This window comes from Chlamydotis macqueenii, chromosome 1 (genome assembly GCF_036417535.1).
Source record: "Chlamydotis macqueenii isolate bChlMac1 chromosome 1, bChlMac1.mat, whole genome shotgun sequence".
In the NCBI taxonomy this organism is placed as follows: Eukaryota; Metazoa; Chordata; class Aves; order Otidiformes; family Otididae; genus Chlamydotis; species Chlamydotis macqueenii.
This window is the reverse complement of record NC_141556.1, coordinates 123,245,679-123,534,036: the sequence shown is the minus strand read 5'-3', so window position 1 is coordinate 123,534,036 and position 288,358 is coordinate 123,245,679. Positions and strand designations below refer to the sequence as shown.

Here is a 288,358-nt window from a genome sequence, read left to right as displayed (position 1 = left end):
GAGAATATATGTTAATATAGCTCATAATACTTCTGGAGCCATGTAATTTTAAATTTGACTAGATGAAAAATGCTCCACTCCAGTTTTGCACCATTTGAAGAAACAGCTCAGTCTGGTCTTGTCTTGCCTTTGCGTGTGTCCAAGCCAGTATGGGGTTTTCTTTCACCTGAAAGAAGCACAGCTGAAAGCACCAAATGATGAACAGCCTGTTATGAGAGCACCCTCAGCAAGTTCGCTGATGACACCAAGCTGTGTGGTGCCGTCGACTCGCTGGAAGGGAGGGATGCCATCCAGAGGGACCTGGATAGGCTGGAGAGGTGGGCCCGTGCCAACCTCATGAAGTTCAACCAGGCCAAGTGCAAGGTCCTGCATCTGGGTCGTGGCAATCCCAAGCACAAATACAGGCTGGGCGGGGATTGGATCGAGAGCAGCCCTGAGGAGAAAGACCTGGGAGTGTTGGTAGACGAGAGGTTCAACATGAGTGGGCAATGCGCCCTTGCGGCCCAGAAGGCCAACTGCATCCTGGGCCGCATCAAGAGGAGCGTGGCCAGGAGGTCGAGGGAGGTGATTCTGCCCCTCTACTCTGCCCTGGTGAGACCCCACCTGGAGTACTGCGTCCAGTTCTGGAGTCCCCAACACAAGAAGGACATGGACCAGTTGGAAAGGGTCCAGAGGAGGGCCACAAAGATGATGAGAGGGCTGGAGCACCTCTCTTATGAGGACAGGCTGAGAGAGTTGGGGCTGTTCAGCCTGGAGAAGAGGAGGCTCTGGGGAGACCTGATAGCGGTCTTCCAATACCTCAAGGGGGCCTACAGGAAAGATGGGGAGAAGCTGTTCAGTAGGGCCTGTTGTGATAGAACAAGGGGTAATGGGTTTAAATTAGAAGGAGGTAGGTTTAGATTAGATATTAGAAAAAAATTTTTTACAATGAGAGTTGTAGAGCACTGGAACAGGTTGCCCAGAGAGGTGGTGGATGCCCCATCCCTGGAATCGTTCAAGGCCAGGTTGGATGAGGCTCTGAGCAACCTGATCTAGTCAGGGATGTCCCTGCTTCTTGCAGGGGGGTTGGACTAGATGACCGTTGAAGGTCCCTTCCAACTCTAACTATTCTATGATTCTATGAATGTTTTGGAGAAAGAGGGATTGGTTAATCACATTATCCTCAAATGTAAGCAAATCTTTCAGGAAATCAACTAGCTAACCTGGAAAGGAAGACTTCTCAAAAGCAGGAAACAACTTAAAGTTGGCTTGTGGACACTTGCTGTTTGGATTTCCTTTCCCTATATGGTGATTTGTACCAAACTCTAGTTTAATCTTTGGGTATATTGGATATGGAGGTATACTTTAGTCTTAACCTTGAGTTCGTATAATTACTTGTTATGGTATAGTCCTGTTGCTGTTATTTTTTCTGCGCAAGACCAGAGTTCAAACCCTGCAATGTGTGTGTGATGGTGTACACCTTTTTGCAAACTGAAGTGAAAAGCAACACAAGTCACGAAACTTAAGTTTGATACATGGCTTGTTCAACTAATACAACATAGGCTGCCAACTTTCCTTGGTAAATGTAACACTTAAAAACTTCCTTTAAAGCTGTTTGAGTACTGTATCACTAGGCTCCCCATAGCTCCCTGTGACAAGGTTCATGATGGCTAAATGGAAAAGCTGCAATTCCAGTTCAGGCCCCTTCCTGAGAAGCGATGTGGATATCATCAGTACAGTGATGTAAAGCTGAGCTTTTTTTATAGGATGATTTGAAGTCTGTTACACAGTTGTATTTTCATAAAAGTAGTGTTTACTTCTGTTGCTTACAAGTAAATTAACCATTGCTGCTTTGGCTTTGTTGAAGCTAATGCTGTGTATTGGCTGCTCCTTGGAATCTTTAGCGGGCTTTTTCAAGGTGTAGACATTAACAAGAAACATGCAAAAGAGACCTTGGATAATAGTTTGACTATGTAGCAAAACTTTTATTGCAGCCTTAAAAGTGTAGTAACCTGATACTTTTTTTTTTTTAATTGATGTAAAAATTAAACTATTTCGTAGAACTTTTACTTGACTAATGCAGTAAAATGGTCTTGCTCACATACTGTGACCCTATGGACTCCTGTGAAACTGCATTCAAAAACTGAAAAGAGAATTGTTTCTCCTGTTTTGTGTTTATGAAGAGCTGAGCATTGTCATGATTTCAGTAGATATTGACAGGGGAAGCACACTAAGATATCTAGAATATTTCTGTTTAAAACTCATACAGGGCTTTCTTCAGCTTACTCTTGCCCTATGCCTGCGGATCTGTCCCTCTTGTAATGCTAATATTAGCTTTGTACATGGGAACAAGACAATACAAAACTGCAGGAAATAAGAGCACGCATGAAAATGTGTCCTTAGGCTACTTAATGGCAGTTCTGTTTTTCAGCTGTTCAAGTTACAGTATATACAGCTTAGTATGCAGGGCTGTCTTGTCTAAAGCATCTTGCTTCCATGAGCTTGTCTTAAGACTAAAGCTTCTTGTTGTGTTTTCTTATTAAACTTCCTGGAAGCTGCTCTTGGATATTTATAGTCTAATCTGATCTATGGCAGATCAAAGAGTAGATGTTAGAACTTATCTTAAGGGTCTCTTCCAACCTCAAGGATTCTATGATTTGTAATTGTTTTTGCATCTTTTAAAAAAACCTGATGATTGCTGCTGCATGTGACAGCTTTTCAAGTAAACTGACAATGATTGTTAGAGCATTATAAAATGTGAATTTAAATGCTGTTTGAGGAGGAACGTTGTCAATTCTACCACTCTTCATAGGTACAAGAACTACAGAAATTGCTCTGGAAGCTCATTAATGTACTGAACTCCAAACTTGCCACTTTGAGAAATAAGTGCTGGATGGAATCTGTACAATTTTTTTTTTTTAAAAAAAAGCCTTGATGTCTTAAGGAATTTCCTGATAATTCTTGCATGGTCTCGTGATATTTCTTTTCACTTCAGAGAAGTCAGTCTATCTTCTGTTATGGGTTGTCTCAGTGCATTTTAATTGACCATGTGTTCTAAATTATCATGATACCTTCTGCTAGCTGGTTACTTAGAATTGACTTGTGTGGCCTGAGCCTCTGTTACTCTGTGCTGATCCACAAGTAAAACCAAACTAGGGATACCAAACTGAAAGTGGAATTAATGGCCCTAATTGTCAAGCAGGGTGTGTATAAATATGTATTTATTAAAGACTTGGTCTAGAAGTTGCTGCACTGCGTTAAAGGTTAATATGGCAAGGTACCATCTTCAGAAAGTAGTGTAGTAACGAGTTAGATGAGTAAGCTTACTTCCTGTGCTATTTAGAATATAAAATTTTGACTCTTCTCTGGAAGTTTTCAGACTTGGTAGATCTTGATGTAGTACAGGGTCAACCCATTTTTTTTCACTAGTGAGAAACTACGTTTATATTGTCCTGAAGATAGCTCTGTCAGTACCACTGCTGTTAGATCTCTTGGCATAATGATGTACCCCAGTGTTTTTAGTGTGATTTGAAAGCTATACTAAAATCTGGATTTAGATGCCTTCTAAACAAGCTACAAATAACCTTAGGTGTTAATGAAGCAGTTGTGTTACTCCTGATATTCTGTCAGTAGTCTCTCTGTGTGAAGTTATTTTATCCTTAAGGTCTACAGTTAGCTCTTGCAGCACTTCAGAGGTTTTGAAGCATTCAATGATATTGTGTCCTAATAAACTTAATGCATGGGTTATTTTTCCCGCCTGCTTCAGTTAGCCAGACCAAATGAGTTAGTTATCACACTTGTTTTTAAAATTGCCGGTCTGGATTCTGAGGACTAGAATTTATTACTTCAAAAGAATGAGGGAGAGGGGAAGGGGGAATGAGTCTCCAGAGAACATCTAATAAGGTAGGGTGATTGTTGTGGCAAAGCTTTTTCAGAGAGATAGGGCCTAGAATAACCACTTTCTCTGCAGTAATTTTGTTCTGTGACTGCTTTTGTCTGTTACATAGGTCTTGACTGATTTTTGTGCTGTGGAGCTGGCAAAAGCGTGCTCCCTAATAGGAGTGAGATCTGTTTATCTGTGTAATTATTTAACTTAGTCTCTGCCAGAATCCCATAGCTGAGACTCTGGGTCATGTTTTCGAAATCTGAATCAGAATTTGTAGGTTCTTAGTCTAGTACCAAAGCACTGTTTAGTGCCTTATGTTTCTGCCAACCTCCCAGCTCCTGGTAGATGAATAAAAATGAGGCTTTTTACTTCATGGTGTTGGCAAGCTGATGTACTTTTTATTCTACTGGAGGCTTTGTCTTTGAGCTAATATCTAAGTAGGCATCTACTGTAGGTAGGTGTAGAAGTGCTGTGGAAAAATTCAATATGCTAGTTCATTGTGAAGAACTTCATATTACTTCTTTCTGCATGGTGCTGTTAATTTGTCTTTGTGTATTGGATTGCTCTGTACTTGCAGTATGACAAAACATTCAAACTTCCATATGAATTTCTAATACCAAGGTATGTATTGATCTCCACCAGAGGCCTCGTTAACCTTGCAAAAAAAAAAATGTGTTGTCAAGGACTTGTGTTTGAAGTTGGAGAGGTAGTATAGGCTTGATGAGACTTCAGTGTTTTAATGTTTATTCTGATACTCATCTTGCCAGAGTAGGCAACTTAAATAGTAGCACTAAGGTTTTAAATATTACCAGTGTTTTAAAAAAGTGACATGCTTGTACATGAGTGGGGGGCTTTCGGCAACTTTTGATAGGCAATGAGAAATGCTTAGTCCCTATTTGCATGAGTCTTAACATCTGGATGTCTTCTGTGGTTGAAGGCCTTTCAATCCTGTAGACCTTCCAGTGAAGACTTACTGGACAGAACTGAGGTGTTATTTTTTTTTTCTTGTAAAAGTCTGGACCGTGTAACGTATGGCTAAAATATCTTTCTCTACTAGGTTTTGATAGTGGTGGCTGGAGTTCTAGCAGAGACAAGGATGCATACAGCAGCTTTGGTGCACGGTCTGACCGTGGAGCAAAACCAAGCTTCTTCGACCGTGGAAATGGATCAAGAGGAGGAAGGCAAGTACTAATTCTTCTGGGTGGTGCATATGAAGTCTGTCTCAGTTCTAGTAGTGCACCTGTGATCTTGATGTTAAAATTAGAGTTTTAGGTGTGAACAACAGAATAAGGTAGGAGGAACCTGGGAGGGGAGAAGAGAGTTAAGAGGATCTTGTTTTTAAAGCTTTGTGAGTTCAAAGATGAGAAACTTGCATGTGTTAGTGTATGGTGTAGTCTACCACCAGCCCCTTGCTGCAGCTATAATTACTTAATGACTTAACCATTTCACCTAAAAAGTGCTAGATGGGTGGCTGCTTCCAGAAAAATCATTGAGCTGTTGGGAGCACATAAAATACATCAAAATGGTTTTTAATTTTTTTCAATTTCAATATTTCTTTTTTCTTGTTTAAGAAGCGTAGTTAATAAAACTGGGTGAGACTCTTGCAGGTTCTCTACCTTACTTGATCAGTCTTACACACATCATGCGTTGTATGCACAAGTGTGGTGAGAGTGACCTTTATCAACTAGTAAAGCTGACGGTAGTCCTGTATCGAGAGTTTTCTCAAACATGATTTACCAGACCAAAAACTAAACAGTTGAGGTAAGGACTTTTTTCACCTTCTTTCCAAGTCAGTCATACAGGTGAGCTCCATCTTTATAAAATAATGTGACGTGTGGTTGAGTTGCTTAGTTTGGCCACATGTGTGGTGGGGGAATAAAGGAACAAATTAGAGCACTTGAGGGTTTGGTCTGGATGTGGGAGACCTGTGTGAAATGAGGCACAGAGAAAAGGGAGGGGGTGGAGTATTAAACAGTGTCTCTTAAGAGATTTAAGCAGAGCTCCCTACAAAAAGTGTCAGAGACTGAGCAACCTGAATTGTTGCTCTACTGGCAGATGACTGATTCTTTACATTTGTTACACTTAACCACATAAAAATTATGGTACAAGGTTCAGTGTGCTAAGCTGAACTGAGCTGTGAAATGACAACAAGCCCTCCTGTCAATGAGAGAATAAAATGACCCAGTCTGATGGCTGGGACTAAATTAGTTTCGGTTCATAGGTCAAGAAGCAAGTACAGATAATTTGGTGACTTTGAATTGTTCTACAGTTGCATCTGTAATACACAAGCATATGCTACTAGATTATTATAGCTCTAATTTTGCACGTCAAAAAATCCTGTTGCCCAGAAATGGTTGCCTAATACTTTTGCTGTATTTAGATACGAGGAGCGTGGAAGAGGTAGCGACTATGATAGGAGTGGCTTTGGCAGATTTGACCGTGGTGGGAATAGCCGCTGGTCTGACAAATCAGATGAAGATGACTGGTCAAAGCCTCTTCCCCCAAGTGAACGCCTGGAACAGTAAGTAATGGAATAGTGTAAATTCACATAACAGTCAATTGGTATGCCTAGTGGGTAAAATACAATACTCTCTCTCTCTCTCTGTTTTTAGAGAGCTCTTTTCAGGAAGCAATACTGGCATTAATTTTGAGAAATATGATGATATTCCTGTTGAAGCAACAGGCAGCAACTGTCCTCCGCATATTGAAAGTGTAAGTTTGTTTTTTTTTTTTTTAAAAAAGATATGGATTGCTGATGTATCTAATAGTCACTCTTTTGCTTATGAAACATGATGTCATACTGTCTTAGGTTTAGGGAGGAAAGGAAATATTGTCTTGCCTTGCTACAGCGAAGCTGTTCTACAGAGGGTTGCATAAAGACATGGGAGAAGCTGTGTAAGCTTGTTGACTTAACACTTAGTTAACTCACTTTTAACTATATGACTTGTCTTTTTAAACAATAAACATGTAAAGAAATAGAAGTGCTTGGAGGTGCTGGTTTGTTGGAACAATGGCTTAAACATAGGCATTGTATCATGCTAAGCGTAGTCTGTGCTTCAGACTTGGTTGGCTTTTTAAGAATCACTTAAGTGACTGGACTAAGTAGGTACCAAACTCTCAGTAACCATCTCCTGAGTATCTGCAAACTTAATAGGCAAGTTCTATAGCAAGAGATGAAACAACAGCTAGTTTACAGATGACTTTTTAGACTGAGTGATGTGTTCCGTGGTGGCTGAAGGGAAGGATATCCATGTTGCTTGTTTTAAATATGTTACAGTTCAGTGATGTTGACATGGGAGAAATTATTATGGGGAACATTGAGCTCACACGCTACACCCGTCCTACTCCAGTCCAGAAACATGCAATACCTATTATTAAAGAGAAGAGAGACTTGATGGCTTGTGCTCAGACAGGTGAGTCAGTCACTGCTTAGTCTCTTTCAATAGGAGTAGGGTCTTGTATTCCTCAACCTGCAGGCAGGTACTACCTGTATGGTAGTACAACTTCTATTCAGAGTGTACAGAAATACCTGTGTTGTTGGGAATTGATTAGCTTTAGTGTCTTGCCAACTGCCTTAGATGTAGCTTGACTGGATTTACTGTATTTGTCCCGAGATAAGTGTTCATGGCTTAAATCACATTCACTTCAGGGTTTTGTGGTGCTGAGTGAGAAGTCTTTTGTAGATAACCTCTGCTGGCTAAGGAGTGCACTGCAATGGGATAAGTAGTATCAGTATACTAATGCAGATGTTACTGGGAATATGCTAATGATACAGGATTAGTGCTGTAGTTGGCAGTACAGTAGCTTTGAAAATAACCATTAATAATAAATACTGAATTACATCCTAACAGGGTCTGGGAAAACAGCTGCGTTTCTTCTACCAATACTGAGCCAGATCTATGCAGATGGTCCTGGTGATGCCTTGAGAGCTATGAGGGCAAGTATTTGAATACTCAGTCCTGGAAAAGCTATGACCAATGTGTGTTTTTTTTGCCCCATATGCTGATTCCTACTACTGAACACAATAGCTGGGCTTAAATATAATAATCATTTTGGGTATGATAGGCAAGCTTCTCAACTCCTAGAAGACTTGGCTATTTAATTTGAAAAATACAGGTTGTGGAACCATTTTTTTTTGTACCTGAAGAGTTGGTATACTGTAACTGTCTAGAGAAAAGATTGTTTAGGGGTGTTTTTGTTGCTGCGTTAAGCTATAAAGACGCTTCTCTTGGTACAGAAAAGGTACTTGGTGACACATGTCTGTGTTGTAGTGACTTTAGCATAGGAAGTAACAGGTTTTATGGCTGTTACTTCTCCGTGGCTTAAGTTATGGACATGATGCGGGTTGTAGAGACCAAGCTTGTGCAGCTGCGTTGGTATTAACATATTAACCAACAACTGCATCTTGGGTACTGTAGTAGAGCAGTCTTCAGATGCAGTGCTTAAAACAAGTTGGCTCTCAGCCATGCTTTTTTGTTCTTGTTTGGATAAACTTGGTGACCCGTCTTTAATATTGCCTGTAGTACCTGTTTTACTTTCCCTTGTACTTGAGGTACTCATTCCAAGTTTTCTTTTTTCTTTCAGGAGAATGGAAGGTATGGGCGCCGTAAGCAATATCCAATCTCATTGGTCTTGGCTCCCACTAGAGAACTGGCTGTGCAGATCTATGAGGAAGCCAGAAAGGTATATCTAGGAGTGCATCATTATAAAAAAATAGCTTAGATACAGTTTTTCTCAGAGCTAATTTACTTTGTTTTATAGTTTGCATACCGTTCTAGAGTTCGTCCTTGTGTTGTATACGGTGGTGCAGACATTGGTCAGCAGATACGTGACTTAGAACGTGGATGTCACTTGCTTGTAGCAACTCCAGGACGACTGGTTGATATGATGGAGAGGGGAAAAATTGGATTGGATTTCTGCAAGTAAGTAAAGTGTTCTTGTCCATATGCTAGTGACTTGACGACTGGAAGCTGTGCTGGAAACTGTAGTGAGATCTAGTTAATGACACTTAAGGTCTTGCTTTCAAACTGTCATCAGCTAGTTGAGAACTTGTAGTCCAGTGCCTGTGCTGGGTTACAACTTAAAAAAGCTCTGGAGAGTAACATTTTTTATTACTGTTCAGGTACCTGGTACTTGATGAAGCTGACAGAATGCTTGATATGGGGTTTGAACCTCAAATTCGTCGAATTGTTGAACAAGATACTATGCCACCAAAGGGAGTTCGTCATACCATGATGTTCAGTGCTACTTTCCCCAAGGAAATCCAGGTACTTATGAAAGTTCAAATACTTAGCAGTTCATAGGCCCAAATTGCATCTGTGGAAGCAGGGGGGAAAAGGTACTGGTTTGACTTCTTTTTCCTTACCTTTTTTAGATGCTTGCTCGTGACTTCCTTGATGAATATATCTTTCTGGCTGTTGGCAGAGTAGGTTCTACATCTGAGAATATCACACAGAAAGTAGTATGGGTGGAAGAGTCAGACAAACGATCGTTTCTGCTTGACCTACTAAATGCCACAGGTAATGACCAATTTCAGATAAGGCAAATCTAATGACTCAAGTAATAAGAACTTATATTGAGTAGGAATGAAAGGGTATTTCATTAATGTGCAGTGAATGTATTCCATTGAGTAAATGTAAATTTTAAGTTGATGTAAGCTCTTCTGGTAATACAAAATGGGGAGAGAGGTCTCCAGTGTCCTCAGTTTAGAACAAAAAAGAGCAGAGAACTGAAGCTGCCTTTTAGCAGGTGGTGGAGCCAAGTATTTGTCTGTGCAGCTTTTCTTCTGCTAATGTGTGCTTTAATTACTGTTAGGCAAGGATTCCTTGACTCTGGTGTTTGTGGAAACTAAAAAGGGTGCAGATGCTCTTGAGGACTTCTTATACCATGAAGGATATGCCTGTACAAGTATACATGGAGATCGCTCTCAGAGAGACAGAGAGGAAGCACTGCACCAGTTCCGTTCGGGCAAGAGCCCAATTCTTGTCGCCACAGCAGTAAGTGAAATCTATGAAGTTTGAGCCAGTAAGCATATTACTTGGCTGGTGGAATTTTACTAAGATTTAATTTAATCCTTTAACCACTAGGTAGCAGCAAGAGGACTGGATATCTCAAATGTAAAGCATGTCATAAACTTTGACTTGCCAAGTGACATTGAAGAGTACGTACACCGTATTGGTCGTACAGGCCGTGTAGGAAATCTGGGTAAGTGTTATCTATAACTTTCATAGACAGCACTTCATACCTGACTTAATGAGGTGTAGTAGCAAGTTGCAACTAAGGGCTTGAGAGAAGCCCTTGTGGTCCTTTCTGTGACCAGAAGCCAGTCACTGCTCTTTTATCCAGTGTGGAAGATAACCAGTTCCTTTAGGTAGTGCTGCTGTTGCTATTAAAAAGCTTTCATACCACACGTAAACTTGATATGTTGTGTGTCTGTCAGTAAGTAGGGTTTTTTAGTGACTAGCTGTGATAGAATAATGGTTTTAAACAGCTTTCTTTTCAGGCAACTCTGGTGTTCTCAGGCTTGGCTATAAAGAATCTGATCTTGTACTTGGCACAGCTGCAAGCAGAGTGTGGAACGGATTTAAGTGCTGTAGTGTATTTGCTTTGTGTGGAGTTAAAACTGAGTTATTTACTTAAGGTCTTGCCACCTCATTCTTCAATGAGAGGAACATAAACATCACCAAGGACTTGCTTGATCTTCTTGTTGAGGCTAAGCAAGAAGTACCGTCTTGGCTGGAAAACATGGCCTATGAACAGCATCACAAAGGAGGTGGCAGCCGTGGACGGTCCAAGAGGTAATAGTCACAACTTTGTTTAAAGATATACTTAATCTTTTGTGAGAGGCAGTTCTGTGACTTGTTTTCAGTTAAAAAATATAGTTGGAGGAAGACGAGCCAGTGCAGTATGAACTGAGTTAGGTACATCAGAAGGTGGCAGCTTCATGTCTGGTTTTGTTCTGTCTTATCATAAGGCAATTAACCCATATAATAACCTGAGACAGTAATTCTTGGTGTAATATGGCAAGTTCAACGTGACCCTGCTTGAATAGTAAATATTCCTTTGCTATCTCGAATGCCTTTTTTGGGTAGCATTGAGACGCTTATAAAGCGTGCTGAACTCAACACTTGCATGGGTGGTTGATCAGCTGTACTTGGTAACCAGTGTTGGAAGAAGTTTAGTACTTGAATCTCAATGTCTGCAGTGCTTAATACTACTGACTTCACTCAAGTGTTTTTCTTCCTTTATACAGCAGTAGATTCAGTGGAGGATTTGGTGCCAGAGACTATCGAACAAGTAGTGGTTCTGGCAGCAGTAGCTTTAGTAGCAGTCGGTCAACCAGCAGCCGCAGTGGAGGAAGTGGCAGCAGAGGATTTGGAGGTAAGAAAAACTGGGCAGGCAAATACAAAATCAGATCTTAAATGCTTGCTCTAGTAAAATTTCTGGAGGTAATGTTTAAATACAAGGTCAACTGGTGCTTGCAAAGTCTCAGCATCCTTCTTGGATCTAGGCTGGTGCAAATTACCTGTCTTTGATTAGTTTGCTACCCGTCTTCCCCAGCGTTTTAGTTTTAATGTGTTCATTTGGCAGTACTTTTGGGTGGGTTTCCTTTAATGGACATCTCATCTGTGTTGTGAAGGCTCAAGTCTTTAGCAGGTTAATTAAGCATCACTTTCTCTTGCCTTTCGTAGGTGGTGGTTATGGAGGCTTCTACAACAGTGATGGATATGGAGGAAACTATAATTCCCAGGGGGTTGACTGGTGGGGCAACTGAATCTGCTTGCAGCAGATATCCTACCAAACAAGCTAATATGGAAACCACATGTAACTTAGCCAGACTATACCTTGTGTAGCTTCAAGAACTCGCAGTACATTACCAGCTGTGATTCTCCACTGAAATTTTTTTTAAGGGAGCTCAAGGTCACAAGATGGAAACAAAGGAACAAGTAGCCCTATCTCAAAGGTGGTTTTGAAGACTCTATTGCTGTAGTCAGGATTAACTCCCCTCCCACCCATCCCCACCCAGAAACTGCATTTATGATTTTGTGACTGAGGATCATTTGTTTGTTAATGTACTGTGCCTTTAACTTTAGACAACTTTTATTTTGATGTCCTGTTGGCTCAGTAATGCTCAAGATATCAATTGTTTTGACAAAATAAAAATTACTGAACTTGGGCTAAAATCAAACCTTGGCACACAGGTGTGATACAACTTAAACAGGAATCACTGATTCATCCATAATACTACAAAGAAAAACTTATGCGGTAGCCTGCATTAGGGCTTTTGGTATTTGCAGATCTGAAAAATAAAATATCTTGAAGCATATCAATGCAATTAGTTTCTAATGTGGCAAAACTGTACTAAGTTAAAGTTCTGATTTGCTCACTCTATCCTGGATAGGTACTTAGAACCTGATAGCCTTTAATAAGCCATTCCAGTCATGATGAGATGATGTATGGATACATGCATACATTAAAAGCACTGTTTTTGAAGTTAATGCAAGTAAATACAGCAATTCCTTTTTCAATATTTAGGCAGATCATCAATGTGAGCTAGCCAAATGTGGGCAGAACATTACAGGGAACGTTTAAAGGTCTGATAACTTGAAATAGTTTTTAGGAGAATTCATCTATTTAGACTTTTTAAAAATGCCTGCCATATGAAATTGAAATGGTAGAATGGCTGACCATGGCAGTAATTGGTCCTCCTTAAGGGCCTGACTGAATTTTTGGTCTAATAACGCATGCTAGTGTTGATGTTTTTTGGTCAAGAGGGTATGAACAGGAAGAATTATGCAGCAGGCTTTATTTTAATGCAGATTCACATTACTCTGTTCAAGCTGCGTGGAGATGTTAAACTGGCTTACTGTAGACTTTGTAAAATGGCTCCAGAAGAGTAACAAACCTGAGATCACAGAGGTTGGAAATGTACATAAACTGCACAAGGTTTCAATTCTGCTATTAAAGTGCAGTTTTAGTCAGTTTTAGTTGCATAGGTTTCCATTGTATTTATAGTCTGTTTATGCTAAATCTGGCCAAAGATAAGTATTGTCCACCAGAAGAATGCCTCTGCCACTTGGAATTTCTGTGCTGACTTTGTGGCCAGAGCAGTTAACAACTAACCTACAGTGGCATAGGAAAATGGCAAAAATCTCCTAAAGTGCAATAGATTTTTTCAAGTGTATTGTGCCTTGTTCTAAAACTTTTATTAAGTAGGTGCACTTGACAGTATTGAGGTCATTTGTTATGGTGCTATTTCAAGTCTAGGTTTAGGCCCTTGTACATTTTGCCCATAACTTTTTACAAAATACTTCTTTTATTGCACATTCAGAGAATTTTATATATGTCTTGTGTGCGTGTCCTTAACTTCCAATCTTATTTTGTCTCTTGGAGATTGAACGCAGCTTGTTTAAGGAGAAGGAAATAGATTCTAAAACTTATTTGGGACCATGGGAATGATAGCTGGGAAGAAAACTCTTTGCACACGACAGATTTCTAGATACTTTTTGCTGCTAGTTTTGTGTAATATTTATTGAACATTTTTGACAAATATTTATTTTTGTAAGCCTAAAAGTGATTCTTTGAAAGTTTAAAGAAACTTGACCAAAAGACAGTACAAAAACACTGGCACTTGAATGTTGAATGTCACCGTATGCGTGAAATTATATATTTCGGGGTAGTGTGAGCTTTTAATGTTTAAGTCATATTAAACTCTTAAGTCAAATTAAGCAGACCCGGCATTGGCAGTGTAGCCATAACTTTCTGATAGTAAAACAAAAATTGGCAACTTAAAATTAAACATGCCAAGGTTTTGATACACTTGTCTTAAGATATTAATGAAACACTTCTAAACACTGATGTGAAGTGTCCAGATTCTCAGATGTTTGTTGCGTGAGTTTTGTTTAGTTGTGTGGTTTTTTTTTTTCAGTGAATGTCTGGCACATTGCAATCCTCAAACATGTGGTTATCTTTGTTGTATTGGCATAATCAGTGACTTGTGCATTTTAGCAAGTTTTATCAGCCAGCAATATTTTCAGTTCAAATACAAGGATTCAAAACAATATGCAAGAATGGATTTAAACTTGCTGAATGTGAAAATTGAACTTCAAGTCACTGTAGATTTAGAATTGCTTATTGTATTAGTTTAGATGCTAGCACTGCATGTGCTGTGCATATTCTTGATTTTATTAAAATAAAAAAGTTGAACTGCACAGTCGACTCATTTGTGAAGCGTCACTCTTCTGGTTTACAAGATTTGTAGCCCAAGTAATCTCATTCACGTGCAACTCTGGAAGCCGGTGAATCTAGTGTGGTACACATCGGTGTGCTTATTAAATGACAGCTAGGCTCAGGGCTGTAGCTGTAGCAGCCTTAAAATAACCTCTGCCCCGCAGTCTTGGATACTTGTACAAGTTTTCCAGAGAAGCTAACAAAAGCAGATAATGGGATGTGAGGAGATGACCACCTTCCCCCCACCCCACCTCATTCCCCCCCTCTCTCTTGGGGGGTACCAAGTTTGCCTGCAACAAAAATAATTTGAAATACTTTGAACTTGTGCTCAGATTTGATTCCTCACTCATATAATGTTAAGGACCTTGTGTCAGTTGTGCCTCTAAACTTGGCAAAGCTACCTTGTACTAGACAGCTTTAATTTTGACATCCTACCTGTTGGTAGTTGCTAGGCAGCCTCATTGAAAATAAGCATGTGCAATTCTGTGGGAAAACTGGAGTACATACCCTGTTCCCTCTCCTCCAAAAAGATGTGGAGGGAACTCTCTTCTTCTCCACCCCCCCCCCCCGCCCCCCCTTCCAGTTAGTGCATCTATGCCCCCATTCTAGTCTTGAACTGGTTTCTTAAACTAAACTACAGTGTTGAGCTGGAATGAGGTTTAAGTACTGGAGTATGCAGAGGCATACAGTAGAGAGAAGAGATGCAGATGTTTCTAGTCTTGTCTTTGAAGCTAGACAGAAGTTGTACTTCATTTAGAAGAATGTGGTTTAGAGAGAGCAACCTGAGTTTAAGCTGTAGCAACTGGAGAATTCCTGGTGAGTAATGGAGAGGAGAGGAAGTAAAGCCTGGAAAGCGATCCATGAAAGTGTGCTGCAGAAGCATGGTATGGGTTGAGGGATGAGTAAAGGTGTGATGTGGACTTCCACTCCTGGATCCATACAGTGCACTTCTGTAAATTGATTCTTCCCTACTTGCTATGCTGCCAGTCACTTGTGTATGGACTTTGAAGAAGCATGGAAAGGAGGAAATGGGCATGCTTACCAAGATAGCTTGCTGAAGGAGCTGCTTTGAGCACACCGAGTGTCGACCACACTAAACTTACCTGCTTTAGACTTGCACTGATTATCAACTTCATCATGCAGGCCTTTGTGTTGTCATGCTATGTCCCTGGATGTGCAACATGCACTTCTCTTCCAAAAGCTCTAACCTAACAATTTTCCCCACCCTGTGTATCGGGTAGCTAAAGCAGAAACGTAGAACCACAGTTAGGAGATGCATGGAGTGAAGTGTTGTGCACTGGAAGTGGTTTGTGGGATCTCAAGTAGAGCCTCAAGCATAAAGGCTTGCACTCAGTGCTGGAGCATGAGATGTGTTCATGGCAAAGGCTGTTGCAGAAAGCACAGGCATGGCAGAAGTCATGGGGCAGCTGAAACCACAGGAGCAGCTCTGGGCCAGACCTGTGAGCAGTGCTGTCTGGGACCAGGGATTGTAAAGGTAGTGGAGTGGTTGGTGTAAGGTGAGTGAAAATTGAAGGAGGAAGTCTGGTGATGATACACGGCAGAAATGCTCACAAAGATTCTCTTTCATTGAGGCTTGAGGAAGCCATTTACCTCTGGTGGTATGTGGTTGAAGCTAGGCTACGGGGGAAATGCAGGAAATGCAGTGTCAGGAGTGTTGAGGACGCTTAAGGCAGTGTGGTAAGAGAAGCTCAGAGTACATTCCCAGAGAGGTGGGAGTTTGTGCTTCAGTAGTTCTTGGCGTACTGGGCAGCATAATTTTTTTCCATGATAAATAGGAAAAGAATTGGAAAGTTTTAAACTATTTAGGATTCATTTTCTTTACCAAAAATTAAAAAAGCTGTGAAGTTAAATAGTGAAAATTGCTGATTTGTCTTTGACTGTGAAGCTCTCTCTTGTATCAGACCTTCAAAATGTGCAGTAAGGTCAGTCCTTATGCAACAAATGGCTGTGTATGCCAGTAGCGGTGGAGGTTACAGTAAAAAGGCTGTAGTAAAACCTGCTCCTGTTTCTGCCAGTGAGATCACTGTGACCTGTGCAGATAAGCAGTGGTCTTGAAACAACATCCACTTAACCACAGTGGCAAGGGGTGGGAGGGATTTAGATTAATGTCCTGTTGTGGATTTTCCTGAAGGTTGAGACAGCAGGGGGGTTACTAGAGGGATTTGGTTACTGTTTTGTTAGGGGCAAACATGAAATCTAGGCAATGATTGAGTACAGGAAAGATGACTTGCACAAGCAGGATACTGCTGGGGCTCTCACCATGGCAATCAAACTAAAGCTGCGCTGCATACTTCATTAAAACTGTGTGTCTGTAGCTGCCTGAGTTTGTGAATCCTCATCAAGTGCGGTGTTCGCTGTTGCTCATATTGATCAATGTGTTCATGAAAATAACCTGCAGTTAGCTGTTATAGTCTACATTGAATTCCAAATCTTAATTGTTAGCCCACATTCTTTGGAGAAGGGGAGCAAAGGTGAAGTCTGTAGTTTCACTCCTACTTTGTTGTGAGCTCCTCTGCTTAGTGAACCTCACTAGATCCGCTGCAATAGCACAAAAGCCAACCTGACGAGACCGTCATAACTGGATTATTTCTGAGGGGAGGAAGATTGCCAAGGCTATAGACATGACATAAAATACTGCATGAAACCGTCTTGAGCACCACTTTTGTGTCAGAAAACATAGCAGCACAGATTCTATCTGTGGTTCTGCCAGCCTTGTAGGTGGTTGGTTGCTTCATCAAGTCGTTTGCCTTGTACATAGCATTGCTCATAGGTAGCGGTCATGTAAGGAGTTCCCAGAAAACGATCTGTTTAATTATCCCCCTTTTATAGAAACATTACTTAAAAAGCTGAAGTAATTTGCTGATGGTTAACAAAGCAGGCCTGGACCAGAGCCAAGACTAGGAAAAGCGTAAGTGGTGGCAGGGCCTTTGTCCACTCATTGATCTACCACAGTGTGGACCTCTACTGCTACCCTTAGTTTTTTCTTGGCATTATTTAGGAAAGGTCTGGAAAGGCTGTCGGTGCTATGGATCTCTGAGCCTTGGCTGTCCGTTTAGGATAAGGGTGGAAGGAAATTCCGTGGTTGGGGCACTGCATCTCTGCAGGGAGTTTTTGTAGGCAATTGAAATCCTGCTCTAAACTGTTTGTCTTTGATCAAGAGTAGGTTCACTCTTAGTCCTGACACGTCAGGGGAAATTTACCATGCGTATCGCCTGATTTGTGAGCAAAAATTATTGCTGGTAAAGGAGTAACATTGTTCAAATAGATGTAGGTGTTAAATGTGTTCAGAGCAGTACAGTACTGTGTTTTGGTACAGCAACAGTGTCAAATTACATATTTGACGTGATGAAAACTTTGTTCCCGCTAATGTTTCCTACAAACGAGATTTCTCGGGTGAAGTGTCTGTCATCAAGGGGCATACTCTGATAGGCAAGGACTATAGGCTTTGCAGGGAAGGCTGAAGTACAATCTGGAGTAAATGGATAGAAATCTGTTGGTATTATGTACTTAGATATTCAGTGCAGAAAAAGTCAACAGTGTTGCTTCAAGGAGCGACTTGAGTACCGGAGCTTTTTCAGTGGCTGAGGAGTTTATCTAATCTCCTTCAGTTGATGACTCAGTGGGAAAGAAGGAGTAGTGATAAATTTGAAGAGGAAACAGAGTAAAGGAGTAGGCAAAGACACAAGGCATCTGCTCCCAGCACTGCTGCTGGTCTGGGTTACGTGGGGCCAGTCACATCATCATCATGCTGCAACTGTTCTCCTTGTCTCTTGTTCATCCTGTCAGTGTTAAGACGTAAACTTTTTCAACCAAGGACTGCATTGCCCTATCCTATCTCATCTGTCATCTCACCTGAGACTTCTTGTTTCTTCTTAAAAAGAATAATTAGCAGCTTAAAAAAGAATCACTGCTGAATAAGAGCATGGGACGCCTTAGCATATCCCTTGGTTATTCTACTGTAACAAGACAGGTAAATGAGGTTTCTGATAGCATTTCTCACATCATTACTTTTGTTGTTCTTCCTAACCCAACTTCCGTTGTTTACTTTGTTTTCTATCTTTTTTTTTTTTGGTAAACACTTGTTTCTTCTGGCAATCGAAACAAACATTGTTTCTGATGGTGCTTGAGATCTCAGAGGTTCACGTGACTGAAAGCATTTCTTGTGAAACAAGGGAGACAGACACGTAGGGCTATTGACAAAGAAGGAACAGCCAGAAATGAAGTGGGCCAGAGTCATAACTGAAGCTGTTTGTTAAATACCACTTGTGTGCTGAGCTTAGTCAGAGGTTAGATACAGGTTATGGGAAGTGTTCTCTGAAGAAATGTAAAAACACGTGAAAGCTGAGGGCTGGCTTACGGAAACAGAGTACCTCGTTGCTGATCTTTGCCAGCTCTCTCCTCTTCATCTGTTTACGGAGAAGATATGCTAGAGACTCTCTGGGCATATACTTAATTATGTTATTTAAGTTGTGTGGCTCTAAGAATATAATGGGTTCGTGTACTCAAAAGCTTGTCTGAGTTTTCTAACTATATCAACTGGTCCAAAGGATACATCCTCTCCTCACTCCTTAAACAGCTGAGGAATCTGATAATTAGACCACTGTTGAATTGCAACTTACTTATGGACAAAATAGATTAATCCCCACAGGGACTCAAGGATTTTACGTGGATAAATTAAAATGATAGGCCCACCACAACCACTAGTGCTTCTGCAGTACTTCTCACAAGTAAGCCTCAGGATGCTCTAAGGAGGTCAGCCTTGCCAGGAAACTGAGACACAAAACAGTCGAGCGAGAGGCCAGCGGCCGAGTTAGAATCCAGAAGGCCAGGTTCTCTCCCCTGAGTGACTGACCCCATGTTGCTTTTGTGATGCAAGCATCAGCTTCCTTTCCTGATAACCTGGGGAGCTGGGAGCAGTGCGAGGCACTCTGTCTTACCATGGGAACTAAAACTGAGACTGCAGCCATTGCACTTGCCTTGGAAGTTGTTACTCCTTCAGTACTAGCTCCTTGGGAATCAAAGTTCCCTATGCAAGGCAAGTCTTAGGTGGTCATCAGGGTTTTAGGAGGTGTTTTCTGCTACTGCTTGTCTGGTCTTCAGTTTAGCACCAGAGGTGATGCATCCTTGCCTCCCTTGCTGTAAAACTCTTGAGGTATTCTTAGAGGAGTTAATCATCGCTTTGAAATACACTTGACAGGAACCACTCATGAACTGGAGGAAGGTTTCAGCGTATACTGGACAAGACAGCATTCCCATAACTAGTTGCAAATAAAAAGGTGAACGCTGCAGCGCACTGCTGAATTTTCTGGCATGTGCTGTGCCATAGGATTATGAATTAACAAGACGGAAGCATCAGGACACCTCTGGATCCTCATTGATGTCTGCTTTCTGCAAGTGTGTTCAAAGAATGTCTACCTGATAACCACACCACCAGTCACTTTTCTGGGGCTTTTGCGAACTCCGTGGAGATTCTCCCTAGGGCACACTAGGGGTCAAATTACTTCACGCTTTTTAGTTCTGATACCAGAATTTCACTTCCGTGTAAGGAAAGGAACATACTGCTTTGACCATTTCTTCTAATACTAAGGGTGCAGCTTTGGTTTAGAAATCTGATCATCCCTCTCAACTCAAGCCCACATGGACAGACTCTAGACACTGCATAGAGGTTCACCCCTACCTCAGGTTCAGTTCTTCAGCTGAAGGCATTGGATCAGAGGTGGAACTTGCAGCAACAGAAACCTTTAAGAGCAGGTTAGATGAAGACTTGCCAAAAATTACATGAATATCATAGGTCATGCTTAGGGACAAGGAATTAGTTTCCACATGGGTGGTTCGATTGGAAATACATTTTCCTTATTTTGTGGTGCATAGTTTCCTAGTTACCCTGGCTGTTGAGTGGTTTTCCTTCTGCATCACTGAATGCTCTGTGATGAGGGATTACTTCTGTGCTAGGTTTTGCCTCCATCAGTGTTCAGGCAGGATGTTAAATCGCCAGCTGTGAAGTCAGGGACCAGCAGCCATTTATTGCCGCATGTTTGTGCCATTTGTCCCACTGGCTTAAAACTATTTTGTTTTCCTTCCATCTTCCCTGACTCTTTCTACTAAGCCCAGAAACCTATGCCTTCCTCTGAGTCCCAAAGATCTGCCCTCATCCTTCTGAACGAGGTAACCCTTCCTTTTTTTCCAAGCTCTTCAGCCACCATCTGCAGCCTCTAATTGGATTTAGGTACTTTCAGAGATGCACCTGCTTTCTCAAAAATCAGAAACTGCCTACTGTTGTTTCCCTTGATGTTCCTGCTCCCAGAGGCCTGTTTCTGCTGTACGATGTTTTGCCTCCAGCAGACCCTTCGTAGTATGAAGGTCTCCTTTTAGGGGCGAGTGTGACTACAGCTGCAGTGCCATTCAGGGCGGCAAATCCGTTCCTACAGATGAAGAGTTTGCCAGGCTGCTCAGGCAGGACCTCATGTCTGAGCTGCAGGAACATGTCTGTTCAAGGTTTTTCTCGGCAGAATTGTTATTGTAGGTTATTTGCACATAGTTCCTCCAGGTTATTGAACTCTTTTAACCCAGAGCAGTAGCTGGCAGAACTGTAAACGGATATGGCTGTCAAATTTGCATGTAGTCCTTAAAAATTACTTTAAGAACTACTCAGTATCTGAATTCCCATCACTTCAGGAGAAGATATAGCTGTATTGTTGAGAAGGGTTTTTTTTTAACTACTATTTTCTCAGTAGTATAAAAATACCAGAATGCAGTGATGGAAAAATGTCCAAAATGAGGAAGAAGCTAGTTTATATTGCATGCTATGTTTAATTTTGTTTACTAGACCATGCTGTATTATTAAAATTAGGCCTGAATGGGATGGTTTTTCCTTTACCATGGAATCTTTTGACTTTAATTTTTTTTTCCTTCCTACCAATACAGAGCACAGGATCAAAATAGGAGTGTAACATTAACTCCAGGTTGTTGATAACTTCAGGCCATTTGTTGTACTTTTTCCTTTATTAAAATTTCCATTAAAATGGTTTTAGTTTCTAAATCCAATTCTCAAAATATACTTCTTTTAAGGAATGCCCAAGATGAACATTTTGACAATTTGGAACCACTTTTCACAATGGCCCCGACTTACAAATGTTTTTTTAAGTATCAGCATTTTCTAACAGCCACGAAACAGTTTCGTTGAAGAGTTCCTGGTCAGCTCTGTTGTCTTTTTGTATTGGTGTGTGACAGCATTTTCTTTGTCATAGCATGACTCAAAATTTGTACTGCGTGGCACCAATTCAGCTGTTGACGCTCTAGGTCTCTAGGTTCAGGGCTCGTGCGTGGGTGCCATCTGACAGTAAAAACCTGGGGGTAAGCTGCTTCACGCTGGTGAGCCGCAGGGGCACCTGGGCTGCCAGCAGCTTTGCCTTATTATTTTATATGTTCATTTTACAAAGTTAGCACCATTTTATGAAAGTGCAGCCTCAGCAGTCTACATGTTCAGTGTATGGATTGTAGAGTATATCTGATTTATAGCCCTGTCCTGCTCTCAGAAATGTTGTAGAGAAAATGTCTATTGGATTTTTGAGAACAAAAGTGGAGCTTTAAACTCCAGGTTCATTTGTCTCCTCTTGTGTACTATACAGGGCTGATTTTGCTGAGGCCTTCACTAGAGCTGCCTCATCTCGATTAATGCTCTTGCAAAGCACTTTTCCAAGCTTGGAGGAGATGGCCAAGGCAGTATTTCCAAAGCATCCTGGCTCGTGGTGTACCTTCTCCTCTGTTTTCTTGAAAAGAAAGTTTCTTGCTGATGCTAAGTGGGAAGGAGGTTAGTTCAGCAGCTCTTGCCACTTCTGATTTGGTGTTCCTGTTGGGCAGGTGGGGACGGTCCTTCCTCTGCTGCGTCTTGGGGCTTAGCTGAAGGATGGGTCTTTTTTAAGCCTTGAAGGCAGCAAGTGGTAGTGGGTCTACCACCAGTCAGGGGGAGCTGTATTTTATTGACTGAAAAACAGAGGAACTCAGCCTTGCTGCAGTAAGCTGTGGCGTGGGCTTTGCCCTCCGACGTCAATAGCAAAGTGGGAACAGGATAAAAGCTTTGGATCTTCCTGCTTTAAAGACATGGGAAGAGCATAACAGATCACAGCCTGCATCCCGATCTGCGAGGCTGTGTGCTGCGGGGGGCTAGGCTGGGAACGGCGGAGACACTGGCTTGTGGGGGAGGTAGGAGAGATGGCAGCTGTGCGTGTTGGCGCTGGTGCAAGCTGGCTGCTGACGCTCGCAGGAGGATATGCTGGATCAGCTTTGTGGGTAGAGAAAACGTCCCAGATTAGTTAGTGCTGGCAAGAGCCGAAGTGAGAAACATGCTGTGAGACTGAAGCGATGGATGTGAGTCTTTCCTGGGCTTTCCGTGCAAAGCTTCCCAGAGTCCCCCCTGCTCACAAGCTACATACCACATTTTTCCTTTGAACATCTTTATATATCACTAAATTGATCCTCTTGCTACAGAAATGTCTCAGTTTCCTTCCCAATATGGGGGTTATTTATCCATTTAACTTGTGGGTGGCTGGTGTTACCCTTCATTCCTGTTGTCCCTCCTGAATGTCAGATCTGTGTTCCCTCGCAGTGGGAGGCGAGGGAAGGCTTGTGACTGTGGGGTGACACCTCTCATCCAGCCTGATTTAACCTGTGGTGCTGCCCTCAGAAATAGGTCTAGAGGAGGCTGTGCTTTGCCCTTTCTTCCAGTGGAAGGTTCCCACCGTGTCGCTATTCTGCAGGGATCACTGAGAGGTCCTTGGAGTGCTGGCCTGGAATAGCACTGGCATGGGAAAGCAAGCAAAACAGCAGTTAAAACGAAAGTGTTGATGCGTTTGATTTCTGTTCTTCTCATACATTGTGTCACCAGTGACTTTCAGCGCACATTTTCAAGTATGCTGGGCAGCTTGCCTGTAGGATAATATTTCAATATTAATAAAAGAGCAGGCAGAAAGGAAAAATGTCCAGGTTTTTCCAGATCAAATTGGAAAAGAAGCAGATAAGGAGTAAAGAAATAGTGATTTCAGTGCAGCAGAGAAGGCTGTCAGGCTTAGCTGAGTGATTCCTGATTGGCGAGAGCCATTATGAGTGGAGTACGTATTAGTGTCAGAACATTTCCATCCCATGTTGCTTCAAGCCTCCATAGCCCAGCTGGTACAGGATGCACGTGTGCATCGTGAAGTGCCAGTAAACCAGACTAGAGAGGAGCCAGGCTTATCCTAGCTGACTTAAATAATGTAAAACTACTGTCCTTTAGTGGGAAACACTGAAAATCCCAGAGATAGTGCTCAAGCTCCTTTCATGTGATGAGAAATTAATTACATTTCTAACCCAGCATAGCCAATAGTGAGATTAATTTTTGCTTCAAGTTCTAACATTAATCTTTAATTTAGCTCAATGCCTCTTCATCTGGCTGCGACAGCTCAGTGTCTCCTGACTGTGCTGTTTTGATCAAAGATGCTGTTCTTCAAGAGCTGTAAGCCCCCTGCCCCGCAATCCAACGTAGCAGTCCTAGATACAGACCTGTACTTCTTTTCGTGAACAGGCCTGCTAGTAAAGATATTTGCTGGGAGTAACCCTTCTTCCTTTGAAAGGCAGGACGTGTGCAGGAGGGCTGGGAGGCATTTACCTACCCTCCCTCTTAGGCACTTGGCTCCCAGGTGCGGTCTGGTCCTTTGGGCAGCACCTGCTGCGGGTCACAAGAAAGCTCCTCTGCAGAGCCCCCCGCTGCAGCCGGGGCTGCAGACAGCCCCCAGGTATTTCTGTTCAGCCCACTGCTCAGAGAGCTGAGTCTGTTCGATCTTGATGACTTGATGGGAGAGTGCATGTGTTATTACTTTTGGAACTTAAATGGTGTCTTTCCTTTTCCCTTTAGCTGATGGTAATTCATTTGCCTTGGACAAAGATTTTGCACATTCAAATATAACCTTTCACCCTTCCGTTCTAGCTTTCATGTTTTTGTGTAGAGTTGTGTGTCACCTGTATTACAGCCGCTCATGTGTTTCTGTGTATTTTGATGGACTGAAGCAAGTTCAGAGGAAACCTGAGACCCCTGAGCGCACAGGGTATAACGCATAGGACTGCATGGATGTCGGGCTCCAAACTTCTTCCATCTGTTTCATAAAATCATAGAATCATAGAATGGTTAGGGTTGGAAGGGACCTTCAAAGGCCATCTACTCCAACTCTCCTGCAAGAAGCAGTGACATCTCCAACCAGATCAGGTTGCTCAGAGCCTCATCCAACCTTGAATGTTTCCAGGGATGGGGCACCCACCACCTTTCTGGGCAACCTGTTCCAGTGTTCCACTACCCTCATGGTAAAATTTTTTTTCCTAATGACTAATCTGAATCTACCTCCCTCTATTTTAAAACCATTACCCCTTGTCCTATTGCCACAGGCCCTACTGAAGAGTTTTTCCCCTTCTTTCCTGTAGGCCCCCTTGAGGTACTGAAAGGCTGCTATCAGGTCTCCCCAGAGCCTCCTCTTCTCCAGGCTGAACAGCCCCAACTCTCTCAGCCTGTCCTCATAGGAGAGGTGCTCCAGCCCTCTGATCATCTTCGTGGCCCTCCTCTGGACTCGCTCCAACAGGTCCACATCTTTCTTAGGTTGGGGGCTCCAGAGCTGGATGCAGTATTCCAGGTGGGGTCTCACAAGAGCTCTCTCACTGTCTCTCTCCTATCTTGTTCCAGGTACTTTGATTTTAACACCCATAGGACTCTGCCTACATTTTTCTGGACAATCCAACCTTGTCAGTTGTTGGATTTGCCTCCTTTCCATTATTTATTTCCTTTACCTGAATGGGATCATCCCTCGTGAGGGTGTCGTGGTGTGGCGGTGCATGTGCCAGCCACAGCTAGCAATGGACTCATCTTGGGACAACGGGAAACTGGTGTGGGAACACAGATCCCATCTATGATGTCCTGTACCCTTTTGTTCCTTCTTTGTGTAGGATATAGCAGAGTGGCATCTTATCTGAATTGCCGTGCGGATGCACAGGATTACCCATGAGAGGATTAGCTCCGGAACACACAGATTGATGCTAATGAGAGCCTCTTAGGGAGGACACTACATAGCGGTCTCTTAGGTCTGCTTTTCCTCTGATTTCCCCAAAGTATCGCCTGGGGGGTTTGAGAATACAATTGGCAAACTGTAGTCTGAGATGTTCTAGACCTCATCTGATGAAATTCCTCTCTGGGGGGAATAAACAAGCGGCGTTGTGTGTTTTGCTTTAGGAAATTCAGAGATTAGCTAAGTCTGTGTTTTAAACCTCCTCCATAAACAGGCTCCAGCTGTGACAGTCCTGGGATCTGCACCCTCCAAGCTGCAGTGCCAAAATAGAAACAGGCTTTTTCCTGGACAGGCTTTGTCCTGAGATGATCTCTCGGTTTGTGAATGTGTTCTGACTTGGCAAAAACCCCAGTAATTTAAAATATTCAGTGTGACAGCCGTGAAACTGTGCACACCATGGTCTGGTGACTGACCAGAGGAATAACAAGTGCCCTCTGCAGAATGACACAGTCAACGCTGGCGTCCGTTCTGATAGCTCCAGCCTCGCTAGTTTGTGAAAACATCACGCCTCCCTCCTCTTTTGTAACTGAGAGATGTAGGTGCAGTTTTTGCCAGGCGTTAGAGAAGCGGGAGATGCAAGACAAACAGCAAAGGTCATAAAATCCATTGGCAGCCTGGGAATGCCTTGGTGTTTGCCGTGCAGTCTTCTACGTGCAAGGCTGAGATAGGATACGTCTGTGTGCAGCTTTAAAGGGGCAGAGTGCTCCAGTGACCTTCCTAGGCTGCAAACTTCAGATTTGCTCATGGTGTCTATTTACAGGTAAAGAAACAAATTTTGGGTTGCAAAGGCTTGTTACCTATTTCTCATGCAGCACATTCATATAAATCTCAATGTAAGACATTCCTTTTGGTGGAAAAGAAAGGCCAACGCTTACAACAAACCCCATGGTAGGGCGTTTATGACAGTACAAGTTAGACAGATGAAAAACAGTATTTGGAGGAAAGTTCTGTAACCTTCTTGATGGTTACCGTAGACAGCACTGCACTGTGGAATTACACGTCATTTGTCCAAGTGGAAGTCACCAGGATGGCTGGGTACTAACGATGCCCCTTCTCTTCTTTAGAGATGCTTACCGGCAACTTTCACTTATCCTTGCATGTGGACATGTAAGCCCCAGGTGAAAGCACTGAGTTTTCCAGGCTTGTCAGTGGATTAAATTTGCCAAGAAAGTCCAAACCCCAGTTATTTCTTTTTAGCTAGCTTCTGATATATTAAGGAAATCTGAAGCGTTTCTTTTTCTCCCCAAATGAGGAGTGTCAGATGGGCTATTTCCTGCCTTTCCCCTCTTAAGAATATGGCGTGGGAGGTCTCAGAAATATAAAATTGCTTTTCGTTAATCAAAAAGACAAGAGGCTTGGAGCTTTAATAGAGACATATTTTCTTCTCAACAGTTCTCAAACATTTGCGCTACATTGGATTTAATGATACAGGAATTTTAAAGGGGCTGAATAAATAACTTCTTTTGCTTTTCATCAAGTGACACACTGGTGATACAGCCGCTGTTAGAGGTCTGGTAGACCTTTCAGGAAAGAATAGTATTAAAACCAGACTGAATTTACCATGTTTAAAAAACAGCAGGGGAAAAAAAAACGCCTCAAATACATAAATGTTACTGTTAAACACAAAAAAATGTCTTCTATTCTTGGAGACCTCAGTTATATTCAGCAAATATATTCAGTTCCTAATGGCAACTTGGAAGACACTTAAGTGCGGGGAGGAGAAGGAGGGATAGCTAAAGAGAAGGCTGACAGGGGGCTGCAGCTGTGCAAGCATGCGTTGGCTGGCTGAAGCTGTGGTCCAGCAGCCGAGGGATGAGTTAAAGCTCTGTTGGGTCACAGCAGAGTTTACTCTTACTGATTTATGAATCCCACACTCTGGAGTATGTCTTTGCTTTGCTGTGTTAATGGCTTCAGTACCCAGGAGTGTCTGTGTATCTGAATCAGGCACTGGTATAGCGTATATATCGATCATCAGGCAGCAACAATATGCTGCTTATGGAACAAAACACACACTGTACATTCTCACCCGCTTGAAGAGGCTTTTCTTCGCAAAATATAGCCGAGGGTTTGTCACTGCCTCTTCCAAACTGGACCCTAAAGAGATTCAGTTGTTAGTAACTAGGAAGGACACAAACAGCTCTTGTTTGCCGTTCAGTTAGATCAAGCTTATGGTGCATTCATTACCATGCAAACATTACAACCTGTATTTCCAGCACAGCCACTCAGCTCTCACGCATAGATGCCGTCACGTCAGGGAGAAAGAAAATCAATGATGCAAAAAGTAAAGAAAACAGTACATGGTATCTCGTTTATTATGTACAACTCTTCTGCGACTCCTCCCGCTCTATTAATATGATGTCTTCAAAGTGGAAAGCTCAGCAGTTACTGATGCAAAATGATGGCAGTAGAGTGATGATGTCTTGCACCACGCACAGATCAAGCCTGAAGGCTTTATTTACATGCTGCAAGACGGTTTGCACAAGGCTTTGCCCAATTTGGTTCATGGAGAATCTGGTGGTGAAACAATTTAGTTGCTTTACAAAATTAAAAAGCATTCTAAAGACTTAAGGCATTAAGTGCTCTTTGCGTTCTGCTGTATTCCATTCATAAAATACCCAAGCCTGGCACTAATGGGCTGTAAACGAACTCTTGGTGAAAAATTTATCAAAATAAAACTACAGACAGCCTGAGAGAACGTCTTCTGGGTTCCTCATAAAGACTTCATACCAATTAGCAAAGCTAGTCCCAGAGAGCACGTAATAGGCTTTACGCTAGACCTGGCAGATGCTGGGACAGGACTTTGTTTTTTTACGATACCGGTATTTACACTGACTGTGGGCTTGAGTGATAGGAAACGCAAGATCTGCAGTGAGAGCGAGGCAAATGGTATCATTTAGAAGGGAAGATAAACAAAATTGTTACTACCAAGAAAGTGGGAAGTCAGAGCTGTGTGGGCTGAGTTCTGTCCTTATTTGGCTTCGGGGAATTATGTGATTTTATTCTATGACTCAGAGCTGTTTTTACAGCATTTGCGTCACCCAGGAAAGTTGAATCTGCATAAGACCCAGCATGTTCCAGGAGAGAATATTTTGTTCTATAATGTGAACTCACTAACACACACTGACAGCTTTCATGTTTCGCTTTTTTTTTTTTTGTTATTATTGTCATTCAGGCATAAACTGCAAAATGTCTCAGAGCTATCAAGTTGTGTTACCACAGCACGTACGTGCAGTATCAGGGAAAATCCCAGCACTTGGAGAATTGTTTTACAAATCAGCAATCTCATTTCTTGAGAGAGCCATAAGCTTCTAGTTTGCCTCCTTTGACCTCTGTTCACACGTAGAAAAACATACACATTAGATAATTTAACCTCCCCTCTCAGTTCCACCCAGATCTGTCCATATTATTTCACTTGCAGAGCCTCACCCATTATAGGTGCCACAAATTAGTCACTGCCCTGAAGAGTAAATGCTTGTGTTTTTCCATCCAGGAGGGTTGTTGGAGGATTTGGCACATAATGCCGTAAGGAGATGGCAGACCTGAAAGTAGGTGAGATCGGGCATTGGTTTGAAGATGCAGCGAATCCAAGCATATTTAGGGCTTTGAAGGCTGGATCGCAAATGCTGCAGCCCTGGGATGCAAAGTGCTGATCCAATATTGGCTCACTCTGCTTGTTCAGACGTGTTCAAGTGTTTCTGAGAAGTTATTTTTGTGCTGGCAGGCTTTGTGAGAGATCAGGTGGTGTCTGCCCATGTGGTTCTGCATTTCTACATGGCTGGATATCATTTCTCTTCCTGCAGCTGGCATGGAGCTGGGGTAGAAGTATCACGCTGACATAAACACTGCTCTGGCTAATTAGACAGAAATGAAGCTGCGTGCCCGCACCCAGCCTGGAGCGTGGCGGTGGCACCCTGTGGACTGGGTTTTATTAACGGCCATGGAAGAGCCTCAACCTCCTGTCCATTGCTCAGGACCGAGTAACAGCTTGGACATAACTGAAATCTCAAGGAAAATAAGTTTTTTTCTTGTCCCAGGCACCTTGCTTGTGTCCAAGGATGCTAGGGTGGGACACTCACCTTTTACCCCTCGCCTTTGCTGGAGAGCGCTGGCACCAGACCTTGACTCCAGTTCACTGTGCCGCTTGCTTGGCAGCGAGCTTGGGCAGGAGAGTGTGTCATCACTCTGCGAGCTGTTTATGTAAAGGAAACTTCCTTCTCTCTCACCTACTAATTTTTTAATTTTTTTTTTTAACAGATGCATTTTGCCGGTGACTACTTTTGGCTTTTGCTTTTCATTGGCTCAGGTTTTGCCAAGAAAAAAGGCCAAGGCTGACTAAGATGTGGTCATCTCAGGTTGCAGTTGGTGGGGGGTGTGGGCACTGCACTAATCTGCTGCTCTCTGTCTTTCCTCATGTCCAGAGGAGAAGAAAATGAAGCTGACACAATTATCAGATAGCTCATTAACTGAATCCCATCAGAACTGGTCACTCTGCAAATTCTTGGTGATTTAATTCCCCCATTTAATTAACTATTCCCCTAGAAATTACTAGCTCACATTAGAGATGAATTACCTGCTCGTTTTCCATTTGATAATTAGTGCTTTTCTAGGCCCTGGTTAAGCTTTCTTGGCTTACATCAGATCTGTTCCAAAGCAGACACTTGAATCTTTTGATTTGGGTTTCCGTTCATCTTGCCATTTCCCGTTTTACATCGGGGAAGACAGGCTGCCTTGTGGTCAAAGCAGAGGTCTGACAATGCCAAAAGGGGGCTTGTGGGGAAGGGGTTCCCTCCCCATCTCTGCTGTGGACTTCCCACGCGCCTGGGAGAGACAAAAGATAGAAACTCTCCCCCCTTCAGATTAATTACAGCAGAAAACTTTGACCTTTGCAGCTTCTGCTCTGCTGGTGCTCAGAGTCTCTGGGCCGGGTATTTTTTTTCCGCGTGAGTGTTGGTCAGGCGCGGGGCCAGGGGCATCGTGTCCTCGAGAGGGGCTGCGGCGGCCAGGTCTGCCTGTGAGGGCTTTTGCAGCGGATGGGGGAATTGTCTTGTGGTCTGGTCTCTGCTCCTGAGGCTGCTTCTGCATTTTTATCTACGGATTGGTTCAATGCAAAAATGCAGAAGCTGTCCAGGAAACAGAAGGCAATGCTTCCCCCCGCCTCGCTGCCCCCCCGGATGTGTTTGCAAATCCCTCTCTCCTCTTTCAGTGTGTTTCTGCCAGACAAAAGCCTGCTGGCATTATTTATTAATTTTGCTGTACAGTGTCATGGTTTCAACAGGAGGGGGGGATAGTCCCCTTTTGATCCTCACTGGCTCATTGCTCCTGTTGGCAGGGCACTTCTTCAGGGGAGAGGGCGATGTGGGTTTGGCTCTCTCCATGTATAGAATCATAGACTCATAGAAGGGTTTGGGATGGAAGGGACCTTTAAAGGTCATCTAGTCAAACCCCCCTGCAAGGAGCAGGGACTTCGCCAACTAGTAGTGGAAAGCAGAGAACTCAGGGCTGCAGCTGGTCAAGCAAGTGCTCAAAAACCTGCTGGTTGCATGAACCTTGGGTGATGTTGCTTGTGTTGGCCGTTGCTGTGTGCCGCGGAGCACAGTCTGTTGCTGCACGCTACCAGAGGAGTGGTGGCAAATGCTCTTTTCAGCCTCTCCTGGGACGGAGGTCAGAGCGCTTGCCAGAGAGGCTGCCCACCTCACCAGCAGCTGTGGGGCTGGGCTCCCCGTGAGAAATAAGGTGGAGAAGCGCAAGGTCTGTGAGCAATGCCCCAGCCACACCTGACAGTATGTATTTGGACTGGGCTGGTTGGTCGTGCAGAGGCATGGTGGAGGAAAGGCAAACACCCAGCTGACTTACGGAAAAGCAGGCATATTTGATAAATACAATGTCTACATCTCCCTCAGCTGCTGCCTGGACCTCAGGACTCCTGAAGCACTTCTGTTCCTTGGTAGATCACTCAGGCCCAGAGCAACAAGCGTATTTCAGCGTTGCTGACATCCCCTGGCTAACACCTAATCCTTTTTATATCTCTCAAGTGTGAACGAAGCCACCTAAATGTAGGTGGCCCAGCAGAGCCCCAAAGGATGGGGAAAGGTGGTGTCTCAGACAAGGTATGTTCAGATCTGGGCTTTACTGGCACAAGCCAACCTTACCGTACCGTGTTACTGCCCTGGCCACCTGTCCCATTCCCCTGCGGATGCTACTGCCCCTTGAGTTGGGGAGGATCCATGTGCAGTCTATTCTGCACCTTGCAGCGAGGCCTGATGCCGTGGCCCTTCAGCCGGAGGCTCTCAGGCAACATGCAGCCAACTTGGAGTGCTGGTAGGGTCCCTCAGACGGGGTGCTCTGTCAAAGGCCTATGGAGCATCTACCCAAAATAACAGACTGAGGGTGTCCCAGCTTGGTGCTTTCATTCATCACTTCCACAGTCTGCTCTTTGTTTTGTGATTTTTAAACTGCACAGCTAAAAATCATAGTGACAGCCCCAAGCAGCAAAGTTTCCCTACCCCATGTAAGGGCAAGGCAAGCATTTCTGTTACACTACTGAGCCCATTGCTCTGGTAGGAAAGAGAGGTTGTGGATGGGCTGTCACCAAGTGTACCTGAGCAGCTGCTGTGATTGCTCAGTGAGTGCCAAGGAGGGAGAGGATGTGTTTTGGGTGCCCTGGACGTGCTGCCAGGCACCAGGGTGAAGGGAGGTGCAGCCCTGCATGGCTGACTCCTTCCTCATCCCACACCCTCACGTGAAAAATGTGTGTCCCCAGCACAACATGGCAAGTCTCCGAGAAGAAGCGTGAAAGCTCTGCCTAAATTGAAGGGAAATAATAACCAGAGTGAAAAATTCTGGGTAGAACACAGATTTTTTTTGAGACCTGTGGTGTCTTGCAGAGCCCTGGTGTGCTTTGTTTTTTATGCTGAACCTCTAGCCCTCCTTCACATTTCCCACAGCTCGGCTTGATGAACATACGCCCGCAGCATCTCCCCTCCCCGCCTCATATGCATGCTGTTTACCTCCTCCCTTTTTTTCTCTTTCCCACCATACACACAGAGCAGATGTTCCCAAGCCTCTGTTATAGCTCAAATTGAGCTCGGTAGCTCAAACAACTTGTTGCAATGCACTTGCTGCTAAAGCACAGCTCTTGCTAGCACGGCTTTTCTGGCAAATGCGAAGAGGGTTCCCCCCCACTGTGGTTGCCATGAACCCGATGCAACCTGCACAGCATCCTTAGATGCGACCTAGAAGTGGTTAAGGGATGTGCAGGCTCCAGCTTTGCTGCTATCGAGCTAGCAAGGGCTCTCTCTTCACGTTGCCAGTTGCTAGGCTTGGGACTTGGTGCTGATCCTATCCGAGAGAGCGTAGTATTTACCTTGCTGCAGAGGAGCAATTTCCTCTGTCATTGTGATTTGATGTTTCAGAAAAAGCTGTTGTGCCTCTGCTCTCTCAGGTACCATGGTCTCCTGCAGCTGGCAGGAAACAAAGACTCTTGCATGAGCCGAAGTGCTATACTTCTGCAATCCATAAATACACCCCAGTGTGGGGGATTTGCTGTGTTTGCCTGTATCACGGCCGTGGGGACTTTTTTTTGGTGATGCCCAGGGCTGGCATGGAGGACATGTCAGCAGCCCATAAAATCACAGACAGGGAATGAGTGGGAAGCAGAGTACATGGGCATAAATGTGTGCTTATCCACTGGAGTGGCCATTCTGCTCCCTCCCTGAAATTCTGCTCGCTTTAATCATCTTAGACTCGTGCAAAACCTCTGCATACCTCAGGTGGTGGATGTTTGAGTAGCTGCATTTCTGTAGCTGGAGAATCTAAATCCCTTGCAGATGAGCTCAGTGAAGGCCTGGAGAAAGCAGCGTGGCAGGCAGCTGCACCGGTGGCTGCCAGGGCAGCTCCTGGCCCCAAGCGACTGCTCCCTCTCCCCTCCAGTGCACCCTGGAGTGATGCCCGGTTTCTGAACTGGAGATTCATGTGCTCCATATTTGGGCTCAATGAGTTTCTTTGTCCTTTACTCATGACACATCCTTTCTTTGTGGTCCAGCACATGCCGTTCAGGTGTGCTGTAGCATGTGGGGAAGCTTTTACTCATGTGGCTGCAGGGAAGAGCACTGGAGACTTTCTTATGGCCCTTTCCTTTCCTGGGAGGGGGCATGGGTGAAAGGTGGGTATGTGGCTCTTTGTACTGTAACGTTAGCTGGAAGGAGGACTCGGCCGTAATGAACAGTGTTTAGTAAGTCCTTTAACTACTGTGGGGTTGATTATGCAGTGAATGCATTGCCATTACATGCTTAGGAAGGCATGAGAAGTTAATTTCACAAATCTTCCAGGTCGTCTCTAAGTGTACACTGCTCTAACCTCCTGTTTAGTGTGCTGGTTATTCTGTTGTTGATGTTTATTCCTGATTTGATGATTGGCTCCTTTCCTATCTGCCAGCACCTTTGACAGACAACACAATTCCCCTTTTAGATCTATTACCGCATAATTACGGCTGCTTGGTATGGTGGAGCGCTCCTTCTTACTAGGCGTTCAGAAGCCTTAGGCAGGGGAAAATACTGTGATGGGTAGAGCAAAAAAATCCCATTGCAGCACAGTCGTAGCCCCTCAGAGCCCTAGATCCAAGAGTACCGGGGCTTCTGGTTCATTTTCCCCGATGATCTGACCTGGCTACAGAGCAGGCTCCCAGCAGCCATGCCTGAGTTAAGCGGAGACAGGTAAACGATGAACCTGCCCCAAATGTTGACACTATACAGCGGGGAGAAGGTGGCACGGATCCTCTCACAGAAGTGGGAGAGATGAATCACCAGGAGGTAAATAAACCGGTGAGGCCTAGGAGGGCTGTTGGCTTGGATAACATGGCCTGTTGCAGAAAGGCTGTTCCAAAGGTGTTTGCAGTGCTGTGTTTAACTCCATTGTGCATTGCCCATACGTGGCCGTGGAGGCAGCTTTAATTAAGATGAATGGACTCTCTATCCACTAAAGGGGAATAAAGCGGACCTCACTGTGATGTGTCCTTGCCTTTCCCTGGCTGCTGGCGGGATGCATGAGCAGCAGCTGCCCACTCAGCCGGGCGAAAATGGTGAGCCCTCAGCGAGCTGAGCTGAGGGCTGCTCGAGGGCAGAAGCGAAAGCAGGGGTCCACACATCCCACAGAGAAAGATGCGCAATGCAGCCCTGGTTCAGGCTTCCCAGCAGCGGTTCATCCCTGAAATGAGATGCCTGAGCGTGGCCGGCCAGTTTTAGTAAAAAAATTTCAGCAGAGGTGAAAAGTCACAGTGCAGATGTGGGAAATGGAGATTCAAACTCCTCTTCAGCTTTTTAGTTAACACAGATCTGAGCCTAGCCTCCCTCTCCCTCCCCAAGGCTGCTCAGGGTATTGTGGGGAGTCACCCCGGTCACCCCGATGATGTTTTTTTCAGCATTGTATCCGTACACACATATTGCAGGAACTTGCTTCCCAGGTGAGCGCCCAGCCCCTCACTGCAGAACCGCCTGTGCTGCTCCTTTCTTGCTGCAAATGTTTCTGTTTGACAGGACGCGTGAGATACGAAACCGCACCTGCAGGATGGGCTGGGAGAGACCCCGTGAGCTGGTGTAAAAGCCAGTGGCCTGGGCAGTCTTGGAGAGGAGCTCCATCCCCTGAGCTCCTTGTCCCCTTTGCATGGGGTATGTGTGATGTCCGACGGGGCTGCTGGCAGAGGTTTGGGCTGACAGATGAGTGCACCGGCCTGTGGTTTGCTGTGCGCTGCATCAGCTTCGGTCTGCCTACCCTAGAGTGTGTTGTTCCCTTGCAGAAGACGCTGCTGCTGCAGCCGCGGGCTCCCGGGCCTCTGCTCCTGCTGCAGGCCTTGGCCATCACAGCTGGGCTGGGGCTTCAAATCTGGTGCCCACCTTGACACTCTTCCTCTTTCTGCTGCTTCACTTCACTTCATTCCCAGTGGCTGAACAGCTTCACCCTTGGGCTGGTTTTGGGCATCGCGACCTGCCCAGCACTGTCCTTGCTCTCAATTCACGGGTGGGTGTCCGTCAGGAAACTGTCCCTGCTCAGACCAATTCAGCAGCCAAAAAAAAAACCCCTGCAGTTCTCACCTGCATCAGCTCTGCGATGGCAGCCCACTGCTGGGCGGCATGCATGTGTGTGTGCGCTGCCGTGGGGATGCGGCTCAGGGCAGGAGGGAAAAACAGGGCGGCAGCTGCTGGTGCGAAGCGGCTGCGGGGCTGCAATACCCCACATGCAAACCCAGACCAGCACAGTGAACGTAAACAGGGCGATGGGCTGTTCTTCGGTCTGTCGTGGCTTGCCAGGGAAGCTGGTCAAGGCCTGGGCAGTTGTAGGGACACCCAGCAGAATAAACCTGGCCACTCAGCAGAGGCTGCTGAGGGGAATTAGGGGCCAAAATCCATCTTTGGGGTGAGACGGGGTTATTTCTGAAGGACAGGAGCCATTTTGACAGCCTGGAGATGCCATCGCTGTTGGAAGCCCTTCTTCTTGAGGATATATGAGGAGGACATTTCGGGGGCTACCACAGCCACTCTCCCTTCCCAGGGGTTTCTTGAGGTGGCGTGGGTCTTCTCCGGCTGGGGTGGGACCAGCTGAAGGCAGCCCGATGAAGGCACAGTGCAGCAGCCTGAGGTGGGTAGGTAGCCTGCGAGGGGGCTGCGACACGGTGCAGAGGGCCAGTGACAATGTGCAACCTGCAGCACCCGGGCTGGGAAGGCACCCATGGCCCTGGGTTGGGATGGAATGGGACTTCTGGGTGGGAGTGGCCCCAGGGGAGACATCTATTATGCCCTCAGGGCCCTGGAGCTTAATGCCTGAGCAAGGTCTAGGGGCCTGAGTCTCAGTCCAGACAAAAATGAAGCCCCTGCCTGCAGAAGAAAAGCTGTCCTCTCTTCTGAGTGAGGGAAAGGCTCTGAACGCCTTGCTCTTGAAGTCTTGGTTGGCTCCTCAGTTGCTTCTGCCTCTCTGGCAAGCAGCAGCATCGCAGCTGCACCCAGCGCTATTTCTGGTGGTGGTGCGGGCTATTCTGAACTTGCAAACCCCAGCACGGCCACGCTGATCCGCCCTGTCCGCTGGCAGCTCAGCAGTCCCACCGCAGAGGACTCATCCTCCCTGCCCCAAACCTACGCCTTCCGCAGCTGTGCACACAGCGGCGTGGCCGGCTGGGTGACCACCCTCCACGCGGCCTGGGTCCCGTGGGGCAGAGCCGACAACAGGAGCCATGGCAAGAAACGCTGAGGCAGCTGCTTCAAAGGTCACTCACCACAGCGATTACGCGTGCAGGAAAGGCTCAAATCTACCACACAGCTGCCGCCGTGAGAAGAGGGGAAGTACGCATCGAGCTGCGGCTGCTATTATAGAAGCTCAGGAAACCAAAGCCTCGGGTGGGCGGAGGGGCTTGGGTGCTCTGCAGTGCCAGGACCTCACCTCCCCCTGCACTAGTCCTATGAATGCAAACAGCTCTTAGAGATAAAAAACAGGGGAGCGAAGATGTTCAGCCACCGGAGTCAGACAAGCAGCTCTGCCTCCTTGCTGCTGTAAGGAGGGGAGCATTTGGCTGGAAGCATCCAGACGTGCGATGCTTGGGATCCAGCTAACCTAGCACTGGTGTCTAACGGTGCAGAGGTGTTCCCAAAGCTACACACCCCTTGTCTGGCTTCTCATCCTCCGTCGGTGAAAATGGGCCCTACCGAGGCCCGTGATGGTGCCCACAGGTAGGTGGCTAAAGTGGGTGAGAGGAGACCTCTCTCACCTTCATTTAGGAAATAAAGGGAATATTTCAACCTGCAGATGAACCACTGCAAGAAGTTGTCCCTGGTGATCATTTAAAATCATATCAATGTGTATCAGAGATTGGAACTACATTCAGATCCCTAACCTACTGTCACACAAAATGCCCTTGGCCATGAAGAAGCGGGTCATTGGAAGCAATCTTGCACTGAGTCAGTGCAGGCTTGCCCTGCGAGGTGGGCTGTCCTCGCTGCCAGCTTGTCAAGCTGTGCCAAGGCTTGTGTCCCCAGCACACACTGCCAGAGCAGGCTCCTCCAGTCAGGGCTGCCGCTTTCTGGGCTCGGCACCACCGCTATGTTGACCTCTGGCTTCTCTGAGTTCCCAGAGATTAAAAAGGGCAGTGCAGGTCATGAGGAAAAGCCCTTTGTGGCAAAAAAAAAAATTAACAGTGGAGAGCTGCAGTAGCAAGGACTGTAGCTTCCCAGCCTACTTCCAGCCCGGCAGCCACAGCAGCTTCCCAGCAATGAGCACCTGCAGCGTGCTCAACCCTCAGCGTTAATCAGCTATGAGTCACGCTCTGAAAAACGCTGAGGGGTGGTTTAAAGCCCAAGTTTGTTTCTTTTAAGAATAAATGCTGGCTTCCTTTATGTACCTTCTGACACTTCAGCTTTTCTACCAAAGAACACTAGAAACTTCTCCTTTCCAGGACTCTCCCTCACATTATCGTGTCCTTTCCGGACCAGGGGTTATCAGGAAATCAATCCGGAGTTGCAAAAGCTGGCAGAAGTGCACAGAGGCGCCGGATGGTGAGCGTGGTGCTCCTGCAGTGCTCCGCTGAAGCTGCTTACAGGGCGACGCTCCACGACCGGCTGCCGGCAGCAGGAGGCTTTCCTAGAAATTGTGACCTCAGTGTGTCTCCTACCCACAGCCACCCTCCGCCTCCCCCCGTGCATGTGCTGAGATGTTCAGATCTTTTCTGTGCTGCGGTCCAGAGGTGCGTGAGGCTCCTGCCCATAGATAATGCACAGCATTTATACTGCTGTAAGACTTGGAGCTGCTGCTTGGGGGGGCAGGAGCGCCAGGTGTGCCAGCACAGGGTGGCTGGCGAGGCTCTGGGTGTAAGGGCTTGTGGTGGGGCAGGACCTGGGCTGTTTCAGCTGTTCCTACCTCCAGCTGCAGCAGAAAAGGCCAAAGTGGGGCTGGGCTCCGTCGCCAGGCCAGCTGCAGCCACTGAGCCTTATGTGGGGGATGCTGACGGCAGAGCCGCTGTTAGAAGCCCCTGCAGGAGTTAACGATACCTGTGCTGATCTACGGCCAGGCCACTTGATGCAGCAGCTCTCCGAGAGGTGTTCTCTGCCAACCTTCCTCCAGCTAACCCTGGTGCTTCTGCTGGAGCCACCTTTGGCAGCATTGCAAACATCGCGGCTGCTGATTTTGCAATATGCACCTACTGCCACCAGCCTCCCCCCACCCAAAAGTGACTGCTGAGGTGCATACAGCTCAACCTACCAGCCCCACTCTACATAGCAGAGGTTCCCAGTGCCCTCCTTAGAATCATAGAAACACAGAATGGTTTGGGTTGTAAGGGACCTTTAAAAGTCATCTAGTCCAACCCCCCTGCAAGGAGCAGGGACATCTCCAACCAGATCAGGTTGCTCAGAGCCCCGTCCAACCTGGCCTTGAACGTTTCCAGGGATGGGGCAGCCACCACCTCTCTGGGCAACCTGTTCCAGTGTTCTACCACCCTCAGTGTAAAAAATTTTTCCTTATGTCTAGTCTGAATCTACCTCCTTCTGTTTTAAAACCATTACCCCTTGTCCTGTCACAACAGGTTCTACCTAAAGAGTTTCTCCCCATCTTTCTTATAAGCCCCCTTTAGGTATTGGAAGGCCACTGTAAGGTCCACGTCCTGATGCTGGAGGCTCCAGAGCTGGACACTTAGGGTATACATTTCGCCAAATACAGAAAGCTGCCCCTCTGGGGGAGGCGGCTCTGCAAATCACAAAAGCACTTTCCAGGGTTCAGTGGTCCTTCATGTCCTGTCCCCACCAGTCCCTTACTGTACATGTGGAGACAGAGCAGTGAGACACAGGAGAGCCCTGGAGTCTCAGCAGAAACCTGCTGCCTTGGTGCAGATCAGCCCCTCGTTTCTGATGAGCAGATTTATTATTTCTTCAGTGGAAAATCAGCAGGCAAGCTGCCAAGCAGCAGGCCTAGTCCCTGGGGAGCTGCCGACTGATCACCCGCCAAATTGTCCCCAAAGTCCCACGCACCCTCCTTGCCCACTGCCTCCACCCCTTGTCTACAGCATGCATGCACCCGGGGAGAGACAAGATTTCTGGCATCACCATTAGTGCTACAGTAAGCACTGGGGAAAAAGGAGCTGGGAACAATTTTCTTTCTGGCCGAAAGACCACTGATCTGCTTTCTGCCATCAGACAGATTGTGGCTTCCTGGTATTCCCACGGGAACCGGGACATTCAGAGGGCACATCAGCTGTCCCAGCGCTGGTGAGCGCCCAGCCCGTGCCACTTCTGTCCCCACAAGGTCTCCGGCAGCTTCATCTCCATGGTGGAGGCTGCAACACCCCTGTGTGTGGCTTTGCCAATCTCTTTCCTCTGCTGTGCAAAGCAGCACAGTGCAAAGCGCAGAAGTGCAAGGCTGGGTCATTGGCACAACGGCGTGTTGGGGAAAGGTATCCTTCAGGTAAAATCAGTGCTATATGGCTCACCCCCAGATGCCATAAGACTGAAGGAAAGACAAAACAAAATAAACACGATGTAGCCTGGCACTTTGATTTGCAGGAAGAGCTGAGCAGCAGCAGGCTGGTTCCCAGCTGAATCTTTCCTGCTGTATCAAGCATAAATTCATCAGGTATTCCATTTCCTGGAAAAAAAAAAAAAAAGCAGAATAATTCACTTAGAAATAAAGAGTAGAGCTATTTTTCCCTTTGACACGGTGAACGCAATTACCTAAGGCACCGGAGGCTGAGATAACTCACTTATTCAGCCCCCACTCTCCAAAGAAACCATCATCATTCTGTCAGAAAAGGCTTTAAAAACCAGCTCACATCCTGAATGCTAAAACATCACCACATACAGAACCTGTCCTTAGGATTTCTGCACACCAGCTACAGCACCACAAGCAAAACACGCTCTTAGACAGGGCAGAGTTCACTGTCACCAAGGCCGTCTACACCCTGCAAGCTCCTGTGTTTGCTGACCTTTCTCCCAGGGCTGTTGGCATCTCCTGGTCCTTCAGGAGCAATTTCCAGCAAAGCAAAACACACCAGCATCCCGTTAGCAGCCTCTGAGCCACGCTGGGGCTGGGAAGGTGTGCACTGAAGGAAGAGAGTCCCAAGCTGTGTCAGTTTGCAGAGCTCAACAAACAGAAACCATAAGCCTATGCTTGCCCCCAAATACAATCCCATTTAGGCTGCACCCTCCACTCCCACCTCCTCTGCCATTACATAATGGAGATTGGAGTAATGACTTTCAGCAATGCTGTTTGGATGGCAGCCGTCCAATTCTGGACTGTGTTGTGGTTTGTTTGTATTTTTTTTTTTAATGGTGGGGGGAGAATAGGTTGGCAGAGGGGAGAAAGCATCAGTTTGGTTTGTCTGCAATCCCTGTTTTGCTCTGGGAGCTTTAGAGGACAGACACATTCCTCCATCTCCGCTAATCCTCCTCTGATACAGAGGATTTTCCTGCCATTAAATGATAGCTTGCGAGAAAAAAATGCCAACTTTTCGGAGACTGACTCGTATGGCTAATGGCAGCCTCATGAGCAGCAGGGACGACACAGCCACTGCCCAGCTAGGTAAGCAATGCATCTAGATGATTTCCGTTGGGAATTTTAGTTTCGACTGGTGCTGAGCTGGTTGCACTCCTCTATACCAGCACCTACCTGGTGAGATGGCCGGTCTCTCACTGTTGGCGATCTTTTCCTACCTCAGACGATAGGAACCTGCCCTTGACACAGCCGGTGGGAAGGATGTGGATGAGCTCGTGAAAAGGAGGAGCACAAAGCTGCAGGATTCCCTGAGAAGGTCAGTGGTCGAAGAAAGATACCCACCAGGAAGGTGCTGGGGACTTCTTCGCTTTGAAAGCATGTGGGAGAGGAGCTTTTTCCTTCATCTTCCTTTCCAAACCTAGGCCTTATTGTGGGAAAACGATGCAGGGAAATGACAGAGGATGAAACCTGTCTCTGCTCTTCCTGTGTGCTTTTAGATCCCTCAAGTTTGCTTACCAGACCTGAAATGCCACTAGTGAATAATCAAGGTAATGTTTGCCGTCATTTTAAATGGTGAGTATGCTCTTATTCTGCATTACCCAGTAGTGGATTAGACAGATAGTTTGGAAAGATGGAGGTTAAATACTCAATTATTGCCATTGTTGTCTCTTTACCCTTCCGAAACTCTGCAAACATTTTTTTTGGTCTCTCCCTTTCAAATACTGAATTATTGTAGTATTTAAAAGAGCAAAAGAGATCAGGCCTGGGTGGAATTTTATTTATTCCTCAATCTCACTAATATTTTTGACCTTACTGCCATATTTCACCCTTTCTCTTAAACACGCATCTCATTTAAGCACACTCTGTGTCAATGAGCACCTTCCAGCTGCTGCCCTGTCTGCTGCCACGGTGTAAAAAGCAAAGAACAACCTTTTTGGGAGAGGTGAAGGAGTCAGGAAGGAGAGGTGAGAATTATTCATGCTATATTGGTCAGAGGAGACCTGGCCAACAGCGGAGATCTGATCTCCTGTACTGTGTGCAGCAGCCCTCCTGGGGATTTGGGGGGGGGTTCAGATGGAGGATTTTTTCCGACTTCCTTTGAAAGAGAAAGAGGGGGAATTGCCACAAGGATTGCCTGCTGAGGGGCTCCTTGGAGCTCCTACTGCCAGGGGATTTTTTTCTAGTTGGATGGTCCTCAAGTGTTTGCTTTCCGTGCATGGCACAATGCAGAGAGATCCACTTGTAAAGAGAGATCTTAGAGGTGTGCTGTGAAATGCCGCTAGCAGAACATCCAGATTTGGCACTAAAAAACCCCAGCCTTGTGTATAAGGAGACCAGGCTGGATATGGCTTGGGTACAGACATTTCCTTTAGCAAGTGATTAGAGATCCAGCAGGGAGGGGAGGGAGGGGGTTTGGTTATCAGCATGCTAATTCCTGCGCTGCACACAGTGTACGCAGCGGCCAGGAGAGGTTGGCCCTGAAGGCCAGAGATGGAACTGGGCTTGGGGCAGCTGTGGCTGAACACTGACCTTGCGTGGGACAGTCTCACACACAGGACAGCCTATGCACATGTGCCCCTCTGGATGTCACCCTGAGCCCACGCAAGGCTCCCCTTCCAGCAGCGGCACTTCCATCCATGATTCCCAGACAGCCACCCGTGGTCCGACATTTGGGAACGGGCAAATCCTGGATCCGTCTGGCCCTCAGTTTATGTAACTGTGTAACAGAAGAAACAACATACGCCCCTGTTAGCAAGCAGCAACATGGGCTGGTGCAATGGGTAGCAAACGAGGCAGCCCCTGGGCAGCCTGAGCAAAGGAAGAGCGACCTGAGGCCAGCGCCGTGTCCCCTCTCTTGTCCTTGGGCTCCTCACCTGTTCAGTCCTGGCTGAAGGGGACTTTCCTTCAGCTGTGACTGTTGGATAAGGGCTTGGGGGAAAAGGAGAAGAGCATACAAACAGACAAAACGACAACCTATTTAAAATCCTTCCCGCTTCTCAGAGTCCTTCACTGTCATTTATCCTTGAATTGATGCTGTTTTGCAAATTCTTTGGTCACAATAGTGTGGCCAAGCTTGATGGGACCTGAATTTTGATAAAGAGGCCACAGGTAAAGTCCTTCAGGGATGTTCCCTCCACATACCTAAATCCCTCTTCTACCTGCAATAACTGGGCTGGTTTGGACAGAAGCAGGCTGAGCAGCTCCTGGGTTGATGTCCTGTGAACGGGGACCAGCCCAGCAAATGCGTTTGCGAGGTTCTTGCTTGAAGAAGCCGCAGGCAGCGCAACTCATAGATACAGGGCCGTGCATGTGGCCTTTAAAAAGGATGGGGAAAGGGCACAGCGATTGCAGCTGGAACTGTAGTTTGGTCTGCACGTTAAACCCTCAAGGGCCGCAAAAATAAAAGCTCGATGCTTTTTTTTGAAGCTGATGCTTCCTGGCATATCACCTCACAAGTCTGTCTTAATAAAAATATCCATCAGGAATACAGCTGTACTGGGCAATCGCTGTGCTGCAAACTGGTGGGGAGAGGCAGCCCAGCTGCTGGGAGCTTCCCTCTCCAGAGGGTCAGCAGGAGCGCGGGGGAAAGTCTCTTCCTTGTCTCTCAGCCCTTGGGGCTGCCAGGCAGGCAGCAGCGGCGACGTGACCTCAGCAATGCTGCAATAAAGGTGGCTCTTGGTAAAGGGGGCATCTCATGCCTTGCTGAAAAAAACATAAAAGGCTTGTGCTTGTGTGGGAGCCAACAAACGGCATCAGAAAAACTGGTTGGGAGCAATACCACCGTTTCCTGCTAGTGACTACATGGAGAGTTTGCTGGTGTGGCTGCTCGTGTTGCTGAGGAGCAAGTAGCTTGTGCCTGTAAGAGCAGTTACAAAATGAGCTCTGCCTTCAGTTCTTCCTCTCTGATGAGTTTATTTCACAGATGTCTGGTTGACTGGATCTTTTTTCCCTACAAAAATGCCTATCCATGGAGACTGATGTCTCCTGTTCCCTTCCTTCTTCTCCCAAGAGCTTTTACCTTCTCTTCCTCATTGTACATCCACCTCAGTGGCCTTAACTTGAAAAGAAATCGCAGTAACCACACACCTCCCATATCAGGCTGATATAAAAACAAAGCAGCTGCTCCCACCGTTATTGCAACTGCCTTGAGAAGTGGCAAAAGAGTAAAACTGTGCTGGAGGTGCAGAGTGTCTTATCTATGGTGAAATAATGAAAAAAGCAGTTGACCAATATCCCTTGATTTTTTTTTCCTCATGGTTTTCTACCGAAACACAGTGGGAATGTGTTTTTAAACACCGTACTCCAGCCTCAGCAGCTGACAGCTCAAGGCTCTGGTGGAGACACATTAGGTTGAATGAACAAAGAAAAGAAAGAAGCAAAAAGCACGAATTTAATGTGTCCCAGGTAAATAAGTGATGTCCCCTGCCTGCTGCTGGACTACCGTATGCTGCCATCCCCTCTTCCCCACCCAGAAACACTGCAACCCATCCACAGCTGCTGGCCTTCAAAGCAGTATCTCTGGCTGCCTCCTGGCCAATCCATGTCCACATCAGCTTGCAGAGAGATCAGTCACAGAGATACTGAGAAATACTTCTGTCTAGGTGATTCTCCCTCTTGGGGACAGAAATTAATCAGAGATGATGTTCCACATGATGGTTTTTACACACACACACACACACACACACACACACACACACACACACACACACACACACACACACACACCCCAGAAGAAGATTTTTTAGGAATCTTTAATGAGGGCTCCTTGGTCAGAACCGGCATATAGGTAGCGGGTTAGCGGGTGGCAATTAGCCTGGCTGGAAGGGAGGCAAAGACAGTGTAATTTTTCCTGTTGTGATTAATATATTTGCTAATAACACATCCTGATTCTCTCCTCCCATGCCTCTGTGGGGACGATGTGTTCCTCTCTGACAGTGATCCTTTGGGTCCCCCATGTCCACGCGGTGTGGGCCTGTGTGCGGTCCTGCCCTGCCAACTGCGTGTGCACCCAGGAGCGGAGCTGCTCCGTCCTCTGCGATCGTGCCGGTCTGGGGCAGATCCCTAGTGAGTTTCCTTGTGAAGCCTCCTCTATCAACCTAGACAAAAACAGCATCAAGTTCCTCTCTGAGAGGGCCTTTGGGACCTTGCCTTCCCTCAAATCCCTGTCGCTGAACCACAACAATATTTCCTTCATCACTCCGGGGGCTTTCAAGGGGTTGCCCAGCCTGACTGAGCTGAAGATGGCCCACAATGAGTACATTCGCTATCTCCACACACGGACTTTCACTGCTCTCAGACGGCTGGTCAAGCTGGACCTGGCAGACTGCAACCTTTTCAACATCCCAGACAGGATCTTCATTGAGCTGCCTGCTCTGCAGGAGCTCTTCTGCTTCCAGAACAACTTCCGGAGGATCCCAGGTGCTATCAGGGGCATGGAGAACTTGACCCACGTTTACCTGGAGAGAAACAGGATTGAAGCGGTAGCCTATAACTCCCTGCAGGGCCTGACTAAGCTGAAATACCTGAATCTGCAGGACAACAGAATAAATGTCGTTCATGAGCGAGCTTTTCAGGGCTGCCAGAAGATGGAGTACCTATACCTGAATGACAATTTGATCAGCGAGCTTCCAGAAAACTCCTTCGATGGCCTGAGGTGCCTGAAGATGCTCAACCTGGGGGGCAATTTCCTCAGGAACATTTCCAACACCTGGTTCAGAGACCTAGGGGAGTTGGAAGTCCTCTACCTGGACCGCAACAGGATCAACTACATTGAGGAGGGAGCTTTTGAAAACCTCACCAGCCTGGTCGCATTGCACTTGAACAGCAACAACCTGACGACCTTGCCGTTTTCTGTCTTCCAGCCGGTGTACTTCCTGGGGCGGCTGTACCTCTTCCGCAATCCATGGGAGTGCGACTGCCGCATTGAGTGGCTGAAGGAGTGGATGGAGAATTACAGGCTTGTCAGGGATATTCCCTGTGCGTCCCCCTCCTCAGTAGCTGGGATTGACTTGATGGATGTGTTCTATGAGAGATCACCAGAAGGTTACTGTCTTGACCCAGTGGAGCTAAATGTCACGGCTGAAGGCCTGACCCCAACTGAAGAGCCTTGGTCTACCACGGAGAGCAAGTTCAACAGCCTTATCTCTAAACTCTTGCTCCAGATGGGCCTTCCCGAAGAGGTGGCAAACACCACAGAAGTCTTCGTTAACACCACACAGCTGGGTGGACTGACTGATGGGGTTTCTTCTGGGGTGGGGGAAGACAGTATTGAAGCCAGCTCCTTTTTTTACCTCCCAGCACTTTTTACAGTGGTTGTTTTGCAGATCAAATAGTCCAAGGGCTACCTGGAATATGGGTCCTGCTTAAGCATTTAGTCCCCGTACCTACCTAGTCATTAGGGAAAAGTTTGTATCATGGGCCTCTGATACATATTTGGCTCCAAACTCTCCTGGGCAGGTTGGTGGCTCTGGCTCCAGATTCCCCTCGGATCTGGTGAGATCTAGTCCAAGGTTGGGTCCCACTCCGGGTGAGAAACCTGCCCTGTGGGGTCTCAGAGCCTCCCAGACACTCACAGAGCTGTGTGGAAGATGGGCAATGAAAGAACGGCAGTAAGGTTGAGTTCCACTTTGAGACATGCAATGTCCCCTGCTGAGAGGGAGGGGAAGAGGAGTCTGTACGGATGGTGATGAGGTGCTTGTTTATTCCATTGGGCCAACTTCAGTTGACCCAACCATTGACTTTATGAGAGCAAGACGAGGCAGCAAAACTGGACCCCCTCTTTGTATCCTGACAGACACCCACACCTATGGTGGGTGCCGCTAAACGCTGGCCAGCTATTCCTGATTTCCACCAGCCTGTGTGGGGGGAGCAGGGCTGTCCTGGGCAGCATCCAGGGATGCAGCACCAGCCCTTATCAACAGGAGGACAGCATTTGGGGAGGGTGCCTGCCCCAGGAGGGTCTGGGATGGGCATAGTGTTTTTGGCCATGACTACAGACAGGATTTTGATCCTTTCTCCCCCTGCTATCCTGGCACAGGTGCAGGAGAACCAGATGGACCCATGTTCATCAAAATATTATTATCTGAGGCAAAACTATTTCAGCTTAACAGATTACTTATTAACATCATTTCAATATGTTTTTATTTTTCAATGAATATATTGTTTCAAGGAATATATTGGTTTTATTGGTAGATTATTTCATGGCATGATGGCAGAGGCAGAACATGGTGGTGACAAATGCAACCAGGACCTACTAAATACTTTGTATTTCCACCACTAATGTGTATTACATAGTGTGTCATATAATGCCGTACTAACCAACTATGCCGTCATTTTCTTTTATATGGCATCTTCCATGTTTTATCTTTGAAATCTTCAATGAAAGCTGCTAATATGACCAGAAAGAATGATCATGTTTTATGTATTAGAGCACATTAATAAAATAATTTGATCTTTTGCTCACAAAAATAAATTAACTGCTCAGAACCCATACTTTTTTTTTTGAGATCTTTGCATTACTCTGTTATGTTTTTTTTTTTTTTGTAGGCTACTCAAATGGGTGCACGTGAATGTCCTTTGTATGGTCTAGAGCAAATGGCAAGCTATGTATTGCAGCATAAAGAAGAGGCACTTTAACTCAGAACATGACCATACTTACATTTGTGTTAAGTAGCAATGCTTTCAAAAATAAATGACTATATAGAAATACACTTCTGTGATATTTTAACTATATTAAATCATTATACATGGCTTATCATACTATGATGTATGTGTTCATATGCAATGACACAACATACACAATCCTTTATTCCTGCTAAAATGTCATGAAATGGGAATAAAAATGGAAATTAATTAAAAAAATTTTCAAACATTTTCTAAATTTCTTTTTTTTCTTTTCTTTTTCCTAACCGTTGCCTTTTCATGAACAATTCAACACGGATGTGAACTCTACCCCTGCCCTGGTTTTAGTCCCCATGGATGCCGGAGCAGCAGGGTGGAAGCCACTTCGGCTCACACTTTGCTAAGGTGTGGTTCAGTATGGGCAACACATTGGCTAAAACCAGTTGAGAGTAGCTGTCCTCACCTCTGCCCCTTCCCCCAGTCACACAGCGAGTGCCCCAAAACATACGCAAAGGACAGGCCCGCTGAAGACGGACTTTGGGCATAGAACAGCTGAAAAATGGTGGGTAACGTACAAATTCATGCATGAAGGTCTTTTCCTAGCATCTCTTGTGCCCTCTTACATCTGTGATTGTCTGGGAGAGCTGGGGAAAGAAATAAACTTTTCCAAAAAGGGCTCAACGCTTCAGCAAAGGTGCCTTGGGTCAGGTCTGTTCACACTGGCCGGGCCAGGCCAGCCGTGAGTGAGAGTGAATGCCCTTAGCACGTCTGTGAACAACCCCACGGCCGGTCCCACAGCCCGTAAGGAAGCAGCTCCGGAGAAAGCCAGCATCAGCTCATGTGCAAAATGACTGCGCACTCCTGGATTACCGGAGCAGCTGCTGCGTGAAACATGGAAGCTGCTTTTTTTTGCCTGCACACTTTGCTGCTAAAAAGGTGGTTTTGAGGCACAGGCCTTGGGGCGGCCTGCTTTGGTCCGCAGCACTCTATTCAAAAAGATTTGCTGCTTTCTAATTAGCACCAGAGATTTCCAGAGGAAAGATTTCCAGGGAAAACCAAGCCCTCCCGGTTGCGATGGCTCCACAGCTGTCTGTAGCTCAACTGCAGTTTTTTTCCCCAGGGAAGAAAGATGCCAGATGGTTTGATAAATGCCTATTTGACCTGTTCCATGAACTAAATTCAATGAGTTTGGATTTCCAGGCTATTTATGAATCCATTAATCCTCTTAAGTGCTAAAGTCATCTGTGTATTATAAAACTCTGGTTTTCAAACCTAGTCCAGCCCAATGCTGTAGAGGAGTATTATGTTAAGGATGCCTTTACAGGAGCAGCAATTCATCCTGTCAGAGAAGGTTTATCAACAGGCTTGGCACAGATGGTAGGACATGGGGCACAAATGGTTGTATTTCACTTCCTATAAGTACGGCTGCCTCATAAGTGAATTGTTTTTATAACCCACATTTTCATTTTCTGCGCTGAGGTACATTAAAGCTGAAGATCGTCTTTGCAATTGTTGAATATGGCTTTCAAGTTAATTGGTGCTTCGAAGTGCTTCTGTTTTGTCTGCAAGAATGGCAGATCTGAATGTGAAGCATCTTAAAATGTAGGTTTTAGCAGAGATTGCACTGTCAGGTGACAGAGAAGAGGACTGTATATCGTATTTTACTGTGTGAAAATGGGGCCAGTGACCTTGGGCATCACTGATTTCAATGTCTCTTGTAGTCAAATACCCGAACTGCTTGCCCCAGAAAGCCTTCCCCATGCTGTTGTAAGACAGCTCTGGGTGCCAGCAAGCACATGGTGGGCATCCTGCTGCACGTGGTCTTTCAGCTTCCCTGGAGCAACGAGGACAGTGCTCCTCCATGCTTTCCTCCTCCAAAATCCTGCTCTTCCCTCTGAGCCAAGGGATCAGCAATGTGTGTTGCCAGCAGTACGGAGCAGCTGGCACGTGAGCGCTCTGAGTCGATGAGGAAAAGCCCGTGAGTCTGTGCATTGCTCTCACTTTGCTCCCCTCTCCTCCGTGTCACTCCCTCCTTGTAACTTGCTCTGCTCATCTTGGGCATTGTCTTTAGCGTGCGCTTGCTTGGAAGAGCAGCAGCCTTCTGGGAAAGACAGCAAAGTATGGCTGCTCAAAAGCTCTGGCAGGACTTCCAGCACTATCAAAGCTTGGGTTAGACTAGAACTTGTTGCTGAGGTCTGAGCAAAGGGCTTGGTTCACTGATTCCGTGGGTGATGCCGAATCATAACTATTTTTTTCTTTTTTTTTTTTTCTGAATCTCTTGATTAGAAAACAAAGTTAAAAGTTAAATTAGGGATCTGCCTTTTGCATGAGTAGTTTGACGTTTTTATTTTCTTGGACCGGATTCCTGCTGCAAAACTGTGCTTCAGCTGGTAAACCTGCTGCTGTTCATCGCAAGGCCACGGCTCAGAGTCACTTCAGAAATCAACGCTATTTTATGGCTGAGATACCTCCAAAGATGTCACAGCACTGCAGGTCAAGTCCAGCTGAGATGCTAATCTCAATTTACGCTGGCTTCGGGATGTCCATGTCACCGTGCCATGGGCTGAGGTACTCAGAAAGCAGGTTCTGCTCTTGGAGTGTACAGTGGTGCTGGAGACCGTCCTGGGGCAAGAGGGCAGCCAAAGAGAGAAATCACGAGTACAAGGAGTACTTCATCACTGCTCAGGTCCATACCACCTGCCATGTGCCCTGATGCTGCTGCCACAGGGGCACATGGGCACAAAAGCACCACGATGCCGTTGTGCACATTTCCTCCATGTACTGCCCTGCTCTCCATGCACTGGTGAGGGCAAACCCCTAATGGCCTCGCAGTGATGGGGTGAGCGTTTTGTTGGTGTTTGTGTGGATGTCCTTCAGTTGATGTGATTCTGTGCTTGGGGGAGGATACCGTTCTAGCTCTCACCCACAATATCCTCTCAGTAGGGTCCCAGATTACAAAATCATTGCCCTGCACAGACCCTGCACCCCTGCACAACCTTCAAACAAATTTTTTTTTTTGACTGATTGGTTGGTGCATTGGTTTCAGTGCATTGCCTGCCTGTAATCTGGAAGGTGTGGAAAATGACTGAAAACATCTGCCAAACTGGTATCTGTTTTGACTTACTGTGAATATTTTCATCAAAGCCCCATCTGGGAGGGTGATACAGGGCATTTACTTGGAGAAGCGGGCAGGGATATTCCTGAATTGCCTGGTCTTAGGATGTACCTCCTGACTGAAGTTTGTTGGGAGAGCTGGTGTGCCCAGACTGAAGAATCTGCAGTCCTGGGAGAAGGCAATTTGTTTTAACATGTGGTACCTGTTTACACAGTGTTCTTCACTGGTGCAACTGTATTCTATGCCCTACGACCTGTTAAATTAGGAAGCAGAAGTGGTCAAAGTAAATAGAAAAAAGAAATTACATGATTTTGGATATCGTCTCTTGATCTCAGAATTCTGCCCCTGTGTTGCATTCCTGGGGGGGGGTCATACTTGGTGTTTAACATGAACATTGGCTTTATGTCCATTTTTTTTTTTCACTTTAAATTTACAGCTACTGCCACTAACTTCCTGTGAAATGTAGCTACTATTTATTTTCTTATCTTGTGGAATCTTGCATTGTTTTTCAGTTTTGGAAAGAAATACAAAGTCCAGAGTGAGAAGAATCACTGTAAATAAAGATAACTTCTGCTAGAAAGGCAGCAGATGCCAGCCAGCTGAGACTCAGAAACTTCATTCACAATTTTTGAAGTGGGTTGTTGTGTATTTTAGCGAATTCTTGCCTTTACGATATCTGGCTGCTAGCTCTTAAAAACTTTTTGAGTTTTCCCCTGGTAATTTTTGTGGTCACAAATTCTAGAGGAACCAAATCAACTGAGTTAAAATTTCTTAATCCAGAAAACGGCTGTTTGTCCTTCAGAGTATATGAAGCCTTGCAAGAAAATAGCCTGTAATGATCAGTGTTGCCCCAGTGTGTGCTTCAGAAGACAGGGCTAGTTTGGGCAAGAAAAAAAAATACTTCCTAGTTACAGTATTATACCTTTCAAAATGTCTGCTTCTGCAGAGTCAAGGTATGGGTTTGTTGCACAAACACTAATAATATTGGTCCTTCCTTTCCCCTCATCCAAATCTGAAAGAGATCTGTGGAGTTTGAAGAATCTGCTGTAGTGACTTCCAAAACAGTTTTAAAAGAGCTTTATGGAAAATGTCAACCATGGAATAAAGATAACGAATTTTTTCTTTCTTAAAAAAAGCATAACAAATATTACTTTAAAGAAAAACACAAAAACCACATAGCTAATCTTTTAAGCATAACAAAATAATCTTAATATTGAGAATGTGTAAGGTCTAAGATGCAACTGTGTCAAGGGACGCTACCAAGTGGCCAGCTGTTGGACAAGCTTTAGATTTTACATGATGAAGAAGTACCTGTAGTCAAAACCTAAATGTGGATAAAATCAACACGAAAAGGTCTCTTTGTCTTGGGCAAAGCTGGTCTTTTGAACTCTAATAGAAAGATGAATACAAATACAGCAACTAGATATTTCTGGACAGAGTAGCTCTCACCCAAAGCCTGATTTTGTTGACCCTGTGGTTAGTTGAACCAGTTGGATCTTGTACTCTGTGGTTAGTTTTAGCCTTGAATGCAAAAAGTTTGTTACTTCTGCAGTTTTTCTCACCTTTGACCTTCACCACATCCTTTGATTTTTGTTGCACTTCCCTCATCATCTCTCTCTAAGGACCAATGTAGAGTTAATTCTTAATTTGTACAGCATAAACCTTATATTCCTTATGAAGAATCCCAAGACATTTTAAAAAGACTTAAAACTTCCATTAGCTTCACTATCCTCACCCATCCCATGGTTTACTTTCTGCGCATATCCTATTTATTTGCTTTTTGGATTAACAGCTAATTTCACTTTGTGCTTGTTCAGCATCTAAGATGAGAGTTTCTACTTGTGACAAGAGCTTCTTGATGTGGCTCTAGGTTTGCAAAGAGAAAAGCTTGAGGTGTCCTTCTGCACCTCCACCTCCCACTCTCCTTTCCCCAGTTGCAACTGCTTGTTCCTGTTCCAAGCCAAAACTCACCCGTGCCCTCATTGCGCTCCTGCAGCTGGGCTGTCTGTGCTTGAAACTGGATCACTCTAATGTCCCAGTTAAAAACAACACCTGCTCCCTCCCTCTTTTTTTGATGGTTAGGCGCTCAACCATTTCCCCTAAGATTTTGTGAGTCAAATTGGCCATAAGTGGGTTAAAATGGGGATAATAATAATAATAAATTGTAATTCCTCTATCTGAAAGTGGGACAAGCTAAACTGGAAAGATCATACTGAATTGTTGTTTCGCACTGTGTGATTTACTGATGCCAGAATGGATCTTGTGCAAATGTACAGGGAGAGCTGTTCTCTTTTTTTTCAGGACAAAAATAAATTTACAATTGAATTTAAGAAACACTTCAGCAAAATAGACCTTACACTATAGTTTAAGACACACTGTAAAAATGTAATCGTTGCAGCTTGTCTACGTCCTCCCACATCTCTGGTGAAACAAAAGGTGAGCAGTCTCTGAGTTGGTTACCTATGGGCTTAAAATGATGGACAACAAGCAAACATCTAACAACTGATGAGCTCTGACTGCGTACTACGGAAACGACCGCTGCGACTTACCTGGCTTCAGCTGGAATAGGGTCAAGCCGTGCGCTGGTCTAATAAGAAAGGAGGAGTGCAATTCTGGGCAAGGACACAGAGCTTGTGTGGGATCACACAACACAGGGTTGTGGCTGTGTGGGATCTGCAGGGAGCTTCAAACCACCACAACCCTGACCTGCACTGTAGTCCAAATGACGTGGAGATCTCAGGTATTGGTCCTGTACTCCCTCTCTCCTGGGCTAGCACTAGCATTTGCACAGCTGTGTGACAGCTGGATTAGGAACTGCTGTCCGTGAGTCAGTTTTGGACAAAATTGATTTCCTGAGCTGGCTCTTGGGGAATAAGAACATAGAATCATAGAATAGTTTGGGTTGGAAGGGACCTTTAAAGGTCATCTAGTCCAATCTCCCTGCAAGGAGCAGGGACATCTCCAACCACATGAGGTTGCTCAGAGCCCGTCCAACCTAGCCTTGAATGTAGGCCCCCTTTAGGTACTGGAAGGCTGCTATGAAGTCTCCTGTAGTCTCCGGACTGAGCAGCCCCAACTCTCTCAGCCTGTTCTCATAGGAGAGGTGCTCCAGCCCCCTGATCATCTTCGTGGCCCTCCTCTGGACTCACTCCAACTGGTCCATGTCCTTCTTATGCTGGGGGCTCCAGAGCTGGATGCAGTACTCCAGGTGGGGTCTCACAAGAGCGGAGTAGATGGGCACATGGGGAAGGTGCTGTTCCCATCAGTAGCAATGGGGATGGATAGTGTAGATCCATGGGGAGTATAGATCCACGGAGAGTACATATCCACAGTATAGCATGGATTTCAGCAGCCATGTGGACACAAACCTCGCAACTCTGAAAATCTCATCTCTGAGTATTGTGGCAAGGGCTGCACCAGCAGGCTGTTAACCCCTGGAGAGCGGTGAGGTGAGAGCAGTCGTGGAGGAAGCAAACCCTGGGCCTGGCAGGAGCCAGGTCTCCCTGTGCCCTGCTCTGCGGGCTGGCTCCTGCACCTTGCCTGCAGAGCTGCCATGCCTCCTCCGGAATCCCTGCTCCTCACAACCTCTGCTCTTCACAGCCCCTGTGGACATGTAAGGCCCTCATGTCTGCCCCGGGCAGGATCTGGGTGGCAGGCGGAGAGGCAACGGACAGGCAGCGAAGTACAGGCAGTGGGGTCTGGATGTGGCAGATGTTTACTCCAGCTCTGGATGCTGGGAAATCTGTAGGATGTGCCTGTAGCTGAGAGGACATGGACTGTAGGCATTAATTTCTGAATAGTGGTTTTATTTTTTAATTTCTATTTTGCTTAGACTGAGGGCTGACTCACGGTCACAGGGATACTGGGGAGGAGGGAGGATAGGGCGAGGAAGGCTTGGGCTTTGCGAGGACAGACGAGAGGCAAGCAAGGTTTCCTTGCTGCAAGCAAAGAAACACCGAGTGCCTGGTGGGGTGAGGATCTGCTGGACTCACAGCAAACTGCGTCATGCAGGTGCGTGTAAAAATACTCATAGCTCTGTGGGATTTTACCTCTGGGCTTTTGATGATGAAAACAAAGCGGAGTGCACAGTGCCAGGAGTAAGCAAGTGGGCAAATGTGATAAATCAGTAACAAAGGACACTTAGCTGTGTGCGTACAAATGGGGATGGAGTTGGCAGTAGCAGTTCCTCACCGTGCTGAATGATTGCGTCTCAACGTGCTGTGACAATAAGATATTTATCAGACACTATGTGGACAGGCACTTTCTTGATGTATGAGACTGGCGAAGCGTCAGAAGACAAAGTATAGAAATAAATGATAAACTTGCAATCAGACAAAGCTTGTTGTAAATATCTGTGCTGAAACAGGCAATTGATTATTTTTATAGGCAAAAAGCAGTGCTGAAATTTGCAGATGCAGAATTTTTTTAGGCCCGTAAAGCTTCCAGTAGGTTTTAATGAATTCCAAATTACTTGCAAGTCAGGCAAATTGGAGCAATGTGATAGATAAAATAGATGGTGACATATGTAAGGTAATACATATTGCAAGGCACAACATGAACTGCTCACAGGCTGGGCTCTTGGGGAAACAAGGACTTGAGAATTGCTGTGAAGGGCTGGTAGATCAACTGGCATGAACAAAAAAAAATGCTTTAAGTAATAAAGACTGGGACAGGAAAAATAGCAAATGATAATGCAATTGAGTGTCATGTCCTTTAGCAGTACAATCTCATCTGGCATATGTCCAGCTTATGTCTCACTACCTTAGAAAAGACACAGCAGAAATAAAGTTTGGTGACAGAAGTAAACGAGACAAGTCATGGAACTAAGATTTCTCATTAGCCAGTACAGAAACAGCTGGCTTTGCTTAGAAGGAGACACCTAGAAGGTGGGAAGTCTTGTGGGAGCTATGAAGCTCCTTTTGTCTCCTTTGAAAGCATCTGTGAGCAAGCCAGTTAACCAATGCCACATAGATCACAGGCAGCGTGGGACACGAATGATCACAAATTCTAGAGATGAGCGAGGCACCTCTGCTCTGTGCCACAGGGCAAAAAGACCTTCACCAGAAGATCCCCTGGCGATGTGGATGTTCCCTTTGATTCATGGGGCTTTTCTACTTTCTTCCTCCTAGCTGTCACTTTTAAAAGCAGAGCTGAGTTTCCCTGTTCTTGGCTCCGACCTTGTCTGTGGTGAGTCCTCCAGCGACTGCTGACAACTCTTATAACCAAATCTCAGCTGTGGATGCTGTGACACCCGAGGTCCAGCTCGGGACACATCCGGCCCACAGTTAGCAGAGCACAGAAGGCGATCTCACTCCCAAGGACCTGTGTCAACTCCTTGTCCATCAGGACTGTAATATTTGCCAATCTAATCCTATTGATGTATCTAAATCTAATTCAGCTGGCTAATATTGTTCAATCCTCCCTGAGAAAGTAAACAGTATAAAAAATATATATGATATATAAAAAGTGTAACAGCTCACAAACTATTTTTAGTCTGGTAATGACATATGAAATGTCTACTCTTACTACAGTGGTACAAACAAGTTGCTTATCCACCAGCGTGACAGCTGAAACAGTGTCACGAATATAGATTTTGAACAGAAATAAAGTAATTTTGCAGCTCCGTTCAAAGAAACAGCACCTTTGTAAGAGTGCCCTTTGCGTGGGAAAAAGGGTGCCGGAAGAGCAGGGAAAACTTCCTAGCGCGCTACACACTGCTCTCATAACTGGTTAAAAATCCCATCCCAGCAGGAATTCAGCAGATCAGCAGCCACCAGCAGCTCTGGCTAAAGTTTTGTTTCCAGAGTTCCCTGCTGGGCCCCAGATTCCCTCTTGTACAGATGGTTAGCCTTAACGCAGGCTCTCTCCACTCCTGCCGAAGCTGTGCATGCAATGCAAAACCTTGTGCTGGCTGCTGGCACAGGAATGACTTTTGCCTTGCTCAATCAATTCACAGGATAATGATCTGCATATATGTTAGCTTTGATAACATTTCCAAATATTTAAATGATAGCACTCTGAAATAATTTTCTTAGAGAAAAAGAATAAAAATGGAACAAATACTGAAGTTGGTCTGTGTATTAACTTTTCCTAATTGCTCTAATATCCAGTTCTTGAACTACAGACTCCAGTTCAATGCTGCTCAGGCTGCGATGTCTCATCTTCTATGCTGTCTTTTCAAAATCAACTAAGTAACCGTGCTAACGAAGTTTCTGAAGTAGGTAGCAATATTTGCACTTACGAGGCTGGTGGCACAGCATCTTTCTTGACCCAAATCAAAAGGCAAAGAAAACCAATGCTATAAGATACAGAGGAATTAAATTTTGGTGACGAGTTTAAAAATGTCCCTCTTGATTTTAAATAGTTGCATGCTACAGGCTGCACGGCACTGGCCAGGATTGTCTGAACTAGGTTACCATTTCAAGGCAATAATCTTACCACTCTGAGAGACTGAATAACCTAGTGTACTTTTATTAAGTAAATGGAAGCAGAAGATAATGAACATTTATTGGACCACCTTAACACCTTGAAATCACAGGCATCAGACTGAGAGGCAGCATACTGATAAGATCAAGTTTTTACAAATGTATGAGCCCCCTGTACAAAAATAAAGTATAAAAGAGGCAAGCAGAAATAGTTGTTTCTTCCCAATCCCAGGGCTGCTTCTGAGGTCACATTCAGCATAAATTTAGAGAAGTCCAAGAGGCACTCTAAATTATGCAGCGATATTTACAGTACTAGGAGGACCCTTCTCCACTTGGAGATTTAAAAAAAAACCCAACAAACCAAAACTCCCATAACATTCGCACTGCATCTGCCATGAGTCTTCCTTACGCAAGTGAAACTTCCAGCTGAATTTATGGCAGCCTTTTTCCCTCTGTCTACAACACAAATAACAGAGGTGCATCAGAAGGGTTTGGCCAGAGCAGGAGGCAGAGGAGGTGTGGATCGGGCAGACTGAGGAGTCCTGGGTTTGCTCTGCGCTTCCTGGCACTGTGCTGAAAGAGGTTTACGGAGCTCACTGGGCTGCTGGGCTCACTGGGCTGCTGTACTTAAAGCCCAGGGGAGTTCCAAGTTACTCTTTTGCTACTGAAGGTTCCTACAAGGAAAACAGTCTGCGGTGAAGAGGAGGCAGGACAGTACGCTAACTGATGTGTTTTACAGTTTCTGTCTATTGACAAAAGGCTATACAGTGAAAATAAAAGACCCAAAGCTCTCCAAGTTAGGCTTTCTACTATGTAATATTAACTGAATGGTAGCTCCACTTAAGAGAAAAAAATCATATTAGTTACATTAAGACACTACTTATTGTCATCTCCACAAGGCAGGAGCACCCTCATGGCCTTATGAGTTTTTTTTCCTTACAGGCTGGATACACACACTCCAAGAAATTCACACGAACAGAGTCAAAAGTGTGTAGTCAAAACATTTATGGTGGACTATACTCAAATTATCAAAATTACTTTACCTGTTTAATGTCATAAAAATTTGAGATGAAGAATGTGTCACTGAAGTGAGACACCAGTACTTATCAGAGAAGAAGTTTGTATTTCTGATATCAGAAACACTTCACCGCTTGATTTTCAGTAAGTCTTCTTATCTTTGTGCTTTACTGGGAAAAGAGGTAGTTTTGAGAGTGAATGAACCTGTCACTTCGATGAGCTCAGCTAATATGTGATACCGCCGATCTACAGGAACACCTGCTAAGGTTCATCCAGGACTAAAATGACGCAGCACGACCACTTCAAAAATTACCTTATTCACTAAATAGTTCACAGTTTGTACCTATCCCCTTTTTGGGGGCTAAACGCGGAATAGATGAGCAGCTACTACTATTCCAATAGGTTCCCTCTTAATCACTGGCTAGCTTACGCGAGGCCCGTGCAGATAGCTTCTCGTCAGCTAGTTTCCCCATGCTCTGCAAACTACAAACACAAAAGACTTAGTTACGGTACTCGTTTTGGGACACAGTCACAGAACTGTGACTCCAGCCAAGCCTAAGTGGGTTCAACAGGTGGTGTTAAGTGATGGACCAAGTTCCCTTCTGCACTACTGCTTAAAATAAACACCTTGCTTGATCCGGCTGGATGAACCTAGCTCAACCTAGATTTTGCCTAAAGATTTTACAAGAACAGAGATTTGACCCGATCTGCAGTAGGAATAGGCAGGAGAAAATCAGCAACCTCTCTGCACTTTATGATAATTACTCCTATGATCAAGGTTCAACTGTGAGAACCTTTTCTGATTACACGTGCAGTGGTCCCAAACAACCGGAACAGCCCACAGATCAATTACAGGGGATAGTTCAACGTTGAGGATAAATCCTTTGAGAACACCGTATCATTTAAATATAAACACTAAACTTCATACTATCCAAGAGCACAGCCAACCAAACTTTTAAGAAAAATCATTTTAAGGAACACCTCTTGGTGGCAATGCTTGCTTCTGTTAACCGTTTTCAGAAAAAAACGCAAACCATCTGGGCCAGTGAGAGCACGAAGAAGGGAAACAAAACACCAGGTCAACACACAGTTAAATTTTCTTACTTGGCTCTGCTCTAATTCTAAATTAGTTTGATCTGTGCTCATGCAGGCAGAGCAGAACCTGGAACAGACTACAGACTGTGCCCCTACCAGGGCCTTCACTTATCAGATTTTAAGAAACCTTTTATCACTGCAAGAGTCACTGATTTGTTCTTGCAACTCCCTGTGATGAAATGAAGGACCCAAAAGCATTTAGTTGTTCAACACATAAAAGGAAGTATATTTAAAATAAAAAAAATTGGTCAGACTGTAGAGTCAATTACCATTTTTAAAGGAATTTACAGGGCTGCTGTAGATGAGTCTTTTGGAATAGTCAGTTTATCGCAATGCCTAAACTGGTTTCTTCATTGCACAGTATTTTTCTTTTAAAATGTGTGCATTTTAAAACAATTACATACATATTAAAAATCAGCATTTCTTTGCTTAAACTTAATTAAAACGTTAATACTCTCAGACAACACAGATCTGGAATGGTGAAACCAGTAATTGCCCCCTCCCACCTTACAACAAATTAAATTGAGACAAAATTACAAACACAGTTCACTACATGATTATTATTAATAAAAATCAGTTTTTTCTTTTTATAAAGTTGCCCAAAATGCAAGGGATGTGCATAGGTTTACAACTTAGAATAATATTTTACTTTATTCCCTTGGGTACGTGTTCCCATGAACGGAATGTACTTTGCTGTAGATTACAGGTTTTTTCAACACAGATACACCAACGGCATGAACGCTTGCGACTGTCCACATGCATTAAGAGTCAAGACCCAATTTCAAATTTCTAAAAGTTTTACAGAGTTCTTCAAAGAGACAGTATCACATTATCTGGATGTTACACAAAAGTACTTAAAAATACTATCCTAGGAAAAAAAAAAGCGAAGAAAGGCCTTTAAAATTTATGAATTTCTTTCGTAACCACTAGACTAATTATTTCAAATAAATAAAGGAAAGCAAAGTATTCCAATCCATAAAATCAGACTCTAAAAAGAATGTAGTGTTCCACCCCCAAGTTAAGGTAACAGAATCATATTATTATTACTATTAAAATAGATTATAGAAAGCAGCATCTATTTTGTGCAGTTTTTAGGGGCCCTTGAAATAAAAAGCTATGATTTCCAAAAATATAACATTCCAAAGGACTGAATAATACATATATTTAAAGATACATTTTATTAAAGCTTAGGAGAAATGATTAAAAAAAAGATACTGTCTCTTTAAATTAGTGTTTAATTTTTTTTTCCCCTCCTCCTATCTATTCGGACATGACAATAATTATAAATTTAGGTCACACTACATCTAGGTAGTCTCTAGGGGCCAAGACCTGTTGACACAAGGTCAATAACGAAGAGGTTTTCCATGTATGAGGTGGTTCCCAGTAATGACAGGTTTTTCTTTTCAATTCTCTCGTGACCGGTCTAGTAGACCCAGGAGACTGGGACCCACTGTGAGGCTGTACACACAAGCTCGATGGCTTCCTCCAGGTGCCTGATAGTTTCATCAATTTCGTTGTTGATAATTGTTAGGTCAAAGTAGTGTGCATATGTTCTCTGTAAGATTTCAGACTCCTTCTGCAGGCGCTGAAGAGATTCGTCCTGTTCGGTGGTCAGAAAAGAAAATGGGAGAGAGAGAAGTTGGATTGTTTCATATTCTTCTAGAACAGCTTTCTAACTGTTGCTTACAGAGAAGGAAACGGGCAAAAAAGCCTTAGGGAGGCCTGAGTGGTTTAGATCCCCCACCTAAATCTATGGAAAGCACACAGAAGAAACGTCACAATTTCTCTCTTGAAGCTGACATTCAAGCAGCAGTCAGTTATTGACATTACTTGAGAGAAAACGCAAGTCTACTGTTAAAAAGCAAGGCAGAGGATAGAAGCTTAGAAAAGCAGCACAGACACACAGCAACGGAGAACGTCTATGAATAAAACATACAAAGTGCACAAAATAGGAGCTACTGGGCCTACGTCCAGGTAAGAACAGGAGAAACAGGAGAGGGGGTATTGTCAGGTATCAGCTGTTCCCAGTTTCAGTAATGTTTTACTGTTCAACATCAGTCTTCTGGGTCTACTTCCTTTAATAACCATTTACTGATAGGGAAGTTCTCACTCCGCATTACTCTGTGGTTCCTATTTCAGAGCGGGCCATTTCCAACACCTCTTAGCGTGAGATCCTGAGGACGAACCACGCAGCCTGCACTCAAGAAAGGCCAGTGACAGCAGACTTGGTGCTTTCCATGGCTTTGTGTCAATGCCCTTACAGAAACAACTGCATCCTACTTTGTAAGTGCGCTACCGAACTCTGTGCAGCCAACAATGCTACAGTGATGGGCTTTGTCAGCCAGGTCTGCCTTGCTGAGAGAGTGGGATTTGCAAAAGGCTTCCTTCTAGAGTTTTGCAGCAATTATAGATTTGAATAGTCTTCCTGCAGATTCCCTTAGAAATAAAAAATATCAACTGCTGCTGCTTTCAGGGATCTTGAAATAGCCACAGGTAAGTTGTCAAGTCCCTCCTGCACCAGAAGTTTGGGGTCAATATGGGGCAAAATCAAATATGAACAGTAAAGACTCCTGCTGCGTTGTAGTATCTATAGGGTCATCCTACTTGATCAATCAACTGGGATAGACTTTACTATAACAGAGTTTTAGGCTGCACAAAGTACAGACACAGTGCCTATAGCTGTTTTCACAAGAAATTATTCTGGGAAAAGATTTTTATCTACCTAATAATAGACCCTACCCTTTTAACGTTTAAACTTCCCAAGAATTTGTAATTACCATGACAAGTTGCTGTAGAACAGCGGCTTTCAGGTCCTTCCTCTGAAGGGAACAACCTGTGCTGAGACAGTTCTCCTTCCCTGTAGCTATGAAACCAGCTACTTCTGGAGGAGAAGTTATCTACCAAAGTTACAGTTCTGCTTCTCTCCTGAAGCTGTAGCCCCAAACAAGGAGGGAATGTCACCTTCACTTGATAATAGCTACAAATTTCATTCAAAGTCAGACAAATACTTCTCACATGTGCTTCTCTACAAGGGATGCTCCTTGTATAGACCATTATGCATCACCAGTGACTCCTGGAACTTCCATAGAAGATACCAGTGTATGCAAATTTAATTGATGCTATTATCAAATTGAACAATATGGATCAATACTAATACTAACGTTTCATAGGATCCAGTGTCTTTAAGTCAAAAACCTAGTTAGGTAAACTGTCAACTTTTCATAGATTCCAAAAGAAACATTAATTTAGATCAGCTGAGGATTTAAACTTTTCTGTTTAAATTAATCTACAATTGAAAAAAAAAAAATCATACTTGCCAAGTAGAATATTTTCACTGCTTTAAACATATATAGCTAAGCTTAATTTCATATTTTAAAGCCAGTCTCAGCAAAAACATATTGTACCTTTAAAAGAGTTTTAACTTCATGGCACAAGGCTAGGACTACCTGAAATGCTTCAGAAGCGTGAAGCCTCAGAACTGTTAATTCATATGTAGCTTTTTAACTGCTACTGATTTCCCATCAGCGTTATCTTTACCTGTTACAAGTATGAGAATGAACTTTTCTCACAAAGACATATATCCCACTGTGGCTGACCGAATAAAGATCTGAAAAACTTACAGCTGTCTGATTTAAAAAACCACAAATGGTAGGTAAGAATGAATGCTAATATTTGCCTTCCACACATAGATGTCACAAAACTGAAGAGTTTCAAAAACTAATTTAATTTTAATATTTTCCTGACTTAGTTACTCCGAGATCCAACTTTATTGGGATTGAAGGGGGTTGTATTATGGAATATCTAAATCTTCTAGCCTGCTGGAAATGTAAAACATTACTTCTTTCATATACTTTTAGGGGCAGTAATAAGTTTGGGATAGGACACTGCAGCAATTTCCAAACAGGTTCAAAACTTTCTCAAGCTCTGCAGAAATAAAAGAGATTACAGTTCTTGATTTTGGTTTTATTCTGGAGACAAATCTCACCTGTGTTTGTGATAGAGCAATAGACTTTGTACATTCAAAACCATGTCAGACTTGGCTAAGTGTTTCCTCTGTGTCTGCAAGTCTTAAATGCCAAAATTAATCTTTGAAGCTAACATTTCCTCAAAATTTTTGCTGTAGTAAGTTCCTCTCAATTTCTCTAAAATTTCTTAATTAAATATTGAATAGTGAAGAACCCAGATTATTCTCCAAGAATAATATTCTTCAGCAGTTGTGCTCTCAATAGTGTCAAGAAAGAAGATACTTATCAAAATGTTCAGATAGCTGCACACAGACAAATGAATGGCCACAACTTCAATAATTTCACATTTGGGAGCAGAATCTGTCTTTCCTTCTTCCCTCAGCTCTCATGCAACAGGCATTTTATGTGGGTCTAGCTGCAGCGTGCCCATTATTGGAACAGACTTTTCTTGCCTGTCATTAGAATTCAGTTAATTTTCCCAGTCTCCTCTCTTTCTTCACCATAGCTGGGACAGGAAGGAGTGAAACATGGCTTTTATCCACAAAATCTCTCCCGCATGCATAATGGCCACCAGTGATATCTTCAGTCTCTGAGGGCTGGTTTTTTTTTGGCCTTAAAGTATATATGACAATAGCCTCTGTTAGTGACAGTCGAAGCACAGCCTAACAAATTACTATTACTCCCTTCTAAGGCTGTGAATACACCATCAGGCCTTTGCCAATTTTGCTCCAACAGAAATAAGTTCTCAACTTAAACAGCAGTGGATTGCAAACTCATTAAGAAAAATTCCTTTTATCCTCTGGCTGTAGGAAGGGAGAAAGCATAGCTAAAATTCTGAAGAATTTGGCTTAATAAAGATTTACACATGGCTCAATAAAGATTTAGATCAAAAAAACAGCGCCTGTCAAATCCTCTTTGCTGCTGTCTGGGCAATGGGAGGTAGAAAACAGCTGGAGGAAGGAGGAACTACTCCAGTGTTTCCTGATACGCTCTCTCCTCTTGCTGTTTTGGCACAGGAATCATCTAAATTTAAGTTTCCTTTGTGATTAGACAGGTGGGTACACTCTGGGAGATTTCCTATGTGACTGAAATTGTTTTTGTGCTTTGCCGAATTGCTCATAGTGCACTGCTATATTCAGTTGGAAAGCACAGTATTTTGCTTCCTAACTCTCGCTGTGTGGTCCTTGATTATTGAGATATTTTGTGTGTTTTATGATAGGCTAAAGTGTCTCAAGACTGATACTTTTAAGATCAGGCCTCTGCACTGATCTACCACAAAGTCCAGATGAACAGTTGGAAGAGTAGAAATTTTACTCTCTAGTTTCTTTTTACTAGCAGATAATTTTAGCACAGATATCTGAAGTCATTATCACATTAAATTTTTATTCCAATGGTGACAGTAATGTTGAATAGGAACGAGCATATCTACATTCTAAAACTACTGAAATAACCCAGACTACCTTGTCAGCCCCTAGCTGGTACTTACAGGCAATTTTCTGCACCACTTTGGCAGCTATGTACAATTAGTGCGAGTGCAGGAAAATGAAAAGAAAAGCAAAGATGAAATTTAAGAAAACATAAAGGGGAAAAAAGGACAGTCATTTACAGAAGTGTTCTCAAAAAGTATAAGTACAATAAAAAAAAAACAGGCTAAGAGGATAAGCAGAAAGGGATACTCATCATGCAGATGAACCTTTCAAAAAGGAAGCATGAATGGGAAATATGAAACACGTACTCTCCACCCTTGTTTGCTGCCTTGCAGAGTGCTAACACACAGACACAATTTGCATTATCTCCCTTCATGCAGCGCAGTAAACCTTGGAATACAGGATATTGTATTCAGGTAAGGTCTGTTGCTATTACTATTTCCTGCCCCTCCCTTTCCTTAAGTTTAATTGATTCATAAATTAGCATGCTTTATACGTTTGGTCCCAGTTCAGCAATTCACGTGCCTGAGTGAATTCCTGTGTGCAGAGACTTTAGTCGCAAGAGCTTAAAATAAAGACACAGTCTTACAGCATGAATGCAAATATTTAGAACATAATACTTTGCTTCTACTAATATTTCTTTGGCATGAACAAATATTTCCCCACCACTACTATAAAAGGTACATTTCTGTCTTCTTCCCAGTGTACCTCAGAAAACATCTTCAGCCTCACATGAACTGTCCCAAATGGCTTTGTATTATACCCTACAGCTGGAACATTAAAAGTTAAGCACCACTGGCAGATGAGTGAGGCCAAGGAACACTATTTGGGAGCTGAAACACAGGTACGGAGGCAACAAATACAGGCAATTACGTAATTCCACAGGGTACTCGGCCTCCTGAGTGCTGCTGTAAGCACAACACTTGCCTGACACATCCCAAGAATGATTCTAACTATTTTTCACGTGATGCCATGCCTTTTGCTTGCACAAGAGCATATTCAGTGTAGACAACAAAATTTTAGTATTTCCTCAAGATCATACTGATTTACAGCACAGGCCAACACCAGCAGTTATTCTAAACTGTCACTTCACTAGCATTGCAAATTGAGATCTTCTGAGAGATCTTCGTCTGTACACTCCTGGCACTTACCAGTTAGGGCATGGGTCCATAAGACACAGTGAAATGACATAATTAACTACTGTGAAAGTTAAAAGATCCTCCTTCCTCCTCCCATCTCTCTTCCTGGCTATATGCTTTCACTGCCTGTTCTGGCACTGATGCTTGTCAGAGCCTTTGTGAGCTTCTTGAAATCCACTTCAGAGCTAGAGCAGCTCACTAAAGGATCTGGTAAGTGCCATGGCCATACAGACAGGCAGTCTATGTCCCAGAAGCAAGTTAGAAAGAATCACTCTCTTCAGCAACAGCAAACTAGTAGAATGTTTCAGGTGCCAGTAAAACTGCAGCTTGAGGCCAATATTTTTCACTCTTCACTTGCTATGTTAACAAGCATTCAGAGTATTTGCATTTAAATATGTTTGCCTTGCTCCTTATTTTCCTGCAAGCCTCTGCAGTGATGTCATAGTTTTATACTTAAGATACTGTAATTACATTTCTGTAGAAACAGGCTGTAGAGACAGGGCTTCTGACTTTATTTCTGTATGATCAAGGAGACATCTATCTGGGACAGATTCATGGTCAAAACCAATTGATTAAATACCTTAATATCATGGTTTAAAAAAGGCCGAGCAGATAAAGTGTTTGTACAAATACCATTTGTCCTGTTGTGAGCTAAATCCAGAATGGCTTGATACCATCTTTGAAATCAGTAACAATCTACAGAGCAGATACTCTATAAAAAACAAGTAGGACATTCAGGATGTGGGCCTCCATGAATACTTAACGTTATTCCACACGCAATTACCCTTTGGTCAAAGCTTCCAGTTCTTAGAAAACAGTCTTAGAAATCAATAAACCTATTTCTGTTATATATTTGCTTATAGAAAAATACTGAAAGATAAAGGTAGGATGACAGCACAGTCATGCACACTCATTTCTTCAGTTTAGGCCAGCTGTAATCTAGTGCTAGATTGCAACTCAGAATTCGGTACTTTGTCCTAATGATTTTTTGAGGATTTGGAAATTGATCTTTGAGCTAGGTTAGGAAATGAAATAAAATATGTATTTTGGAATACATCATGTAGATTGTTCAGCTTGAAGTTCCTATTTTGTTTTAGAAAAATCAGTTAATAAACAATAAGTACATCCAAATCAACTTAGTAATGCTGCCATACAACTGTCCTGCCTCTCCATTTACAGACAAGGAAACAATTATAGAATCTTATCTGCATATTTGAATCTCATCCTTAATTCTGACTCAGATAGGACATTAGATTACAACATGCCATACCTCATTAATGCCTGGGGTAATTGTAGGTGCAGCAATAAAAACAACAAAAGGAGCAAACTCTGCAGTTCTCAGGACCTTCAATGCCTAGGTGAAAAAAAATCAGATACTTTAGAAGAATCTCCCGACAATCAATGTGAAATAGGTTTAGTCACACAAGCAAAAGATACGAAATAATGATTTACTATTGCTGGTATTTGTTTTTAACTGATCTGGAGTCAAGACCTTAGTCTTGACTTTAAGTATTTTCCACGGAAGATTTTACATAATCTCTGAACAAACTATTAGTGTTTCTTGAGAGTCTTATTTTCGTTCCTACTCTCTTCTGAAAAGTACAATACCACAACACAGAAAGGAGTTTATGAAGTAACAACACCGATCTGATCATTGTGCAAAGAGGATCAATATCAGTGATTGACCACAAATGTTTCTGACCATGCTCAATAGTGATACGGAGCCAAGAGTCAGTTAGGAACAGCATCAAAGAGAAATGTTTGAAAACACTGAAACATTACTCCTGGCAGGCAATGATAGTGGTTGCATATGAAGCTAAACTATGAATTTGTTTCTGCTGTATGTTCTCCTAACCAGATGATTACCAGAATTTTACTTCACATATTGGTACCTTGGTGTTCCAGGGACTTTTGTTCCACATTACTGTATGCATTACTTATCCAGTGTGCAGTCAATAAAAATAAACATATCTCAATAAAATAAGGTTGAAGGATTTGTCATGAATCCCATTTTCATACACTTCTAAGTTACCTGAGGTTCTACATCAAGTATTGCAATTAGTCCCTGCTCATGGATCTTTCGTATTGTTTCCAGTTTTGTCCCATACATTGCATCCTCATGGCTGCCATATTCCAAATATTCATTATTTGATATATCCTGCATCATTTGGTCATGTGATACAAAGTAGTAATTTTTCCCATTTTCTTCATCTTTCTTTGGAGGTCGGGTTGTGTCTGAAAACACAAAATACAAAATATTTTTAGTACAAAAGCAATACTACAACTTATATATGGCTTTTTGTTTTGTTTATCGATACTTATTCACTGAATGATGACCTGTCAAATCACATATAGAACAATGAAGCATGAACTTGGTGTAGGCGGAATGACAGGGGCTGGCAACAGCAGGAGTCTCAGGGATGTATGTTGGGAAAAGCAGGAGATGAAGGAATGTGGAAAAGGTAAAAATCAAAAAGTAACAGAGGAAGAGCAGAAGGTCATAAATAATCTTTACTGGGTCAAGACGATAAGACTCTATCAGCCTCTTTCAACAGCAAACAAAGGCCAGATCTCATAGTTTTCTAAACAATTCAATTAACATCTCCATTTTACCCCAGGGGACAGTACTGGGCTCAATCTTGTTCAAGATCTTAATTAATGATCTGGATGATGGGGCAGAGTATACCCTCAGCAAGGATGCCAGTGACACCAAACTCAGAGGAGTGGCTGATATGCCAGAGGGTTGTGCTCCCATCCAAAGAGACCTCAACAGGCTGGAGAAACAGGTTGACAGGAACCTCATGAAGTTCACGAAGGGGAAGTGCCAAGTCCTGGATCTGCACAGGAAGAACCCCATGCACCAGTACATGCTGAGGGCTGATCAGCTGGAAAGCAGCTCTCCAGAAAAGGCTGTGCAGGAGGGCTTGGTAGACACCCAGTTGAACATGAGCTAGCAATGTGCCCCTGTGGTAGAGAAGGGCTAAAGGTATCTAGGGCTGCATTAGACAAAGTATTGGCAGCAGGTGGACGGAGGTGATCCTTCCCCTCTAACTCAGCACTGGTGAGAGCACACATAGAGTGTTGTGTCCAGTTGAGTGCTCCCCAGTATAAGAGGAAAAATGGACATATTTGAGAAAGTCCAGTGAAGGGGCACTAAGAGACTGGAGCATCTCTCCTGTAAGGAAAGGCTGAGAGCTGGGACTGTTCAGCCTGGAAAAGAGAAGGCTCAGGGGGGATCTCATCAATGAGTACAAATATCTAAAGTAAAGGTGTAAAGGAGATGGAGCCAGTCTCTTTTCAGTGGTGCTCAATGACATGACAAAAGGTATCAGGCACACACTGAAGGACAGGAGCTTCTGTCTGAATGTGAGGAAACATTTTTTCAGTGTGAGGGTGACTGGGCACTGGTGTAGGTTGCCCAGGGACATTGTGGAGTCTCCATCTTTGGAGATATTCAAAAGCCACTTGGACATGGTCCTTGGCAACTGGCTCTAGTTGGCCCTGCTTGAGCAGAGGGGCTGGACCAGATTACTTCCAGAGGTAAGGAACTCAACCATTCTGTGATTCCTCTTTTCCCCATTGGCATGCTGATACCTACTTGCTTATCTTTCTTCTAATACTCCCCAGCAAATTTATTTACTCATTTACTCTCATGTTTTTTCACTATATCATTTACGTTGGTGACATATCTGAAACACCACATCTCTTCCCAGACTAATCCCATATCTTCCAACAACCCTATCATAATTTCAAACAAGGTATAAAAAAATGAACTCATCTTCTATTTTTAATTATACCTATTACTGTTCTGAAGATTAATTAGCAATGTTCTGAGAATTAATTAGCATATTTCAAAGATGAAAAGTTCTATGGAAATATTATAGATCATAGTTATTATTTTAAGAAATTCAAGAACAATGGATTATGTAAGTCATATAATATCAACTATACTACTCACTGCTGCCCTAGGTCTACTGAACTTACATACTCTTACATATTCCTCAAATCCTCTTCTTTTCTAAAAACATTTATGTCGTTTCCTTTTTTTACTTAAATTCTTATGAGATTTTCTTCTTCTGAGTGTGAAAGTGGAAGTCTAAAAAGTGGGTAAGGGCCTGATTACTTGTGGTCAAGAGAGATGAAAGCTACTTAACAATAACCTACTTCTTGAATATATTTCTTCTGCAGACCTATGTGGTAAGAGATGTATGGCCTACTAATCCTTTTTATTAACTACCATTGTATGTGACATGACCTTTACGATCAGGTTTTCAGTAGGTAGACAATTTCTTCATAAAGCATTCCCCAAAACTCCACATACAACTTGAGGCCTATCTCAAAAGCTACCTACTCCTACCATGGTTTTGTAAAAAAATGTAGAAAATGCAGTAAAATCCATCCCTGAGAGTTGGGGAGAATAAATTCAATTACCTACAGCCAGCTGAAAGACAGATCAGGTTCCCATAATACTTAAAGTGTATGCAACACATTTTATATGTTCTATTTATATCACTAACATAAGGATGTAATTTGAATCTCTAAACATCAGCATGAAGTGCTGTTTTAAATGCCCTAAGTGCCTTAAATCTAAAACATCGACATAGGATTATTAGATATAACAAAGGAGTTAAAGGAGACCATTGCTCTTCTGGAGTGGCACTGGAGGTTAGGTGATGTCTAAAACAGGCATGTAAACATCATACTGATGCTTAAGCCCCTGCGTTTCATCCTGATTTGCAGTCCAGTCTTTTTAGTCGTCTTATTTGATCAGTGAAGCAATTTCAGTGCTTCCACAGAGCAGAAGCCTAATGCAGGCAATCTAAGGCATGGCTGTCATGGCATAGGTAAGTCCACTTTAATAAGTATTTGAAGATAAAATAACTAGTTCAGCTTCTGCTTCCCCATGGCAATACAGTTAGTACTTGAGAGAGATTGCATGAACTGTAAAACATTTATTACTCTTAATTTTAGTTTTTGGTAATGGAGAACATATTTGCTGGATTACTACTTCCTTCCTCCCATATAATCTTGTCTGTATGAATAACATAGGTACAACATAGATCATATACTCCTGGCACAACACTTTTAAAGTGTCAATCCAGGATTGTGGTGTCTAGATATAAACAGTAGTGTGACAAACAGTTCAGTTTCATACTGCTGCTGGGGTGACCTAATGGCTCACACTTTCAAAATGGCTAAGTCTGTTTTCCTTCTGTTGGTGCTGGTCTTTGTCTAACTCCTTAGTAAGCAAGCTTGGGGAACTTAAATCAGTAGCAAACTAATCCTTTTTCCCTTCCAAATAGGTTTACAGATAAGTTCTTAAAAATAATACTTTTTAGCAATAACAAAATACTTATAGGTAGGAAACCAGCTCAGTGCAATTTTAAAGTAAAGCACTAACAAAGATAGCCAGAGGCCTGGAGCACCTCTCCTATGAGGACAGGCTGAGAGAGTTGGGGCTGCTCAGCCTGGAGAAGAGGAGGCTCCGGGGAGACCTTATAGCAGCCTTCCAGTACCTCAAGGGGGCCTGCAGGAAAGATGGGAAGAAACTCTTCAGCAGGGCCTGTTGTGATAGGATGAGGGATAATGATTTTAAAATAGGAGGAGGTAGATTCAGACCGGACATAAGGAAGGTGGTAGAACACTGGCACAGGTTTCCCAGAGAGGTGGTGGATCTCCCATTCCTGGAAACATTCAAGGTCATGTTGGACGGGGCTCTCAGCAACCTGATCCAGTTGGAGATGTCCCAGCTCCTTGCAGGGGGGTTGGACTAGATGACCTTTAAAGGTCCCTTCCAACCCAAATCATTCTACGATTCTATGACTAACAAAGTACAAAGAAAATTAATGCATAATGGTCATCAGCGTAATTTCTGAGCCATGTGTTGTGTTTCTGAAGTCAGTCTGAAATAGAGTGGACAGATTTAGCTGCTGGATGCTCTTGTTTCAGAATGCCTAGCTTGAGGAAAAAGGGTGTATCTCCAAGAGATCATGTAGTAAGATATGCAATTCCTGCCATGGTATCAGTAGAAGATTGTAATGAAGGGAAAACAACCCTGTGCTCTTTGTAACAACCCACTTGGAAGCAGTGATGTTAATTGCATTTTCTTTTTCTTATTGTCATCTCTGGGAACTTGAAGTTATCTTAGTATAATACTAGTCCTCAAGGCTAGGCTGTGAAAAGTAATTTAAAACATTCACATAAGGCATATATTAAAAGTTTCCTCAGAATTCAGTTTATGTTTCTTTACATGGGAATTATACACAGTTTTAAATGTCATGGCTGCTCCAGTCTTATCTGAACTGTAAATGCAAAATTAGCACAAAAAAGTGAAAAATGTTTTAGCCTTCATTCTAAATTAACAAACATTTGGGGTGGAGAGAAGTATGCTTAACAAGAAGTTTCGTGAATACTAAGAAACATTTGATGTAAAAGTGGAGTTACTTACTACCCCTTTCTCTAAAAAAAAAAAAAAAAAAAAAAAAAAAAAAAAAAAAAGGAAGAAAAGAAAAGAAAAGAAAAAATATACCCAGTTCTATCACAGTTCCCACCTTCAAGGTAAGATTCGTCTCAGTAGAACTGAACATTTGTAGAAGTTGAATGGGTATGTTGTCAAGGATGCTACAAACAACTTTGCATTACATTGAACATTACTACTTACGAGGAATGGGGTAAGCAAATCTGTCCGGGTGTTTTGTGATGAGTGTGTTTTTTATGTGTCTTCTTCCAACACCATGTGCACCTAATCCACAACAAAGAAATGAATTACAAATTTTCAACCAGAAGGGGTTCAAAACTATGCTGTTATTAGCAGAAAAATAACTCAAAATTACCTAGTAAGACTAGTGTTTTCCTTTTGAATGCTGGCAGTTTTACTACTTCTTCATATGTGACGAGATCTAATTGATCAAACACTAAAACACAGGGATAAGAAAAAAAGGCATATTATGGGTGATAACTAATTGTACTACAAAGTATAATTTTAGCAAGTTTTAGATTTACAATACAAAGTAATACGTTATGGAAAGGAAAACCATTTCATTATGCAGTTTTAACAAAAGTGTTCATTAAAAAAACCCCAACTGTTAAAAAGCAGTAACAAAGCTACTGAAAGGCTCAGGAAAGTTTGCACGGCCCTTCATGCAGTATTCAGCAGAACACAAAAATCAGGTAAAACAGCATGCCATTCACATTTGCATTCCTGAGAAATAGCAATACTAAAAAAAAAAAAATCTGTAGACAGTGACCAACATGAATACAATATGAGAACATCTATTTACGCTAAAGATAGGGATACTTTCATAATCATGTTTTAACAAGATACACGAGAAATGTAGAGAGAAGTGTTATTACTTTGTGGCATTTATTCTTCAAAATTACTAGCATATTAATTGTAATTAGAGTTCTCTTTAAACACACATGCCAGTTAAATTGACATGCTTTTAAAACTTGTGACAGAATGAATAATTCTAATGAAAAATGATGGCATTACATAGGAGAACCTCCATCATATTTAGGGAAAAATTGTAAAAGTATTATTTCAGAAAGAATTTCAACTGCAGTTGAAATTGGATTAATTCCATTATGCCTATCAATCTATTGTCAATTGCCAAATCAAGTTTTGTTCATTAAAAAGAGCTTATTCCTTCTGTGCCCAATAACACATCATCTATGGTAATTCTTGCAGAATTCTAATGAAAAAGAGAAGCCAGGAGGCAGTTAATCATATTCACAAAGATTACATAAACCAGCAATTGTGAGCGGAATAACAAATAAGAGTTTTCAGTTCTGTATTTGTGTGTACTATAAAAAGAAGGGAGGAGAGACTGCACCTAAAGTATGGGATCTCTGAGTGTTTCCAAGTCCTAACCTGTTGTATTCACCTCAATTATATCCAGTCCACCTTCTAGGATGAGTTCAGATATATCCCTCTCCCCCTGTCCAAAACCCCTTAGGAAAGTGGGCAGTGGCAGGAGCTTTAGTTTGCTTGCTTCAGAAGTCCCCAGCCACCAAGATCGGCATTAAGACTGCGGAGCCTACCACAAAGCACATGATCTTTATTTTAAAGTTCCAGTTACAGCATCGAAGGATTTTAATTTAATATATTTCTTTTTATAGGGCAGATCTCTCAATTCAACAGCAGTCTTTTTACTCTAGCAAAAAAGTAGAACTACTTCAGTTGGGTCAAACTACAAATTAGTCAATTGACATATTCAACTCTAAGTCCTTGAAAATATACAGATATGAAAACTTCCTAGTCCATTGAAGCATTTTAAATTTCATCATAAAGAAGAATCTCTTTCAACCTTTCCCTAAATATTACAAGCAAGAGTTTAATAATATTTTTCTTCCATTCCACAAACCCACAAGCATGGAATATTCTTACTACTGTCCTTTTTGCAACTTCACGCTATTTAAACTAAGTAATAATTAATTTCATATTAAAAAAAGGCTAAAGATCTACAACATGTTAAACAGTTTTACCATTCTAACCATCTAGGCCTGCAAGTATATTTTCCCATTAAAAAAGAATTTAAAAAAAATCAATCTTGAATTTTCTTCTTGAACAAAACCACATTATGTTAGATACAAACAACAGGAACAAACAATAGAAATGATACATATTAATGCCTTCATCACAAACTAGCAGCATGGAGATGATGTGTCTCAGTCTACATGAAGTTAACTAATGATTGTAGGGTTTTCAAATGCAAAAGAAAAATGATTAATTTTTTTAACTTACACAATATATGAGGAATACAGGGCACATTTAAAGACTGAACTTTAATGCTTCTGTGTTACTAGCTAATAATGAAAAGGAGTTCTTGAAAGGAAACAGTAAGAAGCAAATAAAGAGGCATTGTCACTCGACAGGTTACTTACATGCACAGAGGCCATTGGGAGTAAGACAGCATGAAAAATGTACAGGGGTCATTGAGATATGGCTCGTAATATATTAGTAAAATAAAAAGTATATGCACAAAATAAACTTTACCATGCAATAGTCTAAACACAAGGCAAATAAATCACATTAAGAAATGATAAACATATTTTGTAAAAGCTTGGCAATTTTCTACATTATGCATAATATGAAGCATAATTCTAGTATGTTCTAAAGAGTGTTCTTTTATGAAGACCTGCAATAATATTTCAGAAAAATAAACAAAAAACATATCACTGCTGTATATCTCTAGAGTATTTATAAAAATGTCAATGACCCTGATAATTAAAAACACTTATTTTTTTTTCCCGTGGGCTTTGGCTTAACACTGACTTTACAATGATAAGATGTATGATTGTGAAATTGTCTCTTGAAGGACACAATGTTTATTTTTTTATATATTTAAATATTTTCTTTTTAAAAAGTAACTGAAATATTCTCCTCTTTAGTTAATTAACTACATCTGATTTGCAGAATAATTTCATTTCTACTTCCAGTAATATCCCAATATATCACACAAAAACCTTAGCTCTCAAATCATTAGTTAGCCACACAAATCTTAGTTGACTGTGAAGTATTTTACTAGGTCATTTCTCAGTACCCGAGTTCAGTCTCACTCCTACAATAAAAATAACATGGAAGTCAAAATAGTTTACATACTGCTAAATGATTTATTGAATTTTACACTTAGATACAAGAGAAATAAATTCTGCTTTCTTGTAAAAGCAACATTTTGACATCTGGATTAGACTTCTGAGTTCCAAAATAACTAAACTTTTTTTTTTTGATCCAACAGAAGAAAAGATCTTGTTTTTATTCTGAGACAGATGCACTGAAAGCTTCCAAAAGACAGCGTTTCCGTATTTCTGACTAACAATACCAGGAGTGACAGAGGAGTTCAGAGAAGGTAAATTCAGTACCACCTTAGTTAAACTTAAACCCATGCGAGCACCATAGCATTTCAGTGAATCTCTTTATATCCTACTTTTGGCATCATTCCTCAGAATATGACTGGCATCACCTTTAATATCTCAAGAACACTAAGATCAATAAACATTTCTACGAGAAATCTTGATTCCAGTCTACACTTTCATTAACTTTTTGACTTCTTAGGGGGAAGGGGAAGTGTCAAATGGTATTCTGAAAAGAACAGTTTCTTTTATGGTCATTTAGATAATTTTTAATGTTCATGATTCTAATTTTTGTCAAACATTGTGCTCTGATGTAAAGTGACTAACAGCACTGATGCTGGCAAACACTAAGGCAGGCAAACTGCATGACTCAAAGCGCTGTCAATCTTCTTCAAAACATCCCCCCTACATCAAGATAGGAAAATCTAGATTACCTTCTTTTTCAGGGATTTATTTGATACAAAGTCTTTGAGCTAGTTTTGCTTGTAAGGTATTGCCTGCTCCTTCTCTGGCCATCCTCTTTCTTTTGTTTATCCCATTGGAGCATGCCATGCTTAGTCATGCTGGCATTATTAATTATGTAGTTGCACTGTGAATTGTATTAAGAAATGTAACTGCCCTAAAGAGAAAGAATGGTTTTGTTGGGTTGTTCTTCAGTCAATCCAGTTAACATCATGGCTGCACAAAGTTATACTGGCGCAACTGAAGAAAGCAACAATGCTGTGGGAATGTATGCTGGGAGCAATTGATAATACTTTAAAGCCAGTATTGTCAAAGACTTTAGGTCATAAAATCCAGTTTATTCTCAATAGTTTTTGTTAAGGTCATAATTAGTAAAACATGGTTTAGTGCTACTGCAATGAAGTGGAAACATTAAAACAACCAGAATGTTAAACCAGCAAAACGAAGGAAACATTTTGAAATGCTAAAAATGAAATGCTTTTTGAAAAGCTACAACTTTCAATCTCTACTTGTAAAGGTTTTCAGGGTAACTGTGAAGATCTTAAATGTGACGGTGAATTAAGGAGTATGAATTACAACTACTGTTCTTTGACTTTCTTAGATTTTATTTTCAAATAAATTTCAAGTAAACATAAATCCTGTAGTACTGATATATTATGAGCTCCGACACTGCACACAGATTATACAGGTAAAGAGAAACGTGTAAATACAGATTTATTATGTTTAATTGGTGCATTCAAGAATGCGACTAAAAAACCTCAGACATAAATGCTATATATAAAATCCTTTCATTACACTGTCTGGACAGGTATATCTTTTAATTCTAATAAAAATCTCTACAAGTCTCCCAAGAGACAACAACAACATATTTATCATCACAGTATGTGATATCAATGCAAAAGCAATAGAAACAGTTTCATCACATTGACCATTTTATATTAAAAGAAGAACTAAACTCCACTCATGAACGAAAGGGTCTTCCTTGTTTACTACTAAAACAAATGAATTAACTCAGCAAGGATCTCTTATGCTACACTTCTACTTTCATAATTTCCTAAAACAATTCAACTTTTCAGCAGTCTAAATAAAAATCCCAAACTTAAGATTCAGGCAGAAATCACTGCAAGGGGGATAAACTTCCACAGTTTGTTCTATTTGGTAACTGTAAATAACACACTGACTATGCAATGGCTCTTATTCCGCTTCCAGCTCTAACGCTTCAAGAAAAATGTCCTTTCACGATGTTTTTACATAGATAATCTATAACTGTAAACACATATTAACAAGGTTGCTACTGAAAAGTCTTCTGTAGAGCACAGTACAGTTATATAGATTGCAAAATTCATATCCTGTTGGTTTCTAGTGCCCCCTTAAATATAAAAACCAAAACAATTAAGCCTATAGTAGGATATATTCTGATGCCTTTATTTTGTTGCAGCTTGCCTCTCTCACTGATTAAGCTATATGTTTAAATAGCAAAGAATAAGTAGGGTAATATTGACATAATTAGAATTTTACTTATATTTTCCTAAATTAACTCATTAGGTTTATATAAGAGTGCCAGTTGAGCAATTAATGGTAAGGTTTGATTGTAAAAAATTTAACCTGTTAAAGACACTTGCTTTTTTTTTCTTTTTTTCTCCATACCTGCATTGTGCTTTGCCAAATATTTGTCTTTGTACTGCTTTTTTTTCTTTCCAAACCAAGTACAGCTGGCCTGTTGCTCCTGTTTGGTCTTCTCCATGGCAATACAAGCAACTCGCCTGGCATATAGAGGAGAAAAAAATGTTTTTGTTGTCATCAATGTATTTTTCAAAAACCACACAGAATGAATTAGAAAAATAAGAGGTTTTAATCAGATCAAGTGAGCATGGGAAGAAGGGTAGCTACTAAAATGGCTGTAGACCACTTTGCAGCAGATTAGAATGGAAGCGCATGAGGTCTGAAAAGACAACTATGGTGTAAATTACTTCAGAGCAAGTTACGTTGTGTTGTGGAACTGTTTTGAGGTTCAAGTATAAGTGTTCCTGTTGTAATGTACACCAGTGTCTCCCCTACATCAGGGCTTGCAAGGGAGCTCTTGAGATGCAATGAAATGTCTTGCCTACCTCCACTTCTCTTCTAGCAAAATCTTCCTTAGCCAGTCCAAATGGCACAGGTGCTGTTAAATCCTTTTACAGCACTCTAATTCTTTTACACAGCAAATCTTGTATGAAATATTTTGGGCTAGATTACCCATATTTATAAACTTTCTTGAGTTATGGCCATAACTTTCACAGCTTACTTGTCAGAGTTTGTGCTGACACACTTAAAATATTTACTAAACAGCTTCTGCAAGAGGTTGTTTAGAGGCTTTGCATTGCTTTTGCAGTACTTGATGCCATTGCTCTTAATTGAATCTGTCATTCAGGAATCTCTGCACTGTGATTTCTCTCCACTTTTTGGCTTTCACATGAAAAATGAAAAGGAGAGAAAACCCCAAAACTCCATCAATGATGTTTGTGCTTGACATTGTGCTAACACTTTATTCCTGCAGCACTTGCATGTAAGCAGTACTAATGAAAACACTGTTGTGCTGGTTTTGTGTAGCGGGGTGACTACAGTGGCAGCTTCTGGGAGAAGTTGCTAGAAGCTTCCCCTTTGTCCAGTGGACTTGGCTGGCTCTATGCTGGATCTGCTGTTGGCCAGCACCAAGATCACTGGCAACAGTGATAACATATTTAAGAAGGGGGAAAATAAATAAATAAAAGAAAAAGGTGTGAAGGAGCAGAAGCAGGGGCAGAGAAGGGGAGGGGTGAGCCTTGTGGCCCTCACCCTCTGGCCTCCTGCTGAGTGGCTGTCTGGGCCCCACTTGGCCCAGCCTGACTGAGAAAAGTGAAGAGAACCTGAGAGCCATCTGCGTGAGCCAATTGTGAAGAATTTTTTGTGAGAGGAAGAGCTGCAGACGCCAAGGTCAGTGAAGAAGGAGGGAGAGGAGTAATGTTGCTCCTGCTAGAGATTTCCCCTGCAGCCCCTGGTGCAGTCCATGGTGAAGCTGGCTGTGTGCCCCTGCAGCCCGTGGAAGACCCCAGATTGGGGCAGGTGGATGCCTGAAGGAGGCTGTGGCCCATGGAGGGCCCACTGGGGCAGCCGTTCCAGAGGGACTGCACCCTGTGGAAAAACAACCCTTGCTGGAGCAGTTCATGGAGGACTATAGCCTGGGAGGGGGACCCCACGCTGGAGCAGGGGAGGAATGTGAGGAGTTCTTCCCCTGACAAGGAAGGAGCCGTGGAAAACAAGCGATGAACTGACCATAACCCCCATTCCCTATTCCCCTCTGTGCCACTTGGGGGCGGGGGGGAAGGAGGTAGAGATAATTGAAATGAAGTTAAGCCTGGGAAGAGGGAGAGGTGGAGGGATGTTGTTCTTGTTCTCTCTCTTGTTATCCTGCTTTGGTGTTATTATTAATAATAAATTGAAATAGTTTGTTTTGCCTGTAATGTTAACTTGAATGATCTTTCTATCCTTATCTCAAACCTTGAGCTTTTCATTATATTTTCTCTCTCCCATTCCCTCAGAGGACAGGGAGAGTGAGCGAGACTGCATAGCTTGGTTCTGAGCAGGGCTAAACTGTGACAACTGTTTAGAACCTAAAAGAGAAATTAAATTGACCCCCTTACATTAAACAATTTGTATGTAGCCTTCAATTCGAGTTTCCTACAGTATATCAGAAAGCACAAACAATGTTTACTAACACAGCTGTTTACTTTTCTAATGTAACCACACATATGATATTGCATGCAACCCTTACTGCTTTGCATATAAACAGAAAAAAGAAATCATCAATACCATACCAACTGAAACAATATATAGGCGCTTTTTTTTAAAAAAAAAAAAAAAATTATACAAAATCTAGCTGTACAACAATGAAAAACATAAAAGACAAATAATAGCAAAGCTAAATTAATTTTAATAGAAAACTTAAGTCATACCATTCTTGAAGTTCAGGAGAAGGAATAAGACCTGCAGTACCATTTTTGGAGTTCTCAAGTTTACCCTGCCACCAGTTGTGATCATCTTTGCTAATGATTTGGATAATATCACCAACTCGGAATCTGATGCCAGCTTCTTTGCAAGGAATGAGGTCATCCTTTGCTGGATCATATTCAAATTGTGCTCTTACATATATCTATAAAAAAGAATTTGTAAAAGACACTGCGATATTATTACTGGTACAGTATTGAGAGTAACAGGTGAAAATTTGATGTGTGCATGTTGCTACACATAATGTTTGCAATAAGCAAAGGAAGAAACAGAATTGCAAAAGCATAAGTGATAGTTGAAAACAAAACCAGATCCCCACCCAGCAAACAACGGAGACTTATAATATTATTCTACATATCGTGAAACTCAAATGGCAAAAACAAACAAATGTAATAAACTGATGGAGTCCCTCAGAATCAGTATTAACTATCATGAATCATTACAGACTAAAAGCCAGCAGCTTGCAACTTGAACTGTATTATACTTTCCAACTGAAGTCCCATGATATGTTTTAAAAATTTGAAATTTGTATGACAGGAAATTTTATTGGACAGTACAAAGAACTTAGGCTGCATTACTGATCTTTACTATTTAGACTGAAAATTTAGGTTTGTTTTTTTTTTTAAAAAAAAAAGATTAAATAGGAAGTCTTACGTTGCACTTATTGCATATAGTTACTTGGGATGAATCTGGGAATTCTTTGCATGGGTTTTCCAGTAACAGCCTACTCCCATATAAATGAAAACTAAGGAGTTGACTAAGTTATTCTCTAAAGAACATTAACAGAAGGAATTCAGATTCTGACTTCACAATTTAAAATAACATACCAATCCTTGCTTTGTGGGTTAATGAGGTCTCAACTCTAGAAAGTAAAAATAAAAGCAATCTCCAGTTTTGGTTGCTAATTACAGTTCTGATGCATCCAAGGATCTTAAAGTCAGAATTAAATGTCATGTCCAAGCTGGGTAATTTCTAGTTTATGAACTTCAAACATCACCCTATAGCATCTCAGACAGCCATGTATATTCTACTGATGATTTTCATACTAAAAATTGACTAGATTAAAAAAAAAAAAATTACACTGCAAAGTAATAGCCTTCATTTAAGCTGTAAAAACCACTTATCAACTTTGCTCAAATTCTGCTCCAAAAATAGCTCTAACTATGCAGTGTTAGCACTATTCATGGCACTTAAAGATCATTTCTACAGTAATCCAATCTGCAACCCAACAAATGAATAAATTAACTTAAAATGGCTAATCACTACTATCTTGTACCTGATGCATTTTTATCTGTTTACAAAGAAAACATCAGATGGTAACACTGATATAGAACACAAATTTTAATATACTAAATCTGATCCTTTTTCTACTGTGCGTTGAGTGTGAGTTTAGACAAGCAACGCAACTTCTTTTAATCATCTGAAAACCAGGATATTTTGAAACCAACTATGTTTATTTAGTAATTGGCTTTCTATGAAGTAATCAGTATTGAACTGATCTCTTATTTCCTCTCAAATAGGTCTAGAAAAACGAACAGTATTTTTACCATCTGGAAACTTCCTTGCTTTTTAAGTTCCTGCTCCAGTTTGAGCCATTAAACATTACATATTGGCTGAGCATAGAACGCTACAAACTTCCTTACGGATAGCACTCTATCTGTTATCCAAGTCCTTACTGTCTTCAAGGTTGATAAGCTACCAGAAAAATATGCTGGTTCAATGGGAAAAGATTCTTGAAAAAAAAAACAGTTAACTATAAATGGTGTGAGTATGAGGAACACCATTATTCTGATATTGCCTTGAACAAAGCCTCTTCTGGGAAAAATACCTTATGAGAGGCAAATGCAAACCTAACCCAATAGCTTGGAAGGTCTTTCATGCAGCCTTTCCAGAACTACATTCAGGCAGCTGGGAACTTCAGAAGACAACAGAAACTTGAAAGAACCATATAATCGTAAGCTTTAAAAATGGGAAACAAAGTGAGAGCAATCTATTCTTGCAATAGATATTCCAGTCAACTTAACCAGATAGTAGTATAAAAAGACTTTGAAAGACAACAGATCATGGAGTTCATTGACTCCTGTGAATGGAATGGCAAGAGTTACTATTAAACCCTTCGCACAGAAAAAGGTTGAGTCCATGGTAACAGATTCAGAGGCAGATTCTGGAAGAGCTATATACAAATGGGGCAGTTACTGAATCACAAATCACTTACTGGTATGTGTTGATTAGGGGGCTGCAGTAAAACAAACAAACAAAATTCTTAAAATTCCAAAGAGAATCATAAGGAATCCTCTGCAGAGCCCTTGAGGGCTTTCTTGGAATTCTCTGGAGAGGGAAGATCTTTCTTTGGTCCATGATGACATATACTACCATCAGGTCAAGGAAACAAAGTTAAGGGAAGTTACTGAATCTAGGCTTTAGGACTGAAAATTTAAGAGGCTATCTTCAGACTTATCAACCCTTAATAAAAACTGTCCTTTATGTTTTTCTTTGAAGAGCTTTGTTGATGTTAATAACTAATTATAGACCAATCCAAGCTTCAGAGTCTTTGTCAGTACAATGTTTTAGAGTAGAGTATTAGACACTTGCCCTACTAATCTCCATTTCAGCTAAAATATAAATTTGAGCTTTCTTCTAAGATAAAAATATGGACAGGTCACTGCACAACCGTAAGTCTATTAATGCATTCTGAACTAAAACAACATCTCCAGTTAAATTTACAATGACTTTGTAACACTTGCATGTATGGACACATAAAAAAATGCTATTTTGAATTAGCCACAAACAAATGAGTTAAAAAGAAAAATATGGAACACATATTCCAAGATTAAATGTTTTAGTCCAGCACATACAGAATATGAGTGGGACAAAGATAAGCAGGAATGTTCACTAGCAGCTAAGTTTACAAAAACTCCCATGGAGGAAATCTATTCACCTGTCGTCCTTTTGGTTGTGTTGTCGATGGCAAGTCCTGCAGAATAAAGTCAACCCAGGAAAAGAAATTTTCATTTTACTTTTTAAGGGTATACAACACCATTTGTTAGTGATTCATACTACATTACAGTAAAATGGTAAGTCAGACAAAAGTATAAAGCATTGACCCATGTTTAGAAATATTTTTCTTCTTAAAGAAAAATCAAACCCAGGCTGATTAGCAGCAAGCTGAAGAAAGCAGGTAAAAAGTTTAAGCAGATAGAAAATGTGCTTTTTAATAAATAATTCAGCATCTTCAACACAAAAGCACTGTCAAGTGAAAGAGGCTCTTTATGTGAATGCCTTTTCCACTTAATACTTAGTATTGTTTTTAAAAGGATGGCTATTATAAATATTAAAAAATTTATTATTAAAAATGTATAATGTGATTAATTGTTCCAAGGAATAAGGTTATAGCTACTAATTGTATAACAAATTCAATTTAATCCAAAAAAAGTTTTAAATTTTTCATCCACACAATTATTTTTCATTGTACTAATTAATAAGCACTTTACTTTGTAGAAAATAATTTTAAGTTATAATTTTTTTAATAGTTAAAGGAGTAGTTACTCTTTTTTTCTTTACTTTTTTTAGCTAGTCCATGCACTCATCATGTTGACACCACTCTTACTGAAGGAACTTGTGTATGCAGTTACTACATTGGTCCAAACGATGACAAATGATAAACAACACAAACTTTAACATTAATATACTTTAGAAAAACAGGAGATCAACAGCACCTTTCTACCTGAATACATACGAAACAGAAGTACTTTGTGTTAAAGATGTGATGATAATAGCTTGGTTTGTAGTGCAGTTTAAAGCCACTTCCTTTTGCTTTTCATATCCAGGCAAGGCTCATATTTCACAAAGTATGTGCACGTACCACAACAGCAGAGGGCACACCAATTCGTTAACTCAGATAGCGGAAACCACATGTTCCAGAGGTCTCTCAAAACATAAAACTTAAAAGAGTCTACAATATCTTGAAATACCAACTGCACCGTTCTTTTTCAAACACTGCTTCCAAAGTTCAGGATGGAAATAAAACTTCCACTTTAAACCTTTGCTTAGTTTTGAGAAAACTGCTAACAATGATTTAAGGATGACTGAAGCGTCACATTACAGTTACTAACATTTAATTCAGTATAGGGCTTTTAATAAGAATATGTTGAAAAAACCCTTAAAAAAAGAAAATGGGGAGTTACATATGTAATAACTTCTGTTCTATCACCAGGACAAAATTTTCCACTGACCACATGATAAGTATAACAGTAATGGCAGATGAGCACCAACAAAACTTTCACACTTTCTCTGTGTGGAACTGGAAATCTTACCGAAACAGAATTGTTAGTGCTGCTATGACCATTAGCTGGGGACTGTCTGGATGTAGAGGGGGAATCTCTCTGAAATAAGACACAAGGTTCATTAACAACACAACACTATCACAGGAACACAGATATATTTAAAAGAACAGTTACATCCACAGCCTTATAACAATTTGTTTAGCTGCTTCATCTGTGAAAGTTTCCACGCTACAAACTCCGTAAATCTGAAAAGTTGTTCCATAGTTTAAGACTCAGGTTTGACATTTTGATGTATCCTATGTTATAACTACTTTTATATTGCCTTAGCAATCAGTTTTTTAGTTACTGAGTTACTGGGACCTCTTAGTTCTCATGTGGCTGGCAATGCTAAAGGCCATTAGTCATACTGGTATATTTGTTCAAGGTAATTACCTGAAAGTTATATGCTGAATAATATTTTGAACAGAATGAGGCACATACTCCATTTTAAAGACGCTTCTACATATTTTTTCATCTATGTGGTGGAGGTCAGTGTTGATTAGTTTCTACTCTGTGTCTCCAAGACACTGAAGCTAACACCCGAGAAGGAAGTTGGATACTCTTTTCTCCTTCCTCATCCATTTTACAGCATACTAAGGTTTTTTTTCCTCCGATATTCTTATGGGCTTAAAAACATTAAACTTTGCCAAGATACACCACTTCAAAAAAGCCACCTGTCTTAACTAAGCCTACCACTGTGGTCCTACACCTCAGTGAGGAGGCAGCAGATGCAGGGTGCCTAATGGGAAATTCTACAGAAACTATAACGGGAATTTTTGACTGGGTCTTGCAGAGGCAAGGAAGTTACTTGTAGAGCAATCTTTTTCACATATCATTTTGACTGAATAGTACTTAATTCTGTAAGATCAGATAATTAAATGATTTTTTTTTTTTCCCCTGAAGAGTCACCTCGTCAGGAAATAAAATAATTCACTCATGCATTTGAAAAAAAAAACAAAAAATCCCCTTTACTCCCAAAGGAATTTTGGAGTGCAATATTCCATGTCAAAGGTCAATTTAGGAATCCCTGGTGATTTTACATAACATCAAGGATAGCAGAAAAAAGTGCTAAGAGAGTTTTCAAAGAAAACAAAGTTATTCCTGTCACATTTTATGAATACAAGTACCCTTTGTGAACAAATTAAAAACAAGAATGGGAGGTAAACTGTACATGCAACAACATTAACCAGGTAAAGGTCCTCTGCTAATATTCTCTAACTTATACTAATTATGTAATAGACTTATAGGTATTTAAAGGCATCAAGAAAAGTTAAAATGACAGTTAAAACACTTTACCACTCTTGCTGCCTGTATGCTTGATGTGCAACAAACTCATTTAGAACTTCTGCATTTTTGTGGACTCATTATGTATTTCATAGAAAGTTCCATTTATAGCTTGTTCTGGTTTTGTTTAGTGAGGGGGGGCCTAAGGTGGTAGCTTCTGTAGGAAACTGCTGGAAGTTGCTCCCCTTTGTTCAGTGGACTCGGCCGGGCCTAGGGCGGACCTGCTGCTGGCCAAGGCCGAGCCAATTGGTAGCAGAATGTCCGGTGATAACGCCTCGGTGATAACACCTCTGTGATAACGTATTTAAGAAAGGGAAAACAGAAAAAGAGGGAGAGAGATGTGAAGCAGCTGAGTGGGGGGCAGAGAGGGGGAGGCGTGAGCCTCGTGGGCCTTGCAGGCCTCACCCTCTGGCCTCCCACCGGGCAGCTGACTGGGCCCAACTCGGCCCGTCTGGGCTGCAAGAAATGGAGAGGAGATGAGAAGTTGAAGTGAATAAGATGTAAAAAAGGATCCTGAGAGGTGTCTGCCAGCCTGTTGTGAGGAACGGCTGCAGACGCCAAGGTCAGTTCAGAAGGAGGGGGAGGAGTAATGCGGCTCCTGGCCAAGATTCCCCTGCAGCCTGTGGTGACGACCATGGTGGAACAGGTTGTCCCCCTGAAGCCCATGGAGGTCCATGGAGGGGCAGAGATCCACCTGCAGCCCATGGAGGACCCCACGCCACAGCAGGTGGATGCCTGAAGGAGGCTGTGGCCCGTGGAGGGCCCGCTGGGACAGCTGTTCTGGAGGGACTGCACCCCGTGGAAGAGATGACCCACACCGGAGCAGTTTCACGAAGGGCTGTGGCCCGTGGGAGGGACCCCACGCTGGAGCAGAGGAGGAATGCGAGGAGTTCTTCCCCCAGTGATGATACAGTGGCACAAAACAACGCGTGATGAACTGACCACGAGCCCCATTCCCTTCCCCCCTGCCCCCCGTGCCGCTCGGGAGGGGAGATAGTATAGATAATGTTAAGCCCGGGAAGAGGGAGGGGTTATCTTGTTCCCTGTCTCATTCTCCTGCTAATTTTTAGAAATAAATGAGTGTTTTCCCCCAAGTCGAGTCTGTTTTGCCCGTAATGGTAAGTTTAAGGATTTCTCCCTGTCCTTATCTCAAACCTTGAGCCGTTTTTCTTATATCATCTCCTCTCGGAATGAAAGAATACTCTTGGAGTGTGGGGGGAGTGAGAGAGAGACTGCGTAGTCTGGTCCCGGTTGGGGCTGAACTACGACAAGCTATCTACATGCTTGCTTTGATTGTAAGACAGTTGAGGATGGATCTGACATTATAACAGCTGTAAAATCATTGTCGTTCAAAGTATGCAGGCCTGTATACTTCTGCTACATGCATAAGAACAAAATGCTCATTTGGCTCCCACAGTTACTTGCACCATGTAATGAACTGGGGGAAATCAGCTCTAATTCTATTTACAAAGTTACTCCAGCACAACAAGTTTAAAAATGTTCAAATGAGACCAAATAAACTATTAATTACTGGAAAAAAAAAAAGAAAAAAAGAAAAGTCTAAAGGAACAGTGCTGGTTTTTTTTTTTTTTTGTATGGGATTATCAGTATCACTTCTATCATATCACAGCTAGGAGATATTTCTCTCCAAAAAAGCAGTGACTTCCTTCTTTATAAAGACACTTTCTGCATGCTCTGCAATTCAATCTCTGCCAATTTCTTACTTTCAAGAAGAGGTAAAAAATTTATGTTTTTTTTTTTTCTTTAAACTTAGTTTGTTACGATCTGCTTAGTCAGTGATGCAGAAAGAGATGCAAGCACCTAAGTCATTTGGAGAAAAATAAGTTTAGAGTAGCTTGGAGAATGCCACTATTTCCAGTCTCTCTTGAAGGCTCCTCTCCCTTTGAAGGAAATTTTCTTAGTTTGAGAATGTTTTGATTTATATTCCTCCAACAATTCTCAACAGAAGATAGTATATTACTCAAAGCAGATGTTCATCATAAGATACTGAGGAAAAAACACATTTTCAGTGCTATTAGTGATTTCAGTACTAACTGTAAGAAATTAATCTGTCAAGCTAGTCAAGACATATATGTACAATTTTAAAATAATTTGGCAGTTCAACCACAATTTCAAAGGCATTTAGATTCTTAAGTTCCTAAGGACCTGGTCTTTCTTTCAAAAAATATCAGACTCAAAAGTTAAGAGAAAAGTTGTATTATGAACAGTCTAATCAGACAAGTCAATGAGTAGAAAGATCCTTGTAGAACCCTAGGACTGCTTAGAACCGGACTGGAAAACTTCAGCTTTGGTTGCAAGTTTGTTTCTCCAGTAACTCAGAAAAAGCCCTAGTTGTCCTGGGGATAAAAGTAGAAAAACATGTGGAAGATCCAGTGATTCTGAATAATGTAGAAGTGTTGTCATCATATTTCGGTACAACATGACTATCTAGACTTCACAATCCTGTCTAGCCCCTAGCCAAATAACAACAGCAGTCTTTTGGATCCTTGCTCTTCAGTTCAAGTACTACAGTTGAAGCCTTAGGAGGAAGCAATTACAATTATTTTCAAGTTATAAGTTATGGCAAAACTAGTTTCCTTGCTCTTATGTGTGAACTATGAATGATAAATCAATGTATTTGAGATGGAATCCTGTAGCAGAAGTCAATTATGTCTACTAGATGCAGCCTGATCAAATTAGATACTGCAAGAACGGCTAGATTAATGACACTGTTGCCAGATTAAAAAAAAAAAAAAAAAAAAAAAAAAAAAGGAGACCGAGAGAGGGAGAGGTATTTTCCAAAAATCTGCAAATACATTTCAATGTCAATCTTGATCAAGGAACCTTTCTGGACTTACTTTTAATACAAATGTAAAAACCTATAAAAAATTATAAAGTACAGACTATAAAAACTTATAGTCTGAGCACTAAGAGAAACATTGCAAGGCTAAAGGAAAAAATCCATGATGATTACCACCAGATTTTTAAAATCTCATATATATATATATATATATATATATTATATATATATATGTAAAGGTTTTTCTTCTTAATGAAACAACTTAAGTGTTTCACAGAGACATTCTGATAAGGAAAGGTGTTTGGAAAAAAAAAAGAGAAAAAAAAAAGAAAACAAAAAAAAGAAAACATGTACTTCCCTTACCATTCTCACATCTAGAATCCTAGAATAGTTTGGGTTGGAAGGGACCTTTAAAGGTCATCTAGTCATATCGGACACTATAAAAAGTTACTCAGGGTACTTTGTCAGTATGAAGTGCAAATGCAAATGTATCTAGAGCAAAACGCTTATTCAGTTGGATAAAGTACTAGCTGAAATGTATAAATAGCATACACGGTCATCAGACGTAAGAAGAATGTGTTGCAATAATTACTTAAGTTCATATTTATGTAAGTCTGTAATTTCCTGGGTACCTGAAGCAGAAAACGCAACATCCTGGCCACTGTCTTATCTAGATACCTGAGTAACTCAGGCTATTTGCCACACCAAAGACTAAACAGGTAATCTCACAGTAGATCAGATGATCAAATTTCTATACAGGGGAGTTTATAAGTATTATGTTTTCATACAAAGTATACTTCACAAAATATAGGGCCTGGTAACTGAATGGAAGGCATGCGTGCAGTAAAAGCCACAAATCCCTAAAAAACTTGAAATTATTCAGTTGAGATTTTAGAAACTACCTAGTGACACTGAGCTACCATTACATACTATAAGGACAAGACTTCCCTAAATATACGAAAGTGGTGTAATATTTAGAAAACATCACCACAACATTTCTCTTAAATGCCCACAAAAGGAGAAAAATACGGCAAGTGAGATGAAAATCTAAGTTATTTGAAAAATAGGTTCCCCTCAAAAACACTCCCCATACCTTTGTATATAAAGGCATATAGACCGATTGCATATAAAAGGCAGATCACCTCTCATTCTAATAATATTTAGTTTTTCTTACTCAAAATTAACAAGCTATTTTGAAGTCCAATGAAATAATGGTAGGGGCCTTAAAAAACCCCTAATTATTGATTCTGTTTATATTCCTCTTCTGGTAAAACTACACTATGTGAGCACCAGTCCATGACTGAGGGTGGAGGGGAATCAAACATAAATTTATAGAAATACCTGAAAGACTGCCAAAAAATACCTTAACTAGTAAGATTATACTAGTGAAAATCCAATATCTCTCAATTTATCCTGCTACAGAGCATTAGAAGCAAGGCTTCTGTGTCTTGGTAATGTCACTCAACGTTCATTTTTAGCCTTTATCAATGGTTAATTCTCTCAGTATCAAAGGACTAGCAATGCTTTAATAGGTTGATTTAAAAATGTTGGCCTTTCATGTACATGTGTAATACTTGAAAATCTAGCCAAAGTCATAGCGTGGCTAAGCAGGTGGAACAGACTCAGTCACCTCTGATTAAATTAATGCTAAATGCCACAAACTGTGATAATTAGACGTGCCTTTTATTTTTTTCCCCCCTCTTTGATCACACATTTCTAGTTTCACTGTTTTTTCCAAAGGAAGGTAAGAGCACGTCTTCCTCTCCTCTGTGAAATAAATAACCATGAAGAACCTAAGGACACAAAGCTAAGGAGAAAAGATGACCTCCTACTATTAAAATCACACCTAATGGTATTAATTTGAAGCTGTATGCTGAATTATTTTTTTCCAAATACTAATATTCCCAGCAGGTCAACAGTTTCACCAGTTTCTGTATTTTAATATTGGGAAGTGAGACATCTTTTATTATTACTGCTATTTACATCACAGAAGTCAATACATAAATTTGCCAGCACACTCTAGAATTTCTATTTCAGTTTTTTTTTAAAGCTTTGCATTTCATGAAAGACTTTTGCTTTCATATTTATACCTTTTAAGAAAATCAGCCTCATAGCTGAAAATTTGTCAAACATTCTACCTCTAAAATCTTTCAGTTCTTGTTGACTTCTCTTAGAAGTACAGAAGACAACCAAAAGGCAGTAATTTTTTTTTCTTGCAAACAGATTGTTCTGAGAATCACAACAGCAGTTTCTGTGTGTTCTAGCATCTGCTAAGACACAAAAACAATTAGGGTGAAATCACAGTTCTAATTAAGATAAGGTGCTTGACTTCAACAGGGATTGTGATTTCACTCTTCAGTTCTAATTTGGGAACTGTTTGTGCAGTTAAGCATGCGGCACAGAAAGACTGGCATCATCTACACAGTGCATATGCCATCTGTATGCTTAAATTGGAACAGCGTCTCTCAAGTAGCCGTTTTCTAGAACTGAATTCCTTTCAGTCGCAATCAGGAACATAACTTTGTGAGTAGAAAGGAATTAATGTTACTCCGCAAAAACCATAATACCAAGTTTCTAGTTCAACAAGAACTAACTCCAAATCTGTTTTTCTTCTGTAATGACAAATACAATTTTTTTTAATGGAAACATAATATTAAGCCACATGTAACTGTTACAGACAACCATCACAAATTTACCTCAACAGGGTTATACAGAAACAGACTCTTCAATTAACCCTTAACAGCCCAAAGCAGTAAAATAATGTTTAATGCCTAAAAAAAGGAGGATTGTTCCTCAGCTTAGGAATTGAAGCTTAATAGATTTTCTGTAGAATTAGTTTAAGTCATATTTTTTTTTAAAGAGGCTTCCTAAAAGCATGAGTTGAGGATCCCCTTTCCTGTCTTTCTTAAAATAGGCTGTAAAGAGTTAGTTAAGGTGCTGATGAGATGAATATGAGGGCAGGGCTGAGTAGGTAGGTGGGACCTACTCGTGTTCCGTTATCTTTGTTGTAAAATTGGTGTGCGTGATCTAACAGGACAGGCAGAAACAATTTCCCAGAAAGCAGTAACATTCAGCCATCAGCAGGCAGTTAGTTACAGGACTGAGGAAGAAATAGGATGGTTCATTAAATTCATTACCTCACAGGATGAAGATTGGGTGCGATAACTTGGCACAATCTTAAAGGTAATACTTCCACGCATTTCCCTCTGCAAAAAGAGAAGCACTTCTTTAAAGACTAAGACACTGAAGATAAAATCTCCAAATCACTAATGCTTGAAAGGAAGGCATCATAGTTGGAGAGCAGCAGTATGTTTTCCTAAAATAAATATTCAGAAAAGCTAAAATGCTATGGCTAATTTTTCATTTCACTTAAAAACTAACATTTAAATCATCTCTCATTAACCTAAAAGATAAACACATTATTAGTTTGTTCAGCTGACCAGTTTTCAAATGCCTAGAACCTACAGCTGTATTTTAGGGTGAGACATTCAGAGATGTGTAGGTTTCTTCCACATCAGTCTTTTCTTTGTAGATAAATTCTCGTGATCCACAGAGTCTTTGCTACTAAAGTGACATTTTCTTCCCTTTGATCATACATGTGAAATAGCAAAACATATTCACAGTTTCTGGAAAGCTGCATGTTACTGTACTAAAGGTAAAAATATAAGTCTTTCATCAAAAGACTGTTTTCAAACTAGAAGAACATGGCGTCTGCTAGTTTGCATTTACTATAGTAGAATAATATTCATAACAAGTAATAACTGCAGAATAGCAGCAGATTATGGCAACATGTTTGCTCATCCATATTTTATTAAATGACAGTTTGAATATAAGTGTCACCACAACTGACAGGCTGACAACTGCAGGACTCAATTTGGGCAGAGAGGTAAGCAGATCACTTAAGTGATCTTAGAGTTTTTTCCCTTTCTCTCTTTGGCTGGCTTATTGCGAGCCAAAAAAATGCTATTTGCCTAGACTTACTTAAGCTTATCTGTATGGTTCAGGACACAACAAAAGGATTAGTGATATCATCCAAGATCCCAGGGTTATGGTTGCATGTAGAAAAATTTGCAAGTGTTATGGAACATCACCTTGACTTTACTAGCATAGCTCAAGATGGAGTTTTTCTGCAAAAAGACAGACTGTCTGAGCTGAAAATGTTGTTTTTGTTCTTTGTAACATCAATAACCATGAGCCACAATAGTTACAAATAGAAAGAAAGGATGTTCCAACTACATCAAAGGAACACATTTTTTCCCTATGATGATAATTAAGTATTGGAACAGGTTGCCCAAAGAGGAACCTGTCCTGTCAAATCTCTGTCCTTGGATATTTTCAAGGCTTAATGATACAAAGCCCTGAGCCACCTGGGCTACATTCATTGTTGACTCTGCTTTGTGCAGGAAATTGGACTGGAGATCTCCTCAGGTTACTTCCAACTTGAATGGTTATGATTTATTGTCTTCGTATTTGTGTAGCAATTATACCAATAGTCAAGAAAAGTTTCTTTTATTTCATAGCATACTCAGTGACTACACTTGGTGTAGACTGAAGATTTAAAATTAGGGCATGATCTTTATAGATTGACTTGGGATGAGTAATAGGAGAAAAGCAGTATTTTTTCCGTTATGTCCACTAGATTCAAGAGAGAAAACTCCTGCATTTCAACAAAAGAAACTCAGACATTACAAAAAACTTTCTGAAATGCAGAAGGGTTATATACTAAAGTCAACTGCCCGGAGAGTCTGGGAAACCTCCAAGGTTTCTACCTTCTATCATTATATAAGGTATAAAAGGTATAAGGTGCAAAAAAGCTGCTACTGAAAAACAGGACAGAGCCTGTAGAAGGCTTTAACAGCTGAACACAGGAAGACTTTGTGTTACATGCACATGTAGGCTATCAAGAATAGAAGAAAAAGGGGAAGTCACAATGCAATTACATAAAAGTTTTGTCAAGACAGGTGATTTTATAAAGAACATGAGAAAGATTTCAGGCACTTACAAGCATTTTTTGTAGTTGTTCTACAGTTTGATTTGCCACACTGATTCCGTTTATTTCTCGGATTTCATCCCCTACATGTAGCGTACCTGCAGAGTTAACAAAACACACAATCACCTCAAACATATTTTTACAAATTGAGATAATTGTAAGACAGCACTAACATTCATAGCAAGGCATAAATATGAAACAATATCAAAGTAAGTTTTTTGGCTAGATTTAGAAAAGGACTTCGGTAGCTATGTATTAGCTACCAAAGATGACGAATCTGTCTTTCAGAGTGCAGTCGATACACCAGCATGAGATGCCCAGGCACTCTATAAAGTACATGGGGAAAACACCAGTCCCTTACAAGGACACTGCAAAAACCCGCATACTGAAAAGAAAGTTGTCTGCAACTAGTCACCTGTAAATGCTCAACAGAGATATTAAAGCAGTATTTGATCAGATGACTACTTAACGCAGTTTGGCTTCTGGACTGAAGAAGACTTCTGAGTCTTAATTTTATCACTCAGACTGCTGTATTTTTTAATTTCTCTGATTTTGATTTGCCATAGTCACAGTATGCATTTTCTGTATGTACACTTGACTTTAGCTTGAAGGTAAATGATTGGTGTGACTACCTACAATGTCAGATGATGAAACAAATATCTACTTAACTTAGGCAAGTCAAACTGACCTGCTGAAGCTGAGATGGGAATGGCATGTTACAACATGGATCTAAGACACTACAGAAGCTCAACAGGGAAGAGGCAGCGAATGAATTAATTATCTTCAGGATTAAAAGCAACCAAAGAAACTTGTTTTGGATGATAATTTCTGACTTGAGTAGCTCAAAGCCCACCTAATTCTCTAGCAGCTCTCAAAAAAACCTTCCATTATTTTTATTATTAGCCAGAAGATGTTTTTCACATAAAATATGACAAGGCCATTTACTTCACACAAATTTATTTCCGCTGTATGATTTATATGTCAGTATCCTTTTGTAAATACTGTACCTAATACAATTACTGTACCTAATATAATTAATCTTACTTGGAAAACTAGCAACTGGCAAACATTTCCTAAACTAAAATCTATCTATGGAAAATTACCTGAAAAAGCCAACCACCTAGAACCCTGAAAAATACTTAAAATTATTTTCCTGAACCAAAATAATCAGTTTTTCCAAAGAATACCATGCAAGCAAAACATTCAGCTGGACAAACGTATGAAAATCAAACTGTGTGCCTGCTACACACAAGCACAGCCTGAACCAAGGAGAAGAATCCTGAAAAGCTCTGTTGCTATAATTGCCCTTGGGCTCTCTTCTGTGAAACAGAAGCTCACTTGGCAGTGATACAGGAGAGAGCCCAAAGTTTAGAAAAACTTTCAGTACTCTTCAAGAGTAAGTCCTTCAGTCACATTAAATTCTCCAAACAATTCCACAGGAGCTGATCTGCTGATAGTGAAATTCTAAAGAAGGACTCATTACAATTCTTCTTCCACTCTTCAGTGGAAGAATCATCACCGTTAATAGTTTATTGAATGTGAATGCAACAGTCCTGCATCTGAATTTCACATTAATCTAGTTCACATCTGGAATATTAATGGCCAAATCTCTAGTGAAACACTTTGAAAGTTCAGTTTTGGCAGACTTTCTCAGGAAGGCATTCAATACCCAATTCTTAAAAAAAATATTCTAAAAAACCTGCTGAGGCTCTGTGTTGACTGCATCATGCCAAAATTAAATTGTGTTTGAAGTGAGTGTAATTATTATTGAACAATAACATTGAGTCAGAAAAAGCATACACCCTGGAATAGTATAAAGTTTCTTTGTCATTATTCAAAATATAAATGTGATAGAATTAAATATTAGATTGAGAATCAGACTTAGTAATATCCCTGTATCAAAATATTTCTGTTACTCTGACAAGTGAATATTGCTCTGTTCTTGCCTGGAATATAGCAGTATACATAAAAGTTGGGAATAAAGCATCGACATTTAGCAGTAGGTCATTCTGTTTTGGGGGTGGGTGCATTGATAAACCATAGGAAAACATTTTCAATCTGAGGGAAGAGGCTTTTATTATTTGCAGAAACTTTTTATTCTTTATACATACTCCTGTTGGAAAAAAGTATTCTTGACATCTTTGAATAACAAGTCTTCCGTGCCATTTGTAGCTTTCATAATACCTATGCTTAACCACCTAATTCTGGTTGCTTTTGGTTCCTTTTCTATTGACAATGCAGTGTTTATTCAGAATTTAAGCTATTAATGAGTTATTGATATAATTTGTAATAACAAAGAATAGATGTATTTCTGGAGTACATTATTTTCTTCTTTGTCTTTGCAAGGCAGAGTGAAGACAGTTTTAAGAAGGGTGTGCTCTTGCTCTGCACAGAAGTATAAGAAATCCTACCCTATTAGGAAGGAGACAGAACAAATTTTTCCGAGTCCCTGTTCAGAAACATTTTTTTAGCCAAAAGAAAATTCTGTAGCTTGGAAAGTGAAAGGCTATGAACATATAATAATATTTTCACTGAGTCATCACATACATTTTGTTAGAACTGAATAAACCTTATCAGGGGTGTCAGTGTTCAAAAAACTTGTGTGAGTTTTACATTAAGTCTCTTTGAGAATGTAGCATAGACAATGTACAACTGCTGTTTTTCTGGTGAGGTTAAATGGGCAGCCAATAAGTCCTCTCTCTTCTTTGGAAATCTTTTTAAATGCCACATTGGGACCTCTTCTTAAATACATCTTAAGAATTAATTAACACGTAAGCATGTATGCCCCAAAACCAGTCAGCAGCAAAAACCCTGTGGGTTAATCTACTGAGAACTCAGGCTACATGCAGATCCCCAAAACCAGTATTTACAGTACGAGTAGTCTAAACAGAATCCACAGGTAAAAAGTGACTGGACAACTGAGCTAAGTTAAGGCACAGACACAAAGGTGAAAGCCAAGACATAATTAAAAGCGTGAGATCTAAGATGCAATTCATTTACTTATCCTAAAAAAGTAAACAAAAAGACAATTTTTAATGACTGAAATTGGTATTTCATTTTAATTGAGCTGAGTCCTCTGGAAGGTACAAGTAGATAGCATCTGTACAAGCCTATCTTCCCACTTCAACTCCCCCACCTTTTGAATAAGGACAACTATAATCAGCAGGACTAGATACAGCTGGCACAGAGATAGGAGGCAGACTTCATAGCAGCTACTATTTCGTGATTGGGAATTGTGTAGTTTTGCACTTAACATTGCTAGATCTGAAATTACACAGTTCCTGTAACACTCCCAGTAGAACTATTATCTAGTCATTGATATTACTGCCTGGCAGTTTTACATATAGCAAGAGGAGACAGCAGAAACAACAACATTAAAAAAAAAAAACCCAAAACAAATAAAAGCCACAGACCCTGTCAAAAGGATTCAAAGACATGTTGTACTCAAGACCACTGTCAACTTACATTTGCGTTCTATGCAGTAAAGATATTCTAAATATAGGCATGTTGAACGAAGCAGTGAAGCTAAGAGGCATCTAAAGCACTAACAGAATTAGAAATATTTAAAAAACAGATGATGATACTACAGAATCACTGAAGTATAGTTCATTTTTGAACTAAACCTACGTGCAGAAGAACTACCTTAGATGAAGCACCTATAGAATAAGTTAAATTTTCCAGATCTTTAGAAATAAAACACATGGTACAATTAAAAAGAAAAAAACCCAGAGTTTTAATGGGCATAGTTGGGATTTTTTACCTAGCTTTAGCAGGTTTTAAAAGTTTTATTACCCCCATTATAGAATGCAGTCATGTGAAACTACACTCTGCAAATGATCACACTACCCAAGTACAGCTGGAAGAAAACCTTCTTCCTGCAAACCTTAAAGCAATTTCCTTTTAAAATTAACTTTTAGAAGCCAATTAAATTTCAATTCAGAATGTCCTTTAAAGGAATATAAATGTCTATATGAATTACATCTTTGCTTGTATGAAATATTTTATATTTCCTGCTTCTTGACAGGTTTGATCATATCAAGGAGATGAAGTGAATGTATCAGGGAAAGGATCACTGGACCCTTTCCCTGTTTTACGCTTTATCTTCCTAATTACCTGCTCCTATTTCCTTTGAAATAGAACAGTAGCCCAGAAGGAAATGTGGTCTGACAAATGATGAAAATTTTTATGTTCATCAAAAGAAGAAGAGGGCAAACTGGAAAAACTGAAGTAACCCTCTTAAGGGTGCAATCCAAACTTGCAGCTAACAACCTAGCAGTTTAAAGTAGGACAAAGTCCAGCTATTTTTTGACATCTGATCTGGACACAGAAAATGGAAAAAAGGAGTAGACTAGAGATGAGAAAAGATACATGTTTGCAGGGTTTGCTATAGTAGTGAAAACTGAAAATAAAGATTCAAGTTCTAGGGACAAAAAATATTTTTATTTCAAAAATGATATTTATGAGCCTCAACATTAAAAGTACAAAGATCCTCAAGAACTGTGTAAAAATAAAAGGAAAAATTTAAATGTTTTTTTTTTTTAAAACTCATTCATTTTTGCAAGAAAAGTACTGTAACTAGCATAAGGATTTATTTTTTTAAGCAGAGAAATGAGGAATATGTACCATTACACAGTTTGTACAAAATGATCTAAATAATTGTGTTTAAAGACAAAACTATTCATGACACACAATTACCTTGCCGGTGAATCATTCCTCCATGCATAATTCTTGCCACAATACAATGGTTCAGCTCATTCATTTTTAAAGTGATTCCCTAGAAAAAAGAAATGTTTATACTTTTAAAGTAAAATATTAAGCAATGTGATTCTTGAATGGTTAAGAACAGTTCACTTTTCCTAAAAGCTTGAAGGCAGAATATAAATTTTAAGGTTAAAATAAAAACTTTGCCACTCACTTAAATATGAGCAATGAAAACAGATACTATTTGTAAGTGAAAATGCAATACTTTAATATATGAGCAAATAAGATTTTGTTTTGTTAAAAATGTAATTTTGCTTTGAAGTGCAAAGTGTCCAGTTTGGTTTAAAGCCTAATCTGCTGTAAGTACTACAAGGTTGTTTTTAAACAAAAACAGCTCTAGAGGTACAGTGGTAGTATGAATGCAGGCACAGCATTTTAAGTTAAGGATATACAGAGGAGGATAAGTATCTGCAATGGCTGCTGAACGATTCCAACTGTATTGGCAACCCTACTTTAAAGTGCAGAAATTGTCATTAAAATCATGATAATGCTGGTCTTTACCACTGCAGAGTAAAGAAAAATACTGAGGTTCCCTCTATACCATTGGTTCATCTGTGTTCTTCTGGAACTGCACCAGTCGAACCCGCGTTACATTCTCCATATCCATGTCGCCGTTGGCGCTTTCTGGAGAATCTCCGTTTAAGTATGGAGAGGTGGGAGGCGGTGTAACTCTCAGCGCTTCATCACTGTAAACTTCATGTGCCACTACATCATGAGTTTGAAGTAAGGCCTAGAGGAGATCACAGCAACAAATTATCAGATTTCTATAATCTCTGATGCCCCCCACTCATTTCTTGAGAGTATTTTTGAAGTTTTTCAAAAAATTAAAGGAAAACCAAGTATATGCACCTCACTTTCTATACAGGAACTTTTCCCTTAAAGGAGTCTAAGATAAACTTCAGCAGACTGCAAATGCATGCACACATACCTAGCCTTGAAAATCTGCATGAATAAACCCGATTTTCTACCGTAGATAACTCAATGAGAACTATGCTGCTTCCCTCTTCCCCATCTTCTTGACATCTGCAAGGTGTCAGAATTAGGCCATCTTTATTTATGTGCCTAGACACAGAATTAGGAAGCTGCCTTTCTGAGCAAACTATTCTATAATAATTACCCTAGTAAAATGGAAGGGTATTCAGATCCCCTGTATTTCATTCTAATACAGACAGCCTGTGGATCGGTATTGATCAAAAGAATAAAATACTGTTTTTTGTTGTTTACTAGCATAATCACTTCCATATTCTCCCCTTCCCCTAGAGCATGGGCCCAGCACAACCACACTGAGTTCAAAATGCTTGATAAAAATTACAGTCTAAACCAACAAACTGCTCAAATACTACTTCATTAGTTCTCCTCTGTTACGTGCAACACGTAATTGATTAAATGTAATTAAATATCTTTGGTAAGTAGAACAACTGACTGTGTAAAAACTCAAAGCTAGGGCTTCGAGATATGAAACCTGTGTAACTGTAAAAATAACATAGTATTGCACGATAAAAGCTGGACAAAGTGTAAACATTTGCAAAGCAGTATTCAAGAGTACCAGGCTTTTTGATGGTATGACATTGCAGTGCTCTCCAGGATATCTTTAAGAGCCCTGTATTACATCTATTTCACATTTGCACTCAACTCTTAATAATGAGTATACTATAGCCAGCTTGTCTCTGTCCAAAAACTAAATACGATTTATACATGAACATGCTAGTTCTACTCCTGTGCTATCTCACCAAAGACCAGAGATAGATCCTGCCTCTATACCCAAATGGATGGGTTTCTCAGGTAAGCATTGACAAATCAAGCCTAGTTCTTACAATATCTCTACAATAGTAGAGGTATCAGCCACCACTGCAGTTAGGTCAATCTATAGTAGAGTTAACATCTTGTTAATTTTAATTTAAATTCTTGTAACTCAACTTGCAAAACCCATCAATCTTGCGAAACTTGAGATTGACCATCTAGAATTTGTTTTGGCAGAGAAATTTGACTCTACAACATCTTAGTCATCAATTAAAATGCTTAAGTAGAACTTAAACTGAAAAAAGTCATTAAAAAAATCCCAGAAATACAAGTTGTATTTCTGAAGTGGAGCTGAAGGTGAAAATGGGATTTTCTTGGCCTCCACAAAATCTTAAATTTGTTCCCAAGGTAGCACTTCTAAAGTGTACTATTTTATAAAAGATAACTTCATAAACAGTTTAAGTTCACTTTCCTCAAATCAGTTTCAAACTATAGTTTGGGAATTCAGTATTATAATGACAGAATGGAACTCCTTAAACTAGCAATGCTCTGCTCACATTCTCTCCTGTTTTTCCAATGGTTCAAACCCACCTACACAAATACTATTTTCAGTTAAGTTCTAACCTGTACCTGCATTTTCTGTTTTTCACCTTACTTTGTCAACCACTAAGCTCAAACTTGCAACAATTCCTCTGCGTTAGTCTGTACTACTGAAGCAACATTTTATATTAGAGATCTGGGCCATAGAAGTAAGTTAAACCACTTTTATTTTAAATAAATTCATCATGTGATCTATTTAATTGGGTGTAAACTTATGTGTGATTACTCCAATACAGGTTTAGGGATTTAGCTTAATTCTTACTCTAGTATCTGAAAACTGTTTGCAATTGTCCCAAATAAGATATGAGCAGCCATGTGCAATCACGCCTTAGCCCTGGCTGTTATAAACCGATCCATTCTAGGAGTGAGTGTGGTGTTGGCTTTGCGCACAATCACTCTTTAACAGAGTAGGATGATCTCCTGTCCTTCTTTCAGTTCAATCTACTCAAAACTACTGACTTGACTTCATGCACCTGCCTGTATCTGTTATACTCTCCACACTTTAACATTATATTTCTTACTTAAGTCAGGGCCTTACATTTGTTTCACATGAAATACTTGCCTTGCTTTATACTATATTTTTACCAATAATATATTCACCTTTTAGGAGGTTAAAATATGGTAATTTTAACATTTTTAAAGTTTCATAATTATACGAGATAACTTTTGAATGTGCTAACAAAAATTAACACAAATTCAGAAACACCAAATATTAGAGTGCAGCAAGCTCAATTTAAATACTGAAAACATTTAAGATAAAGACTGCTACTAGACTTTAAGTAAAGATACTTGCTTTCATGCATTTCTGTTAATTTTGATAATTTAGATTTTTTCTCTATTTTTCTTTTGCAGAACATGATAATCCTACTGAAAGTTAAGTTTAGTGAGAACAACTGCTTTCTACTATATTGCAGGATCAGTTATAGGAAGGCACATGACGACGGATAAAACTTCAATATGTAATTAAGTAAAAGTCTCCTAGTACAGCAAACATTTCATTTGCTGCCATATACTAAACATATATAATAGAACCTTTTACAGACAAAATAGGCACATTTGAAAAACTACTTGAAGTTGTGTAACGGAATAAAAGCTCCTTGAAATTTGTACTTGATAATATTTTAAAGAATTCTTAAATCTTTCTGTTGAAAGATCTTTAGGCAAAATTTACATACATTTCTTTAAATTAAAATTTTAAGCATGTACAGACTAAACTCATAATTTATTCCTGTACCCATACGGCACACAAGGGTAAAAAAAAACCAAAACAACAAAAAACCTTTGAACTCTAAGATCTCACTGCTAATAAGAGTACTTACAAATGTATACTTTATTGACTTTGGTCCTATAAAGGCCTATACATAGTCTAAACCACTAACATTGTTTAAGCAAATGAGACAGACTATACTCCATTGTCTTCTGATTAGGTATACACATTAGATAATAATATAAATAAAACACTTTGTTATCATACAGGAGTTTACGGACATGATTCTACTTATTGCACCTTATTGCTTCAGCCAGAGTATTGCTCTGTACAATGCTTGGTAAACACATTGAGTGTAGGCTGACAATATTGTTTTATGCAATTATTTCCTTTCCTAATAATATCTATTTTAAAGGCTTTGGCTCTGAGGGTAAGTTTGGCAGAATACCACATACATAAGAATAATTTTGTAAGGTCTGCAACCTTATAAAAAGTGTATCTGGGAACAGGAGTGGGAATGATGGGAGAGGATGGGACTGCCTCTTTGACATCGGGAGGCTCTTTGGTATCTGCATCCTAAAGGTATGGTTCCATAGCAATATATAGTAATTTAACTGCTGATTTACATGTTTCTGCCATTCCTCCCTAGCCTGGTGTCCTGGTTTTATTTAGAGAGGGGGGACTACAGTGGCAGCTTCTGTAAGAAGCTTCTAGAAGTGGTTTCCCCTTTGTCCCAATGACTCGACCGGGCCTAGGGCAGACCAGCCGCTGGCCAAGGCCGAGCCAATTGGTAGCAGAATGTTCTGTGATAACACCTCTGCAATAACGTATTTATGAAGGCGAAAACAGGAGGAAAAAAAAAAAAAAAAAAAAGAGGGAGAAGATGTGAAGACACTGAGCGGGGGCAGAGAGGGGGAGGCATGAGCCTCGTGGGGCTTGGCAGGCCTCACCCTCTGGCCTCCCACTGGGCGGCCGACTGGGCCCAAATCGACTCGGCCCGGCTGCAAGAAGTGGAGGAGATGAGATGTGAAGAGAATCTGAGAGGCATCTGCCAGCCTGTTGTGAAGAATTTCTTGTGAGAGAATTTCTTGGCTGCAGACGCCAAGGTCAGTGAAGAAGGAGGAGGAGGAGTAATGCAGGTCCCAGCAGAGATTCCCCTGCAGCCCGTGGTGCAGCCCATGGTGAGGCCGGCTGTCCCCCTGCAGCCCATGGAGGCCCACGGAGGAGCAGAGATCCACCTGCAGCCCGTGGAGGACACCACGCTGGAGCAGGGGAGGAATGTGAGGAGTTCTTCCCCCGACAAGGAAGTAGCGGCATAAAGTGACATGTGATGAACTGACCATAACCCCCATTCCCTCTTCCCCCCTGTGCCGCTTGGTGGGGGAAGGAGGTAAAGATAATGTTAAGCCTGGGAAGAGGGAGGGGTGGGGGAAGTTATCTTGTTCTCTGTCTCATTATCCTGCTTTGGTTTTAATAATAAACAAATTGTTTTCCCCAAGTCGAATCTGTTTTGCCCGTGATGGTAACTTGAATGATCTCTCCCTGTCCTTATCTCAAACCTCGAGCCTTTTTTCTTATATTATCTCTCCCTATTTTCTCAGAAGGTGGGAGGAGTGAGGAAGAGACTGCGTAGTCTGGTCCCGATTGGGGCTGAACTACGACACCCAGACTGCATGTTTCAGTCCCCTTGCTGATTCTGGCTCTCGCAATATTCCAGTTGTCCCTTATTCTTTTTGCTAAATGGATGGATCATTGCTCTGTTGGAGCAGTTTTCTACTAGTTCAGCACAGTGCAATACTGAAGTACAGTGTCAGATGAATGTCAGAACAACTGCAAGGGAGAGGATGAAACATGGGGAGAACGGATGAGACTCCATCACCTAGCAATGTAGCTTGGAATGCTATAGACTAACTTACTGAAACCACTCCTCATAAAAAAATATTGGTTACGGAATTGCAGCTTATTCCTTAAAAAAAAACCAACCAAACAAACAACTTTTTATAGAATTGCAGCAAAAGAATTGTGACAAATGGTTTTAAATTTATGAGGAAATCAGTTTGAAATAGAGAACCCTGTAAAAGATTATTTCTAACTCACTTTTTCTGTTGCTTGATTTGATATATAAAATTTTTATATGCCATAATCATGTTTACTGATGCCTACTCTGAAAATAATTTATACTTAAAAAACACTCTTTCTCCACGGTGCCTAATGTTTTTTAAATACTGTGTGGTAATTTCACAAAAAAGGTAAATCAAATGAACCTGTCAGGTTCCAAATAAAGATACTGAGTACCAGAGAGTATTGTTCTCATTTTTTTCTGTAATTATTTTTTTTTTTAAATCTTTCTTACAATATAGCTGAGTGCCATTCCACCTTGTTTTATGTTCTATTTCAAGCAAGTATTCCTGTTAAAAGTTGAATCAGATCTGTTACAGACTTCAGGACAGGTATAATCTCCAGGCAATGAAATATCAGTGTGTTGCTGAGTACAACATAAAAAGCCAATGTCTGCATTAGCAATCAGTGCAATGAAATATGAATGAATCAACAAGTAGAACAATTGGTTTAGTGAGGACCCGATGTACACACTGAATGCACTGCAGGAGTTTTTACTTCTGACCAGCTTCCATCTTGCCCGGTGGATTGAATGTCCATCAGCTACTGGATTACACCAGCTTCTGGCATACATCTTTTAACTTTAGTTTAATTTTAAATAAGTTTAGTTTTACCTGAAAGGAGTCTAGTTTGCATGCTCTGAGAACCTTACATTACACAAGACAAAGCATTGTAAGGTGACACTCAGGAGATTCATTTCAAAACCACACTCCTGATCTGATTTAAAGTACTAAAATAAATGCACTGAAAGCTACAGTGGTCATCAAAAGAACACACTGGGACATACACCTATCCAGATTTCATCTTATACCTGAATATGAGGCTTGGTTCAGCTCACTCTTTCCTGGAAATTAGGTTTATCCTTCAGACTTACAGTAATTCAGCTTTCAGGTGAGCAAATTCCACAAAGCCCCCTGCATATAATCCTTGTTAGGGAAAGTCAATTCATGGTTTTAAACTGACAATAGTGTATAGCAATTTTAAGCAAACACTTTTATTTCTGAACTTATGAACCTCATCTACAACTTAAACAAAAGAAACCATCCTTTAAGTGGCTTCAACAAACAGGGCTTCCGTAACTTGAACGAAGTTATTAAGCAGTCACATCCCTGAACTTAGGCCAATTACTGCCCACAAATCATGTTTGTGAAACAGACAGTAAGAGTTGATATGTAACCCAAATTCACTAGGCTGTACAAGCTATTGATTTAATGCAAAACAATGTTAAATAAACACTTATTTTGCAATTAATTCACACTCCTTTATCCTAACAAAGGGATTCTTGGGAAAAAGAAAAAGGAGAATCCTAGCACTGCCTCTGGACATCCAAAAGGATTCATTCTTCTTTATCTGAGCAACACAGCTCACCTGAAAAGACAGTGAAACTGCTCCATAATTAATTACTTCAAAATGCTGAGAGTTTTCAGCACAGTAATAGGAACCAATAGAAGTAGTAATAGTAACTATTTTGGCAGCCCAGAGATTAGAAATATTTATCAATACTTACATTGTATTGTAGGCAGTTTCATCACTTGCACATTTTAGGGAAAACTTCCTGAACCTAAGTTTTCTAATATAAAGAATATTTAAAAAAAACCAACAAAACCCAACAAGAGTAGCATTTGCTTACCATGAAATGAGGTTGTGTTAAAATACGCTTTAGCTCCTTTGCATCATTGTTCTCTGGGTAACATGAAATTTCTTCCAATACCTGCAAAACAATCAGGAGAAATGCCTATTGTAACTTCCTTTCAAATAAAGCTGTTAGTCAAATGAACAAAAACACTCACTGGTCAGTCCAAATATCTCCAAATGTTTACACAAAATAACATTTTTGACAGGAAAGAGCTTAGGAGAATGTGCCCCCCTCCCCTCGAGAATAAAACCTCTCATTTCAATTTTCTTCCTGAGAGAGATTAAAGCAGAAACTTGAAGGAATCAGTTGCTGCTCTTTCAGTTGACAGTATTCCTCCAACAGCTAAATATATGGAGACAGAAATAAAGTGCTAACTTACAGGTGACACACATCACCACCACCAATTGCTACTTTCACACATGGTCTCAATTTATTAAAACAATCAGTTTAAAAGCAAAATTAAGGTGACACTCAGGAGATTCATTTCAAAACCACACATCTGATCTGATTTAAAGTACTAAAATAAATGCACTGAAAGCTACAGTGGTCTTCAAAAGAACACATAAAACCTTCCCTCCACAAATTAAATTGTTAAAAAACATGAAGTATAGGTGGTCCATCTGCTACCCCACATCCAAACTCCAGATATTTTAAAATCTGAGCCATACTTCAGCTTATCATTGGGGGAAGGAGGAGGGAGTAAAGAAGCTTTAACTCATTTGCCTGCAACCTAATACTTACACCTTTATTTTCAGATGCAACTACATGGATAATGAAAGCAGAGTATTTTGCTTCTGGAAGCACCTCCCAGGATTAAGTGCCAGAGAATTTTTCAGAATAGGAGTTCAGGTTGTGTGTCAGTGTGACTCCGATTATTACACAGTGTTTTAAAGTCTTCCTGTTAATTATATTTTAATAGCACCATAAAGAGTGTTTTCCTATGATGCTACCCCCAACAACTGTAGTTATTTTTACTGATAATATATAACTATTTTATTTTTTACTACTTGCAACAAATAAAAAAATAAAATACTATTTGTTAGTTATAAGAATTAAGAACATCTGTTCTATCTATCTTTGGTCTTAGTGGGCCAACTTCATTGCATTTCTAGAAATATCTTCTCATTGTTCTTCTTAGAAATATCTATGATAAACTTGTTTTTTCAATTTAAAAAGCTGATACTGAGAAAAGTATCGTTTTTGTGACTAAGTCATATAAACATCAAACTTCTGCTGCAGATAAATAAACTGAACACGAAAGATACTTCATTTACCCAACAGGAGTATTCCTTTTAATACCGCTGTTGTTGCAGCAAAGGTTAAATGATGAAACTGATTAATATATATAATCCTTACAGATATAATGGAATTCTGCAAGTTTATGCAACTTGTTATGTAACTTAAGTAAGCAATGGCAGAATTCCAGAAATAATTCAGATTACGAGCCAGAATAGATATTGGTAATTTAATGAAGAGAATAAATGTTCCACTTAAAATACAATCAGACTTTCAATGTAAAAAATATATTTTAAAGTCATTACCTCTTTGGCTCTCTGTACAGCATCACTTGGAGGATTCCTGATTTGTGGTGAAGATTTTGTGTTTATTTTGTCATAAAGCTGAAATAACAAGAAAACAAATTACTGAAATCACATGCTACTTTATATAAAGTAATAATGAGCGCTACCAATAGTCTGCTTATGTTACCATGATTAAGATGATTGTTAAACTGCAAGACTCACAGATGTTTTGTATACAAAATCTAGCAGCTTAGGGTTTCGGCTTTTCAGTTTTAAACATTTCCTGATTTGAAGAGTGCCATAGATTCAGAGTTCAGAGGATGACATGGGAAAGTTCAAGAGGTTAAGGGATTCTGCAAACCTCCCATGTTCCTTCCAGAAATTTACAGAAATTATATTATTCTACTAGAAGTAATCCTATCAGTCTTGAATAAATGCTGGAAACCTTACATTCTGCTATAAAATCAAATTAATCTGCATATCCCACTTTTCTCAATAAATCATCAAACATTTCAAACAGTAATTTAAATAAGCCTCAGAACACGGGAAAATGCTCTTGAAGACAGAAAGCCACAAAAGCCAAAGTCTTTGAAGAGAATAACAAACCTTTTCCAGAAAGAGTACTCATAAAACAAAGACTATCCTTATTACCTAGGATTTTCTATTGGACAGAAAAATGCCGATGTATTTAAATAGGAAATCATAAACCTTCCAGGTTAATTATATATATAAAAAAAAAGTTAAAATCCTTCAACTGTGCAAAACACAACGGGAGAAAGATCTATCTTCTATTTTATTTTAGAGATAGATATTACAGTCTCTCTTTCATACAAACCTAACAGCTTGTGCATGTTCTAACGGAATAAATGTACACCGAAGAATAAACAGGCACTGTGATAAGTACTATTTTCAAATAAAAAAAAACCTTTTGGCTTACATTTCAAACAATATAAAGACGGTCATGCCTGTAATTATTTCCTATTTATGTTAGACTACTTCTCTGAAGTACAAGACAGAAAAAAACCCAAACCTATTTTCAGGATATTGGAGAAATTTTTATCACACAGAGTGGTGAAACACTGCAACAAGTTGCCTAACTAAGTTGTAGAACCTCTCAACTTTGGAAATACTCAAAATTCAAATGGAATTCAAAATAGCGTATGTAAACAAACATTCAAAATACTCAAGGAACTCTTGACACCTTAAGCAAATCCTAACACTGTAAAGGATGAGTTGATAAGGATCCTGTATTTAGGCTGCTCAGCAAGGAGTTCTCAGGAGCTGCCTCTGAGAAGCTTACAGCTCTAATGTTTGGCTGAGGACGGCCTCGAATGTTTGAAAAAGGGAATCTTGTCAAGCTACAGAAGTGCCCTCTTCTCTTTCTCACATGCAACACCATTTAGTTTTAGAAGAGATATAAATTGCCATAAATGCAATCCAACATCATCATGATTTTGCTCGTGTTCCTTAACAATCTAATGCACATGTTGAACATTTCAAGTCCACATGCAAATAAATACAAAAAGAGGAAATTGTCACTTCTAAAAATCATTGCCTGCAGGAGAGTTTTACCACTACCCTGTGGAAAGAAAAGCCAAGCTACATTTGTTTCTTCCACATCCAACAACTTCACCACGTGCTGCTGAAACACTGCTATACGCAACAGTTTTAACCAATCTTGACCACTACTCAAGTTTTTAAAATAAAAGCTTTCTGCTAGCTTATAGTTCAGCAGATACTTTAGTTGCATACACAATTACTTAGTTTTACTTTTTCTTAAATAAGTAAACAAAATCTACCCAAACTCTAGGAACTCCAAATTACTAATATCACATTTATACACCTGTTAAGAAACTGCATCAAGCACTGTGTAGTGAGAAAAGTGCAGTAGGTGCATGACTGAAAATGCATGATACCCAACAGGGATATTATTGAATGTATTTTTTTTAAAATAGTCACACACATATCCTGTTTTAAGATTAATGAAATTACAGAAAAGTTAGCATGAATGTACTTTTATTAGTTATTTCGAGCAATTGTTTAAAAGCTAAGTTGCTGAAGTTGCTGATTTCACTCAAGTTACTAAGTTATTGTAATCCAAAACAACTGGCAGTTTACAGAAACAATTTTTTTCTCACTACCATGGGAGAGGATAAGTTATCTTCTGAGACTAGGAAGGAGGCAAAAAGGAAAGTAGGAAGCAAAGCGCCTCCAAGAATGTTTAGAAAAAAAAAAAAAATCAAGGCAAAGTTCAGACTAAACAAAGATGCATTTATTTTTCCATAGCGCCTTCATGCTGAGGCATGGCACTTAAATTTCATCTTTCAGGACTGCTACTTACTGAGATTTGCTTCCAAGGCACCAAACCATCAGGAGGGACTCTGACAGTACTTAAAAGAAAAACCTTCATATCTACATTAAGGCTTAAACCCTATATATTATGCAAGCCACAGGATCCATTCATTGTTTCTGGAAGTAGAAGACAGCCTCGACTAGAGAAAAGATGTATTTTTGGTAGCTTCACTAGCACGAGCAGATGTCTTCTAGAGAATTTTCTTGGGTACTCTATCTCCAAAGCTCATTGGAAGGCACTAATTGTAAGGTCTAATGGAAGCACTATGCAAACAGCTTACACTGCATTACATTTTTACATGTAATGAGAATTATGTGTTTTTCTCTAAAATTCTATCCAATAAATCAAAAAAGAAACTTGAACCTTTCCAATTTCAAATGCATTTTAAAATGGTAAATTCCTAACTAAAACCAGGGACATTTCATGAAGGTATTCTGATTTAAGAACAAAAGAAATACACTTTTTCATTTGTTTAACTGGGTTATCATTACTTTAACCTCTGCATGCAAGGAAAAAGAAAAGTGTATTTTCTGCCCAAATAAAAGACCATACATCTAAGAACACAAATAATACTCACAAGAGGAGGCAGAGGGAAGGAGGGATCTTGGGCAGTCAGAAAGCATAAAGTCAGCTTTATGAGTTTATCCCAGGGAAGACTACAGTTAAATGCCATACCATAATGAGAATATCAACTAAGAAATAAGACTGCTGTATGTGTTCGTGGTGTGCCTACGATAGATCACTGCTCAGCTCTACACTCAAAATATAAGAATGACAAAATACAATATGTCAAGAGGCAGAGATGGCTCAGAAAAAGCTTTCAAAAAAGTTAAATAAACTCTCCCCCGGTATATTATCAAACGCTTAAAGAAGACAGAAGTTTGATAATATAAGGGAGATCAGTTTAAATGACAAAACTATCATATGATCAGAGTAAAAGGAAGTAGCTGGGACAAATTCAGAGTAGAATTAAAGCACAAATATAAACATTGCAGGTAATCAAGGATGTCACTGATTTACTCTCTTGAGAATTTTTAAAAAAATCAAACCCAGACATTTTTGAAATGGTATACTCTCACTCAAGTTAGTTTATGGAATTTTTAAGCTTATAAGGGGACCAGGCTTCTCCTAGCCACACATTCCATAAACAACAGATTAAGCTTGAAAATGTCAGTGTAAAGAATTTATTTCACAATTTACTGGAAAATGATATATATGTCAATAAAACTGGCGTTTTATGAATAAAGGACGCCAATAGCGGTAATGAAAGATTTATTTTTGTATGTGAAGTTATCAATGATCAAAGAAGATTTCCACATGACAAAATCCAGATGACAAACAAAAATGTAGTTTATCAATTTCTGTACAGTATTTTTTTTAAAGCACATTAGATGGTCAGCTAGTTGTTACTATTTTCTGTGCTCTGAATTACTTTTGAAACAGGAGCTGACTGTGGCTTTCATCACGTCAGGGTTTTTTTGGTCTTCTTACAGACAGGTCACAAATTCTTAGGTTTTAATTGTGGTTCTTGAAATGATGGCAAACACTGTCTTGACCTAAAACTATTTTAAATCCATTTTAAACATCAAAACAGCTTTACTTATTAGTAACATCTGACGTTAGCAACAGAAAAATTTCTTAGTGGAAACAATCAGCATTGTTACTAAACTGTCTATTTTCACATCTCATCTGGAAACAACCTTTTCTTCAGGTCATGTAATTTCTCTCTGGTATAATGCATTATAACATTAAATTATTTTGGAGAGTAGTGGCACAAATTACAATACACAAGACAAATGCAATTATTACACACTGAAGGCAGTAAAATGACAAGACTGTTTTCAGATCTATAAGTACATACACAGCAATACCCCATGAACCATTTATCTTGTTCAGCTTCACATGTTGTTATGTATTTCTAATGCACCCTTAGGAGAAAAGAAAGTAATATTATGTACAAGATTGTATCAGAAGTACTAGTTCTATATTATCTACTTACGTAGTCAAAGCAAAAATAAGAACATACAATAAAAATATGTAAGTATAAAAACATACAAAGTAATAAGTAAACCCAGAAACAAAGGAAGTGTTATTGTCTCTTAGTACTTGCTTTATATTTCAATTTTTTCAATATACCATTTCAACAATGCTTTCACAGATTTTTTTTTGGACATTAAAAAGAAGTCTGGTTCTAAACTGTCTCATGTTTGGTATGTACTTATATAAACAGAAGGATAAATCCAGGATATTATTTTGTATCTCTCATTTCCAAACTTAGTACTTGTGTGTTCAGTCTGGACAAAATTTTTTAGTATTATCTTATTAAGCCTATTTAAAAAAACACATGAACTCTAACAATAATTAGTCTTTAGTGGTTACAGAAGATGATTAGAAGCTTTCTGCCAGAACATAGCAGAAGCCATTAAGAGAAGCAAAGCTTATACTACGCATTAATGCAGCAGAACTGGCAAAGCAGTCCTACCTTCTTTGCAATCTTTGAAAAAACAATGTTTTGCAGTACTCTTCAAATGTTTTTGCACTTAAACAATAACTGTAGTAGAAGCAATTCAGAAGAAGGAATTTACAGGTCCATAATTTATCTCTGAAAGTATCTGAATTTAGAGGTTTCATTTAGACACATTAAGAAGAACTTTTGTTCCCTGGGATATAAGAATCCATAATCCAACACACCCTTACACAAATGTTTCACAAAACATTTAAGAAAACTCTGAATGAAACCTGTTTGCACATATTATAGATTAAAGTAACCATTAATGACAATTACAGCCAGGCTTTATATACTCCTGTGGTACAGAACACAGTACTATGTGAGTTAGCTACACAATTTTAATCACAGAAAACCAGCCTGTTTACAATGCTGTTGTCTTTCAGCAGTCCTGCAACCCTAAGTCCTTCAGGGACCATACCAAAGGTGGTTTCCTGTGGAACAGAACGAACTGGTTCATTCTTCACTGTCCTCAACAGAATGCTTTTCTGTGTTAACACCAACAGACTTTCAAGCATGTTAAAATCTGTATGTGCTCTAGTGATGGGCTTTCTTTTTGCTGGGATGCTCTATTTTCAAGCAAATAAGTCTGCCGCCACATCCCAGTAGCCTAATCTCCAACAATTTCACTCAGCCATAAGCATAAATACAACAATAAAAATTTCTAATAGTTAAACAACCCAACAGCTATAAAATGCCACAGCAATTTTAACCTTTACACTTCCCAGACTTTTGAATACTTTGCATCTCAGTCTCACTCCTCAGCAATAATTCTTTTGCATTTGCCACATAGAAAATAAAAACTAAGAGCTTGCTCTAGAAAAGCTTAACAATCACAACTGATATATTAACAAAACTTGATATAACAAAATAAATAGACATTATTGCTAATTAACAGAATAGTACTGCTTCTTAAAAAGGCATGTTTTAGTTTAAATTTTGCATGCTAGAACACAAATGCTATGAAAAGCATACCCACAACAAGTCAAGTAGCGTCACTACCAGTTCACCAGCTTTTGTAGAAGTCGAGACTTTTTTGTCTTCTGCCTGTATAAAGGGAACTTGTTTCTTCTGATATTTAAGAGCAGACAGCCCAAACTCTAATCCACAATCAGGCAGGCAAGACAAAACAACAAACTCTTCTCTTCAGACTAGTTCTTCAGATATGGAGAAATTCCTTTTAAGCATTTCCTGTAAGAGGGGTCAGAATACTGTCCAAACACACAACCCCCCAATCAATGTCACACTGAAAAATTTAGATACATCACAACTAGCAGAAATTTAGCCTTACTGTCTGGTCTAATCTTGAATGTAATTTAAGTTAGATCACACAGTGAAATCAGTAAATATCTTATCTATCCAAAATCTGGAAGTTTCTGTGATGCAAACGAGAAACTTCTGTTATAACAAGAGCCACTGAAACTGCTAGAGCATAAAACCCCATGATATTTCCAAGACAAATACACATTTTGTGAGGATTCAGTTATAATTCAGAGAGACAGATACAGGATTGCCAACCTCAAATATGAACTCCCCCAACTGAAATATCTAAAAGTAATCATTAAAACATGCCCTTATATATTTGACTTTTGCTTTCTAAGCAATATAACCATATGCAACATAGTGATATTAGAGGATTGTCTTTCATCACTTTTAGGTTTTTATACCATCTAAAAATTCTCAGGTAGAGGTGCTGCCCCTTGCACAGCAACATTTCCCAACAAACAGGCTTGTTGCTCTGTTACCTTTCACAGCTTGTTATCGTGGTACTCCATTTACACCAGAGGTTTCATGTGCTGCAAGTCTGAAAGAAATCCATGACCTACTGAATAAAATAATATTCACGAACAGGAACATCAAAGAGGTGCTAAAATTAAAGAGCCAATTAGATAATTGATAGATCACTTCATTTTTTTCTTTTGCAGTTCTGTTTCACATCTCCTTTTCTATGTAAAACATTATAACCTTCCCATGGGTGCCTCTTTCCTTGGGATTCTATGCTCTCAAGGAAACACATCCCTGAAGGTATCAGTTCCTACTGGAAAACATATCGAGTAACAAGGTCAGTCAGCAAGGCCTTTATCTTCAACTTTCCTTAAAGACACTTTGTTCTTTTAAGTCCTGTTTTTCACTGTTAAGGACTGTGCCTGAAGCTCAGTGTTACCACTTCAGCATCAGTGACCTAACATTAATTTCTCAGCATAAATATACAGCACACCTCACAGTCCCGTTCCATATGAAAGTCCAAATCATATTTAAGACTCTACTTTGTGACCTCTAGAGCATTACAGGTTACAGCCCTCCACAGCTTCAAACTTTTTTCTGTGTGACACCCTTACTGTAGAATAGGAGTACGATCAGCCTTTGCATTCAAGTTCCTTACACAGTGAAACGGTGTGCAATTAAACAGTGAACAAAAACTACTTCAATTGAAGGTTTCAGGAAGTAGTTTACTGGCTAACATGAACGTTCCCTGTATTCATGGAACCAGACAGTCTGAAGCAGTACATTAATTCTGCCTGAACAGATATGTGTTTGCTTCTGCCATGCCACAGAACTGACAGCTGCCATCACTGCCACTTGTTACTTCAGCCACTTGGACTTTCAGTTACCCTGACAGAGGTTATGCTAATTTGAAATACTCAATTTCTTTCTACATATTCACATTCATGCAACACATAAATTATACTTTAATTAAAAAAAAAATTCTTATAGTAGGAAAGTGAGCCCCAAATTTCACTTGAATTTTGATTATTTATGTGATAGAACTGAAATAAACAAATTATTTTAATTGTTAGAGGAACTTTTATCTGCAAAACATAGGCCAACTGTAATTTGTTTTTAAAAGTCATCAGTATTCTTACATATTCATAATGTGTTCCTTGTAGAACAGTTACACTTGCTGCTACCAGTGTCAGAAATGAACATAAAACAAATTTTCTTACGGCTTTACCTACAACAACAGGTAAGAAAAAAATGATGTCAGATCAACTCAGCCAACCCTGTGGAATTCCAACTTCTACTCCAAGCTGCTTCATCTTTTAGGACCATTTCATAGTTGGGTTTCTTCACTTGTTTTATTTTAAATCAAGAACTTAACTTTTGAGGGGAAGAAGAGAGGAGAGGAAACCCAACCAAACTGGGCAAAACATTTTTCTCTGTGATTAGTTCAATTCCCACTGCATGCAATTGGCAAAGAGTTGTCTTCTAGAGAGTAAGAATGACAAATTTCATTGTATTACACACACAAAATCTGAAATTCTCATCATGCAAAACTGACATACCAATGAAGCTAAATGCCAACTGGAAAATGTTTAATAAATGTTAGCAGGCTGCTAATGATCACATTTCTGATGCACACAGCGGATACTACATCTTTCTTAGTGGTCAATGCCTTACTACTGGAGAAGGTGGAAACATATTAACTGATCTACTTTGAGAACTGCTAGAATAAAATTCCTTGACCCTTCAGAGTGCTATACATGACAATAAACACTGCCTGTCAGATGTGGTTTTCCCTTCTGTTATGTAGCTAAATGTTGTGAAATACGTTGTATCTATTTTTTGATCAAAACTTTAAAAAGTGAAAATGTACCCAAGTTTAAATTGTCTCAATAGGTTGTAATACTGCAGTGAAGCTGCAGGCAGTCATGAACTGTGGGGAAATCACACAAAGTTCAAGCTGAAACTAAGACTATACACATCTATGCAGCTCCATACACTAAATCCACCGTGCTTACATATGTGAGTGTAACCATTTTTTACCTTTAGTTCTTATACTGCTGGTTTGGACAAGCAGAAATTTTAGCTTTTGAAATTATAAAGGAAATAATTCTACTTACGCTTATTACATGGCACATTGCTTTTTACAGTCTCCACAGAACATTAAATATTTACACGGTTTGTTCCAAATCACTTTGATCTAATTTTATTCCTTAAACTGATACAGTTAAAAGTAGATTCAAAGACATATGCTTATACTGGTTCAGACCACATGATGAAGTGCCAAGATGTTCAGTAATATCTGACTTGTATGTTCTAATTCTTTGCAAAGGGCTAACTTTTTACCTTCAGGACAGATGAGCTATGAACTGATTTTCGAACGGACTTCTTTTTAGCAGGAACTACCATATGCTATGCACTTACTCTGTAAATTCAAAGCCTTCATACTTAGAATCACAGAATCATAGAATGGTTAGGGTTGGAAGGGACCTTCAAAGGTCATCTAGTCCAACCCCCCTGCAAGGAGCAGGGACAGCCCCAACCAGATCAGGTTGCTCAGAGCCTCATCCAGCCTGGCCTTGAATGTTTCCAGGGATGGGGCATCCACCACCTCTCTGGGCAACCTGTTCCAGTGTTCTACAACTCTCATTGTAAAAATTTTTTCCTAATATCCAATCTAAATCTACCCCCCTCTATTTTAAAACCATTACTCCTTGTCCTATCGCAACAGGCCCTACTAAACAGTCTTTCCCCATCTTTCTTGTAGGGCCCCTTGAGGTACTGGAAGACTGCTATCAGGTCTCCCCACAGCCTCCTCTTCTCCAGGCTGAACAGCCCCAACTCTCTCAGCCTGGCCTCATAAGAGAGGTGCTCCAGCCCTTTTATCATCTTCGTGGCCCTCCTCTGGACCTTCTCCAACTGGTCCATGTCCTTCTTGTGGTGGGGGCTCCAGAACTGGACACAGTACTCCAGGTGGGGTCTCACCAGGGCAGAGTAGAGGGGGAGAATCACCTCCCTCCACCTGCTGGCCACGCTCCTCTTGATGCAATCCAGGATGCGGTTGGCCTTCTGGGCCGCAAGGGCACATTGCTGGCTCATGTTGAGCTTCTTGTCCACCAGCACTCCCAAGTCCTTCTCCTCAGGGCTGCTCTCAATCCATTCCCCGCCCAGCCTGTATTTGTGCCTGGGATTGCCACGACCCAGGTGCAGGATCTTACACTTGGCCTGGTTGAACTTCATGAGGTTGGCACATGCCCACCTCTCTAGCCTGTCAAGGTCCCTCTGGATGGCATCCCTCCCTTCCAGCGTGTCAACGGCACCACACAACTTGGTGTCATCGGCGAACTTGCTGAGGGTGCACTCTATCCCACTGTCCATGTTGCGGACAAAGATGTTGAACAGGGCCGGGCCCAACACAGACCCCTGAGGGATGCCACTCATGACCGCTCTCCACATGGACATTGAGCCGTTAACCACCACTCTCTGAGTGCGGCCATCCAGCCAACTCCTTATCCACCGAGTGGTCCGTCCATCAAACCCATGTCTCTCTAGTTTAGAGAGAAGGATGTCGTGCGGGAAGAGAAGGATGTCGTGCGTTACTTAGCTGTAAAAGAGCTGTAAGAATGTAGTCTTACAAAATAAACTGCAGGGTGAGTGCAGTTTTTTTTTTTTCCACAAAACTGTCCTTTTAAATTGTGCCTCTCAATTTGCTTCATATTTTCCAAGAAGGGTGTTTTTTTTTTTTTTTTAAATTGCGTCACAGAAGTACTGATAAACACTTATGCCGTTCCTCAAAATCACACAACGTTATTTCCTTCTGTTTAATCTCAGGTGCCCCTAAATGCCTCATTCATGTATAATGAATGCAGACTTCAGTATCTGACAGCATTATATCTCACTATAAAGTAGGACTCTAACCTAGCAATTTGTCTCATATTTTAAGAAAACCCCATATTTATACTCATCATAAAAATTCTACTGACTGTAGAAGGTGCAGTTCTCAAAAAGTGATAGCAGATGCTAAAAGATATGCCAAACAGTACATCTATGTAGCTTGCCAAAGAGGAAGAGGTTGAAATTTAGCAATATTCTACATCATATGTGACACATGTAGGTAAACATAGCTTCTCACAAATTGGAAAGTGTGGTAAGCAAAGCTTGGGATTGAATAATCTTAAATAAATACATGCTACTTTAAAACTATAGTGACAAAACAAAAACAGTTTAGATTTAAGTAGACTGCCTAAGATGTTTTCCCACCTCCTGAAAGGTGGTGAGAACTCTTCAGTTTCTGCATGCCACCCTCCAGTCACTACATACACTACAAGATATCTTCAGTACGCCATCTAATCAGGAACCCTCTGCCACAAGTCCCTCCAGATTTTTGTGTGTGTGTGTGTGTGCGTGTGCGCGCGTGTGTGCGCACGTGCGCGTGCTGTAGAGTGTTCAGCTGCACTCCTAAATGATAAACCAGATTTTTCCCTGTTCACATTGCAAATGTTTTAAACTTCTTTTGGAAAGATGAAAGAACTAAAAGTAGGATGAGATAAAAGTACTGCTTTCACACAGCAGTACCAAGAAAACCAGCAGAGCAGTCAGAAAATCAACACAATGGAATTTAGTGGTCCCAATAAGAAACCGACACTCTCATTCCAAAATGTCCCAGGAGTACTGTTGTGAAAGACAGAGGCTTAGATCATTATTTCACAAGGTACTTCAATGTATTTGTAAGTAAAAAGGTCATGTTATTCAATATTTTCAATAACACAGTAATTTAATTTTTTTGTGCTGCATCAGGTATCTAGTTGAAGCTGATCTTAACAAAAACAGGGCAAATCACCTTTTAAGGATAACACTAAGCAGTTGATCAAATAAAAGTAAGCATAAAAGACACTGAGGTGCTGGAGTGTGTCCAAAGAAGAGCAACAAAACTGGTGAAGGATCTAGAACATAAGTCTTATGAGGACTGGTTGAGGCAACTGGGGTTGTTTACTCTGGAGAAGAGGAAGTTGAGCAGAGACCTTATCGCTCTTCACAACTACCTGAAAGGAGGTTGTAGCAAGGTGTCTCCCAAGTAACAAGTGACAAGACAAGAGGAAATGATCTCAAGTTGTGCCAGGGAAGGTTTAGATTGGATATGAGGAAAAATTTCTTCATCAAAAAGCTTATCAAGCATTAGAACAGGCTGCTCAGGCAAGTGGTAGAGTCACCATCCCTGGAGATATTTAAAAGAATGTGTAAATGTGGTGCTTAGGGACATGGTTTTGTGGTGGACTTGGCAGTGTTAGGTTTATGGTTGGACTTGATGATCTTAAAGGTCTTTTCTAATTTAAATGATTCTACGATTCTATAAGCACCACGGAAAACTAATCCCTCAATACATGAAGGGCTATAAAAAAGTTCCGTTACACGGACAACACCTGGATACACCCCCATAGAAAAACCTTTGCCCCCATCTTGCCCCTCCACTTCCAATATGAACTAATAACTTATAGCAGGAGCTATAGACTCAGTTTAAGCCTAAATAGGCTTGATTCCCAATTCTGTTAGTTGAATTAACTCTTGTAATGATATACTGAGAATAAAAATACACTGCAATGAGCTCATTAGTACAAAGAACAATTCAACATGTACCAACCAATTACCTGAATAACTGGAAGTAGGAGGCAGTGAGGCCTGACTGACTTCAAAGATAGAAGCATAGCTTACTGTGCTGTTAGTATATAGTTTTTAGGTATTTTAATGCAAACTAAGTGTAGATCAAAATATCATCCTGAAGAAAGCTCCCAGCGCCAACAAAGCGGAAGTGTTACTCAAGATTTGTGGACTGTATCCGAGACGCTGTAGCATTTCTTTATTTTTGTTGTTTCTCAGAGTAAGTCTCAAGCTCCTGGAGAAATAAGAAATCTGAGAATCTGAAGTTTTAGAAGGGGAAAAAAAAGACCCAAACAGGTAGGTCTTATGGTAAAAAAGGAACTAAAGCTATCTTGAACTACACTCAACATAAAAAGAAGTGAAGAAAATGTAGAGCATCAAATATGAAAATTATCCTCTTTATGTCAAAACAGTAACAGTGAAGTTAATTAAATGTTCCAAAAGTGCCAGGAATACAATTCTAGTGTTATTTGACAGATCAGTGTCCAGTGACATAAAAATATACTGTAATCAAGGGAATTTTAAATTCAACATACTAAAAAAAAAAAAAAAGTCTATGGATTTATGCTTTTAAAGTATATGTTGGTGTACACAGACACACATACACACTTGCACAGACACTCACAATGACACAGCATTGACACAGGGAAGACGACATTAGGCCAGGATGAATGGGCTAAATAATACAATTCTCACTTAACGTAGATACTTTACTAAGCTGGATTTCACTTGATGATTCACCACATCATTACTATATTATAAATACTCAGAAATGACAGAATACCAGTTAGAAAGAAAACAGGTTAAGTGCAACAAAGCATCTATCACAACGTCATGCAATCCAATCCAGAATTTTGTATTGTTGGAAAGTAGCGGATACATAAATTTCTCAAAAGTGAATCTTATGCAATATAAAAGTTGCTGTTAGCTTTTATTTGTATTAATCTTGTGTTTAAGAGACCTAGTCACTCATCAGTATAAGACATTATAGAAATAAGAACAAAAATGGTTTCTGCTCAGAAGACTAAATATAAGATAAATTCTGTATATAAATGTGGAAGAGAGAGAAACAGGAAGAACAAGAAAACAATGAGATGATGCTGACTAGCATAGTGATCTACATATCCCAAGAACACAGAAAATGAAAAGCAAAGACATGAAGGAAGTTGCAAAAGGAAAGCATTTTAGAGAATGATTATGAATTAACGCAGAAAAAATTCTGCCTCTGCTTTTAGTATTCTTTCAGATATGGCCTTCCAGAGAAGTTACCTTTCAGAGAAAAAGCATACTCCAGTGATGACAATGATCCAGCCCACCTGCTGAAGGACTTCTTCAAACCGTTCTCCCTAAGGCTTGGTCTTTGCTCCTTTTATGCTACTTGGGAAAGGAGTTTCCATTGCAGTCTGAGAGACAGTCCCTCCCACTCCCTGGGGCTGAGCATGGTGCCTCTGCTGGACTGGGATAAAAGCCAGATTTGGTTCCCCAAATAGCAAGGTGCTTTCCTGCCAACATAGTTTCTTTTTTTTTTTTTTTAACAAATATTTTCCATTTGGTTTTGTCTTAGAAACATATCAATTAAAGGGTAATTAAAAATAGGAAAACAAAGTGTTTTAAAAAATGAGATAGGATTATTTCACGTAAGCATAATATGATCTGAGAGAGTTTAGCAAGACATCTAGCACAAATACACTTTCTGACTGTTTCTCCAAAAGAAATGCGTTCATGTTTCACTAAAACATGTTCCACTTATTAGTTTTAACATAATCAGTATTCAAGAGGGTAAGGACCAATGCTGATCCAAAAATCTTAAACCACACTACGTGATCCACATAGAAAGCCATTCTTATTCAAATCAAAACATAGAAAAATTAGATGATTCATGAAAATATTTAAGTTTTTTACACACAGCTGCTGGTTTTATTTTCTTTTCTATATCATATGATAGATATTCCACCAGTCTATTAATGATTCAAAAGAAAAGAAAGGATGAAGGAAACAAAAGCGTCCTGAAAACAGAAATTAAAATGTCTCTTGCTTTGCTTTTTTCCAAAGTATATAACACAGAATTGTTAAATTAACACACTTTGCTCAGAAAAGAGCAAATCAAGGATAAATGTATGAAGACCTTAAAACATTTTCAAATAGATAACTATAGTATCAAACATGGCTGGACACTGCTGAATAACTGATACGTTTACAAAAGGCGTTCAAATTTACTGTGCCAATGTCCGACATTGAGAGGGTAAACAGAACAAACCAAACCAAGTCCAGTAGAAAGCTTTAGCCAACTATGTAAGAGGCTAAACTGAGGTCCCAACAACATTCATTCTAGCAAAACAGAAAATGTTGCCTTAAAAGTCTGGACTTCAAAACCAAATCTGTTTGGATGACTGAGTTCAAAAGAAATACTCTCAAGTGTGCATGGATGCATGTTCCTTTGAAAAATTACCATTGGCAGCAAAGGAAAACAGACATAAAGGCCAGATTCTCTCGAAAAGTCAGTATGCCTTAAATAGATGCTCTATGAACATAAATTAAATTCTAAAGGGAAAAAGTGACTACACATATAGATATGATACATATAGGTACTCCAAAACTGATTTAATCTCCTTTAGTTAAAACCATACACATGTAAGGCATTACACCAGCAAAAGCTAAAATAAGCTTTCTTCAAAGTTCATAATGCTTCTATCGCAGATATACTTGCAGAAATAAGAACACTTACCTGAATGATTCCATGTATGAAAATAACGTAACAAACTTCTTAAATTAACAGCCAAAAGATACCAGCTTAGAGAAGTGACTCACGACAGACAGACACAGACAAAGCCAGTAGCACAGAGAGGCCCCAGTCATACAAAAGCTGATATTGTTCTCCTGCTGAGCAAAAATCTCACTTGTAAATTGAACGACATCTGCATTCAGAATCACTCACAGAAAGCGTCCCTGGAGAGGTGACCAAACTACTTGACTCAATAGAAGAAAGATTTCTCTTGTCTCCTTCAATGTAGGCAGCTGCATAAAACAGCAGCTTCTGGTTTTACTTTTTAGCAAACTTCGCTTCCTTTGATGCACCAGTAGAGATAAAACACAATGTGTAAAGATCTTCCCCATTAGGTACAGCCTTGAAGCCCAGTATACTTTTCAAAACAAATTATCATTAAAGTAACATCTCTTGTCATGATACAGAAAATAGGCAAACGCCAATGTCTCCAAAATTAGTAACCTCTTCACATTTATTTCCAACTTCTTTATTAGTACTGCTGACACAAGACAGCAATGCCTCCCAGGATGTCTTTCATGAAAGTCTGTTAAAAAAAAATTTAATCGAAGCATTTGCTAAAGCTTCTAAAAATCTCTCAGTGGTAACAAAAAGCTGCTTCACTACTTAAATTTAGCTCTGCTTTTCCATAAACTTATTTATATCCTTTACTTAACATTATTACATTCTTTATGATCTACATTGCATACCAGAATGAAACAATCTATAAAGCTTTATATAGGCATAAAGTCAGACATTCTAAATCACAGACAGCAACGTCCTACAGTATTCATCAAAATTTTGATCATCACATTTCTAACAGAAGTGAGAAAAAAAAAAATCCTATCCAAAGTTACTCTTTTACTTTACAAGAAAGATCAAGTATTAAACAATCATTGTTTTTTAAGTAGTGAATATTTCTAAATGGTTGTTTCTAGAAGGTCCTTTTCTTTACTTTCCCTAGTAAATAAAATAAAGTTTTTAATAATGAATTGTGTAACTACTGTACAGGAAAAAATCCACTCAATATAATACCGAGATTCCATAAAACTGTGGGGAAAAAAAAAAAAATCACACAATGAAACTATTCAATAAGCCCGCATCAGGATATGCTGATGTATTGCAGGATTTGGCCCAGAGTGAATATAAATTACTTTGTAATTAATTGTCACCTTTCCCCCTGCTTCTTTCAAACAGCTTTGTCACCCAGTAAAGTGGAAGAGAGTCTTAAGGTAGCTATCTAAACAGACATACATAAATCAACTAAAAACAATGGATGGAACTCTGGAACTCTGCTTTCCATGGCCTTCAGAGCTGCCTGTCCTCATAACACCTAAGTTAATGAAATTACTGAGAAAGAAGACTTCTATTCTGTGATTTATATTACCTGAAAAAAAACAACACGTGGGTAACTTGCACTCTTAACACAAAGATTGTCCTTTCTTTTTATTTATTTTTTTTTCAGAAAAAGAGTTAGTTCAAAAGCAAAAGAAGGTATTTCAGCAGCAAGAGATAACTACGTGCCTAATCTAAAAATAAGGCTAACTCTTGAGAAAGAGTAGGAACATGAGAACAAATTTAACTGTGGAAAAACGCCAAGGAAGAGGAACAGTAGTTTTTAATGCAAAGTGCAACTTCACAATAGATTAGAAAATTCCTATTTAGTAGAATATAATGCTTTATAGGTGACTTGTTCTCGTGGCCTCATTAACCCCAAATACTCTGAGAGGAATAAACAGTTTCCTTGACAGAACTTCATCCAAGTACAACTGATTTCAGAGCTCTGAGAGAAGCTGAAATAGTATCAATGCATAAACAGAAATAAATCTCCCACATTCAAGTTACTGAAATGAAAAAGCTACCCTTTCAAATAATATTGTCTGTAACTTGCTTCAATCTTTCAAATACGTATTTCATGACATTGCAATCCTTTAGAATTGTATTTTGTATTACTGTAATCAAAGTATCTTTGGGAAGATTCTGTCATCCCCCTTCCACATAGCATAATAAAACAAAAATGCTTTTTAATAGCATTTTGTTCTCACAAATATGTTATTATAGTGTGCACTTAAATGTATCACTTTCATGTCTAAGAGAATGACCACGACTTTAAAATAAAAGAACGGCAAAATGGTATTAATTCATTGTAGTTTTTTCTTGTTTAAAAGGCTATAGTAGACCATTACAAAATTAATACATTGTTAGTGAAGTACTCTGAACCAGACTGGTACCATAGTGAACAGAAAAAAGCAAAAGCATTGTAGAAGTTTGAGTTAAAGTCTGGCAGACCTGTCATACAGAAAAATATTTAAACTAAGGCCATCTGGTTTACCAAAGCCCAAGAAGTTATATGATAACAAAACGATGGTTAATAAATACTTAAAAGCTTTCTGCATGAGTGACACAAGTGTTTCAGTTCTTTTTATTACACTTCTGTTATTCTCCTCCTGTCCAGATTTTTATTTCTCGTTGATATTATCTGATAACCTTTCTATATCTTAGCATGCAATATAAAAAGATAGAGCAATTTAAGCATCTGGAACACAAAGCTAGATGAACTTACACTGGGAAAAAAAGATTCATATTTTAATGCAAATTGCAAGATGAGTTGTTGGAGATGCAATTCAGGAAGGTCATGAGCTCCTAATCCCTTCTTCCTGCATCCTTTATATAATTTTATTCAATGATTGTTTAATGTAAAGTTATCAAGAACAAAGATTAGAACTGTAGAGTCTTGTGCCAGAGCAATGCCCTCATCGCTTAACAACTAACTATCTCTGGTTCCTTGAGTCATACAGGCAGCTATGTTGTGGAGAAGCTTTACCAGAGGGTTATGTTCCCTTACAGGCCAGTTCAGAACCCTGCAGCTGGGTCCTCTTCTGGAAGGAAGGAAGGAAGGACGTGTGGCAACTTGAAGGATACACGAAATCCAGGTGCCCCACTATTCACCAGTCAATATATTCTAAGAAGTGTGCAAATCACCTACTACATCTTGAAGAGTTTGGACACCAAAGGAACTACAGCACCATTTATATTCAGATCATACCCCTATAAAGCTGCATATAGGAACTAAAGCATTCAACATTTTTTCAGGAACTCTTTAGAGTTTCTACAACTGTAATCATCTACCTGCAGATCAGATAGCTGTAATGACTCCTTTTCCTGTGTGTCTTTCACTGGGTGAAAAGCACAGACATCTTGTTATATTTGAGATATTCACTGAGGTATCCAAGCTGCTAAATTTAAGACATAGTAATAAAATGGTCATAATCTACATGGTCACATTTTGGTTTGATTCAGGAGTGCATTTTTTAAATGAATCTTCTGATTATGCCCACCTACCATTCTTTGTTTTTCATTGTACAGTGTTACCAAAGCATATTTACTCTCAAACGACACTAAAACAGAAGATGCTGTTCACCTACCAGTGGTTATCCAGGCCCTAGGACTGCAGTATAGTTAGTATAAAGTAAAAGCCCTCAAAATACACTGAATTGTCAACACTGGGACCTCAGTGTCAATTGCTTTGCTCTACAGATGCGCTATTGTTATGTTGTAGTACTTACTAAAGTGGACATAGTCTATGCCTCAGTGGATTTGGTTCCATCGTGAGATTTTTCTCAGTAGAATGTGTAGATTGCTTTAGAAGATGCTTGTGTTGTCTGAAAGCAATTCCTCTGTCTTCAACATTAAGTATGCACACATCCCAGAAAAAAAAACAGGGCAAGTTTTTTCTGCTTCTTTTTAACCTCTATTTTAGACCCCAATACTGTGTAGACACAGAAATAAATGACAGCATGATATGCTTTTGAAGTTGCCCTTCAACAACGGTTTTGGCACGCAACGTGTGGGATGGAGTGTAAGCCTGCAGTGATGCTGATGGTCCCTGTTTTTGTAGAGAGTTGAAGTTCAACAAATACTTCTATCTCAAAACTATACTATGTTTTCCCAAATTCACACAATGTTGGGGAAAGTACAATTTGCTTGTTATGCCTGCTCGGTTAAAAAACTATTGGGAAATATAAACAGGATTTCTGCATGTAAGAAGATAACAAGAAACTTTGAAAAAAGGAAGTCTTCAAGGAACAGAAAGATAAGTAGCGTGCAAGCATTTTTCTCTCAAACGCTAGACTACTTGCTTTCAATTTTTTTTTTTGCAAAATAGAGTGCTTTAGTTTTCAGGAAGAAAAAAAAAAAAATTAAAAAAAAAATCTATGAACAATCTGATAACACAGTTGATCTGTATGTGTAGCCAGACAGGGAACTATGCTTACAGTTAGTGAAGAAATGGGAAACAGATCCTGATTATGCCTACCAGGAGGCACTAACCTGTACCTTCCAGCTTTGTAACTTTTGCACATTTTCTTGTGGTACACCCACTGCTATCTTATGGAGCAATAGCTCTTATGAACCATAGAATAATACAGATTTAAATGACTGAGCCTGTTACATACTGTATTCAAGTATAAGACAGAAACAAGCATACCTAGGTGTTCCACACAAAAAACGTCATCCTTGTAAGCATATCCATAGAACTGGTCTAAGATTATGACAGTATTTAAAAATAATAAAAAGGAATGAATCTGTACAGTTATAAAGTTAAAATTCACATTTAAAATAAAAAATAAAACCCAGCACTTATTGAAAGAAAAAAGCATATTCTGATAAATTATTTTAAAACAAAGCTATTAATTCAAACCAAGTTAATAACCACTTACATATTCTAAAACATTCTGTGTATATAGTCCTAAAATGTATTTTTGCTTGAATGGCTAGTTGCTTCTTACATTCTACACCTAAATAAATTAATTTTGGTTTGAAATAAAAAAAGGTAATATATTCAAGATAAACCAAAATATTATGCACTGAACAAGAGATACAGAAAAGTATTCAAATTGTTTATCACAGAAAACTTACATCTAGTAGCGTGTGAAGATGCTGATCCTGGAAAACACTGTGAAGAAAATCTAAGTCTTTTTCACTGCAGTCTGTAAGCGCATGAATTTCTTCCAGGCTGTCCAGCACCTGTGAGACTGCTCCTATGGGGCAATAAATAGGAAAAAAAAAAAAAGAAAGAATAAAAATCAATAAAGCAAAGGCTCATGGTAAACTGAACTTTGGAAAAGGAAACTTTTGCTTCATCTAGTACAACTGGAACAGGAACTTTAAAAAGGTAGAGTTTTTACAGGAAAACCCACTGAATAAACTCTACATATATCAACAGTGCCCACATATCGTGTAATTTTACATAAGAAATGGTTTAACTGAAGAGAGGTTAAAAGATATTTTTATTAAGCTTAGTTTTGTTCTATTTTAGCCTGGTTTCCAATTATGTCTTACAAAGTTACTTGGATTATTTGCCCAAGTGCCTGTCCTCACCATTCTCACCCCAACTTTCTCTTTTTTCAGTTTTCAAACTGCTGGCCAATTTCAAATACATGTTCCAAATCACTAAAAATCTGAAAGAATCAATGTTCTCACAAATTCTTTTAAAATCAGCATCTGGACAGAGGAGGGAAGAGAAAGACAGACCTGACTGCTGGGTCCTCCAGAGGAGGAAAAAAGGCTGTAACATGAGCTCCAGTTCTTGTTCTGTTTGTTCTGCCTGCCTGGTTATCTCAGACACAGTTATAGCACTCGCTGCCTTTTGACCAGTGGATTGTTTTGGGTCATAGGAAAATGGGGATGATTTTTATATGGTGTAAGGGTGAAAAGAGAAGCAAGGGATATGGGTACAAAAAGGAGAAACAGGAGTTATTATGGAAGGTGGAAGTCCATGAGGAGAGTTGAACTCGCAGCAGGTGAGGATACAGAAATACAACACAAATCCATAGTAAATCAGCCCATATTTGTTCCTTGTGGAACAAATTGTTTTAAAAATCAGATATCAGTGGTGGCTGCCACTTGTGTGCATTACTAAAATGCTAACTTTGGCTCATCTAAACACCCACAGCCCATGTCTTCAGTAAACATCTGGAAAGATGGTAACATTTCCAGTGTTAATCTGCAAAAATGCTGGTGTCTGACAGTGAACTGAAAAAAAGCTGAATGCTCTTTCATAAAGAAATTCTTAATTCTGGATACAGGATTCTACACATTCTATATTTCACTAATTCCTTCTTAATATGTTTATTCTGTTCACTTATTCATTTGCCAGAGACCTTTTCTCAAGACAGAGAATATCTAAAAAATGGCTATATTTCTTGAAATTCCATCCTCCATTGTATGAACAATTCTTACCAGCCTTCCTTAACTCAAGTCCTTTTGTAATCTATTGCATTTTCCAAATGTAATAAAAACAAAAAACCCCAACTCCCTCTTAACCACACATGGAAACAAGTTAAATTGACTTAGTTATCTGAAAACCCTGAAAAACTGCAATAAACATAACAAAATACACAAAACCAACTATATAAGACTTGTAACCTCATGGCTTACAAGGACGAGTCTAGAAACTCTTGTATCACATTTAGTACAATTCTCAACCTTGGATTCTCCTCACAGGTCCTTGTACACCAAGGTTAAGAACAATGGTATTCCACTCACTCACAACTCATGGCTCAGGAGCGCTAAGACTTCTTAGTCCTCTCCCATTAAATGTGTCTGACTACTTATTTCCAACCAATGCATTATTTTATGTTCCTTTAAAAAAAGAAAGTGGTGGCTAGTCAGCAAATAAAACTAATGGTTTGCTTTATCATAGTTGCTGTGCATGGGGTCAGGTGCACTGAAGAACAGAAAAACTGCCCTGTCTTTGATAATGAATAAGCATGCTCAGCTGCAAGGAACTCTCCATACTCCTCTACCTGCACCACAGCTTCCACACTGGGACACAGAGCAGGAATCCTGAGCAAATACAAGGACTGCTAAGAGCATGGAGAGATCACAGCTAAGCCTCAAAGGCAAGGAAGAAAAACATTACCTAGGAACCCAAAAGGGATTGCACTGAGTTTCTTTTAACATTTTCAGTATGTCAGTTAAACATTGAACAACTTGGAGATCTTCAAGTCTGAAGGAAAATGTTTGAATTTCCAGGATGCAGCTGGTAGAAGGAAATCAGTTCTCTTTTATTTTGATTCTTGTCATGCTCAGAGTTTAAATTATTTATTTTCTTTTCCAGTAAAATTTAGCTTTCTGAGTTCAAACCCCTTTCTCTGTATTTGGAGTGCTTAAGGAAAACTCAGGAGAAAATTGACTTCAGAGGCTTGGATATCTTAAGAGTCTCTAATACTGCTCAATGTTGCTCATAACCACTAAAACTGGAGCCAAAATCAGAACCAATATGAAGAATGTTCAAAGTTGTCTGGTAGAGTTTTATTATGGTGAAATACTGAACGCTCTGGACTATCACATTATTTATTTGACAGTATTATTTACTTTGGGAATTTTATTTTGTGGAATACTTTGAAATCTTCCAAATACAAATAAAAGTTACTATTTTAAAATATTTGCATTTCAACAACCTTTTGAATATCTGGGAATTACAAAACATTAAGCTTTGTTCATTAGATCTTTTTTCTCCTGTCCATTGGTCACACTGAATAAACGGGTGTAAAAGAAAGCTTTCAAGAATATCCTTAAGTTTGATGAGAAGTCCTGACAGTGACTTGGCTAATCCCTTAAAATCATAGTTCTACCTTATGTTTTTTTTTTTTCCCTACAGTTTTATGCTGTATTTACTGCCATGTCTTTCACACATTTGCAAATAATATGCACCTGCATGAGAAAATGGCATAGTACCAATATCCTGACAGCATGTCATTGCACAAAAAAGTGACAGAAGAATCCTACAGGCATTTTTGTGAACAACTGAACTCTGTTACAGACATCTGTTTATATCCCTAAGAGTACCTTTCAGAAGAGTTTTAAATTCAGATAAAAGATACTACATAAAATAAAATTAACCAGTCTTTACAGCACACCTGTCCCTAAAAAGATTCATAAGCTATCATATTTAAGTTAAATTTCTAACTTTTGGGGAAAGTGCAAAAGCACTCAATATTTATAATTAAAGCGTGTAACCTCTAGAAATATGATTTAATCTCTTTTTGTAATTGCAAACGTACCCACTTTAGCCTCAGCATATATGACAAAGGAAGGACGTAAGTGAGTTATTATGCAGTCATACAATCTAAAAGCTCAGATTGCTCACTATCTGTAGCTGTTACAGACAGAATCTATAAATATAAAAATTAGAATGATGCATAAATATCAGGAAGCCAGGAAAAAAAGGCAGTTGCTAACTTGACTGGCTTTGTTTGTTTGCAAGACTCTAAAGTAAACTTTGTTAGAAAATGCTAGGTACTGCCACAGAACTTTCAAGTAGCCCCAGTCACTTAGGTCATCTTAAGTTACTAAAAAAAGTACATACAAATATGATTGCACAGGAAAGTAATTTTCATTCCGGTGATATAAGTAGAAGACTCTTCTCCACAGTAATAGTAACAAAATCCTCACCAAACATGATTCTGTGGAAGAATGTGGTAACGGTGGTTCCTACTGTAATTGTACATATGTTCTCAGTGTGCATATGAGCAGTGATATTCTGGGCCATGCACACAGCCTTGTCTTTCTCGTATTCCCATAAGACTACCTAAGGAAGGATGGCTGCAACTATTTGCAGTTCCCTTGGGGCTGACAACTCTGAAAAGTTGAAAACTATGGTCTCTCACTATATTAAAAAAAAAAAAAAAAAAGAAAAAAAGAAAAAAAAGTGAATGATTACGACAGTCTTCTGCAGTCAGTACCAATACAGGAAATGTTTTTATAATTAGTGGAATGACTTCTTAAGGATGATACCAAATTGCTCCTAAGAAGATGGAGATGAACTGAGTAGCCCCTCTGCCTACTGAGGCAGATCTATTGTTTGTCAGTTAGACACATTTACTTTATAAGGCAATAACTTGGGATTATTTCTTCACGCACTGTGTAGCCAAAGTTATCATAGGTATTTCCTGCAGGTTCTGTTGCTTCATTTATGGAGATGGCCATTCAGAAATAGTTCTCTGTTACAGGTGAATTCTATCTCTAGAGTTTTTGTAGTTCTCATACTGTGCCCATAATACCACCAATACCAAGTTCCAAGTAAACAAAGCTTTGGTAAAACACAGTGCTGTTATTACATCCTGGCATCTAGCTATTCTAATCTGGAACAGGTGGTTTGGCTAGAGAAACTGAACTTTACAGGTAGGCAGGAGTTGCTTACTTCTCCCCAGAAGAGCAGAAAAGAGAACAAAAGCAAAAAAAAAAAATCTTTAAAAAACGATTCCAAGACTTGTCCATGTATTCTCCAATAGTAATCCATCTCCACCACAAAACATTCCAAAAGGTTGTTTTTTTGGAGGCTCAGGAAACAAGGCAGGTACAACAGATTTCCTCTGTTATGCAGCAGGCAGTACAGAGAGTTACTAGCTTCTTTTCATGCAGCAGTGATCTGTGACAGTGTATGACTAAGTGTTTCGGTAAGAAGAATTAGATCTTGCTCAAAACACAAAGACTACATTGTGACTACAAGCACATTCTAAGAGAGGGTTGTATAGCCTTAAAAAACTTTAAATGCTGCAGGAAAAAAAACCACTTTTCGTAGCCTGTATTTTGAGATGCTGAATTTCTTGGTTTTGAAATGGTTGCGGTTTGTACCAAAGGGTCTCGACATTCACACCTTCTCAGTTTAGCATAGTCTGCAGGTTTTAGAAGCGCTTGTGCTTTCAGTCTCTCATGAAGTGTGTAGCTAACTTGCAGCAGAATCTCCTCCCTACACATCAATAATATTCCTTCATTAAGGAGACATATATTGGATAGTTATTGAAATCAGGTGTATGCATATACACAATGCATATGCATATATCATGTATCACACCAACACAGAATGATCAGGAAAGTTCATGCAAGGGTATAGCAAGAAAATAATATATGACTAATTTTTGCAGTATATGTTAAGTGTAACAAGAAAAAGGCCCATTAGTCCATGAAAACATTAATTTTGGAGCTAAAACACAAAACCAAACCATTTAATCCTTTATTAATTTAATGAAAATTAAATTTTATTTCAGTTGTGTTGCAAATATTTAAACCAAAAAAACAGGTCATTTTAATACTGCCTCTAAACTACAATCTTCAGAATTCTTTGGAAATCATATTACTTCTGGTTAATTACACTTTCAAAATTATGGACAGATTTAGTCAAAAACATACAGGCTATTTTTCTTGAACAGGCAGTATTAAAACTGAAAATAGCAAAGGGAAGAGAAGGAGGTTGATTTTTAAACATGCAAAGACACACACCATAGCTGAATGTAATGCCTTAAAGGAAAACAAAGGGATACCTACTTTCTGCTGCTAGAAGTCCTAGTAGGAAGGCAGCATTTGGACAAACAACAAACAGTATGAAGATTTCAAAACACGCGATTTATAAAGCTGCAACCTAGCACACTAGTTTAGCCACAAAATAGTAAGAATAAAGTGACAAGAACCCCCCCTTGTTTTTTTTAATATGGTTTCTAGGTGTGAAGCAAATGGAACTTGCAAACTAGGATGGGAGGGTAACAAAACACTTGGCATTGGGAAGGTAGCATATGTATGGAGTGTTAGGTATCTATACTAGACTTTTTCCAACATTGGTCAAGCTATTCTGAAAAAGACATGGACAAAAAATGATTTCAAGTAAAAATATCATAAGAAGTGAACTGACAAACTATTTCAACATATTGCAAATGAAGTGTAACATCATATTAATGAATACTTATATTTACTAACTAGAATTTAGCAATATTATCTTGAAATCAATTTTTTTTCACAAAAGTTTCAGTGAGAACCATTTAGAAATATAATCACTTTATTATCGATTTTAATTAACAATGATTTTATATACTTAGAAGTTTTTGTGTCTAAACATACCAGAACACAGACTAAATAGCTGAAAAATCATAAAGATAATAATGAAATATTGGAAACACTCAAACTCACGATCTCAAAACTGAGAGTCAGTTACATTTGTAATACTAGATAAGGAATTAATAACAATAAATTATAAGGTTAATCTAATTTTTTTCCCAAACACATACTTAAAAATGTTACACAAGACACTTCGCAAATTTTTACAAAATTGCTGGGAATTTTGGCATAACAATAGTATTTCTTTTTCTTCCTTGTGTCAATGAGATTGATAATTTTTAAGATATGGGCTTACATTGCCAATATTTAATGGAATCTAAATCCCATGAAACTACTAGCCACTCACTAAGCTGTGAGTTAAGCTAGTTCCATGTACGTTGGAAACAGTGATCTTGCAACTTGGCCATATATTTGCTGTTTGATCTTACTCTGAAAGACTACCAGATTTAGCTATTTTTTCCCATTATTATTACTTTCAAATTTGAAAATCAAGATCTCATACTCTTAAAAATTTCTCATTTGATACGACAATCTGAAGTCTAACAAGATAAAAAAATTAAAATTTCAATTTACATACAGCAATCCTGAGACAAAATATCAAAGTGTATTTATAAAAAAGCCATAGGAAATTTGTGCCTTGCAGTTTGAGAAAATAAGCTAGAAACACTGATGTAGACTTGACATGCCTGCTATCTGTGCAATTTAAAAGCACTGCTTCTACATTTATCTCCTTACACTGTTACCACAGAGCTCAGAAAGCACATCAATGTTCAGGAAGTACTGCAACAGTACTATTTGTTAGTCTAGGCTAAATAAGTACATCTGGTCAGTCAGTCTGCTATAAAATATGCTGCTGCACTTTCTCTGTGGTTAAACTGAAACACAGCATTATAAAATGCCTTACGGGAATCTAGAACTGTTTACAGCAAAAAGCTACTCTGAAACCTCTTAGTCACCTTTCAGAATATGAGCACTATAAACCAAGCAATTCAAGTAGGCATTATAGAGGAAAGTTCTTTAACCAAAAGGTAAGGTTTCCTTTAATCTAAAAATCAGTTTTCCAAAGGCTAAGGACTATCCACTGGCTTAACTCCAACACTGACTCAGTAGTTCTGAAAATGTGGCTATAAAAAAAGTTTTTGGAAATAGAAAGTTATAAAAAGCCTCTTCAAGTTATAGGCTTTTGTAACTGTTGGCCTAAAATCCTAAACATCCTGAATCTACTTAAAACTCCAAAGTAATCTGAATCATCTTCCTGAATTCAGCTTCCCAAGTCAAAATGTCAGACAATTCCACAGCCTTTCCTCAGGCTGCTGCAGAACTGGAGAGCTGAAGAAGCAAAAGGAGGAAAAATGAAAAAGCTTTACACTGCTGGTGCTCATTCTTCAGTCTTTTGCATTGATATCAAAACACTTGAGAATTATATCACCATACGCTCCATTAGGGGACAAATGGTCAGCATATGACACAAGCAGAGGACATCCTGCCTCTTGATCTAGTGTGCAATCAGCTGACAGGAGAGCCAGGGAGGGCAGGGGAGAGGGGAGGGAGTAGGATGGGGAAGGGCAGCAGAGAGTAAACTGATTGTGAATTTCTTTAGCACCTCATTAATTTCACTGTCCACTTCAAATACTCTCTACTGGGACAATTTTTCTCATGTTCCAGATTCAGCCTTTAGGGCTGCTGATTCCTAACTTCTAATTTATATCTGTTTCAGCATATTAAAAATACCCAAAACATTCACTGTCTTGGGAAATTGACATTTTAGAATGTCTTGAAGATAGGCAACCTGAAAGTCAAACGTTTAACATTCTAGCAGACAACATTTGCAAGATGCTTGTCATTTCAGCTGTTTAGGCTTCACTAAAGTTACTGAACACAGCCCATCATCAGTAAAGTAATATTTTAGTTTAATAAATATTTACCTCATTTTCAAAAACATTTTAAAAGCCTTTATCATACTCTGTCAAAATTCAGCAAGACTGACTTCCGTAATGTTACCAGAATGATAATGGGATTAAGTTAAGTACTTCAGAAGACAGTTGCTGACGCAAGAGGAAATAGATCACCCAGAACAAGCTGTGGGAACCAAGAATTATTAACACACTCTGTATGAATGAAAGGAAGATGGGTACAGAAAAATACCTTGTTGACTTTAAATGAAATTTATCTGTGTTCATTCCCATCTAATTTAGTTATGCAATTTGCTAACCCTCATTAGAAAGCTTTCTGACAAGAATATCTTTTGTGATTTTGCATCTAAGAAAGTCATCTGACTTCCTAACTATAGTGCCTTCACATCCCAGGCTGCTACTCTGGTAGTATAGGAAGATGCTCAAAGGGTCCAGAAATCCCAGGTTCACTGAACTCCGAGGAAGAACACCTCTAGATTAATCTGGGAGAAAGACAGAACTGAAATTTTCTGTTTCTGTATTTAGAAAGACCTGGAGGAAGACAGGATATACAATTTGCATAACCTAATAAGCACTTACATTTCTGCATCTTTATCTCAGCAGGAGTTCCACATTTGCCCATTTCTGACAAATCATTTAATTCTAATGGTAAGCTTCATGAAATTTTATGGGAGGACTAAATAGGCAGCAACATTTAAAATATTAAATACTCTTCATTAGAGTTTATTATCTGGAATAATATTATGAGATGTTAGGAAGGAAACTTAAATAACCTTAAGACAGTGAAGTTTCTACGGCAATTCAAAAGTTTGATGTCCAATTTCTACAAACCAGTTCAGTTTAGAATCGTCACAAGAGCCTATCAAGCTAGAAGTATTTGAAAACTTTATTAGCGTACTTCTGAAGAAGAAACAAAACAGATTTCCATATCTAGCAATTTCAGAAGCTGAAAGTTGCAGTATCTTTTCTTGCAAGCCTCAGTGTTTATCCTGAGATATTAAATATTCTATCAGCTAACGTAGTTGGTCAGGGAAACACAATGAAAACTAACCACTTAGTATGATCTCCCATCAGTGATATCAACAATGTTATTTTAGAGAATAACTATGCTTTCCTGAGAAATCAAAGCTATTTTTTTTCAGTTATTTCAGAGATGAACACAAGATAATAATGGATCCAGCACAGATAGTCTGTAGAATTTACACATGTACTGGAATCATGTATTCTGTGAGCAGAAAAAATTAGAACTTGTACCTTTGCTGTATATTGATATCTGCAATTACTTCATCCTATGAGGAAGACACATGCCTTGTTGATGTGAGACTGAAACTGAAAAGAGGAACTGCAGTTTTTAGATTAGGAAAGTTGCCACTGCCAATCATGTTGGAGGCCTACTTGTTTTATTGAAATGGGGGAAGTAGCTGGAAACAAAAATTAAAGCACTCCAAGTAATTCTGGGTGAAGTAAAACCAACTTATTCTTTCTTTAAAAGAATATATGGATCCTTACTTACAAGTACACCAAGTATTCAAAATCTGGCTGCCTGAAGTTAAGCCAATGAGGCTGTGATTATGTATTCGCAATAAATGATCTGAGATTCCTATTCACTTCTTTGGAAAACATGAGCAGAGTGCATCTCTAAGGACGAAGCAATCTTTTAATTTAAGTACTCAAACTTGAATTCCAAGAAGTGAAATTTAAGAATTTCAATGAAAAATTTGTCCCCAATTCCTATATTAATCACAATGAAATAATTTATAAAAATTCTTTGCTCATATGAAAAGGCAGAAAAAGAACACTTAATATATGCAGTCATTATTTTCTCACCTATAAAAATATTGAGAAAGAGAATTATCACACAGCAGTTCAGTACATGTAATTAAACTCCTGAAATGTCTACTAGAAAAGTCAGTGCATAGCCAAAATATTCTGCCAGTACTATTTAGTTGTTTAGAAAAGTAAAAGAGTCCTATGGGCCTTAGATTTTTCTTAAAAGTTCAGTTAACTTGATCCTAAATCCTAATTTTAGATCAGGCAGACTAACCCAAACTTTTGCACTACAAATCTTGAGAGGAATGTTATGTCGAAATTAAGATACATAACTACGACAGGGCCGTGTTAGTCTACGGACTGCCAGGTAATTTAAATTCCCAAGTATCGGCCGAGGACAAAAGGACTGCTTGCAGTAAGATCACTGTCCTGCCCAAAGCCTAGGTATGTGCTCACAGCACAGCAAAGGTATTACCTTCCCCTTTGAAATATGTTGGGAGATCCCGGAAGTATATGTACTGTCTCTCTCTGAAGATTTGGGAGTCTGGGTTATAGTACTAGAAATCTTGTCCAGCTTGCTTTAAAGATGAGACGTCTTAATCATACTGTTCTCTAAAAGAGGAAGTCACGAAACTCTGTACACAATCTTTCATTTTATAGATCACTATTAGTAAGGTATGAGAACCTTGCTCCTGCCTAAGAATTACAGGTAAAATGTTGAGAAGCTTCTATTCTCAACTAATACGAAGAGAAATATGAGCACTATTTGTAATTAAATGTACATAAAACAAATAAATAAAAAATCAGAATTTATGTAGAAACTTAGAACTGTGCAGAGATTTTTCTCTTCATTTTCTCTGTCACCAACACCATTATCACTGAACATTATTTATGCTTTTACATTTAAGCATTAGCTTTATGAAATAATGAGAAATTAGTAAATATGTGATACTCTGGTCAGTATAGAATTAAGATGGGTTGACTGCAGTAAATATACTTTCTGTTCCAATACCTGAGGAGGTGGGGTCTTCAGAGAAGTCTGGCAGCTCTTCAGGGGGATCACCATAGAAGGAGTTGAATTTGTGGCTTGACACAGCTGCTAGTACTGCCCCCTGAATAAAAATACCCACAAACTCTAAATTACACAAAGAAAGATGATGAAACATTTCCAGACACCTTGGATCACTCAGTCTCCTGAGGTCTCTTGTGTGTTAACATTCTCAGTAAAGAGTAAATAAATGTTATAGTCTTCAGCTCTGCTTCACTGTTATCAGTGACCCTATCTAACAGAAGACCTGGTTATACACTACTCTAATAAACAGATAATATATTTGTTGTGAGAGGATTCATTAGAACAATTCTTTATGAGAAAGCATTTAAAAATAAAATGTGTGAGACATAAATTCCCATAGTACAATGCAGTAATGAATTTATTTCTCCTTCTCTGTTACTTAGACTACGTGGCTTAGCAAGTATAAAAATTCACTCTTTAAATATATTGTTATTTGAGGAAATCGTCAGAATCTGACACTGACAGCACTAGCATATTTGACATCCATAACATATCTATATGAAAATGTAATAATCTCAGACTCTCAGAATGAGTGTTACATGGGAAGTTACAAAGTCAGAAAAAACGGTTATCTGTTCTAACATATATTTATTTGTTCAAGGAAGTTACAGTTTAATCACTCAGGTTTTGTGGCAGTAGGCAAAATGGACAAATAATTTCAGGAAACATTCTGCAGAACAGTGCTTTGAATAAATGACAGAAGACAACTAGCACAGGTATAAAAGCTCTCAGGAGACTAAATATAGTGGCCTCCTCAGGATGAAACCTGGGAAAGATCTGAAGCTGCATTTAGAATAGGAAAACAGGTCATATTCTAACGTGCACTAGTGAATTTTAATGAAAAGTATTTTAATGAAAGCATTACCCGGACATACAAACCACCTAAGAGAAGTGCTGTTTATCATGAACTACAGCAACTGTTGCATCCTAATAATCAGTTGCTTTTGCAACTACATTAAACTTTTGCAAAGCAGCAACTCAACATGTATTCTCTGATCTTGTGTTTTATTACAAATTATGAAAAAACCTCATGAATTGTAACACTGCATGTTTCTGTTAAAAATTTCTCAACCTTTCAGTGAATTTAAAAATGTTTATGTTAAACTTTCCGGGACAGGAACTGAAGGGAAACCATGTTGTTTTGGGCTAAAACGTTAACATTCTTTTCAATATAGCTGAGAAATAATCTTGTGTACAGTTAAAGATAAAGGGGATAAATTGAAGAATACATCTTTGCTCTTCTTGAAAGAATGACATTAAAACATTATTAAGTTCCTTTTAGTATAAATGTAACACAATAGTAACAGAAGCCATTGTACTAGTCTCTCTTCTCCAATAATTCCTATTACACAGAATTACTGAATTAATTTAAGATGAATTTGTGCTGAAATTTAGTTTGAAAATCATGCACTAAGAAAGAAAGGACTAACACCCTTAACAAGACATCACTGCAAAAAAATGATTGCAAAGGCTTGTTTCAACTTTTTATTTTATTGCCAACTTTGGAGCACAAATTTCTCTTAGTACTTTTAAAATGAATGAAGTATCACACAAAATTCAAGTTATGTAATTATATTGTTTTAACACTACATTAATTTTACCTTTAGTTTTCGTCTTGCATTGAATTTTCTCAATTGTTCTACAGTTTCTGGAAGATGAATCTTGTATGCATAGCGATCTCTCTCCTTAAAAAAAACCCACAAACCCCCCACCCCCCCCCAAAAAATATTAAATACAAGCTCTTAACAGTCTCTCGATATTAAGAAACTAGTGAAGAAATTTACCAGCTAATAAGTATCCTAAGGAGAATAAGGATTTGTTGCAACTTAAGGAAAACGTCAAGAAACGGACAAGAATTTAAATATTTTGAAAGAATCCTTAACTTGAGCCAGGAATATTTTCTTTTTGTAATTTCGTGTCCTACTTTATAGTGAGATCCTAGGCTTTTGTTTTACTGTTGTGTCATTAGTCAGTCACAGTTCCCAGTGAAGCTACGTGCTCAAGCACTCTTTTAAGGGGTGCTTGATACTTCAGGAAAGCCTGGGAGGTGGAGTACGTGTCCATCAGAGCAGGCAGTGCCATCTTGATGGCTGGTGACATCAGGTGCTAGATTACAGGAAGAATTCGCCATTGTATATGCAGACCAAAAATTTGCCAATGAACAGCAGACAGAGGAGGCAGAACTTGCAGCAGCCAACTACTTTCTTCCCATGCCTCAAATCATCACAGAAGGTACATTATGCTTATTAATTTAATGTAAATGTTTATCACATGCATCTCCTGAACCAGAGTGCAATCACTGGTAGAAGTTAATTCAGTCTCTCTATGGCACTAGAGATCTCTGTCTCATGCTGTATTTGGCTGCCATCTCTAAATGGTTTAGAAGAAAATTCTGAGCCAACATGGAAGGCAGTTTATCGTAGGCAAAAACAAGAGAGGACTGACAGACAGAATGCTGGCCTGAGCTTGGAAACAAATTTATCTCAAACTAAATCTTCTCTCTCCTTGCTTGTCTTTCAACAAATAACGGCAAGATCAGAAAGAGACCACAGAGACCCCAAAGTGCTATGTTATATATGCAGAACTTGCACATTCACACTACAGAATTACCTTTTTAAAAAGCCTAATCAGGTTACTTGCTCAAACAACAAAAATGGCAAAGTTTTCTGTCAAATAACCCTCAACAAAGCCCTTGCTTTGGTGTCTAAATGTGGGTAAGCTCACAAAGTGAGGAAAAAGTCAAATTACAAGCAGGTAATTTCAGATCACCTGTGTTTACCACAGACTCAATCACTAAAGTATGATAATTTGGGATTCCCAAACACTGTGTCCATTCCTATGCTCTTTGCAATATTTGATGCACTATGTATGCCCCAGATGAACAGACAGAACTTCTGTTCCTTTCGAGTGGGAAAGTTTGAACCTGCAGTTTCCCAATACTCAGAAGAGTGCCTTAACCACTGGTATTCCCAACAGGGGCACACTCCTGCTCTCCTTTTATAAGCTAGACCATTCTGCAGCTTGCAATACAAAAGCCAGAGCCAGAAAGAAAGCAGAAAAGTGGAAGAATGACTCCATTCACTAGTAGTTAGACCATTTACTTGGAGGGCGAAGTAGAAGATATGAGCCTGTGCTTCTCAGGTTCTATTTTTATGTCGTTATTTGTCTAACACAGAACATATTAACAGTCCAGGAGCAAACAGCAGAATAGCACCCTTTCCAAATAAATGCCCTGTTTAAGCTAATGACGTTACGACTCTCTTCTACCCTGGGCCCACACTATAGAAAAGAAATAGAGGATAACAAAGAAAATTAGTTAGTTCATCAGTTTCTGCCAAGGAAAATACAATGCTCTGAACCAGTTCTCACCACCTTTTAAATCTGCAACACACCCATCATTCTCCAATACCTAGCACAGCCTATTACTGGAACTGCTGAGAAGCTAGGTGTATGTTCTCCTGCTCCTGTTGCTAATCTTCAGTGTCCAGCAACTACTCTTCCACTGGCTCAAACTGTGTTGTAAATTCTGCCGCCATTAAAAAATAATTTGATTACCAGATGCCATACAATCTTACGTAGTTACAGTGGCCTCTGAGTAACACACCCCTACATACTTCCTTCACTCTGGTGGAATATTTCAGGAATCTAACATCTAACGCAAGAAAGCAGCACAGTTAAGTAGCATAATGTACTGCAATAAACTGCATGGCTCCATGCATAAAAGGAAAGAGGTCTAGGCAGGACTGAGCAAACAAGAGGTCAAATATTACTCCTCTGGAGTTTGAGAGCCACAGAAAGACACATGAATGCTTTCTTCTAGCTATATTCTACACAGCCCTACTCCCTATACTCTGATGCTGCCAAAAATGCCTAAGTGAGTTTTGATCTTCCTGTTAAGCAAGAGTTTAAGCCTGGCAATTATAAAAATCTCAGGCTATAATCTTACAAAGCATTTAAAGCATATTATCACAGTTTTTGTACAACTTCATGTCTAACAAACAAACAAATCTTTTTCTCCCTTGAAGAGGAAATTGTTCTGTAAACAGCTGCTTTTACTACCTTTAACCAGGGATGATTCAGTGCTTCATATACTGTTATCCTTTCTGCTGGATCCAGCATAAGCATGCGGCGTACCAGATCTTTGGCACTTTCAGAAATATGGCTCCATTGCCTAGGATTCATCTGATTACAAGCAAGAAAAATTAAATTAAATTAGTAATGAGAATATAGAAAATAACCTACTTTTTATGTGAAGTAATTGCAGAGATTTAACAGTGGTTGGTACTTGTAAACATTTTATCATAATAATGTAAAAGGAAGTTTCTAAGTTTTTAATAACTTGCAATATTGTAATTAGTTGCTATTGAAATGGCATAAAAAATTGAGAACAGTGAGCACTGTATCACATAAAAGCTGACATATCTTTGATATTATGTTATAATTCACAGTATAATTTTCTACCTATGTTACATTTTGTTTAGATAAGTGACCCTTCAGTAGAAAAAAATTACGCTTTGTCTGACGGTTAACTGTGCATATGATGAATGTAGAAATAAAATCTACTCCTGAAATCAATAAGGAATGGCACAACAGTCTCTCTCTCTCTCTATATCTATCTCAATCCAGAATTTCATGGCAGTGATGCTGAGTAAGAAGGGAGGCAGCTAATGCCTGTTGTGAACTACTCTGCTCCTCTCCCACAGGTATCATGGGGCAACGGATCTTCCCAACAGATTCCTTTCAGCTTTACAACAGTTGAGCATCTTCAGCCACTCAGGTAGGAAAGCATACTGACATGCGATCAACAATACAATTGCAACACTTTTTAGAGCAGAACTGTATCTTTAGGAGACAACAATGTGAAGGATGATTTAGAACATATTTTCATCTTGTGCATATGAAGGTTTTTTTAATTTATGAAGGACTGAAGTTTTATTTAGATGGTGCACTGCTAATTTTAGAAGGTACTAAATGAAAATGCAAAAATATGTTCATTTAAAGAGGTCCATTTTATTTAAAATCAATCTTTACGAAAAATGATTGCTTTAAATTGGAGCATTCAGGAACATTATCTGGCTATGAAATGCACATTTATACTTGTGATTTTTAATTTCTTTTTCAGCTCTAATGAAATGAAGGTAATTACAAATCTGCAGCAAGATTGTTTTGAAATCCTTATACTGTTTTCACTGAATAGACATATTATTGTGGAAACAGGAACAGAAAAGGAACTGAGAAGACATGATGTGCTGGCCATGACTTTTTTTTTAATCAAAGAAAAGTTAACTTGTATGCTTCCAGAAGGTTTTAGCTGCATACAAGATTCCGCAACAAAATATTCCACAAAGTGAAACCAGACTATGCAATCCTAAAACTAGTGCCATGAAGAAAACCTGCTGTTTCTAGGAATATGAAATTTAAGAATGAAAAATGTGCTCCTGATCAAGTGCAGTACCACTGCTGCCACTTACATTTTAGCAGACTACTGTTAGGTTCATATAATAAAATACTTCCTAAACCATATTGCAGACTATCAAACAGTTTTAGGAATTTCCACTCGTAATCCGCTAATACACAGTTCACGTATGACTTTGGCTGTAAAGTAGAGCAAAACTGATCTTGGACAAAACTGCAAAAATAGTGAAGTTGAAGCTTTAAGTTTATTTCCATAATGGCTCTAGGATGTTTATGTTGTGAAACACACTTAGGTTGCATGCATACTGATTTGCTTTCAGTTGCAAGTAGCTCCTTTTGAATCATCAGCTGCATTTTACTACATAGTGTACTAACAAGAAAAATGCATAACTACATTTTCACAGTAACAGGTGTTTTGTTTTAAATCAAGGCCATATGATGATCAGCCTTTATCATAGTTCTTTTATTTGATTAAAAAATTTAAATTATCTTTAAAACTAAGATAACATACAGTATGTTACACTTCACAGATAAACTTTATGTAATCCTACCGAGTTCCATGTATAATTAGGGGCTAGCTATTGCACCCATTTATTATTTCATCTGAGTAAATAATACTGTGTTCTAATTCCTAACATTGATACAAAACATAGCAGGAAGAAGATAGACTGGAAAGAGAAAATAATCTCTCTTCCTGTGTAACATGGACAAGATTTCTATAAGCTTCAAATTTAAATCAGGCTAAATACAAAAATCAACTTCCAGAAATTTTACCAGCAGAGTCCATCTCACTGGAAAAGAACTCAGATATACCGTCATTTACCTTGTATTTTCCTTTAATAATGCCTTCAAATAATCTTTCCTTGGTTCCATAAAAAGGCAAACAACCGCTTAGCAGGATAAAAAGGATCACGCCACAACCCCAAACATCTACAGGCTTCCCATAAGGTTCCCTTTTTACCACTTCTGGAGCCATAAAATGAGGTGTTCCTACACGTCCTAAGTGAAATAAAAACAAAATTGAGTCAAGGTGATGTGTGTCAAACATGGAAATGAAGAACATCACTGCATTAAACTAAGACAGTTTTAATAAGTTTTGTTCATGGGTTAAACTTTTAAGACAATTCTTTTTTTAAAGTTTAGTATTTATTAAATATAGTCAGTGAGACAAAACAGTAGTTTCCTTTTTGCTTGATTTATACTTTTATAAATTGAGGAATATTCTATCCTACCTTGCAGAACGCAAAACAAGATTTACACAAAAACACTACGGTTCTTCAGTGAAAAATGCCATGTAACAGTAAAAATATCAATTTGGACAACTTTTGAAACAGGAATTATTTATCCAGAGAGCACCTACAAAGATGTTGTAGAGGTCTAGTCTACACTGCTTACTAGAATAAGCTGCCTCTGATTGGCAAGAGTATGGTTTCATCTGATGCTCTGCCCAAACCTTAGTCAGTCTACTGAAATTGCCAACAGGAACGCAAAATGCTAGCAAATGTGTTGTTCATGTATTTGAAGTAGACAATATCTTACTGCAGATAAAAAAATAATGCTAATTTGTTTCAGAGGGCTTTCAATGAGTACCATACAGCAATGGTTCTGGAACAGTACTGATTTTTGATTGGTAATGAATATGTACCCATGGGAAAAAAAAAAAACAAACCATATTTAGTACCAACTAATCTTTTGAGTGGATAAACTGACTAGAATGACTGCATTCATTTTCTGTGTAACACATTAAGCCAAATAAAAGCAATGAACATTTACCTCTCCCTAGTTTCCCACTGTAAAGATATTTCTTTTCACTGCAAAAGACTTGCAAGAATTAAGCTTTGAATGCTCAGAGCATCACTGACACTTACAAATACTGCAGTCTTTGGACTACCCTGGTTCCACCAACACAAGAAAAAAACTCACAAGTGTAGCAAACTGTTACCACTTGTACTACCTCGATAAATTATTCTTGCTGACTGATACTACAGTGGACTTAAGAGGCTCAATTCAAGGCTTCCAGCACCTTTGTGCTAGCTAGCAGAGTTTACAATGCAGCCAAGTTAATCCATCTGTGAACACAGTATGCATTTAATTCAGTCCTGTCTTGCAAAGAGACCCTTGCTAGGCTAGCCCATCCTGCGCACCATTTGAATGTGAGTTAGCTAAGTCACGGCACTGGTAACAAACAGCAAGGAGACTATCTAGCAGTAGCTTACTCAGTAAAGATCATACTTCGTTTCTACCACCTAACGCAGGAATATGATCTTAACCATGCTCTGTTAATTACTCCCCACTCATTTTGCATCTACAAGGAATAAAAAATTGCCAGAAAGATGGCAGCTCTTTCACCATACTATTTGTAAGGAGAAACACCACCACTGTTCAACTTCTTCATGTGGCTTTGTATTAAGCCTTTTCATTCACAGCTTATGAAGCAGTCCCTATGCTACACAAATGTTAGGAATCTGCCTGTGAGAAAAGAACCTTACCTCACCACTAAGCTAGGTCAGCATATTAAAAAGTCCTGGAGGAAGAGGAAGGATATTTAGTCCGGTCAAAGAAAGTCAGAGATGGACATACGGGAAGATTACTAATTCTTCTTGTTGATTTATAGGCTTATGGTGTATCTTTCAGCCTAACTGATAAACCTCAAATTCAAATCTTCAAGCTTAAAAATATGAGGGAAAGAATTATGTCCTTAAATGACCAAAAGTCTCCCTCTTTTAGATGCCTGGTGACAGGGAAGGGAAGGAAAATTGTAAGTACACACACCCAGCATACACAAGCTGCCGAGAACTCTGAGATTTTTGCCCTTTAAGAAGCGCCTACAAATATCAGTCTAAAAGGGTTTCCTAACTCATCATTTGCAACAGCAAAAGCATCAGTTTCTAGCTCTGTATCAGGCTGTGCATGTACATAAGCAGCAACATCTGCCTGTTCAAACAGTATCTGTATATCACTTAGACTGCTCATGTGACATTAGTGGTATGCATACCACAGCCTGGAAACCTTCAGTACAGAAGACATCATGGAAGACCGCAGAGCCGCCTGGCTTACCCAAGTCTTGTTTATCTCAGTGGTAAACTTCCTGGCATTTGAGTGCAGAGGTACCCATTTGCAATTTTGGAGCAGCTGTAACCTTTCTTACACATTGAAAAAATACTTTTGTGGTGATAAAGCTCATTCAAATCTTTTTTATCAATATGAATAGAAAATCATATATACTCTGAAGATTCTGCCTTCCTACCAGGTTTTCTAATTGCTATTATGAAATCTGGGAAGTCTAGAGAAAAGTGATTATTCAAAAGACAAACAGCAGAAATCACTAGAAGACAAGATATCACAAGGACAAACAAAGCTATTTAAAAGAGCATTAAACTTCAGGGAGATATGCATAGTCATCTGGATCAAGAAGTTAATGAAACTAGGAATCACACATATCAAATGATAGACTGATTTAATGTCTATTTCTAATAATTATGTGCCACTCTTGTCAGCTTGGGACCTTCTTGGTTTTTTAAAGTAAACAATTGCAGAGATAAACATGGTAAAAAAATGACTATGTGCTGTGAGAAGCAGACCTAAAGGTTTGGGCCTTGGTTTTGGGTTCTTTTTGCCAACACATTTAAGTCTGCTGGGCATCTGCAGTACAGTGAAGGCTGACCTACAGAACATCTTGTTCTGAGAAAAATGTGTCCTTGCAAACAGTCACCCATCCTACTTTTTCTACTATAGTGTAAAATAGCATATTTAGCAGCAACATGTGCTACCTAAGTAACACAACAGCATTACTGGGTGTAGGCATTTAGGTATCAAGGTGCTGGCAGAGGTGGTCTCTGTGAGGAGAGGCTGGGGCTGTCCTGTGCCAGTGGTTCAAATAGACCCTCTACAGGGTACAGTTGAGCCCAGCAGCCAAGATGGCAGTGCCTCAGGGAAAGTGTGTGTAAGAAAGGGAAAAGCATTGCCCAGCAGTGAGGAGTATGGGAAAAAGTGTGAGAAACAGCCTCTACAGTGTCAAGAGAGTATCAAAAATGCATATTTTTTTTCTTCCTTTTCCCCTTCAGCAAATGAATGTTTCAAATTAAAATTGCTTTGAAGAAATTGGTAAGAAAAATCCTTCATTATTTATATACAGCAATAAATACAGGCAGAACAGAACAGTTTCTTGAAAGTGAGCATTAATCAGCTTCCCTAAATTTTGCAAAGCAGAGTCTTGATGGTGCACAATTTCAGATTTCCTTTACCCCTCTATTTCACTTCCTGACCACAGGGCAAGGAAATAAAAAAGTACTTACAAAACTATCAAATATCAAAAAGTAGCAAACATAACTTGCAACAGTACACTTACCAAAACTGCAGACAAAACATAATACGCAAGCATTTCTTATGCAGTAGCCATCCACTGCCAGCACTCTGCTCATTATCAACAACCTTCATCGTATTATAATTTTTTTCCCGTAGATACATTTTTTTTTCCTAACAGAACAAGCTTCTTGAGGTTTATTTCCTACTTTCTATCGGGCAATAGACAAATTATAGCCTCTTGATACTTCAGGGTTCCTATTTTGCTTTATCTGGTGACCTCACATGAGAATGTGAGGCTACATATTTACTTGGTACTCAAGAGCTCTTAGACAAACTGACAGACTTAGAAGTTATGGTTAAAACACACTGTTCCTCTCTGATCATCTCAAATTTTCTTTCTTCTCCCTTGGAAGTTAAAGAATGAAACTAAAGAATAGAACTTAGATTACAGGCAGAAAAACTGGAACCTTGTTGCCCTTATTCAAAACCAGTATGTCATAAAAATTCACTTTTAATTAAGTGCTTGATATTAAGCAGAAGGAATAGACTAGTTCAGTAATAGGTTACATTCTACACAGCTGCTTAAGACCGCAACAATCTGCTGCTATAAACTAGATGAAAAATGGATGCTACTTAATAGCATGCTGAAAAATCAGTACTATCAAGCCTTAATACACACTTTTAAATTTTAAATGAGAACCCCATAAATGCAAATGAAATGAGAAAGAAGGCCAGGCTAACTTAATAAAATACTGCTATTTATCACTGTGAGATTATAGTTAGCAAAAACAATTACAGAATGATTTGGTTTCGTAACCTTTTAATGCAGATTACTGGATCCTTATACTTTAGGCAGGGGGCCAGTGGTGGTGGAAATCACAATTTCATCTCCATGAAACAAACAAATTTCATCTCTAGAACAATCAGAAACCTAACTGGTTGAGGTGGAACTCTCCAGTTAAACAGGGGAAAAAAAAAAAAAAAAAAAAAGACAACCATATATGTACATATGTATTAGAAACTCAAAAAGGCTAAAGTAATTTCTGAGGTAGCTGTCATCCTCGTGACAACTAACCACTTCTCTGGGTTCATCCAAGGAGCAAACGATGGTTTTGAGGTTATTCTAAAAACTGACCTGAGCAAGGACTGCACCTGAGCAAGGACAGCTGCACTTCTGAGCTGCACTTAGCTCAGCAAAATGGAGTACACACATTAACTCACATAGATAGGGATTTTTCCTATGTTGCAACTACAAGAACTGAAAGGTTAATATCAGTGACAGGATAAACAAAATATATAGACAGCAAAGTTTTCTAAAATCATGGACACTCACTGCTCTTTAGACCAAGTATTGCTTCGCTGAAAATGATTTCGTAGAAAAAGCACCTTCTAAACATGTCCAGTACAAAATTTTAAAATTGTTCGCAGCAGTTCAACTGTTATAAAATATTTTAAAAGCTTTTGAATTTTCTTTGGGGTTTTGGGAGAAACTTTGCATCTTTTTGGAGGCAGTGTGAGAAAGAACAGTAATTAAAGGCATTTTTCTCTCTTTAATAAATAAGCTCTGCCTTTCACAGGCCTTTTATTCTTCCAGATATAAAAAATACTCATGGATATATTCAAATGATTGCCCATGAAAAAACATTATTTTATTTAAAAAAATATTGCATGCATGCACATACGATTTTTAGTTGTATCTGTATGTGACAAGAAATCATATGGAAAACTATAATCAATTTTCTATGTGCTTCTAGATTATTCTTGTCTGTTCTAGAGCAGCATTAAGTGAAAATCATCCCAATATGAAGACTCAGCAGTGGTATGTATTCAATGTGACACTTGCCTCCATCCAGTTCATAATAAATAAATGACTGTATCCAAGTGTTTGCTGACTTAGGAAGCACTCAATGCCTGAATAGGTACAGACATTAGACACCTTATTTCTAGAGGTAAGCTTTCTTATCAGCCAGTTTTGAGGCATGTTGGTAGTCTTTCTTATCAACTGAAATTTATAAAATTGCTAAATTTTGCTGATTTTTCCTGTGGATAAACAGAGAGTTTCCGTCTTCAGGTGTTGCCAATCTGACATCATTCACAAGCACTAAAGAGAAATTTCGACTTACCTTTGATAATTTAGTTTCTATGACTCTTTCCATATTATTCCAGACAATAGGGCTATGCTTTCCACAAGAAGAAGAGTATATACAGAGACCCAATCAGATTTTGTCATCCCTAAGGCAGGGGATTGATGACCAAGATATCAGAAGAAGAGTCTTTCAACAGCAGTAGTATCTGAACGATGTATAAGGAAACAACTGGAACAAATAATTTTTAGGAAAAAAAAAGTGAGGTACTAATAAACATCACCATCTGACCTCGCACAATAGTGTAATAAGAATTATGTTAATAAATTAAGGAGTTTCTAAAAGAGTGGAATGTCCAGAATAATGTGGAAGGATTTGAGGAATTACACACAACAGATCAAATCGGTCAATACTTTTAATTCCTTTCCACATTACTCCAGACAATAGAGATGTTTAAAGCAGGTGTACAGAGAAGATGAATAGATTTAAAAAACAAAACAAAACAATTCAACTTCAGCACAGAAGACTGTCTGAAGAAAATGTATTTTAAAAGATGCATCAGCAGAAAACTGGACAACTGGCTATTGGTGTCCAGAAAACGAACAAAGCAAAGATCGTGTTAACCAGACAAATTATAATAACTGATTCAATGGCCTTTCCAGCCACAAAACTATGATGGAGAAAGTAAACCTATATTGACTTTTAAATACATTAGCCTCTGCTACGCACTCGGAAATCAACCCAGATGTGAAGTGGAGTTTCTGAGAGACAGTAAATTATAGTTGTATCATTTAAATAAAACAAAGTCTATTAGAGGCCAAGCTTTGAAGAAGCTCAATTTTTTTTTTTTTGTTTTTCAGGGGAAAAAAAAAATACTGCTCTTGCTTTGCAAAAGAAAGAAGAATACTAGTGTAGGACCTCAGCTTACAAACATTTACCTCTCCTCGGAAAACAAAAGAAAGATTCACTATATCATTCAGACACTGACGATGAAAAGTGAAAAAAGCCTATGTAGTGTAAAAAAACCTCAAAAATATGATTTTTAAACTAGAGTTTATAAAATTACCAAGATCCAGTTTGGTGGAACACTGGCGCAGGTTGCCCAGAAAGGTGGTGGGTGCCCCATCCGTGGAGACATTCAAGGCCAGGTTGGATGAGGCTCTGAGCAACCTGATCTGGTTGGAGATGTCCCTGCTTCTTGCAGGGAAGTTGGACTAGATGACCTTTGAAGGTCCCTTTTAACCCAAACCATTCTATGATTCTATGATCATTTTTACATTGATTGGAACAAAACAAAAATACGGAACTTAAAAGATCTGACTCCCCCAATTCCATACTCTTATCTGCAGGGTCATTTATGGTAATGCCTTCCTTTGCTATTTTTGTAGTAAGTCTAAAAGGTTAGCTGACAAAGAACCAAGAACACTTGATATTTATGTGCTGTACTTCTATTAAAAACATAAGGTGTTTTCCAGTAAGATGATGATGGTTGTGTTAGGATACCTGAAGATACTGTAGGATTCTGAAGCCACTTAGGGCAACTAACTAATAATACATAAAAATCAATATTGGACTGCATTAGTATCATGGTACCTGTGGCATTTTGCTGCGAAAGGTAAAATGTGAAAAGCAGTAAACTATCTATAGACAAGACCTGACAGTTTGCATAGAACCTTATACCGTTTAGGTCTATACAGTTATCTTGTCTTGCAGGAGTTGAAACCAGGAGAAAATAAGTAGATTAAGTGGAGGAAATAGCACTTGTGGACTCAACGGCTTTTGTTCCTTCAGACTTGCATAACATATATTACATTAAAATCCCAAGGCTTAGCATCCAATATATTTTATGTCAAATAAATCTGATGTTGCATTTATTTAAGAAAATATTGTGACAATTTGTACCGCATTCTGAAAGAAAAAACACCCAAGGAAGAAGATCAGGATCCTAACGTGAGATTGCTTTATTAATAACTGACTTTTCACAGGTTCCACTACTCCAGCTCCATCATAACCATGCAAACATGGACTCTTTCCTGTCTACACCCTGTTCTATAAAGGAGTTCACTTATAAATTACAATGATCTGTAACTACTGTGTATACTGCCAGAATTCTTAGAATCATAGAATCACAGAATAGTTTGGGTTGGAAGGGATCTTAAAGATCATCTAGTTCCAACCTCCCTCCTATGGGCAGGGACACCTTCCATTAGACCACGTCACTTAAAGCATCCAACCTGACCTCGAACACTTCCAGGGATGGGACCTCCACAACTTCCCTGGGCAACAGGTTACACTGCCTCACCACCCTCATAGTGAAGCATTTCTTCCTTATCTAATCTAAATCCACCCTCTTTCAGTTTAAACCCATTACCATCCACCAATTCCATCTTAAAGTACCTACTTCAATGATCCAAATGAATACATTTAGCAAAATTTTCCACTTCCGATCATAAGAAGTGCAGAAGAGAACTTCAGAGATTGGTAGCTCATTAAAACAATTTTCTGTAACTCATAAGACAGCACATGCTTCTTAGTACATTGCAGTTTATGGGCAAATGCAGTGGAACAAAAACTATTTCCTTACATTTCCACTTCTGGTCTTTTGAAAAATGAGTGACGGCTATGTCACTTTTTTTTTAGTACTTACTTTTAATCAAAGTCTCTAAAAATAAACTCAACTGTGTTGTTAGCTGATAAAACTTAATCATGTTCCTAAAATCTGCTCCACAAACATTTTCATTAATCACATCTAGTATGATGTCATAGCTTGTTATCACAAGGTCCCTTACACTTGTGCTAAAGAAGCCTCTATCTTCTTGAAAGAACGCCGTAGTTATAATCCTTCTAAGCAACACAAGTCTAACTTTGGACTTACATCCGTACCCTAGATGGCAGGCTTTGAAGACCCTGTTTGTGTTCTCCTGGGGCTATGCACAATCTGGGCTTGTCAGGCATAGGGATGTCAGTGTAAAAAGGTAAGCAAAATGGCACAAATGCATAAAAGCAAGAAAAAAAATTTTACAACATTGGTAACCCCTGCATCTTTTAGGTATAGCAACTCCTACTTTAGAAGAAAAATACTACCACAAAAGACAGTGATCATCATAGATATTGAAGAGCTTTTGCATAATGGCTGGGGTTTGATGCAAGATTAGGGGAAGAGTCTTATCAGTTGAAGGTTATACAGTTACATTACTTTCAATGTTGACATGCTTTTTCTGAAGGAAAGCTGTCCTTTTCTGATTTAAAAGATAAACTACTAAAAAATTTTCTGATTTAAAAGATATACATAAAATAAAGAAAGAGAAAAGACTTCTGTTCCTGAACACCAGGTTCATCTACATAGGAATTTACACTAGTAATGAGTATATTCTGCTAGAGTATCATGGTAATACACATTACCTAGACATAGAAAGATTAATAAGTATCGCACTTTCTGTAAGTATAAGGCAGTGTGTTTTCAGTATTGTAAAAATATTAAGGTGTACTGAGCACTAAAATGGGTTAGAAGCACAGGAGGTTTTAGGGTAAGTGAACCTTAATGCCATAATAGCTTTTATTTAATAGAGAATTTATTTTTTGATGTGTTAAACACCAAATACAGGAATCGCCATGATGAAAGGGAAATAGTTTACTATGTTAAGCTGACTCAATGTTTTTCACTAAAAATTAGAAAAAGGACGTGAACAGATTCATTATTATACTGCTCAAACTTCTCTACAAAGAGAATTTCCATTTCATTTAGGAGACAACTGAGAAGTAACCAGTGCCTATAATTTATCATTATTATGTTAAGGAGAAAGCCTGAGATAAGTAGTAGAACTGAGACCTTCCATGGTATATAAATGAAGTGGAATTACTCTGGGTATTCTTGAAAGTGAGAAGAATTTGAAGCTGAAAGTAACAAAGGCTAACAAAAAGGCTACAAATTGGAAGTGACGGTAGCAGGGGTGGTGGTGGTGTGCGGAAATGAAGGCAGACTGATAAGGCAGAAGTTGAGATGGATGCGGCAAAAGATACAGAGAAATATTATACTGATGAGGCTTAAGAAAGAAGCTTCTAAGTACTGCAAACAGAACCAGAAAGGAATGAAAACATTTTTACACAGAAAAGGAAGACTAGACCAGCACTGATAACTGCATGAAGCTTGAGCACATGAAGGGTAAGTGGGATCAGAGAACAGTGAATGGTAACAGGAAAGGAAGGACATGACAAACTCAGGGAAAAATGCAAGGCTTTTTCCCAACTTGAACTTGAATTTTCTGTAGTAGTCTGAAAGAAAGTACATTGTATCTCACTACCTCCAGAAAAGTAGCTAAAACAGAAGAAATGGATAAATTTGCTCAGTGAGAAATATAAAGAAGAAAAATGAGAGAATCATAAACAAAAGCGTAGGAACTGTCACTAAAAAAAGCAGTGACTGAGGTACAGATAATTTGAAAAACACAGGAAAAGTAAAGAAAGGAGTGACCTTTTTATTAAGGCAACAATAGTAGCTTAACTGAGTGGGTCTTTTCTTTGAAAAGATGTATCTAGGTCTCTAAGTAATAAGATGCCTGGATATTTCCAGGGTATTAGTGATATCTGGAAAAGGATGGAAGCTGTAAGTAGGCTTATATTGGATTTGCTTTTTATTTTAAACAGCATATAAAAGCCAAATTGACGCAGACCTTTAAGTAATTAGATTAGGAAATCTGAATTTTTGAAGAAGCACGGTACTAACAAGTTGTTACTCATTTTGAAGAAAAAAAATCAAAACTAACAAAATCTTTTGTTGTGGTCTTCTACTCTGGTAATGAAAACATCAGAAAATTGATTGGGTCTTCATCTGTGCAGGCTGATTAAAGCATAACCCTATTGTCTGGAACAATATGGAAGGCAGCTAGAGGAAATAAAATCCACAGAAAACAAAACACACTTAGTAAAAAAATATACATACGTATCAAGATATTTATGTCTTATGCAATAATTAAAATGAAATATTAAAACATAGAGAAGAGTCACGTGTGAAAACTAGTAAGATTTTCCTATTAAACAGAGTAGCATTCTGACAGAAATTGTCTAAGAAACAGGGGAGCATTGATGATGCTGTAGTAATTCCTTACTCAATCGCTTTGACATACATTTCAATCTTGATAGCATTTTCGTTTGATTTGCTTTGTCAAGCATGGAAGACTTATGCTAAAGATTGTTACTAAAGTGGAAAATTATTTGCTTTTTTAAATTTTATTTTGATCAAACCAGCATAAGCTCCTGTTGAGTAACATTTAGAGGGACTTAATATTCAATATAGGTATGCACAACAATGTTACATTCTACTAGCAATTTAGCTTAACTGAGTGCATTTACAATGTTAACAAAGTCTTTAGCAAACGATTATTTTTCAGCTATTGCTTTGCATGCCAGGGTATGTTGGAGGAACAGAACTCTGCAGTACAACATGCATAATACTAAATAACTTCTAAGGAAAATGTCTTACCTCCAGCAACTAGCCCAGACTCTCCTAACTGAATTGCTACCCCGAAGCCACCAAGCTTTACCGGGGCTGAATTCTCTTTTGAGGCAAGCAGTACACAGTGTGGCTGAAAAGACAAAAACCCAGACAAATTATGATATTATTCGAGAAATACAATTTGCATTTTAGAATTTAATTTTATAAATTTGCAAATAGAAGCTAGATTTTTTGGTTTTTTGAAAGAAATTCTTAATTTCTCATATTTTTTCTTCTGGCATGGACTCCACTTTCATCATTGGCTTCTCTTTCAGTTGTCCTAGTCACAGCAAAATCCTTTCAGCACTTATTAGAACTCACAAGTAGCACAAAGTGAAATCATAATGAAATGGAGATATAAATTCATGCCTATAATTTCTTACCTGTATTACTTTTTCTTTTTATCTTTCACCCTTAAGTCTTACACCATTTAAATTCTCCAGCAGAGATATCCTATGATACACTTTCTGGGATCTTATCCTTCACACAGAGTTCTTAATCAGATTAATTCTTAATCACAGAATTCACTGATGACTTTCCAATGGCAGAAACATGAAGTAATATTTTACAACAATTTGGATGGATACTGACTGGTGTAGGAGGAAGCACTACACCGACAAAATCTATTAGAACACAATTTAGTATTTGGTATTTAATACACATAGCCAAACTACTGCATTTAACACAGAACAACTTCCTGCATTTACTCAAAGCCTCCCTTTGCTGTCAGTCATATTATCTAAAAGGAAGAATGTAAAATTTGTATACTGCTTCTTGAGAATACACTAGTGCTTAAATTACAAAACTAGGAACCCAAAATAGTGCAAATTAGCTACAATAAGCTCAATCTCACTACCTGTAAAGTCATCAACTATAACGATCCAAGTTTTCTTTTACAAAGTTCCCACTGTATGAGAACAAGCCCCTTCAAGTAAGAATGCATAGCCTGTTTACAATTCTAACTGAAATAATCAGAATTGCATAAAAGCTTGATTCCTAAACAGATGATATGTTAAAAAAGTTAACACGGAAATTATAGTTTCAAACGCTAAGGAGAGTACTAAGCCAAGGCAATGCTCTTGAGATGCTCATTAAATTTAGGCTACCTCATATCAGGACTTCTAGATTTCATTTTGAAATTTACAATTTATAAATGTAATTTGCAATCCCCTACCTCCTATTTAAAATAGTATTACCAGGTGGTATTATCTCTGCATATTGTATTTCACTTCTGCCTCACTGAAATTGTTAAGCTGCACACTACGGCACTTTCACATTCTCTCATTGCTGTCATTTTGAGTGAAAAAGAGCAACCTCAAATTTCTAACCTCAGACAAGGAGAAACGTAGATGGGAGAACTATACAACATCAGCAAAATGTACCATTTCACTGTGATGGTGATTTATCTTTACCCTACATTTGAAAAAGTGATACTATTTCTATGACAGTATTATAAAGAAGACAGGCTGTACCAACATAATTGTCACCCAAAAAGGAAGTGACTGACACTGCTCACCAGAAACAAAGTTTCTGAGAAAAAAAAATCCAAATCTCCAATTCAGAGCGAAACCCAGAGAAAACTTCTTCCAGCACAGCCCAAATTCATAGCAAAATTGATCTTTTCAACAAACTGAGTTTTGCTAGTTAAAAATACCTTTTAAAAAAACCCAACACTTGCAACACTAGTTAAACTTCCCCTTGTTGCTAATTGTATTGTGTCAGCTGATTCTCTCCACTTTCATAGAGAAGCTGGTGCTCTAGCTTTCTAATAAGAGGACTTGCATACTACTACTCCTCCCTGTCTTCATCAGCGGTTTTGAAAATCAGCAGTTCTTCCTATATAAATGGTAAGTGGCTTCTTTTATACTTTAGCTATAATAAAACAAATTTCTATTAAAATTTCTCTTAACTACTAAAGTAGTACTGACCTTCAAGCCCTTTCTTAAATATACCTATGTTTAAGCATACCTGCTTGCTTGCAGATGACAAAACTTTTGATAGCAAAAAGTTATGTTTCCAATGTACTCAATTTTTCTCTCATTGACCTAAAACTTGTCACTACTTATGAAAGTCATTATGTCAAGCATTTTTACAGAAAAGCAACATAAACAAGAAATTATAGTAGAAGACAGCTTTCAAGATGTATTTGAAAGCATCATGTTTTTAAATCAAACTTCTAAAATTACTTCTTGCCCTGACAATATGAAATAGCAAATATGAAAATAGAAATATTTTAAAAACAGCTAAGATATTATACAAATTTAATGCAATTGTAAGATCAGCCAACATAGGATGTTAAAATATTTTAGACTGTTCTCTCAATTATTCAGATTCTGTATGTACATTAGGTCTTACTAAGAATTTTAGCTAAAGTGCTGCCATTTTCACTGCTGTAACTATATAAATTACATTTAAATATAATTTTGCATTTTTAAGATCAAGCATGCAAATGAAAAACTATTTTCAAGTTATGTATATGGCAGTGTTTTGTTGTCGCTTTTTTCTTGTTACTGTTGTTGGATAACTCAGTTCAGAGTACCAAAGTAAATTCTGAAGTTTTTGAGACATTTGTCCATTTAAAAAAAAAAAAAAATTCTAAGTAAACTTATTTATGGAATCTTTTATCGGTATGACACACAAGTTGAAGACAAAAGTTGTATCATTACTAATCAGTCTTAACCATCTCTCTAAACAGCTCATTATGATTCTGCTCTCCTAACAGCACACTTTTTGTTTTCCTTCTTTGGTTAAAGCTGACTTTCATCTTCCAGATTGTACTTTCCTGTTCAAAAATAAGCTTAGTGAAATTAAAAACATTGAAATGAAAACAAGGAAAACAACGAAGCTGTGAAAACAATGTGTTACTGCATTATGTAGTTTCCAGCTATTAGTTACTTTGCATAATATTACGAACAGTCAAGAAAAGGAAAAACTTCTTAAATTTACACAAAGATACACATTATTAAACACAAGCTGCTGTAATAGTACCGACTCACAGTGCTACTTATAACAGATTACATAGCCAAATAAATAGTAATTCACAATTACTTTTCTAATTGAAAACTAGTGACTTGCATGTGAGAGATCCTGGATACTTATTTAATATTAACACTGTTGACTTTAAAATTGTTTTGATCTATTTCTATGTACCTTGTATTAACACTGACAATACTTCGCTTAGCTATGCTTACCCATTTTTGCATCTAAATTAAGAAGTTTTCTGTGTCAGAAAGTCTAATAAGAACTTAAAAAATTATTTGTACTTAAAGATAAAACAAAAAATTTCTGGAGTTTGCAGTAAAATGTAATAGTTGATTTTTAAAACAATAAAAGACAGTAATAAGATGTAATTACAAAAACAGTTATCTGTGTGAGTACTCTATACCATCTGTTCTTGTCTACTTCACATGAAGAAAAACAGGGAACTGATTATTCTAGACTTACATTGTATCATGCTATCTGGTTGAAAGTCCTTTTTCTACTCAGCTACAGTGATACTTCAGTGCATTTATTTTTTTTAGTTACTGCTTTTTAAGTTTGTATCACATTAGACTGCATGCAGTGAAGCAAGCAAACGCATGCAAATGATCCAATGGTGATTTAATTCTCAAAATTTCTCTTTGCATCCCTACAGAACAGCTGAAAAAAAAAAAAAAAAAATCTACACAAATGATGGCTGCAGCTTCAGCTGATTTACCAACCATTCTTCCACACAAGGAAGTCTTCCGGAGTAACCAAACCAACTTAGCCATAAATGCCTCGGAAATTCAGAACAATGCCAGTTGTCCCTTAGACGACGATTCGCTGTCACTTGCTTTGATAGTTTTTTACTCTATTATTTTTGTCATTGGATTGGTTGGAAATATTATAGCCCTGTTTGCTTTCCTGTGCATTCATCAGAAAAGGAATTCTATCCAAGTTTACTTGCTAAATGTAGCTGTTGCAGACCTTCTGCTGATCTTCTGTCTTCCCTTCCGAATACTCTATCATGTTACCAAAAACACCTGGATGTTTGGACTCATATTATGCAAGATTGTAGGAACTCTATTTTATATGAACATGTACATTAGCATAGTATTGTTGGGACTAATTAGCCTAGATCGTTATGTAAAAATAAATAAGTCTGTGAAGCGTCCTAAAATGTTAACTACTACACGAAGTATACATATTTGTTGCACCGTGTGGGCACTTGCATTAACAGGATTTCTAATAGTAGTTGCACCATCTTTCTTTAAGAGTGAGGACAGAAATTCTACTATGTGCTTTCATTATAGAAATAAACAGAATGCAAAGACAGAAGCTATTTTAAATTATATTATTGTAATAATATTTTGGATAGTTTTTTTCCTTTTGATACTTTCGTATGTTAAAATTGGCAAGAACCTTCTGAAAATTTCAAAGAAAAGAGCTAATTTTCCCAACGCAGGAAAATACATGCAGACAGCGAGGAATTCCTTCATTGTACTTGTTATTTTCACCATCAGTTTTGTTCCTTACCACATGTTCCGGTTTGTCTACATTACATCACAATTACAAAATCCATCTTGTTATTGGAAGGAAATCATTCACAAATGCAATGAGGTGATGCTCATATTTTCATCTTTTAACAGCTGCTTAGACCCAGTTATGTATTTCCTAATGTCCAGAAGCGTCCGTAAGGCTGTATTCCAACTTATTTGCAGAAGACTTCACGGAGATTCTGGCCTAACTCTAGAAAGCACTTCAGAAATAAAACTTGGGCAATATACACAAGAGCGACTATCTACTACCAGTCCCCACTCAAGTTCTATAAAGAAGAAATATCTGATTTGATTGTTTAAATGAATGGATACTGGCTTCTCTCTGTCACTCCAGGACATCAAATTAAGATGTACCAAATGCAATACTGTACAGCTACTAATCCTGCCTCTTTCTTCCTGTTAAAAAATGAGAACTCTTACTTCCGTTTGTGAAAATGAGAAGTTACTTTTCAGAAGTATTTCACTCTTGTTTATCGAAGAAAACAAAACAGGAAGTACTCAGACATCTTCTGCTGGACTAAACTAGAACACTAACTCTTTAAGGAGATTTCCACAAAGTGGATTGAACCTGTATAAGGAATCTTATACATAGACTTTAATATTACCAACTTGTGTATGTAAATAATAGACAAATTTTGCCTAAAGTAAATTGTGTCCTATTTGAAAAAGCTATACAAACCATTACAGATTTTATGTATTTCTCTGTTTTGATAGGTTTCAAAGAGATCAGCATTTTAACTACATTTATATAGATTTTTTTTTTTTTTTTTGGTAAGAAAATATTTGAGAATTTAGCAACATATGTGGCTTAAAAATTAGGTAAAGAATATGACTGCCATTAATTCAGTTATAATTACAGAAGATACACTTTGTTTTATTAAACAGCAAAATTAAAATATTCAAGCCTCCTAAGCCCCTTATTATATACTAAACATTTTAATGAATGTCAAAGTTGAACACCTGAGGAAAACTAAGCAATGGTTTTGGAAAATGAGAAATTAAAGAAGGAAAGATGACATACACGTGTTGTCAGTTACCTAAGACTTCCTTCAAACTTCAACAAATTCGGTGACTGCAGCTATGCAAAGTAGTTCAAAAAGGAAAAAAAACCTCACAGAACTGAGCATACAGAGCAGAATAGAAAAAGTAGCTCTCGTGAACACCTGAAGCATCAGCTTTGATCTTTGCTCGGGGTCAGTCATCGCTCTACTTACAGATTTCCAAAGCCATGTATTTCAGCTGCACACTTCCTCTCCAGCACAGATCTTCTCTTTTCATGTGATTAAAATAATCTTGATAACTGCTGATGCTATGTAAATAGTAATGGAACAACAGTGTCCCATAGATAGAACTATTTTCTCAGATTAAAACCAAACAAGCTGATGTATTTAGGCACAAAAAAAAAAAAAATTCTAACTGTAACATTGTTTAAAACAAGGAGGCTAAACGTGGGGGTTGGTTGACCCAAAGATGACTAAACACACAGTTATACCAAGAACAACTTAAATGTCTGGCATGACAGGCCAGAAAGGGGAATGAACTAGACACTTGATGTCAAGCTTCATAAAATAAGGTTTTATTATCCTCAACACATGCAAACAATACTCCTCAAATAAGTTGGTGGAAAGAAGCTGGTTTTAATATGATTACCAGTAACTTCTCTGATGGATCATGTGACTTGTTATGCCAAATCTGTGTCAAAATGTGTGGATTTTTACTAATTCTGTACAATATTCTGGTTTAACAGAAGCTACTTACAAAACCCTTATTGAACAAAGTAAACATAACACTTCACCTCTGCTAGATATAAACTTGGTTTGATTTTTATGTGATTCTACTTCATTGAGTTTTGGTGAAACTGGATATAAACACGTTAAACAAATTACAATGACCAGCCAGTGTATTTTTTTCTTTTTTAAACAAAAAAGGGCAAAGTTTCTTAATCTTCAAGAGAGAGATTCCTATAAACATGTGATTTTTGTAGAAGTATGATGCTAGCTGCATTTTTTCTTAAACATTTCAGCATACAATTATTTAAGTTATTCATACAATAATTTCTAATTGATTCTCACACTAATTGTGTCATATTTTTTCATAATCTTTTCTCTATCATCTTGTTATCCTGTTACATGTATGCTGAAGAAAGAACAGTCATAGCTCTGTGTTTGTTTCCTGCAAGGAATAGCATGTTCCTTGTCCTCTGCAATTCTTCTGTGCAGTATAATTCTACATTATTACATCAACTCTGGTAAATCTAGTGGAGTTTATAATCAGCATTTCACAAGACATATATATTATCTCATCATTCTTTGCCTCTCTCTCCTACTGCTGATCAATGACACTGATCATCAGGCTGGGGCGAGACAATGGAGGACATACAAATGACACTGCATGGCTTGAATAAAATGTTATTCTTAAAAAGTTTAGAATTCAAGTATTCCGTTTAAACTAGAATTTTCGTTTACAAGGACTGCAATTCATGGACACTGCACAATTGCAGAAATAGGCTTAGATCTCTTCAGAAGATCAAGTAATAGCACAAGGCTTCAATGCTACAAATGAAGTTGACTTTTAAAGTCAAAGGCAAATAGAAATGTGTTTTACAGAACAAAAAGCAGACCAACTTCGCATTCGGGGCATGCTTTTGTAAATATGTAACATTTACTTGGTTACTATAATGTTATTTTGTAAGCAATTAAATACACAAAAGGACAAGAGGAAAATAGTCTTGCAGTACAAATTCAAGATTCTGGTCCATCATGTGGGCTTTTTTTGTTTTTAATAATTTTAACAGTGATATCCAGTCAGTACTTTCTTCAAGAGGAAAGCCTGGAACACCCATACCTATGTGCCTCGATCAGATGTGTTTTACATGACAGCCATTCTTTACAGATTGTAGAGAAGGCGCATCAAGGAACTGATGCACAATATCAGTAGACAAAGTTTCAGAAAAAGACATTTTAGAAGAAATAGCAAAGAGTAATACTTTCCTTGGACTACATGCTACACATTAAAATGTTTCAAAAGCATTTCAATACAGGATAATCTATTGCTTAAACCAGTCTCTGTATATAAGTAGCAAATATGACCCAAATCTTTTAAAGAGATTTCAGGAGCTACAGTTTAGTGTTTGTATTAGGCAAATCCATAGCACTTATAAAGACAAAATTAGGCAAGCTTGTGTCTATAAGGTACCCTAGGGAAACGTGAATAGACTAGTTTGAGGGAAGCCGTGTGTCAGAAAGTCAATAACAGAGGAACTCTCTGGAAGAGCTGAGAAGCACTGGGATAAAGGTGGCATGGTGTACCTGGACTTCAGCAAGGTCACTTACTAAAGGCTCTAAGAAACCCTAGAATATCACATGTTAACTCTTGTTTCATAACGTTTAAAAATTGGAAAGAAAATGTAAAAACACATACTTTTTTCCTTCATTATATTCCCCAAGAATATGCAAATTGATAAGTTTACAAATATGTTGAACACCAAAATCTGGAATGAGTGAGAGTAAGGAGAGGATGAAATTTTCACACAACACACATTTATTCAGGGTAGTCAAACCTAAAAAAGTTCAAGATATAACTCTGCTCAACAGCAATAAAAGAGCAAACAGACTGTTAAAATTAGGATGAAAAAACTGAGAAGTCATCATTGCTCTATTGTATAATTTACATGATACTGATTCTATACAGAATACATTAACTAAATCAATTATTCAGCACAGAAATGAAAATCTGAAAGGGAGCACAACAGGTTTATAACATCAGGTATAGCATAGTAGAAGGGAACAGGAATAACTACATGCTTTTTGTCAGATTGTGACACTAAGGGAGTAGCAATTAGAATAAAAACAGCCCCAAAAAGCAACCAGAGAAGGAAAAACACTTATGGATTTCCACAACTATGTAAATCAGTGCTTCAAGATGCTAAAGACCAGATGTATCAACTGGCTCAGAATGGGATCTGAAACTAGACAGCACTGTCATGTAGGAAACAATTACTACCGACCAAAAACCAAAAGCAGGTATTTTTACTATTTTTAAAAAATATTTAATTCTAACACAGTTTGGTTTTTTTTTTTCTGCAATCAGTTTTCCCAGCTTTGAGAGTAAAATGCCAAGCTCTGCAAAGCAATATTACTGAATAGCAAATGGTCCTGAAGTATCTTGGGAAGTCTACTGAAAGCTACACTATGACATATGAAATCACCATATAATTAGCGCCTTTAATAGTCTCTTACTTCTCATTTTAGCAATGCTTCCTAGCAGAGCCAACTGCAGCAATTAGTTGAGTCTTCAGCTGAATTTCAACGTGAAAGTAATTCTATTATTTTTCTTTCTGTAAATAGAGGATAACTCAATGCACATCTCCACATAACCTGCATGAACTTCACTTTCCTTCTTTATTCAAATCTACAACACATCTTCAAATTTCAGCTGGTGCACCAAAATGTCACCTCTTTTTTTTCACTATGTAAAAACAAGCACATATTCTTCATTAGAATAAATACTAATTACAAAATGTTTATAAAGTATACATGCTGGCTAGTCACTTCTATACCTTTTACACTTCACAAATACTTTACTAGCTATATTCTCATACTTCTATTCCTTAAAATGAATGGAAAACATAAGCCAAGAAACAAAACCATTTGCCAGAAACAAGTTTATAACTTGAATCATAAACGTATCAAAGTGTACCTGGTTTGAGTAAACAGCTGTACTGGTTTTGGCTGGGATAGAGTTAAATTTCCTTACAGTAGCTTGTATGGGGCTATGTTTTGGGTTTGTGATGAAAACAGTGTTGATTACACAGGGATGTTTTAGTTATTATGGAACAGTGCTTGCACAGTGTCAAGGCCTTTTCTTCTTCTCACGCTGACCCGCCAGCGAGCAAGCTCGGGGTGCACAAGAAGCTGGGAGGGGACACAGCCAGGATAGCTGACCCCAATGGACCAAAGGGATATCCCAGACCATAGGATCTTGTGCTCAGCAATAAAAACTGGGGAGGAAGTTTGTCAGGGCTGCCATTTCTCAGCAACGGGCTGGGCATCAGTCAGATGGTGGTGAGCAACTGGGGTTTTTTGCATCACTTGTTTTTCTTGGTTTAATTCTACCCCCTCTCCCCCCTTTCTTTAAACTTACTAAACTCTCTATCTCAAACCATGAGTTTTCTCACGTTTACCCTACCAATTCTCCCTCCCAGCCCACAGGAGGGTGAGTAAGATAGCGGTTGTGTGGCGCTTAGTTGCCTTCTGGGATTAAACCAAAACAACCCCTTTTGGTGCCTAGTGTGAGGCTGAAAGGGTTCGAGATAATGATAGATTTGACCACAGCATGTTAGAGGGAGCAGCAGGGAGCATCAGAAGCAGCAGCCTGTTCTGTGGCAGAGCAGCCACAAGAACAGGAAGGGGAAGAGACAGAAATCATAACAAAGTTTTCGCATTTTTACCCTTCTGATTCTCTTCTCTGTCCCACTAAGGGGGAGTGAGTGAGCGGCTGTGTGGAGCTTACTTGCCTACCACTGTTAAACCACAACATAACTTTCATTTTCACACTGAAATTAACTGTAATTACAGTTTTAACCTGCAAATCAGTATTTTTCATGAGGGCAGACAAGTATCAATTATTTTGACAACACAACATGGAAAAATTTAATTGAACAACTTCCCTCACAACATCAATGAAACCATAAAAGAGAAGTGTAACTTACATCACTGATTATCAAGTGAGAGTCACATTATTCCTGAAACTGGAAAATTCACATATGGACGTTTTAGTTTAATATTCTCTGAAAGTACATACAGAAACAGGATGGAGAGGAAGGAGTTGTGTTGCACAGTAAAAATAAAGTGTACAGAGAAAAAGAATCCATTGATAATGTTCCACCAATTCAAAATGTATTTTCAACGTATTATCTGTAGCACTAGGAACCTTCTGCCAGCCTTTTTTCTGTTCCTTACACAAATTCCCACTACAGAAAATGGGGAAGGTGCTACAAAGTTGTCACCATTCACTGCTTGTAGAGTGAATAGGTAAGAAAAATCCTTGCACAGAAGTTCTTCACAGACATCATGAGACTGAGAATAACGGGAGGGAAGGGATGAAGCTGGAAAAAGCCTCAACATTCAGACTGCACAGTTAGAGTGCAAAGTGTAGATATAAGAACATGAATGGCAGAGAAATGGCTAATTGTGTATTGTAATACTGCAAAGTGAGAAACAAAATGAGGACCAAAAAAGGCAGCTTTTACTTATAAGCGTATGTTTTAACAAGCTGAATCAATTATTTAAAATACACCACAATAATATATTCTGGTACATGCTACCTTCAAAAGTTATCTTGCTTTTGTCTATAAACGGAGAGTCCTGGTTCCTTTAAGTTTGCATACAGAGAGGGGTAATACACGTTGCACTTATTAAAAAGCAAGGCCAGCTTTTCAATAGACCTCTCAAACCACACATAGAAATGACTCTGCTGTAAAAATAAAAATATAATTGCTATTTCTTCCACTAAAATTCTCACTAAGTAAAGTTGTTAACATAAGAACAGTCAACAACAAATTAAAAGTCTGATGAAAAGACACGATCATTTTTGTCAGGGGATATAGAAATGTTCTTTATCAGCAAAGAATTTGTTGTGTGAAAACACAAATTATAGCATGCTGCAGAAAAACACAGAGAAAGTTTCCTGTTTGACCATGACAATCAACACAGTTATGTTAAAAACTGATTTCTGAAATTAAAAGTAAAAATCATCATGACCAACACACAGCCACTGCTGTTTTTAGAAGTTAAAGAGACCTCTGGTAGCTGCTCAAAGAATGTAATTGGGCAACAAAATACAACATATTTATCATTAAAGACCTGAAGTATAAAAATGTTGGAAGATTATGTTTGTTAGTACTGCCAAGTTCAAGCTAAGTTTTCCTGCCTAAAAACATTGTTTGGGTTGTGTTTTGTCTATGTAAAACAACTACCTGGAACCTGTGAAACACTTAACTTTGCATGTTTTATGACAATCAAAGAACTGAAGCTGTGAGTGCAATACATCCCCATTTCTATATCCTTAAGGATGCCACAGAGTTATACTGCATACACCTGTAACTCACCAAACAATGTAAGAACTTTCATTCTGCCCATTCAGTGCTTGGAAGGGCAGTTCTAAAACTGGCAAAGACAAATCATTACTGAACAGTAAACACAGACCCAGCTCAAATATGCCAAATATTTTATCTTCACTGATTGAGTGTAGTGCTCGATTCAACTAGAGTAAATTTAAGCATGAGCTTAGACGATTTTGCTTTGATAAACACTTCTTACAATATCAAACATATATACTGACTACAGCCAAAATCCTCATCCTATCAAGTCCGGAGAAAAGATGTGCGCACACTCGGTCACCCTGCATGGAAAGCTGACAAGCAGGCAGAAGGGAACCATGGTGCTCTGCAACAACTCTCCTGATACAATGTCCAGTCAAAAATGGTTATTGTGTAGTGCATCTGTCTTAAGAGTTTATGCAGTCAAAAAACTTTTCAACTTTTCAATTTTAATGTTTAAGGAAAAAAATCCCCAACAAATCTAAGCACCAAAAGTCAAAGTTCTAGGCAAGCTACTTGGTAGGTGATTTTTTTGGAAAGAATACATGGATTGCACTTTTGTGGTAGCCAGTGCATCTTAGAGACCTATCTTGGCATTAAATGCCATACAGTAGATTAAATTCCAAATACATGAAATTAAATCCCAAGTTAAAGGCTGCTGCATGTTTGGTGCATGCTATACATTTATTCAGCATGACCTATCCTCAGCACCCATAGTAGCCAAACCCAGAGTTGCACACTCTTTTGTGCCCTGTCCTCAAGCAGTTGACTTCCATCCTTCACGATGCTGAGACTGAATGCGTCTCTTGGGCCTTCTACAGCACACAGAGAGACAGGACTGCCACAGGAGCCAGAGGTAACTGAGCTGCTGCCCTCTTCCATCCTGTAATGAGCAACTGCTGCCAACGTATGATATACTCTGTTCTACAGCATGAACTGTCCATTTCTCCATTTGGTTTGCGACAGGCACAAGGACATATGAAGTTAACTGGGCTGTCTTCTATCATCTCAAGCAGGCAGAGGGGAGAGGAAGTGGTCAGGCAGCCTGCAACTGGATCACACTCTCATATATGACTATACGGCATAACATGCTGGGTCGAGGTTATAAATGGCTGATTTAAATACCTTTCACCACTGGGAATTTCCCTGGTTTTGTACTTTTGGGCCATAAAAAAAATTTGTCTGCATACAATGGCAAAATGCAACACATGTTGCTTACTGGCATATAAAATCTAGTAACATGTATAAATTAGAACGTGATTATGGTTTAAGAGTACAGAAAATATAAATAATTGAGGTGAAGAATGCATGTGAAGGTAATTACGAAGAACTTAAGAGCGAATTACATAAAAGATGCACGTGTACTATTTGAATATCATGACATATATAATACACAATTTATAAGTTAGGTGAAGAATAACAAAGGTGTTTACTACAGTTTAGAGCCAACTGTATGTCTGGAGCTAGGTGTTTTTTTTCCTTAACTTACAATATCCCATTCATTTGTTACTCGTCTTACTGATTAGTTCCAAAACGAAGTCTGATAGATGGTAATTCACTATGATATTCTAGTATCACACAACAATTCAGAAAAAAAAAGTAGCAGTATCTCTTCCTACAGCAAGAGTTATGGTCATCAAATTATAAATACTACAGGCTACAGTTAATAACTAACTGACTAACAATAATTAAAAAAACCCCTGCTAATTAGAATTGCTCACACCATTTTTTAGCATGTCTCTTCTTGGCAAATTTCCAGGATACACATTCTTGTGTCTAAACCTGGATGGAACACCACAGTAACAATGATACCACAGTAACAATGATTTCTACGACTACTCAAAAGATTATGAAATATTTAATTAATACAAGATTCTCTCTGTTAGAACAAATTATAATAAAACTATACATTCAAAAGTGGAAAAAATAAAAACAAGGTATAACCGAATCTAACAGGAACAACAATTGAAGTGCATGCAAACTAATTACAGCATTACAAACTAATTACTAATACTCCACAGCACGTTTCCCTCACTTAAATTTAATCTTAAATGAGATCAACTATGTAGTCTAAATAGGAGGCTGGTATACATGTCCATCATTTTAGTAATAATAAAAAAAATTAATAACAAGACTGAACAATAAAATTAATACTAGATCACTGAGGTGGATTCTCACAGTGTATCTCCAAACATAAAGCAAAACCAACAGAACAAGAACCTTACCAAAATTGCAGAAGTTTTATATGGTATCTCTTCTGTTCTCATAAAGGAACTTATTTATAGCTCTTCAAAAGCCGTATCTGACAACCACAGATATATCGGACAGAAGGAAATTCAAAGGTTTCAAGCTCTGCAGAGCTAAACAGAGCCTAACTGATTTGTGATCAAACCTTTCCCGTGGAGGAAGGAAGCTGTCCTGTGCACGCTTCTGAATGACTGTATAAAATACTGTCTTTCCTGGATACAGAGTCAGTTTTCCCCAACTGATGTTCGGAATGCATCAGCTGTAAATTACTTTCACACAATCCATCATCTGACTAGACATATGAGATGTGTTCATTTGGTCACTCTGATGAGGGCAGATACGGATACAGTATTATTGCATATGGGCTTCAGGAATAGAGCGTTAGGTTTGTGATAGCTCCTGGAGCTGAGCGACAGTTAAATGTCACTGAAAATACAAATTTTCATGCATAAAATGGCAACTTATTTTCCCCTCCCCACTCTGGAAAGTGGGCAGTCCTAAAGAGAACGACAGTAACAATCTCTCCACCCCTCAAAAGAGGAAAGCACTACATAAAGGATTGTAACGTGCTTCTGTGCCATACCTACATGACCAAAGGACTGTTACAATCACATTTCCACACTATCTAATTTTTTTTATTTCTCTAATGGAGCTGCATCCTGACCAAATTTCAAAGTCTTTTTTGCACAGACAACATCACCTTGTCTGAACTTTAAATGCCTAGTTGCTTTTTGACACTGTAAAAGAAGAGTGTACATTCCGAAAACCTACTTAGGTCAGAGAGATATTGTTAACTGTACTTTCCAGATTCAAATACCATTCTTTTCATTGCAGCAGTGGAGATAAAAAGGACATCACACAGAAAAATTTCCTCTCTGCAAAGGAAGGTGCCTGCAGTTTGCATAGGTAAGCTTAAAACTACTACTTTGTTTCACCTGATAAAATTTGGCCATTGACACAAAAATTATCATTAGACTTCTAAATAATGGAATTCAGTAATTACTTTGTGAATTTAATTAATTGTAATAAAATAATTTAATACATTTTGATTCAATAATCCATATGGGACTTAGTGTACAGCTAAGTGGAACAGCTATAAAAGTTAATTTAATTGGCAAGTTGCCAAACATGGCCTATAGCATAATTTTTAAATATGACTTTTACAACTTTTTGCTAATTGGCTTGGTGTCTGGGCTTTTTACCATAGCTACACAGAATCCTCTTTGGTATCTGAGGACAGTATTCGAGTTCATTTGCTTACAGTTGTTTAAAAATCCCACAAATTATCAGTCTGTAAGCTTGAAATCTGTTTGTTTTTTTCCATACGATTTTGTATGGAACAAAAGCTAACTAGAATATACTTCACTAAAATAGTGTCCATACAACGATAAAAACCTCTTTTCACTACAGGTTAGCAAGCTGAATTGCCACATTTTAAATGCAGTCATTGTATAGAGCTTTGATTTATTATTTTCAGTTTGGAAATTGAGAAAAGATTGAAAACTGAACAAAAATAAATATATTGCAGTTTTCAACAACTATTTCATATGTTTAAAAATACAGACTGAATTGTTCATGCAAAAAGTACATCTACGATTAGAGTGCTGAACAAAGTAACAATAGATAGAGACATCATCACAAAATAAATGCACCTAGCCAGATTCCTGCCTCATGTACAGTTCAATTTGTACTTATATGGAGGTACAGGATATTTTAATTGCAGAAATGTAGAGGAATAATACTTCACACCTATTTTGCTTATTTAACTTAAAATAGTTTAGAAGCAGCTTCCAAAGTAGGTTACAGATGTTCCAGAAGACTGAGAAACAAACCAAGACCACATAAGTTATTGTCAGACCTTAGCTTGAACCTTCTGTTTCCTCATTTATTTTATTAGATTTTGTGCACGTAAAATCTTTGAGATTTAACATCAGCCAACTCTTCTTCACAAGATCTCAGTGGAAGAGAACACCTAAACATTAACCTCATGCAAACTCAAGATGACAATCCCAGAGGACAAATAGCAGATAGTAACACTGAAAAGTAGGGGAGAAAAAGAAACAGTTAAAATAAAGAGCAAAGAATAAAAGAGTTGTTAGATGCACATAGAAATAATTCTTTTAATTCTGTTTCAGCTCTGACCATTCATTCAAGAATTGCCATCATAAATGAGAAATTCAACATGCCTTCTTCAGCCATCGTTAGGTACTACTGTAGCTCTACCAGTCATCTACTCTTTCCTATTTCCTGCTGGAAGTTTTGGAAATATTCTCACTGCCTGGATATTTTCAAGGCAAGCACCCACAAAAAGAACACAATACATTTATCTGACAAACCTTGTCACCGCAAATTTACTCATATGTAGCACGATGCCTTTTCTGGCTGCGTATTTTGCAAAAGGCTACCAATGGAATTATGACTCTGTAGCATGTAGAATAGCAAATCACCTTGGGACTCTCATTATGCATGTCAGCATGTACGTTACCATTATAATTTTATGTTCAACTGCTCTAAGTCAGTACGCAACACTGAAGAAAAATAGCGACGCACTGTACTCTCAAGCAGTTAATGAAACCTTCTACAGATGCGTACTTGAGAAGTTTCGTCAGCCAAAATTTGCTAAATATTTGTGCATCGTTATATGGCTTACTGTGCTCTGCATAACAATAACAGCTATAACATACAGCGTCCAGGAAAGGGCTATGGAAGAGTTTAACAAATGCTACAACACCAGGGTAGAAGTTGGTGAATTTACCACAATGATTGCAGCTTCTTTTGCCACTGCATGTTTTTTTGTATCTTTTATGACGGTTTTATTGTCATACTATTCTCTTACCAGACATCTGAGTAAAATACAAAAAAATACCTGTATTGGAGAAAAACATCTAATTTACAGTATAGTGAAAAGAAATATTCTTGTCATACAGATTATATTAACTGTCTGCTTTCTTCCATATCATATTTTTAAGCCAGTTTTTTATGTACTGCTTTCAGATAATGACTGTCCAAAGTTAAACTATCTAGTGGAAATTAAAAATTTCTTTACTTGTCTTGCTGCTGCTAAGAGTAGTTTAGATCCAGTTATAACCTTTCTGCTAGATAAAACATTTAAGAAAAGCCTTTATGGCCTGTTTACAAAATCCACACCAGAACACCACAAACGTAAACCTGATATTTTCATTGAAGAGACGTCCGAAATGGGAAGGAATAAGGAAAGATTTTAGTAGAATATAAAAACCAATGAACTCATTTTAACTACCTATAAGCAGACTTTGATATGAAATAGTAAATATTTAAATAAAATGATAACATATTACTTGTATTTTTTTCAAATTAACTTGCTTGCTACATCAACATTAGCCATAATAAATCCAAAGTGTATATCAAAATGCATCCAAGTAATTTATACAGTGAACTGCGTAATACCCATTAATCCATGCAATGCAAAAGACATTTTATATTTACTATGGATAGTGTTTTCTACCTAGATAATCAAGGAAGAAGGCAGAAACTTCAATATCTTTGTCGCGACATGGACAATGGCATAGAGTGCACCCTCAGCAAATTCGCTGACAACAACAAGCTGTGTGGTGCGGTTGACACCCTGGATGTGGGTCAGGGCAATCCCAGGCACAAATACAGGCTGGGTGGAGAATGGATTGAGAGCAGCCCTGAGCAGAAGGACTTAGGAGTGCTGGTGGACAAGAAGCTCAACATGAGCCGGCAACGTGCCCTTGCAGCCCAGAAGGCCAACTGCATCCTGGGCTGCATCAAAAGAAGTGTGGCCAGTAGGTCAAGGGAGGTGATTCTGCCCCTCTACTCTGCTCTGGCGAGACCCTACCTGGAGTACTGTGTCCAGTTCTGGAGCCCCCAACATAAGGAGGACGTGGACCAGCTGGAGAGGTCCATGAGGTCCAGAGGAGGGCCACGGAGATGATAAGAGGGATGGAGCACCTCTCCTGTGAGGACAGGCTGAGAGAGTTGGGGCTGTTCAGCCTGGAGAAGAGGAGGCTCTGGGGAGACCTTATAGCGGTCTTCCAGTACCTCAAGGGGTCCTACAGGAAAGACAGGGAGAAACTCTTCAGCTGGGCCTGTTGTGACAGGACAAAGGGCAATGGTTTCAAAATAAAGGGAGGTAGATTTAGATTAGATATTAGGAAGAAATTTTTTACAGTGAGGGTGGTAGAACACTGGAACAGGTTGCCGAGAGAGGTGGTGGATGCCCCATCCCTGGAAACACTCAAGGCCAGGCTGGATGAGGCTCTGAGCAACCTGATCTGGTTGGAGATGTCCCTGCTCCTTGCAGGGGGGTTGGACTAGATGGCCTTTAAAGGTCCCTTCCAACCCCAACAATTCTATGATCTATGACCCAAGCTCGCTCTCATCTCCAATAAAAGAGTCCCAGGTTTTGGACATGGGTTTCCTTTACAAAAAAGGCTGAACAAAGCACAGATGTTTTCTCTGGAATGGCTGAACCACATATCAAAGGCTTAAGGAAGGAGGAGCAAAACACTGTGTTAAGAAATTATATGCTTTTAAAATTCAAGCCTTCATAGCAAAAGCTTTACTACAGCTTTGTACTAAAAGAGCAGAAATCTCAGATTTAAGACTTAATTACTTTATCACCCTGCTTTGACACTTCCTATCATGGCCACAGTGTTACTGAAATGACATCTGCAATGTTTAAATCCATAAGATTTTTAGAAGAGTGCATAAAACACTAAAGATCTATGAAATTGCAACATATCTGAATGTACAGTAATATTCAGTGAAGAAAAAAAATGGATGAAATGCATACATGCCGTTATTTTCAATCTCTGGTACTATTTATGATTTTAAAAACTCTCAACAGAACAAATCACTGTAATTTCCATACTCCTCATTTAATCTTGTGAGGTAAATTCTATGGTTTAATTAGGAAGCCATAAATGCTAATTATTTACTGATACACAAAATATATTAAATGATAAACATTTAATGATCATCACCAGTATTAGAGCAGTGCAAAACAGGAGAATTTGTGATTGAGTTTTTGTGTGGTTTTTTTTTGAACTGTAGAAGTTAGAATACCGTGATGACTTAAATAGAGATTTCAATTACTTCAAATAAATTATCTAAAGATACTTAAGATTACACAATGGTCTTTTCCCCTGTATAATAGTCTCTGCAACTGAGATTAAGAGGAGTTTACTGAGTTTACCCGTGATAATAGAATTTACTGACTGCTTCTTTCACAGGATTCCCATGTGATGTTTAGCATATGACTTACGGAAAAACCTGAAGTGAGCAGCTTCAGGGTTTAATTCTACAAAGTGCTGTAGGAAAGTTGCTCTGTAGATACAATCCTTGAGCACGGGAAACTTGTTCGTGTGGTTTTGTGCAACACAACCAACGGCTAGTTTACGTCCTCCAGACAGCACAGTGCTGCTTGAATCATAGAATCTTTAAGGTTGGAAAAGACCTCCAAGATCATCAAGTCCCACCGTCAACCTAACACCACCATGCCTACTAAGCCATGTCCTTGAGTGCCACATCTACACGTTCTCTGAACACCTCCAGGGCTGGTTACTCCACCACTTCCTTGGGCAGCCTGTTCCAGTGCCTGATCACTCTTTCAATAAAGAAGTGTTTCCTAATATCCAATCTGAATCTCCCCTGCTACAACTTCAGGCCATTTCATCACTAGTTACTTGGGAGAAGAGACCAACATCTGATGCCACACCCTCCTTTCAGGCAGCTGTAGAGAGCAATGAGGTCTCCCCTTAGCCTCCTCTTCCCTAGACTAAACAATCCCAGTTCCCTCAGCCCCTCCTCATAAGACTTGTTCTCTAGACCCTTCACCAGTTTCATTGCCCTTCTCTGGATGTGCTCCAGCAACTCAACGTCCTTCTTGTACTGAGGGGCCCAAAGCTGCACGCAGTATTTGAGGTGCAGCCTCACCAGTGCCGAGTACAGGGGCACGATCACTTCCCTACTGCTGCTGCCTGCATGGTTCCTGATGCGGGCCAGAATGCTGCTGGCCTTCTTGGCTACCTGGGCACACTGCTGGCTCATGCTCAGCCGGCTGCCTACCAGCCACCCCCAGGTCCCTTTCTACCAGGCAGCTTTCCAGCCACTCTTCCCCAAGCCTGTAGCGTTGACTGGTTTTAGAACAGCAGCTGTAAGTCTGAGTGATCAAAGCTGTTTACTACCAATGTATTCTTACAATTTGCACAGGCTTAAACTGGGCTACTACTTCTGTCCTTCCTTAAATACATTTTATAAGGAATGTAGTTGTTAGGTTATCTCAGCACAGTGCCTTCTTGTGGATATTTTTCTTAATACACTGTTTTTGATGGTAGCATAGGCTTAAGTCATTCTTTCTCCACTTTTCCAGTCACAACCACTTGTTCCACAGTGCTGCATTTATCACAAAGGCAAGAAAACAGATGAAACTTAGGGAACTACTAATCAAATACAACTTTGTGATAGACTCTTAGCAAGATCCCATTCCATCATTTCTACATAGTACCAAAAAATGATACACACTTTACTTTTTTTCCCTGTGTAATCTGTTAAAGATGATGTGTCCTTTCAATTTTTGAATTGCATCAAAGTTTTTCTTGTTTTAAACAGTGGAAAAGCTTTCATGCAGTACAGGCAATTTGAGAAACTACAAATTCATTAATACATCAGTCTAGCATTTGACAGAACAGTTCATGGAGGAACCCCCCCCCCAAACAGAAAGGCATGAGGAAGAGATAGAGAAATACTTCAGCAAAAAGCAGCTCACGCGCCAAACCACTTAACTTTTTACAGTGAAATACGTAACAAAATTCTCCCAAAGCAATTGCTATTGGATCTCAAGAATCTAGTAACTTCTTGAAAATACAGAAAAAGCACAGTTATTACTGACTGTCCCCAGAAAGCATAAAACAGCTTCCATGTCAAAGTGAAAAGAAAAGAAGGAAACTAATGTGCAACAGATTTCTTGTTTTGGATATTCAAAGCCTGGAAAGAGAACATGGACTAAAAGAACAGCTTCTATTCTGGTTATTTCTTATACAGTTGAATACACACTTACATAAATGCACACAAACACATATGTAGAAACCTTACTCATTTTCTAGATATATCTAAAAGAAGTATAAGAGTCTTGAACTCTACTGGCAAAATCTGAAGTGCCTAACTACAAGTAGTTTAGGCAATGAAAGACAGAAGCAGTAAACGAGCGCACTGTCAGAATTCAAATGGTTACTTAAGTTCTGTATAGCACATAAATCAACATGCAGATCTATTCACAGATCAAGTCTCAAGTCACCTGGACCAACTGAGCTTTGTATACGACACACAACAAAATGCATAATGCTCAATCTTACTCTGGAAAAAGTGTTTTTAGTTCTAGTCACAGAAATATTGAACTGAATCTTAACAGCAGAGAAGGTAGAATCTGTGTATTTTTCTTTAGCAGTTTTATCTATTGAGATGATCACATTAGAAACAACATATCTACTGAGATAAACCTATAACAAAAATTTTTGATATCTACATTGAGATAAACTTGTAATAAAAATTTTGCATATCTACATTTAGCCATCAAGCTTGCCCTGACTCCATTTGCACACCAATAATTTTACTGAGCACAGAAACACAAACACTAAAACTATATGCAGATCATAGATCAAAGTTGGAGTATTTGCAGTGAACTGAGAATAATGTTAGTCTATCTTCTTACTAAAGGTAACTCAGTAAAACTGTCAAGATAAAATAAAGCAACTTTTCCCATACACTGAAAATATAACAACTCAAAGTACTGAATGCTGACCAAAAGTGACTGCGCTAAGTGTAGTATGCTGCTTTAGGTATTTCTACATCACATTAGCTGCTGTAAGGATTGTAAATATTCAAGTTCATCTATTTATAACAAAACCACCACTTTCAGCTTTTAAAATCATAATTATTAAAATAATTCTATAGCACAGAACTTCAGGAAGTTCAATGATCAGTGGTACCCTTTACAGTTAAGTGTTGCAGAGTTAGTTTTCCTCTTTCTTGAAGAAAAATTACAGCTATAGAGCACATTTCACTTACTTGGTTTTAGTTTCATTATCTCTCAAGGTATACATTATTGCCTGTAATAAATGTGTTGTCATACAAGGGAATTATCTTCGGTTGTATTTATGTTAAGAGAAGAACCACTTTAATGCAGAGTTAACCCAATTTGTTACTTTCTTACTCCTGAAGGCTAAGTAAGAGAAAACACTATTTTGCAGGAGAGAATACAGTGGAGATTTGGAAGAGAGATATAAGTCATTTTCTATTTCTTTGTCCTGTTTTAACAGTCCTCTCCCATTCATCACTTTTTAATGACAATATTAACAAAATACTTTCATAATTGTCTAATATTGACAGCTCAAGAGAAAGTGGCTGACTTCAGTGATAAATAGTACTCAAACTCTAGCAAGGGTTTTATGGAAAAAAACAAGCATTTAATTTCACACCCACATTACTCCCTTTCCCTTATTTTTGTTCTCTTACATAAAGATAATGCTGTATAAAACTACTGTGTAATAACATTCTATATTGGAAAAGTCCCAATTTCAATGTTGCTACTTTTGGTAGCCATCTTTTGGGTACTTCTGACACAGCAAAGTTCTGAAAGAGTAAAAGAAATGGCTCAGTCCTGTATCACTAGGTTGTCAGAACAGGAATAAATATTATGGTAAGGGAAAAAGTTTTTGACATTCACATTTCTGATGCACAGCTGCTCGAGTTTTCCACCTTCCTGCATTAGCATTTTCTACTTTCCTTATCATATGATCCAGCTTCCAAGAAGTGAATGAATGCAGGATCACATTAACTGAAGGTGAAGCAAAAGTGCAATTCTCACTGATTATAAAGCTTTTAAGCAATGTTGAAGGAGGTCAAATGACATACAGAGGCTCAAGAAATATCTGGTCTCACAGGGCAGTGAAGGAATTTAAGACAGCTACAAACTATCTTGTGAAAGTTTTCATGTTTTGATTCTGTCATCGGAGGTGAATCCAGGGCATACAGGAGTTTATCATAGGCTGCAGCTGTAGTGCTCCAGAAGCTTTGGTAGACACTGTCACTTGCAGAAGTCAGGTGAAGTTTCTGGCACCAGACTAGAGCAAACTGAAGTATTCCTGTCTAACTCTTCCTAATCAGCTGAGAGCTAAGGGAGCACAAAAGTGGCTCAAAGACACCTAATTCTTACAGGGACTATAAGGTGCAAATTTTCCTATGCATCAGACAATGATCAAACATTTTGCAGTTCAAAATAATAAATAATAAAATAATTTATAATAATAAATAATAAAATCATTTCATTCACAGAAAGCTTAAGAGTGAAAAAAAAGAAGTGGTATGACTGTATCAACCTTATCAACCTTTTATTAATTCACTTTCATCCATTCTGATAATTTGGAAATTGGACATTCAGTCTACTTCCTTTCAAAACAATGTCTACAGTGACATCTAGAGCTAGGATATTGCAGTTCGCTTACGACATTCTACACTCAAATCCTATAGTTATATTCCTGCACTGCTTTCGTCAAAATGAAACAGACTGTTGGTTTACATTACTTTAGACTGATACATTAAAAATTCTTACTCACATATGCAATTGAACAGGTTTATTTCCAAGGATGGTATTTCATAAAACCAGTGATTTAAAAGTTTTCTGAGTCTGGATAAGCTGCAAAATAAACTCTCATTTTACACTCAATAAAATGGGCATTCCGCAGAGGCCCTTGAAAGTAAAATTTGTTTTAGCTCAAGAAAACAGTTCAACAAAACCAGACGCAACTTTCAGGAAGACACAGCAACATAAAGATTATGTTAATTCTGAAATTCTCATGTGGTATGAAAATCGAATAATTAGAAGAACCCAGAACCTTCAAGACAGAACAAGATGAGACATTCTACCAGCAATTAGAAGGCCATCTTTAGAATTTGTGGTAAGAAATTACTTTTAAAATACCAAACTTAAAAAAAAAGCTTACTATACGGAATAATTTTCTTGGTTTTAGAAGGAAAGGAAGAAGAGATTGGGAAAGGTCTGCAACGTGTGTGTACGCAAAACCAAATGACTCCTTAAATGAAAATCACCAGTTCATTGTCCATACTCTCTTCCCTCACAGATCACCTGTAGGAGTTTGGAGCACAGCTCACCCTCTCGCAATCTTCTCTATTCACTAAAACCCAAGATTCACTTCTCAAACTGCACCATCAGAGCTTGTTAGAATTTTCATTAATTCCTACAGTGCTTGACTCACTTTGGATTTAAGCAAACTCTTAGAGAAGACAAGTGGGAATAACTATGTCAGACAATGACATTAAAAAAGAATATATATATTCAAACTGAAGAGAGTCAAACCCACTTAGGTTAAAATTCCCAATTACTTACATTACAGTACTTTAAGATAAACTACTTCCACAGATATCCATAGAAAAAGTACAAAGTTAACCAGATCAAAAAGAATATGTACATATACTGTTCTTAAAAACTGTATTTCTCCTCCCAAACTTGTTTGTATTAGACAAGTTTTGATAATAACAAATGGTAAAGATTGCTTGCAAAAAGTAGATAATATTACCAGTATTGTAGCATTTAAACATGCAAACCTCTCTGAAATCTTACTTTGGATGAAGACTGTCATTATGCAGTCAAAATGATGCCATTAATCTACCAATTCCAGTTTAATTTATGCAACTAATTTATACGCATATTTTCCTAACAAGAAAAAAGAGCATGCAGATTTCATATGAAAATTCAAAAACTACAAATGAAACTGACTTTCAAAGTAAGTTGCAAATGCACATGTAATCTGTGAATAAAGACCTCCTAAATGCTCTATACTGATGAAATTAGAGATGGGCTTTAATCTTCCATGACACAGTATGAGTAAATACACACTCAGCAAATATAGTTTCCTTTTCTACAGCTTCCCCCTTCTTCTAAACTATAGAAATAAAAATTCAGTAGTTTGTATTATTGTGGTGAACATTAAAAAAATTAAAGCCCCTTACCTTCACATCCCTGTGAATTATATTATTATCATGACAGTAACGTAGAGCTTCCAATATCTGTCTCATGTAATGACTGAAAAAAACAAAGACATCATACATGACAAACCTGCAGGAAAAATTACTATAGACATAAACCAAACTAAATTGTAAGAGTCTAACTATATAAAACTAATCAATAAACTTAACCTTAAATATACAGAGTTCAGCAGAATGGAGTTTGTGTTCATAACAATAAATAATAAAATCTAAAGTTTGAGGATTATTCTGATTGAAGCCACAGAAAATTAGAAAAGAAAAATCTGCATCTTCCATTTTGTAAAGGTTTCAAATGTTCAACAATTTTGCTTCATATGACAAAGAAGTCAGGATCCTTCATTTTTTTTTTTAAATAACAAAACACAGAACAGAAAAAAAAAAAAAAAGAGTATCGGTGCCTGATTTATCTAAAAAGGGATAGAATCAAGACCTTGGATTGCTTGTTGCAGATTCAAGACTAACTTCTTTCTCCCGTATCCAAAGGATCCTCTAAACAGATTACTGACTACATTAGAAAGGCAAGAAAGCCAACAGCACCCTGTGCTGCATCAGGTGGAGTGTTACTAGTGGGCTAAGGGAGGAAATCCTTGTCCTCTGGAGGTTCCAGCCGGTTATAGGAAAACATTTTTCCCTAGGAACATAATTACGTGCCGGGTCACATTGCCCAGGGAGGCAGTGGAAGCTCCATCCTTGGAAGTTTTCTAGACCCCACTGGGCCAAGCCTTGAGCAACACGATCTAAATGCATTGTTGACCCTGCCTTGAGCGGAAGGTTGAAATAGAGACCTCTTGATGTCTCTTCCGACCTGGCTTCTATGATGCTAAAAAAATCTACAGTGTTGTGAAAAGTAAACAAAGAATCTCACAGGCTTTAAGCTCAATTATAATGCCACTAGGTCACTGGATTTTGTTGTCCTTCTGCAATTATATAGATTCTTTGATTTTAGCTTACCACATAAGTGAAAAGTTAAAGTAACCATAAATAAAGCATTATATTAAAAAAAAAAAAAGAAAAAAAAGAAAAAAAAGACAACTCCATCTAGGCAAGACTAATAAAACTCACACCTCTCAGGCAAGTCATCTAATGCCATTGTATGAGATCCATAAAAGGCACAGACAGAGAATTAAGTATTGGATGTGAAATACTATTGAATGAATTAAGTATTGGGTGTGAAATACAACTAGTGTTCTGGTTTCGTTTAGTGGGGTGGGGGGCCTAAGGTGGTAGCTTCCGTAGGAAACTGCTAGAAGTTGCTCCCCTTTGTTCAGTAGACTTGGCTGAGCCTAGGGCAGACCCACTGCTGGCCGAGGCTGAGCCAATTGGTAGCAGAATGTTCCCTGAGAACACCTCTGCGATAAGGTATTTAAGAAGGGGAAAACAGGAAAAAAAAGGAGAGAAGATGTGAAAAAGCTGAGCAGGGGCAGAGAGGGGGAGGCGTGAGCCTTGTGGGCCTTGCAGGCCTCACCCTCTGGCCTCCCGCTGGGTGGCTGACTGGGCCCACCTCGCCCCGTCCAGGCTGCAAGAAGTGGAAAGGAGATGAGATGTGAATGAGATGTAAATAGACCCTGAGAGGCGTCTGCCAGCCTGTTGAGAAGAATTTTTCTTGTGAGAGGAATGGCTGCAGTCACCAAGGTCAGTGAAGAAGCAGGGGAGGAGTAATGCGGCTCCTGGCCAAGGAGACAAAATGCTCAAAAATTCTACTTTCGTTATGCTAATTATTGTAATAAACATTCAAACCGTGGAAAAAGGATTATTTATAGTATTCCAACTTTTAGCTACCAGGTTGTACAACAGAATATTCCATTCTTTTCCATTTATCCTGTGGGATTAATTAAAATTGTAATACATACCTGGCTACAGCCTCGCTGTACACAAATCCAGCATCTGCTCTCTTCACGATTTCAAAACACAGATCTGCTCCATCCATACTGCAGGTAAAAAGAGGAAAAAATGCTTAAAACAGATAACTACAACCAATTACATAAAAATGCTCCAAAACCATCTACTCCACTTACATAGATCTTCGATGAAATACTCTGGATATATGTACAATGCACTGCTAATTGAAATAGCACTTAATAGGTAATCCAATAGAATATGGCTTGACACAGGTTAACCGTTTCATGCTCCTCAGATGATATAACGGTTCTCTCAAAACATTAACAAAACCAAACATTTCTTCTGTTGCTCAAACTGCTCACTGAACAAGTTGTGCATGACAGCAGAAAGTCAATGTCATGTACAAGAAGGTTCTGCAAGTTAACAATTAATGCATGATATTATACTAAGTGTGCTCTTAAAAGCATTGCAAGAGCAACTCAGTAAGAAGAGAGCCAAAGAGAATCTCCACCCTTTATTGGATGCGGAGGGGAACGTCATCACCAAGGATGGAGAGAAGGCTGAGGTACTTAATGACATTTTTGCCTCAGTCTTTAATAGCCAGACCAGTTATCCCCAGGGTGTTCTGCCCCCTGAGCTGGAAGACAGGGACAAACAGTGGAATGAAACTCTCACAATCCAGGAGGAAGCAGTTTTCGACCTGCCGTGCCACCTGGACATGCACAAATCTATGGGGCTAGATGGGATCCACCCAAGGGTACTGTGGGAGCTGTCGGAGGAGCTTGCCAAGCCACCTTCCATCATCTATCAGCACTTCTGATTAACAGGGGAAGTCCCAGACGACTGGAGGCTTGTCAATGTGACAGACATCTACAAAAAGGTCTGGAAGGAGGATCTGGGGAACTACAGGCCTGTCAGCCTGACCTTGGTGCTGAGAAAGATTATGGAGCAGTTAATCTTGAGTGCGTTCACCTGGCACACGCAAGACAACCAAGGGATCAGGCCCAGCCAGCATGGATTCATGAAGGGCAGGTCCTGCTTCACCAACCTGATCTGCTTCCATGAACAGGTGACCTGGCTAGTGGATAACAGGAAGGCTGTGGATGTTATCTACCTGGACTTTAACAAAGCCTTTGATACCACCTCCCACAGCATTCTCCTAGAGAAGCTAGCAGCTCATGGCTTGGACAGGTGTACCCTGTGATGGGTTAAAAACTGGCAGGATGGTTTAGCCCAGAGAGTTATGGTGAATGGAGTTAAATACAATTGGTGGCTGGTCACAAACGGTGTTCTCCAGGGCTCAGTGCTGGGGCCAGTTCTGTTTAATATCTTTATCAATGACCTGCATGAGGGGATTGAGTGCTCCCTCAGTAAGTGTGCAGGTGACGCCAAACCAGGCAGGAGTGTCGATCTGCTCGAGAGTAGGAAGGCTCTGCAGAGGGATCTGGACAGGCTGGACTGATGGGCCAAGGCAAACTGTATGAGGTTCAACATGGCCAAGTACTGCACTTTGGTCACAACAACCCCATGCAATGCTACAGGCTTGGGGGAGAGTGGCTGGAAAGCAACCTGGAGGTGCTGGTAGACAGCCGGCTGAGTATGAACCAGCACTGTGCCCAGGTGGCCAAGAAGGCCAACAGCATCCCGGCTTGCATCAAGAACAGAGTGGCCAGCAGGAGTAAGGGAGTGATTGTGCCCCTGTACTCAGTACTGGTGAGGCCACACCTCAAATACTGCGTCCAGCTTTGGGCCCCTCAGTACAAGAAGGACATTGAGTTGCTGGAGCGCATCCAGAGAAGAGCAAGGAAGCTGGTGAGGGGTCTGGAGCACGAGTCTTATGAAGAATGGCTGAGGGAACTGGGATTGTTTAGTCTAGGGAAGAGAAGGCTGAAGGGAGACCTCATTGCTCTCTATAACTACCTGAAAGGACGCTGTAGGGAAGCAGGTGTTGGTCTGTTCTCCCAAGTAACTTGTGACAGGACAAGAGGAAATGGCCTCAAGTTGCAGCAGGGGAGGTTTCGGTTGGATATTAGGAAACATCTCTTTACTGAAAGAGTGGTCAGGCACTGGAACAGGCTGCCCAGGGAAGTGGTGGAGTCACTGTCCCTGGAGGTGTTCAAAGAACATGTAGATGTGGCACTCCAGGACATGGCTTAGTGGACATGGTGGTGCTAGGTTGATGGTTGGACTTGATAATCTTGGAGGTCTTTTCCAACCTTAAAGATTCTATGATTCTATAATAAAGACTGTATTTTTATAAAAATCTTACTCAATCTGAATTTTAAATAAAGATTTAAAAAAATACTCTAGAAATGTAGTTTAGTCTTTCCAGTTAGCATTCTAGTAAGGATAATTAAGGAGCCAAGCAGATATATTACACCTCATAGCCTCACTGAAAACATTGACAACGGCATGCATACTACTAGCTCTGATAGTTGATACTTTGTTCCTCTTCTCCCTAATTGTTAGTAGTCTTTCTGATAACCTAACTTTCCACAATGAGTAGTAGAAAACTTTTAGATGTACTACATTAATAGTCCTTAGTTAAAAATTTGACTACCATTTATCTAAAACCAAAACAGCTTGTTATGGCATAACTGCCCTCCTTTTCTTTTTCCTGTAGGTAACCTAAGGCAGATTTATAACAAAAAATATTCATTGGTTGGTGGGGCAAGCAGAGAGTAACAGGAGTTAACAGGAACGACAAAAATTATATATTATAATTCATGTTTAACAAGGCACTTGCAAAAATACCAATTGTGACATGCCATTTTCAGCCTTCACAGTTTTTCTATTTCCACTCCACCAAAGACTCAAAGTGGGGGGAAGTAAAATTTGCAAGTTATCTAGAAAGCCAACATTATCAGAGCCATTTTGGTAAGCCATCCGGAATGTCAGCATGTAATCACTTTTGCTTTGCTACACATCTGCAATGCAAAACTTCTGCTTAGGGAGTTACAAGCAATGTGCAGAAGCCTTAATTCACAAATAAACCAAAAATGTATCCCCATGCAAAATACACCATCATGTGGCTAGACAACTGACAACTATGAGACTGCTGACCAAAAGACTTGCATAGTTATTTAAGTAGGTGGAAAAAAAATTCCTGGCCAGTTATTGCAGCACCTGGTACCACCTTTGGATTTAACAAGCCCTGTAAATCGGAACCTCATATTGCCAAACCACAATTGCTCATCACTGCATTAATACATTCCTTTGTAGGTCAGGTTCAATGAGAATAGCATAAATCTGGATTTAGGTAGCTCACTGCAAAAAACCCCACATGTTGATCTCCCTTTCAATGCCTCCTCTCAACAATTTACTTCAGCTAATGGGAAACAAAACTGAAACCTGAGCAACACCAAGCACTGCAGAACATACAAAATATATGATTAACAAAAATTAGGAGGTGTCATTCTCATGAAGCAGCAGAACCCTTTAGAAGAGTAATTTCATTCTGACTTGTTATAAATGAATATGAAATGTTATAGATGAATAAAGATGCAGAGGCACTCAAGATTTTTAGCAGTATTAATAGTTGCTGAGACACTGAGCCTCAAGTGTAACTTCTTTACACTAACTTCTCTATTAAACAAGGTGTTTATAATCAGAATAGTCTCTAACATATACTTCTACCTCCCACTTACACATACCAGCATTTATAATTTAAATTTTGTAACAGTAAGTGGCAGTTTGAATCTTATTGCAAATACAATTCAATTAGTTTGAATTATGTTGGTATTAAAAATGGCTACAGACTGCGAGCAGTAATGTTTGAAAGCTTTATTCCATTAAGATGATCTCTGTTGATCTCAAAAGCATAAATATGTGGCAGGTGTATTTTAATCTCTGATTTCAACTGGCTTCTTTTTGCAAGGCAAAAATCTTTTCAAGAGTAGACTTTTCTTCATGTATAACTAGGGCTTGTATCACCCCAATGATATTGAATTTTATCTGAAAATCATATGACACTTTTATCTAGCTGCAGCTGCAAAAGCAAGAGCCAGCCTCAATTATAAGAAATCTCAGAAAGTTCAGTGCACTAACAAACTAAAGACTCAGCAATGCCATAACTAATTAAAAGTAGTTATGAAAAGAAACTGAAAGGCTTATGTGATGCAAGAGCATTAAAGTTTTGAGATACTGATGAAATGGAAGTTCAGAAAGTCTCAAGGTTTTGTAAGGACTATCAGCATTAGGCATGTGAAAACCGTAAAAAACAAAGAAAATATTAAGATAAGTAAAAATCCATTAAAATACATGCTGAAGACATAAGTGGAAGATGCAAAAAAAGTTGCTAAAATTACAGCACACTCATAATCTGAGAGAGACTCATCCGATCCCAGTAGAGGGCGCTCATGGAAGCTACATCAACCGACTGGGACAGTTTATGGTATTGACACTGAAAGTGCCAGCTAAAGCAACTCTGGAGAGGGAGTTAACAGACAACGCCACTAGATATGAATTGCTTTGGATATCAGTACGAACTATGTCCCCCAGTTTCCCATCTTCTGATATTGATTTTTCCATATTTTTAGCAGAAATGTGCACAGATCTCAGCCCTTTGGATAAGTGTTTCCTTGTTGCCTTTCCACAGCTCTGATCTGTACTCCCACAGCACCTTGAAAATCTTTCTAGTATTCTGCACAAAGATGACAAGTTGTGACCTGCCCAGAAAGTTTACTTCTGAGTCATATTCAATGCAGAAATCTGTTCTGAGGCTAACAGTCACTCAGAAGACTACAAAGTATATTCCAGAAGAGATCTACATTTTAATACTGAGATATAGCTTTGAATTTGCAGATGACCTAATAAGATGTGGCCTACAACTTAATTTATCAATGAAGAATCAGAAGGTTTGAGAAGCACTGCTTTAAGGAATTGAATTATTACTTAAAAAAAAGGACAGAATAAGCATATTGCTTGTAACTGAGTTTACTGAGTTTTGTACCATGTATGTTAAAAGTCTGTGCACAATGGCATTTTTTCCTGCACTTGGACATTTATATAGATGCCACCTTCCCTCTCTACAAATAAACTGCCACAAATTAACTTAAAAAACACAGTATTTAACTTTTCTTGAAGTCTTATATAGTAACCTCTGAAAATTAAGACCAGAAAGTACAGAAACTCTTATTTCCTATATATTGCCCATGTACCCAGGGTTTACCTCATTCCAGATAATTAAATTATGTTCCTGAATCTACCTTCTCAGCACCTGCTTAGAGGCTTTTCAGTACTTTAAATTGAGATATTTTTACAACTTTGCTGGCAGTCAAGAGATGAATTTCAGTGCTTTTCATAAACTGACTCATTCCATTTAGTCACAAACAACAGACAAACTTCACTGAGACACTTAATTCCTAAATCACAGTGTAGATGATGATCTCAGGAGGAGTAACTAATTCTAAACAGGTATGCTTGGAAACAATTTTCTACTAGTCTTTTATAGCAATACTGTGTGAATTAGTCCATGTTTATAGAAACTCTTGAAAATACAAGTATATGCACTAACATTTTATAGTGACTTCTACCAGATAATTTTGCTTAAAAGTGAGTCTCCTAAAGCTTTGCTAAAATAATGCAACTTAATAGCCTGTGATAATTAAAGTTATAATAAATGCTGAAATTTCAATGCATCAGTGTCTCAATACTCTGAATTCTCAGTTGCTCTGCCAAATTTTGTTACTTATTATAAAAGAGCCAAAATTTCATCTAAGATAAAAATCCTGATCCCTAAGTCTGGCCTTGTCAACAGGAAACCCACAAAGATTGCTCTTTAAGCATTAAAACTAATGAAGTCTGTTTTCCTATTAATTCCTGTCCATCAAATTAATGAAATCAACAAATACTAAGCAAACATGACATGAAAACCTGGTATCTCTTTCCTCAAACATAAGTTAGCTTTAAATTTTCTATCAGTTCCTTTAACTGTAATCAGTCAATAGTTCACAGGCTATCAGGGAAAAAATAAAAATAGCAAAACCAGCATAACCAGGCCAGATAATTGCCTAAACTTTGTGTCTGCAAGTAATGAGGCTACGATGTATGGAATATGTATAACACATTGAAAAAAAAAGAACAAAAAATCCTCAATACAAACACGATGTAAACACAAATTTTATCAATTATACTTCAAATATTTCACATTTCCTTCTTTCATGTGGCTTGAAGTCAGATACAGTATTTGTGTAGTAACCCTAATTTTTCAGACTTACTTTTTATGTATACAAACATAAACGATAATAGACTTCTCATTAAAAAGTAATTACTGCTTTTGTCTCCTACTTCTGAGATACCAGTATGGTAAAAATAGAAGCAAAACCTTTTTTCCATTTCAAAATCTTGTTAATTATCACAGTATGTCTCCCCAACATGAACATAATTATTTCGTAATAGGATAATTAAAGTCCCTTGCTCCACGCTCTGGGATTTACAAAATAAAAACCAAAGTTGGTATTGAATCAAAACTTAAGAAAGGAGAGCATAAAAAAAAATATTTTACACAATCATAAGTTTATAAACTCACTTGGAAAAAAAAAAAAAAGCAGATTACTTTCAAGTAACAATTTTCAGCTTCGCATCTTTTTTTTGTCGTCATCATCAATTTTTTCTCTACCTCAATGTTACAACTAACATGTAAGAATTCTTTTCAAGTGTCTATCTCAAGTCAAATATTTGGCTCTAGTGGACATGCCAGTTCAACCTAACACACTGGCATGATGTGGCTTGCTCCAACTTAAGCAGGCGAAATGCATCAGAAAATTTAATGCAGGAAGTTCAGAGAAAATTAAAGAGGTATAAACACATATGCCTAGACACAACAGGAATGTATATATGAGGAACATAAAAAGAAGAGCTGGTAGGTACAGAGAAGAGAAGGAAGATTAAATACAGAAGATGCACAAATCAACATTCTGCATGTCTGTTTTTGTCCTTGCCAGTTAGCTAAAACCTAACTCAAAATGGACCAACAATTTTCCCTCAAAGACAGAACGTGGTAATTTAGGGGATGCCTGCCCTTTTGTTTCTCATTGTTGAGTAAAAAAACCTGCATACTGCTGAAAAGTCATATTTTGTTCACCCTTCCACATGCCAATGGTAACTAAACACACACATTCAAGCTTCCAAAACATATCTTTTAGACAAATGCCTCTTTTCATATGATGTGAACAGGTATATTGATTTACAAGAATTCTTAAATACTCCAATAAGCTTTACTTTCTTATCTAGTAAAGGAAAAGCAGTGCTAAAGAAATAATAGTCTTGGAAGAAGCAAACAAAACTTCACAACTGGAAAAAAACCCACCATCAGTTACCCAAAGACAATGATTATCAGCAGATCTTTAACTCATTGTCAGGTACCCTATTAGGGACATAGCAGCCATCAATGAACAGCATGATTGTCCTTAGAAAGCATGCTATTAAGAATCAGCCTGATATTAGTCACTTAGCCAGTGTAACAACTTTTTTTTTTTATTTGGGAAACAATTTGTACTTGCCAGAAATAAATATTTTCATAGCACTCAATACTTCTGGGCTACAAAACAAACAGGTGGAAATAAACATATTTTTAGGATTTTATTTAGCAAATGACAACAAAGAAAGGCAAAATCAAAGAGAGAAACTTACAACTCAAAGACCATATAAAGCATTCCATCTGAGCTGTATGTCTCCAATAGCTCAACAATATGAGGATGCTTCAGCATGTGACAAATACTGGCTTCCCTCTTCAGATCTGTGGAAGATAATAAAATAGTGTATTAGCTAGATAAACAAGCTGTAGAATTAAAAAAAAAAAAAAACAAACAGAATTTTTGGAAACGTAGACATTTTAAACTTCGAATAAATGCTTTAATCTTTATAAAGAACACTGACAAGATGGTATTTAATTATTCTTCAGTTATCTATAAATTCAGAAGAAATGCTCAGAATTTGAAAGTGACTGAAAATTTTCAGATTCACAAAGCGCAAAGTTCTTACTAGAACTTTCATATTACACTTGCTTTACATGCTTCGTCCCTCACATACTTGCAAATACAATCTAAAAGCAAAATGAGCAGAGCAACTCCTTAGAAACCATTATGTAATGTCATCTTAGGAAGTGCAAATAGAGCAGCAAAAAGAAACAAATAACTGTCTTTCACTGATGCAGAAGAGATTTAGAGAAAGAAATTAATGCAAAATTTGTCTTTTACATAGAAATGAAATTCTATCAAGTAAGAAAACAGCAGTATGTCTTTCACTATTGAAAATACTTGCATACCAGTTTTTACTCCACCTCTACGCAGAGGAACTACTATGACCATATTGTAATGTTCCTTCCCATCACGTTTAGGCATTGATTCGACACTAAACGATTACCACCTCTTTTCTAGGCATTGAGGTTCTCCTTGTCTTTCACTAAAGTACACATTCTGTGTTTCCTAAACAGGATCATAGGTAAGCATAACAATGGATAGCACAAGAGAATAGAAAACTATGTGACTGTGAATGACTATGATCTGCAGAAAATACAGTGCTTTTATTTTCTCTCTTACTGTATGTACGACTTCAATGCTACCACACTTCACCATGGTATCTGATGCCTATTTCATATGGAAAGGAAAGTGAAAATCCAATAGGACACTACAGAAAAGTTCTGCACTATTTTCGGGTAAAAATTGTGATCAAAATAGAATCATAGAATGGTTAGAGTTGGAAGGGACCTTGAAAGGTCATCTAGTCCAACCCCCCTGCAAGAAGCAGGGACATCCCCAACTAGATCAGGTTGCTCAGAGCCTCATCCAGCCTGGACTTGAACATTTCCAGGGATGGGGCTTCTACCACCTCTCTGGGCAACCTGTTCCAGTGTTCTATAACTCGCATTGTAAAAAATTTTTTCCTAATATAGTTTATTTTGGCCACTTATGTTATTAATTTCTGGTGGGCTTTATTTATATTTTGAATGGAAATGGAACTGTGAGAAAAAAAATATATGCTGTCATTTATCTTGTTCCTTAGTGTAATATTGCATGAGTGAAACAACTGCTCACAGACTGAGCATCAGCAGCAGAGGAAGGAGAAACAAAGTGGAAAATAAAATCTCCAAACATGAAAACAAATGAAGACAGGTCACAGAACAAGGTTTTGTATGACTAAGGGGTCTCGGGGCTAAGAGCAGAACAAAGTGCCATTTTAAAAACAACAGGGACTTGTTTAAGAGTAGACCTATTAAGGAAGAAGAAAACTAGGTAGAGAGACAGACGAATACATACCACATTGATTCAACAAAACCACAGGGCAGGAAAGAGATGATGGATTCTGAAGTCTCTTTGGACTGTGACCCAAATGTTCAAAATATGTCATGTTTAAGATCAGTAAAAAGGAAATGGGAGGGAGGAAAAGGCACATATATTATATTGTTTTCACTTTAAAAAAAAATTATGTCATAATCTACACAATTCCTTATCAAATGCCTTTACCAGACTGAATTAAATTTCATTTCCACACATTCCCCAAGAGGTAATTAAAATCCCAAGTGCCTACAGGTACTGTTTCAGTTCCAAATACAACATAAAACCAAGCAGATGTTTGGCTGAAAGCAGGTGACTGAAGATTTCCTATGAAAAACCCCATTATTATTTTTGTGAGCCACCATATTATCTGTAACTTATCATTCTGAATATAACATCCTACAAACTATTTGCTATCGCCTGTTAAGTTTTCTAAATCTCTACTGAGTATTTTAGCCATAGAATCTTAGAATGTTTTGGGTTGGAAGGGACCTTTAAAGGTCATCTAGTCCAACCCCCTTGCAAGGAGCAGGGACATCCCTGACTAGATCAGGTTGCTCAGAGCCTCATCCAACCTGGCCTTGAATGTTTCCAGGGATGGGGCATCCACCACCTTTCTGGGCAACGTGCTCCAGTGTTCCATCACCCTCAGTGTAAAAAACTTCTTCCTACTATCTAATCTAAAACTACCTCCATCTATTTTAAAACCATTACCCCTAGTCCTGTCACAACAGGCCCTACTGAATAGTTTCTCCCTGTCTTTCTTTTAAGCCCCCTTGAGGTACTGGAAGGCTGCTATAAGGTCTCTCCAGAGCCTTCTCTTCTCCAGGCTGAACAGCCCCAACTCTATCAGCTTGTCCTTACAGGAGAGGGGCTCCAGCCCTATGATCACCTTCATGGCCCTCCTCTGGACCCACTCCAACAGGGCCTTGTCCTTCTTATGTTGGGGGCCCCAAGAGCTGGATGCAGTACTCCAGGTGGGGTCTCACCAGATCAGAGTAGAGGGGCAGAATCACCTCCCTCAACCTGCTGGCCATGCTTTTTTTCATGCAGCCCAGGATGCGGTTGGCTTCCTGGCAGCAAGCACACATTGCCGGCTCATGTTGAGCTTCTCATCGGCCAGCACTCCCAAGTCTCCTTCTCCTCAGGGCTGCTCTTAATTCATTCTCTGCCCAGCCTGTATTTGTGCTGGGCATTGCCCTGACCCATATGCAGGACCTTGCACTTGGCCTGGCTGAACTTCATGAGGTTTGCATAGGCCCACCTCTTGTCAAGGTCCCTCTGGGACCCTCCCATCCCTTCCTCTCCAGTGTGTCGACTGCACCACACAGCTTGGTGCACCACTTGCTGAGGGTGCACTCTATCCCACCACCCATGCCATTGGCAAAGATGTTAAACAGCACCAGTCCCAATACTGACCCTTGAGGAACACCACTTGTAATTCCGCACCATGTCGTGTAGCAATAAAGGTCCTGTACATATCAAAATAAGTCCTTCATATTCCAAACACCTAGAAGAGCTTCAGGACAACTCTAGAATCTGCCAACGGAGTAAGTTTGCTATAAACAGTAAGAGGTGACGTATACCATTTAGTAATAGTTATGTATCTCACATTTAGAACATTCTCCTTCACTAGTAAACAAAATTTAGCTAGAAGAACATGCCTTAAGACAAGGTCTTAGAATCTAAAAAAATCTGGCATCTTTTAATTGCTGGACTATTTTACATTTTATTTGAATCCTTTTTGAACATTTCATCTATTAATTTTTGTCGTCTTGAAATGTCTGAAGAAACAACATTCTGGTCCATTCTTTAAGCCTTCACAGTCAGCACTTCTTTCAAAATTAAACATTAATGACAACAGTGATAATAAATAGAATAGTAAGGTTTAAAAGCACAAGCTTTAAAAGTTTCACTGCCAACTGCATGAAAGGTATAGTTACAAAACCAGAAATAGGAAAAGAGATGTGGTGTTCCATTTAACTTGCTTAGCACACAGTCTGATACTTTACATCAGAATTTGAGAAGCATTTAAAAGCTGTCATTTTACACTAGTGTTACCAATAAACATTCCAAAATTCAAGTCTGTTTACAAAACTTGGAGGTTTTCTTTAGCAACTGGAGACACAGTCAAGTTTCCATTTTATACATTGCTAATTATTTAGGGTAACTGAAGTTGTTAAAATAGCATGAAAGTTCAGACTTCTGTAACAGATAGAAAAGTTCTAAGACGGAAAAGGGAATTCCCAGCGATAATCACCATACACAGAGAACAGTCTTGTGTTTGGATAGCAACACTGAAAATTAATTGCTAAAAGCACTAAAAAGATAACTGCTCTAAATCATTGTAAAGAAAGATATGTCAGTCTTTGACAGAAAACATAAAAAATGAGCATCACTTAAAATTTCCATGGGAGTTAATTACCTAATATCCTACACAACTCTAACAATTCTGGCAAACACTTAATTTCCTTTCAAAATCTGATACCCAAGGTTTTTAAACATCTTAAACATACTGAACAGATTTTGAAAGTATGCTCATGGTATCCTACAGCATGGAAGAATTAGATGCTCTCTAGCAGCCTGGATTATAGCACCATTTAAACATCTTAAAACTGACATACACAGACTGTAGCAGCCACATCTTTTTTGGGAAAGGACAGCATCAAGTTTCTTAGCAAGATGGAAGACATACGTCATTTTTAAACATATGGGATTCTGATTTTCCAGGTTCAGTCCTTTAAAGGATTAATTCTCCAGCCGCAGCTTAGGTATGAGTATTTTAAAAGGATGTATCTACATCAGTAGTAAACTTCTTGCTTAAAATGCTTGTATATATTTTGTATAGTGAGAATATGATTATATAAAATTTAAATAGATGTGGTAGTACTAAGTTTTAAAAGGAAATAGATATGCTTTTTTTTTTTTCCATTTGCTTGTGTCATTCTCACCTACTACCTTTGTTGCTCTGATATAATGGAGAAGCTGCTGATTGTTCCAACTGGAATTCCTCCAGATAAAACTAAACTGAAATGTGCTTCAGAAGTGTGCCTGATACACTCCAGTCTTGAAAAGGCCACAAGGCCAGACTAGTCCTACTTCAAAGTAACCCCCTGAAGCATGTATAAGGCAGACACGGAGACCTCAGCATCAACTATTTAACTCTACAAATACATTGGAGTTTTGTCTTGTGGATTTAGCCATGGCTAGCTGCTAAACTCCCAACCAGGCTCTTGTGCACTCTCTGCTCTCAAAAGGGTGGGAGGAAGAAAATATGAAGAACAGGAACAAAAAAAACCCAAAACAAAACAAAAAAAAAAATCAGAAGACAGGGAGATTGCTTACCAGTTACTATTGTGGGCAAAATAGCCTTACTTGACAAAGTTAACTTAATTTATTGCCAATTAAAATAAAGACTTACTTATTGATTTGGGCATAGGGAATCAAAAAGAAACATACTAAACCAACAAATTTCCTCCCCCCTTTCCCAGGATCAATTTCACTCCTCCACTTCAGACTCCTCTACCCCCCAACTCTGAGTGGTGCAGGCGGTGGGGGTTCATGCTCATTACACAGTTCCTCTCTGCTGCTCCTTCCTTCTCACATCTTTCAGCTGCTCCAGCACAGGTCCTTCACAGGCTGTGGGGAATGTCTGCTCTGCCATGGTGAACCTCCTTTCCTGATCTTAGTACTTCCTCTTCTTGTTCCACACTCCTCACATCTTGCTCCAGCGTTTCCTACCTCTCATTAAACAAATTTCCACAGAATTGCCAAATGTGTGGCTGGTGGGTTCAACGTTGGTCCGTTGGAGCTGTCCGGAACCGACTGTGTCCAGCACAGGGCAGTAAAACTCTAGTTTAACCAACCATACTATACCTGAGGTCACACTTCCAAAACCAGGTGTACTTTCAGGGCAATACTAGCTTAAAAAGTTTCCCTACCCCCGCTCTGTTTGCTCATTTTTTTCTCCTCTGTGAAAGTTACTCAATTATTATTATTCTAATAATATAGAAAGGAAGCAGTAAAAGCTCTCAGTACAGCCAACATACTGCAACAGGAATGAGCTACTGGAGGTTGAAATATGCTATACTGACACTAGCAATGAAATTCCTCTACTACAGAACCACAGTAAGGCTTCTACCCATTTCTCTTAATTAAAACCACACTGCCCGCCTTTCTGGAATATGTGACCAACTCCTTATCACACAGATACATCTGACCAGTTAACAACTCCATGCTTCAGCAAGTAGTAAAAGCTTTCCTGCCTCCCCTCCCATGCACTTTGGGGTGGGTAAAGCTCTAAGGTAGCCAAGCTGATTTAACTGCTGGCTTTTTCTCCCTTCATCCTACATACATTCTTCTCCTCTGTTCCACTGTGCAGCAGCCTGGAGCTTGTCACACCACACACCAAACCATTTCAGTGTTAACTCAGTGAAAAAACATTCATTTTTTTCCCCACTAGCTTGGTGTCAAGTAGCCTGTGAAATGGCTCAGTAAGCAATCTCAAGTATAGAAGTTGGCTTAAAAGAAAGGAAAGGAAGATGGAAGGAGAAAGCAAGTAAGACCGTGAAAGCCAACATTCTGAGCTACTTAGGATGTTGCAAAACACAAATACAAGCACAAGTACACACCTTCCCCTGCAAAGAGTCTCCATTGTCATCAAATCTTACATTGTATAATCAAACTGTACCTTAAGAACATGCTTAAAACATATACCAAAAAGGAACAAATGCACGTAGCTTGTGAATGGCCCTAGATAAAAACACTATGGTAATCAACAATTACAACGGCAATCTGAGACAATGTATCTCCAGTCAGTATTTTTGTTTTAATGCTACTGTAGCATTTGGAAACAAAATGATGACATGAAGAAGGAAAAACAAAACGCAGTTACAGCTAATACTCATCAACCAGAACTACAGAAATCTCAATTTTGTGGAATCAGACTTCATAGATGCTCGCTAAATTCTGAGTAACTTCCATTTTCTACTTCATTCTTTCTCAGTGCTTGACATAAATATAAACAGGTTAATGACTTTTTATCTGCAGCTGAGTGTCTTGTGAGACTTAAAAGCCAATTTTCTTTCCTCAGCTCATACTCCATCAGCTATGAAGAACATAAAAGTGGGTGTGAAAAAACACTTTCCATTTCTCTCAACTTCTGGTAACATCCACCAGTCTTGTCCAGAATCACATAGCTCATGGACATGGCAAGTTGGTTTGCATGGTTGTGTCCATGAAAGCAAACCCTCCCTCCTTTTACTAATCTCCTCCTTTTTATTGGCATACAAATAAGCAATGCTTCATAAAAAAGATGGTGTATTTTGGGTAATAAATTAGCTTGAACTAATAAAAATGTTTAAGAATGTCTGATAGAATATTAACAGCTGCCTATTTCAGATAATTAAAACCAAATAATTTTATTTCTTTTAATTAAATTAGGAACTTTTTACAAAGCATCCACCACTATGAAAAAAAATAAAACCAAATCTGATCATTCTCAAGCAGGAACAAAGATTGCATAAGCTCATCTCTCTCCTCTAAGATTCTCTGTGTTCTATGTCCTCTTGGTTTATACTCAACAGTAAGTTCAGTGAGGCAGGGAAACAGAGGTAGAAGAGGGGAAACACAGAAAAGTGAAACCAACACTTCCTGGATTATTATTTTTTTTTTTTTAGATGCACAGTCTGTGTTTCAAAACACTGCCAATAGTTCCCCCTTCTGCAAAATGTTTCACAAACTCAAGCAGGGACACCTGTCGTGGTTTTGTTTAGTGAGGGGGGCCTAAGGTGGTAGCTTCTGTAGGAAACTGCTAGAAGTTGCTCCCCTTTGTTCAGTGGACTCGGCCAGGCCTAGGGCGGACCCGCTGCTGGCCAAGGCCGAGCCAATTGGTAGCACAATGTCCTGTGATAACGCCTGTGCGATAACGTATTTAAGAAGGGGAAAACAGAAAAAAAAAAAAGAGAGGAGAGAAGATGTGAAGAAGCTGAGCGGGGGCAGAGGCACAGAGGGGGAGGCGCAGGCCTCATGGGCCTTGCAGGCCTCACCCTCTGGCCTCTCGCCAGGCAGCCGACTGGGCCCGACTCGGTCCGGCCCAGCTGCAAGAAGTGGAAAGGAGATGAGAAGTGAATGAGATGTAAAAAAAGATCCTGAGAGACATCTGCCAGCCTGTTGTGAGGAACGGCTGCAGACGCCAAGGTCAGTTCAGAAGGAGGGGGAGGAGTAATGCGGCTCCTGGCCAAGATTCCCCTGCAGCCTGTGGTGAAGACCATGGTGGAGCAGGTTGTCCCCCTGCAGCCCATGGAGGTCCGCGGAGGAGCAGAGATCCACCTGGAGCCCGTGAAGGACCCCGTACCGGGGGAGGTGGATGCCTGAAGGCGGCTGTGGCCCATGGAGGGCCTGCTGGGACAGCTGTTCTGAAGGGACTGAACTCCGTGGAAGAGATGACCCACGCCGGAGCAGTTCCACGACGGACTGTGGCGTAGGGGTGGGACCCCACACTGGAGCAGGGGAGGAATGTGAGGAGTTCTTCCCCCGACCACGAAGCAGCGGCGTAAAACAACATGTGATGAACTGACCGCAACCCCCATTCCCTCTTCCCCCCTGTGCCGCTCAGGGAGGGGAAGGTAGTAGAGATAATGTTAAGCTTGGGAAGAGGGAGGGGTGGGGGGAGGTTATCTTGTTCTCTGTCTCATTATCCTGCTGTTAGTAGTAATAAACGAATAGTTTTCCCCAAGTCGAGTCTGTTTTGCCCATGACGGTAACTTTAAGGATTTCTCCCTGTCCTTATCTCAAACCTCGAGCTGTTTTTCCTTATATTTTCTCTCCCTGTTCTCTCGGAGGGTGGGGGGAGTGAGAAAGAGACTGCATAGTCTGGTCCCGATCAGGGCTGAACTACGACAACATCATAATCAGAAGTAGTGTTATATACTCCATAAATTATTTTTAAAAGGAATAAGGAGCATTCTCTTTGTCACAAGTTTGGACTTCCAAACACAGAGTTACTGCTGAAGACATTTTGGAATGCTTTCCTTTTCTCCTAACATTGTTCTGTTTTCAATAATTAATGAAAAGAAATTGAAAAGAGTCATTAACTCTCAAGCCATGATCAATCAAATTACGAAAAGTGGTTCACTACTGACAACTGTACTATTAAATCTCATGTTCCCACCTGTTACGCAGCACTGCGTAGTAGTCTGAAACCCAGCACCTTCCCAATTACCATAGACCACACTACAAACCGCAATTTTAAACACTTTGTGATACAATTAATTCTTTAACAGAGCGAAATGATACATCAGAATATGCTGTGAAAATTAAAAAATAAAAAATTACACACAAGGTGTGTATTTGTCAAAAGAATGATACACAGGAGCTGAAGCACTGAACTGGCAAAATGCTCAGCTGTAAGGTCACAGTAGTCTTTATTGAAATGACTGGAAGGCCATAATTTCATGTTTGGGCAGATTGTTTTTTTCTTGTAGTGAAAACTAACAAACACTTAAAACTAGCAGCCCCATTAATAGCAGTAATTGTTCCCTCTTCCGTCTACTCATTCTCCCCTTCTGCACCATCTCTCCCTTTCATGCTAGTGCAACTGCTTGAGCAATAAACAGAACCAAGGAATCGATCTGACTGCAAACAATCTTTTTTACACTCCCCTTAGAGCTCTTTTTCAACCAGACTAGTTCTGGCTAGTTCTGGGTATCTGCACAATTACTTATGAGCACAAGAGTGTTGATAGCACAGCAATAGAAACAACTGGTCAGATTACAGCAGCATTGCTCATCTCAACAGCAGCACTGGCTTAAAACGTTTGACAGTATGTCAAATCACAGCTGTCTATAACATTGCTGCCCTCCTCCCAAAGCCTAAAGAAGTCAGAAAACTAAGAACACTAGATCTCACAGTGTTGTCTGGAAATGCTAACTTGCAGCCGCTTTATACTTCTGAATATTTAACTGAAACCCAAATCAAAATCGAAAACTAAACTTGTAAGTCAGTTCCTATTTCTCTTTCCTTTCTGCAATTTCTTGTGTTTATGCAACTCCAATTCAACATGCGTATCTACAGATTTCTCACTAGGTGGCAACAGACCTCCTACTTTGATCTGGTACGTAGTCAGCAACTGCAAACAAAAGGGGGCTGCATTTATTTAGCCGCAGAGAGCTTTACGTTTGGCCAGTTTTATACCATTGATCTGATTAATGATGATTACAGTTCAGACCTAAGAACAACAACAACAAAAAAGTATGCCACCCCAAAATAATTAAAGTACATCCAAGGCTAAGCATCCTTTTATCCTAGTTCTGTGGAAGGCCATACTCTCTCCCCTATGCTTTAGGAGCCATTCGGGGCTGATGACCACACCAGTAATCTGCTACACTGCACACATTGATAATTGTATTACACAACTAGAATACATTTAAACAGTTTGCTGCTGTAAGGCAGAAGCTCTTCGTTTAATCCATGAAACTATAACAGAGCAGTGTGTTTATTGCTTCAAAGTCCAGCAAAAAGCTTTAGAAAGCTAGAACCTGAAAGTAGTTCAGTTTAAATCACTGGGATTTCTCCTTTTTAAAGGTTAATCATACAGGGTGGGGAGTTTTGGTTTGGCTTTTGTTTGTTTGTTTACAGGGATTTTTTTTTTTTTTTTTTTTTTTTTGCTGCAGGGGTGGGTATGTGTGTGTTTATGTTTTCTCTTCAGCCTTTGGCCAGGGCAATACAAGTAATGTATATCTCAGAATGTGCTAATAGTATCATTATCAATGTTTAATTCTGACTGGCAGAAAATTTTTACACCAAACTTTGATATCTTTTTAATATTTTGGGCAAAATTCACTTAAGCAGATCAGGTTAACTAAAGGTTAGGCTTTGCAGTCCTTTAAATAGGTTTTTAGTACTCATGTACTAAAATGTAATGACATTACATCAAGTAAGTGCCCTTGAAGGCAACAAGATATTATCAAGAAAAGAATCTTACTTGATTCTGAAAATTTAAAAGTTATTTCTGTTGCTGATCATTCTAATATTTGCCGTTCTTTTTTTGTTTGAAATGTCTTTTCTTCTATGGCTTAGCGTTTACCTGAACATAATGACAGGGAAATTTACTTTCTGACATTAACAAAGAATCTAAGTTTTACAGGAAAAAATCTGGAAGACACAAAGGAAATCTATTTGTAACAGACTCAGCTAGTCTAGACAAACAGTCCCTAACTCCTAGGAAGGGTTAAATAATCCATTACACTGCTGCTGTTGAACACTAACAGGCAGAAACAGGAAGAAGGAATTGACTGCTGAAGATGCTTCTTATACAGACAAAATGTACTTTTTTGTTTGTTTGCTTTGATCAATGTTTCTTTGGTCTTGAACTGTTGAGCTCTGCACAGCCAATACAAAACCAGTTGCTCACTAATGCCAGAAAGGAAACAGTATTTTGCCCATATCAAGTCTAGACAACCCATGCAAAAACAGCATCTAAAATCTGCTCTGATTAAATTAATCCCACAATGTCACATAGCTCAGTGAGTGACAGTGTTTTAGGTGTGGTAGCTGTGGGATGCAGCATAGGTTACTTACAGTTTTTCTCAGTTAGGTAAAATAGCGCAAGCTGCATTACATGCTGCTGTGCTGAGGCAGCCCAAGGACTGAAAGCTGTCTCCACAGCACACTGAACACTAGGACAAACAGCATCACAGCGCACTGCGGAGACGCATCCTAAGTAATAAATAACTACCTGGCAACATTTAAGGATGTTACCAACTCTATCCAACTAGGAAATCCTGTAGCAGAGTGATGTTTGAATGCTGGAGAACAATTACCTCAACAAAACTTATTTTCTAATTCAGTGACAGAACAATGTCAGGAACCAGAAAACTCCAAGCAGTTGCAATCCAGGAAAAGAACAAGTTAGTTTTGGTTTGTTCTACTTCTGCATATACTTCTCTTTGCAATATTACCAAAAGTCATAAAAAATTTTCTCTTTTCTTTGTTAACCAACACATTATAAAGCAAGTGTTGTAAAACAGCTGTGCATGTCTTAGTTTAGTAATTAAAAAAAAAAAAACAAAACCATTACAGAATGTATTCTTTACCAGCACTTTCAGGATTTCATGCTAAGAACCAACAAAGTTTTAACTAGACTTGCTGCTGCCACATATCCATAAAATACTTTTAAATATTGTTTATTAAGGTTGTAGTGCTTTAAAGAGCACATTTTCTCCTTTCCACTCAGGCAGTTGCAATACTCCTCCAAGACTCAAACTTAAAATAATATCCTTAAAATATATCCCCCCTTTCATTCCACAAAAATCAAATGTTAGTGATGAAACCAGTGCAACACAGCACAAACTTCTTTCTGGCAACATTCAAGTCACAGCTCTAGGAATAAGGTTTTAACTTGCCTAACATGTCTCGTATTGTAAAACAGGCTGAAAATGCTGCAACATTCTGCAAACAGTCACTTGTACTTTTCTCTGCAAACTATCCAAACCTGAGAGTGGTAACATATCCCCATAAAGAACCTACCCAATGACAATTTTGCCTATGAACTGATCTGAATCCTTTCACAATTAAAGGTCATGTGAGAAATATTTTCTTTCATAATATTCACACACTTCTCATGATATTTAAAGGACAATTCCTCTTCACTAATACAGATATGAAAAGTTTACTTCTTTAATCTCACCCAAGCATTACGAAAACAGTATTTCATTTCCCCTCTTTATTTTCTGGTGATGAGCAAGGAACAAGAAATACGTAAAATTCATACTTAGCAAAAATTGAGTTACAAACAGTTTGGTCACCTAATCCAATCTGTGAACTTGGAAATTATATCAGAAAGCAGGACATATAGGCTTAGAAACAGTACATCTGCATGGCTTTCAAACTAATTTCTGAGGGAGTTTCCCACTACCTCTGAAATTCCAGGTGATGGCAAGAGCCACATAGTAATATAAAATAATTTCCTTTACAGTTATGGTATATTTCAAGGGACTGGCATTGATCTATAAGCCTTGCAGTAACCAGCTGGGGATAATGGATTGCTCCTCCTGCTCAAGAGAGCAAAGATTATTTAAGTGTTTACACTGGCAGGACTTGCATGTAAAACACTCAGAACTGAATGAACCTTGTTCAGGTGTTAAAAGGCTTGACACAAATTTGCTACAACAACTAACCTGTGCTTATCACACTCCCGCATTCTTAGCATGAGATCCATTTTCTTTCTTAGTGTCCTGGTTTCAGCTGGGATGGGGTTAATTTTCTTCTCAATAGCCAACATGTTTTGTATTTTGTATGTGCAGAATGTTGATAAACACACTGATGTTAGGAGTCATTGCTAAAGAGACCAAGGTCACTGTCTGGCTTCCCAGGCCTTGCTAATGTGCAGGTACAGGAAGCTGGGAGGGATACAGCCAGAACAGTTGACCCAAACCAGCCAAAAAGAGTACTAGAATAGAATCATAGGATGGTTTGGGTTGGAAGGGACCTTTAAAAGTCATCTAGTCCAACCCCCTTGCAAGGAGCAGGGACATCTCCAACCAGATCAGGCTGCTCAGAGCCCCATTCAACCTCTCCTTGAATGTTTCCAGGGATGGGGCATCCACCACCTCTCTGGGCAACCTGTGCCAGTGGTCCACTACCCTCGCTGTAAAAATTTCTTCCTTATGTCCAGTCTGAATTTGCTTCCTTCTATTTTAAAACCATTACCCCTCATCCTATTGCCACAGGCCCTGCTGAAGAGTTTCTCCCCATCTTTCCTGTAGGCTCCCTTGAAGTACTGGAAGGCTGCTATAAGGTCTCCCCGGAGCCTTCTCTTCCCTAGGCTGAACAGCCCCAACTCTCTTAGCATGTCCTCATATGAAAGGGGCTCCAGCCCTCTGATCACCTTCATGGCCCTCCTCTGGACTCGCTCTAACAGGGCCTTGTCCTTCTTATGTTGGGGGCCCCAAGATCTGGATGCAGTACTCCAGGCGGGTTCTCACAAGAGTGGAGTAGAGGGGCAAAATCACCTCCCTCGACCTGCTGGCCACACTTCTTTTGATGCAGCCCAGGATGTGGTTGGCTTTTTGGGCTGCAAGGACGCTTTGTTGGCTCACGCTGAGCTTGCAATACATTGATGACATCTGCAACAACTGCAATACGTTGATGACATCATTTTATGCGGCAACACAGCAGCAGAAGTTTTTGAGAAAGGGGAGAGAATAATCCAAATTCTTCTGAAAGCCAGTTTCACCATAAAATAAAGTCAAGGGACCTGCACAAGAGATCCAGGTTTTAGAAATAAAATGGCCGAATGGACATTGTCAGATTCCAATGGACGCGGTCAACAATAACAGCCATGTCTCCACCAACTAGTAGAAAGGAAACACAAGCTTTCTTGGGTGTTAGTGAGTTTCTGGAGAATGCATATTCCAAATTACAGTATGATTGTAAGCCCTCTCTATGAAGTGACTCGAAAGAGGAACGATTTCAAATGGGGCCCTGAGCAACGACAAGCCTTTGAACAAATTAAACAGGAGACTGTTCATGCGGTAGCCCTTGAGCCAGTCAAGACAGGACAAGATGTTAAAAACATGCTCTATACCACAGCCGGGGACAATGGCCCTACCTGGAGTCTCTGTCAAAAAGCACCAGGGGAGACTTGAGGCTGATCCCTATGGTTTTAGAACCAGGGATACAGAGGATCTGAGGCCTGCTATACTCCAACTGAAAAAGAGATACTGGCAGCATATGAAGGAGTTTGAGCTGCTTCGGAAGTGACCGGTACTGAAGCACAGCTCCTCTTGGTACCTCGACTGCCAGTGCTGGGCTGGATGTTCAAAGGGAAGGTCCCCTCTACGCATCATGCAACGGATGTTACGTGGAGTAAGTGGGTTGCACTGATCACACAGCAGGCTTGAATAGGAAACCCCAGTCACCCAAGGATCTTAGAAGTCATCATGGACTGGCCAGAAGGCAAAGATTTTGGAATGCCACCAGAGGAGAAGGTGACACATGCTGAAGAGGCCCAGCCATATAATAACCTGCCAGAAAACGAGAAGCAATATGCCCTGTTCACTGATGAGTCCTTTTGTATTGAAGGGAAACATCGAAAGTGGAATGCTATTGTGTGGAGTCCTACACGATGAGTTGCAGAAGCCACTGAAGGCCAAGGTGAATCAAATCAGTTTGTAGAGGTGAAAGCCATCCAGCTGGCTTTAGACATTGCTAAACAAGAAAAAATGGCCTGTGCTCTCTCTCTGTACTGACTTGTGGATGGTAGCAAACGCTCTGTGGAGGTGGTTAAAGCAACCGAAGCAGAGCAACTGGCAGCACAGAAGCAAACCCATGTGGGCTGCCACATTGTGGCAAGATATTGCTGCCCGGTTAGAGAAGCTCGTTGTAAAAGTATATTATGTAGATGCACACGTACACAAGAGCTGGGCCAAGGAGTAATGGTTTTAAAATAGAGGGAGGTAGATTTAGATTGGATATTAGGAAAAAATTTTTTACAATGTGAGTTGTAGAACACTGGAACAGGTTGCCCAGAGAGGTGTGGAAGCCCCATCCCTGGAAATGTTCAAGGCCAGGCTGGATGAGGCTCTGAGCAACCTGATCTAATCGGGGATGTCCCTGCTCCTTGCAGGGGGGTTGCACTAGATGACCTTTGAAGGTCCCTTCCAACCCTAACCATTCTATGATTTTATGATTCTATGATCAGGCTGCTAAGATTAAAGTTTCCCAAGTGGACCTCGACTGGCAACACAGGGGTGGACTATTTTTAGCTCGGTGGGCCTAAGACATCTTGGGCCATCAAGGAAGAAATGCAAAATACAAACGGGCTCGTGATCGAGGGGTGGACTTGAGCACGGACACTATTGCACAGGCCATCCATAAACGTGAAACGTGCTGCAATTAACCAAGCCAAGCGGTTAAAGCCTCTTTGGCATGGAGCATGATGGTTGAAATATAAATATGAAGAGGCCTGGCAGATTGATTACGTCACACTCCCACAAACCCGCTAAGGTACGCGCCATGTGCTTACAATGGTGGAAGCAACCACTGGGTGATTAGAGATGTATCCTGTACCCCACGTCACTGCTTGCAACACTATCCTGGGCCTGGAAAAGCAAGTTCTATGGCAACATGGCACTCCAGAAAGAACTGAGTCAGATAACAGGACTCATTTCCGGAAAGACCTCATAGACACTTGGGCCAAAGAGCATGGTATTGAGTGAGTATATCACATCCCCTATCGTGCACCAGCCTCCAAGAAAATTGAATGGTACAATGGACTGCTGAAAACTACACCGAGAGCAATGGGTGGTGGAACCTTCAAAAATTAGGATAAACATTTGGCAAAAGCCACCTGGTTAGTCAACACTTGAGGATCCACCAATCAAGCTGGCTCTGCCCAATCAGAACCAGTTTGAGCCTGACCTCCCTTCCCTCACAAACCTCTTCTGGTGAAACAATCTGTTCAGTGTGTCTCAAGCTGAGCAACCATGTCCTCATTTTTCCAGAGTACTGCAGTAGGCAGAGGAAGACAAGAAACTGAGGCAGGGAGAGGTGTACTCACCACTATAGGAAGGGGATGAATTATGCACCTGACTTTGACATAAAAAGTCAAATTTGCAAATCTGTGAGCTGTTTATGCACGTTGTATACACATCTGCAACAATATTAAGAGCCAGTTCAGGTCTAGTAGAACTTATTAGCTTAAATGCAGTATATGCAAAACAGCTATGCTACTTCAGGGCATGATGATACAGTATAGTCTCTCCCAGTCAATACCTGAATTAATAAACCGTGATGGACTTGAGCTAGCTCCATGTAAGATCACTTGAAAGTCATACGACCCTGATTCTTGAGGATTTATTAGTCCAGCTAAACACAAGCTGTGGATATGCTAATAAACACCCCCAGAAACAAACTGCCAAGAAAATGGGGCTGATATCCTCCACAGGGTCAGTTCTGGACCGGTGCTAAGCTAGAGCTCACAAATCTCAACAGATACAAGCACACTGTACCTGTTTTGCACATCCACAGGCTAACACATCCCACTGTATTCTTATTATTTCAATTTGTTTTCTTATTAGCTACAGTACCTCAGTCTCCATTTACCATAGAGAAGTAAGATTTGGCTGCTTAAACCATCCTGTTGCATAAATCTTCATCCATGAAGAACTAATTAGGGAAATAAAATGGCCTCAGAGCACAGAGAAATTCATACAGTTTATATACAGCCTATGTTTTCCACATATTACAGTCAGTTTGGAAAGCCTATTTGTAATTTCTAGGTAAGCAGAATGTTAAGACACAATAAACTGCATCATAACATTCTTAAGCTGAAAAAAATTAATTAAAACTCTCAACACATCTTTTTAAACCTTTGAACCTTTAGCACTGAACCTGAGACTAAAGCTTTGAACTTTTCAGCATTCTTGAGACATGCTTTATTAAATTAAATAATCTTTCACCTTCTGTTTTCCAAATGCCACAGAAAATCATGAAACTGGAATCCATTTAAACGTTTTGTTACCACAAGCAATATTACTCAAGTGATGCTTGTGTCAACTTAATAACAATCATAAACACAAAAGTGCAATGCGTTGCCAGCAATGAATAGGGGAATAAAAGACTGGTGAAAGCAGGTGACGTATCTATCATAACCCATTTTTAAGAGTTTTTGCAAAAACACATGTATGAAAAGTCTAAGAAGTTATATGCCAGATTAAAGTTTCAGGACAGTTACAATAGCCAATGGATTTTAATGAAAACATTGACTGAACTTTAACTTACTGTATTTAAGTATAAGTGTAAATCCTGTACAAATGTAACAACTATTCCTTCTGCAGACAATTTTTTTTGCTGTCTTTTAACTGCAAATTTATTCTCAAGTTCCCAAAATACTGATAAAATTTACATTATAAAAATGACATAAAACCAATTACCTGCTAGTAGCAATGAAATTTGATTCATCATCTCTAGTCTGGAAAAGGATTTTAATTTATAAGTCTATTATTTACACATAATGTAAATAGTAAGCACAAAAAACTTGCAAGAAAATTTACTAAAACTTGCATTTTCTAATTTTAAAAGTTAAAAAAATTTCTTCTGCTTCTTGTATAAATATATTCCTCATTACTAGAACACATTTTCAGTATAATCACGACAAGTTACAAGACCTTCAGCAATAACCGATCTTTGAGTTGGACTTTGACCACTTTTGAGTGGTTAAAATCTGTCGAAGAATGGACTTGGACATTGAAATAAATTATCAGCATAGTATCAGATGAAAGGGAAAAAAAATTGCTTTCTATAATCTTTCAAGATCTAACGAATCACAGAGTTGCAACAGGATCCAACAGGGACCTGCCCAGATAGCAGGCTTAAGAAAGACCAGCCTAGAACAGAGCTTGCTTGTTTCTACAAGCTCCTTCTTGAAGTCCTGATACACAAAACATGCAGTCCTCCTCGGAAACAGTTCAAACAGATAAAATAAACTCCATTGCTATAACAACCAAAGCAAACCAGCTGACCTCAGAACATTCTTCTGAGTTAGCCTTTGTGCAAAAGCCTGCAAACCAAATGAAAATGACAATTTACATCTCAAAAATGGAGAAACAACATAAGTTAGTCTACACAAATAAAACTGCTCTTTTTCCTGTTTTAGCAGCCACATTATAGCATCACATCAAAATGCAACACGTAAATCACTCAATGCCCACAAGCAAGCCCAAAGAGCAAACAGGGAAAGTATGCTTGTCTAGGATCATGCTAGTAGATGTGAAAGGAAAATTGCCCAGCTTTAACTCTCTGCTAGTCAGTGGTACTAGAATGCATGCCCTACAATTACAGCAGAAGAAATATTGCAGACTTTTATTTTTGTTCCCTTTTGAGCCTAACCAGATACTGAAGGAATTTCAGAGCAGTGGGAGAGTGGAGAGAGGAGAGCAGAAGTGAATGTACATGTAGCCTTCACTGCTGAAAGAAACTTATGAATAGTTCAAAAAAAAGTCAGTCTTCATTAATTCAGGTGGTGTTTGTTGTTGTTTTTTTTTTTTTTGTCTTGTTTTGTTTAAAATCAGATTTGAGAGACTCCAGGAGCTCATAGTCACCATTTATTGGAAGTGAAATCCCTTCAAACTGCAGGATCAACTCTGTCAAGAACGAAGACTTAAGCACAGCATATCACTTGCTTAAAATGTGAATGAAGGTCCAACTGGCTGTTTAGCAAATATTAAGGCTGGAGATATTACTCAACACGACAACCAACATATTTCCTGCCTTAAAGTGTACTTTTACAGTTGAAAAGTGGTCCACCCTGACAGCGTTACAGTAGACCTTTATTGTAGCCATTGTTCCTTTGAAGTGAGTGTGTGGAATGGATATTCCTACGGAAACATCAGTGCAAAGAGCATTGGGCCTGCCTTAAGAATCCGGTCTGTGATTATTCAGAAGATTCCTCTGCAAGTCCATGATGTAAAATATAACTTCTCTTTCACGCTCTCAAAAAAACTGTACTTCTGTTAGCAAAAGCTAACATCCTGTTTTAGGTGGAATTAATCTTTGGAAAAATACTTGAGGAAACACCATATCTTTAAAGATCATAATGAGAAAAATTAACTGTAGGGAAGATTGTCCTCCCCATACCACTTCAGAGAAGCGACAGTTTCCAAGATCACCATTTACACAAACAAGTAGTAACACATATCATATGGCAAAAAAGTTTAAGTGTTGCCCCACTGTAGTCTTTAAAACCACTAAACTCTGTTGGGAATTGAGTCCTTCTTCAATAGGTTCAACTTTTCCCACATGCAAACATCTAAGTGAACACGAATTAACTTCTTACTAACACATGACAAGAATTGCTGCCAGACAGACTCCATCCAACTATGAAAGAAACAAGGTTCCTTAAGCTCTCACAGCCCCAGATAACTGCAGTGGAAAGTTCAATCTGCAGGAATACTAAGCCAGAATCTAGGCTACTTGGCAAGGTATGGAACTCTTACCTTCCCCATAAGAAAGATCCTTATTAATAGGGCAAAACAAAACTATACACAAGTGCCACCCAGCATCTACAAAACATAAGTGTGGCAAATGTGGGGTGAGGCACAACTCAGAAATTCCATACTAACTGATACAGAAGGAGGACTGACTCTTCTGAGACAAATGAAGCAAATCCTGTAATCGGCATCATCAGCAAAGCCAGCGCCCTCAAGTGTAGCAGTTCCTACTCTTTACAAGTAACCTCAAAACTAGACCAACTGTATTAATTTCTTTTTTCTTTGGGCCACTGGATCATGAATACAGCCCACAAATGGAGGAAACAAAGCATGTATAGGAACTGAATGCCCCAGGTGAAAATCCAGCAGTTAGGTTGCAAGAGGTGGAGGTGATAGTGAAGAACGGTGCTGAGAGCAAGGTGCAATCAGGTTACTGCAATTTCACACAAGGGTAGAGATTTGATTCAGGATACAAACTTGCCTTCTTATTAGCAACCAAACTGTTACCACAGCATGACCAGCTATGAAGCTCGCTTCTACAACATAACATTTCTAAATACTAACCCAGAAGATACCCAATTTTATAAAGAAACTATCTCTCCCTATCAGTTTTTCTATCACTGAAGAAACTTTTTTTTTTTTTTTGCAGTACTTGGCACTACATGGAAGATCTAAAAAGAAAAAGTTCTCAAAATGTAAATTATTTTAATAAAAAAAAAACAGAATAAATTTTAAAATATTTTTTCCCCTTCAAGACTGCTGCATATCTTGACACATGTATGTGCCCTCAGTCCTCAGACCAGCATCTGCAACTCAGATTACCAAGCCCTGAAGCACTGAATAGCTTTGACTGTTAGGAAGTACAGGCCATAATTCCTCAAAAATTGTTACAAACTATGCTCCTTAGAGGGAAGTCACTAAATACGACAGAACCATAGTAGAATTTCTCTTATGTTGTAACATGCAGAGGGATAAGCAAGGAACAAAACAGTACCCTGCACTGAACTCCAGCTGTATTTCCCTTGTAATCAATTTACTCCAACATTACCTGACAACAGCAAACGACCAAGTCTTCAAACACGACAGTGGAAAAAAAAGCAAGACTGGCTAAGACCAAAAAGAGAAAAAGAAGAGTAAATTTATATAAATTCCTAAAAGGGTGGTGGGGTGTGTATGTGAGCGAGTGTAGTAGGCATAACTGGTAAGGGGTTGGTAGCAGGGCGCTGCAGGATGCCCTCAATGGGAAGAGATAAGCCCCATGCTGGACACAGTTGGCTCCGCAACAGACCCACTGCAGGACACAGCTGAGCCCTGTTGGCCGTGTGTCTCTCTGAAAACATACTTAAAGGGCAGTAAGCACCAAAAAAATACGACAAAAAAAAAAAAAAAAAAAAAAAGGAACAACAAGGCCAGAGTAGGAGGAGTGAGGAGCCAGAAGAAAAAAAGGAGCAGGCTGGAGCAGGAGGAGAGAGCAGGGGCTGGAGCAAAGCTGCAGCCCTAGCAGTGCCGAGAGGTATGGCTCCAGAGGGGCTGCTACCACTGCAGGAACCAACATGCGCTGCCCCCGTCTCCTGCCTGCCCGCTACCTCTCCAAAGGCACTGAGTGCTACGTGTGGCCAGGGGAATGGACACCTGGAAGGGATGAGGCAAGGGGTGTTTTGCCTAAGCCTGTGGGTGTTTGTTTCAATACCAGAATCAGTAATTAGAAGTTTATTAACTGACAATAAATTAAAAATTGATTGAAATTACCCCCAAATCAGTAAACTCTTCTTTTGCCTGCGTGATGGGGGAGGGAGGGGATGATGACACAAAAGCAGCAAATGCCAACTGAACGAGTGCCTTCAGTGAACCATGAAGTGTGCTTAAGAAGAACCAATCACACAGGCAGCTCCACACTCACAAACAAAACAGGACATGAGCCAGCAATGTGCGCTTGCAGCCCAGAAAGCCAACTGCATCCTGGGCCAGATCTAAAGAAGTGTGGCAGGCAGGTTGAGGGAGGTGATTTTGCCCCTCTACTCCACTCTTGTGAGAACCCGCCTGGAGTACTGCATCCAGATCTTGGGGCCCCCAACATAAGAAGGACAAGGCCCTGTTAGAGCGAGTCCAGAGGAGGGCCATGAAGATGATCAGAGGGCTGGAGCCCCTTTCATATGAGGACATGCTAAGAGAGTTGGGGCTGTTCAGCCTAGAGAAGAGAAGGCTCCGGGGAGACCTTATAGCAGCCTTCCAGTACCTCAAGGAGGCCTACAAGAAAGCTGGAGAGGGACTTCTGACAAGGGCATGTAGTGATAGGACAAGGGGTAATGGCCTTAAACTGAAAGAGGGTAGATTTTGATTGGACATCAGGAAGAAATTCTTCACTGTGAGGGTGGTGAGGCACTGGAACAGGTTGCCCAGAGAAGCTGTGGATGCCCCATCCCTGAAAGTGTCCAAGGCCAGGTTGGAATGGGGCTTTGAGTGACCTGGTCTAGTGGAAGGTGTCCCTGCCCATGGCAGACATCTTGGAACTAGGTGGTCTTTAAGATTACTTCCAACTCAAACCATTCTATGACTGTAGCACAGATAAGGATAGCAGCTTTGATAATATTTGAGGCTTTTTCCTCTAATCCTCTTGTTAATGTTACCTTGTGCAGGCACTTTCTCCAGCTAGCCTGCTTGCTTGTTATTTAAGGCAAGAAGAGAAATCAAACAATGCCTATGAGCTATTTAGGAAGGAACTGAGGTAGCAACCACAGCTGTTTACAAGATATGCTCTCCTACAGTTCCTATTCCAACCCCAGCTTGCATTCATGTGTTAAATAGAGTCACTGGTAGCTCTTAGGAGACGTGAACCTCTCTTCTATTTTTTAAGCATCTCACACTGGTTTATTACCTCAGATTCTAGACTAGCACACAACATACAGAAATATTTTCCTCTAAAGACAATATAAAAATTGCCAGCTCAAGAAATACAAACTATGTTCACTTACACTTTCCCCTTAATAAGGTAAGTCTTCTTTAACCCTAATAGGTTTCTAAATAAGGTGTATTTTAAAAAGGAAGCAACCCAATCAACAAGAAAGTAGAGACTAGGAGACTCAGGGTGCAAGTCCTTTGCTCACTTTTTCCCCAACTTGAGTTAAAATACATCAGTCCAAAGGTCAATAAAATACCAAAGACAATACAAATGAAGCAACACAACTGGGGGGAAGTAACAGGGCTTTCCCTCCCACTTCAGCAACCAGGAGCTGTTAAATCAGCTCAGTCAGTTTTATTGAGGGGGAAGGGAAGGAGACACAAAGCAGTGAGAGTCATCCATACACTGCACAGATGGTAAGTGGCATCTAATAATCCCAGATGTTAGCATCCTGCATTTCTAGGGCATGCTATTTTCTTTACTGGTTTTCCTCCTCAAATAGGTAAGTTTCTGAGAGACAGAGACGGTAGGTGCCCTATCACTCCGCAGCACAAGACGACTAGAGGTTCTTGTAAAACTACATGAGAGATTAAAACCTTCTTTCCAAACACGTCAGCCCCACCTCTCCAGCCCTGTGCTGGAAACACAGACTCCAGTTTGGCACAGCTTTTCAAAGAGAACTACGAGGACAAAAGAGAATGCAGCAATGATAACCTGTACGGACCTGAAAAAACTGATATGTAACACATACATATTGTAATAAACACTTATGTGGTGGCAACCTGGATTCAAATACTTATTTGATTTGGCAAAGGAAAAAAAAATCAACCTTACTCAGGCAAAGTAGTATTTCATAAGCCACTTCCACTATTTATGATGCTATAAACTAAGGCAATATTTTCACCAGGGCCTGCAATTGTTAATTGTCAGTATATCACAGGCAACGTTAAAAATGACATATATTAAGAAATCTACAATAACTGGTTCTGTCACAGTAGATCAAACAATATATTTTTAAAATCTAACTTTATTTAGTCAGTCTTCTGGGAAACCAGAGAAACTCAAGAAGCTTGAGTCTTATATTGCTGACTCTGCTAGTAACTTTCTGTGGAACTTGGAACATATCTTTAAAGCAATTTCTCAGTTCTGTAAAGTATTAAAAATAAATCCTCATTTAAGTGCCTTAACAAATGCTACGACATTCTGAAAGAATAAAACATTACTTTTTAGCACCAGTCTCATTTGCAAATCAAGCTTTTTCTTCAACAGCAACTTAAAAAAATAATTTGAACACTGAACATTTTAGGCAAAATAAATACACGAAACAATCCCTTTCTCCAACGAAGAAACACACCGTAAGTCTTACTCATATATGAAGTGATCTTAAAAAACAACCTCTGAGAAAAATCTCCAAGATTTTAAGTAAATCAATTATAGATTACAATATTTTCATTTACATTGCCAATTTACTTACTGTCACTGTGTGTATTCGTTGGTTGGATTCACATTAGGATATCACGTACATACAATACATTCAGCATGAGTAAGCAATTCAGGTGTTCCTGATAAGTTTCTTCATTAAAATAAATGACCTGTAGCTGGGAAAAGCCACACCAGTAAGCACTGTTTCAGAGTGCTCAAACTGCAGTAATACATAGAGCTGGTAAAAACAGGTCTCTCCCCATATCCTTTGGCACTTAAAAACAAAAAAAATTGCTAGGCTATAACCCTAAGAAAACGCAAATACCTTGCAGTGCTTAGTTAGATATGATCTAATGTTCTCATCTTTCTATCTTCTAGGTAGTTAAGTGATCAAAGTGTTTTAAAAGCATACATCTTCCATTCCATTATTCTGCAGCAGGGAGAATGACAGTTGTCCCAGTCAAATTCTTAAAGTTACTGGTTATATATGTAACAGTTTTAAAAGATAGAATTACGAGGAAATTCAACGCAGTATTACAGTTAAAGATAAAATTTAATTAATATAGCGTATGTTCATTCAATTTTTTTAAAGTGGATTTTTATCTTAAATTTAACTGTATAGACAACCACTTACTCTTTGTGCCTAACTTCTTTCATTCTATTAATATAATTAATATACTGGAAGACAACAGACACAATATCTGACATGGTAGAACTAGAATAGCACATAAAATGTAAAAAGTCTTTAAGAAACAGAATTAAGTTCATAGGTCTCCTCATGACCAACAAGTCTTTGATTTATTTAAATCAAAATGTTTCTCTTCATGGAAAAGCTAAAAATCTCCAATATTCTACGCTATATGTTAGCCAAGATGCTTTCTTTAAACTGTTTCACAAGACAGCTTAAAAACCCAAATATTTCCATCTGCCTTCATATCAGGTAGAGTTACTGTTTCTCTTAACTTTTTTTTCCTCTTTTCTGCAAAGATTTTCTTCACTCAAAAAGACTACAAGTTTTTTTTTTCCCCCTCTCCTACTGAAGCAACTCTTATTCTGGAAAATGCAGTCATGGTTTGGCAGTGTTTACAACTGGACTAAAACCATAGACTTACACTCAAGACAGGCGGATACCTTTGCATCTGTACAAGTTAATATATGCTAATGTGACCCAATGTATTTAATTCTCAGAAACAACTGATATACTGACAACTGTCTGAACTCCAGACATTTTGAACTTCCTTCTCCTCAAAATATTTCCATTCTCTCACATTATGACACACTATGGAGATCTCTCAACTTCTATATACTTCACATATTAGTCATACGTATTTGCTGATGCAGACATTGGAATGAAAGTTTCCATGAAGATCAGGTTTGTCACTCTAACACAAGAAGCAGTTCTAGAAGAGCGATATTGCACAAGGATCATTATTTATCATATCATAGTAACATATATTTTTAAATTCCCAAAACAAGAAAGCCTAGCATTTAAGAGTTAAAGAAGGTTCTCTTCGGATCAAGGAATTAACAGAAATTGCAGTTCAGCTGCAATTAATCTTGAGTTTTGTTGACTGCACAAACCAGAACAGAATACATGCTTGCATCCAAACAGAAAATATTTGAAAATACAGCTGATGCTTATTATCTTCCCTATGTTTGTAACCAGCCTGAATTATGGCAAGCACAGTTAGAAGCCTATTTCTGGACTGTTGGCAAGAATCATGATTCGTTAGACAAGTACAGACTCTGTACAGAGACAGAAGTGTTTGAGAAAGTATTTTCATTCTTCAGAACAGAAGTTGGACATACCTCATGCATTTTGTAAAGAGACTAAAGACAACAGTGTTTGAGAATGAAGACTTGAGAGTGTTTTCAAAATAGATCTTTTAAAAAAGTGTATTTCCAGATTTATTTGCATAAATTTAATTACGACTTTGCTTTGCAAAGAAAGTGAAGAAATACACCTTTGTCATTTGGCTTATTGTACTGGTAAAAGCTCCAGGCATTGCCTACTACTTTAGGAACACCAAAGTAGGAATATCCTTGCTTCTCCCTTCAATCTAGATTTCTTGTTCAAACAAACTTGCTTTTTTCAAACTCTTTTCCAAGCTGTTTGCTTTCTTCAGTAAGAAGGCAGCTGTAATCAAACTAGAGTTTCAGAGAAGAAAAATATTGTTAGATTATGAGATAAAACCTCATCTGCACACGCACAAAGGAGCACAGAGAGACTACGGTGTGCGGGGCAGGGGGAAGCCCAAATAATATCGTGCTCAGCTGCTCTCAGGGCCATCACAGGAAAGCCATCCACATCAAAAAAGTTACAAAGCTGCATTTGTAGAATCACAGAATGGTTGAGGTTGGAACAGACCTCTGGAGGTCATCTAGTCCAACCCCCCTGCTCAAGCAGGGCCACCCAGTTCCAGTCATCCAGGACCATGTCCTCATGGCTTCTGAATATCTCCAAGGATGGAAACTCCACAACCTCTCTGGACAACCTGTGCCAGTGCTTGATAACCCTCACAGTAAAGAAGTGTTTCCTGGTGTTCAGATGGAGCCTCCTGTGTTTCAGTTTGTCCCCACTGCCTCTTGTCCTGTCACTGGGCACCAGTGAGAAGAGTGTGGCTCCATCCTCTTTGCACCCTCCCTTCAAGTATTTGTGCACATTGACAAGATCCTCCCGAGCTTTGCCTTCTGCATCTGAGCAGTCCCAGCTCTCTCAGTTTTTCCTCACAGGACAGATGCTCCACTTCTTTCATCATCCTCATGGTGGCCCTTTGCTGGACTCTCTCCAGTAGCTCCATGTCTCTCTTGTACTGGGGAGTGCAGAACTGGACACAGCACTCCAGGTGTGGCCTCACCAGTGCTGAGTAGATGGGAAGGATCACCTCCCTCCACCTGCTGGTAACGTTCCTCCTAAGGCAGCCCAGAATACTGTTAGCCTTTTTGTATGGCAAGGGCACATTGCTGCCTGATGTTCAGCTTGGGTGTCCACCAGGAACACCACAGGGCCCTTTCTGCAAAGACGCTTTTCAGCTAGTCAGCTCCAACATGTATTGGTGCACAGGGTTGTTCCTTCCCACCTGCAGGACTCTGCACACTTCCCCTTGTTGAACTGCATGAGGTTCCTCCCCGTCCATTTCTCTAGCCTGTCAAGGTCCCTCTGGATGGCAGCACGACCCCTCTGGCATATCAGCCACTCCTCCTAGTTTTGTGTCACTTGCAAACTGGCTTAAGGGGCACTTTGCCCCACCATCCAGATCATTAATGAAGATGTTGAAGAAAACCAGACCCAGTATTGACTCCTGGGGTACAATGGTAGTTACTGGCCTACAACTAGACTTTGTGCCACTGATGAGCACACCCTCTAGGCCCATCTGTTCAGACAGTTTTCAATACACCTCACTATCTGCTCAACCAGCACATACTCCTTCAGCTTCTCTATAAGGATCTTATGGGAGAAAATGTCAAATGGCTTGCTGAAATCTATGCAGACAAAATCCCTTGCCCTCCTTCATCTACCAGGCCAGTGGTTTCATCTTGGAAGTTTCTCAAGTTGGTCACACATGGCTTCCCCTTGGTGAATCCATGCTGACTACTCCTGATGACTTTCCTGTTCTTCATGTGCCTGGAAATGGTTTCCAGTATTATCTGCTCCATCACCTTCCGAGGGATGGAGGCAAAGTCATCATACTCAAACTACCATATGCATGCAACTAAATATTTAGTAAAGGGACAGATAAGATTGAAATAGTATGAGATTTTAAAGCCTGGTTTTGAGTAACAGTGAAGTGTGTCTGAGATATTTTATCATCCTTGTTTTTCCAGGGAGAGAGAGTTTTAATATAGAAGGCTTATTATAGCCTTCTCTGCTCAACTACAATCGTTTTCATCACAGTTTGGGAGATATGGTTTGGAAAGCAGTATCAGGCTTTGACTGACTGACTGAGGATGCAGCAGTAGCTGATTGGAATGGACATTTCAATGACAGGCTTACCACCAGCAAAAACCCCAACAAAACAAACCTAGGACAGTTATTTCCAAGACTTTTGTAAGGTATTCAGTACACCACAGGACATCCCAATTACCTGGCAGGCATCACTTTGCTAGTCTGCTTGGAATAAATAGTATCAACTGCAGCTTACCTTCTGGGTTCTGTGATTTATGCTGAACCACAAGCACTATCAGAAAAATATTTTCCTAAATTCAAAAATTCTACTAAGAATTTAAAATATTTTCAAGTTTAAATTTCAGCGGAATTTGCATTCTAATGATTGTGAGCTCCCACGTACAGATGAAATTGAAATAACAGATTTAAAGAACCAATCAGTTTTTGTCTGGATTAAATAGAAGTGATGCATGAGTACAAGTCTATATGGACGTTTTCCTCAATTAGTAAATACCCTTTATGACTTGAGATGACCGATGTGCATAAATTGTATATATTTCTTCAGAAAAAAAGGTACAATATTATGTATTACCCAACAAGACTCCTATATTTAACAATATAGTCATTTCAGTAAAGACTTTAATCAAATGGTCATTAAGCCCTATTTTATATAGGAGGAGGAATTAACTTTTAAGTGACAAACCATATTCACTGACTTTCACTGACTTAAATGACAGGAAGTTTAAAGAAACTTTTTGTAACAACATTCATTTACATATATGAGTATATTTTCTTGTTCCACAGATGTAGAAGTGAGATGTCCTTTGCTTATGATCTGGAAGAAAGGCCATATTTCCTTACAGAACTTCATATTTGCTTCCCTGGACCAATCGAATTTGTATGTGGGACTGCCAAAGAGGTCAAAACAATGATAATTTGACCAGTGACACTTAGTACCCCACTCCTGAAAGCCAGTATCTGGGCACATGCTAGAAACAGCACTAAAAAAGGCCTCTAAAATATGACCCTGTATTTTATGCTTAAACAAAATTTACATTATGTGAAGTGTTGCCCAAGACTGAATTCTGTATTCTCAACCAAAAAAACACATGCACTATTTCTGCAGTGAGCTGACTTCCAGCAGCAACATAAAAAAGGAGTCTCGAAAAAGAAATCCTTGTTATGTTTTCATGCATTCCTGTCATTAATTTTACCTATTATACAGTTAACATGCTTCAACATTTATAGAAATGTCTTCTGGAGAAAAAAAGCTTAGTTCCATCTCTCATGTTATATTTCTGCAAAGAAGTATTTAATTCTAATGACACTTCATTTATCAAAGTTCTAGCAGAACTATAAACAGTTACACATTTTTAAAATTCGTATGTACAAAATAATTGAACCAAATTTATAACCAAATCAGGCTATGGCTTTTCCAGAAAAAGGAAAGAAAAACATTCAAATCCTTCATTAAGTTAAACCAAACAAATCTTTCAGAAAGGCTTGGGTTAACATTTCCTGTACCAAAACAGAAGCAGTTCTATCCATGTGAAAGAAGTAGAAGAACTAAGCTAGGAATTATGCATCTACCTGCTGCACTACCATCCCAGTGGACAAGTTCTTCCTTGTGTTCAATCTCACCCTTGCAACCAACAATTTCTGGCCATTATTCTTTGTTGTAATAGCTGTCGCTGTTAAAGACAACTTGGCTTTGTCCTTTTTTTTGGTAATTCTTCAAGCAGTTGTACACTACTACTATATCACCCTCTTAGTCTTCTTTTCACCAGACTAAACGAACCCAGCTCCCTCAACCTCTCTGCCCATCACGTGCTGTAGGGTCCTGACTATCTTGATAGTCTTTTGCTGGGACCTTTCCAGTTCTTTAGCATCCCTCAAATCACGAAGCCCCAAACTGGGCACAATAGCCTGTGGGCCCAATAAAGTCACACAGAAGAAAGTAACTTCCCTTGATCTGTGACATATGGTACAATACAGAACTGACAACTACCAGAAATTCCAGGTAAGTTGGTGTTTCCAAATAAAACGCAGTCACTCGCTCTTTCTTTAAATCCAGTCCACATATGGTATAGTATCATAAAAAGTGATGACATACAGATTTGTAATATTTTTTAAATTAAAGTCTTTTTTGCTTAAACCCTTGAAAAAAACAAGGAGGTGCAGAATCTTACACACAGACACTTGTAAAAAATAACTTGTGATTCACCACAGCCTTCCAATACAAAAGGTTAAGATACCCTGTCATGCATATTTATTCAGAATAAAACAAAGCCTTTCAAATGAACTCCACTGACAAAGTAATTAAAAAAAAATACAAGTGTAGATTAAAAAATATTCAAAAAAACTAAACAAGGGTAAACTGTTTAAGGAAATAAGCAGAAAAAGAGTAAGGTCTCAACTGAAGAAAATCACTGACAACCTGAGCGAAAAGATCCCTTTGTAGAATAAAGCTAAACTGATGCCAACTTTCCCACTTTTTCCCCCAATGAAATAATTTTTGAATTCTTCTAAAACAGATCCACAGCAATACAAATTTTGTTCAATTATCTTGTCCCTCTCGGTGCTAAGAGTAGTCCAGGAATTATATTCAAACCTCTTATTTCTTGGCTACAAGAGCTTTTTGTCACAGCCAAAACATTTTGCAGAGGTGTTCTTCAAAGCTTGCTTCCAGTAGAACCAGTTGAGGATCTAAAGGAAACCTGAATCTTTCCTTATCAGCTCATCTATTCAGCTTCACAGTGGTTTGCATGCATACAAACCTGTACCAATGCATATATCAGCCTAATAAATAAGGTCTAGCCTATTAGAAGGTTATGGAAGTAATGGGAATTACTTTCTTTGTGAGGACATTTCTATCAAAATGAATTACAGATAACTCAATCTAATAAACGATGAATTAAATCTTGAAAAACAACTTCAAAGAGACATGTACTGCAAGCACAGGGCACTGCCCTTTAAACGGCTTTAAAAACACTCAGCATGTTACAAGAGAGCAATCCGACTTTGAGAGAAGGTACATAAATCAGGTATACTGGCTTTTACTAAGTAGTATGAAATCAATCACCACTCTCTTTCTGAGAAATACTATTTGCACTTATAGATATTTGGTGTTAGAACAGCTAACTAAAAGCAAGAAATGCAAGCCACGCAGACAAAATAAAAGAAAAAGGCATGGGATGTAAAGAGAACAGCAGAAGAAATGGACAGTAAAAAGTAACTATGGTGTGAGTTGTAACAAATTCAGAAATAAGGAACATACTGGTTACAATTTTCTATACCAAAAGTTCTGCGTATAGCAACTAAGAGCTGTTTTTCAAAATAAGCTTATTTACACTGATATTTTTATTGGACCTCAGTGAGTAAACTAGCTTCTGAGGGCATCAAGTACTCTTCCACACAAATCCTCTAAACTGCACTGTACAAAATAGTCTCTTTTATATCTACAAACTTTCAAGCTTCATATTTTCTTATGTATATTTTGAATTTTTTTTGTATCTCTGATATGAAAGCATAGTGAACTGCAGTAGAGTCTGTCATCATCTAGAACAGCCAACATTAATCCAGTAGATCACGTGGCCACTTGAACAGTAACCAGGTGTCAATACACTTCATTAATATGGCTGCATTACAACACTACAGAGATTGATGACACACAGTATGCCACATCATGAATAGTATTACTTAAATTCAATAGAATTTAGCCTAAATTAGATTTGTTAGCTGTCAGGCATCGTTATACAGCATTCTTTTTTTTTTTTTTCCTATTACAAAACCACTGCAGGGATGCACATAGACAAAAATCTGTGATGCCTGTGTCTACACACTACATATATTGAACAGTAAGCTAGTGACTTCTCTGTCATATACCACAAATGCTCATGATAGTAACAATTGAAAAACAGATATTAGCCTAGAGAAGCATCAGTTTTTCAAAGCTTGATTGCTTTTGTTACTGTGTAAAGGCAGATATCATTAATGTAAGACATTAGTATAACTTTTTTTTTAATCCACTGCTTAGACCAGCAAATCATCTTTCTTTTAAAAAGCATCTGTAATCAACCTCCTTGATAGTTAAAGAAATGGAAACATTGTATCAATACAGATAGTTTAAACTAACTCTTTTTAAATGGAAACTGTGTGTCAGAAAAGGTTTGAATTAACTTTTTAAACGTCAGTACTGTTAAGTCTAAATCTTCTCTCTAAATAGTTTTAAAGCTATATTGCCCCACAGACTACATGTAGACTGTTCATAATAGCAACACAGAACTATGTAGGTTGTAAAGAACCTCTCGAGGTCATCTAGTCCAAACTTTTGCTCAAAGCAGGTCAAAGTAGATCAGGCAGCTCAGGGTCTCATGCAGCCCAGTTCTGAGCATCTCTGAGGATGCTCTCCACAATCTCTCTGTGCAACCCATAGCAGAGTTTTACTATTCACAGGGTGATTTTTTTTTTTTCCCTTGTCTCTAATGGGAATTTTCCATGTTCCAACTCGTTTGCATAGCCTCCTGTCTTTTCACCGTGTGCCTGTATGAAGAGTTTGGCTCCATCTGCTCTATACCCTCCTATTAAGTAGTTGAAGACAGCACTAAATCTTACCTTAGCTTCTCTTCTTAAGGCTAGACAAACCCAGTTCCCTCAGTTCATCTCTGTTTTTCCTGTACTGGGGAAACCAAGACTGCACACAGTGCTCCAGATGTGGTCTCACAAGGGATGAATAGAGAAAATAATCACTTCCTTTGACTTACTGGCTATGCTTTTGCAACAGTCTACTATGCAGTTGGCTGCCTTTGCCACAAGAGTACACTGCTGACAAATACAAAGATGAAGTTCTTACCCATAAACACATTTCATCCCACATAGGTACTTATGTGACAGCACTCAAGACCAGTGAGTTTTTAGATTTAATCATAAGCGTAAAGGCATATTGGGCCCTTTACCTCTCAACACTCTATATGTATGTGAAATTAATGGAAGGAATTGTCATCAGCTCCCTCACATGCAGAACATCCTGTTCTCCCACTCCTGTGCCTCAAAGAAAGACTGAAGGTGCAAAGTCATACAAAGACAACCTTCAAGACAAAAATGGTCTCACAGAGTGCAACACTGATGTAAAGAGTGCTCCTAATCTTACTTACCATTCCATTACAACTTACACTTTAACACAATTTACAAATACAGCTTCCCCCCAGGTAAGTTTTGGACCCCTCAGTACAAGAAGGGCATTGAGTTGCTGAAGTGTGTCCAGAGAAGAGCGACGAAGCTGGTGAAGGGTCTGGAGCACAAGTCTTATGAGGAGCGGCTCAGGGAACTGGGATTGTTTAGTCTGCAGAAGAGGAGGCTGACAGGAGACCTCATTGTTCTCTACAACTACCTGAAAGGAGGTTGTAGGGAAGCAGGCGTTCGTCTCTTCTCCCAAGTAATTAGCAATAGGACAAGAGGAGATGGCCTCAAGTTGCAGCAGGGGAGGTGTAGGTTGGATATTAGGAAAAAATTTCTTTACTGGAAGAGTGGTCAGGCAGTGGAATAGGCTGCCCAAGGAAGTGGTGGAGTTACCATCCCTGGAGGTGTTCAAAAAACATGTAGATGTGGCACTCCAGGATATGGTTTAGTAGGCATGGTGGTGTTAGGCTGACGTTGGACTTGATGATCTTGGAGGCTTACAGGTCTTTTCCAACCTTAAATATTCTATGATTCTAAGTTATCTAATATTTATTTTACACAAGTACCACCATCATGGCTCCCCATCAATATGTTTAAGGAATGCCATATCAGAAGCCAAACAATTTTTTTAAAAATAAAATCTTTGAAAAAATAAACCTAGAACCTGGACAGAGGAGAGGAGCAGCAAAAAAAAAAAAAAACACCAACCCCAAAACAACAAATCCCCCCGCCCCTGAAAACCACAGAGGAAAAACAAAACAGAGTACACAAGAAGGAAAGAGTTAGTGAAAAAAAGGCTCAGATTCTTATGTAGAGTTAAGGACTTGCTCTATACTCACTTATACATCTTATGTGTTTTAATATTAGAAATCTAATGCATTAACAATTCAAAACCTTAAAAAAAACTCAACAATAATCCATAATTAAAACACAAAATACCGCTAAATCCATGAAGTGTTTATGATCTGTTAACTCAATGACTTGCCAGCTTGAATTATGACTCTATCAACATAACAGAAGTGGAATTGAAAAAACAACATTTTAGTACACTCCCAAGCGTTTTCGTTAGACCTACGCAGCAAATGCAAACCATCAACAGCTATCCTTCATTTTTTCAGTGAATCTACTATTACTGTTGGCTTATCTTTTCTTCCTGATGAATTCCTACTCTTTTGTCTACTATTTCTTCCTTTCACTAATCCCTTCACAGCCCCAAAAGACTGAATTTTACTGTTATGGAGCATAGAAAACAATACTTAACCAAAGGTAGAAATGTGTCCTACCATCAGTAGCTAAGACGAGACCCAGAAAACTACTAGAATATGGACAGAACCTCTTTAAAAGATACCAAATCATTTTGTTAAAAATACACTAGCTCAAAATGTAATGCTTTTGGTAGAATCTGCCAAAAGCATAAAGTAGCTATGCATGAGTTGAACATTACGGAAACCATGGCTTGTATTTTGTTGGAGGGCTATGAAAAAGAAACTAGCAATGGCGTTATCAGATTTAAATTAAAATCTTTGGTAAGGTCTGAAGGAAGACCTGAGATTTACCTTGTAAATCAAACCAGCCATTACGGCTTAAGATACCATTTGTTATAATCACCAACAAAAGTCATTGACCCTTTTTTTGCTGTGGAACTTGGGTTCATAAGGACTTTGATTGCACAAGTGGAATCCCCCAAAAACATTACTGTACAAAAGAATATGATCTCCAGTAAAAATATACTGGACATGGTATACATAGTGATTGTCATTGTTACCATGCTCTTTTTCATGTAGTGTAAAAGAAGCACTTTATGTACACACAAGTTGCATATTCAACTTCAAAAAGACATATACTTTACCCTAAAATAGGAAATGTCAAGAGTTACAGTCTTCTATTTGCACTTTAGGAGTTCTGCAGCATTGTTTTGAAATCCTGACTATAGGAAATATGTATACAGTTTTTTTACATAATTTCGCACAATTTAAGTGCAAGTTTTCACCCATTTTATAGCAAATTACTTGGTAAATCTAGACTAGTAAGAACTGATGTGTTCTTATTTTGCTTCCTTTGTACGCTTTTTTGATTCAGAATTAATTTTTTTCTCAAGAAATTCACATTAAAAAAAAAAATCCAAACAGAAGTAGCAATGGCTTAGAGATAACATAGACCTACTATTCTTTCTAAGATTTATTATCACAACTGCATAGCTGTAGGAACTACTAAAGATTAGAAATGTATGCACTAAGTTAAATGAAGTTAAATTGGAGATGTCAGGCCTTGATTCAAAATTCTACAAAACAGAAAGGATCTTTCAAAACAAGCAACATAGAAAAGGTTGACAAATCAAAAACCCCATCTACTTAGAACTTGCTAATTGTTCTTACCTTCTGTGCTTAATCCAGGACTTGAAGTGAATTTTGCTACATCGACAATCTTTACAGCAAACTGTTGCCCTGTTTCCCTGTTGATACATCGCCGCACAACGCTGAATGGACCCCTGAAACACACACACAGACAGAACAGCAATAAATAACTCATTCTCTTTTATGTGTTGAGCTATAATTCCATTCTTTCTAAACAAAGTTTAGATTCCAACATTCAAGTGTAGTATTTACACAGAAGCTTATACTTCTCATCCTTGCTGCCCATTAAATATAAAATTAATAATTTTAACTACAGACTAGTGTAAAGAACATCAAATAAGTTTTGTATTTTCCTATACTAAAGACATATTCTCTTACCCTGCCACTTTAGAAAGGCTATACTCTTAGAAAACTTGTGTAATATACTGACATTATTATTAACTTTTAAGTGGACTTTATTTTGATGCATAATTCAAGTGGGGAAGGGGGTGGGATAGAAGCAAGAAACACATTCTTGCTTTCAGTCCTAAGCTAGAATTTAGAAATTACTATTTGAAACAACTGGAAGGATATTCCTTCAAAACAATGATGAGAATAACAGAATTGTTAAGTCATGCTGTTTGGTTTTATTTGTTTGTTTGTTTTACACAAACTAGGTTTAATTTGAGCTTATTTGACATCACTAGATATAAATAACGTCCACTACAATACTTCAAAATCCCACAAAAGCTTACAATTTTCTCTCATCTATAGCACCTAAAGAACCCCTACAAAAGTTACAAATAAAAAGATCCATTAAAATTATTACAGACAGACTGAAGTATTGAACTCAACTATAAAAAGCTAGTTATTTTTCAAAATTGAAATTACATTTGCCAAAACATTAGTTAGAACAATGGCGACCTTTTAAAAATCATCACCATCAATATGCATTTTAGGAAGCTTCTTTTAGTAGACAATTCAGGCTTCTGGTGCCTTGACTTAAAATACGGAATCTTCCATCCAATGTTAACAACAAACAATAAATCAGACAATTACAGTAGACCAAGCTTTCAAACATGAAAAATTAATAGGTTATGAAAACAGAATAGGATTGTTTCAAGGCTGCTATAGTTATGGCAAATCAATCCTTTTTTACTGCTACTTATTTAATGACTGTCATGACAGTTCTAAAGAAATCCATTCTAAAGTCTTCTCAAAAAGACATAAGAGAAAACTGGAGGATGGAAAGAGCCTTTGTTCAGAAGTTCAAGTATGGAGTGAACATTCACCTGCTGAGTGAGATAAATGCTTAAATATAGCTTATAATACAAATTCTTCCATTCAAGCAGTGAACTGAAAGTTATTTTACAGGTTTCTGAGTAACGAGATTGCAACGCCATAAAATTATCAAAATAAAAGTTTCCCTGAAATGGGAGAAATGTCCCTCTGAGAGCACTCAAAACCTTTACAACTGGCTTTTGGTATTCCTTCACATACCAGATGATTCAAAGAGTGCAATTCATTGCACTACCAAACCAGTACTCCCATAGCTAAAATTCAATTTTTGTACTCTTTAAACAACATAGTTGCAAAGATCTCTTGAAATAGGATAATTTCTGACACAGAACATGAATACCAAAACCAGTCCACCGTCTAACCATTCACAAACAAGGGAAATATTTATTACCACAACTATATACACATGTGATTTATGCTGATGCGCTCAAACAGAACTATTTATACAAGAAAACATACGAGTTTTTTTCCTCTTTCCTTGCTCCTAATATACAATTAAATCCACCATACTGAGGGCTATTTTCTCCTCTGAATCCACACCTGACTATTATTCAGCATCTGGTCTTTTACCAACAGTTATCACAGATATTTTAAAAAATACATCTAATTAAGACTCTAATACATAAAAATCAACTTACATCAGTAAATGCAAACTGACTTCACTTGGCATCTGAAAGACCACAGCTTTGGAACCCTTCTCCCACATTTCAAAAAAAATAACCTTTTATTAAGAAGTCCCACTTTATATAGATCAGTATCACCATCTTACCCCAAGTCTCTGCTTACTCTTTTAGCAGCTGACAAAGTAAAATTTCTTTAAAATAGTATAAACACATTTAAATTACAGTAATTTAAAAACATTTCAAAACGCTAACCACAGCTTTGGAATAACATTGGCAATAGTAGTTCTCATTCATAAATGCCATCAATTACTAGAAACTAGATGTATTTCATTACTTTTTTTTTTCTTTTCATTCTCATTGTTTTTTCCCCACACAAAGCCTTTCCGAAGACATTAAATAATGCTTTTAACATAATCTGATACAGAATGGCAGATCACTAGAGTATAGACATGCCTGACAAGACCATATCCTTACTTATAGGTAGACCCGTGATTTCTGTTCATTCACATGAATTCTACGAATATAAATATTTCTTACTGTTGACCAAGCTACTTTTAGACTTCCTAGTTTCTTCAAGTCTGGGCTGGAAAGCTTGCCCATCCGCCTGAATATGTGTACATACGTAGAGCAGCCAAGGAGAGATAGTTGGAGGAATCATAAAAAGGAGCACACAAACCCCACCTCCAGGAGGGATCAGACTTCTGGTCACTCCTACCTTTTCTCTCATAACCATGACTTATTTGTTTTCTTTCCATGATGTATTAACATTTTAGAACCCTGACTTGAGCTATTTGTTTCCTGCACATATTACGTCTGGGTCACACACACAAAAAACCCCCCCGCATTTTATTCAGTTCTGTAACAGAGGGTAGAAGAGACATTCATACAGTCTCAGCTTTTATGTTCATATTGATACTCAACCATGGTTAACAGAGCCTTCTCAGAATGAGGAATGCCAAAGACTCTTAAGTAGATCAAGGTCATGTAAAGCACAGAAGACAAGAATTCAGTGATGCCCACAATAAACTCATTCTATTTAAAAAAATAAATCAGTGTTTCATATAGAAATCAAAAGATTTTCAAACATAACCTGAAGATTCAGCTATTTACAAGCCTCAGATTTCCAACTTTTCCAAAACTCACTCTCTCTCATATTCAAGTCACAGACAGCCTCAAAATAGTATATGACAATACATTAGATATATACTTTCCATGACAATAGCAGGACAAGAAAAGCTTGGATTTTCCAATTTTAGGTAAAACACTAGTGAAAGGTGCGCTCATCAAATAAGCAGACACCATCGCTTCTACGTGTCAAGTAACAGAAAGGAACTTCTAAATAAATTATGATTGAAGTTAGTTTTTTTACTTTTTCCTCACAGTTGCAATGAAACATAGCAATTTTACAAATAAAGCTATAATAGCCCATGTTGACATTGTCTAATCTTGATCCAGAAAACAAAAATCCATGCTTCCTAATACAGTAGTTTCAAACTTTATTTGAAAGTTAAGTAACAAAAGTCTTTCAAGTCGCTCTCAGTCTCAGCACTAAAATCACATTCTCCGTAGTCAGGAAAAGGACTACAGTATTTTATCTCTCAAAAGAGACAAGGAGCTATTCAACAGTTGTGTCTGCCATTGGAGCAACATATATCACATCCTCACTAAATGACAACTTCTATAGCTCATTTTACTAACCCTGCAGCTCAAATCATACAGATCTAGAATACCGATGTAATGTAAACAGGGGAAGAAACAACTGTAACTCTAGATACAGATCATCAAAACTGCTATAGACAATCATACTACTTATTCGTTTATTAAAACAGAGGAACTGAGTTAAGTTGCATAAGATGACTTCATTTTGTAACTGTCATACAACTAAAATTAAGACGTAATGTGTTTTATATTTCATTTCTCTCTGTGCTACACTTAAGAGACATACGTGCTGAGATACGCAAGTCTTTGGTTTCCTCCCACCGCCCCCCAAGCTTTCAAAATCTTTCACTGTACTTAGCACAGACATAATAGATGACACTAGCTCAAAGTATGAGAATCATTAAAGTATGCAAGCAGTACGGACAGATGAGTTTCTCGCTGATATTTTGTCAACATTGGCAGCAGCACATTCCAACACCTGCAATACTTTGAGTCCCCTCTGCAACGTATACCAAAAAACAGAATGTATTCTCTTAAACTGAAGCTGGGATGCTTGCTGATTTTTGCTGTATACAGCAGATGGAAATCCAAGTATTACAATACATTATTAATGAGATTATTGATTACATGTAGGCCATTTAAAAAAATGGATAGGAATTCTGAAGTGTTGCCTTGTAATTAGTTCTTTTCATGCTTCCAAAGTTTTGTGTGAGCAGGGCAGGAACCAATGTAACTTTAACCCTAGTGAAACTATTTTCTGGTGATTAGCTTTACTGTTTAGTACAGAACAGTTAATTTTATACCAACTATACACAAACTTGAAGAAAATAAATTAATTACTCTCTCCTTCAGGAGTACAACACTTGAATTAGAATGAAATAATAAAAATTTCTTATAATCTCCTTAATTTTAAATTATTTTACTTAGTCCTAGTGTATGTCATTAGGACTTCAAGGATAAAGATCACAAGCTGAAATTTTGCAAACTTTTTCTTTTTACTAGACTCATGTTGGTTTATCTGTCTGTTCTGCTTCCTTTCCCCATTCCTCTAATCCAAGTTGGTGTGCAAGAATGGAAAGTGGTTGTGATTAACATACACTGTGCCTGTATTAAAACAAGCACAAATACTTGCAGAGAGTATCTACAGCCTCTTCCCTTTCCATGTCCTGAATGAACTGAAGTGACCTGTGGGGATGAAGTTCCTACTGACAGATGCTATAAAGACACTTTCTGAAACCCTGTGCTTTAGAATCCCAAAACTTGAGATTTTAAGGCATTTTATCAGATTACCAAGAGTCTGCTCAACATCTCTCCCAAGCGAGTCACAATTTTTTGAGGAACTTAATAATTTTTTTTTTTTTTTTTTGAAAAGTGCATTTTGGCTCTCAAATTCAGTTTCATTAATTTATTAAAAAAAAAAAGTAAGAAACACAAGTTGAACATTTTGTCAGTAAAACCAACAATAGCAAAAAACACCTCTTCCAATGAACAGAGTACTCCCGTAAAAATGAGCTTCCATTCAGAAGAAAAGGATTCCTTTTCCTTATTTAACAGGGCTTAACTATTAAGAACTCAAAACAACAATACAGGTCATAAGTTATCTTTATTAAACATTTTAAATGGAAGATCAATGTTTGCTAAAAGGGATTATATTAGTTTGTTGCATTAAGATACTATAACTGTATAAACTCACATAAGAAAAGACATATATACCCAAATAATTATTTATTTATCAATTCATTTAAAGGCTATGCATTTGCTTACCTAAGCAGTAGACAATGCTTCCTGGTACTAATGTGGTTCATACTTTCAAAACAACTATATCCAAATTGATTAAAATTGTTGGAAAGCAAGCAAATTTCAACCACATTTTGAAGAGATGGATCTCTTTCCCTCTTCAGTCATCCACGCTACTTATAATATATACTTGTTCTTTAATTTTCCCTTTGATTGAAGTGAATCTCTTTTGAGAATTAAGTATTTCCAAGGTTATCTAAACCTACATTTAGTCCCTACATCAGCTCATTTGCACACAGAACTACAGTGATTGAACCTCTCTGTGAACTAGCATATTGGATTAGAGGGCATCCACATTTAAAAAGCCATCACTGGCAATGTTGGGTAGGCATTTTTTTTTTATTCTCAAAGAAAATTTAAAATACTGATTATGACTATGGCACAGAAGAACATTTGGGTTTAATATGTCATATTTCTTTAGAAAATTAGATACCCCAGTATAAGTCACAAAAATGTATTCCCAAGCAGCAATGTTTCTATCATAGGTATGTTTCAACAGTTCACTACTTCAAAACCAGGTATACGTTTTAATTCAGCTTTAAGATAAAACATACAAAGAACAAAGCACAAGACAGCAGTTCACTATATCTCAGCCCAATATGAATACATCCTAATATTAATCCAACAGAAAAAAAAAAAGATCATACAGAGTACCAAAGCTGTGGTTCTAAAGCAGCAGGAAAAAAGTAAACAAACAAAAAAACCTAAAAAAACCTCACAAGTCTCCCTTTGCTTTCATGACCATTTTTAGGATACATGATCACTGAAACACTTTTGAAAGTACTCAATCATAGTCCTTACATAATATTTGAGTAGAACATAGATTTTCTTTTCTAATGATTTTGTAAATAATGAAGTAACTGGAGAAAGGCTACTGAGTAAAGTGGTAGGACTGGAAACATGTCATTTAAAAACAGTGAAACTAAAGCCAAGAGAAGATTTGAAAATGGTAGGCATTTTCTAAATAATATCATTTAAAGAATTTTAAAAAATATTAAGTGACAAAGCATGACTTATAAGAAATGACTTATAAGAAATTATTGTTACAGCTTCAAAATATTCAACTACCATCTATTTTAAAGACATATATATATATATAGTCTTTATATACACATATACATATTTTAAAGACTTTTATACATAGGAACAAAAATTTCAGGGAAAACACTTGTCCAAAAAAAAAAAAAAACAAAACCAAAAACCTAGAGTAATTTAAACTTTGGTCATTCAATGTAGAAATATCTGGAGAGGGTGAGGAAATGTGCTAAAAAAATGCACACTCATATCAATGCAGTGCACTAATAAGAGCTAATTAGACACCCAGAATGACCTTATCACTCAAATCTTTCTACTGTCAGAAGCAATGGCTGCTAGCGTGAATCAGAAACCCAGTCATGGCCCTTCTTCCAATCTACTGCTCGTTTTGGCAGCGTTCCCCTCACTGTTGTGTTATTAGAAGCTACTTTTTCAGCCCTCCTCAGAGCTTTATCTGACACAGAAATGGAGGAAACGAAAACTAAAGTTGAAAAGCCCACCACACAACTATGTTCAGCACCAAAACGTTTGCAGATCTACTTCAGAGAAAAAAAGGGAGCATACAGGAGGAACTTCCAGCCTTCTCACCCTGTTTTTTTTTCTTCCTTAACTATTTCTTTCCTTCCACAGGAAACCACAGAAAGAGTAGTTTGTGAAGGGGAAACACTCTCCAAGAAAACCCTAGAGTATGCTTAGAATTTATGCAGCATACTGAAAAAAAATATTTACTTCCAATTTTAAGATTGTCTGGTATAATTCAGAAGTTTGTTTACATGTTTTTGTTACTATAAAAGCAAAACACTGGCAGAAAGAGAGATCTCTTCTGCTATCTTGTCCTTCCTATCTCAAATCAGCAGGGGGGACAAGCTATCCTTACTGATCTGTAACCTCTATCAAACAGTAAGTTTGTGGCCTGATTTTTCTTCTAATTAAGAAAAAAAGCAAGAATGAATTTATCAGTCAGTCTACATTTTAATATGTGAGGTATCTATATCAAGTCTCTGTTTATATGTTGTAAACAGATGCTGATATGTAAAAATATCTTTAATGTATCTGTAGTCTGTAAACGACTCTTATTTTACAATGACTGGCTGGGGTATTGAGGGAATGGGAAACAAAGAACAGTGAGGCAAGATAATCAGTAGATTCTCTATTCTATTACCATGAAATAAAAACTCAGTCATAAACAACATTCTTCACATGCAAGCTATTCAGAAAATATTTTTACACTCACATATACTACAACACTTGTGATTTTCAGAATTTATAATTATCATTTAACACTACCTTGTCCTTATATATTCTCCCATTTTACATGGGGCCTGTTGGAGCAAGTCCAGAGGAAGGCCATGAAGATGATCAGAGGGCTGGAGCACCTTTCCTATGAGGACAGGCTGAGAGAGTTGGGGCTGTTCAGCCTGGAGAGGAGAAGGCTTCGGGGAGACCTTATAGCAGCCTTCAAGTACTTAAAGGTGACTTACAAGAAAGACAAGGACAGACGTTTTAGCAGTGCCTGTCACGATAAGAAAAAGGGGTAATGGTTTTAAAATAGAGTGAGGCATATTCAGACTTGATATAAGGAAAAAATTTTTTACAGTGAGGGTGGTGAAGCAATGGAACAGTTTGCCCAGAGAGGTGGTAGGTACCCTGTCCCTGGAAACATTCAAGGCCAGGCTGGACAGGGCTCTGAGCAACCTGATCTGGTTGGAGATGTTCGCGCTCCTTGCAGGGGGGTTGGACTAGATGACTGTCCTGGTTTTGGCAGGGATGGAGTTAATTTTTCCTCTCAGTAGCTGGTATGTTTTGGATTTTGTGTGTGAAGAATGTTCATAAACACCCTGATGATACCAGTTGTTGTGAATGAGACCAAGGACACTGTCTGGCTTTCCAAGTCTCGTTAACGTGCAGATGCGGGAAGCTGGGAGAAAGACAGACAGCATAATTGATCCAAACTGGCCAAAGAGAGTATTCCATGCCATAAACGTCATGCTCAGTATATAAGTGGGGGCAGGCGAGGGTGGGTATCTGCCTTCCTGGCATCCATCCTTCCTGCTTGTTTTTGCTGGCATCGTTCCCCCTACCTTGCTGGCTCCCTTTTGCTCCTTTGCTTGCTGCTCGGTTTTGTTTCCGTGATCGCTGCTCGGGACGGGCTGTATCGGTCATTGGGACATCGGGTGGTGAGAAAACACATATTGTTCACTTTGTATATTTTTAATATCCTTATATTCTGTTATTATTGTAGTTTTCCCTTTTATTTTAGTAAATTGTCTTCATCTCAACCCACGAGTTCTCCTTCCTTCCCAATTCTCTCCCCCATCCCCCTGGGGAGGGGGAGAGTGAGCGAGAAACTGTGTGGTGATTTGGGCTAAACCATCACAATGGCCTTTAAGGTCCCTTTCAATACAAACTATTCTATGATTCTAGAATTCATAGACTCACAGAGGAATTTAGGCTGATGGGTACCTCTGAATGGACATACTTCATAAATTTTGTCAGAATATCTACTTGTTGCTACTAAAAATGATACTACCTTGTGACTTTTTTTTTTTTTGAAAAACAGCAGAAATTACCTTACTCTCTGAAAATAACCATTTGCAAATAATTATTCATCTCAGCATACAGACAAGTAAATTCTGCTTTCAATAATTATTGTAGTAATAGGTTTCATGGTCTTAAAAGAGTTGGTCTGAAAGCTGCAGCTGTGGCAGGTATAATAATAGTAAGTGTACTTTGTTAAAACCCATCAGGTTTTTGGAACAAGATCAGACATTATCCGCTAGATGGCTTTCTGAGGGCATGCTTCTGCATGAAGGGCATCATGATAACTACAGAAGATTACAGTACAACATTTCAAGTTCATGTTTAGATGATACTGAAGTATGATGGCTGTTTCAAACAGAAGCAATAGCTATTGACACAGAACAGCTCTTTCAGGAGACTGTCCTCAGATCTTCCTTCATATGCTATTTTTCAACTCATTAAAAGGTCATTTGCAAGAGAAGGGCCAAGACCTCAGATTCAAGTAACTCCTAAATAGCCTTCTTAAAGAGTCCAGGCTCTTGGCTCTATGGATTCCATTTTTAAGTCATTTCTTCATTGATAATCTGTTTCCAGTGATTCACTACTAATTTGGTCTTGCTGCAAGATCAGACATCGGACACATTTTCACTTTCCTAAATCAGTACATAGGGGCAAAACGCTACGCTAGCAGCCTCAGTTTTCAAGAAAGTGACTGGTTACGTGTCCCGCTTCTGGGTGGATGTAAGAAGAAACAAAAAAATTATTTCTAAGGCATATATGTATTAAGCATACACAGCTAAATGATAAGACATTATTTTAACTGAGATATAAGTAGTAAGTGTCTCAGAAAATGGTGCTGTTTTTTAACTGTTGGTGAGAAAGAAGAATGAAAATTGGTTTGTTAAGCTGAGATGAAACATCCTGTCCTCTCATCAGTAAAGAACTCATGAAACTGATGACAAATATGCCTCTCCTCTCTCTCTCTCTCTGATTCACCTTAAGGTAGGTGAGAATCTCCATCTCAAGCAAGAAGTGATTTAGGGCAGGTGGAGACTGGTAATCAAAACACAAAATCTACTTCTTGAACAGGAGAAGGAGGAAATAAGGAGAGCTTTGTTCACTGATAAACCCCCGCTGGAAACACTGCAATAAAAGCAACAGAAAAATACAGCACACCAGCAGCTGAATCAAAAGCATCATTTTAAAAAAGTTCTGAAAAACTGATGCTGTTGTCCTAACAAATTCCGTTAATATCTGTTAGGGACTGAAAGAGTTAATGTCTCAAACGCTGTTGTGGCTGTGGCATGTGCAGCTCCCCAGGCCCCTGTTAACGACTTGCCAAACATGGCCAGGGGTCACACAGCGGTCATCCGAGGAAGGGGCTTCCAACCACCCCTCACATTCACCGCCCGCTTTGCGCCTGTGCAGAGGACTCAGAACTCTCTGGAACCTGACCATATCAGTCTTCAAGGGGAAAAACTGGAGGCGGGGATTAGACTATAAAAGACCCTGCCTGAGAGAGCTGCGCGGCAAGCCCCGCCACTGGAAGACCATCGCGGCCTCCCGCCACCAGAAGCCACGCGCCCGCCTGTCATCGTTGTCGCTGGATCCAAGGGTGGTGCTCTCTTTCCCCCTTTTCCTCTTTCTCTTTTCTCTTTTCCTTCTTAGAAATATTCCAATAAAAGCCCCAGCTATCAACCCCCTTTATGCTTTCCAAGTTTTCAAAGTTAAGTTGTTCCTCCAAATGTTAAATAAAATCCTAAATCGATCGTTTGGTGTCGTTTCACCTCAATTTAGTCTGAGGGAATCACAAACCTGCTACAGCCCTGGGCCGTAACAATATCTGACCAAATCTTTTGCCTACTCCTCTTCTTTATGAAGAAAGATCTAGTGCACAAGAGCAGGAGGCAGAGAAAGAAATCGGGGGGAAAAAAAGTGATAAAACTATATCAGGTATGAAATCATTCAACAATGAGAAGAAAAGCAGCAAGAATGAATAAATGTGTTAAAAAGAGCACTTCAATTACAGGAACAAAAGGGAGAATATTAAAAATAATAGCTTTGCCTTGTTCCACCTCAGGATGTGGCTTCATGTGCATTTCTTCAGCACCAGTACTGACCAAACTGGCAATTCTTCTAGCTATTGTGTCGTCCTGAAACAGCTTTGGCACGGTTACACTGAACCAAACCAAAGAAGAAACAAAGTATATCACAAACATCCCACACAAACCACTTTTTTTTTTTTTTTTTTTTTTACTGTGTTGCTTTTCATCCAGAGAAGTTGCTTAATTTGGCTTAAAGCATGGCTATACAAAGAGCTGTGTCGAGACGGTAAAAACCAGTAACAAATGGCTAGAACACACTGGGTGTTTAAGCTGCTAAAAGTGAATCTAGTCCCAGACCACAATGATTTTCTCATATGGTCCTACAGGTTGCAGAAGGGCCTGCACTAATAAAGCATATCTGCACTCATCAACGAAGCAATGGAAATCATCTCAGTGAGAAAGTCTTAGGTAAATCCTCATATAGCTGGCTCCACTGTGCATAGTTTGTCTTGTAACTACAAGTACTTTTGATAACACGTAGCACACAGGAAGATGAGAAAGAACAGGAATATGTCATCCACCACTATTGCCAAAAATTCCTTCATAAGGTCACACTCTCAGATGAACTTACATGCATTAACTGCTCCCTGCATCATCTCTCCCTCCTGCATTGTGGTTTTATTTTAAATTTCCACTTTAAGATTATCAATGCCCACTTCATATCTATTAGTCCTGCCAACAAAACTGAGCTCACATACTACCTCCCCCTCTCTCTCTCACTCATAGATTTTGCAAAGCCTAACAAAATGCACTTTTAAAATCATGCACTCTCTCATCTCAGAATCTCTTCCCTGCATCTGTTATAGTTTTAATTTTTCTTAACAAAAACAACCAGAACTGTGAGTAGTACTCCTGATGAGATCTTAGCAAAAGTTTGCACAATGTTAAAAATGGTTTCTTCTCTGCTGGAAATACTATGCCTGGTAGAATCTTGTACTTGAGAATTTTGTACTTGCCTTCTCAACATGCACATCATATAGCCACCTAATACAGCTGTGTTCTTCTCCTCAGTTGTTTCCAACCAACCAGCCCTAGCCTACCCCGAAGCCTGTTACTAGTTTTTCCATTCTCAAGTGGTGGATCCTGTATTTAGCAATTCATAGTTTTCAGTACTGAAGTCCCTGATTTTTTTTTTTTCCTGGATGACCTCCAAATCCTCCTCAATAACAATCATCCTCATATGTTGCATCAAAAAAACACCACTGTTTAACCAATACAGTTCAATTTAGTCTTTTTTTCTTTTAAAATCAGCAACCCAAACTACAAGAGGGAAGGGAGAGAGAAGCACTAGCAGATCTCATGGACAGAAGGAATTTTCTCATTGCTTGGAATACACCACCCCCAATCCAGCTGCCCTGTTACTGCATTTCAAAAATCAGAAGTTTCCCACATGTTCATGACAATGGAGAAAGATACACTTAACTCGCATGGGACACTACAAAAGTAGAGAAGAAACGTAACATTTTACATGGAAATAACCTCATTTAAATACTGTTATTATATCTGTCATAACATATGTCAGTTCCTCAAATTTGAAAGTGTTTCACCTTTATACTGTATTATATGCAAAAGGTTCAGAAATTCTTTGAGGCCCCCTCCCCCGTAACTGACTAACAACAAAACTCCCATTTAATTTGCTACCACTACACAATAGTTAAGTCACAAACTTGAAAGATAGCAACAGATAAACAAAATAATGTTTTTAAAACACACACATATACTATAAATCAGTACCTCCCACAAAACCAGCATGGGAATCTATGATATAATTTATTCTGTCAATCAAAACTGCTTCCTGTATAGCTAAATATTTTAATGTTGCTTTAAAAAAAATAAATCTTAGATCAGTTTAGCTGTCACTTAAAACCATAGCCTCAAGGATGTTTTTGTGTGCATACCAATTCACAACATCCTTTAGAATCAATAAACAGAAGTTACTGAGGTCAGTGAAAGAGACCAAGTTTCTAAGTGAGAAAGGTCTCTGGTGTGGCACTGATCAGTAAAGCTAAATTATCCAAAGAATCTTGATCCAGACAGACAGCTTCCTGTACTTCTTCCAGGAGTTTGGCCTCTGAACTGCCAAATACCTTCATGTGTTAGGAAAATGAAAAGTATCCTGAAAAGAAAGTCTGTCTTGTGTGTCTCAAAAGTATGCAGATTACTATTAAATTTCATAAGTTGTCATCAAGATCATATATGAAGTGAAGTAAAACATAAATACTTGAAACTTTCTCTTGAAGATGTTGTGAGACTTCTGATATTTCAGAAAATGAATTTATGACTCAAATCATCAGCCTTTAGGGTGATTCATAACATTTCAAATTATGGAAGGATCATGGGATTTATTGAGAACATTCAGCTGAATATTGGGGGAAAAAAGTTCCTGGTTATGATATTTATAGAAGGTTGTGGAATATTCTCTCCAGGGGAGAAATGAATGAGTTCTGACCTCTTGAAATATGAAGCTTTCAACAAGGTACTGGAATGAAAAATCTGACACAGAGAAGATACAAAAATTTAGCTTCTCTCTTCTAATCTGGACCTGTTAAGTTTCTGAACAGTACTTCCTTTTATTTTTATATATTTAATGCATATAAATTACTGTTCAAAGTCAGAGTGTGTTTTCATTTGATATAATTTTTTTTTTAAAGTACAGATTGCATTTCAAGAGATATCTCTGTGAGAAAAACATTAGTCTACACCATTTGTACCAGAATTAGTCTTTTTTTAAACTTTAAAAAAGTTACTTCTTAATAGTTTATTTAGAAATGTCACCTCTCTCACTAACTTATTATTAAATTAAAGAAGTCTTGGAAAAAGCTAATGCAGCTAAAAGAAAAACCTTTAAAACTAAATAGCGTTATTCTCTTTACTAAATATATAGAAGTGCAGTAAGAAAATTAACCACTGTTGTTTGTAAAAGTAACAAATACCCTAAGTATTTAAAAATGAGATACCAGCTTCCTCTAAAACAATTTTTCATTAATTTTAAATTCAAATCTTCTCTTCATGTGTTAATTTAAAGGTCTCTCTCCTTAGCATGATCATGTCATTAGAAAGACTCTACCATACAAAATATCTCATATTAACTATGGGACAATTATTCCTATATGAAATATAACCACCTACAAGACAATTATTAATACACATACAGCATAATGTATTGATCATTTCACAATTTGTTTATTGAAAAAAGCCACATTATTTTTCTAATTGCTCAACATTTAATAGAACTGTTAACAACCTGAAACTAAATGTAAAGCCTTTATTTAAAAGCCACATTTAATATTTTTTCCTTTTTTTCCCCATTACAAAAAAGAGGAAAAGCTGCCTGGATCAATTTCCCAGTCAGCTCTGAGGCACAGTTGTAATAAAGTCTGTGCCAGTACCAACGCAAAGATAGCACAGGGGTGCTAGCAACCTGCCAGGAGAGGACAAGGTTTTTAGTACTGCTTTTTTAAAAAGATCAAAGAACAAATTATTCCTGGAACTATGAAATTAGCAGGAACAAGAGCATTCACTCCATCTCTGCATGACCATGTAAGGTGTCCACACTGAAAGACCCCACACTCTTGCAAGCAATTATTTGACTTTGGGATATTGACAAAAATAAGTAGTGGAATTCATGGTCCACATCAGGAACAGCATCTGACATTTCACCAGTTTCCAGCTGCCCTTTATTTATTTTATTCAAAGACTGAATAGTGAAATGAGGCAAGTGAGCAACACCTTGGGTCCAAGACTAGATCTTCATTTCCTTACATATTCTCACACCAATAAACAAAAAGTAGAAGTATTTTTCAGTTACATCACTCTAAATTAAAATCAAACTAAAAGTTATTTCAGCTGCAGTTATTAATGCTGCGGTCTCTGATTTGGATCACAGAATCAAAGACATTCTCTAAATCACTGTCTCAAAGCACCAAACCACCTGTGCACTGATGTTCTTAGAAAAACAACATTAATTAAAAAATCCAGTGACACTGTGTTGTAGTTCAGCCCTGATCAGGACCAGACTACGCAGTCTCTCTCTCGCTCCCCCCACCCTCCGAGAGAATAGGGGGAGATGATATAAGAAAAACGGCTCAAGGTTTGAGATAAGGACAGGGAGAAATCCTTAAAGTTACCGTCACGGGCAAAACAGACTCGACTTGGGGAAAACTATTCATTTATTTCTAAAATTAGCAGGAGAATGAGACAGGGAACAAGATAACCTCCCCCCACCCCTCCCTCTTCCCAGGCTTAACATTATCTCTACTACCTTCCCCTCCCGAGCGGCACGGGGGGGGAAAAGGGAATGGGGGTCGCGGTCAGTTCATCACGTGTTGTTTTACGCCGCTGTATCATCGTCGGGGGAAGAACTCCTCGCATTCCTCCTCTGCTCCAGCGTGGGGTCCCTCCCACGGGCCACAGTCCTTCGTGAAACTGCTCCGGTGTGGGTCATCTCTTCCACGGGGTGCAGTCCCTCCAGAACAGCTGTCCCAGCGGGCCCTCCACGGGCCACAGCCTCCTTCAGGCATCCACCTGCTCTGGCGTGGGGTCCTCCACGGGCTGCAGGTGGATCTCTGCCCCTCTGTGGACCTCCATGGGCTGCAGGGGGACAACCCGCTCCACCATGGTCTTCACCACGAGTTGCAGAGGAATCTTGGCCAGGAGCCGCATTACTCCTCCCCCTCCTTCTGAACTGACCTTGGCGTCTGCAGCCGTTCCTCACAACAGGCTGGCAGACGCCTCTCAGGATCCTTTTGACATCTTGTTCACTTCTCATCTCCTCTCCACTTCTTGCAGCCAGGCCGGGCCGAGTTGGGCCCAGTCGGCTGCCCGGCGGGAGGCCAGAGGGTGAGGCCTGCAAGGCCCATGAGGCTCGCGCCTCCCCCTCTCTGCCCCCCGCTCAGCTGCTTCACATCTTCTCCTCCTCTTTTTCCTGTTTTCCCCTTCTTAAATACGTTATCGCAGAGGCGTTATCACGGGACAGTCTGCTACCAATTGGCTCGGCCTTGGCCAGCAGCGGGTCCGCCCAGCCCGGCCGAGTCCACTGAACAAAGGGGAGCAACTTCTAGCAGTTTCCTACAGAAGCTACCACCTTAGGCCCCCCATCACTAGCAAAACCAGAACACACTGGTAGAAGTCTTAAAAGAAGAATTAGGAGACTGTTCAGTAAGAAACTTGCTGCTGTGTATTTGAAGCCTTCCCAAGTGTAGTTTACTTGGCTGCCACAAGTAGCCAGTGGCAGCTGCTACTGCTGTCACCAGAAAGGAGCCCAGCACTAGAAATGCAGCTTCCAGCTTTGTTCTAGGCTATATGCAGATTGAAGGAGTAAGCACATATCCACATCAACTTCCCTATCATGAAAAAAAAAAAAAAAGGCAAAAATACAGAATTTAGCTACTACTATGGTTTGAATGATGGCACATTCTCAGAGCTATGAAGAATCCCAAGTATTCAAACACTGACGTTACAAATTTGAACAAAACTAAGACTTAAAACTGCCAGTTGCTTTTGGACTAAATATAGGAACAAGTGCTGTGGAACCATACCACAGCACCCTCCTGCTTTATACTAGAAATGTCATTGTAAATTTAAGTATAACCATATTTTTAGAAGTTAACTCCTAAGAAAAGCAACATTTAGGAAAAAGTGAATGAGGAGAAAAACACTGGCAGTTAAGGATGGGGGAGAGGGAAATGGAAAGAAAAAAAATCATATTATGATACTATTTTTTCTTCATTATGCTTCTCTAGTCAAAACAATTTAAAAAGAGAAAAAGAGAAAGAGAAGTGCTATAGATCGCACAGAATACATGAGGTTTTTGAGTCATACTAACTGGGGAACTGGTTATGCAGCTGAAGTTGGCAATAACAATTTATTTGGCTTTTAGGAGCATGAGATCCTCTTTGAGGATCAAGGCCTGTTAGGAAGTGACAGGTTCCACCGAAGGAGGGCAAAAACCATTTTTGCCAGGGTGGTCACCTTGGGAAAGGAGAGCTTTACACTAGGAATGACAGGGGAGGGAAATGAAGATGAAAGTGAGCACGGTGATACAGACAGCAGAAACCTTGTAATGACCAATTTAAAGCTTAATAAATAAGGAAGCACCTACAGGACAGCACAGGGACAGTTCTCACACTTCTGGGAAACTAACACAACTAGGTGCCTTCCTGAAGTGCCTCTGCAATAACTCATGCCACATGGGGAATTAACATGAAGAGTCAGAGGTCTGCATGCAGGTCACATTTGTTTCACAAAAACATGGTGGACTGGCTCACACAACTGGAGTGTTGCAATGGGTGGGTACAAGGCTTTATATATGGAGCTCTGCCTTGGGACTGATGGGGAGCCAGGTGAGAGTCTATGGGTCAGGACTGGCATACAACCAATACAAGAGACATTATGGTAGGTGTCTGCAACAAACTGTCTGGTCAGGAAAATGCAGAATCATAGAAACGTTTGAGTTGGAAGGGACCTTTAAAGATCCTCTTCAGTCCACCCCTCTGCCATGGGCAGGGATATCTTTCACTAGATTAGGTTGCTCAAAGTCCCATCCAACCTAACCTTGAACACCTCCAGTGATGGGGTATCCACTTCTGTATGCAACCTGTTCCAGTGTCTCACAACCCTCATCAAAAAGAACTTCTTCCTTATGTCCAATCTAAACCTACTCTCTTTCAACTTTAAACCGTTGCCCCTTCTCTTATCACTACAGCTCTCGGTAAAAAGTCTCTCTCCATCTTTCTTATAAGCCCCCTTTACATACTGAAAGACCCCCATAAAGTCTCCCTGGAGCCCTTTCTTCTCCAGGCTGAACAGCCCCAACTCTCTCAGCCTGTCCTCATAGGAGAGGTGCTCCAGCACTCCGACCATTTCTGTGGTCCTCCTCTGGACTCACTCCATGTCTTTCCTGTGCTGGGGACCCCAGAACTGAATGCAGTACTCTAGGAGAATCACCTCCCTTGACCTGCTGGCCACACTTCTTTTTATGCAGCCCAGAATATGACTGGCTTTCTGGGCTGCAAGCGCACCTTGCTGGCTAATGTCCAGGTTTTTTTTTGTACACCAATATACTCAAGTCCTTCTCTGCAGGGCTGCTCACAATCCATTCATCTTCCAGTATCAATACTGAGGATTACCCTGACTTCGGTGCAGGACCTTGCAGCTGGCCTTGTTGAACTTAATATGGTTTGCACAGGTGTACTCCTCAAGTTCCCTCTGGATGGCATCCCTTCCCCTCTAGTGAATCAACTGCACCACTCAGTTTGGTGTCATACGCAAACTTGCTGAGGGTGCATTTGATCCCACTATCTAGGTCACTGATGAGGATGGTAAAAAGTACCTGATCCAGTATGGACTGTTGAGGGACACGACTTGCTACTAGTTTCCACTTAGACATTGAGCCACTGGCTATAACTCTTCAGACGTAGTCATCCAACCAATTCCTTATTCATCTAACAGTCCATCCATCAAAACCATATCTCTCCAATTTAGAGGCAAGAATGTTGTAGGGGACTGTACCAAAGGCCTTCCAGAAGTCCAGGAAACATCATCTGTTGCTCTTCCCTTGTCTGCTGATGCAGTCACTCCATGATAGAAGACCACTAGATTAGATAGGTATGACTTGCCCTTGGTAAAGCCACATTGGCTGTCTCTAATCACCTCCCTGCTTTCCATATGTTTTGACACGTCCTCCAGGAGGTTCTATTCCATGAAGCAGATGAGGTCTTTTTCAGAGAACTGGAAGAAGCCTTGTGTTTGCAGGCCCTGGTCCTCACAGTGGACTTTAAACACCCCAATATCTGCTGGAGGGATGAAGCAGTAGGGTGCATGCAATCCAGGAGATTTCTGGAGTACATTGATTGTAACTTCCTGACACATGTGGGTGGGGAATCAATGAAGGGAGATGGTCTTTAAAACCTCACACTTTGAGACAAGAAAGAACTCAAAGATCAGGGCAGCCTTTGCTGCAGAACTATGAGATGGCAGAATTCAGGATCCCAAAAGGAACGAGCAAGGCAAAAAGCTGTACCACAACCCAAGACTTTAACACAGAAATGAGAACAGGAGAGATACTTTTTGTATCTGACTAGCACACCTAGCTAGGCATAAAAATAAAATAATGATGGCAAATACAGAGCAACAAAAGAAAAAACGGATGTCAGAAAGTAGCTTTGACACCTTGCAATACCAGAATTAAAAAGGAATTTTAATCAGGCTGTTTTGTATTTAGTCATTTAGATACAAAATCTACTTGCTCAGATAACTGCCAGAATAAGACTTTTGCTCATAACTCAGCTGTATATTTTGGTTTCCAACTTCAGTGTCTGTGGCATTCCCTGATAAACTCTTACAACAAATTGCGGCTTCATCAGAAGCCCAGGAATATCCCTGCAGATGTAAACTTTACTGCCTGATAGTACTAAACTAAGTTTCACATCAAAATGTGTGGCAACATATTTAAAGCAGTGATTATTGTATACTATGAGGAATTCCTATACCAAATTCCCTGACAAAACTGCTGTACTATTCAAAATTCACTCAAAATAACAGCAATTTCAAGGAAACATCCAAGCTGGATCTAGCCTTTCCATGGAGTTTCAGTTGAGGCAGTTGAATGAGTATGCTACTAATAATATCAATTGAGATAGATATACTTGATGCTTCTATACATGCACACACATAAGCCTCCCCCCTCATATATGTGTTATGCCAAAGCAATTCCAAAATATGTTCAAGTCAAATCTTTTGCAAACACTTTGGAAATCTAGTTTTCTAGTTTTCTTCTCCGAAAATTAAGTGGATCTGAGACTGTATTACTGAGCCATCATTAAATAGCTCAGGTCATTCGTCTAGATTTCATTTTACTGGAGTTCTTGTTCTGCAAAGCCCAAGTATGCAAGCTAACTCATGGTCATAACAGAAAGTTACCAGATAAAGTTATTTCATTCTGAAAACAAGCCCGATAAAAGCATAATTATAAGTTTTGAGTTTTCAGTTCCATCCACTCTTGCATAAAATGCAGATGTCTCAGGTATAAGTTTTCACCATCTTAAAGTTACATATTTTAATTGTTGTCACACACCAGCACGAGAACTTCCTGTAACAGGTCAGCAAGGAGGCAAAACTCCAATAATTTAAGACCTGATATTAAATTTGATAGTGTTCAGAAGCATTTATCAACAATGTAGTTGTTGATCAGACAACAATGTAATCTATCCTGTAAAAGTTACAGCAAAATTCATTAGTCACAGATTGTAGTTTGCTAAAAGACAGAAAAGTGCTCTTGTCTATGAAGCACCTCAAGAATTAGCTTCACAGAACAGCAAAAACCAGTTCAGCAGGATTGACTTTGATACCTCTTGTCAGCTTATTAACTAATAAAACCTCTTTTATTAGCTATCCTACACTCTTTACTCTTTGCACTCATTAGCTAAAAGTCTGTGCAGTACTACAAATAGAAAAACAAGGATAGAAATTTTCTTGTTTCTTCAGGAAAGTTAAAAAATATAAATCCCAATAAAACTGTAAACTCAGTGCATTACCGAAATTTACCATTTCTCCTGGCAATTACTGCTGCGTAATTCTCAAAAATAACTGTCTTTAGCACATAGAAAACTCCACTTCTACAAATTGCAAGCTAAACAGCAACACAAGGACCCTGTTCCAGTTTTGTGAAGTCTATATCCATGACTTATAATAAAGACTTTCTTTATTGTATTTTAGTCTAGCATAGATTTGTCTAGCATAGATTTTTATTTTTTGTTAAAATGCACAGTTACATCCTATTTCCTCTGTTTCCCTATCCATCTTTCCCATCTATTGAAAAAGGTTTAGCTTCAGATTAAAATCTTACAGAAGACAATCCTACACAAATATTTTAATCAATATTTTTATGTTGGGCATCAGATCTTTATCTAAGAACACCAGACATTGAATATAAGTTAAAAAAAAATTCCTCTACAAACAGCAGAAATGAAATAGCAGAACACATCTAGAATACATACTATTTTCAACAGCTGATAGTTATTTAAATCCATAGGTAAGATTTAAAAAAATTAAATAAAATTATCTGAGTACCGCAGAAGTCTCATTTCTGAAGTTCTTACAGAAAAGGTGCACTAAAGGCTTTGAAAATTAGTTATGTTTCTTTGTTGATATGCATACTTATTCACAAGAGCACACTGCAGATATGCAGTGATATCTGGTATTCATGCTCCCTCTCTCTCCAAGTCAACCCTTGATACCCTCGACAAAGGAAAATCACAGGGACATTGCTCCTTCACCTCTTGGTTCTTCAGGAGGCGTAAGTGAAACGTAGAGCTACAGAAGCTTGCCATCTACCAATATTATTTAGGAGAGTCGTCCCCCCACCTTTTTTTTTTATTTCTCTAGAAAACCCCAAACATTTTAAAAGCCACATCATAATCTGCCTAAATTAAGTTTCCAATTGCTCTACTGAGAGTAAATAAGACCACTTTGGGGGAAGAAAACGGTAGTTCATGGAGTTTTTCATTCAGAATTGAATCACTCCTGTGATACCAAAAGAGAAAAAGCTAGCTCTTGTGCTTTCATGTACACTGGGAAAGAAATATGGCTATCACAAATTTAACAATAAGGAGAAAATACAAATGGATGATGCTCCTTTTCTCAGAGCATTCTACTCTTCCACTGTTTGCAAAAGTTACATTGAAAGATATGAAAACAAATAGATCTGCCTGTACGGCAACAGATTAGAATCTGCTCAGACCTCCTTCATGTTAGGAGAACTTTGCAGAAAGCTCTTAAATTCTTCTCCTCTGTATTGTCAAGAAGTTTGACAGAACCATGACAGTTCTGCTGTTATCCACCTTGCAGCACTCAAAACTATAATATTCTCTAGAAATCTTTAGAAAAAGCTCCTTCAGTAATCGACTAATGTTGCCTTAATAATGGAAGCACTTCCTATTAGCAAGGGTTACAGTTCCAGTATATGTTTTTTCCTACATATTCTACATACTTGTAACAAAATTAACAAGTTCTCCATAAAAGCTAAACACTCAAAAATGTGAACATTGGAAACAAATTAGTCACATATTATCAACCACAGTTCCTGGGAACACATTATGTTTAATTTTAAGCTGACTACTCGCCTTATACAGAACATCTTTCTTTGCACCTTAAGATCAACATAGGCCACAACAAAGTGGTTGAACATTACAGCTGTGACTGAATGACAAAGTTAAATAGTCTTCACAAGTCAATAAAAGGCACAAAAACATTCACACTGTATCTGAACAGAAGTCTTTCAAACCTGGCTACTTTCCCAGCAACCTTCCTTCCCAAGAGCAACTAGAGAGCAGGCTATGCATTGGACAGACTGTAGGAGCAGCGATCTACTAATAGCTCCCAGGGGCCCCTAATCCTCTTCTACAACCATTCCACCAAACACAGAATGGGGTATTTCAAATAAAATGGTGGACATACTGAATGTCTGCCCATAGAGTAGAGTTTGACACCCCTTCACCCCAGGCCCATACACAGGTATTGCAACAGGACGAGGACACCTCCTTAAGGCAGGAACAAGTTGAGAGAGTCAACCTGGCTGCAAAAGTCAAATTCTCTAGCACATAACTATTCTCCTTCTTCACCAACTGTCTCTGCTACACTTGCATGCATAGCTCTGCCAAGCAACAAGGATAAAAAAAGCCCAAACAACTGATTAAGCTGCAAATCTCCACAGTTCAAACAATTACCAAGTTCAACCAAGATTAACACCTGCAGGATATTCAGCTCCTTTCTGGAGAATGACAAGCAGTTCTGTGTTGCTTCTGGTGCTTTAAGACACAAGCATTGAACTAGATCACCTGTAATAAATTTATTTTCACACATTAAGGGTTTTGAAACCTAAGTTCCAGGTCACACACATATCTGCAGCTTTTATCATGACCTGGACTCTATAACCATCTCTCTTCTGCCTCTGACAAGTGGCTTTTGCAAGCACTATTCAGAAATTTAGCAAACAAAGCTTAAATATTGATAAAACAACTTAGGGCCAAAGCATATTTAGCCAATTAGCTACCCAGAAATTACAACTAAAAGGTTGTTCCTGGATATGTAATTAGCAAAGCTGAGAATGTAACGCTTGTGCATGACTTGGTACTGTGATATTTATCAAGACTAAAAAATTAGACTATATGTTGTATTATTTAAAAATTTCGTACACATTAGAGTTCAGATTGCTTCTTTGCACCTAAAATACAGATCACGCATACTTTCATTTTATCTGAAAGCATATTTCCTGCCCCCAATGCATCAAATAACAAACAGAACACTAACTTACTAAAAAAAAAAAAAAAAAAATAAAAAAAAAGGCATAAACATTTAAGTATATGCATTACTGTAATTTAAATGTATTTTAGGTACCATATTAGGTCAAAACCAAACAGCATCCATTAAAAACACCTATAACTTAACATAAATTTGTAGCACAAGCAGAGAGCTTTCCATGCTAGACAAGTATGCACCTCATTTACACACACGCAGATTATTTTGGTGAGACTTCAATGACATTTTCCTGTGCTCTACTGCACCTCTGGACCTTTTTCAAGAGCAGAAAAGTTAGAGAGATGCTAAAAGTGACTCCAGCTGCCACCTGGACTACGGCTTGATGATTGCTTTAAGATGAACCATTATAAAGGTAGTCATCAAATGAGGAAATCCTGTCCTTCCAGGCACACACTTCTGCCAGGTTATTTGTATTAGCACTGACAGTTGTGTGGCCACAGGAGACAGGTAAGAAATGTACTTAGGGAGAAATAACCCATTGAAGAACTGGGCTTAGACGAGCCCATTTTCACTTCTCTTCTGGTCACTGGAAGGATCATGTCTCTCAAAAACAGATGTTACTTCAACCAGCTTGAAACAAAAAAAAAAAATGAAAGCGTATTTCGAGTGCTCATCAATGTTAAAGGACAAAAGACTGCTAGCAGAACCAGATAGGTCTTAAAAATATTTGAAGAATCCTATTTACAAAACAAGCTTGGCTTCTCTTTTATACTGATACTCTTCTACTTTACACAAATTAAAATTACAGCCACTGTTATCACTAAGATTACTCCAGCCAGAAACTCAATTATAAAAGTAAAGCTAAGATCTCACTTGTATGAAAGCAAAATTAACATTCTACGACTTCTTTTCTGTCAAACCTAATTCACTTTTGCCTAAAATTTGGATGCAAAGATTTAACCTACCATTCAAAACTATTTTAAAAATAGTTGAGAATCACAAAGTACACAATCCTGAAAAAAACCCTTTTTGCTGTTCCTACAAACCGCTATTTTAATAGTAACGAAATCTTTATATGCTTCAGTATGCAATCAAATAATCATTAACAAAAAATCTCTAAACCATGTATTTCATTTTCAATTAGATCACTCACACTGCAGTTCTGTAGTTATGCAAGTTCAGAGGCTATTTTAGGCATAACACCTACCTGAAATAAATTTGAAAGTCATATGCCAAATGTGACAAAAGCAAAATAATTTTAAGTGAACAGTATTTGGTTAATCTTCCAATCTATATTACCACTTAAATAAGTTACCTAAACAATCTCCACAAACCCCTTCTTTTAAAGCAGAAGCAACTATTTAAAATAATCCTGCGTTACTTTCCACAAATTTCAGACCACCTGCGTTTTCCACATTTGTTTCCACATTTGCTTTTTAACTGTAAAATTTATTTCACAGGTTGGAAATGATCTCTGGAAGTCATCTGGTCCAACTCCCCTGCTCAAGCAGGGCCACTCAGTTTCAGTTGCTCAGGACTGCGTCCAGGTAGCTTTTGAATGTCTCCAAGGATGGAAACTCCACAACCTCTCTGTGCAATCCATGCCAGTGCTCGGTAACTCCCATGGTAAAAAACCTATTTCCTGGTGTTTAGACGGAGTCTACTGTATTTCAGTTTGTGCCCCACTGCCTCTTGTCCTGTCACTAGGCACCACCACTGAGAAGGCCTAGCTCCAGTTCTTTCATCATCGTGGTCATGGCCCTTCACTGAACTCTCCAGTAGCTCCATGTCTCTCTTGTACTGGGGAATGCAGAACTGGACACAGCACTCCAGGTGTGGCCTCACCAGTGCTGAATAGGTGGGAAGGATCACCTCCCTCCACCTGCTGGTAACGTTCCTCCTAAGGCAGCCCAGAATACCGTTAGCCTTTTTGTATGGCAAGGGCACATTGCTGCCTCATGTCCAACTTGGGTGTCCATCAGGAACACCACAGGGCCTTTTCTGCAAAGATGCTTTTCAGTTGGGCAGATCACAGTATGTATTGGTGTGTGCGGCTGTTCCTCCCTACCTGCAGGACTCTGCACACTTCCCCTTGTTGAACTTCATGAGGTTCCTGCCCGTCCATTTCTTCAGCCTGTCAGGGACTCTCTGGTTGGTAGCATGACCCTCGGATTGTCAGCCACTCCTCCCAGTTTGGTGTCATCTGCAAACTGGCTTAAAGGGCACTCTGCTCCACCATCCAGATCATTAATGAAGATGTGGAAGAGGACTGGACTCAGTATTGACTCCTGGGGTAGAATGCTAGTTTCTGGCCTCCACCTAGACTTTGTGCCACTGATGAGCACCCCCTTCAATGCATCTTGCTGTCTGCTCAACCAGCCCATATTCCTTCAGCTTCTCTATGAGGATCTTATGGGAGACAGTGTCAAAGCCCTTCCTGAAGTCTAGACAGACAGTATCCACTGCTGTCCTCTATCTACCAGGCCAGTCGTTTCATTTTGGAATGTTCTCAAGTTGGATAGACATGACCCGCCCTTGGTGAATCCATGCTGACTACACCTGTAGCTTCCTTATTTAATTCAGACAAATTTCCAATCACTTACACAATCTGTCACATTCTCTTCTCACAAAATGAAGGCAAATTGACAAAAAAGAGCAGTAACACTACAATATTTATATTATACAATTCACTGTACATTAAACTACAGTGTTTTGTTCTGCCAGTATAGGACAACCCAACCACACATTAATTCAACTCTTCACATCTGTGCTGACATCACTCCTAATCAGGTTTGTGTGAGTCTCGACACACATCGCGGTCAACATCTGCAATGTCACAAATCAAAAGCTGTTTGTCAAAAGCCGGCTCTCATCCTGGCACTATTCAGTTGCATGCACACACAAAGGAGTGCAGAACAGTTTCCCTGGAGAAATCAGAGTAAGCTACTATCCCCATCAATTTTTCCAATTTTTTTTAACTCAGTAAAAGTTACCATATTTACGTCTGTCAAGATAAACAGAACAAAATTCTGTAGTCTCTTTTCAACATCTGGCCTGGCTAGCACAGTAGAGTGCACTGAGTTACGCGAAGTCCAAAATCCCAGGAAAAGGAGAGTCCGTTTGAAAGTTCTTCCTTAAAATTCTAAAAGCAGAGAAGAGTAGTTTTGAAGATGTTTATGTAAGGGGTGACAAATTTTTGCATTCTCAGATGTCACTTTCATTCACAGTTGCGTGTGATAAACCCATCCCAGGTAGTGTCTGATAAACCGAAAAGTACAAGACACTGCAGCTGAGCCAATAACTACCACTAGACCCATCCATATCTCAGCAATATCCCTGACTTTAGGATGGACTGTCCTTTGCCAGTGTCTTAACTGTCAAATCTGGCCTTCAGCACACCAGTTGGCTATCCTGTTATTTTGCTGCCTTGCTTTTCTCCACGCTACATTTCAGAAGTTAGAAGCAGCTAACCCACAGAGTAGCACAGGTCAGGCCTTCAACCTGCCCATTGCCGCACAGAAGAACTGAAGCACAGATGCGCTGCCCTGGAGTAAGCCTGCTATATGCTGAATGGCCCCCCAAAGCAAACAGAATCCACACACAACAGGTTCATTTTAATAAGAAATCACACTCTGGTAATACAAGACAGTGCATAGGTTTGTCTTTAAGTGAAGGGCAAACTCTATATAAATAGAGCAGTAATAACAAAACTTTCACCTTTGTTTTTCTGATTTGAGAGATGACCAAAATGTGACGAGGTTTAAATCAGTCCAAGCTAACCAAGTCAAACGCATGTGCTTTCCCCTCTTCAGAAAGCACAGCTACACTGAAGGTAATACTGGAAGAAGTTTATTAACCCTGTCCTTTCCCACCCCCTTCAGAGTAGCAATAGCTGCCTACCTTTAAATGGTAGTAGTCGGATACCTGAAGCAATACAACCACTACCCAACCCGACATCCCTCTGTCGTAGCTGAGCCCCACTCAGGACCAAGCTACGCAGTCTCTCTCTCGCTCACTCCCCCCCTCCCCCAATGGGCCAGGGAGAATTGGTAAAGAAAAGAAGGCAAAACTCACAGGTTGAGATAAAAAAAGAAGTTTAAGGGAAAACCAGAAGAAAAGAACACAGAGAGGGAAAACAAACAAATAAAAAACCCCAATAATGGAAAATACTGAAGTACATAATTCACAGTACAATAGCTCACGGTGGATCCTAATGCCCAGCTTCCACTTGAGAAGCAGGAGGTTCCCCTCAGCACCCACCTCATTTACACACTGAGCATAAAGTCACGTGGTGTGGAAGACCCCTTTGACCAATTTGGGTAAACTATTCCAGCTGTTGGCTAATTAGTAAACTGTCCCAGCTGTGTCCCCTAGCCAGAGGGGCCACCAGCTCCAGTTCCTCTCCCAGCTCAGGTGAAAATTAACTCCATCCTAGCCAGAACCAGGACACGCTCATGCTTTATTATCGCTGCAATCACATGCTCCAAAATGTTTCAGTAAATCATTTTGTAGCAAAACTTTGGTACCATATATATCTGAAAAGAAAGACAACCTAAGAGATAAAACCATTCTGCAACATCTCTCCTGCTAAAAGATAATTTCAAATTATGTGCTAGAACACAAGTCTACATTAGCAAGAGACACAGTGCAATAAGAAGAGATTGGTAGAGTGAAAGAGTACTGAGAATCCAAACAGTCACACTGGAAGTGTTTTCAGAGGTTTTGCTCTGAACTAGCTCTGCTCTAGTCCCATGGACTGAATACCCATCAGTAGCTCAAAAGCATTATATTCATCTTCAGAGTGCATTTTTCAGTTTGGTTTAATTCAAAAGAATTCAGTTCACACACTTTGAGATCATTCTACCATATGAAATGTGGCAAAGCACATTAAGGTTAGATGATCAAGAGACTTAATTCAAGAGAGCACTCCTGACCTGAACACCAATGTAGACACACCCATATTGCAGGTTCACTGATTTAAAAACTATTTTTCTTTTACAAAGAAATCTAAAACGCACATTAGAAATATGGAAAAATATATCACATACTTTAAACAGAAAGGGATTTACAGTGTTTCATTTTCTTACACATTTGTCCTTGTTCTTGGGGAAAGTGTATGCTATTTCTCACGTATTAGATTGTTAAATTCTGATGTTTTTTAAAATATTTTGTCAGAGGCCCAGAGAAGTAGTATGGCTTACACAGTCTGATAAAGTCCAATGTTAAGAGTCATCCTCTTCTCTCAAACACCATTAAGAGGTAAACTACAATATATTGATATGACTTGGAAACACTAAGTCATACTATTATGAAGCAGACATCTGGAAAAAGCCCAACAAAAAACCCTCAGAAAAAAAATCAGACAAATTAAACAAAAATAACAAATAATAAAGATTTAATTGTTTCCCTTTGAAAAATTAATATAAGAAGTGACTGGATAGTTCAATATGCTCTATCTCAAATGTATTTACATTGCCTAATGAATCTCTCGATTTTCCCTTTTTTTCACAGAATTCACAAAGGGAACACTAAATTAACTCTAACATGTAAGTGCTTTTGCAGCAATCTTCTAAAGATCCTTCATCAAGAGCTGCATCATGTAATCTATGGGCAGAAATACTGTTATGCTCTTTTTCACATATTCACTGTTATTAGACCTCAAGAGATCACATCTGCTTTTCTGTACTCCAACTTTTGTACATGTACTAAATTTTTGCTATTTAATGTTTGTTTCTTTTTAAAAATTACTTCTGACTGGCTCTCCATCTTCTCTCTCTGTAATCACACCAACGTGCAGTTTAGATGATTTGAAGAACAAGATTTAAAATACTTACCCATACTGTACTTGCTACAGATACCTGCTATACAGTCTGGAACACCACATTTGTAATTGCAACCAATAATTAAAGTGTTTATTTCAGGTAATAGTTTTGTACATTCAAATGTAAGAATTTAGACTACTGAATAGCCAAATAAGAGACAACCCAAGACCCATTCCTGGACTTCAGATCAAGCAACACCACCTGGCTCACATATGCATTGTTCACAGCTAGCCAGCTCTGTGGAAGCTTTTTTTTTTTGCAGAGAGGCAGTGGGAGCAATCAAAAACTAAGCCATGGAGGAAGTTAACAACTACACAATTCAAACATTTAGATTTTATATTTAAACTTATTTACGGGTTATTTTTAGGATCACAGGTATATGCCCTAAAGCACAATATATACAGTTGGACCATCCAGAGGGCAAGATGCATGCAAGTTTTATGAAATCTATCTGCATTCACTGTATCAGTAATCCATAACTAGACCACATTGTCACTGTTAGTTAATAATGGTACTATGTTGGTAACCAATACAGAAAGAAATTTCAAAAAAATGCCACTTTAAAAAGTTAGTGGAATTTGTTTAGCTGTACACTACAGAAGTTCAGAGTTTTGGTCCCTTTGCTGCTCAGGTTACAGACATCATCTGCTCCTCCCCCTGCCCCCCATCAGGATCTGTAAGAATCTGCCACCAGCAGAGGAGAAGTTTCAGCTAGGATGCAACTTAAATACATTCTGCAAAACCAATGAAATCAGCATACAACTCATTCTGTTCTCCAGTTCAAAAGGTCAGAATCCAAAGCAAACAGCTAGCTACTGTAACTAGTGCTCAGAACAAAACCAAGGTACTGTATTGAATGCTTGATTAGCTTTGAACTGCACAGGTATGTGCAGATAATACTAGTAACACAATAATATTAGAATGTTGGAAATTTAAAATATAGTTCTGGTTTGTTAATAAAATCAATAAGCCAAGTTTGCTAGATAGAAAATTTCTCAACTTCTTCATAAGCACAAGTACTAGCAGGGCACAGCTTTTAGTAAAAACAACACAACTCATTGAAATAATTTTTACAGTGAAAATATCAACCTAAAGTTATCCGCAATCTTGAGATACATTATATTTACTTCTATGTATTTAGAAAAGACAATACAGAATTTGAACAAAGGGTAACTCAATTCACCTAAGGTATTTTAACTGCAGGAGTAAAGCAAGCCATAATCCAGAAATGGCAAAATCTACTGAACGTGTACATATCTGAATTACAGTCTTACTGTTTATCTGAGTTATAGCCTTGCTGTTAGCAATATTCAAGAAATTAAGCAAATACCTCTAGTAACAGTGTAATATGCTTAGACCATAACAATTACAAAAGAATAGTGTTTGTAGGAAGAAGTTACGTAAATTCTACTCATACAAGTTTAAAAAAGCATTCAGACAATACTTCCTCTAATGAGTTCTGACAGTAGAGTTTAATGTAACTCTAATCCCATAAAAACATGCATTTTACTGATTGCATTCCAATTTTGTTAGAATATTTCAGCATGAACAAGCAGTTACTCTAACAACATTAAACTCTCAAAACACACACAAAGCGTAAGGCCAAAACGCTTGTTCCAACTAGTAAGAATTCTAGGCAACCAATAGTTTTGTCTCAGAAACAGAATCAAGTAGCTCTCATTAATTTCCCAAATTTCATAGACAGGAACGATTACATCAAACAGCACAAAGCGAGGCATTCTGTCCTCTGGTCTAGTTTTAACCATCTGCCAATGACACGGACAGACTAGAAAAGCTGTTACACTGTTACAAAAGAGGAGTTTAGATACAGTCATGACAAAATAAAGCCCCTTGCTAAGCAAAGTAGCTCAATTTGAAACAGATTTAAAAGCAAACACGTAGAACTAAGTTCTGTACATATTCCTTATGGTCACCATATTAACTTAATGTTATTTCATTAGTTGAACCACTGTAAAACTTCCGTACACATGGAATGTGTCTCTTCAACACAAAATGTGTTAGTCTAGGAGAAGACTGTATGTTGTGTGTGTTTGTGTGTTTTTGTTTTGCTGTAGGGCTATTTTGTTTGCTTTGGTTTTACTGTGGGGCTTTTTTGTTTCTTTTGGTTTTGCTGTGGGGCTTTTGGTTTCTTTTGTTTGACTGATTGTTTTTAAACAGACTAACATTTAGGTCACAGTTTGTGTACAGTAGTATTATAAAAAGCACTTTTAATCATGCTTTTAGAAAAGCATTTCGGTATTACTTTGATATGTACTGTAGTTGTTGAGAAAACGTATGGAGATCAGTTTATTAGAATGTACTGTAGCAGCACAGCAATTTTTACAGCATGCAACAAAGAAAGTTACCTGTAAAATGTACAGGAATTCCACAGGCACATTAATGATTGTTAGTGGTTTGGTATGTATTCGCATCTACTTTTATGCAGTATCTCAAATTAGTCTTCAGTTTTGAATATAAAGATTAACTGATCCAGAAGGAATATAAGTAAAGCAGTTACAGGTAACGTTATAAAAAACAAAAATTCAGATTTAAAGTTGTCATTGTGTCTAACTTACAACATTGTGCTTGCAATCAAAACCAGTAGCACTGTTGTTTTATATTAAAGAATCACTTCTCACTGGTAGCTGAATATTGGAAACTATTTTATTTCTGTTTTCACTTAATTGAAAACAGTCTGGTCATTCATAAGTAGCATCTGCTCAGGCCACAACCTTGGGTTTAGAGAACCTTAAACAAAAGAAATGAAACCACTAAAATTACTGTTCAAGCACTGTGCTATAAAGCATTACTGCATGCAGGATAAACTCACTTAAACATTGCCCATATTATTAAGTTCTACCATTTTCAAAACAAGAGAATCTGACTAATTACTCATTTGCCTCTGCTAATGATGCTTCTGTCACGATTATCTCCTACATGTGTACTTTGTACATAGATCACATTGAGGAAACAATGTATATAGCAAAATACATCAGTTTGGAGAAACATAGAAAGCAAACACCACATAGTACTATGTTTCTTGGAAAAGTTCAAGCCTCACAAAATATCTAATATGATACAATTTTAAGTACATGGAGTTCCCATGTAATGCAAGAAAGCAATAACAAACATTCATTTTTCTCCATAATGTTCTAAGATCAACCTTCTGACAAATTTGTATTCCACATTTTTCAAAAAGACTCTATAAATTAGACACTCTATAAGTTATGTTTACATCCATAGAGCGTACATACTACAGAACAGAACACTAGAATACTGTGCATGGTGATATCAATGTAGAACCAACCCTGGGAAATTTGTATCTTTTATTTCTCATTTATCTTACACTAAAAGAAAATTAAAGTTCTAAGTAAAATGTCCAAACAATACATTCTCCAATTATTAGTGAAACTAATTTATTTCATACCGTATTTGCAAAAGCACTACTTTTCAGGTTTGGGAAGGGGAATGTGCTCATGAAAGCAACTGTCTTTATGTATTGATATTAACAGTCTTTACCACAATTACATTACAAAACAGTTTTATTATAGAATAATAGAATTTTCTATAACATGGCTGGCATTAAGGCTATAGCCATCTCCTTAAACTCCAAACAAATTATGTACAGAGGAAATGCATGCATTAATAACACTCTTTGTACAAAGGAACACAGATTAAAAAAAGCAACTTTTCCCAAATTGTTATTTGCTGCCACGCTATTTTTTCAGCTCGCAAACATAATGAGATAATGTTAGTTTCAGTAATTTTGTTTTAAAATTAAAGTGCTGCGTGACGGGGTTGGAAATCAGAAACATGCCTAATTGTCCTAAGGGGTCAACACTTGGAAGCAAGTGGCAACTCCTACTTTGTATTAGGTACAAAAGCAAAACTGCCTTACAGACAGCATACAATTGACAGGCTTCAATACTACTGGCAGTTAACAGAAATCTTGGCACTGTTATTCAAGAAGCTGCTTTGTCTCTCATGAAATTCCTCCCTCCATTTGTCACTCTACTGTGCAGAAAACAAGATGTTGCTTTGCATAAAGCAGTTACAGTGTACAGTATATAATCTCAAATACATATACTGCGGGGTTGGTTTTATGGATAATTCATAACACAGAACAATTTTTATGCACTTCAGCCACTTCTATGTATGTATGTATACATGTTTTAAGCAGATTCAGAAATGAATCTAAACTTACATTCTTTAAAGATCTAATTATTTATCAAATGCCAGTAAGATCATTTAAACGAGAGAAACAGCATCATGCTCTCCTGAAAGAGTTTTAAAAATTCTCTCTCATTAAGAAAATTATTTCAGTCTGACCTCTCCATTACCTTAATGTTTCTCTAAAAATTTAAATTATGTATCTAAACCAGTCCAGGTGATCTCTGGTCTCTCATTCCAGTGTAGCAAATTTTGAGGACATTCTTTCTAATTACCTTATTTGTGCCCTAAACTGGGACACATGCTCAATTGCAATTTAACTATGGGAAGAGTATTTTATGTTTACTCTTCCTGAGGAGCAAGTTTGCAGCAGGTGATCCTTCATGCTATGTCACATATCAATTTTTACTTATGTCTTTTTAAACAACCGAGGAAATTATGAATTATATCAAATGTGATGCCTTAAGTGTGGTATACTCAAAGAAAAACAGAATACTCCTTGGATATTTGACAATCAATTTATTCATCTTATTACTGAGGTAGCACAAGCACGCTGTTAACTCTTGAAGATTTTAGGAGAGCTGAAATCACTAGATCGATCCAGCCCTCTCCCTCTTTTCCCATGACTAGAAATATTACTTCTTTTCTTATTTACTTCCACCATTGAAAAATAAGGCCCATTTAAAAAGTGAGCTTACTCATCAGGTGGGTCTCCCAGACATACACAGCTCTAGCTGTAAAGCCACGAAGAAGCCTGTTAAGTGGCCTGCTGCCAAGGACTGGCTTTAGATCTATTTATAGTACACACATTGTGGAGGCCAGATAAGTCTTATTAGCCTATTTAAGAGTTATTTGAAGATTTGTTTATTTAAGATGCAATAACTTAAAAATAACTGCATAAGCCTCAGTCTCTTCAAAACATTTTAAAGCTTAAGCAACACCCTATTAAGTTTGTTACCAACACTACTCTTGAAAGCCCTTCACACCTTTAGTAACTACAGAGAGTATGTTACATTAAAAGATGTCATGAATTCAGACAAACAGCAAACAAGCCATTCACTACTTCACCTTCAAGTAAAAGCCTGATATGCATACTAAATCAGCAAGATGAATTCAAGAACTAATATCTTTTGCAACTGGATTTAAAGAAGCTAATTTTGGTCTTTGGCACTGGGTCTCAGTAACAGGAGAGAAACTTAAAATCACAGACCCACATGGCTAAAACAGAGAAGAGTAAACATTACTGCTGCACAGATGTCATTGCAGGCAGAAAGATGCAACTGAGAAAAAGAAGAGAAAAAGAAAAAAGTGATGAAAATATTAAAAAAAAGGGAAAAAAAAAGAATCTGAACTCAGTGCATGCAGCAGGGTCAAAATGAAGACACTTGAAGAGCATGCCAAAATAAAGCAAAGAAAGCTCTATTAGAATCATTCACGGTCATACTAGTGTAAATTGAAGTCTTAAGAAACAACTTCCTCTCAGGAAACACAAATTCTTGATTCACAATTAAGAAAGAAAAAAAAAGAATAAGCAAAACTGACAACTATGATCTGCAAGCAGCTGGGCACCTTTTGTTACAGGAAATAAAACAATCAATGATGACCTGAGTTTACTACATCTGACTTTCAATGTGAGGTGTATCTTAGTATAACATCCCACTGGTTTAACATTTCTGTTTAAATTCCACTGTCATTTGAAGAGCAGGGAAGGGGAAATCAACTTCATAATTAAAAAAAATTAAATAATGGTTTTAAGTTAAGCTCACTTTTTTTCCACTCCTGTGCAGAAGGACATTCACTTCTGGTTTAGTAAAGGTGGTTCAGTGAGCTAGGGAAACGTCTACATTAATTTAGTGGAGACTGAAGCAGAAAAAAGAACTACCTTGTACCCAGGTGTTTCACCTACTGTTATAATCTCCCTTCTCTATAGCAGTCCACATGGAAAACCTATGAGGAACATGTATGTTCATTCACGTTTCTGTGACAGACTCAGTGAAAGACTACCTTTGAAAAACATTCCACTTCTTGCTTCTATTTACAAAGCAAAATGAGAGGAGGCTCACTTCACACCTGTGAAGCCACTAAAACTTCAATAATAATTAGGTTTACTAGCACATAATTCCATGCAAACCTTGTCCACCCTCACAGCTTCTATTATAGCAAATGTTAACTGGAATGTGGTGTTCAGAAGGAGGAAAATACTAGGATCCTTCTTAGCTGTAGCTCTTATATCATTTAAAAAGAATGATTTATTGCAGTCCTGTTACTAGCTTTACAGAGCTAAACACAATAGCACCACACTGTGGGAGAAAGCATCATCATATATATATATATATACGTACACACACACATATATAATGAATGAGGCAGCAATTAGGAATTGAGGCATCATAAGAAATGTTTCCAAATGTTTTTGAAGTGTTGTGTGCCGCCCCCATCCCCCAGGTTTAGAAGGATATGAGGTCTGGAATGTTGTCTAATAACTTTCAGTACTAAACGAAAGATTCAACTTTGGATGACAAACTTAAAGATATATTACAACCAGATTTTCAACATATTTCTGATCACAGCAAACCTGAGCATGTAGAACTGTGCGTCCCATTCCCACTATTTTTATAAACTGCAAAACATTGAATATAGTATAAGAGGCCATTCCACACTCAGAAACATCAAAAGCAGCTGCCACATGTAAACCTGTGTTGGATCTAATAAAAAACTCGAGACTTTAGCCTACTGACAAAAAAGCTTGCCACAGTGCTTATAAAAAACCATGAGATGCACCATCTACCTCTATAAATCATGTATACCCTCCATGCTCAAGCAGGGTGACCTAGAGTGAGCTGTTGAGGACCATCGGCTTATAATTATCTCCAAGGATGGAGACCCCACAACAACCTGAGTAATCTGAGCCAGTGCTTGACCACTGTCACAGTAAAAAAACCTGTTTCCTGATGTCCAGATAGAGCCTCCTGTGTTTCAGTTTGTGCCTATTGCTTCTCTCACCTCCCTCAACCTCCTGGTAACACTCGTCCTCATGCAGCCCAGGATACCAATAGCCCTTCTTTACGGCAAGGGCACATTGCTGCCTCATGTCCAACTTGGTGTCCACCAGGATCACCACAGGGCCTTTTCTGCAAGGGAAAGCTGTCAGCTCCCAGTGTGTACTGCTGCATGGGATAGCTTCTCCCCACCTGCAGGACTTTGCACACTTCCTCTTGTTGAACTTGAAGTTACTGTCAATCCATTTCTCCAGCTTGTCAGGGACTCTCTGGATGGCAGCATGACCCTCGGTTTATCAGCTACTCCTCCCAGTTTAGTGTCATCTGCAACTTTGCTGGGGGTACACTCTGCCCCATCACCCAGATCATTAATGAAGATGTGGAAGAGGACTGGACTCAGTATTGACCCCCGGGGTAAAATAGTAATTACTGGCCTCCATCTCCAGCTGACTTCATGCCACTGATGAGCACACCCTCTAGGCCCATCTGTTCAGCCATCTCACTATCTGTTCATCCATCCCATATTCCTTCAGCTTCTCTATGAGGATGTCATGCAAGACAGTATTAAAGGCCTTCCTGAAGTCTAGGTAGACAAAATCCCTTGTTGTCCCTTCATCTACCAAGACTTTTTTTTTTTTCACCGGGGGGGCGGGGGGGGGGAAGCAGGGCAGGGGGAGGATGGAGATGTGCCAGCTGTAGGGACAAAACGTTCTTGAAAAAAATCTGACAAATCTAGCATCTAATTAAATTTCAAACACTTGAAGACAAGCTGAGAAAAATAAGCTTGTACAGCCTAAGAAGAGAAAGCATAATAGGGTAGCTAGCAGTAGTCTTTCAATACCTAAGAGGTTATCGAGAAGATAGAGCCAAGCTCTTTGCTGAGGCATACAGTGGAAGAATGGTGCCACAACAGTCATAAAGAGGAACAGTGAAGGTTCCATCTGGATACAGGAAAAACATTTTTCCCTAGGAAAAATAATTAAACACTGGAACAGGCTGCCCAGGGAAATTATGGCTCTCCATCCTTCCTAGACTCAAGTAGACAAAGCCTTCAGCAATCTGCTTCAAGTGGATTGGACCGAAGACCTCTCAAGGGCCCTTTAATCTGAAAGATTCTATGAAATGAGTTTTACTTTATGTTTGCAGTGGCCTAACAGCACACAGCATAGAGAGCATATACAGCATAACTCATTCATTCCCAAAACCTCATTCACTTTTCTGAGTCTTCAGGGTTTTTTGTTTGTTTTACCAAAAGAACAATGCAACACAGATCTTATTTATCTATTCTGCTGCCTCTGGACCGAGGGGTCACCGTACAGGAAAGAAAACTGCCACAGCAACAAAGGCTTAAAGGGATATTCTTCATTTTCTCACCCATGAATCTTCAGACATTCAAACAGGCCAGCAGCAAGAGAGTTTGTACTGCTTTCATACTATATAATACATTAAGCATCTCCAGTCTCATTAGTTTGAGGCAGAGAATTGACAACCACCTGCTTCTTTCCAGCAGCATAAAAGACAGAAAAAATCCGTGGGGAGGAGGGACAGAGCTCCATTTCCTGTTGTTGACTGAATATAAACAACTGTCTGATTGACACAAAAATCCATCCTCTGACTACATCCATACACTGGAATCTTCTTTTTCAGTGACAGGTAAGACCATCACACAATTCTACAGCGACATGGAAAGCTGAGTGGCTTCACAGTATCTTGCATATTTATAAGAAGGAAATGTAAAAATGACAATGCTTGATTTCTGCTAAGCCAGGATACAAAAATACTATATGAGTAATGGCTAAATTTATTATATCTACACAGAAGGTTCTTTTACAGAAAAGCTACTTAAGTAGGAGGTAATTTCCAGGTTTATATTCATAACATGGGTATTTCTATATGGCAGTATCCTTCAAGAATCAAGTGCTCGTTCTTTGTAATGTGCCATCAACAACAGCAGTGCTGCAAGCTGAATTCTGTCTGTTGGTAACCTTGTGCAATTCTACCCTTACTCAAGGAGACTGCAAGGATACGATACAGGAAACAATTGCCAGTTTAACAACTATATGCTGATTTCTATGCAACTCATTCAAATCTAGACGGTAGATTTTAAAAGCCACTCCGGTTACAGTATTCACACTGCACATCACAGTAAAGGAGGAAAGAGGTACACTTGCTAATTTTGAGTCACACTAATTAGTCCTGGCTAATTGTAAGTTTGCAATACTAACAGTATTATTTTCTTTTTCTTTTTTTTTTTTTTTAAACCAATGACTTACATGCATCATGTGGAAATGTTAACAAAGAACAAAATCCAAAGAATCTCAAGAAGTGGAGAAACTTAATTCTTTCGTAAGAAAGACAACAGAAGTACCAGTATGGAGCTAAAAGAAATCTACAGGGCTTAGAATCATAATGTTAACACTGAATATATTGAGCTCTCAGCTTGAGGAGACTTAAAAAAAAAAAAAAAAAAAAAAAAAAAAAAAAACAAAAAAACCCAGACCAAAAAAACCAACCAACCAAAAAAAAATAAACAACAAAAAAAACCCCACCAAAACCTGGAATTAACCAACAAAAAAAACCCAAACAAAATGTCTGCTATGAACTCAAGATTTAAAAAAGTCTGACTATTAAAAGGTAAAGAGTCTTCTATTTTCTGCGCTGTCTGAAAATAATAGGTCTGTCAACTGCGAGTGAGTCACCAAATTTTGTCCAGAAAACATCTTCAAGTGAGGTTGTACCAAGAGACAAATATATTAATAATAATTTTAATACATTAAAAGTCTGCATAACTGTAGCATAACGTTAGGGAATTTGTATTAAAAAAAAATCTAAATAACTTTTACTAAACTGTGAATGTGTATCTATTCACAAGACAGCTGCAGTAAGATGCACGCATACAGGATCAGAGAATCCAAGCTGGCCCGGAGCTATCAAGCCTAGCTATAACCAATTGTTGCTTCCTCTGTCAGAGTTGAAGCATGCTTTCATCCCTCACTTTGGCTGTTCATGCAATTGTTCCCCAACCTGCTTTAGTCTGAATGACCTAGGTTTGCAGGCATAATATTTGAAACATATAAATTAATCCAGTTCATTTAAAATGAAAGGAGCTGTGCCATAAGCACTGGGGACAAGGGAGAAGGAAGAGTAAGAATGAAGATTCCAAAGGAGTAATTTTAACAGGTAAAACACAGGATTAAGAAACAGGGAAAATCTAACTTGAGATGGCTGACAAAAGTCGACTATTACCACCCATGATTATCCCCTGTGATTCAGCTGGGTTTCTGAAGTCAACATTTTTGTTCACAGCTTACTTTAACATACTAATAACCTCTACTCTGTTTGCTCATGTGGCTGAACAGCACACAAATAAAAAAATAAATCACTCCAATTAAAGAACATTCTACTTAAAAGCCACTGAATACTGGAGGAAGAATTGATGGCAATAACCTTGTCAAAAATTTCATCCCTACTCACAAATCAATGTTTACACCCTTCTGCCTACTCCACTTTGCAATCATGGTCTCTCTCATGTCTGATTATCACCTCACTAATCCTAATCTTGCCTTTCATGTTCTCATCTCATTTCCATTCCTCTTCCCCTAGACATTCTCAGGCACCTCTTTTCCACAACCTTTAGCTCAGTTGGGATGTTTTTCCTCTCACCTTTACAAACATTTTGCTATTAACCTGTAAATTAATTTCTACTTGCTGGTCCTTTTCCTTCCCTCAACCCATTTTCTCTGTCCTTGCAGTCTGGCAACCACAAATCCTCCTCCTCTGGCCAGTTATTCCATTTCATTTTCCAAATTAAAATTTCCTACTTCCTTTCTTCCTGTCAACCTACTCTACTCATCCTTTTCCTTCTCTCTTCCTCCACATTCACCCCCGGTAGGAATATTTCCCTCAGCAGCTTCCAATTCTGTTCCTCCCTTTCTCATCCTGCAGCAACTGCAAATGCACTTCTGAGAAGAACTAGGCTGGAGTACGCTCTACTTAAAAACCAAGCTTCCAAAATCCACGTGGCCAGGATTTCAATGATCCCTGCTCCCTCCACTTCAGGAGAAAAAAAAACCCAACAAAACAGACACAAAAAAAAAAACCCCAAAAAACCCAAAACAAACAAACAAAAAAGAAGTGCTGAGAAGTTATGGATTTACTTTAAACTAGGATTCAGTTTTTAAACAAAATATACACATTTTCACAGATTCTTATAGGAGCCCAAAAATGGAAGTCCTTCACTTGTCAAACACATATAAATAACGAATCAGCTGTATATTTAAAAGTTGCTACAACAACTCTTTGAATTTTTATGTCTTAACCTTCTTTATACCAATAACTGCTTTTTCACACTTTTCTCACTAAATGTTATAACACTGTAATTCTTAATGAGAAAATGAGGGGGGGTTTACACCTTAAATCACCTTGTATTCTCTAAAAACATATTTGCTTGTTATTTTCTACAGTATTTATTTCTTTGTATTTATCCTCCTTACAGAAGTTTTGTATGTTGAATCTAGAATGCAACTTTAACCCATTTCATAGAATTCTAAGAACTTAAGAAGTTCATGTAATTTAAATATTAACATCTATTCTATACTTTACTTTCATAAGATTTCTTCTGAAGTTGTTAAAGCGGTGTTGAAATTCTTCATTTTTTTACCTTTATTACTTTCATTATGATATACCTTATGTCTTTTTATATGAGCTAGAAATAGTGTTTTCTATTATTCCATACAAGATAGTTCACCAGAAAACTGATTAAAAAAACCAAAAACAAAAACAAAACCACCAAACAAAAAAACAGCACTCATGATCTGAACTGTGCGCAAACAGCCGTGAGGAGCAGGTCATACTCTTATAGATACACTGAAATCCTAGATGGCTCTAACACTTCTCCTGCTCCAAAGGCTTGAGTACTCTTCATTACAGCAGCACTGAACAAGATGCATAAACAGCATTAAAAGCTCCAGCCTGTATAGTGCAGCTCCCTACATAGGCATGAATATAATCTGAATTCCCCGCTACCTGTAGCCCTGTAATAGTGTATTCTTGGGTGCAGAGTCACCCAGCTAGAACAGCAGGATTGCAGAGCTCCACATACAAGTCTGACTTCTAATACAGTACTCAGGGCACTCAACTCAGGTCTCCAACAGACAGAGCTAGGGCACTTACTAACTACGCACTGGACAAAACGAAGTTGCTTCCTGCTCTCCCTCTCTATCCCCCCTTCTCCCCGTTTTTTGTCAAAAGTAACCATGCTACACAAGCTCTGCACCACTTTCAAGACACTTGACCTAAGAAAGCTTACGACAAAACATTCAAGGGTTGAGAAGTTTCGCACTGTTGCCTTCACTGCTGTGACATAACAGAGCTCATACTGATCCTAGACAACTACCACAGCAGATCAGATTTGTGCATGAGTTTTTAGACTTTGCTAAAGCACACTGATAATTTATTGCTCCAAAATGTATAAATTATTTTCAACACCATGTGAAATTAAGGTACATATGAAGCTTTAAATAAACATAATAAACATAATAATATTTTTAAAAAGCAAAGATTAGCCTACAACTTGAGGGTCTGCTAGGTTTCTGAAAGTAGAATTTGGGCAAAATCCTTGGTCTAAACATAGCCCTGAATCAATTCTGTTTAACAAAGACGTAGATTTTTGCTGGACAGTTCTGTTCAAGTAGTGACTGGAATTGACCAAAAATTTTAGAAAGTACATTATATGACTAAAGATAAATCTGTGTGGAAAAAAAATAAGTGACACCTTAGAAATGCAGAAATGGCAAAATACTTACTAAGATAAAACTCAGCAGCTCAGTATGAGTGACAGGCATAAAAAACCCTAAAATTACATCTTTTGATTGGACAAAACAGCATGAAAGTATTTCAGCATGTAGTTTTGTATGAATATAGACTACTTTTTCTGATGTGAGGTATCTGACAGACTTCAGTCTTTGTTGGGACCTTCAGATAAGTTGGACTGGGGGTGGAGGAAGTGCTCAAGTAATAAGTGATAGGACGAGAGGAAGTGGCCTCAAGTTGCGGCAGGGGAGGCTTAGGTTGGATACTAGGAAAAATTTCTTTACTGAAAGAGTGGTCAGGCACTGGAACAGGCTGCCCAAGGAAGTGGTGGAGTCACCATCCCTGGAGGTGTTCAAAGAATGTGAAGACGTGGCACTTTGAGATATGGTTTAGTAGGCATGGTGGTGTTGCATTGATGGTTGGACCTGATAATCTTAAAGGTCTTTTCCAACCATAATGACACTATGATTCTATGATTCCATTGGATTCTGTAATTCCATTGGATTCTGTAATTCCATGACTTGTAGCAGCTAAGTAGAAGTTTTCTTTAATCAATTTGTTCAAGCATTAATTTAAAACCTGTATTACCTTGCAGAAAAAACAAGTCTCATTTACGTCTACTTGAAGACCCAGTGATTTATTAGTAGGAACTAAGCAGAACAATGGTCACTGCTATTACCTGCTTTTTCTCTCCACATTCAATTGAGAAGCAGCTGAACAGGTCTAGAACTGCGACCTTAACTAGCCTCTACTAATGGAGAGCCCATTCTTGATTCTCAATGCAAACACATACCACAAATTGAATCTGAGCCCCCTTCCTCATTTTCAGGTTAAAGTGCAACTGAAGGAACTAAAGCAACCCTCTGCACACCTCTTGGGATTCAAATCTTGCTTCTTTTCTCCCCTCTGGCTGCAGACTTAGAATGCAGAACAAACACTGTCTCCTCTATACCTAGGGTATTTTCCCTCCGAATACAAAGAAGGTGATCCCTCAATTTGTGATGGAACTCTTAAACAACACCAACTTCTATAGCCAAACCCAGATCCTACTACGGCCAAAATCAGAATATATAATCCTTTATTAGAGTGCTCTAAGATATCTAGAAATCATTTTACATAGTTCACGGATGTCACAGTTCAACTTTATGCCTCGGGCAGCAGCATTTATTTTTTTTTTTTAATGGTTGAGCACACTTTCAAAATTGATTATCTATTTCCAATTGACTGCTCATTTCCTACCTTAAGGTGAAAGGACTCCCTTCATAAGGCTAGAAAACTGTGTTTACAGTCTTGTCCTTTCTGCAAGAATCTGCCCTGAACAAAGCTTTAAAACCATTACTTTATTATTGAGAATCTACTCGGAATGTGACTTCAAATACAAGCCATAGGAAGATAATGCCAAACTAAAATTAAGTTTTTTAAAAATATGTATATCCAAAATTGCTAACGATCTCCTGGTCCTCCTCTTTCTAGGCTTTTTTTTTGGAACATTCAAGGAAGGTGCTGGCCTGGTTCTCAACAAAATAATTTCCACATATGGGCAGTCAAGGAATAGATAAATCTGTTCAGTATTTGACACTCCTCTGTGACAAACTAGATTCCAAATATCATACATTCCATGCATCAGTAAGGTTGCATCACTGAAAGTAAGCCAACACCAAAAGCCCCTTCCCTCACTAACATTTTCTAGCATGTGACAACCACACATAATCCAATGAGTAGCAGAAAGTATTTGCCTAAGAGGTAAAAAAAATAAAAAAGTAATAATAAAAAAGTCTATGCTTTCCTTCTAAAAACAAAGACATGTAATCTTCTTTCTCAGAAATTGGTTTCCTGGCTTAACTATTTTCATGAAGACACATGGCTGTTCACACAGCAATTTGCTTTCGGGTGCTCCCCGATTCCTATCCAGGTAAAGATGAAGGTTTAAACAGTAATTGCTCTGTAGCTGGAAAACTGGCCGAAATTCCTGAAGAGAATGACTCAGTGGGAAACTTATGAAAGGGAGCAGAGACACTCCTTTTAATCCCGATTTTTTTTTTTCCAGACTACTTTGGGCCCCAAAACAGTAAGAAGATGAACAAAACGACAAGGATGGGGGGAATACATCTGAAGGAACACTCTTTGATAGATTTTTTTAGAACTTAATTACATACATTTTACTACAAAATGTAAAAATCTTTGAAAGTTAACATTTGCACAGAAACTCTTTTCTGGACAAGATGAAGACGAATTTGATCCACAATATTAATATTATGAGAGTTTTCTACTATTTCCTGTCAACTTCCGCACAATGAAATAATTCCATTTTACAGAATTACCTGTATAAATCTGTAAGTTTTTCATACACTACATAAACATTACAAACTGTTTACATAGACCAAAATTGACTATAACTTAAATAAACTATTTTTATGACAACTGACTACAGTTAGAATCTTCTACTACTAGACAGATTTTCTCAAGAACATAAATTGAGAAATCATTTTAACTGATGGAAAAGTATATGCTAATCACTTTTAATTAGCAAGTCACCTCCAACATATTACTGAGAAGCCAAACATAATTTTTTGAGTCCACTCTGAATGGCACCAGACATTCACAAATAGACTGGCAGTTTTGGCTACTGGATCACTCAGAACTATATCAGCATATTTACAGTGTTGATTACTAGCTTGCTAATACTAAGCAATAGCCCTTCCCAACCTACCTGTTAGAAAAGAGGAGATAACAGATTAAGCACGCTTTACTGAGAAACAGGCTAGGAAGGATATAAAAAAAAAAAAAACAAACATATGAAACAACTGAAAAGAAAAAAAAAAAACAAAACAAACCCACCCCAAGAAACCACCATCAAAAAATAAACTATATTTTCACATTAGATCAACACTGTCCGCTTTCTCATTCCTACTGTACACATTAAGTATGCCAGGATCAAAAATTTGGTCCTAAGCAAGATATTGACCATAACAATTCAGATCATATCCATTAAAGCAGACAAGAATACAGGGTTTTTGCATGTTTTGCAGCATCTTAACTCTGAACAAGAAACACATTTAATTAGCAATTAGTCAAATGTGAATTTGGACTTAGCAAATCTCTGTGTGTTTGAGCCACTCCAAATAATGCTGATCAGAAGATCTTTGCATGTCATTAAACAACAGCATACTTTCTGAAAGTTTATAAAAAATCAAATTTCCAAACAGCATTTAAGCTGATAGGATGGAAGATCATATTTATGTTTACTAGAAGTGACAAAGAATTGGGGAAAAAATGAAGAATTTTATCACCACCCTGCTTACCTGTGGATAAAGTTTTTTTTAAAAAAACAAAACAAAACCAAACCCCAGTCAAACAAAAAAAAGTACAGTGCTGATATCATCTCTCATTTAGTAACAGGGCAGGATCACATTAAACAAGCTTGATGGCATAACATTTTCCACAGAACACATAGAGTCCTGCAGAAGACATGTTACAGTTTCAGACTTGGGAGATACAACTTTCTCCTTTCCCTTGGCACCTTTTATTTCTGGAAGTAGCAGGATCTTGAACATGGGCAGTAGGTGTGCAAGTTTCCATTTCCCGAGATTTCAACAGCTATCCTGAAAAACAGCAGCACCTTAACAGAAGTGGCAGAGACAAAAAGGAAGCATTTTCTGATAAGTCTTTAAGGACCACTCCCTACCCTCCTAAAGCCAGAGAGATTAGATAAAGTAAAAAAATTAGAATAACATTAAAAATACTTTCTGCTAGTTACAGTATAAAGGAAAGACTGGAGTAGGCTTGTACTTATTAGGTATAAAACATGTTTGTGTGCTAAAAACCCTTCTTTTCCCCCAAACTGACTGAGTAGAGGGGAATGAAAACTGTCAGATAAACCCTTAAAAAACATAAAGGTATATTGAGACTCAAATTGGAAGTAAAACATTGATGCTGTGGAGCTCAATGTTGAGAAAAAAAACAAACCCTGTTTTGTATTCATTAACCAACTAACAAAGAAAGCAGTCAGACCCAGTGTAATCTTTTCTTTAAGATATTCTGAAAGCACTCAAAGGTGTAGGAAGGACGAAGACGAACAAACCAACTTTTTACAAAATATGCAAATATGCATAAAAGTCGTATAAGAGAGTATATTCACCTCTAAAACCAAACTATAATCTTCCTGAAGTATCTCCTAAAATTACAGAAAACAAACTAGGATTAAAAACTTAAGCTATCACAGTAAGAATACTAACCGGAGTGTGACTTGCAAATTTTTAACAGCTGAAATGAGAGCAAAAAGAGATGAAAGTCAGCTTAGTAACTACAGCTGTATCTGAAGATGAGGCAAGAAAGAATACAAGATAGTTCTCTTTAGAGAAACCTCCTCATGTTTTCCAAAGGAAATAAAGACAGGACACAGCTATCTTCTTCATTGATACAGGCTGTACAAAATAAACTCTTCTAACAGCAGTCAGTCATGAAATTGGGCCAAAATTTGTCTTTTTAAGAGTACAGATAAAAAATGTAGGACCAAATAGCAGCTCGAGATAAATTTCATCAAGAAACTAGAGATGGCAGCAAAGTCTCAAGCTAAGTAAGAGAAAAAGTTAAATGAAAAGGAAACTTCTGAATAATTCTTACAGCTTTGCTCATACAGTAAAACATTTCAAGTTGTTTTTTAAAAAGTGACCAAAACATTGCAAATCCATTAGAAAGAACAGGCATAAACGACAGTAAGGCTTTATTTTTAAATGCAGAGAATTCACAGATCAATTTTTAGCACATATCAGAAAAAGCATTTTAAAATAGCTTTCAACAAAACATGCACGTTTAAATCTACCATGTGTCAATATTCTCAGAAGTCACCACTGATTTCTGAATGTTCCAGCCATGTCTCTGAAACCACATTTCAGAAAGGTATTACTCTCATGCTTTTCCTTGGCTTTACCACTGTAACAAACACTGAAAGCTGGGTATCGGCTCAGTTTCAGGAAGAGCATTTTCAAGTCTTAGTTTTCTGCAACGCTTCAAATTTTTAAAAAATATATTAACAATATAGGAAACTAAATCCTATTCTGAAAAAAAAACCCAAATATTCAGGGAAAGAATCACAAAAGTTTCACAAAGTGATCTCATCTTTCTGCCAAATTGCATCCCTGAGAACACTCTAAAATTCTACACTTCTCAGTTTGATGTTTAATTCTAAAATGAAAGGATCCTAGCCTACTGAAAAGCACTGTCTCAACAGCAATGAATAGCTCAGTATCTCACAACTAAGGAGAATATCCAAATCAACAGTTCTGCTATGTATTTTGTCTAGCTGCTGAGACACATTCTCAGACCCAACCTGCCAGTCCGTGCCCTGTGCAGCAGCAGCTGCTGCTCACTCATCAGTGCCTGGAACATTCACTCTGAAATTGGAAGGCACATATTCAAGTCCTTCCCTAACACATAGTGCCTGAAAAACCACTCACTAGGCTAGAAGATACCTAAAACAAAGGTATTCTCAATACTCCTAGCTGATGTTTTATGGAATTATTTAATATTCACTAGATGCCTAAGAAAGGAAAAGAAGCATGTATGATCATCGTACTCACTAAGCAAAAAAGAATTCTGATTCCCAGACCCTGTTCTGAGACAATTTTAAGTATTTCATACACACATCACAAGGAAATCAACTCTACAGCTAGCAATCTATTTGAAAACATCCCTAACCAGCAAAGCAAACAGACAACTCAAACCTTTGAGAACTGCAAACAACTAAGAAACTAAGAATCTGAGAAAGAAGATACATCTACAACAGATGAGAAAGTATCCTGTCTCAATGGCAGCTATGAAGTACTGAATACTTTCCAATTGGAAGTGTCTGCAGCTGATAAAAAAAACTGACACACTTGAGATCTAAGATTAGAGAAAGAGCTCCTGATATTTTAAGCACCCTGTTTACTTTATGCTTTTAAAGATAATTGAACCTTAAGGGCTGAACATCCGAGAAACACAGCCAAAAGGTAACCATTTTTTCCACAGAGGAAAAAGTAAAAAAAAAAAAACAAAAACAAAACAAGAACTCTTAATCTAATAGCTGTAATGGAGTAAAACAGTTCTGTCTAACCTTCAGTTTTGAAAGCCCCTTTTGTTGCTTTCAACTCTGTAACGCTGAAGCTCTGGAATTAAGATGCTTGCAGGAACACACTAAGGAAGAGATTACCTCTAGGTTGGGGCCTGTAGAAAGGAAAACAGTATTTTCTGCAAGTAGAATTTGGTACTTTTCAATCTAAACTTGATCTAGATACAAGAACACATAACTTTTTTTTTTTTAAAAGCAGCAAATATTTTAATTGAAACAATTTATTGATCAGTGCAATAAATTTTAAATTTAGGTTTAGAACAAAACAAAACCTGAAAGAAGACAGATCAGGAAAATTTTGGTTTTGAATTTCCTGAATTTTCCTAAATATGCTATCAGTACTTTTGCACATAATAACATCAGAACCAGAAGTAACAAACTGAGATTCGGTTCTATAAAATTTAGAAGCATTCACAAACATTAAGCATGCTTGTGGTTCGGAGTACATCCAACTGCTAATATTTAAGTCCTAAAGAACCCAACAAAATACATGCACACTTGAAGAGCATCTAACCATGTCATAAGCTAATATGCTTCAAAGAGTTAATTCAAATATTAAAAAAATAAAAATCCCACTTGTATAGTTGCTTTTCTAACTTTAATTTGACTCTGTTGTGTATCCAATTTAAATTCTGAATGAGGTGTTAGTGTGATTTTTTTCTCTGTGTTAATAACTGTTTAATTTGCAACTTATTTTTGCTTAAAACAACCCCCATCTCTTTCCCTTTTCTCCTCCCCTTTCCTTACCATTTTCTGGAAGGCTATTTTGGAGGCTATCTTCCTGCTTACTATGCAAAAAGAGTCAAATATGCTTTAAAAAACAACAACAAAGCATTTTATGATATGGCCTTAGTAGTTCATCATTGTCAAAGGTGGGGAGAGAAGAGGGGTCCTGCACACCTTATCAGTCTCCATCCCTAAGTCTTCTATCTTGAGCTAGCCCTGACTGTATTGTAGGTCCAGTGAAAATAGCAGAAAAACAACCCATTCAACAAGTGAGTATTTTTGTAGTGCACCTGGCTTACACAGATCAGACGAATGCTAAAGCTGGCACAGAGGAAGGATGGATCACATAGGGCATGGGAAGCACATAAAGAGAGCAAGTCCTCCCTCTTCCAGCAGCAAAAAAAAAACTTAATTCAGCTCACATCACAAAATTGTGCTCATATACTCCCACGGTGCCTCACAAGGGCAAAAAGAGGAGAAAGGCTACTAGTACCATGTTTATAGAATCTACAGACCAGCTACAACTTGATATAGCTCTCCTTCAGGAATCATTGTATACTTAGAGGCTGCGAGATTACGGAGATGCAGGATTTCACCCCAATTCTCACCCTGGTTAGACTCCAGATCTCAGCTAGCCTAGAGCTGACCTGACAGATGTTTTCTCTAAATCTGTCTGAACCCAACCTATTCAGTCCTGCTGGATTCAAGTTCAACCTTGGCAAACCTAAAGAGCTCCACAAAGATTTGCTCTGTTCCAGGAAAAGTTACTAGGTCACATTAGTGTTGATGCAGGAAAGATGCCATCACTGAAACACATAATTTTTTGCTATCTTCCCAGGCTACTCTCACTTCCACCTTCTATATCATCTCTTCCCCTAACTAGTAAGAGGTGGGTAGAGGGACAGTTTGGAGAAGGGAGATAAGATTACTTAACTTACTTCTTCACTGTCTCTTCCTTTTGCAGGTGTACAGATCCCTCTAACTGAGTGTATATTAGTGCTTTCCCACTGCTCAGAACTGTCCCCCTCTGTTCAGTATTAGGAACAACATCTGGAGCAAAAAAAAAAAAAAGGAGAAAAGCGGGCAGCTGACAACTTCATTTGCAGCAACAGCTGCAAGATTTCCCTGGAGTAGGCTGGAAGTAAAGTAATAGGAGACCCTTTTGCCTGGCTTCTCTAAGCTAGAACATCAGGAACACAGCCAAAGGTTTTACTCACAGATCATCTCCCCAGAACAAAATTGGGAGAACAAAGAAGATAGAGGAACATGTCTGAAGATCCTGCCAAGACAAGATAAACTTCCCTTTAGAAAAAATAATAAGAACTTTTCTTCTTTTGGTTTGTAGGGTTTTATTTTTTTGTTCTTTTTTTTTTTTGTGGTTTAGTTAGAGTTTTTTTCCTCTGGATAGAGCAATACAATATTCCATCAAAAAGGCAAAAGAGTTGAGGAGGAGTTTCAGGGTGACAAAAAATGACAAACTGGGGACCACCTTTGTAAAGGTGCTTCCCCCCCCCCCAAAGACAACAGCTGTAATATTGCAAAAGTTCATAATGAACCCACATAAGAAAACATCTAGAGAAAAATGTCATAAAGTTCTGAATAGCTTAAAAGCCACTGTACCTGAGAAGCTTCAGCCTTGCTACAGCTAAGACTTTTTTTCCTTACCCCTAGAGCAATCTGGATCAAAACTTTCCAAATGTGAACTACCTTCCAAGCCTTGGTAACAGTGAGTTTAAATGAATTCACGAGTTACCCGAGAATCATGTGTTCCCTAGAAAAGGCACACTTGAAAATTGTAAGGGTTTCTCAATCTCAACTACAGCAGAACTGACACTTTGATGAGATAAAACTATTTTTTCAACTTAGCTGAAAGTGCTTCCTAAACAACTCAACTGAAAGAGAACACATTTTGTAGCATTTTAAATGCCCATATAGGTCTTATATCCCAGCTTTTACTTCTAAAAATTTTGTTCAGAGGCAAGTTCTTTACAACTTTCTTAATTCATGTATCCTAGGAAATTTACTGAGTATTAAATGCTAGGAGTAACGGCTTACATCCACACTATCCAGAAAAGAAAATGAGGATGTTAGTCAAAAATGAAATCTGAGTACTTGCAAGGAGTTACAGATGCCATTGGGTAACCAAAGAAACAGGTGAAGGAGCCAAGTGACAATCTATTTAACCGAATGCTATTTAGAAACCTCTGGTGGAAGGAAAACACACAGAACTTAAGGGGCACACAATGAATTTTGTAAGTGTAAGAACTATGCATCAATTATAAATGTCTTCACATGGTGAAGACATGTTTCAACTATTGGTTTCTGAAAAAGCCGTCAATATAGAAATTGACAAAATATTGACAATACAAGAATTGTGACAAATCCTAATCCTGGAAGGAAAGTACAGCCCCACTGTACCTTGAATATTGCAATAAAAGACAGAAGTGTAGTAACTTTCTGGCTACCCCTTCCTACCCTATTCCAGCAAAAAGGTATGAAAGTAAAAGAGCAAGACACTTGTTAACGAAGGGAGGGTCACTTCTGCCATTTGAGAATACATTAGGAAATAGTCCTTGGTCCTTTAGGTCCTAAATTTATCCTGTAACAGTTTTCTAGTAATTTCTCTGAAAAGACGCCTTTGCTTCTCATACAAATTGAAGTGAAAAATTAAATCCTTATTATAATGCAAAGGTCGTTTATGGTTAAGCTCCAAACATTATTCCAGGCCTTATTTAGCTGTTTTCATTTCAGAAAAAGATACTGGCAAGAATGGGGTTTAAACACCAGTAACACTATTGTAACTGAAACGTCAAAGCTTGCTGTTCATTCCTTTTACAAACAGATATCTCCCAAGAAACATTGTAACTCTCTCCGAATAGAGAAGAAGCTTATTAAACGAAGTCACTAACCCAACACTCTAAAATTCAGTTCAATCTACAGCTGCGTTGAAGTGATGGCTCTCTCTTCCCATGCTTTGGATGCCTTATCGAGGTATCCTCTTTACATGCTTATCTGATATATGCAAAGAAAAAGAGTTTCTTTGGGTTCCTTTGGTGGGCATATTAGCTGATTAGTACACTATCTTAAGAGATCAGTCTAACTTTTTAAACAACTAGAGATGATAATTCTGGCCATGCATGTAATATATCCTGTATATATATATTTTCACACTGTGTATTAAAAAAAGTACTCACTCCTGGAAAAAGGATAATTCATAAGAGGTTTTTTTTTAATAACTCTATAATTTGGCACGAAATACTTACTTTTAACAACCACCACTTCCAATTCTGAAGTCACCACCCTTTAGATGGCACATTCAATATGACTACAGGTTTCTGAAAAGTGATCTTTGGAAACATTAGGGTTAATACTGCTCAATTACCTTTCATTGTCATGACACTTGTATAAGAGATCATAAAAAGGCCAGCGTATCAGAGAGAGGGCTAAGTAGGTGAGTGGCTGTTGACATAAAATACAAGTGTCTTCATTCCCTAATATTTCTTTATCCTGAAGCATTTTATCTCAAGCATTGTGTTTGAACTGAAAGGATTTATCAGGGATCAGCAGGGTCCTATAGTCTAGCCCCTGTTCTTGAAGGCAACAAAGTTTCATGCTATGTTAATAAAAATATCAAACTCTTAACTTAGGAAATCTTCAACACAAGGTAGGCTTTTTTTTTTCTTTGTCCCATAACTTCTCACAGCTGCTCCAGAATCTCAGCTGTAAATTGGTCTAAAATCTGCTAATTTTCAGCATCAAATTACTCGGGACTAGTCTGCACACATTTTCTCTTCTGCTCTTCCCTTCAAGGGCTTCCCTCTCTTGGGTGTTTAAGCACAAAAACATATTTGCAAAGCCCTTGCACGATCTTTCTCAGTTCCTTCTAACTCCCTTCTCAAGCAAGCCTCTACTTCCCAATTATTACAGCTGTCTTGTTGACATCATAAGGGTATATGCAAGAATGCAGCTGCTTATCAAAACAACACTAGAAAAAGCCACAGAAAAGGACAGGAGAGTATTGATTAACATGTTGTACTCTGCAACTAGGTATATTAATTCTACTCTATGTTCAGCTACAGTTGAACCTCTGAAGTAGACAGAACCTCTGAAGTAGGAACAGGTCATTATTACAGTTAAAATCCATAGCAAAATAACTTAGCTAAGGAAACAGTCTAGCAACTATACACTTCAAATAATCTACTGTTATTTTCCTGAAGCAGTGCACATTATGACCTCTTGCTTAAATCAAATATTCATTATAATCTGTTCATCTTAAATACTGTAACAGAAAAGAGCAGAGAATGTTTTATTAATACACTAGTATTTCAAACAGTACTAAGAAACTCAAAAGCTACACTAGATAAATCACTTTCCATATCCCGGAGAAGTTCCCTTCCCTCTCCTCCCTTTCCAAACACTGAATAGATAATACAGTTGTTTCACATTTTCATTTGATTTGTCAAAACTATAGTCATCAGTTATTTGTATCAGTTTTACAGGAGATGCAAAATTTCAACAGTGTACTAGAGAAAAAGCATATTTGAGAGTCAAGAGTATTCTGACTCCTGTTCAGAGAAAATGGAGGCAATAATGAAAATCAACATCACTGAAACCATCGAAATACTTCTAAATTTAGTTTTGTTACCACAATACTTTAAATTATTAAAATATTTATTGGACAAGGGATCCATGAGCTCTCTCCTCCCTTTCCTAAACACTTCCCATAAAATCAAAGCATCTCCATGTCAAGGTAATAGCTTAGGATGGAACTGCAATGACCGCCCTCTTGTCTGACTTCAATGGGACACAAGCCTCCATACTTTAAGACAAAAAAAATCCCTGTTCCACTTCCCAAGATCTTGCATCCTCCCCTCACATCTCCTGCAGTGTTTCAACAGGGCTGGCAGGCTGCAGAAGAGAGGAACATCTGCAAGCTCTAGACACTTTAACTCCTTTTTACTAGATGGAAGAGCCCAAGCAGAGAGAATCATCCCATCACAGGGCAAGGGGGGATGAAAAGAAACTAAAATCCTCAGTATGCAGTGCAGAAAAAGACTAGACTGAACCCAGTCAGATTGCAACGAACATCCTAAAAGCTACGATACTGTTAGCATTAATCATCACATTATACTTTGGCACTAAAACTACCAGTGACTACAGTACTACTATGCACAATGATTATACATATATATGGTTCACAAGTGGAAGGAAAAAAAAAAAACCCACAAAAATTTACAGTTTAAGTGACTATTAATATGAAGACTAATATTTTCAGTTGTGACCAATTCCCTTTTTAATCCAGAAATCTTTTACCAACTGTATCCCATATTATTTACAACTTAAAAATCTGGGGAATTTTGAAGCAACTTGCAATCCTACTGTTAGAAAGATCAGACAATCTTTATGGTACTCTGCTAATGCTAACATAAATTGAAATTAATCTTAAGAGGTACAGAAAGTCCAAACCAGATAATGTAAAATAAAGTCCTTGCAGAACAAGGACTCTATCATAAAGGCTGCTTTGGTCTTCTAGATTCAATACCAACTAAAGACAGGCATTCTCTCTTTGGCATAAAGAAAACTACTGCTATGCATATGTGGAACTCCTATGATAAACTCAGAGTTTTCACTTCAGATGAGTACCCAAGATGTTTCAGCTCTACACCTACTACATTCTATAAACTACCCAACGCGTTATGAATGAAAATTTTAATAAAAAGTAAAGAAGTACACTTAGCACTATTATTACAGTTCAGTCAATCAAATGCATGGTCTGATCAACATAACAAAAGCCTTAAATATTTTAGATTCTGTACTTCTCAGCCTATATACAGGGAGAATCTCTTAAAAGTTACCTGGAAGCAAGTTTAAAAAAAAAATGGCACACCTGTGTTTTTCATCACTACCTGTTATCCCAAGATATGTTAACACATTTTTGAAGGCTAATATAGAAATTTCCAATTTACTTCTTGCTCGAAGTGTGTTTGTATCAGCCAAGTCTGAAGACAGGACAGTTACCTAGAACACAACACATCTGGTAAAGTAAAACTATATCACTAATGTTAGTGTCTTGAATGCCACTTTAGAAAGTTCAACAAGAAATAGGGATTATTATTTCAATTTTTAATCTCCATATAGTGTTCAGCAATGGAAAAGTATACTGGAAATACATGCAAATGAAGATTTCCTTTAATTTTTTTTTTTTTTCTAAAGGAAACATGAATGAAAATTTCTCTCTATCCCTCCCGGACTTTGTTTTCTCCCACACCCATTCAAAATGAAAAATGCATGCTTGAAGAACTTAAACACATTAAATGACACATAATAAACAATTCATCACTGCCATTCCAATAAATTCATTCATATACTATTGCATTGTAATTGTTCCACACTCCGGCACACCAAAAGCTATCACCACTGCGTTTACACAAAGTAAGTCTTATCAGTTTATTGTATTCAAAAGTGTTTAAAGTTTATCCTAAAGATCAGAATATGCCTCAACACATTGGATTACAAACTGTCAGCTAAGAAACGATCTCCTTATTTCTCTAGTAAACCGTATGGGAACTTTGACTAAATATTCAGACATTTTACAGGAAAATACCTCTTTCCCACACCCTTTGTGAAAATACCTTTTACTACCTTAAATGACAGTGGTAACTACCTAGTCAGGAAAGAAAAAATTACATGTTTTAATATTTCATGTGTCTGAAATGCAAATCAGGGCCAGATGTGCTATTTGCAAGAACTAAATTACTGTATCAATCAATAATAAATCACAGGAATGTGCAGACATTTAGTGGATGTTTTACTGAAAGATGTTTAGCAAGATGCATACGCAGCAATGCAAAGCAGATTTACAGCAGCTTTCCTCAAGTTGCTTAAAGATAGGCAAGGTGGTACCCAAACTCTGTAAGCTAAATAAAGATGAGATGCATCCCTGGTTCCCTGGAAGTCACCTGCATAGTATTGCAGAGAAAGACCAATTCTACTTACATAACTGCAAATTAAACTGTGTATTTATTTTAAATGGTTTTTTTAGAGGACTGACAAGACAACTGTGCGGAAAAGCCTGAGCAATCACAACGAGCTATCAACTCTTCACACCATGACTGCTGCTATTTTCAGTGATCCACCCTGTTTTTGCTACAGTGCTCTTGGCATCACTATGCCACTGTGATTCAATATTGATCTGTTAGATCTAGTTACATCACAACACTATCTATGCTACCCAAATCTCACGTGGAACTTCCGTAGCTAATACCTAATCCACAGTTTTTGACCTTTCTCTTCAAAATTCCCCGACCACAAAACAAAAAGTCATTTGAGATGTGCAAACATCTGGACCCCTATTTATCATCCATTCTCTAAAAGGGTGTGCAGTCATGCATAATCACTGCACCTTCTTTCTAACGGTGATCAGGTATGAATAAAATAGTGTGTGAACTGCAGTGGTTAGCATAAAACCACTTGTGAAAGGAATGTGCCAAAAATTGTCTTCAAAACATGTTTAATAACAGAGTTTTTTCCTCACCTACAGAAGCTCCTCACCAACAACTAACATTAAGTTAAAACAATCACTTACCGTTTATGGCAGCAAACAAGGCCCTTTAAGCTTAATATTTTCAAAAGTTGTTTATGTTAAGAGAAAGACAGTAATACCTTGTGAAATGACAGAACTGAGTGCTGAAACTTCTGCTGACAACAAAGTCACCTGCTAAGCACAAGACTAGCATTTTAGTATAATCCTGAGGAAAGATTAATTCTAGAATATTTTTAGCTCTAGCTTTGAAAGTAGACAGCAGTTCATACAAACTGAAAAGCACACTGGTGGAAAGTGGGCAAGAGAAAATATGCAGAAAAAAAATATTTGTTTATAATCAAAACACAGAGAAGAATTATTCTTACAAAATTCAGTGTCAGGAAGAAAAAACTGCAAACACACTGCACAGTGTCACTACTAATGCTTACCACAGCAATCTCAGCTTTGGAATCAGAAACACAGAAAATCAGGAAGTCACAATATTGCTACATCTTTCATGTCCATGTTGCAACACAGGCACAACTACAGAAAATACATGAAAGATGACGAATAAAGAAAAAAATGAATTTCGAAACCAAGCAGTCACAAAAATACGGGGGCAGGGGAGACAGAGTTCAGCTTTAATTCTTTATCACCACCTGATCTGGGGGATTCTCTGCATTTTCTTGGTGAGATTACACCAGCTGAGACTGGAACTGTCATTTTCATCCACCCTACAACAGCGGTAACCCGAAACGGGCAGCTGGGAAACGCTAGCAACTACCTCTCAACTCTTAGGTTTGACACAAGCCTCGAACATCGGTTTAATAGCAGTTGCATAATAAGACTCAGAAGGCCAAGGGCTCCTACTGCCTTACACATCTCTACTTCCACACGAATGAGAGCAGAGGGAAAGATCTGGACAAAAACCGAGCGCTAACCGAGCGTCACTAGCACCGCCGCTAACAAGCTGGTTATTATGCAGCAAAGAAGAGGAAAAACCAACACCTGGCGCACAAATATGCAGACGCCCTGTGAATAGGTGGATCTACAGAGAGATATCTTGCCTTTCCCTTCCCCAATAGGCAATCCTTGATGGGTGTGCCAGGAATGGGATATAGGGGGGAGGAGAAGAAAAGGGGTGGGAAGTGGTTGCCGCTTGCTGCAGCCAGCCTGAGTGATGGTTAGGCGGTTAATCATGGTGGCCGAGGAGACATCGGGTCACTTCTCCCCCTTCCTCCTCCCGTGTAATAACGGAGGTGGGCAGTGCGGCGGGGGCACGCCCCGTGTCACCGCCACCAGCCGAGGGGGGACCCGGATCCTGCACCGCTCGCACGGACCCGCTGGCCGCGGCGACTCAGGTGGGTGCCGAGCAGAGCATCCCCCCCACCTCTCCCCCGGCCACCGCGGCCCACGGGAGGGGCCGGCCATGGGGGCACCGCCGCCCCCTCCCCCGCTCTGCCCGCCGGCGCACACGCCCGCCCGCCCGGCCCGGCCCTGCTCGCTCCCCACGGGACTCACTTGCCGATCACCTCGCAGAGCTCATACACGTCCTCGAACAGCACGTCGTCGTCGGCCATGGTCCGGGCAGGGCGAGGGGGGATCAGCCCGAGAGGCGGCGGCCCCGGGAGGGGGGGTGAGGGGGAGGAAAGGGAAGGAGGGGGGCGAGGGAGGGGGGAGGGGGGGCCGCGGGCACGGTCCCCGCCGCACGGCGCGCTCCCCGGCCGGTCAGCGCCAACCGCCACCACCACCACGGTAAATCCCAGCCGCTACGGCAGCTCCCGCCGCCGCCGCCGCCACCTTCCCGGAGCGCCGCCACCGCCCGCCCGGGGGCTCCCGCGGCCGCGCCGGGACTCCCCGCTCCTCCTCCCGCGGGCCGCAGCCGCCGCCGCCGCTCCCCGCGCGTGTCACACACGCCGCGACCCCACCTTCCTCCGCCCCCCACCCCCCTCCCGCCCCCTCCCTCCCCCTCTCAGCCAGCTACTCCCCAGCGGCAGCGAGCGGGCGGGCGGCTCGGGCTTAGCGGGGCGGTGCCAGGTCCATGGAGGGGATCGGCGCGGCGCGGCGCGGTGGGGAGAAGGGCCAGCGGCAGCGCCGTCTCGCTCTCTCGCCGAGCGGGCGGGCGGGCGAACGAGCGAGCGGCTGCGCGCTCCCGGACGGGAGAGCGGGGGGGGGGTGGTGGGGGGCGCGCGCGCCGGGAGGAAGGATAATAGTGGGAGGGGGAGGGGCGGGGAGTTGCAGGCGCGGCCGTTGATTACGCTCCCAGGCGCGAGGCGGAGGAGGAGAAGAAGCAGAACCAGCAGCGGCGGCGGCGGCGGCTGCGATAGGCGCTCGCTTTGGAGGGCGGGCGGGCGCGCGCACCCAGCCCGCCGCCGTCACGGGGCGCGCGCACGGAGGCCGAGCAGGCGCGGCACGCTCGCACGCACGCAGGGGGCTGCGCTCGCTTCCGCTCTCTTTCTCCCCACTCCCCCCGCCCCGCCAGAAAGGCGCGCGGGGCCACGCCCACCATCCGTTTGGAAGGGGGGGGGGGCGGGCAAGGGGAGTCGCTTGGGCCGGTGTGCGCAGGCGCGGCCGGGGATGACGTCATGGCACGGGGAGGGGGTTCGGCGGGGTGCCTGTCGGTGCCGGCGAGTGTATTTCGGGGGGAGGGCGCGGCGGGGCCGAGGGGAGCTGGGGTATGGGCTTCTTTCATCCGGTCCGCCGCCGGCCTGTCGAGTCCGTGGGGCTGGCGGCCCGAAAAGGATCGGCGGCCGTACCGCGCAGAGGCCGCGGGGGAGCGCGGCCTTGGGGCCTCCCCGTCGGGGGGCGGCTTGTGGTGCGTGGGCAGGTGCGGAGGAGGGAGGGGAGCTGCCGCGAAGGCTGCTGCTGCTGCTTTAGGTGGGGGAGCGCGGCGTTTCGGCTGCGCGCACACGCGTGGTCTGTAGCGAGGGGCGTCTCGTCTCGTTTTCTCGAACTCGACTGCGGTAATAAAGCGCCTCCCTGCAAAACGGGGCTTGTAGGGCTTCGTCCAGGGGCGCATAAAGTGCTTTTTTTTTTTTTTTTCCTAAAGGGTTGTAAGTATTTTCTGGAGCACAGTTTGAACCCCCTGTTATTAGGAAAACGGTCACCTTCTTACTAGCCCTAAAAGTAGTGAATTAAAGAACCTTTGGGTAGTGCTCTTTGATACGCTTTTCCAGTTGGACAAGTAACTGGTGGCTGTCATTTCTCTTAATAGCTACCTAAAAACAGTGTTTCAGGCATCCACTGAATTTTAAAACACTAAGTACTTACCTGGTATATTGTGTTCCATGGCTTTTAACGTTGCACAGAAAACTGTATACGAAAGACATGTAAGTTGCGCATGTGTGCTCTCCAAGTTTTGAATTGGTTTCTTGAGGAAAGCAAAGCTCTTTTGAAGGAGTTAGTCAGGAGCTGTTGGAATTTACAAAGTATTTATTTTTGCCAAAGTACTTTAGCACACATGTGACTTCTTAAAACTCATTAACAAAGGTAAATTAAGCAGTTGTTCCCCAAACAGAGGAAAAAACCTGTCAAAGCAGAATTATCTGATGACATGGTTTAAAGGTTAGTTTTAAAATGCAGAGCTGGCAATGCTTCACCAAGAACACCTTGTTCCTGTCTCCAGACGAATTCAAAAGAAAAAAATAAGAAAAGCAGTGAAAATAATGATGTCTATCCCCTGCGCAATGGTAGCGTATACGGTGAGAGACATTCCCATGAGGCTGTGCTCTATGCCATACAAACCTTTAAAAAATATTTAAACACCGTCTGCTATTTAGAGTGCAAGCAAAAAGCCAATATATTTAGATTGTTCCCTAATTTTGAGACAGCGAAACATGTGTGCATCCATTTTTTTCCTTTTGCTAGGCCATCAGGCTGAGTTCCACCTAGGCCTCACAGCAGTAAGTTTTAGAACATGGGTGAGTGTTTGCTTATGTTTTGAACTGAAATTGTCATGTGACTATATGTGGAGCCATCATTAGAAGTTAACAAGAAAAATTATGCAAAAATGCACAAGAAACAAAAATGCTCATAACAGATCCCTTCCCAAGCCGAAGCAACTGCTTTTGCCGCTCTAGCAGCATCGCTGCACAGAGCTCTCACCTTCCTCTGGATGCCGAGTGCTAAGAGTTGCACCAGGCCACATCATCCTGGTGTGACAGATCGAACTGAAAACAAGGAATACCAAGCACGCGATGTGGGGGGCTTTGGGCCAAAATCTTTTAAGAACTTTGGAAGGCAATTGGCTCTGTTTTGGGGTGACACAGCATGGTTTCTGCTAATGCTTGAGGTCTCAGAGCACAGGTTGAAGAGAGAGCGATGGTGTGGGAAGGTAGTTTCTTGGAAGGCGCTGAACAAAAACGGGCTTTCCCTAAGAGAGGAGACTCATTCCCTGACATCTAGCCTACCAGAAGGGTCCTACTACCTTCCAGGAAGGAGGGGAGCAGCTGTTTTTTTATCTGATGGACTGAGCTAGCTTTTTTTTTTTTTTTACCATCCTGTAGCAAAGAGGACATGCTTGTTAGAGCAGCTATAGCATTTGTTGCTTAGGCTGGCAAGAAGCAAGGCGAATGTATCAAGATCTACAAACATGTCAGTTGTCCACATTCAGTGCAGGGAGAGAGGGAAAACAGGTGCTCCCTTCCATTTGAATTGCGTGAGAAGAATCTGTCTGTCTACTAGGATTTGTGTGCAGATCCGTATCATAAATAGTTGCACACTGAACCAGCAAAAGCAGCAAGGATACCACTACATCAGCAATTACTAGAACAATGAGATCTATGCTGTAACTAATCTCTCTTTCAGAATTAATGGGCCCAAAAAATTACGAGCATTAGTTTGCCAAGTTTGCTAGCAGCCGGTACCCAATAGTATGACCATCCAGGCAATGCATGCACATAGATGTTTGTGATCATGAATTTCATCCACAAGTTTGAAAGTAGTCCTTCCCTTTCCCAGGCAGGCGTTATTGATTTTCGCCCACATATCCAATATATCTCCTTATAGATCCTGGGTTTAATTTAAAAGTTTAAGGTTAAATTATAAAATACACACATCTACCATCTCATTAAATAGTATGTAACAATAATGTTTGAAATACGAGCAGGAGACACTTTACACAAGAGACCTGGAATTATTTGCTTGCAAGGATAATGGTTGGTCTGAAAACAGTTCAGGGCATCAGAAGGACTTCTTCGTAGGGACATAGGAAGAAAAGGACACAGACTGTTCACAGGAAGGGTGTGCTTTACCATCCCTAGTAGCCCTCCTCAAACCCCTGGATGTGTTGGAACTGCCTGTCTCAGATTCTGAACTGCCGGGTTAAGGTAGTGTATTTTTAGGCAAGACGGTATTGTGTCATTCAAAAGTTTATTTTAATGTCCTAAGAAATAGCTGAGTCTGGGCTTGGGCACTAGAAAACCAATTTCTTAAGATTTTATGGAGTTTTCAAGTTTTCTTTGGCCATGGTCTTCGCAAGGTGCGCACATACAGTCTGCACACTGTTGGTGAGCAGGTTAAGTTGTTCAAAGATGGTTTATGGAACTATAGTTATCTCTTACATCCAAACAGCCTTTACAGTGTTTTCTTTTAAAAGTGGGATGTAAAAGGTATGTGATTATGATGAGCAAGAAATTTTAAGGGTTTGACAGTGTTTTGTAATCCAAAAGATGTAGGAAGCACCAAATTCTGTGCCTCAGATTTCAGGTATAGCAAGGCCCCAGGTACTTTGGTCTGTGACCAAGCTATTAATTTGCTGCCTCTTCCAAAGTTTGATGATGATTCTGACACTGAGGATGGGTACAAACTGTTCGTAAGAGAGAATATTAGAGGCCTACCAGATTTGTGACAAACTGTGCCATATTGTTTCAGAGTTCAAATTCTATGAACTGAAAATAGTTCATATTTTGGGCAATTGAAACGTATTTTGGTTGCAATGAAAAGAGACAATGTTTTGATCACGACAGACATAGACATTTGCAGTCCTTGTATAAAGTGTCTGTCAACCCTAAAAAGCTGTCAGCCATCTCTGAATTAGTCCGACTAACTTCTTACCAAAGTACATAATTATATCAGCTTGCAAATCTACTATGTGGCAGGGCAGTCTGCAGCTGCAGAGCTCGGGTGCAGCACACCACACAAGTTGTCCCACACCGTAATTAAAGAGGCCGTGTTTCCCATGGGTGCGTGTCTTAACAGGTGAATTATGTTTGTCTAGAAAGATAAATCTCCAACTGCATTTTTTCCTTAGTAGAGTATTTTTTTTTGTAAGTTCCTCCACGCTGTCAGTTCTCCATTGTTCAATGAAGTGGACTTTCACTGCCACCCTTCCTCACTGAAGGCATATCAGGTCTCTCTCTTTTCTGCAGCGCCTTATCTTCAAAGGGCAGTTGGAGCTTATCTCTGGGATTCGTACCTTGCCCCCATCTAATTCTCTTGAAATTGACCGCCAGGTTCAAAAGTTCTTAGGAAAGATACAGACATGTACGTGTATGTGAACATGGCAAAGCATAAATATCATTTCCTCAGGCAACCAGCTAAGAGCTGCCTCTTTTGAATGAGGAATTCATTTTCACTGCCCTTCAAACTTGGTGGGCACATCCCCTTTGCCAGACACTCGACTCATACTGACCCTGCCAGCCAACCGGGAGAGAATGTCAGGTCAAATAATCAGCCAGGTCTTGGTCAAGGAATGGTAAGGGAGAAAGTCATGTTCCTCATCTGTAATTAGACCGTAGTCCTAATTAGATGTAAATTACAGTAGCATTACTGAAGATAGATAGTAAACTAAACCAAAGCTGAGCGTATCTGATGCTGCCGAAGAAGCTCATGGTCAGTCACCCTTCAAAATCAAACATGAAACGGTCCCATGTAGGAACAGCTGGCAACGTCAAAAGAGGAGGGGAAGACTTAAAAATGACACAAAGCCCTACTTAATGGAGTTTCTTTTTTAACTATTCCTTGCCATTCTGGTTATTTTTCCTTTCCTTGTGTACTGTGTACCTGTGAACAATCTTGATTGGATTACTAGAAATGCTTATTTCTTTTCTCCCCAGTTGCAGCTTTTCCTCGTTGATGGGTATGGATTAAATAATATGAATTGTGGAGGAAGTCTCTCCATGATCCTTTTATTGAAACTTTTTTTTTAAATTAAAAAGATCTTAAAAGATATACAGGGGATAAAAACAGGTAATAAAAACAACTCAAAATTCCAGTTATCTTTTCATCATTATCCTAAACAGATATTTGCAACTATATGCCACAGTCAGGCACCTACATACAGAAAAATAATTAAAAACCAAATCATAAGGACAATATCAAAATGCTATGTACTAGCACAGAAATAATTAAAAAGCCACACACTTGTATTTTTATTTCTTATCTTTCTTCTCTCTTACATTTCTCACCCTCCTATTATCTTTTGTAGAAGCATA

At 39.2% G+C, this 288,358-nt stretch overlaps 5 protein-coding genes across 13 annotated transcripts in view; 4 read left to right on the top strand and 1 right to left on the bottom strand.

The window, feature by feature from the left end:
• The window catches only part of DDX3X (DEAD-box helicase 3 X-linked), an 18,957-nt gene extending 4,881 nt beyond the window's left edge, over positions 1 to 14,076 (top strand). Inside the window, exons 4-17 of the mRNA XM_086766384.1 lie at positions 4,923 to 5,046; positions 6,246 to 6,386; positions 6,478 to 6,577; positions 7,143 to 7,278; positions 7,717 to 7,802; positions 8,450 to 8,548; positions 8,627 to 8,787; positions 8,988 to 9,132; positions 9,240 to 9,384; positions 9,680 to 9,861; positions 9,952 to 10,069; positions 10,506 to 10,662; positions 11,118 to 11,245; positions 11,557 to 14,076. Coding sequence (XP_086622510.1) covers positions 4,923 to 5,046; positions 6,246 to 6,386; positions 6,478 to 6,577; positions 7,143 to 7,278; positions 7,717 to 7,802; positions 8,450 to 8,548; positions 8,627 to 8,787; positions 8,988 to 9,132; positions 9,240 to 9,384; positions 9,680 to 9,861; positions 9,952 to 10,069; positions 10,506 to 10,662; positions 11,118 to 11,245; positions 11,557 to 11,639 — 1,805 coding nt within the window. The 3' untranslated portion in view covers positions 11,640 to 14,076. The remainder of the gene's footprint in view (positions 1 to 4,922; positions 5,047 to 6,245; positions 6,387 to 6,477; positions 6,578 to 7,142; positions 7,279 to 7,716; positions 7,803 to 8,449; positions 8,549 to 8,626; positions 8,788 to 8,987; positions 9,133 to 9,239; positions 9,385 to 9,679; positions 9,862 to 9,951; positions 10,070 to 10,505; positions 10,663 to 11,117; positions 11,246 to 11,556) is intronic.
• Positions 14,077 to 40,821: 26,745 nt separating this feature from the next.
• Positions 40,822 to 47,369, top strand: NYX (nyctalopin). 3 transcript variants are annotated; one of them, XM_086766366.1, is made up of 4 exons: positions 40,822 to 40,975; positions 41,157 to 41,207; positions 41,517 to 41,624; positions 44,596 to 47,369. In XM_086766366.1, the coding sequence occupies exons 2-4, from the start codon at positions 41,186 to 41,188 to the stop codon at positions 45,990 to 45,992; spliced, it is 1,527 nt and encodes a 508-aa protein (XP_086622492.1). In that variant the 5' UTR covers positions 40,822 to 40,975; positions 41,157 to 41,185; the 3' UTR covers positions 45,993 to 47,369. The 3 variants fall into 3 exon arrangements, with proteins under 3 accessions (XP_086622492.1, XP_086622482.1, XP_086622499.1); XM_086766356.1 differs by lacking the exon at positions 40,822 to 40,975 and having other exon boundaries at positions 40,993 to 41,207; XM_086766373.1 differs by lacking the exons at positions 40,822 to 40,975; positions 41,517 to 41,624.
• A 9,481-nt stretch (positions 47,370 to 56,850) lies between these two features.
• On the bottom strand, positions 56,851 to 282,948 carry CASK (calcium/calmodulin dependent serine protein kinase). Of its 6 annotated transcripts, none has more exons than XM_086766406.1 (27): positions 282,447 to 282,948; positions 224,516 to 224,628; positions 189,123 to 189,228; positions 181,502 to 181,579; positions 179,616 to 179,688; positions 154,707 to 154,809; positions 143,662 to 143,837; positions 141,483 to 141,605; positions 139,025 to 139,108; positions 137,364 to 137,463; positions 132,105 to 132,122; positions 126,693 to 126,814; positions 106,800 to 106,877; positions 105,253 to 105,333; positions 98,499 to 98,687; positions 97,892 to 97,970; positions 93,209 to 93,294; positions 91,344 to 91,412; positions 84,114 to 84,182; positions 82,739 to 82,774; positions 79,749 to 79,945; positions 77,425 to 77,540; positions 72,297 to 72,362; positions 72,125 to 72,205; positions 67,496 to 67,698; positions 66,734 to 66,817; positions 56,851 to 60,532 (listed from the first exon to the last, which is right to left on the bottom strand). In XM_086766406.1, exons 1-27 carry the CDS (start codon positions 282,503 to 282,505, stop codon positions 60,356 to 60,358), a joined length of 2,766 nt encoding a protein of 921 aa, XP_086622532.1. In that variant the 5' UTR covers positions 282,506 to 282,948; the 3' UTR covers positions 56,851 to 60,355. The 6 variants fall into 6 exon arrangements, with proteins under 6 accessions (XP_086622532.1, XP_086622522.1, XP_086622548.1 ...); XM_086766396.1 differs by having other exon boundaries at positions 72,297 to 72,377; positions 282,447 to 282,946; XM_086766422.1 differs by lacking the exon at positions 84,114 to 84,182 and having other exon boundaries at positions 282,447 to 282,947.
• Positions 156,491 to 161,140, top strand: GPR34 (G protein-coupled receptor 34). 2 transcript variants are annotated; one of them, XM_086740155.1, is made up of 2 exons: positions 156,491 to 156,565; positions 158,353 to 161,140. In XM_086740155.1, the coding sequence occupies exon 2, from the start codon at positions 158,388 to 158,390 to the stop codon at positions 159,528 to 159,530; it is 1,143 nt and encodes a 380-aa protein (XP_086596281.1). In that variant the 5' UTR covers positions 156,491 to 156,565; positions 158,353 to 158,387; the 3' UTR covers positions 159,531 to 161,140. The 2 variants fall into 2 exon arrangements, with proteins under 2 accessions (XP_086596281.1, XP_086596273.1); XM_086740147.1 differs by having other exon boundaries at positions 156,537 to 156,565; positions 158,358 to 161,140.
• On the top strand, positions 169,212 to 171,895 carry GPR82 (G protein-coupled receptor 82). The gene is made up of 2 exons (XM_010121010.2): positions 169,212 to 169,490; positions 170,720 to 171,895. Exon 2 carries the CDS (start codon positions 170,753 to 170,755, stop codon positions 171,806 to 171,808), a length of 1,056 nt encoding a protein of 351 aa, XP_010119312.1. The 5' UTR covers positions 169,212 to 169,490; positions 170,720 to 170,752; the 3' UTR covers positions 171,809 to 171,895.
• Positions 282,949 to 288,358: the final 5,410 nt, after the last annotated feature.

Coding starts and splice junctions, on each gene's coding strand:
- NYX (XM_086766356.1), top strand. CDS start 41,111: ATGACAGAGGATGAAACCTGTCTCTGCTCTTCCTGTGTGCTTTTAGAT. Junction 41,208..41,516: donor GCCACTAGTGAATAATCAAG/GTAATGTTTGCC, acceptor ATCTCATTTAAG/CACACTCTGTGTCAATGAGC. Junction 41,625..44,595: donor GAAGGAGTCAGGAAGGAGAG/GTGAGAATTATT, acceptor CCTCTCTGACAG/TGATCCTTTGGGTCCCCCAT.
- GPR82 (XM_010121010.2), top strand. CDS start 170,753: ATGAGAAATTCAACATGCCTTCTTCAGCCATCGTTAGGTACTACTGTA.
- CASK (XM_086766396.1), bottom strand. CDS start 282,505: ATGGCCGACGACGACGTGCTGTTCGAGGACGTGTATGAGCTCTGCGAG. Junction 97,971..98,498: donor AGAACACAGATGAACCAATG/GTATAGAGGGAA, acceptor TCTTTTTTCTAG/GGAATCACTTTAAAAATGAA. Junction 84,183..91,343: donor CCCAATCTTCATCCTGTGAG/GTAATGAATTTA, acceptor GTCTTATTTCAG/AGAGATTCCCCCTCTACATC.